The sequence below is a fragment of the Lepus europaeus genome, chromosome 19 (genome assembly GCF_033115175.1).
Source record: "Lepus europaeus isolate LE1 chromosome 19, mLepTim1.pri, whole genome shotgun sequence".
Classification (NCBI taxonomy): Eukaryota; Metazoa; Chordata; class Mammalia; order Lagomorpha; family Leporidae; genus Lepus; species Lepus europaeus.
Window position 1 is genome coordinate 63207714 of NC_084845.1, and position 288358 is coordinate 63496071.

Below are 288358 nucleotides of genomic sequence, written 5' to 3' on the forward strand. Positions count from 1 at the left end.
AAACAAACTTTTGAGAGGCTATAAAACATAGGGACTTGGAATGTTTGAGACCAAGGAAAGAGCTTTTTTCAACTTAAAAACAAAATCCTAAAGCCCAAATAGTATTAAGAGGAAGGCAGAAAGTAAAAATCATGAAACCAAAATTTTAGCTCCTGAATTCCACTGGGGTGATCAGCTACAGGGGTTCTTGGCACAACTTTGACCTGTGTGGGTTTAGCTGCCCAGGTAGCATCAGTAGAGCTGATTATGGATTCGGGATAACCACCTCTTTGTTCTCCCTCCTGCTCCATCCCTTGCATGCTCTTCAACAGCACCCCTCTACATCCCCTGCAGTCATTCATTTGCCTATGGTACAAACCGGCCATGCATAAAGCACTCTGAAAAGTTTGGGAATTTACAAAGTAATGGGAGAGAACTAGTGACTCACTCTCTCCCTCTCCCTCTGCCTCTCCCTCTCCCTCTCCCTCTCCCTCTCCCTCTCCCTCTCCCTCTCCCTCTCCCTCCCTCATCTTTTCTTCATCAATTACGTGGCTTAAGACCTGGGAAAGTGAATTGAAACTGGCCAGCCATGGGGCCCAACAAGGCATAAGCCTGTCAGAGCTTGGTGGGGTATCCTACTACAAACAAGTTGCCACAGAACCTCTATAAGGAAATCAACCTGTTAGGAGTACAGCAAAGTGTAACAAGATGAGATGGGGCAGAAGAACCTATGGGTAAAAAGAAAATCACAACACAGGATGGACTGTAACGGCTGCTATTTCTCCTGCATGTTAGCAATTCACATGTGTGTCCTTAGGGGACACAGGTGTCTCCAAAGACTCCATGGATGAAATTTTGCTGGACTTGGAGGCTTTTGCCATCACTTGTCTTAACCAAGTTTGAGGTGTATCCCTAAGATTCACTCACCAAGATGGGAAAAAAGATCATTTTTAATTATGGAAAATTCCAAGTTCATTTGACAATCACAGCTATCCTGGCATACAGGTAAGTGTTTAAATTTTGCCAGATGTGGGTAATTATTTGGGAAAAAATAAATTATCACTCAAATGATTAGTTTGAGAAGTCACATGAAGAAAGCGCTTGCATTGCTCATTTTTTTTTCTTTTTTTTTTTTTTTTAACACAAATCCAATGGTAGGCACTTTCACGGGACTCAGAGATATTGAAAACCTTTAACTTCTGCCCACACTGATCAAACAACTTTTTCCTATTGGCTTCTTCTTCCACCCACTCTGTTGGCAACAATTTATTCTAAAAGGATTCAAAGAACAAAGTGACCAAGTATGCTTATTTGCAGGGTGCTTTCACTCTGCTTCTAATTTAGTTATCCTTATGATCCTATGTGCAAGATTTAACCCTCCTGTACAGTGTAAGGGTAATGTTCAGGGCTACTCAAGGGAGGATCTTATCACAGAATCTACACAGTTGTCTCTTGATACCCATGGGAATCCCATGGATACCAAAATCTTTAGATGCTCAAGTCCCTTAATAGCCAATGGCATACTTTTTTTTTAAATCTATCCAGTACATTTTCATATTGACCTTGGCCATCAGTCCCCAGTGATCCTCCTAGTCACATGTGTCAATAAAATTCTCACTTATGCCAGCCTGAATTGGTTCTCTCTTGCAAACAAAGGAATGCTAATATCAAATATTACCAACATCTTTGACTTCCCCAGTCACTTATTTTGTAGCTCCTGTAATAGAACCCATGTCACTTTTCCTACCTAGGTAGCATATTTACAGATGTTTGAAAGGGCATTACAGTGGTAGGAAAAGGCAGTATTATTCATCCATTGTGTCCTGAGAATTCCAGGCCATCCCCAATTCAAAATAATAACATTAAAAATAATGAGTAACATTAAAAAGCAAAGAAAAACAAAACAAAACACTAAGCAAACCAAATGGAAATTGACTGCCAAAGACTTCTATTCTTTTCCTATCTCTACTCCAGGCAATGTGACAAAATTCATTAATTTTGGCTTCCAGCTAATAACCCATCATGAGATAAGCTCACTAATGAACTTTTTTGTTTGGAACAGGGGGCCATCAATGTTTGCAGGGCATGCAACACTGTTAAATTGATGCCTATGTTCTCCTAGTAGTGAGAAAACAAAGTTGTGTTTCTTGGACTAAACTCATCAAGTAAATTCTCTTGGCTTTAAGTACTCGGACTTCAGGGATAGCTAAAAGGAAATAATTAGATTATCTTGGTCTACTCACATTTTGCAGCTAATTATCCCCATATAAAATTTTCCCTTTCTTGCTCTGCAGTTGATCTGGGCTGAGTTAATGAGAAATGAATCAAGCTGTCTATTGTTTATTTTGTGTATTATCCCCACAACATAAAAGTTGGATCAATAAAAATTAAATCATTATGGGACCAACATTTTCAGAAAAGAATACTAGAAGCTCTTGGATTATAGCATTTTGTTGGCAGGTTTAAGGTCCAGAGGGAAGAATCCACCCCCTCTCTTCCAGCCCAACAATTCTGCAAGGAGCCATCAGCCCCCGTTTTTGAAAGTCAGAGAGAAGAGTAAGGATTAAGTCCATATAGCAATGTGCTCACAACTATAATACTACCACTGCCATTTCTGAAGGCTTGCTTGTGTTGTTCTAAGGTACAAGCATACAGATTATGGCCCAAGCCCTGCTCTTGTAAAAAAATTTCTTTAGAACACGGCCATACCCATCCACTTACATATTATCTGTGGCTGTCTTTGCAGCATGCTGATGGCGCTGAGGGGCTGCCACAGAGAGCTTTGGATTCCAAAGCTAATTGTGTTAACTGACTGGCATTCCACAGGGAAAGTTAGCTGCACCTTCATCAAGCAATTTTTCCTCCAAAAACCTTTTATTTAAGATATATAAACTTCACGCATTTCTTAACTACAACTTTAGGAACATAGTGATTCTTCCCACCCGTACCCACACTCCCATGCCTCTTCCTCCTCCCTTTCCTATTCCCATTTTTATGTTTTACTGTTTTTTTCAATCAACTTTATACACATAAAATAAACTCTAGTAAAGAGTTCAGCAAGTAGTGTAAAAAAAAGAACTATTCATCAAAAGTCAAGAGAAAGGCTGTTCAAAGTGTCAAGTTCACTTCTATAGGTTTCCTTACTTAGGTGCTCCATTAGTTACCACAGGATCAGGAAGAACATATGGTATTTGTCCTTTTGGGACTGGCTTATTTCACTAAGTATGTTGTTTTCTAGTTTCATCCATTTTGTTGCAAACAATGAGATTTTATTTTTTTAACTGCTGTATAGTATTCCATGATGTAATATCCCATAATTTCTTTATCTAAAGCATTTTTGTACTTACCTTCACCAAGACCGTGAAGCCAGGGTTAAATGCTATTTCCATTCCCGTTTCCCAGATGATGAAACTGAGTCACAGGGAGGATTAACTTCTCCAAGTAAAGCTAAGGCTCAGTCTACCTCTCTAATTTTAAAATTTGCATTCTTAATGGATCTGTAATGTAAGTCCCCTAATGCCCACAATTTCACTGCGTTTCCTGACCACTAATGATCCCTAAAATTCTATGAAATCTGCTGTCCAGACCAAAAAAACAAACAAACAAAAAAAAAAAAAACACAGCTTTGGCGACCAGAATAGGAGCCTCTAAAGGGTGGATTGAAAGGGCAGATGTCAGAGCAGTGAGAAAAAGGTCACCCGTTTCAGGAATTATGTAAATACAAGCCAGCAGTCAAAGTTGTCACCACGAAACTGAAAGCTCTCTACCCGACCTTTATTTTGCCTTTCTCCTACTAACCTGTGATGATCTTTAATAATTTAGCAAAAATGCAAGGATTTTCCTATACTTTCTATGCCACGAAACGCTACACCACAAAACACCATCAATAGTTTGTAAATGCAAGGCTGGGCCTTTTGTCAGATGTCTGTTGCTGTAACTGGACAGTATAGACTGGATAATTTACACAGAGTAGAGCTTTAGTTAGCTTGTACTTTGGAAGTCTGGGACATCCAAGGTCAAGGCAGTGGCATCTGGTAAGGCCTTCTTGCTGCACCATACATGGTGGAAGGCATCCCATGGTGAGACAGAGCAAGTGTGCTATTTGAGTCTCTTTAAAAGGAGTAACACCACAGTGGCACCTCTTTCATGGCGTCTAATCTTAGCTACCTTCCAAAAAACCCTACCTGTAAGTACCACTAATGCATGGATTTTGGGATTAAGTTGCTAACACATGAACTTTGTGGGTGATAGATCTGAAGCACTGCACAGGGACACTAGCATATTTAGGTCCTAAGCCCCAGAGTTCTTGGAAACAACAGCAGACATCCTGGCTCTAAGAGAATCCATGGCTTCCATGACAGGGGCAGAGGAGTTCTGATCCTCACCACCACCAGCGACACAAGTGCCGCAGATGGGGGACCCACCAAGGCCACTGAACTGGGAATGGGTAAATGGCAGGTTCCACTTGGTGGCCCTGGTCTGGCTTTGGACACCTTGGTTGTTCCATTCACTGCTGGCTCTGTGCTTTCTCTTCCATTGTAGCCCTTTTTCATGCTCCTTGGTCTTGCTGAATGCCCTTGGCTTCTCCCCTAGGGGGCTCTTCAAGGGCACCTGATGCCTGATGCTCTCCAGCCACTGAGAGGGAGAGGACGAGCTTTGCTTCTCCACGCTCTCAGCCCTCAGGCACAGTGAGCTTCTCTTCTTCTCCTGACGCCTTTCTCCATCTTCAAAGTCCGCAGGGTAGCACCTGGGTTTGGTCCTCACACTGCCACGTGTCTCTCTTTCTATCGCTTCCTCCAAAGACATGTGTGATTAATTACTTTTAGGGCCCGTCTATATGATTCAGGATATGGTGTCTGAAGGTCCTTAATCATATCTGCAGAGTTCTTTTTAAAGTAACATCCCCAGATTCCACTGGGGAATGTTTGACACCTAGAAGATCCTTTATAAAAAGCTGATTGGGATTTTTATTCATTAATGGATGTGACAATTAGTACATTCCATCTGCATGTGCCTTCATTGGAGAAAGGCAAATAAACAAACTGACTATAATTTATCATAATCCAGTATTAATGAACATATCCCACAGGTTCCTGTGTTTCCAATGGAAGGGGATAATTAACCTTGAGGACTGCACAAAAGAGGTGAGCCGACTCCTGAAAAATGATTAGAAATGCAGAAGGTGGCCCAGACAGGGTGAGACATTCCAAGCACTAAGAGACAGCATTTGCAAAAGCGTGGAAGAAAATATGAAACAGCAAAGCCTGTTTAGGGAGTTGTAGGAGTTAGGGAAAACAGAGCATAACACAAAAAGCTGGGAAGATCAGAGAAGGAAGCAAAGGACTCATTAAGAATCATGTTGTGGGAGGTAGCAGGCACTGTGGCATAGCCGGTTAAGCCACTGCCTGCGAAGCTAGCATCCCATATGGGCACCGGTTTGAGTTGTCCCAGCTGCTCCACTTCTTTTTCTTTTTTAAAGATTTATTTATTTATTTGAAAGTCAGAGTTACACAGAGAGAGGAGAGGCAGAGAGAGAGAGGTCTTCCATCCAATGGTTCACTCCCCAGATGGTGGCAATGGCTGGAGCTGCGCTGATCCAAAGCGAGGAGCCAGAAGCTTCTTCCAGGTCTCCCACGTGGGTGCAGGGGTCCTTCTTCTACTGCTTTCCCAGGCCATAGCAGAGAGCTGGATTGGAAGAGGAGCAGCCGGGACTAGAACCGATGCCCATATGGGATGCCGGCACTTCAGGCCAGGGAGTTAACCTGCTGCACTACAGCACCACCCCACAGCTGCTCCACTTCTAACCCAACTCCCAGCTAATGACCTGGGGAAGCAGAGGAGGATGGTTCAAGTCCTTGAGCCCCTGAATCTACATGGGAGACTAGGAAGAAGCTCTTGGTTTTGTACTGGCCCAGCTCCAGCCACTACAGCCATTTGTGGAGTGAACCAGTGGATGGAAGACCCCTCTCTCTCTCTCTCTCTCTCTCTCTCTCTCTGCCTCTGCCTCTCTCTAACTCTGCCTTTCAAATAAATAAATCTTTTAAAAAATGTTTATAATAAATGTAAGAATCCATATTCTGCTCTAATCTATATATATATTTTTAAAAAGGGATCACGTTAGAAGAGCTTTGGATTTGCACCAAGGAAGCTGGTAACTGGCAATCATGAAAGGGTAAAATCTGGGGACTGACAAAACCAGAGCAACGTGGAAGACAGGTCATTCTGGTGACGGCGAGGAAGCTATTTTGCAAAAGCTCAGCACAATTAAATTAACCTTTCAGCTCATGGTAGGTGTTTGAATAAATATCTGCTCAATGTCTCTCGCATGCACCATCACGCTTGAGCTGCTGAAGAGAAAGGGACCGGCATAGCAAGATGTTCCATTCCAAGCAGATGCCACTCTGATCTGAGCTGGGGCTACAGCTGTTCAGTGGTCATCAACACAGCAGTTCCTGTTTCAGGCCTTTTTAACCAGAGAGGGGACACTTGGTGTGCAATGGCGAGAGCTCTTGGCACAGCAGGCCTGGAAGGCACCTTGATTCCTCCAAGGGAAGTTCCATCTGCTGCTCAGTGCGTTCAGATCCAGAGGGCCCGTGCTTGTCCTGGGCATTGTGCCTTTTAAACGGGCATCTGCAGGCACTTCTCAAGGTCGGTAGGACTAAGGAGCACTCACCTGCCCATCTGGTTTCCTGGGATCAGTGGACCTCATGGTTCAATGCAGATAGACAGTGACCGATTTTCCTGGCTTGTCTGCAGGTGGAAACGACAGCAAAGACGACAACAACAAGAACATTGACCATCTGATCACTCACTCTAGCCCAGCACTCACTTTACCTGGTTGTCCATAATCTTTACACCAGCGTTCCTACAACTTTTGGATACCACCCACCGCAAGAAATTCATTTTGTATTGTAATACAGGTCACACATATATGTCACAAGTATGTAAAATTCCATGAAACTCCACACTGCCTTTAATACATTGTGGCACCTCCTTTTTCTGTATGCTCTATTCTATTTTTTACATGTGGCTCATCATGCACTAGATTGATTTAGTGATTTGCAGAGTAATAAGGTAGGTAGGTTATCCTCATGGTGTGACTGAAGAAATTACCAATGGAAAGGATTAAGTGACCTTCCCCAAGGCAACACAAATCCCAGTCTGCCCATAAACTCCACACTGTCCCTACCCTGTCACCCTGCTCCCCCTGTCACAGAGCCTCTGCTCTGGGGACAAATATCTCAGTGCCGCAGAGAAGTGATGACAATAATCGCAGCAGTGACACAAGAAATCACAGCAGCTCACTTTTCTACATATTTAACATTTTAAGATAAAATCTTATGTGGTTTTTTAAATTTTCACTTCATTAGCTTTACTTTATTATGTTAAGAACACATAATATGAATTCAACCCTCTTAAATTTTGAAGCTATTTTTGCTATGAACACAATTTTTTAATAGCAGACCTGTGGAATTTGCTCCAGAAATATAATGCCCATTGATCAGTAACTTCCTATGTCCTCCAGCCCCTCCAGCAACCACCATTCCACCCTTTATTCAATGAATCTCACTATTTCAGATACAACACATATGTGGAATTGTGTAGGATACGTCTCGGTGTGGCTGGATTATTTCATTTAGTGTAACATCCTCAAAGTTCGCCTGTATTGTCACGCATTCCAGAATTTCCTTATTTTTTGGCTGAAAAACTTTATCATACATATATACCACATGCTCTTTGTCCACTCATCTACTGGTGGACATCTGAGTGGTTTCTGCACCCTGGCCATTGTGCATACGGTTATGATGAACATAACGGAGTGCGAATTTATCTTCAAGATCCTGATTCCAGTTCTTTTGGACAAATACCCAGAGGTTGGAGTCCTCCGTCAGATTGTTGTTCCATTTTCCCATGATTGAGGGACCTCAACACTGTTTTCCATAGCAGCTGCACCATTCTGCATTCCCACTGATGTTGCAGAAGGATTGCAATTTCTCCACATCCTTGCTAACACTTGCCTTTTGTAGCTAACAACGTTTAAACCCTCACTACATGGATGCCATCATGCTAAGTGGAAGTCCAATATACCACCCAATTTAAATCATGGAGAAACGGCACCCAGCAGACAGTGTAAGACAGTCACACACACACATACCAAATCAACTACTGGAATCCGGCATTTGCTCAGTTCTTACCCCTCAGTCCTACTAGCCAATTCCAGTCTTAGTTTACTCAACTGTCTACAGAGATCACTGGGTAGCAGCTAACAACATCTGTCCCTCCTAATAGATATATTAAGGATCAAAAGTGCTAAAGCCCTTTGTAAACATTTCTTTGATTGTTTACCATTCTTCAAAGCCTGCTTTGCAAGGAATTGGGAAGAATGCAAAGCCCTAGGTTTTGTCCTTTCATCAAAGAAGGCAAATATCAAAGTCATAATGTTCTTCACTTCAGAAAAAAAGGACCTGATGTAATGGGGCATTGTGCCAAAAACAAAACAAAAAATGTTTCCAACAAAGCCAATGCAACTCTTTGCTCATCTGACAGACACTTTCACGCAGGATTGTGTACCTTCCAAGGGCCTTGGGATGTCAGTGTAGGGTACCAGAAGTCCATTCCTATGACCACGACCCAGAAAAGAAAGCAATTATTGACAGAGAGTTCTTTTGGCTGGCAAAGTTTGAATTTCTATTCAACCTGTGCCTGCCCCTAGCTATCCCAGCAAGCCTTGGCTCGTGAAGATTAAAGAAAAAGGAGATTCACGCTGTAGGTGGTTAGGGACGGAGAAGTACAGAGTCCAATGCCAGAAAGGGGATTTCTACAGAGCGGGCCCAGAACACGCACCAGGAACTCTGTTAGAGATGCCAAGACCGGCACACACAGACATCTATGCAGATTGTTCTTCAGTCGTGTGTCCACCGTGTCCTCCTTAACCCCAAGCTTTGTTCATACTGGATCTTCCCCCGTGGCCATCTCATAAAAAGCCCACTATCTTTCAGCGCCGCCTCCTCTATAAACTCCCATCATGCCAACCCATATTCATTTTGTCTTTTCCCTTTACCCTTCCCTCCACTATCTCCCTTTTGGTACCATACAGTCCTTGTGTGGTATGTGACCCCAATTTACCAGAAAAGTAGGTTCTAAGATCATAACACACAACACCTTGAGATGCACAATGAAGAACGGAGTTGTAGAGGAAAGGTTTTGGAATTAAATCCTGCTACCCTTCTGGCTGACCTGAGAGCAGAGTTCTTAACGCCACGCCCAACCAGGCCCTGATGCTAAGAGGCTGGGATGTTTGGCTGAGGTACTTGGTTCTAATTCTGGCTCTTGCACATCGTGCTGTGTAATGTGGAGCAACCTTGACCCACACCACTGTAAGTTGAGAAAATGAGAGTGCCTTCTCCCCAGACAGGTTGTGAAGACCAAAGAGTTAACAGGAGAGACACATGGGCGGACAATGCCGTTGGCACCTGGGGGACAGTTTCCCTCTCTCAGGACTGCTGTAGAACCAAAGGGAAGGCTGTGTGTGAAGTCCTATGGCAGGACAGGTGGCTCCATAAATGCACCTTTGCTGTCCTTGCCTGGGAAAAGGGAAACCCTCAGTCATTCTGCACATTCCCGAGTCTTCTCTCAGTGCCTACCGACGTGCGTGGCACAGAGCAGACTCTTGGTCAGTACTGGTGACAACAAGGATGCCACATCAGTAGCAGTTTCACCAAGTTTCCAGAGGGCTGAGGACTCAGGCCAGAGCAACACTCCTGCGGTGAGTCCCAAGACGAGGCAGGATGCCACAGGAAGTCAACCTGCAGCTGGCGAGCAGTGCGCAGGAAGTGTGGAGCTGGGCATTGACGCTGGTTCGGCAGGCTGAGACTCACCTCACACCGCCCTGAACCCATTCGTTCATTCACTAGCAAAGCAAATGTCATCTTCCACACGTCTTTTGGGAACACCAGCAGGCCAGGCTTGAAGGTCTTCACTCAGCCTTCGGAAACAGCAGCGTCAGGGGACCCTCCAGACCTCCTGCAGGGCAATGCGGAGAGCCCGAAGGTCGCAGGGGTCGGAGCTGCCCCTCTGCGCAGTAGGCAAAGGATGGAGCCTGTGGTGTCACGGAAGAACACCGGGCTGAGGGTCGAGGTGCTGCCCCAGCCTCAGCTCGGCTCGCATTCGCCATGTGCTTTTGAGTGACGGGGTGTGTATTTACATAAACGCGACACTGCTCCCAACCAAGTCCCCGCACCCCGCCAGCACCTTGCTTCCACGGTCTCATTTCATCTCTGTGACAGTCCTGTGTGGCGGAACACAGGTTTCAAGCAGAGCTCATCCGACCTGAGAGGCCCTGCTTCTCATCTCTGAGTGTCTCTCAAAAGCCAGTCCGCTCGGGAACCTTCTGATTGTGTCCGCAGCTATGTTTCCCCTCTGCTGTTATTTTCAAAATGAAATACATTTATCTCTAAAGAAAAATATATTTTACTACCATGAAAGGAAAGCCAATATCATTTGCCACAAAGAGAAACTGAAAAGGAGAAATAAAACGACCTGATTAAATTCTAGTCAGGTACTGTGCGTACAAGTCCAAGTCTGGGATTCACCAGACAGTAGATTCCACTCTAAAAAGGGAAAACAGAGGGGAATTTAATTGAAAAACTGTTAACAAAGATGTGGGCGTGGCTCAGGGAAATCAGCAAGGGGCTGGCAATAGTAGAGGGTAATTGCCTACAAGGCTAGACTTGCCCAATTTGGCAAACAGAAAAGAGATGTCCTGTTAAATTTTATTTTTAATGTGTTTGACACACACACACACACACACAGAGAGAGAGAGAGAGAGAAACAGACAGACAGACAGACACAGGGGGACCTCCCAACCATTGGTTCACTCCACAAATGCCTTTAGCAGGCAAGGCTGGGCTACAGCTGACGCCAGAATGCTGGCATTCAATCGAGATCTCCCACGTGAGTGGAATCGATGCCACTATTTGAGACTCCTCCTGGAGTCTGCATTCACAGCAAGCTGGGATCAGAAGCCAGAGGTGAGTATTGAACCCAACCAGATTCATCTGAATTTCAAAAAACAACAAATAATTTTTAGGATATAGTTATATTCCATGAAATCTATGATGGTTCATTGTACTAAAAAATAATTTGTCATGTATCTGGTATTCAAATTTAAGTAGATGTTCTGTACTTTTCTGGCAACACTACTCTGGCTGTGAGAGATCACCAGAGGGCTATTGGGTCCCGGGTAGAGCTGTGTCTGGGAGCCAGGCACTGTCCAGGGAGAGCCACAGCCTTCCTTAGAGGCAGACAACCAAACCAGACGGGGTTGCTGAGGGAATCAAGATGCTGCCAATTGCTGCTGGTATATCCAATTATTAGAGCAATTCAGAAAGGAGAGGGCAAGTTGGTGGGTTGACCCATTCCAATGGTTTCCATGGAGACTGCCTCCCAGGGCACAGAGCAGGGTATGGAGAAGGGGAGAGGCTAGCCCTGGAGGGCACACAGAAGATGCCGGCACACCTCCTGAGGATTGAGCCTCAGCTCTCGTCTCCCACTGTACTGAGCGTAGATTAGCAAGTGTCAGACAGCTGTCAAGTATTTCCTAGCACCCAACCCGATGTTTTCTACTGTGGTTAGACTGTGAGGAAATGAGCAGAAAAATGAAAAAGTAACTTGCTCACGGAGTAACCAGTGCCATCCAATGCCATGGCCATGTACCACCCAAAACGATCTTGGGGAGCCCTAGTTGTATTTGTCCCTCGCTCTGGGAACCCCTACTGCAAGAGGAGCCCCCACAGGTCAGGATGAGGGTCAGGAGAGTGAGTCACTCCTTGGAGGTGAAATTGAAGGGCGCATCAGAAACCACAGTTATTGGCCAGCTCCGTGGCTCAACAGGCTAATCCTCCGTCTGCAGCGCCGGCACCCCGGGTTCTAGTCCCAGTTGCCCCTCTTCCAGGCCAGCTCTCTGCTATGGCCCGGGAAGGCAGTGGAGGATGGCCCAAGTGCTTGGGCCCTGCACCCGCATGGGAAACCAGGAGAAGCACCTGGCTCCTGGCTTCAGATCAGCGAGGTGCGCCAGCCGTGGCGGCCATTGGGGGATGAACCAATGGCAAAGGAAGATCTTTCTCTCTGTCTCTCTCACTGTCCACTCTGCCTATCAAAAAAAAAAAAAAAAAAAGGGAAGGAAGGAAGGAAGAAAGAAACCACATTATCGAGATAAAGAACAGTCGAATCATGTGTTTCTAAAAATCAAAAGTGGTGCCAAAAAACTCAATGACAGGATGACCAATATTGTCAATCCAGCCAGAATCCACCGTCTGCCCTGCCTCCTCCAATCCTGGGTCTGGTGGTGCAAGTACTCCGACACCTATTGTGTGTAGTAGCAGTACCCTCTTCACATCATGTGGGAACTCTTTAATTCCCAAAATATTATTAACATTTATTTGGTTTATTTTCAAGCACCCAACAAGGTAGGAGGGAGCCAGGAGAGGGAACATCATCCTATTTTACAATCCTAGTGGGATGATTTTAAATCAGCGAGAGTTGGGTTCAAATCCTCTGTCTCTGGGAACCATATAACCGTGTAACATGGAGACATGTGGGTCTCCATCTGCCCCACTGCCTCCAGTAGCCCCTCTCCAGCAGCTGCAGAACCAACTCTACACCTACAGCAAGGACCCTTGGCCCTCGGGAGGGGGAAGTCTCCTTTGGGCTCTTGATTCTCTACTAAGCTCCTCCTCTGTCATTCCCCATGAGAATGACATTCACCAGAAGAACAAGTCCAACCTGTCAACTTATTTAAGGCACATTGAAAATGAAAAGAATAATTTTCCACCATATGCACAGAGAAGCAAGGTGAAGGAGGGGGAAGAGGCACGTTTTCAGAGATAAGCAAAGAGTAAGACATTGCACTGCCCAGACAGGCTGCAAACGGCCCTCTGGAACTCAAGGTCTTGCTCCGCCCTTGGCTGCTGCCTACTTTTTCCGTTCACTCGTTGTCAAAGAGTTCATTTCACTTGGAACCAAAGACAGCAATGAGAAAGCCAAAGCCACAGTGATAGTCAATCTCATTGATTCACTGCATCAGCCTTCGTGAAGTTTTCATAGCTTCTCCTCCTGCAGGAATAAGTCTCCTTCTTTCCCAACCAAGAAATACAATGGGATCATGCAATTCACAAAAACGTGGCAAGTATACCTCCACGCACACTTTATCTGCTTGTTCACCAACACTCCTGGCTCTTTGCTGACTTATTAGTACAGACTAGTACAGCTTTGGGCAGCTCTGAACTTTAAGAAATGAACCAAAGTGGTTTGTTTAACTCTGGAAGAGTAGGATTTCTCTGACACTCAACTCATTGCCTGTTCTGTTATTTTTGAGATGCACTACTCTTTGGCAAAGGTGGACTGGAGATCTGGAGTCGGACACAGGGTGAAAACTTCAGTGTTGCCGTTTATTTGCTGTGTAGTCTTGGGCTGGAAGTTTAGTCCCACTGGACCTTACGTTTTTAAATAAAGCTGGAATGGTATCTTCCTGGCAGGAGTTTTGGAAGAATCAAGTAAGAGAGTAGATAGGGAGTGGGCATGAAGTTAACGCCAACCTGCAGGGCGCAAGAAATGTCACAGTTGTCTCTCCCAATCAAGTCTAACCAATGACAGCCTTCTGCATCTCAGCTATGAAGATTATTTATTTGAAAGGCACAGTGAGACAGAGAGAGAGAGAGAGAGAGAGAGAGAGAGAGAGAAAGAGAGAGAGAGATCTTGCATCTCCTGCTTTTCACCTCAAATGGCCATTCAGCCAGGCTGGGCCAGGCCAAAGACAGGAGCCCAGAGGTTCATTTGGGCCTCCCCCTTAAATGGCAGGGACCCAAGTACTTGAACCATCTTCTCCTGACTTCTCAGTCACAATAGCTGGACGCTGGATCCAAGTGGAGTAGCTGGGATTCGAACCAACCGTCCAATATGGGATGCCAGCATTGCACTCTTAGCTCACTGTGCCACAATGTCAGCTCCCGTCTCAGCTACAAACAAATGAATCTTATGTATTGTTAGGTAGATTTCACAAAATAAAAAAAAAAACACAAAAATGCATGCCAATGCCCCATTTTACCAATATAGCAGAAAATGAAATTAACAGGCTTGTCTTCACTCACTATGGGGCCTGTGGTCCTTACTGATAAAGTCCTTGAATAAAGATTTCTGCGCTGCTTTCACCAATGGCTTGAGTGCAGAAGCTTCGCAGAAGCTGAGGGTTCTGGTACTCAGGGCCCTGTAACCTCCCAACCTTCACCCCCATGTCATTTTCCTATGACATCTCTCACCTCCCTGGGGCATAGGGAGGGAGTGGAGTGTGGGTCCCAATCATTCACGGAACCCAAAACCCTTTCTCAGCCTTGGGAGAGGGTCTCAGCACCCAGCCATAAGGTGGCTGCTTCTGCTTCTCACCCTACCAACTCTAGCCTTTTCCTTCTCTTGGTGACATCTTGAACTCCACTCTAATGCCAAGGCCAAGATCATAAATCACCACTCACAGAAGTGCTTTGTTCTGTGTTAGAAATCAAATTAGTTGTCAAGAGTTAAAGACTGGATAAGAATAAACTTTGGTACATGCACAAGGGAGTACAGGTAGCTATAAAGGAAATAAGAGCTCTATGAAATAATTATTGAGCAATTTCCAGCTGATACTGTTAAGTGCAAAAAGGCATATAAAGAATGTGATCTTTTGTACTAGAAGGGAATAAAGAAAACATACAGATGTACTAATCTTTTCAAAGAGAAACACAAAGGATAAGCCAGAAAACAATGAAGCAGTTACCTGCGAGTGTTGAGTAGGAGGAACCAAGCGGAAGCAGGGAGAAGGGAGTAGCACTTATCTGAATATACCTTGTGTGTAGCATGTTGAGTGCCCACATACTCAACAAGTCGAGCAACACGGACAAGAAGAGAGGATTAAATAATGACAGATTCTAAAAACAATGAGATAACTAAGAACAAAAGAAAAGTTAAAGAGAAGAATGCTGTGATCCACTGGGAACTTAACATCAGCCAGTCACATGTACACTCAGTCAGTGTGAGACAGGGTGTGGCATGTGTCTGACAGTCCCATGTTTGGAGTTACACTCAGCTCCCAGCAAGCCCAGGGCCAAAGGCTCACCTGTTGCTTCAATCTGACACTCACTCTCCAGTGTTTGAAGTCACATCTCAATGCTACCCATTTTGCAGATGGTAGGTTACAAAAAATGCCTTAATCCTTTGTAAATGCTTCCTATGCCCTCCTCCACTGCCTTAGTATCTTTAATTCTCACTCTGGGGGAAGGCAGAGCTACTTCCCATTCCTCCGTTGGTTGGTGTTTTTCAGAGTGGCCCCCTGGGAGGAGGGAGGCAGTTGCACATGGGACCCCTCCAGGCACGCACAGCGCAGCTGAACTCTGTTCGGACAAGTGCAGTGCTTCGTCTCTACACTAGAGACTCGGGGAGAGTGGCAGGCATGGGAACAATCCCACTGCGAGGGTGCTTGTTGGATATGTAAAATCAGATGACCTATGCTCCTTTTCCCGCCTTCCCTGAAAAGGAGCCTTGATTTCTCAAGGTCAATTGGAGGACAGATGTGTGGGAAGTGAAACTCAGGGTAAGAGAGTCCCTGGGAAGATCCTCTGGGACCTGGGTGACGACTGGTGTGGTGAAGATAATAGGGCTTTGGGGACCAGCTGGCTTGGGTGAAACCCAGCTTCTTCATTCTCTGTGGTCACAGTGCCTGTACCTTTCAATTCTTGTCAAGAGAATACAATGCAGACCGAGGTGTTTTCCACCTCACAAGATCCTGTGTCAACTCATGGGGTGATGGACACAACATCATGAATCATACAGCTATTTGCACACTTATTAAAAATGACTTCCTGCTTCTCTCATTGATAAAATAGAAAGGGTAAATGCTGGGATGATTTCAAAGATATGGTCGTGTGAAATGTCTCATCATAAAAGAAATGTATATGTTAAGTGGAAGAATTAGACAATACAAAAATGTGTAAAGGAAAAAATCCCTCAACCTTGAAATCATCAATCAGAGATAATCAGTGTTCAGCCTAGATCTTTCCAAATTTTTTTTTTTTTTTTGGACAGGCAGAGTGGACAGTGAAAGAGAGAGAGAGACAGAGAGAAAGGTCTTCCTTTGCCATTGGTTTACTCTCCATTGGCCACCGCGGCTGGCGCACTACAGCTGGCGCACCGCGCTGATCCTGAAGGCAGGAGCCAGGTGCTTTTCCTGGTCTCCCATGGGGTGCAGGGCCCAAACATTTGGGCCATCCTCCACTGCACTCCTGGGCCACAGCAGAGAGCTGGCCTGGAAGAGAAGCAACCGGGACAGAATCTGGCGCCCCGACTGGGACTAGAACCTGGTGTGCCGGCGCCGCAAGGCGGAGGATTAGCCTAGTGAGCTGCGGCGCTGGCTTTCCAAATCTTTTTAACACTCACTTCACACACTTGCAGGTGGGTGTCTCAAATATAAGATTCTATTATTGGGGGCTTCTTAAACTGGTTTAAATATTCTTCCATTGACAATACTTTCAAAGGTCCCTTGGCTTTCAGTTGCATGGATACGGAAAACAAGTCTCTCTGGCTCCTGTGGTTAAAAATATAGATTTCCAGGTTTGGACTATTTTAATTAATGCTGCGATGAGAATGCTTGGGGCTGAAATATTTTCACACATCTTCCATTACTTCCTGAAAATAGCTTCCTGCAAAGGGAATTGCAGCATCAAAATTATCAAAATTTTTATCTTTTTAAAAGATCTGTTTAATTGAAAGGCAGAGTTACAGAGAGACAGAGGCAGATATATAGAGAGAGGTCTTCCATCCACTGGTTCACTCCCCAAATGGCTACAATGGCCGGAGCTGGGCCCATCTGAGGCCAGGAGCCAGGAGCTTCCTCCCACGTGGGTGCAGGGGCCCAAGCACATGGGCCATCCTCCACTGCTTTCCCAGGCCATAGCAGAGAGTTGGACTGGAAGTGGAGCAGCCAGGACTCAAACTGGCACCCACATGGGATGCCAGCACTGCAGGTGGTGGCTTTACCCTCCACACCACAGTGCTTCATATACGCAAATTACCCTCTTAAATGTTTATCCCACTTGCTACATCGGCAAAACCACTCCACATGATTGTTTCTTTCTATTGTACAACCATGCTGTATGGTAGCATCCAGACACAAATACACACAAATACTCTCTCACACACTTTACGAATTTACTTACAGGGGCAGAGATGTGGCATAGCAGATAAAGCCGCCACCTGTAGTGCCAGCGTGCCATGTGGGAGTTGGTTCGAGTCCTGGCTGCTCCACTTCCAATCCAGCTCCCTGCTAGTGTTACTGGAAAAGTAGTGGAACATGGCCCAGGTGCTTGGGTCCCTGCACCCACATGGGAAACCCAGAAGAAGCTCCTGGTTCCTGGCTTTGGCTCAGCCCTTGCCATTGGGGCCATTTGGGGACTGAACCAGCATATCATCCATCTCTCTCTCCTTCTCCTTCTCTCTCTCTCTCTCTCTCTCTCTCTCTCTCTCTCTCTCCCTGCCTCTGCTTCTCTGTAAACCTGCTTTTCAAATAAATAAAGAAACCTGTAAAAATTTACTGACAAAAGAAGAGAGGTCAGGATTTAAATTTTCATTTACTTGAGGCTGTTTTTTCAGACGCTTCCGGCTCTCCAGCTAGCACTTTCTGAAACCACTGCCTAGTCTGGTTGCCTGTCTTGGGCCTTTTCTATAAGTGGGGATAGTCTATGCACTTGGGCTGTGTCGATCCAAAAATGACTTTCACTTCTGAGCATGTGCCTGTCTGTAAAATCCCTAGTAAATACCCAGATGCCCAAAAATACAGATGGAAAATAATCTCAAATAGATTTTGCAGTCTCTCAGTTTCCAATATTCTTCTGGTGGGGAGTGTTAGTTTTTGCAGAATTAAATTCAGAAAACTATATTTAGTGGGACCGTACACATTTTGTTTTCATCAAGAATAAAAGAACCTCCAGCACCCACCTGCCTTCCCCCAGCCACAGGGAAAACCCCGCTAGTGTGCTAATTGAAGTGCTCAAGGACAGCTCAAGGGCCTTGATTAGAAATTCTTTGAATTTTATTTCCAAGGCAAGGACCTATCAAAAAAAAAAAAAAAACAACAACAACAACAACAAAGCCTAGCAGTCCTTGAATATTCCCTGAGCACCATTTCTGTATTCCTCCAAGCACCCTGGTATTTCTTGGGTTTGTACCCATGTGCTCTTTGTTTTTAGCAAAGATTTCCTATTTCCTAGCCTTCACTATGTCTTCTCTGCTCCCCTTTCCCCTTCAAAGCAGAATTCCTCCTTCTTTGTTCTAAAAATCTGCGGGCTTCTGTTCACTCGCTCTCCACTGTACAAGCGTTCTTCCTTGCCACTTCCGTCTCCTCCTGCAAGCCCACACATTCAATGCCTGTTCTCAGGCATGGAGGAAAGTCGAAGGCTTAACTCTTGCTTGTAGGAACAGGTACAACACAGAGAGGCAAGGCCACCCTGTCCTCAGGTACCGAGCCCTTCTCCTCTCCCTGTCTTTGGAACGTCAACACCTTTCTAAGTTACATGATGTATATGTTAGCGGTAGTCACCTTTCTGTGTAATAATGCAAGAGCCCTGCAAGAGAAGAATTTGGATGTCCTCATCACAGAGAAACAATAAATGTTCGGGATGGTGGGTAACCTAAGTACCCTGGTTACACAGGATGTAAATGAGCCCAAAGGCCACACCACACTTTTCCTTTGCCTCTTAAACTGTGACACGCTATCAAGAATCAAAAGGCAAAGGACTTCAGTGGACGTTAGTCATCTGGCCAGCACTAGGGACCGCCAACAAAAGCCTGAATCCCACTGTAGAGCTGAGGATCTGCATGGTTTGCTTTGCCAGCCTCCCTCCCAGCCAGGGTGCTAGCTCTCGGGCGAGGCTCCCTTACAGATAGACACACAATCTCAAGGTCAGGATTTTGGTAGCAACATGGCCATGTGGTGCAGTGGTAACCAGTGTCTGCTGCTGCACGGATAATACAAGGGTCCAGAGTCGGTGAGAGCAGAGTCCTGGCTGTTTCTCAAACGCTATTGTTCCGGCAAAGCCTCACTCTGCACACCTCTCAGGAGCACTGTGAGCCACCCAGCACCCTTTTCACTGGCTCCTTAATATGGTAAATCATTTAGTTTTAAGGAAGAATCTTAGCTGCTAAAAAAAATTAATATAAAATGATGCACTTGTGTCAAGTGAAGGCCAAATGATGTCATAGCTTGCAGGGCTTTTGCCGCAGTTGGAAGAGAGAAAAGTAGGGTGGAGTCCAGTTTTCACAGAATATTACAGACATGAGGGTCCAAAGTAACCTGACATGTAGTCAGTAGCATATGGCATTGCAAATCTTGAGTTTACCTGACCAAACAACACCATGCATCACATTGAGTTATTGCTGTTATTTTGATTTGCATTGCTTTTTACTGCTTTCAAAAGCTAATACACAAGCATGTCTTGCCTTTTAGAGTTATTGATAAAAGCCGTATGCCTAAGGACGTCACAGTTGGCGCGCATTCATACAAGTAGTGCAGTAATTCTAACAACTTAAATCAATATGCCATTCCACCAGTCCCCCGCCTCTCTCCCCATAGCACTCACCTGAACACCTGCTGCTCTCGGCCTGGGGACTTTTGCGACAGGTGCCCTGAAAGCAGGACAAGCTAGAAGTTCTGAGGAATTAGCGCTCCTGCAGGGAGCCCTCAACACACGATGGAAGGGGGAATTATTGGTGCATAAATATCGCAGCTTCATCAGGGTCCATGTGGGTTAACTCAAAAGCGTGCTCCACGTGGTCTTCAGACACCCCCAGCAGGGAAAGCCCTTTGCTTGAAAATGCCCCCTTTTCTGGTGTCCGTTCACTCTCTGACTTACTTCACTACCGGGCTTCCTGGAAACCGCTCCTAAGCAAACACCCTCTCTCAAATGCTGGCCACGGGATCTGCTTTAAGGAAAACCTAAACTAAGACACCTGAGCAGCAGTCAGAATTGCGCCCTCTCCTGTAAAGTGAATCTTCATTGCTACGTTTCAGGTGTCAGGACTTGTCAGGGATGGCCTGCCTGTGTTCATATACCTACTGTATAATTGACTGACCTCCCATCTTAATACATTAAGGGTACTGAAAGCTACTCTGGGAAGGGGCAGATGCCACATGTTCTGGAGCAGTTCTTAAGGGTGCAGCAGGGGCACAGGTGCAGGGGGCACGGTCCCCACAGGATACAGGAGAAGGATTTGCTTTGCTGCAGCTCAAGGTTGCATCCCCATTCCAGAGGGACTTACCCAAGCAATCTGCACCCTGTGTTCAAAGTAAATGTTGCTAACACCTGGCTCCCTGGTTCTTGAATGAAACCCAACATCACCAAAGGCTACATACACTCTCTCTGGAAGAAGGGGAAAGAGTCAGCACCCAGATATCCGTGAACAACCTCCCTGTGTTTACCTCTCTTGGATTGCAGGAAGCCCATCCTCCCCAGTGATGTACTGCAGTTTGAGAAACCCTGCAGCATGCCAAGGAAGGATGTAATGACTCCATACAAGTGCAGTGGACAGAATGACCGGACCCCTGCCCAATTCATTTGTTGAAATCTTCACTGCCAAGGTAATGGTCTTCTGTGATCAGGATGGGGCCCTTTGTATGGAGATCGACACCCTCCTTCTTAAAGAAAAAGAGGTCCAAGAGAGACCCCTTGCGCCCTCCACCATGTGAGGATACACCAGAAGCTTCCACTCTATGAGACTGGAGGCAGACCCACCAGACAGCAAACCTGCTAGCATTTTGATCTTGCCCTTCCACTCTCCAGGACTGTGACAAAAATATATTTCTGTTATTGATAAGCAAATCAGTTTTTAGTATTTCATCCCAGCAGTTCAAGCAGACTAAGCCAGCAGCCTTGTGACTTATGAGCATTAGAAGTAATCTGCTGGGCATATGTACTGGGAGCTCCATTTTTTTAAAAAAAAAATTATTTATTTGAAACAGAGAGAGGGAGAGACAGATCTTCCATCTGCTGGTTCACTCCCCAAATGGCTACAATGGCCAGGGCTGGGCCAGGCCAAAGCCAGGAGCTTCATCAGGTCTCCCACATGGGTACAGGGGCCCAATCATGTGGGCCATCCTCCACTGCTTTCCCAGGCACATTAGCAGGGGGCTGGATTGGAAGTAGAACAGTCAGGATGTGAACTGGCGCCCATATGGGATGCCGGCATCCCAGGCAGAGGCTCAACCCTCTGTGCCACAACACCAGCCCCGTAGACTCCAGTCTTTAGCACCTTGGTGCACCTCCTGTCCCACTCCATCACTGCTTATCTTGGTTAAGGCACCACTCCTCTCTCACATACCACATCCTGCAACCTGCTTCAGTCCCTCTGTTGGCATGATTGAATTAAATCTCTATGATACAAAACCAGCTTTGCTCATGACAACCTACTAGATAAACAGGCACATGCAATGCCCAAACTCAAAACCAATAATGAGGCTGTCTTTATTCAGAAAGGCAGTAGCATATTACAGTGTGTCCTTTGATTTTTTCCCTCCACAAAATATGAATAGTTTAAGACAAAACTGCCCAGAATGACTTGGTAGCCATCAACATCAGCTTCAAGTGCATTCAAGTGTCTGGAGTGGGACCTGCATGAAACAGCCTTCTGAAATCATTGGAAAGACAAGTAGAATTCCAGGTGGGGAGCACTCCCCTGGTGTGTGTTGTCACATCGGCAGCTATCATTTCTGATCAATGTCGCCTCTGCAGAGCCCTGCCAGGCCACTGGCAACACAGAGGACCAATGTGACCTCAGCCCGTGGGCTGGAAAGTCCCTTGAGCACCAATTAGTCCAAGTGCCTTCTTTTCTCGACTGGAACAAGGACATTTTCAAAGCCGCAGAGGCAGCAAGTCAAAACCACAGGCCTCCTTGCTCCCAGGATTGAAGAGTCTATGGTTTAGAGCAAGAGTTTTCAACTCTGGCACTATTGACATTTGGGGCTGGATAATTGTTGTAGGGGCTGCACTGTGTATTGTAGGATGTCTAGCATCATCCCTGGGCTCCACTCACTAGGTGCCTGAGGCACTAATGTGACAAACATGTCCCCAGACAATGCTCAATGTCCCCAAATCACCCTTGCTTGAGAAGCACTGGCTTAGAGCACAGGTTGTGAGTTGTAGCCACACGCACTAAATTTGGCTCATAGGTATGTTTTGTTCATCCTGTGTCATATTTGTCAGGAGTTAATATTTAGTACAGTTCACATAAAAATCAGACTGTTGGCTTCCTGTGAACATTCACAAGACTGGACAGCCCTACGCTCACTGTCTCGTACAGCAATGATCAAAGTTGAGTCATTGCCATCCCTTCTGAATGCCATGTGCACTCCTGTTTACCGCAGTCCGCACCTCTTCCTATCGTGCCCCATGTTAGATCCACTTCATTTGTTTTGTAATCTTCTTGGGCCCCCCTTTAAAACTCAAGTCTTCTCAAAACTATGGGTTTATTTCCCCTTACGTACATCTCTCAGCTCCTTAAGAACGAGGTGTTGTGCCTCTTAATTCCACTCTTTCTCCCAATGTTGAGCAAACACTGATGGGTCTGGAGCAGCTTTTCCAGAGAGACAGATAGCAAAATGCTAGTCTTGTGACCTTGAAGGGAAAGGGGCTAGAAGTCAAGTCATTTTGCATGAAGCTGTATTCTGTATCTCTGCTTGGAAATTCAAAGTCTCGCTAGCTCAAGGCTCCAAATCTTTGTTAATGAAAGCTGCTTAACTACACTTGACCCAGTGCCCCAAACTAATCTGGCCACAGAACCTCATTTTACCCTAGCATCAATCAACATCCCAATAAACTACTGTTCCACTGAATAGACTTTGAAAAAGCCTGAACATTCTAGAAGTCTAACCTTTTTAAATTAAAGTTATGGAAATATTAGGGAACATACCAATGGCTGCTACAAAGTAATACAATGCAAAGAGTTTGATTCCAAATATTGACATTTGTTCTGACTGCTTATTTTACATTTCTCCAACAAATTTGTAAATATAGTGTGATATCAATACCCATACTTTACAGACTAGAAAATGAAGCAACATAAAGATTAAGGAACTTGCCCATGGTTACACAGCTAGGAAGGTCAGGCCTGGATGGGAGTGCAGCTTGTCTGACCCCAGGACAGCCTGCATTTACCTTGTCCTGCCTCTCTGGGACTTTGTACACTGTTGCTTACGCGTCTGTCTCTCGCTAGGGACATGTACCAACTTACACATGAATGAAGCAGAAAGGGAATTATTGTCCATTGCATAGGAAATAATCCTGGAAAGATTTTTGCCATGGTATTTCCTTGCAGATTTTCATATCATGTCATAAAATTAGATAATCACATTCTCACTTAATTTGGACAACTTTTTCAATATCTTAGAGCATAAAATTTATATGGGTAGGATAGTAAGTGGAAAAACTAAGATCTGAACAAGTCTTGGAAATAAAGATTGGTGATCCTTCCATTTTGCTTAGTGCATAGTAAGAATACAGGACAGGAGGACTGGAGGATTATAGATGGATAGATGATGGATGGATGATGGATGATGGATGATGGATGGACAATATTCCATGCCTGATTACTTTGTGTAAAGTACGCCACTGAGTAGTTGAAGAGGAGGGACATATTAACAGTAGTAAATAAAGATTCCTCCCTGAAAAATGTTTCCCTATCTCCTGGGATTTAAGCCTTTTAACCTTAGAACAACAAAGACAAAATGTGCCCTTTTAAAGTTGACTATTTTCAGTTATATTGAGGTCTCAGAGCTTTGCAGAGTCATCACTCTGAGAAAACCCCACCAATTGGATATGAGCCAACACAATAAGAGAAAGAAACGTCTCAGGGAAATCAGTCTTAGCCTACACCACACACATCGGGGAAACAGGAGACTGAATTAGCTGGAAGGCTAGCTCATCCTGATTTATAGTAAAATGCTCTCAATTTGTAAGAGACCAAAAAGGTTCAGGGAGGAACTCTTGACCTCTGGGTTCCCTCAGTCCCTATCAAATGAGTAAATGCTTTGTTTACTTCTGAACCTGAATTTTACATCCCATCCCATTACCATCGCTCTAAATTATCTATATCAAAGTACTTCAGGAAAAGCACAGCTCTGCGGTGTTTGGAGGAATCGGATAGCAGTATTGTTTGAGGATTCCTATAAGAAATCATACAGTGTCCCACCAGGTGGAAACCCTAGGTAATAATCAGGTGGAGGGGTAAAAGAAATAACTCAGAAGTTATCTTTTAGCATGAAATAGCTTTCAAAAACATAACTGACTTGATTTAAAGTATGTGATATGTTCTCCTCGTTTGTGCAGCCATGTTTCCCAAATGAGACTAAACAATCTAGAACGTCATATCTCCATGGATAATAGGAACTTATGGATAAAAGAGTCAGAGCAGGTGAAATGTTTTGAATTTTATTCATACATGATCAGGTTAATAAAGAGCTAACATACGGGGCCAGAGCTGTGGCATAGCAGGTAAAGCCACCGCCTGCAGTGCCAGCATCCCATATGGATGCCAGTTCAAGTCCTGGCTGCTTCACTTCCGATCCGGCTCTCTGCTGTGGTCTGGGAGGGCAGCAGAGGATGGCCCAAATGCTTAGGCCCCAGCACCCACGTGGGGGACCCCAAGGAAGCTCCTGGCTTCTGATTGGCTCAGCTCCAGCCATTGCAGCATCTGAGGAGTAAACCATTGAATGGAAGACCTCTCTCTCTCTCTCTCTCTCTCTCTCTCTGCCTCTGCCTCTCTGTAACTCTGCCTTTCAAATAAATAAATAAAACTTTCTTTTAAAAAAAAGAGCTAACATGGTTTTCAGAGTCTTTTGATTAGTCCTTTTGCTGATGGAAATGGAATTGGGTTTTCCATTAACTTCCTTTTTTAAAAAAAAAAAAAAGATTGATTTATTTATTTGAAAGGCAGAGTTACACAGAGAGATGAGAGGCAGAGAGAGAGCGAGAGCGAGAGAGATCTTCCATCCGATGGTTCACTCCCCATATGGCCGAAATGGCCGGAGCTGCGCTGATCCGAAGTCAGGAGCCAGCAGCTTCTTCTGAGTCTCCCACGTGGGTGCAGGGGCCCAAGGACTTGGGCCATCTTCCACTGCTTTCCCAGGCCATAGCCGAGAGCTGGATGGGAAGTGGAGCAGCAGGGACTAGAACCAGTGCCCATATGGGATGCCAGCACCTCAGGCCAGGACGTTAGCCAGCTGCACCACAGTGCCGGCCCTCCATTGACTTTTATTATAAAATTGCAGTTGAATTCATTCCTATGGAGAAAAAAAATCCAATAGGGTGAAAACATGTCTAAGAAAAGTTGTTGAGAGGGCAGCATTTGTCCCAGGGATTGAGATCCGTGAGTGGTATTGTGCTCTGGGGAGGAAAGCATAGGATCTCTCCTTCCTTCTTCGTATGTTCTGTTCATCATTTGTTGAAAGCCCTTCAGCAGAATCTGTGCAACACACTGCTGTGAGATTGGGAATTCAGTTTTATTTCTCCCCGTCCCTATCAATTACAGAACCTTGACTTTTACTTGGGATGTTGTCAGTTAACTAAGAAAAGACTATATATCCTAGCCTCCTTTGCATTAAGAGTAGCCATGTGGCTGAGCTTTGGTTAAAAAAAAAAAAAGTGGTAAGTGGCTATGTTAGGTTGTATCCCTGAAGTATCCTTAAAAAGAAAGATATTAGTATTTTGTCTGCTCCACTCATCTCAGTACTGTGGCCTGAGTGTGACGGCTACATTTTTTTTTAAGAGGAGGGGTGGGCATGGTTCTGCCTGTCTTCTCTTGCTTCCTTTCCTTTATTTTTTTTCAAAAAAGATTTATTTGTTTATTTATTTGAAAGCTGCGTGATACAGAGAGAAGGAGACACAGAGAGAGGGAGAACCATCTGCTGGTTCACTCCCCAAATGGCTGCAGAAGTCAGGGCTAGGACAGGCCAAAATCAGGAGGCAGGAACTCCACCCTCTTCTCTCATGTGGGTGGCAGGGTCCCACATACTTGAGTCATCACCTGCTGCCTTCCCAGGTGCATGAGTAGGGACACGGACGGAAGTGGAGCAGCTGGGACTTGAACTAGCAGGCTTAACCTGCTGCACCACAATGTCAGCCCCTTCTATTTTTTAAAAATATATGTTTATTTCATTTTCTCCCAACTTGAAAGGCAGAGAGGTAGAGAGTGCTGAGCCACTCCCTCAATGGCTGCAGCAATTAGGGCTGGGCCAGGCCAAAGCCAGGAGCCAGGAACTCATCTTCATCTCCCACATGGGTGGCAAGGACCCAAGCACATGAGCCACCACCTGCTGCCTCCCATAAGCTGTGTCTGACGTGGAGGAGCTACAACTCTCACCAGCACTTTGATGATATAGGACGTGAGCATCTCAAGCAGACTTAATCCCCTGACTACGATGCCTGCCTGATGGCTATGTGTCATGTCATCGGAGTGGGTCAATCCCTCATGAGGTGGAGTACAGACGTGGAAGGAACTGTGGTCCTTGATGACTCTGTGGGGCTTCCATAGCAATCTGATGCACTAGATCTTCAAATCTTGTCCAATTGTGTGTTGTTATCATGGCTGAAGCTAACACATAACCACCACTTTCATAATCAGCAACTTGTGTTTTTCCTTTGCAGCATTTATTGAACTTGGAAGTGGTCAATTACTTATGTGATTCCTTATGGTTTAATATCAATAGCAGAGGCTGTCAATGCCCCCACCTACACTCTCGGGGAGCTCACCATTGTTGTCCTCATGGCTTCCCACTGCACACACCTACAAGTCTTTTTAGACAGCTTTGTCAAGTTTCCAGTTCCCAAGCGACCCATGCACAGAGCAGGTTAGCACCTGCTAGAATCTCTCAAGCCAGTGATTGACAGGAGTTGGTGAATATTCCATTTACCTTCCTGCTTGACTGTTAGCTCCGAAGTGTTCTACAGTGTCTCTAGAGTTCCTCAGCAGGAGTTAACCCGAGTTGTGAAAGTGAAAACCTGTTGGATTATGAACTTTGTATTGACTGCTTTCCCCACCCTGACACAGTTCTGCATATCCCTACTAGTGCTTTCTGGGATCACCTGTCAAACAAGGTATTTGCACTCGATTCTCTGAACTAGCAAGGTTAACTTCTGTGAATCCAACGTAGACCAATATATGCCTCTTCACTAGACTGCTGGCCCAATCGGGATTCAGATTATGTTTGTCTTGTTCACCAGCCATTAGCATTATCTCCAGTAATCAGCGATAGGACGAGGCCAACACTCAGAAGGTGATGAATAGATATCAGCTCACTTTCCTGTTCCTCTCTGGCATCGTTGGAGTTTAATTAGATGACTGGTCCTGTGAGATGTAGCAAGTTTGGGTGGGCTGCACATTTCTCCAGTCCTTCACTGTGTTTGTGGAAAACATGCTCCATTATCTTTCAAACAGCAGCACAGGTTACAAGAAATGAGAGTGCACGACCTTCACTAGGGGCTCTGGGGTTTCTCTCAAGCCTTCCATTGGCCAGAATCGTGCACCTCTCTTATATTATTATCAACCTTCTAAATGTACGTCCCTTCTCTTGACCTATTTAATGGAATTTTAAGTGAAATATAGAGCAACATATAAAGCCATAGCCATTGTAGCATGTAATTAAAAATTTGGGGAAAGTTACTGTTTATATAGATTTTTTTTCTTTGTAAAATAATGATAATAATACCTACTGCAAAGAATTACTTTGAAGGTTAAATATACATTGCATGTAGAATAAATGATTCTAATTGTATCAAAGATGATAAAATAAGTATTATTCAAAGATATAGTTGAAGATATAGACCATCTGCCCCAAGTGATAAATTTCTCTAGAAAATTACCAACCCTTGTGAAATGATTTAGAAAACTATTTCTAAAATCAGACTAAGATAGTTTCCCATATCTTCTCTCTCTCTCTTTTTTTAAAGATTTATTTATTTATTTGAAAGGCATTTACAGAGAGGCAGAGGCAGAGAGAGAGGTCTTCCATCCACTGGTTCACTCCCCCAAATGACCACAACAGCTGGAACTGGACCAATCCAAAGCCAGGAGCCAGGATCTTTTTCTGGGTCTCCCACATGGGTACAGCAACCCAAGGTCTTGGCCATCTTCGACTGCTTTTCCAGGCCATAGCAAAAAGCTGGTTTGAAAGTGGAGCAGCCGGGTCTTGAACTGGTGCCCATGTGGGATGCTGGCACTGCAAGCAGCGGCTTTACCTGCTATGCCACAATGCCAGCCCTTCCCATAGCTTTACCTCTACTGTGTGATCTCCCTCTCAGATGGCCAATACCTTGAGGAGTTCCGGCACGTGACCCTTATACTCTTTCCTTTTCTCTTTCTCTCCCTCCCTCCCTGTTATTCTCTCTCTCTCTCTCTCCCTCTCTCCCCCCCCCCCCCCACACACTCTCTCTCTCTCTCTTAGAGCTGAGCTGTAATACTCTGGCTGAGTCATAATACTCCAAGCTGAGTTGTAATACTCTTCAGTTGGGCTTTAATACTCTGAGCTGAGCTGTAGTACTCTTACAGCTGAGCTGTAATACTCTATTTCACCATCAGTGGCTGCTCTTTAACATTGCCCTATGATGCAATAAAGTTCATTACTGAGGCTCTGAATGAATGCCCAAGGAATCAATTTTATAATCTAATTTTATAAATTAAAAATTGATTTATGGTGTTTATTTGGAGACATGCCATGCAGCGTGACTCTTGCCATATTCCACAGAAAGGAGCTGAGTTGGGAATATTTGATGGCAGCGGTAGATGGGACTCACAAGGGGTATTTCTTCCCAAGCCGCAGGGACTGTGGTGTGTTCCCGCTAGGTGCCTGTGACAATCCGCTGCCTACCAGTTACAATCTGCGGTTTGTAAACAGCCAGAAGATTCCCTTGGAGGGAGTAATTATATTCCTTTTAAGACACTGTAAGACAAACATTTTCTCTTAAACTTGCTGTGTGCTGACTGCCAAGTAGATTTCCTTTACTAATGCTGAAGGAAGACGCTCAGAACCAAGCAGCTATGGTTTGCATTTTCTCCCTAAGGGTTCTTGCGTTGCATGTTTTGTCCTCAGTGTGGTGATGTCAAGAGGTGGGGCCTAACGTGAGGTCCTTGGGTCACCTTCAGAAGGATTGGAGTAGTTCTCACGGGACCCTGAGTTCTTGGGACGGTGAGTTTTTATATGACTGAGTCTGACCCCTGAGTCACTGTCTGGCCTCTCGTCTGTGGTGTGATCTCACTGCTGCCCGTGATGCTACGTGTCAGGAGGTCCTCACCAGAGCCACTCGGGTACCACCATGCCCTTGAACCTCCAAACCTGTGAGTTTAATAAGCCTCTCTCCTACAGTTACCCAGCTTCAGATACTAAACACTGGTGATAAACACCACACAGGGGACCGTGGAGGAAAAAGAGATATTAGGAGGTTGACGGAAAACAGAGACCATTCCAAAAGCCATGGAGTATTATCAGCCAGGGGCAGAACTGGCTTGGGCCCACCCAAATACGCTTGCATGGTTGTTGGATATTGGCAGAATCGATGTGGAGTCAGTTTTGTGTTTCACCGCAAGCTTTCGGCTCTTTTCACCACGATAACTCACCATGTGAGGGCTCAGGTCCTTCTTTAGAGTGGGGATTTGAAGTCTTACTTCATATGGTTTTTCTGAGAATCCAATTACAAAACCCATCCAAAGTGTCTGGACTGGTAGACTCCCAGACAATAACACGTGCTTGCCAGTGTCCTCAACAACAGGCTCTCCCCTGTGAAACTCACCACTGGGCACTTCCTAGAGACAGCATCCCAAGCTCTCTGCCTAAGGATTCTCTCAGCCCGGGTATGCGGGGACAGGATGGCAGTGCCAGGGAGTTGGCAGTGCCAGGGGTACTCTCATTCAGTCAAGTGCAGAATTCAGTGAACACACAGGTATTTCCTCACTCCGTGGCCAGGACAACCCTGAGGCTTACCTACACTGCCTCTCAAGGGTCTCCTGTGCGAAGCCCCACTTGTCTACTGTGATAACCTGCTCATTAATGGCCTCTCACTTCCCTGTCGCTTCCCCAGCAAGTGGAGTTCCCTGGGATCACCTCCAAAATTAACCACCAGCACTCAGATTCTTGCTTCCGGACAGTATCCAGCCTAACCGCTCTGTCTCCCGATGTAAACAGGGTTAACAATTTGGACATCTGGGTTCACAATGAGGTGTTCAGTCCCCAAGCAAGCCCTGTCTGCTCACAGTTAGCTCCTCCCCTTCCATCCTGCAGCCATTGCCTCAGCTGATGGCCTTCTCATTTATTTATTTATTCTGCCCGCACTGTCTTCCCCAACTGATCGCCACACTTCCAGTAACTCTATCAATCATCCGCCGAGTGCCAAAGCTATTACCCTAAAATCCAATTCTGGTAATGCAAACTCCCCCCTTTGGCCAAAATTGTATCACATGATTAAAAAAAACATTTATTTGAAAGGCAGAGTGACACAGAGAAAGAGAGAGAGATTTTCCAACTGCTGGTTCACTTCCCAAATGGCTGCCAGAGCTGGAGCTGGACCGGGCTGAAGCCAGGATGCAGGAACTCCATCTGGCTCTCCCCAGTGGGTGGAAAGACCAGCTACTTCGCAGGTGCATTAGCAGGAAGCTAGACCAGAAGTGGAGTAGCCAGAACTCAAACTGGCCCACTCCAACATGGGCTGTGGGCCTGGTAGGCGGCAGCTTAACCTGGTGTGCCCTAACCCCACCGCACTGCTTTTATTTCCTAGGCCTTCTGTGGTGCCATTGCCTCCACGACTGGTACCTTTTATAACTTGGTAAGGGTGCCCCTTAAAAAGCCAGTGCTAACCCAGCCTCACGTCCAGTGACTGTGAACATGGAAACCAGTGTCTCCTCAAAGTCACTTAGATTGTCGCCTTTCTATGGTGTTTGAAGATGCCTGTGGCCTTGCCTGCCTGAAGAACCAGGCTCATCCTCCAGGGTCTGCCTCAAACATCTCCTCCTTGGATAGGGCTTCACCAACTCCCTGGACAAGTTCATGGCTCCTGCCCCTGGACTCCCACAGAGCAGCTGCATTCACAGGCTCCAGCATTCATTCAAGAAGCCTTTTCTATTCTACTACTTAACAATCCTGTTCTAAGCCATGGGGAGACCCACTGTCCAGTGGGGTCACCCGCCCATCAGTGCACCTGCACTGCCTTCTGTCACTCCCTGCCTCACTTTCCTGCTTCCCATTGGGACTTCTGAAGTTCACATGAATAAAGCAGATGTGACCATGGTAATCAGACACAAGCTAACCGGAGAGCGTGAAATACAGGATCCAGATCCAGCCTGGAATTTGGAGAACCTTCCCTAAGGAACAGATGCTACAGGGGAGACAGAAGTGGAAATTTACACCAGCACAAAGAGGTGGAGCACGCCTTCCGGTCCAAGGGGACTGCAGGTGCGGCAGGCAGGGATATAATGCTCATTTTGAAGATTAGGAGACCAGGGCACTTAAAGCAGAGGGGCAGGGCCAGCGTCGTGACGAAGTAGGTTAATTCTCCACCTGCAGCGCCAGCATCCCATATGGGCGCCAGTTCTAGTCCAGGCTGTTCCTCTTCCAATCCAGCTCTCTGCTGTGGCCTAGGAAAGCAGTAGAAGATGGCCCAAGTGCACCCACGTGGGAGACCTGGAAGAAGCACCTGGTTCCTGGTTTCGGATTGGCGCAGCTCCAGCTGTTGTGGCCATTTGGGGAGTGAACCAGAGGAAGGCAGACATTTCTCTCTCTCTCCCTCTCACCGTCCTCTCACTTAAATAAATAAAAGCTTAAAAAAAAAAAAAGGCAGAGGGGCGTGGGGAGGGGGTCGGCATCACACTCACTTCTGTCATTCACCATGTCCAGTCTTTCCTTGACTGTGTCCTTTGAGCCTCAGGCTCTGAGCTGGAACTCCTCAAAGGTAAGGACCACAGTGTCTTTGAAATCATATCCACCCCTCCCCCATTTAGCACAAGGCAGAAAGGAAAATTAGTGCACCCAATTTACAGACAAGGGTGTTGAGTCTCAGGAGGGTAGAGCGAATCTCCCAAGGCTGGCAGTGATAGAACACACCCTTCCCATGCTCCAACTGCATCTCTCTCCTTAAATGGCCTCATGAAAGCCACCCTTCTCCCTCTATTTTTTTTTTAGAAAATCCAAGTTTTTCTATGAGCTTTTTTTTTTTTTTTTTTTTTTTTTTTGCAAAGGGCTGCATAACAAGCCAAACAAAAAGCCAGCTACTGCGTGTGTGTGTGTGTGTGTGTGTGTGTCTAGGGGGGACACCTTAATCTTCTGGGGTCCAGAACAGGACCCTGTTCCGGCCCAGGGGTCTTTGGCGGAACCTCCGGAATGACCCGAAATGGCGTGGGAGGTGAGAATTGTTCATCCTAAAGCCGCCCTGGGGATGCAGCTGAATGAGCAGTGGGCTGCAGGACCAGAAGGAAAGACCTTAGAGGCTCAGGGTGAAACCTCCATAGTTTGCCACCTGCCGGAACCGGCGGTGTGGGAAACAACCCAATTTCCCGGCCAGCTCGCCGGTCCCCCAGATCGGTGTGGGCAGAACCGGCAACCCCGTCGCGGGAAGGCAGCCTCCAGGCCCAGACATTCATCTCTGTCCATTTCAAGGCGCCCGAGCCTGCGCCGTATATAACCAAGTACTGCACCCGCGAGTCCGGACAAGGCGGCCTCTCTGGGCGTGTCTTACCCACGAGTCTCGGACGGATCCGGGATTTGGGGGGCGACCAACAGCCTCATCCGTGACTAGTTCAGAGACTGCTGCCCAGGCTTGCTTTGGGCAGGGAAGAAGGGTGGGGGCGGGGGCGGGGCCGTCTTAGGCGCGGCTCTTAGGAGGATTACGGCGGAGGCTGTGGACCGCGGCGCGGCTCGCAGAGGCTGCAGCCATTGCACGGCAGAGCATCCCACATTCAACAGGAGGAACCCGCGCGAGCGGAGCCCGAGCCCCCAGCGCCGCAGCCACCGCAGCCGGTGCGCCCCGGGTCCCCGCGCGCCATGGCCAAGGAAGGCGTGGAGAAGGCGGAGGAGACGGAGCAGATGATCGAGAAGGAGGCGAACAAGGAGCCGGCGGAGGGCGGCGGCGGCGACGGCTCGCACCGCCTCGGGGACGCCCAGGAGATGCGCGCCGTGGTGCTGGCCGGCTTCGGGGGGCTCAACAAGCTGCGGCTCTCCAGGAAGCCCATGCCCGAGCCGCAAGACGGCGAACTCAAGATCCGCGTCAAAGCCTGGTCCAGTATCCGCGCCTTTCTCGCTTTCTCCTCCGTGCGCGCTCCGGGCGGGTGGGAGCCTGGTCCCAGCCTCCGCCGCGGAGACCCCCGCCGCGTCCCCACCAGGCGCCCTGTGGCCCGCGGCCGGTAGAGGCTGGAGAGATGCTGACAGGTGTCTTCCACCTTTCCCAGGCCGGGTCCGGGGGAGGCCGGAGGGAGAAGCGAGCTCCTGGGGGACCCGCAGGACCGCGGCGCCCGGCAGCCAGGTCGGGAGACTGCGCTGCGGAGGTCCCCGCCGGCGGACAGCTCCCCGCCCGCACGGGAGGTCGGGGGGTTCACGTGGTTAGATAAGTAACAGTGACAGCAGCCTTAGCGAGTGCCGGCCGCCGCTCTCCGAGTTTTCCTTGTGCGATCCTATTTCATACTTTCTGAGACTCCATGAGTTAGAGGCCATCTAGGTGATGAAACTGGCGCTCGGAGCGAGGGATCTGCCCAGGGTCACTGAGCTGCCCCGCAGTGGCCTGGCCGGGATTCCATTCTCAATCTTTGTCCCTTCGGTGCTCTGTCCTGATGGGGCTGGGCGCAGGGTGCGGGGCTGAGTGCCCCCTCCTGCACGCTTCCCTCCTGTGGCCTGGTGTGGGGAGAGGAGGAGCCAGGGAGGAGACCGTTAGGTAAGGAGCGACTCAGCCAGGGGAGGGGTGAGGCCAGGACTGCAGCCCAACCCTCGCCCTCCCCCGGGAGCTTCCTCTGTGTTTCTCCTGGGATGGAATCCTGGTCTACCTGCTCCGAACTCGCATCTCAGAAGGAGCCAGATTGTAAGGTACCCTCTGACCGGCACTGTTCGAGGGAGAAGTCTACACCCACGCTCAGCTGAGGTTTCCCGGGATGTTTAAACCTCCTGCATGCAGGCACTGCGTGGTCGTGATCCTTTCCCTAAAGTTCTGGAGAGGGCTTCCCCGGGAGAAGGTCCCTGGACCCAGCACTCCGTGCAGCCTGTGAGGCATCCGAGGGGAGCCTGCTGCGCTCACACGGGGTGCGTCTGTCCCTTCCCGTCTGCGCTTTCAGGTAGGGTTAGAGCTGAAGGGTAGGGTTAGAGCTGAAGCCCAGGATCCAGGCAAGAAAAATGTATGGGAGATGCCCCTCCCTTTGCCACCTTGACAGCAGATGCAGGCTTCATGTGCCAGTGAGAAGGCAGCTGTTAGGGGCACTGGGTACTAATGATCTCTCCTTGGCTTCACTCCTGTGAGCAGCTGGTGGTGTTCCACTCTTAAGCACCACTCCAGGCCTCTCTGGGGATTTTAGGGTGCAGCAAGAGGCTTTTGCAAACGGGGGGGGGGGGGCATACAGTTCTTTATGAACTCTTCCTGATCCAAGCTGATTGAGCTCAGAAGGTAGAGCTTATATCTGCCCTTTTTGACAATAAATCCCCAAAGCTTGGTGCACTGAGCATCCTGAGGAAGTTATTGCTAGAAGAATAGATTGGGGAAAGAACGTGGAGGAGGGATGGCTGAGTCACTGTTTTTCTTCACCGGTTGGTGGAAGAGTTTCTACTCAGTACAATTAAAACTGTAGATAGGTAACTCTACCTCCTTGAGCACAACACCAAAAATATATGTATACACACATATACATACACATGGATCTACACACAATTGTGTGTGTGTGTGATTTATGACCACCCATCCAAATTGAAGACTGGATTACAGGACTCCTATGTCAGAATGTATATTCAGAGAGTGGAAAATATTGCAGCTAGTTCTTAAAGATAAGAGCATTATGGGCAATGCAAATGGGTCCGTGTTCTCTAACCTTATGCTAACTGCATCAATGCTCATCAGAACCGAAGCATTTTGAAATGATAAATGTCAAGATGAAGGCCAGCAGATTGATTTTTCAAAACCAGGCACACAAATCTGTTCTTCCGTGGAGCTGCGTGCACACACACACACACACACCAGAGTGGCTGCAGATTCCATACCCCAGCTGTTCAGAAAGCCAAGCAGGCATGGGGGTGATGTGGAATACAGTATTGCAAAGTACCCAGATTGATTTCTCTTTTGCAAAGCTGGAAGCAGAGTTAATCGGTTTTGCAAGGGAGGATGAAACAGCCTTGTGAAGCTGGCTCACTGGGCCCTTCCTCCTTCACTGGGCTGAGAGTGGCTGGCTGAGGATGCTCGCTGATTGTAAGTTTTAGCCTTGGGATCCAGAATGACTCATTCTGTATTTTTATGAATCAGCTGATGGCCTCATGGATGAAGAGCCACCTTTTATCTGCTCTCTATTTTTAATGAAAACCTTTTATCAACAAATGAGATATGCTTTTTGCTGGTCCATCTGAACCAGTGTTAGTCAGAGCTGGAATGAGAGTTCAAGCTAGTTACTCTACTCTGTGTATTTTATGATAATGGAAGAGAAAGAAGCAAAAAGATAGACAAATTTTGTCTCATTTACTTTCTGTAATGCATGGACTGGTAGGTATTTTTCCTATATTATAGAGAAGCAAATTGGGGCTTGGAGACATTAAATAATTTGCACCCAAAAATAACATAAATAGTGGAGTTAGGATTTAAACCCACCTCTCCTTTTGTCTCATTTTGACTCCCTTGGTGGGAAAATCTCAGGAAATGCAATCTGCCTCTCTGAACCTCTGGCATTTAGGTTTGCTTTCCTTCCTTTCTTCAATAAACATGGTTCCCTTGCTCCTTTTCTGTCTTAAGGGAACATTCTCTGGCTATTCCCAGAGTAATATGGCTTCCTATGCAAAGTAGATATATGTGCTCAAAAGTGCTGGGATGGGGGGCTGGAGGGAGAAGTCTTCTCTCTAAATTGTTATGAAGCATCAACTTTAGGGGCCAGCGCCATGGCGCACTAGGTTAATCCTCCACCTGCAGTGCCAGAATCCCATATGGGCGCCGGGTTCTGGTCCCAGTTGCTCCTCTTCCAGTCCAGCTCTCTGCTGTGGCCTGGGAGGGCAGTGGAGGATGGCCCAAGTGCCTGGGCTCCTGCACCCACATGGGAGACCAGGAGTAAGCACCTGTCTCCTGGCTTCGGATCGGTGAAGCTCTGGCCGTTGAAGCCATTTGTGGAGTGAACCACCGGAAGGAAGACCTTTCTCTCTGTCTCTCTCTCACACTGTCTGTAACTCTACCTGCCAAATAAACAAAAAAATATATAAAAAAAAAGCATCAACTTTAATGGGAGAAGACCCATTTCTCCAAGAATTCATTGAATGGTTTACACAGCAAGAGGAGAAAGCATGTGGTTCTTTTTTTTTTTTTTTTTTTTTTACTTGGATGTAAGCTTAAATGTCACTTCTTCCTATCCAGGTGACTTCAGTGGGCATGTCTCAGCTTCTTGAAGCTTCTAAGCATCATCTGTAAAGTGGGCAGTGAGAGGAACCTCACCTTATTGTGGATGAGAGGATCAGATGTATTAAAGAGGCCGGCCAACTGTCGGCATTCAATAGGAATGGTTGTTGTTGTTGAGACTGTTGTCATATCTGGACCTATCCTATTTATGCTTCTTGATGACCAAACAACTTGCAGGCTATCCTGCTAATCATGTATACCATATAGACAAGATCAGGTCACTTCTGCTTAGGGGTTGAGTCAGACCTTCTTAGCTATGCGCCCCCACTCTGCCACCTGCTTAATGGGTTGTCTTGGATCTGGCTCCTTGGAGGCAGAGACTGACACAAGGACCCTTTATCAAGTGGTTTTCTGAGGACAACAAAAGCAAGGGAAGCAGGCTGGGGCAGTTGAGGAGCCAGTCAAGGACATGTCCCGTGATGAAGCAAGGAACAGGGAGAGCCTTCTGTGTCACTGGCAATGGGCTACATCCAAAGTGGGCATGTGGAACGTCTCAGGTGCAGGTGGCTTCTGCTTAAGGAGAGTTCTGCAGGGGAAGGGACAGCTCTGAGCCATGAGTAGCCGGCACCCCTGGCAGTTGGGGGATGGGCAAACCACCCACAAAAGGCCTTTTACAGCGCTTGACTTTGGCCATGTTGTGTAAACCAGCCCATAAAAAGGAGATGAAAACAGCACCACGTTTCATGACGTAGTGATGAAGTTTAAATGAGATTCAGGGGGTAAAGACCTTGGTGATGATGCTGTCCACATAACAAGTGACTGGTGAATGATAGCGATGATGATGTAAACCATTATCCATGTAGTTTATCATTTAAACTGGAACTCTTCTGAAAGTGAAAGGGGGCATTATTGATAACTTCTCTGGGATAGCAGAGGCAAACTGGGACTGCCCTAGGCAAATCAGAGTACGTGGCCCCTTAATTGATAAGGGTCAGAATTGTGCCTTTGTGGCCCTCATCAGTCTTGTCACAAGGCAGTGTGTCCTGCAGAGGGGATGGCAGGATTTGAGGCTGACAGAGGGTCTCCAGATTGGACTGCAGGAATACATTTAAGTGGCCATTAACAAGCCTTGTCTGGTTTGTGGCTCACATTGGCTTGTGGTAGAAAGGCACTAATGGATTGGGGACATTTATTTTCCCGGAGTGATTTACAACAAGAGACCATATGAAACTGCTGGAAAGAGACCAATTGGATGAAAAATGGTTCTAGCCAGTCATGGCTCCATTGGCTGATCTGAAAGTGGGCTGAGGGCAGGCCACACTAGAAGGAAGCCAAGATTGGTGAGATTCTAATAAGTCACAGAGGTATAGTAAGTTGGAAATAGAGGGGAAGGAAGTAACATTTATTGAGCAGTTGTTAGGAGCCAGGAACTGAGCTGCCTGCTCTATACACTCTGTTTCATTTCATCCTAATGGCAACTCAACAAGATCAGCATTACTTTCTCTATTCAGAGACAGGTCAGGATCACAGACTGTTAAATGGAAGAACCATGTGAAAATCCAGGTCTGCTTGTTCCTGGATTCATTACATGGGGGAGTCAGAATCAGAGAGACCCAGTGACAAAGGTATAAAAGAAAAAGAGAGGCCGGCGCCGTGGCTCAATAGGCTAATCCTCCGCCTTGCGGCGCCGGCACACCGGGTTCTAGTCCCGGTCGGGGCACCGATCCTGTCCCGGTTGCCCCTCTTCCAGGCCAGCTCTCTGCTGTGGCCAGGGAGTGCAGTGGAGGATGGCCCAAGTGTTTGGGCTCTGCACCCCATGGGAGACCAGGATAAGCACCTGGCTCCTGCCATCGGAACAGCACGGTGCGCCGGCCGCAGCGCGCTACCGCGGCAGCCATTGGAGGGTGAACCAACGGCAAAAGGAAGACCTTTCTCTCTGTCTCTCTCTCACTGTCCACTCTGCCTGTCAAAAATAAAAAATAAAATAAAAAAAAAAATAAAAATAAAAATAAAAAGAGAGACAGAGACCAAGAGACACAGAGACAGGAATATGGAGAAATAGCCATGGATATCTGATGTGAAATGAGATTGATAAGACTCAAACTTTTGCAGTGCCATCCTGCTTGCTTCCCCACACCCAAATAGCCATTGTATTTCTGCACCACATTTATTTTCCCTAAATTTGTGAGGAATGGGGTGTTTTTGGGAAGCACCTCAGAACAAATTGCTATGACCATTGAGCTGGAATGCATATGCTGATTAAACACAGTCATCACTCCTGGGATACAAGCAAGATACTGGGCCACCTTTCTCTGCTCCCTTCACGTTGAAAGGGCTGTTGCCACACTGGTGACTGAGTACAAAATGTCCCCAAACAACACAGCATTAAACTGTCACTAATAAGGTTGATGCAATGAAATAGGACCAACATGATATTCCGTGTTTATTCAAATAAGCAAATGGACTCCAGGAGGTTAAGTGACACAGATGTTTGCAAAGTGGAGAAATTGCGCAGAGAATCTCTAATGCCCAAGCCAGGAACCACTGTGACCTGGAGGCTGGAATAAAGTGTTCTGATTCATGCTGTGTTGGATGGGGGCATCAAGGTTTGACAGGAAATGATGACTCGACGCTGAGTCACACTTGAGTCTCACTTGGTGGTGAGCAGATGCAGCTGCCAGCTCAGGGGTCTTTTTCATTTTTTGGAAGTTTCCATTTTCTCCTTAGTTGCATCCTTGCTGATGAGGGCTAGGGATAGGGACAACGCCAGCTCTTTGTCCCGTAATGCAATGGGCTTGTTGCTTGTCCAGCAAGGAGGAAGAGAGGAAACCCAGAACCAGTGATCCTTTTGTCGGTCTCAGGGGAAAACCAAGAAGTATATGTTGATGGCCCCTTTTGTGCCTCTGCTGGTGTTTAGCTATCTCATTCCCCCATGACATTGTGATCTCATTAGTGGTAGAGAAGCCCTTCTGTCCTTCCTCTCCTTTCTGCACCCCTTCTCCCTCAGTCTGTATCTCTATATATTCCTCTCTTCCTCCCAATTCTTTTTTTTTTTTTTTTTTTTTTTTTGACAGGCAGAGTGGGCCGTGAGAGAGAGAGACAGAGAGAAAGATCTTCCTTTTGGTGTTGGGTCACCCTCCAATGGCTGCGGCGGCCGGCACACTGTGGCCGGTGCATCACACTGATCCAAAGCCAGGAGCCAGGTGCTCCCTCCTGGTCTCCCATGCAGGGCCCATCCTCCACTGCACTCCTGGGCCACAGCAGAGAGAGCTGGCCTGGAAGAAGGGCAACCAGGACAGAATCCGGTGCCCCGACCGGGACTAGAACCTGGTGTGCCAGCGCCGCAAGCAGAGGATTAGCCTATTGAGCCGCAGCGCTGGCCTTCCTCCCAATTCTTTAAAAAAAAACCCAAAGGTTACTAAAGAATAACCTCAATAATAGGAGAAAATTGGCAACAATGCATAGGGCAGAGGTCAAGATTCAGAAATTAAAAGCTGTAATAATATTTTACCTGAAATAGGATGCATCCAAGTGGAAACAGTTTCAGGAAAATATAAGAGAAGTAAATTGCAAATAGCTTAACAATGCCCTTTGGAACATTTTAATTCACTAAAGACACCCGACTTGTCACGATTCTGATTACTTTTGTTAGTAGTAGATACGTCCTCGTGACGAAAATGTTTGCGGAGGGGTAAAATTAAGAGATTAAAAATGACCTGGAATCTGGAGGAAGCACCTGAAGGAAGAGTGGGAATGACGGCCTGGGTGCGTTTGGAAAAGGTTCATTTGCCCAGCGCTTGGGAAGTGGAGGTGGGCAGGAAGCCACCTGTCCGTTAGAAAGCGTCCTGGGCTCTGGATTTAGGCAGACATGAGTTAACATTTTTGCTGTGTGTTCTTTATCAACCACGTGTTTTTGAGCAAGTTGCTTAGCTCCATAAGCCTTAATTGTCTTACTTATCAAATGGAGATAAAAGCTTACAGAACATCTAATATACAGTAGGTTCCTATACACAGCAGCCAGGTCTTAAATACACAGGGATCTTCATAAAGTTTGTGAAAAAATGGTATTAAAAGATCAGTTTATTTTTGGTGGAATTTTTTTTTAAATCACGCCTATGGGGGGGGGGGTTTCAAAAAGTTCCTGAAAAAAAAAAAAATGAAAAAATAACACCTAGACTTCAAAAAAATGTGTGCGCCAAAATAGGCTTAGCTTTTAATTCAGATAATTCACAGACCTTCTGACGTGCCCTTGCACAGGCACTAGTCAGGAACTAACCAGTGGCAGGGGGCTCATGGCATCCAAGGATATGGGTGACAGTAATCACACATCACAGCCACCCTGTCTTCCCCCTGTGCAGCATCTTTGCAAAGACAGATCCCAATCTGCACACTGACTCTGCATCTGATCCTCACCACACGCTAAGAGGTCTGCAGCCCAGAAGTTAGCATTCTTCTTATCTAGAAGAGGAAACCTGGACTCAGAGGTTGAGTGGAGATAGTGAGAAGCCACAATAGATTTGGGTCCAGACGCTCTGCCTCCCTGTGGCTGCGTGATCCTAAGCAAAAAGCACTTCCAGTTTGCACATGTCCTCACCTTGGGGATAAAAGCCACTTGTAAGTATTGTTACAAAGGACAGTGGAAAGTCTGTGCAAGTCCTACTGCATCTTGCACATGGTAGGTGCTCAATATGGGTTATTTTCCTTCCTGAATCACTCAGGTGTCAAAGACAGAACTGCCATCTCCTGGCTCCCCACCAGACTACTTTGACAGCTGGGACCACGGTGTTGGCTTTCAAATCTTATGCCCAGGACTGGGAGTGGACTTGGACTGTTCAATGCCACCCTCCTATCAGCCCTCTGCCTACACACCCACGGGTGGTGGCAGGGAGTTCTCTGGTAGCTGGAGGTGCATAGACAACTCAGCTTCTGGAACTCAGTTTGCTGTTTTTCAAAGGTATGAAAATCCCACAGCCTGTGAGCTCGCTGCTGGCATTCACCTAGCCATGAAATAATAGCACCTCTGGGCCCCCTTGCTCCTGGCTTTTCTCTTTCCTAAAGGAATCTTTTTGCCACTTTGGCATTTGTCATAGAAGAGAGAGTTTCATTAGAAGCAAGAAGAGACTCTCCATAGGAAAGGAGGGCAGACAATAGTCACAAATGAGTTCGGGTCCTCCAAGTGCGATTGTGTACAGAAAATTGGCTGAAACATGGTATTAAAAGGAGAGAATTTTACATTTGAAGCCCAGGAGACAAAAACAGATGCTCCAATGAAAGGAGCTGTTTTATCTCTGACCATGATGGTTTCTTGAGAGCATATGATTCGTTTCTGTTTTCTGTCTCTTTTGTCAGTAACCCCCAACCTGCCCAAATCTCCACCCTGCATTGTCCTGAAGCCAGAGACATGCTAACAGTGCCTTTGCAAACAGAACCCAAGCCAAATCAGTGGGTCTCCTCGCTCCTAAACTCCTCGCCAAATGACTGCAGTCCCCAAATCCCCATGCAGGATAATTATCATCTGTGCAAAGAATGATAGCGACTCATTCCTTGGTCTAGCAATGACAACACACCCAACCCGATGGGAGATAGCATGCTTGTTGGTTATAAAATAGTTAATGCTGGAAGGGATATAGGCTTGGATTCTGGCTCTGATCACTTTGGCTACCTATGTATACTCTTGTGAAAATGACTTAGCATTTTGAAAACTCAGTTCGCTCAAATGTACCCATCAAGTTTTTTTTTTTTTCATGTAAGGATAAAAAGAAAGATAATGTACCTAAAGTGTCTAGCAATAAAATTGAAATATTTATTATTTGTTGAATGAAACGATAATGCCTACATCATATAGTGTGTTCAACAGGTGAGGAGATGTAGAGAAATAGGACAATTAGCAAATCTCTCCATACTTGATACATTTTGCTGAATGAATTCCCCCATTCAGATTTCAGGTGTCTCCCCTAAAGGGTACAATACCCCAGTACCCCAAGATGTGCCATGATGTCATGACATATGTAAGAAGATCAAAAATAATTCCCAGATGGAAAGGAAAAAATGGAACCAAAATGTATTGTGCTTCTGCTGTATGCCAGAAACCGGGCCAAGCTTAGCAGTCTCCATAAGAAAGACCAGTCACTGCTTTCCTGACTTCTGTTTATCTCAGCCATGCTGGATGGCTGGCTGGCATGGTGAATCTATCCTAGAGTTCTGGACTTTCCCCTTCCTCCCCCTTCTCCTCCCATCTTTAATCCCCTGTCTCTGTCTCTGTCTCTGTCTCTCTTTCTCTCTCTCTCTCTCTAAGAGTCAGCTTCATATGCTCCTACTCCAGTGATGTCTCTTGTTGAGACTGAGAACAGGGGAAGCCCTTAGCTCCAGTTGCCTTATGCAAGTTCAGCAAGCCCCAGCACAAAGAGAGTTGTATTCGCCGAGTTTTCATCTATCAAGGATAGGATCTGATTGGTCCTTTGAAAATCACACACCAGGGCTGGCGCCGCGGCTCACTTGGCTAATCTTCCGCCTACGGCACCAGCACCCCAGGTTCTAGTCCCGGTTGGGGCACTGGATTCTGTCCCAGTTGCCCCTCTTCCAGGCCAGCTCTCTGCTGTGGCCTGGGAGGGCAGTGGAGGATGGCCCAAGTGCTTGGGCTCTGCACCCACATGGGAGACCAGGAGGAAGCATCTGGCTCCTGGTTTTGGATCGGTGCAGCGTGCCAGTGGTAGCGGCCATTTGGGGGGTGAACCAATGGAAGAAAGGCCTTTCTTTATGTCTCTTTCTCTCACTGTCTAACTCTGCCTCTCAAAAAAAAAGAAAGAAAGAAAGAAAAGAAAAGAAAATTACACACCAGCTCCTAGAGATCTTTTGCTATTCTTTCTCTCTTTCCTGCCTAAGGAAATGAGGAGCTGAGATTGACCACATTTATATCTGATACACTCCTACCCTGGGCTAGAAGAATGGGGCACCGCAATGGACAGCCCCACCAGGACAGTGTGTGTATGTTTGTGTGTGTGTGTTAGGAAAGAGGGAGGGGTAGATACTCCAGAAGGAATGGGGGGCAGTTACCAGAAAATGAGGGTGAGAAACACACTGGACTGGCCAAAGTGGTGCCCATCACAAGCAGACAGGAGGCTCCATTGTCTACCAGAAAAAGTGAAGAATCAGAGAAGGCAGCTCCATTCCCTGTGCTGGGTTCTCACATTTCTCAGCACAAAGATGTTGAATCACATTAAACTACTTATATAATATTTTAAGTTGAAGGCCCATTGTCTTTTGAATCTGTTTGGTAATCTTAAAAATTCCAAGAAATTTTGCTATTATCAAGTACCTGTTGAACACCAAGCCAGGTGCTTGGTTAACAGTAGGCACTCCATAAGCATTTAGGGCTGAGTAAATGCGTTGCCAACTTTCTCCCAAAGTGTTAGTTGTACACTTCTGTAGAAGTTGCCACATCACTAAAAAATATGACCTGGCCATTCCAAGTGAGTATGGCTTCAGACTCCCCTCCCTCAAATCAGCTTTCTCCAACCAGAGACCGCAGACTCCCCCAGCCCTCCAGCAGGCAGGTGTCTGTGTGAGAACACCAAAGAAACTGTGTTTCCAGGGATTCCTGCTTCTCCTTAGAACACCATGTTCTTTTGGAGCCAGACGATCACCGTTTGCCCTCTCTAATAACTACTTCCCCTGAGCTGGGCGGTGTGGGCCTCTGGCTTGTCAAGATGCACTGTAATTTTCTCCTGGTTGACATTGGCTCCATTGAGTGCTGCAGGCCAGAGATCTCAGAGAGAACCCTCGTGCTGCTCCTGATAACCAGTGTTCCAAGAGCACTTCCCCAGGCATTCTTGAAGTGCTCCTATACCCCAGCCCCACCAGCCTGGATGTCCAATACAGACTTCAGAACAGACAGCGTTTCCATGAGTGTGCTCCTACCTTCCTCCATAGGTGTCAGGCCCCAGCCTCCACTGTCCACACCTCCAGAGGAGTGCGAGGTCTCCCTAAGGAGGGTTTCACAGATGCTGAGAAACACACTTATCCTGGTCCCCTCACTGATTCTGGCCCTTTCCTATTGCCCTGTCCTGCTCCCTTTACCATTCACTGGAGCCTATATGTCCCCATGTCTTTTTTTTTTTTTTTTAAGATTTATTTGTTTATTTGAAAGTCAGAGTTACACAGAGAAAGGAGAGGCAGAGAGAAAGAGAGAGGTCTTTCATCCGCTGACTCACTCCCCAGTTGGTCGCAATGGCCAGAGCTGTGCCAATCCAAAGCCAGGAGCCAGGATCTTCCTCCAGGTCTTCCACACGGTGCAGCGGCCCAAGCATCTTCTACTGCTTTCCCAGGCCATAGCAGAGAGCTGGATTGGATGTGGAGCAGCCGGGACTAGAACCAGCACCCATATGGGATGCCGGCTCCACAGTGCCGGCTATATGTCCCCATTTCTTCTCCTTCTCGCTAGAATCAAGCTCTCAGCTTGAGCTTACACTCTCTGGGGTTGTTCTTAAGGACATTCTTATCATTAACCTATGTCATCACTATCCTAATGGCTTTTATTGAGCATTTTCTATGCCCACAGGTACTGTGCCAAGGATCTCTGTATGGAGATCCCAAACATTTCAAAGGTGAAAAAAAAAAAACCAAATAAAAAAGAGAGGAAATTTCTGAAGAGCTCACAATGAGTAAGGTAAAGATAGCTGGACTGTGAGTTAGGGTCTGTCTCTCTTCCACACTTTCTCTTCCTTTTACTCACCTTTTACAGCCCTGTCCCAGACACAAGCCATGAAGCAGAAAGGTGACCAGGGAGGTGGCAAACGCGACATTGAGAACGCATTGCTGCATGCTTCTTCATCCAGCCCTGGAGTCTCTATCTCCATCTCCCCTTAGGGGGAGGGCACTTTGCTGTTGTAGGTCTCAGGAGACCTAGCTGCTCTCCACGCAAACAGAGACACCGTGGGGCAGTCCTCCGGGCTCATACAGTCTGAGTGCTGTGACTTCCGTGAACTTGGATGAGACTTACAAACTGCACTCCCATAGTGCCCTCCAGCCTCCCAGCACAGACACATTTGCATCTTTGAACAGGCCATCCATCATGTTACAGACTTTCTTTAAAAAAAAAAAAAAAAGCACCCCTTGTCTAGGATCAGAAAAAATTGCTTTTCATTTATCTGTGCTATGCCTAGTTCAATCAGCTAATGGGGAGCTATTAAATCCACCATTCCTGTGATTGGTCTGAATGATTTTGTAATTGGATTCTCTTTATCCTTCTCGCTAAACTCACTAAAATTGTTCCACTCGGGGACCTCGTAATAAACTTTGACTCAGTGTTTTGTGCCAGAACCGGGGATGTGTAACATAGCCATCGATGCACCCACCTTCCTGAACAAGTATGCAGGTTCAAGGACCTTCTCTGTCTGGCTCCAGAGAGACAGGCCCGACCTCTGGGACCCAGACGTCACAGGGAATAAATTGCAAAGGCAATTTCCACCCTCCCAGCCCTGTGAGCCTCCGTATTTCTATCCTCAGCCAGCAGCACTCCTGGGAGCCTGCCCTCCCTCCCTTCCTTTTGCCCTTTGAACAGTTGTCTGATCTTTTCCTGATCTTCCCCCTGTCATATCCTTAACATAGCTGCAGCTGTTTTGCTCTTGAGTAGAGAGCTAACTTCCAAGTCATTGACAACACTATCAAACCGTGAAGTCCTCCACAACACACCAGAGCTGCATCCTTTCATGCCACAGAGAGAAACATCCTGAAAATTTGGTTTTCCCATCTCTGTTCCCCCCTCACGCCCCCTACTCCCTCCAAACCCCTTGCAGTCCAGATGTTCACACCTTGTGCTTGCTATCTCTTCTCCTGGCATCCATCTTTGCTCACTTTTCACGGCTATTCTTTTGCCTTCCAAGAGTAAATCTTTGCTCTTTCTAAGGCACATCACCATTCATGCAGGTCTTTGATCTCTGTTCTCCCCCTCACCATTATTCCAGCACACACCACAAGGCAGTCAGTCAAGCATGGCTTAGAGATAATTCCCTTAACGAGATGGAGGAAGGAAAGCGCTTACTTGAATCACTCCTACTTGCACCTTCAGTGGACGAATCATTGTTCATTGGCCTTTGATGTGCCCTGTGCTATGCTTTGAACACTGACAGGTTTCTACAGTTGCTCCTGGTCTACCAGGAAGAGAGTAGAGTAGGGATTTGGCTATGGCTTTCTTTGTAGGCTAATCCAACTTAAATATCAATTGGAAAAATTCAAAGTTCAACTCCTTGGCCACAGTAACCTCACTGCATGTGTTTAGTAGCCACCTATGACCAGTGGCTCCCATACTGGACACCGTGGACCCAGAACGTTTCTGTGACCGGGCTGTTTCAGCCTTCACTCGCCCGTTTCTTTCTACTGAAACAACTGTATTCTAAACATTATTATTATTAACAGCAATATCCTAGGGAGTAACTGTCACAATAAAAATATACCATTTCTCCATAGGGACCCTGCCTCTCTGTGGATCCGCCTGGAAGATATCAAGTCTGTACCTTTCCACGGAGCAGGAGGGGGTGGAGGTGGAATAACTGGGAGAAGGGGATCAAAGGACACACTGATTCCTGAGTAGTGCTTTCCTGTGAGAAGTACCTGACCCCAGCAAAATGAGTTAACCACCACCCTCTGTGCTAGCTTATGACCCTGGGGCAAGCCTCATCTTGTGGAATTGTCATACTGTGTAGTTATTTATTTGTTGGTCTCTGAACTCGTGAGAAGCACAGATGTCATTGTCAGTACTGTAACACTTATACCCAGCCAAGCCCCCACACACAGAGCATCTGTTGAATTCCAACTGGATGATACTGAATATTCCATGATGCCAATCATTGCCAAGCGCCCGTTTGAAATGGATGCTTGGGTCAGCCTCAACCGTGGAGCACAGAGATGGTAACCTTTTCAGAAATGTTCTCAGGAATAAATATTGCTGTTGTGTTCCTAGGAGGGGCTGAGAGTAGATAAAGAACTCCAGGTCCAACAACCAGAAGGGTTGGTCTTGGTATCTGGGAGAGCTCAGCTTGGCCCCACTTGCATCATGCTTTTCTGTTTCATTGAAAATCTGCTGTAGATATTTGCATTGTCAGTGTATTCCCTTGGCTATTGTGTTCCATGTGGGAAATATTACTGAAGTGTGTTTTGGATACTAACATGCACATAGGATCTTAATATGGTTCCTTTCTCAGACCTGGTAGCCACAAAGGACTTGTACAACTTCCCCAAACTATGATGCCCTCGTGGCCACTGTGTACAGAAGGCGTGTTGTGAGACAATAGCATTATTTAGTTAATAAGTGAAATGATAGATGATAGAAAAAAATCACATGGGTCAGAGAATTTCATATGTCATAGGGCTACAGTGGCTTATTGGTTTACAAATAGTGGCTAGGGGTGGATTTTCCACCTAGGAATTACTTTACCAGTTAATATACACACGCTCCACATAGGGGTGCCTGGATTTGATTCCTGCCTCTGGCTCCTGACTCCATCTCCCTGCTAATGTCGGCCCTGGGAAACACCCGTGATGACTGGAGTAACGGGTTCCCGCTCCCCACACACAAGACCTGGGCTGAGTTCCTGCTCCTGGTTTCAGCTCTGGTCCAGTGGCACTGCACTCATTTGGGAAGTGAACCAGTGGATGGGAGATCGTGTGCTTGTTTCTCTCCCTCTCCCTCTCTGGCAGGGTTAACTGGAGACAGACCCCAAGGGCACCAGTATCGAGACCCATGGGCCAGCAATGGGGACAAGAGGGACTGAGGCATCTGAGTGTTTGCCTCCTGTCCTCTGATTGAACGCAGCTGGCTTCTCCCTCCCAAAATCCACCCCGCGCAATGCTGGCTGCTCTTAAACAAGAAGTGCACCTTACGATTTGCATAAGAGGTGTGCTTATCTGGGCCACTGAATGTTTGTTTCTTCCACGGTGGATTTGTGTCAGTCTATGCTCACAGCCTTGAGCTAACAAACCAAAATGGGAAAAAGAAAAAGAAGAGCATCGTAAACAAGATGTTCTGAGATCAATGCCTGTTTTCCTAGGCATTTTCAAGTTATCAGCTGAGATTAAGGAACCAAAACACAAACTCTGCTCCTCAGGAAATGAGGAAATGAATCAGACATCTGCCGCTCTGACCCCACGCGGACTGGAGTGAAGTGCTCTGGTGAACGTATTAGCAGAAGACCAGACCAGAATAAAGAAGGGCGCTCTTTCCCTTGCTACTCAGTGCGAAGCTTTGTGTTTGGTCTGCTCAGCTCTCTCCCGAGCTGGGAGAGGCTGCCGTGGAGCTGAGATCACTCTGCTCACCCGGCACAGTGCTGGTGACTGCTTCCTATTTGCAATTTGATGATGTTTTTTTAAATAAATTTATCTTATTTTATTTATTTATTTGACAGATAGAGTTAGACAGTGAGAGAGAGAGACAGAGAGAAAGGTCTTCCTTCCGGTGGTGGTTCACCCCCCAAATGGCTGCTATAGCCAGAGCTACGCCGATCTGAAGCCAGGAGCCAGGTGCTTCTCCTGGTCTCCCATGCAGGTGCAGGGGCCCAAGCACTTGGGCCATCCTCCACTGCCCTCCCGGGCCACAGCAGAGAGCTGGACTGGAAGAGGAGCAACTGGGACTAGAACCCGGCACCCATATGGGATGCCGGCGCAGCAGACGGAGGGTTAACCAAGTGAGCCACAGAGCTGGCCCTGCAATTTGGTGATGTTTTTCCTGGTGCCTGCATCTCCTCCAGGGTTCTGTATCCCTCCCACAGACGCAGAGAGCCCTTTCTTTCATAGACTTTCCCAAGCAGTGTAGCAATCCTGCGTGTCATTCAGTAATTCATCTGCCTCCTAACTTTTTCTGTTTTCTTTTCCTTAGTCTCTGTCCCCTCCTTGTCTCTGATGGCTTGATTTCTTCAGGTCCGTATGGTCCCTATCTAAAGATCTCATTCTCTTGTCTGCCTTCTCACTCATAAGAATAGCTAGATCTTCCCTCCCCAGGGCCCACCAGTTAAAGGGACTCCATAAATATTCACTGTCAGTGCTAACTGCTTGTAACCATGAGGGCACAGAACTCCAAAGGGGAGATCACACCATCTCGCTTGCAGAGGATTCTGGGATACACCAGCAGAGCATCCTGGAGGACCTTGGCGCTCACTCTTCCGGCTGCTGGAGAGATGGCTGCTGACAGCACATGGCCAGGGCCTCCTGAGCAGTGACCCTCAGCCGAAGGAGGCTACCTTGCCCAAGGTTCACCTGGGAACAGCCCAATCCCTTGCCTCGATTCAAAATTATTCAAGCCACCCTGCTGGCTCAGGAACTGAGACCTCTGCTTGCACATCAGAGCTTCTCCCTGTGCCCAGGAGCATCCCTCACCCCCACCCTGTCCTGCTGAACTCCCGGTTAGACCTCAGGGTCTGCCTCCCTAGGAATCTGACCTATGACCCCTCCCTTGTGTGATGAAGACGATGATGATGGTGACAACAATGCTGACAGAAGTTGCTTGTCACGGAGTACTTACTCTGGGGGATTTACTGTTTTGTAGTTACTGTCACCGTTAATCTACAATTGCGCCCTATTGACTGGGTACACTACCTTCCCATTTTTGAGATGAAAAATGTGAGGTCCAATTTTCAATCTACTGGAGGATGAGGCAAGAAGCTAAAGCAAACTTAGCTTTGGTGACTGTAGAAGATAGCTCTGTAGAAATTCTTTCTGGGTGTTAATATATTTGTAATTAAAAGAGTATACCTATTTATGGGGTGCCATTGATATTTCAATACTAGAACACATTATGCAGCATCCAGGGCAAACAGATCTCTCTCCTCAAACACTGAACTTTTCCTTTTGGTGAAAACATCAAAGATCTTACCTGCTAGGGTTTTCATGGTTACTGAGAAATATGCAGTATATTAACATTCTGATAGTCACCCTACTATGTGATAGAACTCCAGAACCCTTATGTGGAGTGTTAACGAAAGGTAGTCTCATAGAATTTAAAAGTATAATGGTGGCTGTCAGAGGCTGGGGAGGGAGAGACAGGGGAAGGTTGATTAGTGGATACTAAATTTTAATTTTGATACGAGGAAGAAGTTCTAGGATTGATGTTTTGACTTCACCATTATTTTATATATTAGCACACATCCTGATGGCTGTGTAAGCACTTTACCTATATGCAATAAAACCATACATCACATTCTATTACAATTAGCTGTTTTTAGGCCAGCGCCATGGCTCACTTGGCTAATCCTCCGCCTGCGGTGCTGGCACCCCGGGTTCTAGTCCTGGTTGGGGGGCCGGATTCTGTCCTGCTTGCTCCTCTTCCAGTCCAGCTCTGTGCTGTGGCCCAGAAGTGCAGTGGAGGATGGCCCAAGGCTTTGGGCCCCTGCACCCACATGGGAGACCAGGAAGAAGCACCTGGCTCCCAGCTTCGGATTGGCGTAGCTCCAGCTGTAGCGGCCATTTGGGGGGTGAACCAACAGAAGGAAGACCTTTCTCTCTCTCTCTCTCACTGTCTAACTCTGTCAAAAAAAAAAAAAAAAAGTGGTCCTGACAGGTCATCGAAAAGGCCACCTATTTCCAGGATGCAGGTACATCCTGAGAGTGACGATGGGAGACCAGGAGGAAGCACCTGGCTCCTGGCTTTGGATTGGTGCAGCGTGCCGGCTATAGCGGCCATTTGGGGGGTGAACCAATGGAAAAGGAAGACCTTTCTCTCTGTCTCTCTCTCTCTCACTGTCTAACTCTGCCTGTCAAAAAAAAAAAAAACAATTAGCTGTTTTTAAAATTTAAGTTTATTTATTTTTTCATTAGAAAGACAGTTACAGAGAGGCAGAGGCAGAGAGAGCGAGAGAGAGGACTTCCATCTGCTGGCTTACTCCCCAGATGGCCATATCAGCCAGAGCTGCACCGATCCAAAGCCAGGAGCCAGGGGCTTATTCCTGGTCTCCCATGTGGGTGCAGGGGCCCAAAGCCTTGGCCCATCTTCTACTGCATTTCTAGGCATATACGCAGGGAGCTGCATCAGAAGTGGAATAGTTGAGACTGGAACCGGTGCCTGTATGGGATGTTGGCACTGCAGGCAGTGGCTTTACCCACTATGCCACAGTGCCTGCCCCTATAATTAGCTTTTATAATTATGTTTCTCCAGGAGAATTTTTCACTTGTTGACTTTGAGTGCCCAGTACCTACTTTACTGCTCAACATAGAGTAAACACTCCGTGTGCTACTGGCTTGGAGAGGGCCTGTCTTTGGGAAAACTGAGTGATGACAGCTCAAAAGGAAAGCAAAGCACAGTAGTCATGAGCCTAGGCCTTGGATTCACATGGCCGGCTTTCACTCCTTGACTTTGTGAACCTCACTGTGCCGCGTGGAGTTTGGTTCTCTGTGAACTGGGGGGTCACAGCATTTGTCTCTCAGCATTGTTCATGGTTTTATAAAAACTGGATGATCCCATGCACACGAAGCACTTACCATCATGCCTCGCACATAGCAAGTATGCCCAAAAAGTTATCGATTGTAATTGCCAATCACAAATCAATTCCTTTTCTCACCAGGCTCGGTCATCAGAGAAATTAGAATGAGGGTTTCCAGATTTCTATTGGGTTCCTGTTGTGGGAAGGATCTCTGCCCACAAGCCCTGTGTGAGAGCCCTTCTTGCACGTTTGTCATGGGGACTCTTAGAGCAGTCCTCTGCAGCCCTTACGGCAAGGGGAACGTGTGCCCGGGCTAAAGAGGCACTCAGAACTGGGTCCAGGATCTGCACAGTTAGAAAACAAATACATGCCCTGATGGTCCTGACATGTATCCCCAAATTGATGGATCGAGGTTCAGTCAAGCCACACTGCCCACTGCTCAGCCCTTGCTAGTGTGGCAGGGAGGGAACTGAATGCCACTGCCCCACAATGAGGCCTCCTGTCCTTAACGGGGCCCTTAGTTCACATGAGTTCCAGTGTTGGGAAGATATTTCATAGCACCTAAGAGCTTATGGGTCGAAAAAACTTCGAATGCCAGCTATCCTTAGGTTTCAAATTCTTTCCACAATCTTCACAAATAACCTTAGTAACAAGAATGTGATGGCCTATCTGATATTTTTTCAGCAACTTTCACATAGGAGCCAATGGCCTGATAACCACATTTTTCAGAGGATAAAAATCCAGGAGCGTTGTGCCAATTTTTGGATGAAGGAATTAGGATCTAAGAAAGAGACAGACGAATTGGAATGATGAACCTAATCTAATAAAAACTACATTTAACCAGGGTGAGCATAATCTTCTGGACGAGGATCAAAAAATTCAACTGTCCTAGAGGACAAAGAGAGAGCTTTTCATTTTCATATCCATTTAATCATCTATTTTTACCCTGTCTCATTCTGGAAGGAACTTGAATTAGTTTTGAAAGAAATGATACATCAGTGATTCTCTAAGAATGGTCAGGAACTCAGGTAGGGGTCCAAAACTGTGTTTATCAAGCCCTCCTGGGAATGTAAATGTACAGTGATGTTTGAAAACCTACTTCAGGGCTGCCGTTGTGGTGCACCCACTGGGCCGCCATTAGCAATGCTGACATTCCCTATGAGCGCTGGTTCGAGTCCTGGCTGCTCCACTTCTGATCCAGTTCCGTGCTAATGCACTTGGGAAAGCAGTGGAAGATGGCCAAGTGATTGAGCTGCTGTACCTACGGGAGACACTGATGAAGCTTCGGCCTCCTGGCTTTGGCCTGGCCCAGACCTGGTCATTGCAGCTGTTTAAAGGAGTCACACTGTGGATGGAAGATCTCTTTCCCTGTCTCTCCTTATCTGTCTCTCTAACTCTGCCTTTCAAATAAGTAAAATAAATCTTTTAAAAAATCACTTTACTGGTAAGATTTTTAAATGGAAACTCTAAAGCATTCAGAACTTTAAATGCAATGGAAAGTAGAGCACTAAAGTAATATAAAGGATAAACACCCCAAATTTGGCTCAGAGTTTTCTAATATCCAATGCAAACAAACAAACAAACAAAACAAAAGTAAAAAAAAAAAAAAAAAACCTCACCAGTTTATGTAGTAAGTAATGCTGGGCCTGTAAGATCCATACAACTAATCCACGTGCTGAGATTTGAGGAAGAATTTTTCTATTCATAAAGAAGCAAAAATGAGTAAATAAAAAATGACATGCTCAATGATATCATTCAATAAATAAAACACTGGATTTCTGAAGATTATTTCTTTGGTAATGTGTCTCTTAATTGGGCCAATGATGAGGCAAAGTGTGGGATTCTACTGAGCCTAAGACCAAAATATATAATGAGGCTCTATGGTCTGTGTCTATAAGAAGTAGCTGTGGGAAGAAGGAAATTTCCATTCACAATGTTCCATGTCACAACTGAGGATACTGGCAAGCTGAGAAAGGACAGGACGGCAAGAGCCCTAAACTCCCTGGAGATGAGCAACCTTCGCCTTCCTTTCAGTAGGAGAATAGAAGCCAACGGACCTTCTGCATGGCTGCTTCTCTCTTTGCTCATATGTCATTTATTAAATTATTATTATTATTAAAGTGATACCAATCTGAGAAAAATAAGAACACCTAGCAGAACATTATGTCATGTACTTTTCAACATTCTTTTTTGCAATGATCTTAAATGTTGAAGAGTTATATAAAAATTAAGAGAGACATCCTTGGGCCAATTTTCATCTCAGATTAGAAAACTAATCAGCTATAGTTGTGCTCTTCTTTTCCCATCCACTTAGTGGTATCTTTTAAGAAATCATTTGTGTCTTCATTTGATATGATTAGCATATCAAAAACAACAAACTTTGGGGACAAGAACACATAGCAGCCTACCATCGTGTATAGCCAACAGAATGACACTCTTGTGGTCAAAAACTCAACTATGGACATCATATGAAAAGGGCTGAGTCCCCATTTGTGGTACCTGCTGTCTGATCTTGGATGAGCTGGGCTTCACCTTTCTTCTGTATATAATGGAGATTAAGATGCTCCACATCTCAATACCGAGCATGTAGCATCATCATCAGGGGAGCAACATTTGTTGGCGTTGGCAGAATATGAAATGAAGACAACTAAACATCTCTCATGAGACTTTATAGAATGATATTGCTAACTTAATAGATGACAGAAAAGAAAGTACAGAAAACAGGGACCACAGCTGGGTTTCAGCTTCTACAGAGAGGCAAAGCACACGTGTAGTGATCACTTATCAAGCATTTCTCCCTATCGACCTGTATTTCAATTTCAGGGGGTATTTTAAGCAGAGCCCACAAGATGAAGAACCATCATGTGAACACAGTATGAGCTGAGGGCTCAGCGATTCAGCCAAGGTCCACAGCCAACCGGCGGCAGTGCAGGGACTGAAACCCACACATCTACATCTGTTTCCTTCTACATTTTCCTTTTAGTCTCGTCTTGAAGTTGTTGACTTTAGTAACATTTGATGCACTTGCATTTGAATGCATTTGACATTTCATGGTGTCATGTGATATATAATAAACAAGGAGTTTGAAGACTTTGAATTCAAGTCTCAGCCTTGTCATATACTGTGTGTTTCTAGCAAGTCATTTAGCTTATGTGAGTCATAATGTTCACATTATTTCATGGGAATAATGATATCTGTACTATTTTGTGGGAATTGGTACAAAGTCCAGTGAGATCTGTATGAAAACACACTGCAAAACTATACTAAGCTATCAAAGGTAAGGGATTTAAGAAAACAGTTACACTTGCTAGTGTAAATATTATGCTATGGAAATATAGGGAAAATAGCAAAGGGACTGTCCACAAATTTCATTATCTTCTGTCACAAATCAGGGACCTTATCTATCCTGTATTTTGAGTTTTTCATGATCCCTTCCTCAAACCTCTGCCTTCATTTCTTCCAAATGCTGTGTCTCAGTAATAACCCTTTAAAATTCCAGCCTCTGACTAATAATTTTGTATGGAAAGAAAAATAAAAGTCATATGTTATTTATTAAAATGATACCAATCTGAGAAAAATAAGAACACCTAGCAGAACATTATGTCATGTACTTTTCAACATTCTTTTTTGCAATGATCTTAAATGTTGAAGAGTTATATAAAAATTAAGAGAGACATCTGAAGATTACCACTATGTGTGCCTGAGTCACCAGGTATAGTCATTGCCACCCCCAAAAAAATTCCAGGTAAAAATCACATTATCTTAGTGAATACTGGCAAATATAATTATGACGATACATGGCTTAATACATCCCCTCACTTCTTTCTTTCTGCTGCAGTGGAAGAACTAAAATGAAAGTATTAGACAGGCCCAAGCTGAAGTCCATGGTTTTACCATTCACTGTCTATGTGGCCTTGGGCAGGTAACTTAACATCTCTAAACAATTGTTATTTGTTTTATCTTAAAAAAAAAAAAAAAAGAAGTGGAATCAATAACACCTGTCCCCATGGGTGACTGGTGTTGGTATTTGCTTTAGTTTGCTGGAACAGATCACACAAGTTAGCCAAGCAAAGAGGTTGTAACACAGACATGCATGTGAACCGACAAAGGACCCCATGGAAATCAGAGAGCAGGAGTCCTGATGGAGCTGGGCCTCACCATGTTTAGAGCCTGGATCCTCCCGTTCTACGTAACACGGCAATGGGAATCTGTAAAGCCTCAACCTGCTGGGTCAGTTCCGCTGCTCTTCATCACGCTTCTCTCTTTCCTTTTGCTTCTCTCACCTATTCTCGTTTTCAGTTAAACCTCCCCAGAGCTCGGTCAGCCAGTTTTCTAGCTCGGTTCCTCCCCAACACGCTTTCTGTTGCAAAATGGCTCGCCTGCTGTGTTTCCCGACTCACAGTTTTCAACAGAGCATCCAGGTCTCGGCCAGATCGTCCATTCGTCCATGGGTGTTGAGGAACAGGCTCCTGCTGAGATCAGGAATGGCCACTCCCCCAGTACTGGGCCCACCACTGGTGAAATCAGCTGTTGACAAGTGAGAAGAGATAAGGAGTTAGGAACCTTTGGACGTGAGCTCTCAGCAAGCTTATGGGAAGGGAAGTTCCCATAAAGAGGAGCAGAGTATGTTGGGTAAGGGCTCAAATTCTAGACATGGCTTAAACTAAAATCCCATCTGACATTTCCTAAAGACGTTACCTGAAGCACATCAGTTAAGCTCTCTGGCTCTCAGTTTTCTTAACTGAAAAATGGGTGTGATAGGCTACGGCTCATAGGAGTATCACTGAGCCTTTGAAAATGAAACTAAAGTCATTAGCACAGGTCCTGCCACAAATGAATCTGTCAGCCAAATGCTAGGTCCATCACCTTTGGAGCAGGGGCATAGTAGGGCATCACGGAACAGGTCACCTCCTTAGTGTTGCAGTCAACAACTCTAACCCATCGTCACTCTAAGGATGTACCTGCATCCTGGAAATAGATGGCCTTTTCGATGACCTGTCAGGACCACTTTTTTTTTTTTTATTTGACAGATAGCATTAGACAATGAGAGAGAGAGAGAGAGACAGAGAGAAAGGTCTTCATTCCATTGGTTTACCCCCAAAACGGCTGCCATGGCCAGAGCTATGCCGATCCGAAGCCCGGAGCCAGGTGCTTCCTCCTGGTCTCCCATGCGGGTACAGGAGCCCAAGCACTTGGGCCATCTTCTACTGCTTTCCCAGGCCACAGCAGAGAGCTGGATTGGAAGAGGAGTAACCAGGACTAGAACCTGGCGCCCATATGGGATGCCGGCGCTGCAGGTGGAGGATTAACCAAGTGAGTTAATCCTGACCGGTGCACCGGTCAGGACCACTTTTATAAAGTCAGTCTCAGCCCATGTCCCTGAGAGTAAGCGACTGGCACTCAGTTTACGGTCAGCAGGCCCAGTGCCTGCTGGGTGGTGATTGATGACTGCTTTACCGAGCAGCCTAACAAGCGGCTCGGATGGAGCCTTGCCCAGGGGCTGCCATGTTTGCGGAATGCCAAGCCTTTCTCCATTGGGGGCTTGGGAAATCGTAATGTTTCGCGGAAAGGGAAACCCAGAGAGCTAAAATATGCACAGAGTGAGACACAGTGCTTGGTTTGGGCTGTTGAAATTCCTTTTATTGTCATACACGATGCTTTCTTTACTTGACGGTGTCAGAAAATGGGCCATTTTACAAAAGTTTGGTTTACAGACAGACTTTTCCCATGTCAGCTTGGAGACTATTTTTAACTTTTTTTTTTTTTAAATGGGAGTCTTTCAGAAACACACTTTTGCCCTCTAGAATAGAATTTAAAAGCTAAGATCTATTGAATACATACCTGGCACCATGATTAAGTGCTTTTCTTATTATTTTTCACAACAACCCTATGAGTGGGTACAGTCATAACCCCATCCTCCTTACAGGCGAGAAAATTGAGGCACAGAGGAGTTAACCAACTTGTCCAAGGTTACATGAAATAGAAGAGGTGGACTTAGGATTTGTGCTCAGGTGTCTCCAAGATTTTCTTTTTTCTTTTTTTCATTTTTTATTTTTTTTTTTGACAGGCAGAGTGGACACAGAGAGAGAGAGAGAGAGAGAAAGGTCGTCCTTTACCGTTGGTTCACCCTCCAATGGCCACTGCAGATCCGAAGCCAGGAGCCAGGTGCTCTCCAAGATTTTAAAAAATTGCCCATGTTACTGGGGGGACATGTTGATTAATAAATGGCCTGAATAACTATTAACTATCAAAGTACCTCTGGGAGTCTATACACACATTTCAGAAATGTATTCATGGGGCCGGCGCTGTGGTATAGTGGGTAAAGCCACCGCCTGCAGTGCCGGCATCCCATATTGGCACGGGTTCAAGTCTCAGTTGCTCTGCTTCTGATTCAGCTCTCTGCAATGGCCTGGGAAAGCAGTGGAGGATGGCCCAAATCCTTGGGCCCCTGCACCTGCGTGGGAGACCGAAAGAAGCTCCTGACTTCAGATTGGCTCAGCTTCTGCCCTTGTGGCCATTTGAGAAGTGAACCAGTGAATGGAAGACCTTTCTCTCTCTCTCTCTCTCTCTCTCTCTCTCTCTCTCTCTCCTTCCCTCTCTTTGCTTCTCTATAACTCTCCCTTTCAAATACCTAAATCTTAAAATATAAAAAAGTAGTTCAAATCATCTTGGAAAGGAAGTTGTAGCTAGGTGCTGATAGAGCTTGGATCAGGGTGAGGGGTTTGGTTTCTCTAAGCCAAGTCTGCCTTTGATGGTAGTTAATGAAGACAGTAAGTACATCTGTTGGGAAAAACATTTATTTACAGGAATGGATTTTCCCATGTGATTAGGAAAGGAGTGTTAAATGCAATGTTCAAGAGTAGTTCTCAAAACATAAAACCGGAGCATTGGTAGCATCTCTGGCATCAAGTATGTGTGGTTTTCTGTGGAGATGTTGGATACATGTCAATGATAACTTCCTTATTTTAAAAATAGTGTGTTACTGGAAAACACCAGTGATAGGCTTTTGAAAGAAACACTTTGATACTCCCATATGCAGAGGGTCACGACTATGCCCATATCCATGGGGTTGTCTCCATGCTCTCTTCTTTGACGACCGTCTGCTGGGGAGCAGCGTGTAGGCTCGTGATGCCTCCTGCTCACGGCTGTGAGTGCCCTTTATGCACAGGGCTGGCTTAGGCATGTGTGATGATCGGGGAGACATGGTTGTGTGTTCTGAGACCTTTTAAACCAGAACTCCACTCTCCTCATAATTGGCTGTGGCCATTGCATCCGGCTGCTTATAACCACTTCTTTTTTTTTTTTTTTTTTTTTTGACAGGCAGAGTGGACAGTGAGAGAGTTGGTTCACCCTCCAATGGCCGCTGCGGCCAGTGCACTGTGGCCAGCGCACCGCGCTGATCTGAAGGCAGGAGCCAGGTGCTTCTCCTGGTCTCCCATGGGGTGCAGGGCCCAAGCACTAGGGCCATCCTTCACTGCACTGCCTGGCCATAGCAGAGAGCTGGCTTGGAAGAGGGGCAACCGGGACAGAATCCGGCGCCCCGACCGGAACTAGAACCCGGTGTGCAGGCGCCGCTAGGCGGAGGATTAGCCTGTTGAGCCATGGCACCAGCCTATAACCATTTCTTAGTTTATTTTTTACCCTTGACTATGCTAGAATGTCCAACACCCAGGGTCACCAATCTGTGCTTTTAAAATAAGAGTAAACAGACTCTGAGAAAGGACAAAGGGACTCATCTTTCGAATTCGAGTGTAAACTCTGCAACTGTTATTTTCATTGCCAGCAAAGCATTACTTGTCTGCATGGAGATAATTGAATTTTGCTTTATTGTTGACATTTAGTTAAGTGGTGTGACTATTAGGGACACTGCTAAAAAGGAAGAAAGGAAAGCGAGAGAAGGAAAAGGGAGGGGAAGGAAACAAATGCAGGGTGTGGCTGTTTTTGAATCGCATTTTGAAGTTTTGTCTTTTTATATTTGCTGTTCACAGTGGTTTAAACTTCATTGACCTGATGGTGCGACAAGGAAATATCGACAACCCTCCCAAGACTCCCCTGGTGCCAGGATTCGAGTGCTCTGGGATTGTGGAAGCTCTGGGAGACAGCGTGAAAGGCTATGAGGTAATGTGCCAGCTCTGCTGTAATCACTGAGATTTAAAAGGTTATGCAAAAGGTGTGTTGGGAATAACCCAGGCCACATATTATCATTATTTCTTTCTTGTTATTTGGCTTTTATTAACAATGTTTGTGATGATAGGATTTCGCAAACGTCTTTCATGCCTTTCTCCTATACTGTGTTGGTTGCTCCTGGTAACAATCTGATGAAATGGGCCGGACAGATCCTGTCATTTGCCCCTTGTTCATGTTATACAAACAGTGAGTAAGAGACTCTGGTTTTGGATGAACTAAGGATTTTGGCTCCTTCCCTCTTTCATGCCTCCCATTTTCACATCACCTTGAAAATCAATTACAAAGCCCAAAATTTTGGGGGCAATGGCCTCTAAATTTTATAGCTCAGTTCCTTTAAATATTCACTTAACTGATGCACTTAGGTGAGCATTTGTAAATTCCTATTTTAGGAATGGAGGAAGTGGCACTGGGGATGAAAAAGTTCTAAAAGTCAAATAGCAATGATGCCTGAATGTGGGACATCCATGGCCACAAACTGGTGGCGTTAGGGTCAGAGCAGTGGGTAACGGGGTTTATTACATTACGATGATCGCTTCTGTGCATGTTCAATATTCCCCAAAATAGAAAAATTTTAATTTGAGAAAAGATGCATGACCCTTCCTGGTGAGATAAAGCAAGTCCAGTACAATCTGATCCATGGAAACAGAAGAACTGTGGACAAATCAATTGTACAAAGTTGGAGTAATTTGGAGAAAAGCCAGTGCAAATCAGGTCTAAGAGCTTTTGCTGATCTCTAAGTTCTCCCCTGGGGAGGACAGAAGGGCTAACATTTGAGAACCCACCACCAACTGAACCCATCAGAAGTTACCCGTTCTCAGCCTTGGCATAACCATGCAAGGTGGAGATTGATATTTTGTCCCTGCAGGTGACATTCACAAGGATTCCGTTTTTTGTGAGCTCAGAAGTGTGGTGAGCAGTCCTAGCAACTGGATTCAAGGCACCATAACCTTTTTACTCTTTCTATAATCCCATGATCTTTGCTCCTGGCCCCAGCCCCCAAATGCTGCAATATTAAGTGGAGGAAAGGAAGAAGAATTCTGTGTACTGCAAAGCCAGAGTGCCCTTGGAATTGAATTGGAGCCTGCTTCTCAGATGCAATGCGTCTAAGCCTCAATGTACTCTGAAAATATCGATGTACTCCAAATTCATTGTGATGACTTTCTGGAAATCTCATTCCACTTATCAGTGTTTTTGGTCAATAGTTTCCAGATAATACAGAAAAAAAAATATTGAGAAAGAAGAAGAAAACTATCTCTTCCTTTCCCTTCACAGAATTTACATTTTCTGTCCCCAGGTAGGAAACCTAACCAGCAGCATACCATCTATCCTCTCTCTCTCTCTCTCTCTCTCTCTCTCTCTCAGTGCTGCAGATAAGAAAGACTGTCTGCCTCTCACTCCTACACATGGCCCCAGATAAAAGAATCAGACTACTCACTCTAACTTTGAGCAATGAATAGTCAAATACTTTAGAATAGAACAGTAAACAGTGATGCTGCAAACTTGGTTTAGAAGGAGATCTTACTATATTTGCTTATGTATGTTTTCCTTTAAATACGATTTATCTTCTGCTGGTTAGCCCTGCAAGTTACTATCCATCCCACCCTTCAAGCCCTTTCTTTTCCAATGACTTGCAGCTGCACAAGCAAAGGAAAGAAGCCACCTACACCATTTCCAGTCGGGGTGGAACAGGGGAGAAAACCAATCCTAATATTCCTCCTACAATTTTGACTTCAGATTTTCAATCACGTTGGAGATGAGAATCCATGCAGCAGCACACTAAAATAGCTTTCCTGGTTTGATCAATTGCAAGAGGATTGAAAAGTTGTTGCCAGAGGCCCAGAAGTAAAGGAGTAATTTGGGCTCATTCACTCAGGACTGATTTCTTTTCCTTAGCAGAACCCAATGATGATGTGAACTGGATATATATTACAGGTGCCTGCCTCTAGACTTGGAAGCTGGGGCTGATCCTATGGCTTAGCCACCATTTGCCATTTTGATAATGAAATGGAAATGATGGAGCAAAAGTGAATGAGAGACTCAGGCGTGGTCTGCGCTGCTGTGATGGCCATGCCACCACTGCTAAGGTGTTTGAAATACTGTCTGTCACACTCCACATTGGTACTTGAGCCCTCAGCTACCCAATAGTATTGTGCCCATGTCTGGATTTTCGTAACTTGGTAAAGACAAGGATGTCAGTCTTGAGCCGTAGTTATCTGCTGGTCTAAATCCTTGCATTAAAGGTGATTCCCTGACACTCATCACTAGGTCTTCAACCCTTCCCGGACTTGGGTCACTTACTCCCAGTGGGACAGCTCCTGTTTTCCCTTGGTTCCTTCATCACAGCGCTGTTCCTTCTGCCTCATGAAATATAGCAAATCTGTGCTTAGCTTTTTTATTTAAAAAAAAGATTTATTTCATTTATTTGAAGGGCAGAGTTCAGTTAGAGGAGGAGAGTCAGAGAAAGAGAGAGAGAGAAAGAGAGAGAGAGAGAGAGAGAGAATCTTCCATCTGCTAGTTTACTCCCCCAAATGGCTGCAATGGCCAGAACTAGGCCAGACCAAAGCCAGGAGCCAGGAGCTTCATCTGGCTCTCCCACATGTACCCCAGAGACACACGGACTTGAGTGATCTGTTGCTTTCCCAGCCACATTAGCAGAGAGCTAGATCAGAAGTGGAACAGCTGGGACTTGAACAGGCACCCCTATGGGAAGATAGCGTTGCAGGCGTCAGCTTAACCTGTCATGCCACAATGCTACCCCTGTGCTTAGATTATGATCCCTAAATTGTGAATTAGGTCAAGAACCAATCTGCTGTTTTTATGAGCTAATGTTTGTTGGCCTTCCTTATTTTCCATGCACCATCTGAGTACACTGTGGGTATATTATGTCATTTAGTCTTCATCAGAACTCTTTGCTAATATTATACCCATTTTAGAGCTGGAGAAACTGAGACCTGAAGAGTTCAACTACCATTCCCAGATTTCCTGGATCCCACTGTTGCGTGCCCTTTGTAACTTTATCTTTTCTGCAGCACTCATCTGGGGTGTAATGAGTTAATTATCCGTGTCTGCAGTAAGACCGCCTTACTGGTTTTAAATCCTGCCTCTGATTTTTACCTGAATGACCTTAGGCACGTGATTTAATCTCTTTTTGCCTCAATTTACATGTAAAATATATGATCCTTTATCTCCAAAGGGACTTTACAGAACCCATCACATAAAAGGTTTTTTGTTGCTAGGGAAGGGTAGAAGAGAAATACTAAATCACAAAGAAAACAGTGGAGTCAGTTATAAGAAAAATATATCAAAACCAAACCACGCATTTATGGAAGCCACAAATTTGATGAGAATTTCCTCTGACCACAGCAGTTTGAATATTGCACTTGAAAACTTTAATATAAGCTTTAATACAAGCAACTAACGTATCAAATAACAGAATGAACAGAAGGATCCAATACCACTGGCACTTGGCAGCTCACGGAAATTCTTAGCATTAGTTTACTTCTTTATATTCACATTTAAAAATAATATGCTATGAAAGATACTTAGCATTGTGAAGGGAAAATTGCTCTTGTTTTTCTATTTTGCATCGTGTCTCGCTTGGTACATGACTGATAAAAAGAACAGAGTATCCAGCCATGCCTTTGTAGCGGTTTTGCAAAGATTAGACGAGTTAAAACATGTGACGCCTTCAGAAAATGCCTTCCACATAACGCACGGCGTCACGCCCAGCGGCGTCCTCTGCTATCTCTGCCGCCCAGGCTTCTGCGTTAGATTTGCATGGCTCTCTGATGCACCCAGCTCCACGTCCCCTGTGATAATGATCCAGTGCTGAGCTTTGGCACAAATATCACAACAAGCTGAACTGCCAGGGAATCCACAAGGGGTGGTAGAAGACAAACGAGAGAATTTTAGTTCTTTCCCTGCCCTGAGTGATTGGCACAAGTCCAGCAGAGCTCTAACCTGCCCCTTGCCTTGGTTTCCCTCATCTGTAAAAAAGGGAGGTTAGGTGAGAGCTCATGCCTATAAGATAACCTTTGATGCGAACACTCCATGGTGTGTGTGGGGACACAAGAGTTTAGGCTCAAGAGGCAACAGAAGGAGCCTGGCCTCCCTGCCCCATGGGAGATTTCCATAGGTGGGTCTCAAGGGATCCACCCGTGAAGAAGATGAGGGAGTGCACATTGGAGGATGTTTTTGCTTTTGTTATTTTCCTGGATAGGATCTATAGTTTTCATCAAATTCTCAAGAGCCCTGGAGAAATCCCCCTAAAAAAACTCCAAGAAACACATAAGCCTGTGTTTGATTCCCAAATCCTGTAGGAGAATCTCACTTTTAGTGACCTCCTCCTGCCCTTAATCGTATTCTAGGTGTGTCCATTCATTCATTCATTCACTCAGTGAATGAGAGCCTTCACTGCTCCAGGCAGGAGGGGCTCAGTAAGCTGAATATGGAGCTGTCATTCTAACTGGAGGTGGGAGGGAGTGAGCAAAAGAGATGGGCTGTATGAATGAGTGAGATGATGTTAGAAGGGACACGTGCTTTGAAGAACATAGAAGTGAGTGATGTGATGGAACCTCATGGGAGGGAGGGGCACGCCCTGAGTCGGGATGGTCTTTTTGAAGTGATGTAGGAGCCAGGTTCACACATACTGCATCACTCAACCTTTCTGCTGAGCTCTGAGAGAGAGAGAGGGAGAAAGAGAGAGAGAGAGAGAAAGAGAGAGAGAGAGAGAGAGAGAGAGAGAAGCAATCCCTGATGGACAGAGACACTCCGCGAGGGAAACACAGGTTCAGTACCTTCCCTGTGGTCACTCTGTTTTGAGGGATAGAACCAGATGAGAATCCAGGTTGAGGGTATTGCATCTACTTCTTGCATTGTTTCAAAGAGGGCAGGCTAAATTTTCACCTGGAGCCAGGAGCTATGGTACCTCTGCCTCCACAAAAATATCAGCAGCAAGAAAACCCCTGTGGCCTTGGCTGAGGCTGCTGCCAGCTGGGAGAGCCAGTGATGCCCTAGAATCTCCCTAAAAGCAGCGAGAACACACAGTTAGCTGAAGATCAAAGCCCTGCGAGGGAAGGAGAACTCCCAGATGCAGCTCCCCAAGCTTTGCCTGCTGGTTTTCCACGACAGTTGCAGGGGAGACGTAGGAGTTCAGAGTGGGCAGGTGCAGGGGCTCAGCTCCCTTTTCCTTTTCTCACATCATCTTAATCCCCACCCCTGCTGCCACGTTGTTATCACTGGCTGATGTTTTATCCTTTTTAGAAAAGAAGGTTTGTTTGTTTGTTTGTTTGCTCAAAGGCAGAGTGTGGGGAGACACAGAGAGTGAAAGATCTTCATTTCTGGTTCAGTTCCCAAAAGCCCTCAACAGCCAGGGTTGGGCCAAGCTGAAACCAGGAGCCAGGAGCTCCATCAGGGTCTCCCACATGGGTGGCACAGACACAAGTACTTGGGCCATCCTCTCTTGCTTTCTCAGCAGCATTAGCAAGAAGCTGGATCAGAAGTGGAGCAGCCAGGTCTTCAGCAAGCACTCTGATATGGGATGCTGGTGTCACAAGCATTGGCTTAATCCTCTGTGCCCTGATGTTTTATTCTTAATTGTCTCCTCCCTGGGACAGACTGCTTCACTACCAGGACAGAAAGTCTCCCCCTTCTAATACCTAAGGAGTCCAGGGACGTTTAGGGATATGAAACAGAGGAGAAAAGAAGTTAGCTGGAACTTGCAGCCACAGATAATACACAGATAAGTCTAGGCAAGACTGATCCCTTGCCAGAGACTCTGGAGTATTTGGGAGGGGGAGACCTGCCTGTATTTATGCCAAGCCTCCCAAATGGGGAAAGAGGATGTGACGAGGCACACAGAAAGCCCTCCAAGCCCAGCCATCAGATCATCACACTGGCTCATTGCTTGCCCCAGGTTGTTCATCACTCTTGTTGCTAGCAAGGGAGCCCTGGAAGACAAACTGGCGCAGACAATTTGCTTCTGTGACCCAGGCGTCTCACCTGTGTCAGGCTAACCCAGCCCTCCAAGAGGATGCTCTGGCAGCTGGAGCAGAGGTGTCCAGGCCCACTTAGAACCCTGCTGGCGATGTCCCCAATGATGTCATCTACCTTAGCTCAATTCATCACCCAGGAGCGAATGCACCATGATTAGTTGCTTTTTTTTCTGTCACATCATCCCCCAGCCCTGGAAACACTGTGTCAGCCAAGCTGAGGCTGTGGTAGCTCCATTCCAAAATGCACAGACCTGGCCAGGGTTCTAGAGCTCCTCTCCAGACTGCTCTCTCATCCCTTCACCACCCCAGCCCAGCTTTCCCTGCACAAAGATTGATCTCTGTTCTCTCTGGACCAATGTCAGGAACATCACAATTACTTGAGACTAAGAAAGGCTTTCATAAACCTTAAAGGGAGGACAAGAGCTGGTCAGGCGAAATCTGGCTTCGAAAGAAAGGGAACTTCTCAGTATTTTCAACTTGCATTAGGTATGTGCATACTTCCCAGGTGTCTTGCCATCATATAAATGATGTTCAGAGCTTTGAGGGGGGAAGGCCCTCCACCAAGCATCTTCCCTGCTTCTGAGAGGCGAGGGCAGTGGTGAAGTTGCATGGGCAGGAAACAGAGTTGTCAACGGTTCTGCAAATCAGTTGCATGACTTAAGAGCATTAAATGGAAATTTGATTTTTGCTGCACTTTTCTTTTTTAAAGTCATTTATTTCATCAAATCATAAAAGACTAGAACTCAGAAGAATTTCGACTGAGCTCACACGTAGGAGAATTGGGAGAAATAATGATGTTTCATACCATGGACAGCTCCCTATAATTCTAGTCTCTCCTCAAGACTCTGCCCTGAACTTGCCTCCACTAACTCTGTATTTCTCCACGCCCAGATTGGGGACCGTGTCATGGCATTTGTCAACTACAACGCCTGGGCAGAGGTGGTCTGTACGCCTGTGGAGTTTGTCTATAAGATCCCCGATGACATGAGCTTCTCTGAGGCTGCCGCATTCCCCATGAACTTCGTCACAGCCTACGTGATGCTCTTTGAAGTTGCCAACCTCCGAGAAGGGATGTCTGTGCTTGTGCACTCGGCGGGAGGTGGTGTGGTAAGTTGGCTGCTTATGACTCTTCTCAGAGGGCCGGCTGGTGAAAGTGGAGTGACGCTTGGTTGACAATGAGATTCTGGTATGAGCACTGCCCATGAGTATAAATAATCTCTGATATGAACTTATATGGATGGCAAAGCCCATTTAGACGACTGTATTGAGGGCAAGGCGAGCCTCAGAGAAGGTTCCTGTTGAGAAGCACTCTTGGTCTTGGTATCATGATGAAATCTTGTGTCAGTCGTCATGAGATACCTCATAAGTCACACACTACTAATATGAGATGCCAAAAAATGTTGATGGCTTACTTTTTCAATACATTGCAGTAGATTTGAGATGGTTCTGGTATGAATGACATTCTTACTTATTTGTGTTCTGACACATTTTCTTGAGTAGGGGAAGAGATCGTACTAGCTAGAGATCATACTAGCACACTGGGAATGATAGTCATCCCTCGTATTTCTGGGATCCTCACATATTGAGTCAACCAACAGTGGACCAAAAACATTAGGAAAAATTTCCTCAGTACTGAACATGTACAAACTTTTTTCTTGTCAGTATTCCCTAAACAAAACAATTATTTACATAGTGGTTATATTGTATTAGGTATTATAAGTAATCTATAGATGATTTAAAGTTTACAGGAAGATGCTCACAGGTGATATGAAAATACTGTGTCAGTTTGTATGGGATTTGAGCATCCTCAGAGCTTGGTATCCACAAGGTGGTTCTAGAACAAATCTCCATGGATTCCAAGAGACAGCTTAAGTACAGAACCCTAAGTACATACCCAGAAGATTGACTACACTTGGGAATTCTTTGTGTGTCATCTGTCTTTTGTGTTTTGCCAAGGGGATGAGCAACTAAAATCTGAATTTCTGCTCTGGACGTTAAGGATAGTGGAAATTCCTTCTTTGGATGTGTCCCTGTGCCATTCATTCAGTGCTACTGCATGCCTCTAGCAGTCTACTGGGCTTTTGGTGGAACTCCAGTTTTTCTGAGAGTGAGGGCAGGGGGCATTAAAACTCCCAAGTGTTCATTAAATATGCACAATGTTTTAGACTCTAAAGATGTAGAGATTAGAAAGAGAAGGTCCTGACATGCCAGATTCAGTCTTATGATTGGTTACAGATCAAAAATACTTTCAGTGGAGGTTGCATTAATACTGAGGGTATTTTTATTCCTGTCTTTCTACTATCAAAACCCTATACAGTATAAAGCATAATTCTGTTTTTTCCTTTCTAAAGAAACTAGTTCACATCTCAAACCATGTACATTTAGCAATGCCTTCAGAAGGATATCTTCAATCACTGTAGCAAATTTGCTGATGTCTTTTGACCATGAGTAAAGATATAATAAAAGCTAAACATTCCTTAGCAAAGGAATGGATTTAGTTTCTGGCAATCTGCTGATAGCAAACAAGCTGTTTAGAATGCTGGCATTTTTGATCTTTGTGTGCTCAGAATGCAAAGTGTTAGAGAGTCATTTCATTTATCAACACAAGCTCCAGTCTTGCCAATGATGCTGGACTCACTTCTGCCCAGAGTCAGTGTTTATGCATTGGCCTCATTCAAGATGTTTCATGTTTGGATTTTTTTCAACTTGAGTTTGTTCCTGGAACAAAGAGGAATGTTCCAGAGGCCTGTGTCTCACTACAGACAAAAAGTCTCAGGAAATAACAACAGTTGTTATCATGCCTTATTCTGGGTTTAAAGATCCTACCAACAATAATGGCTAAAATGTAAAATGGGTTGAAGAACTAGGAAAAAGAGACAATAAGGGCAGGAAAAGAAGTTAATGCACAGAATGCAGGTGACCTAAGGCTATATTCAAGGTGAGCAACGATTGTGTCTCTTAGTTTCTCAATGGTTAGCAAAAATAGGGAGAATGAGCATCTGTGTGAGCTAGCATTCATTTGACAGAAGTGAAGCAGTTACGAGGGAAACCCTTAACTAGTACTGGTTTTTGAAACTGGAGGATATTTCTCTGTGCTTTCTCATAATAAATGTAGGCTGAAACGCAATGAGCATGCTCAACAAAACTGGTACAATAAATGCAACTACTTCCATGCAGCTTTTGCTAATGCTGTGATCCTGATAACACCCAAGAGCATAAAGCAAAGTACAGAGAAAGCAAACACCCTGGGGCCAAAATGCTGTGCTCTGGCTCCGTCTCTGTAGTGTAAAGGAGGGGATGGACTGCCCTTCTCTCATATGGGCAAATCTCCCCGAAGGACATTTCTCCCGATCGTTAGAGAAAGGTTTCTAGCTAAGTACAGGTCCAAATATGAGGATACTTCAGAAAGTTCGTAGAAAATGGAATTAAAAGATTTGTTTATTCTGGTGCAAACATTTTTGAAGCCTATGCATAGTTTTTTGGCAATGTGCATTTTCTATAAACCTCTTGAAGACCCCTAGTGTGTGAAACACTCAGCTGGCTGGGGTACAGCTCTCACTCTCTTATAGAAACCAAGGAATTCTAAGGAGAGCCTGAATAATCCCCTCTAATATTGTGATTTAATGCTATAACTAGTACTCAAACAGTATTTTTCACTTTGTGTTTCTATGTGGGTGCAAACTGTTGAAATCTTTACTTAATATATACTAAACTGATCTTCTTTATAGAAAGAGAATTGAAAATGAATCTTGATATGACTGGAAGGTTGAGAGGGAGCGGGAAAGGGAAGGGTTGTGGGTGGGAGGGACATTATGGGGGCGGGGGGAAAGCCATTGTAATCCATAAGCTGTACTTTGGAAATTTATATTCATTAAATAAAAGTTAAAAAAAAAAAAAGAAAAAAAAAGAAAGACCAGAGAACCCCCCCCCCCCATCACAGTTAGAACTAGATTCCTCCCAAGAAGACAAATGGCTGCTGTCCTATACATCACGTGGGACACCCTGCAGACGGCTGGAGGGCTTCCCATCACCCTTTGTCAGATCTGTGAAGGTCCCCCTCTGACTGCAAGGCTACTGGTCAAGCAGGATGATGGTGCCCCATGGAAGTCCACAGAGGACTTCCTGGCATCTGTGGTAAGCAGGGTAATGAGCCTCCACAGACGTCCACATCTGAGCTCCTGGCACCCTGGGGTTTGTTCCATTACACACCAAGAGGAATTTCACAGATGTGATTAAGGTAAGGATCTTGATGTGGGTCGATTATCCTTGGTTAGAGCCTTAAAGGTATTACACTGCTGGCTTTGATGATGGGGGAAGCCCACCCGCCAAAGAATGCATTTGCCTCTAGATACTGGAAGAGATGGAAATGTGTTTGTTTTTTTTTTTTTTAATTTTATTTATTTGAAAGTCAGAGAGTTACACAGAGAGAAGAGAGAGAGAGAGAGAGAGAGAGAGAGAGAGAGGTCTTCCATCCGATGGTTCACTCCCCAGTTGGTCACTACGGCCGGAGCTGCGCCGACCCAAAGCCAGGAGCTTCTTCCAGGTCTCCCACATGGGTGCAGGGGCCCAAGGACTTGGGCCATCTTCTACTGCTGTCCCAGGCCATAGCAGAGAGCTGATCAGAAGAGGAGCAGCCAGGACTAGAACCGGCACCCATATGGGATGCCGGCGCTTCAGACCAGGGCATTAACCCTCTGCGCCACAGCGCCAGCCCCAAAATGTGTTTTCTTCTGGAGTCTTCCAAGAGAACACAGACCTGCTGACACCTTGAATTCAGCCCAATGAAACCCATTTTGGACTTCAGACCTGCAGAACTGTTATTTGACAAATCGCTGGGGTTTGGGGGCAGCAAGCCTGTGGTACTTTGTCCCAGCAGCATTAGTAGCATTAGTAAATGAATACAAATACTTCCCTTGAGCTGCCTCCATCCCTCTTCTAACTGTGGTGACCCCACAGAGACCTCAAGAAAATGCAGGTAGCAAATTAGCAAATAGCAGAACTAGGATTTGAACCCTAAACCGGCTGATTCCAAACATATTCTCTTTCCATCCAACAACCGAGAAGGTTGAGAAAACCCAGATCACTCATCCTTTGATTTAATCACTGTTTATTCAACTTCTACCCAGTGCTAAATATAGAAAGTTTAGAGCACCAAAAGACTGTGGCTGGGATTCACAGTGCCTTACTTCACGGGGATGAGACGACAAAGAAGATTAAGCCTAATTAGGAGAAATTTACCTAAATTGGATTTATGTAAAGTTTGCAGTCCTAATTGGCATCAAGGCTTCCGTCTGATTTTCATCAAAGGCTGAAATGGGGAATTTGCAGACAACATGTGAGGAACACCAAATTTAGTCGATTTTAAGGAAACTTTAATTTAGCATAGGAAAATAATTCAGTTCAGAGCAGACTGTACTGTCAGTGGAATCGCCCAAGTGCCTCCCCTGTTCTCTCCGATCTTTGAAGACACGGTTTTTGTCTGATGGTAATATGACCAGATGGCCTGTGACAGTAATGCCCATAATCAAATCTTCAGAACCTGGTTAGAAATGGACTCCCAATCCCTTAAAGGGAAAGTAACAAAATAAGCAACAGAATGAGACTCGTGTCAGGAACACCAAAGAATTGGCTTGCAACCCCACTGAACGCAGCCTTTCAATGACTTTGAGCATCTTCAGTTTATGAGCAGTGACATTACTGCTAAGAGGAGGCTGTTTGCATCTATGGCTGACATCTGGTTCTTTCCAGTTCCCAAGTCCTTTTCCCTTTATCATCTGAGCAGAGATCCCTGTAGGCAGAGCCCTTCATTCCCAGCAGTCAGAGAAGCTGAGATGATTGTGGATGAAGGTTCCAGGGCACATGTTGGGCTTCCTGAGCTGTGTCTGATGCTTCTGCTGTTCTACCTGGATGTCCCTTAGCAACAGGCAGGCATGGAGATGAGATGTTCCTCTTGTACATCTTCTCTAGAAAATGTCTCTGTAAAGATGAGGCAAGAGGCCAGCGCCATGGCTTAACAGGCTAATCCTCCGCCTTGCGGCGCCGGCACACCGGGTTCTAGGCGCCGGATTCTATCCTGGTTGCCCCTCTTCCAGGCCAGCTCTCTGCTATGGCCCGGGAAGGCAGTGGAGGATGGCCCAAGTGCTTGGGCCCTGCACCCTCATGGGAGACCAGGAGAAGCACCTGGCTCCTGGCTTCGGATCAGCGAGATGCGCCGGCCGCAGCGGCCATTGGAGGGTGAACCAATGGCAAAAAGGAAGACCTTTCTCTCTGTCTCTCTCTCTCACTATCCACTCTGCCTGTAAAAAAAAAAAAAATAGAGGAGGCAAGAGCAACATCTTCCTCCACCTACTCTCTAGTCCATCCTCCAGTCACAGTGAACTCAGGTCAAACCAATGCCTTGAGCCTCTGTTCCTTCTTTCCAGGACATTCTTACCCAATTCAAATGCCACCTCCTTTAAGGAGCTCTGCTGTGCTTCCTTGTCTGGCTAACCCCAGCCCTCTCATGAAAGTTATGGGAGAACCTCTAGGGCTTTTGTGTGTAGGTGCACTATTCCTCCAAGCTACATTTCCTGGGCAGAGCCATGGTGTACTGGAGGCACAGCTGTGTGGTAGGAAGGAGGCAGGCAAACCTGAACCCAAACCTCAGCTCTACTGAGGAGGCCATGGAAATGGTATATACATCATGTGAGGATTGAGAACGAAGGATTTAGCGTGATACTGAAATATCTTGCATAGAGATGGGGAGGGAGGGTGGAACAGGGAGGGAGAGATAGAAAGAGAGAAGGGAATGGAAGAGAAAGGAAGAGAGAGGGGAGAAAGAGTGTTATATTCATAACACTAAACACGAAACAGGGGCTGAAAAAACTGTTCATTGAGTTGCATGTGGTCACATATTGGATGTAAAAGCAGGGACTACGTGAACTCCCTGAGATGATCAATGAGAACGGCACTTTACCTCTAGGATATTATTCCCCCAAACCCATAGCTCCATTTTAACCATGATAAAACACTGACAACTCCAAATGGAAAGAAATGCTATAAAGTGTCCGACCAGCATTCTACAACACTGTCAGGTGCTGAGAAACACGGAGACGGAGAAACTGTCAAAGACCAGAGAAAACCAAGGAACCATGACAAATGAATCCAACATAGTGGTCTGGACTGGGTCCTGGAGCAGAAAAGGGAATTTAACAGAAAAATGGATGAAATTCCAGTAAAATCTATAGTGATAATTTCAAGTTTCGGTAAGTGCATCACAGTGGTATAAGGCATTGGCGTTAACAAAAATTGGGGCAAAGAGTCTCTGTAATATCTTTCCTATTTTTTTAAAAATTATTCTATTAATTTCAAAGGCAGAATGATGGGGCCAGTGCTGTGGTGTAGAAAGTTAAGCCTCTGCCTGCAGCACCGACATCCTATATAGGCACCGGTTCAAGTACTGGCTGCTCCACTTCTGATCCAGCTTCAAGCTAATGTGCCTGAGAAAGCAGCATAAGATGGCCCAAGTGCTTGGGCCCCCACACCCACGTGGGAAACCAGAAAGAAGCTCCTGGCTCACAGCTTTGGCTTGTCCCAGCCCCGGCCATTGTGACCATTTAGGGAGAAAACCAGTGGATAGAAGAACTCCCCCCCCCCTCTCTCACTTCCCCTCTTCTCTCTCTCTCTCTCTCTCTCTCTCTCTCTCTCTCTCTCTCTGTGTGTATATATATATATGTATATACACACACGTATATATACACACATATATATACATGTGTGTATACATACAGGTAAATGTATATATATGTGTGTGTATATATATATATATATATATTTCAAATAAATCTTTAGAAAAAAGCTGAATGACAGAGAGAGACAAAGAGACAGACGGAAAGAGATCTTTCATGCATTGGTTCACTCCCCGAGAGGCCACAGTGGTCAGAGCTGGGCCAGACTGAAGCCAGGAGCTTGGAGGTCCATCTGGTTCTCCCACATGGGTGGCAGGGGTGCACGCGCTTGGGCCATCTCTTACTGATTTTTCAGGTGTATTAGTTAGGAACTGGATTGGAAGTGGAGCAGCCGGCACCTGAACTGGCACTCTGATACCAGATGCTAGCATGGCAAGTGGCAGTTTAATCCACTGCACCACAACGCTGGCCCCTGTCTTCAACTTTTCAATTTCTCTGTAAAGTTAAAATTGCCTAAGCAATCATTAGAGAGAAAGAGAGACACAGTATTACAGCCAAGGGCTTCTGCTAAGCTGAATGAATTTTCTAATCCTCTCATTCCTACCTGGGCATATTCCTCCACCTTGCCATAGCACCTTCTAAATTTTCCAACCAAGAAGATATTTCAAAAACCTTGTAAAGACAGCTGGTACTTCTTCCAGGCTGGCTGCAACTGCAAGTCACAGAAAGGTCTGGATGAAGCATCCCCAAGTCTCCACTGGTCTCAGATGAAGTTCCCTCCACAGGCATTCAACTGAGACATTGGAGGAAGTGGTGGATAGGGAGGGAGAAGCTCAGCTCAGCCCTGTGCTGGGCTGCAATCTTGAAAGGAAAGCAGACTTTCACTTTCAGAGAAAATTAAATGGATACCACTCGATGGTTAAGTTCTATTCCTTATGGACGGGGCAATTCCCAGTGTCGTTCAAACCGTTCTAAAGGAGAAACCACAAAAGGGAGGGTGTTGGAACCTACAGAGGAGTGCACCGTGAGGCTCCTCCACATCTTCCATGGGCTCACGTGCTGGTGGCCATCCCTGAGTGACTCATAACCACACATCATTTTAACACTCAACCGTGACCGTGTGGGCTGAGGACCCTGTGTGGTGCAGAGTATTGATGCAGAAGGTAGCCACACCTTTTTCACAGACAAGAGAAGTCTGTGTGCAACCATCCCTAGAGGAGTGCATTCTCTTGAACAAAAATCTGTTGGTCATGAAAGGCACCAACGTCTACCTTGCTACTCAAACTAGCCTCCTAAGAATTAGGATTAGTTCTCCAAGTATCGTGCTACCCATGTCCAAATCCTGTGTTTATTCCGTCCATTTACTCATGCACTCATCCCACACCTATGTAGTGATATGTAGTGAGCGTCTCCTTGGTTCCAGACGTTGAATTAGGCACTAGGAAATTCAATAGCAGGTAAGATGGATTCTCTTCTTTCAAAAAGAAGCACTGTAGGGGCCAGTGTTATGGTACGGTTGTTTAAGCCATTGCCTGTGATACTGGCATTCGCTGTGGTAACTGCTGGTTCAGGTCCCAGCTGCTTTGCTTCCAATCTAGCTCCCCGTTAGTGCACCTGGGAAAGCACTGGAAGATGACCCAAGTGCTTGGGCCCTTGCCACCCACATGAGAGACCCATATGGAGTTCCCGGCTCCTGGCTTCATCCTGGCCCATTTGGGGAGTGAACCAGCGACTGGAAGACACACCCCCCCTCCTCTCTTTCTCTCCCTCTGTCTTTGTAACTCTGTCTTTCAAATAAGTACACACATTTTTTTTTAAAAAAGAAGTGCTATAAAAGAAAATTGAGCTTATAAATCAAATAAACACATGTAAACTTTGCCACATACTATAAAGGGAGACATAAACTGAAGTGAGTGTTTATGAATGAGAAGTGACCTGGATAAAGGGGGAATGGAATCAGGGAAGGCTTCCCCTAGGAGGTGGCATTTGCACTCTGATCTGAGGATGATGAGCAGAGTGGAGCTGGACAAGAGCGCAGCTGAGGGGCCAGCGTTTTTGTGTAGCAAGTTAAGCCACGGCCTGCAGCACCTGCATCCCATACAAGTACTGGTTCAAGTCCTGGCTGCCCCACTTCAGATCTAGCTCCCTGCCAATGGCCTGGGAAAAGCAAGGGAAGATGGCCCAAGGGTTTGGGTCCCTGCTGCTCACATGGGAGTCCCAGATGAAGCTCCTGGTTCCTGGCTTCTGCCTGGCCCAGCCCTGGCTGTTGCAGCCGTACGGGGAGTGAACCAGCAGATGGAAGAGCGCTCTCTCTCCTCTCCTCTCCTTCCCTCTGTCTCTGTAGCTCTAACACTGAAACAAATACATCAATTAATCTTTTAAAAAAAAATTGGAGCTGAGAGCCTTTGTGAAGAGAGGAGCTGGGGTGACCATTCATAAGAGGTAGCGGGACCTTTGTGAGAAGTAGAGGTAGGTCTTCACAGAGAGAGTTCCAGAAAGCAGGGCGTGTCTTACACCCACCCACATCACCAGGGCTGCTGTAGCAGGCACTCAACTGATTCCTGCCCTCTGTCTCCTTCCTGCACTCTTTAACTCTTCACTTGCAGCCAGATGGTTCTCCCAACACTCTGCTCTCTGATCACCCTCTTTGCTTACAAGCAACAGTATCTCCCATTATGCTTGGATAAAACCAGTCTCCTTAGCTCCCTGGCACACACGACCCTTGCCATCTGGGCCTTCCCCTCCACCTCCTGCCCCTGGCTGAGCCTCCCTGTGTCTGGCTACTTCAGGAATGCAGTGTGTGTGGCTGGCTGAAATTGCCAGCTGATCACCTAAATCTGTGCTGTGCATCGAGAGACAGAATCGCTGCTGGCAAACAGCTGTCCAGCCTGGGACAGCATTTTTAAGGCAGCTGGCCTGCTCCATGATCTTGCAACTGAATTTGAGTGGGCAGAGGGCATGTGGTGCTCACCACTCCCAGGCCTGCCCCTTCCTGCAAGGTCTTCTGCAGTCCCTCTCCCCAGGTTCCTGATCGGAGCAGAAGTCAACCTGGGGAGCCCATGTTGAAAACGGCAAAGACCCCCTGAACCCGAGACCCTGAATAACTGCACTTTCTCCCTCAGCCTTGTCCAGGCCCTGCCTCAGTACCATTGGACTTTATGTGAGCAAGAGGGGAAACAGGAACTCCTGTTAGAACTACCTGTGTCGGTAGCTAGTACAGTAAGCCCTCCATACCCGTGGGATGCACATCCATGAATTTAACCAATTGCAGATCAAAAATACTTTCCAAAGAAATCACATCTGAACACAGACATTTTCTTGTCATTATTCGCTAAAAAAACAGTATAGTGACTATTTACGTAGCATTTGCATTGTATTAGGTTCTGCAAGTACCTGTCACTGAGAAATGAATTGTATGGTGGGGTGCACATAAGTCATATGCGACAATGATACTTTATATGAGGAACCTGAGCATCTTTGGGGGTCCACTCCCCTGTGGATACTGAGGGCCAACCATTCCTCTGCTTCACAAGCTGTGGGCTGGTTTTTCTGCACCACAGGCTGCTCTCCCAAGAGCAACAGGTGCAGCCTGGGCCCTGGGCCCTGGACTCAGACCGTCCATGTCCAAGTCCACCCCCTTGGACAAGCTCCACATCTCAGTTTCTTCATTCACACAAGAGAATAACAGGAACACATTTACTCTTCAGAGGGCCTCTGTGCACATTAGATGTCCTGATGCTGAGGGGCAAGTGTCAGCCGCTAGTGTCACTAAGTGTTTATTTGCTTACTTTCTTCCACCCTCCCAAGCTTAAGCCTCTCCATCAGAGCACAGGGTCCAATTCTTATGCCTGGTCCCTGCCACATAATGAATGCAATAAATATCTGTGAATAAAAAAGCTTTTGCAAATCTCTTTTTCTATATTCCGAATGAGTAATTTGCTGAGCTAAGGAAGGTCCTGTCATTGAGTTAATCCCAAGGTAGAAAAAAAAATCATTCCCAGCAATCTTGTGAATTTTAATCTATTAAGCAGCCTTTGGGCTGTTGCTCATGTTGTCTAAAATTCTAAATATTCTTCCTATTTTTTTAAAAGATTGAATTTATTTGAAAGGCGGGGGTCGGGAGAGAGAAAGAGAGAGAAAGCCGTGCACTTTTTCATTTACTGGTTCACTGCCTAAACGGCTGCAACAGCTGGAGCTAGCTGGCCTGGCTGAAGCCAAGAGCCTGGAACTCCAATCTGGGTCTCCTATCTGGATGGCAGAGGCCTGAGAACTTGAGCAGTCTTCCACTGCTTCCCCAAGGGCATTAGCAGGGAGCTGGATCAGAAGTGGAACATCTGGGGAGCCGGCATCGTGGTATAGCATCCCATATGGGCACCGGTTCTTATCCTGGCTTCTCCACTTCCAATCCAGCTCCCTGCTAATGTGCCTGGGAAAGAGTCCTTGGGCCTCTGCACCTACATGAGAGACCTGGAAGAAGCTCCTGGCTCTGGGTTTCAGCCTGGCCAGGAGTGAACCAGCACATATAGAATCAACCACTCTCTCTCTCTCCCCACCCCATCTCCCCTCTCTCCTCTCCCCTTTACTCTCTCTCTGTAAGTCTGCCTTTCAAATAACAAAATAAATCTTTTTTTAAAAAAAGTGGAACATCTGGGACCTGAACCAGTGCCCATATGGGATGCTGGCATGGTAGGAGGCATCTGAACCCACTGCACCACAGTGCCGGCCCTTCTTCCTGCATAGTTTTTGGTCTGCATCAGGTGGGCAGTGTTAGTTGAATGAGACCTCCTTTCATGCCCCTGTGTTTGTCCCATTCACTTTCCCCTCTATCATCCCATGGCCCAGCTCTGCTGATTCCGCATCCTTCAAGGCCCCAACCAGCAGGCACAAGCTTGGAATCACAGAACTGAAGGGAGGCAAAGACATCACCAATTTTGTCAGCATGAACTGTGTACTGGGCTCCATGGAAATGTTACACCTCCTTGTTGGCTAGCATGTGACTCTGAGCAGCAGAGAATGAGCTGTGCAGTCAGATTCCCTGGGTTGAATCCCAGTTGCACCTTTCCAACCACTCTTAGTCTCAACTTCCTGCTCTGTAGAGGGGGATGATGTTAGTACTGGTCTTGGGTGTTCCTTGTGAATGGGGGACAGGTTCAAACCTTGGCACATGATTAATACACACTGAAGGTTATTTTTAAAAGGTATATTAATTTATTTGACTGGAAGAGAGAGAGAGAGATTGAGGAGACACCCCCCCCCAACCTTCCATCCTCTGGTTCACTCCTCAAATGCCCACAATAGCCAGAGACAGGCCAGGCCAAAGCCAGGAATCAAGAACTCCATCCAGGTCTCCCACATGGATGGCCAGGACTGAAGTACTTGGAACATCCTCCGCTGCCTACCCAGGCACATTAGCAGGGAGTCGGATCAGAAGCAGAGAAGCTGGGACTTGAACTTGTACACCAATGTGCTTCATCCACTGTGCCACAATGCCAGTCCCGCCCACCAAAATTTAGCTACCACAACTTCCCACATTAAGAGTTTCCAGGGAGGATCTTCAGCTGACACAGCCCACTTCTCCAGGAGCCTGGCAGATTCTGCACCAGAGCTGCCCTTGACGTTAACTTCCAGCTGCCAGCTGCCAGGTCCAGGAAGGCGGGGCGGAGCCCGTACCCTGACCACCAAGCTCAACGCCTGGCACCTTGGTGTTGCCTGAGAAACATCTGCAGAAAGGATGAGGGCCAAAGTCTGGGAGGGAAGAAGGCAGGAAAGGACCAAAGGCGGAGCCTGGATGTGATCACATCCATGGAGTTAGGAACACCTCAATGGTGCGTCTTCGTTTCCTCCACCTCCAGGCCATAGACCTTGAGTGAAGCCTTTAACTTCCTTGGGCTTTGTTTCTCCATCTCTGAAGAATGAGTGTAACACCTAACCAGGAGCTTCTGGTGTAGCATTTTATTTTCTTTAAATATTCTATAATTTTATTTGAGTGGCAGAGAGAGAGAGAGAGAATGGAGAGGAGAGACAGAAGGAGACACACAGCTCTTCCATCTGCTGGTTCACTCCCCAAATGCCTGCAACAGCTGGGGCTAAGCCAGGCTGAAGCCAGGTGCCCAGAACGCCATCTGGGTCTCTCAGGTGAGTGGCAGGAATTCAAATACTGGGCCGTCATCCCCTGCCTTGCAGGAGCATTATCCAAAAGCTATATGGGAAGCACAAAGTAGGTGGGACTCAAACTGAGCGCTCTGATATGAGATACATGTGTCCCAAAAAGCATCTTAACCCACTGTGCCACCACATGCCACCTCTACATGACATTTTTTAAAAAGATTTATTTTATTTATTATTTGAAAGAGTTACACAGAGAGGGGGGTCTTCCATCCAATGGTTCACTCCCCAATTGGCCGCAACGGCCAGAGCTGCACCGATCCAAAGCCAGGAGCCAGGAGCTTCTTCCGGGTCTCCTACGCAGGTGCAGGGGTCCAAGGACTTGGGCCATCTTGTACTGCTTTCCCAGGCCATAGCAGAGAGCTGGATAGGAAGTGGAGCAGCTGGGTCTTGAACCGGCACCCATATGGGATGCCGGCACTTCAGGCCAGTGCATTAACCCGTTGTGCCACAGTGCTGGCCCCTCTACATGACATTTTTAAAGGGCATCGTGTAATAAGCTTAGCCTGCCCTCTGGAACATTGAACATTCTATAGAAGCTGTTCTTATTACTGCTATTATTACCATCACGTTATTATGATGATGATCCAATTGGAAAATATTACTCAATGGTACTTTGGCATTTATATCCAGAAGGAAGAGAACAGAAAATATGACAGTCAGCCTGGAGTGAGGGCAGATAAAGCCATCTCTGCTTCCCTTGTGTCTCTTCACAGATAGTCAGCTGCTCCGTGCGCTCATGAATTAGGGAGATTGTCTCAAAGCCCTTGCCAAACATCAGTTTCCTTACACACAGAATTAATTAGACTTCAAGGAAAATTTAGCTCTCTGGTTCCTGGTCTCGAGAACTCCAGACACTCGGACTGGTCTTTGCTGATTTTACCTGGCTCTGGGGACCCATCCACTTCCCCAGTGACACACCTGAAAGGCCACAGTTACTTTTCAGAATATGATTGCCCTTATTAAGAAGAACAAGCTGTTCAGCTGGGAAGGAGGGAGACACAGAGCCGGAAGCAGCCTCAGTGCATTGCAGTCACGTGTTCTGAGTTCCCACTGTCACCCTCCAGGCTGATGCCTTCCCTGGCCCTGGAGACCCCACCCCCAGGCTGGCCGCTGGTCACTCTGATTGGGTTTGCCCCGTAGCCACTCTGTGATGAGTTCCAGTTCCCTGTCTCTATTCACTTCCCTCTTGCTCAGAATATAGGAGGGCTCCTCAGCTGTTCAGCAGGGTAGGGAGATGGCACTGGAGTCCCACCTTTTCCTCACACCAGCTGGAGCCCTTCTCCCTGCCCTACTCCCATCCCTCTTTGCCCATTCCCAGCAAACTCATTGCTGCTTCCTGTCTGCCTCTCCCTCCCTGTCACTGCTTTCTCTTTCTATTTGTCAACCTCCCTTTCTGTCCATTTCTGTTTCTCTCTCTCTTCCCCTCTGTCTTCCTCTCTCTCCCTGGCTCATTTCATCTCTCTACTTTATCTGCCCTCTCTCCTGTTTTTCTTCTTTTGCTCATTTGTTGCTTCTCTTTCTCCCTGCCCCACTTTATTTCAGCCTCTATAGGGTACAAGCCCTGGGGAAAACCATGTTCATCGCTGCTTATTCCATAGAGAGCACCCTCAGGTCTGGTCCCACTCTCCTGAAATCTGCAATCTCGTGGACAGGATATAGATTTACCCACGAGGCACACAGATCATCCAAGGCACTGGGATAAAGGATGCTGTCACTGTAGAATAGGAGGCCCTGCACCCTTGCCTAGGGGATCAGAGATGACTGACCTTAGGAACTAGTCTTAGAAATGGTATTTAACAGATGAGGAGGGAGAGAGGAGCAAGGAGTGAAGGTAGAAGGGACAAAGTGTTACAAGAATGGGCACCAACATGGGACCTGGGCATGTTTGAGGAACTGACCAAAGTATGGCAAGAGAGGAGGTGAGTAGAAAAAAAAATGATGGTGATTGGCTGGCACATGACTCCGTGGTTATGTACATGAACATCATGGCCATGTTCATTGATGATTTTCTCCCTATCCTTGTTCTAAAATCCACATGGAATCAGTAGACTTTGAGCAGAGATTTAACTCATGGTTGGCATTTTTCTAAGCTCCTACACTGGGGACTTTAGGGGGAGTAATAGGTTGGAGCAGGCCAATGAGAAAGCCACATGATTTCAAGATAACTGGGTACCAAAATCCTGCACAAGGTATCCCAGAGCACTGGGAGGAAGCTGTCTGTGTCAGGCATCCAGGGCTGTGTCCTTGGCTCTTCTATCAAGATATTGGATTTCAGAACAAACTCCTTCCTACCCTGTGCCTCAGATTTCTCCTAAACACAGTATTTCCTATGGTGAATGTGGTAGACTCTGTGTTTCTACTGTAAGATGAGTTCCTTCTGTAAGATCCAATATTTCTTGCTTAAGATAGGACAGACCTGGTGTTTCTTCTGTGCAATGAAGTAGACCCCATGTTTCTTCTCTTAAATGAGGTAGAGTCTGGATTTGTTCTGCACGATGAGCTAGATTCAAAGTTCCTTTTGTATGATGAGGTAGACCTGGCCCTCCCTTTTCATAGTCAGGCAGACCTAGGCTTTCTTCTGTAGAGTAGACAGACCAGATGCTTCTTCTGTAGCATTAGGTGGACTCTGTGGTCTACATCCTTGTCTGCCTGCACTGGTGATCCTATATTTTCTTTGGGATGCTCCCAGTCTCTGCTTCCAGTTGAAAACTTCATTACCTCTGGTCCTCCTCACCACTACCCTCTCTTCTAATCCTGTGCCCCCACCATAATCCCCTTTCGAAAATTCTTATGGAGTCAGAGAGCCAGTTAACAGCAGTGAACATTCATTCAGTCTTTGAAACAGATTTCCAACTACTTGCCTGTGCTTTAGCTTCCCATGTTTAATACAGTAATGACTTCACACCTCTTGGTATTGTGAGGATTGAATAAACAGATGTATGTGAAACATGTACACAATGCCCAGTAAACAGTACCTAACAAAACAGTAGTGGCCCTCTGGAACATGGTTCAGGACCAAGGTACCGCTTTCTCCAGCTGCAAGAAGTGTTAGTTGCTGGGAACTCTCTAGGAGTAGCCCTGAGGGGAGGGGACTGCCTTGCTCAAGGTTTCTGCTACAGCCCCCATCGAATCCCTGTTGGATGAATGGCTACAAAGGCCAGGCCCTTGGCTCAGCGGAAACAAGTCTGGAAGGCTAGTCCCACTTCAGAGTTCCTCTGGGACTGGCAGGTGCCGCACAGCCCATTTTCTCTCTGTATCCACTGCTCTCTCTCACTTCTTTGAGGATGCTGTTCCTAAGAGCATGTTCCAGTAAGCCCCACTCATACAGTTTTCCCTTAGAGTCCTTTTCCAGGAAACCTGGCCTACACAGATTATTGTGACAGTCACTCTGATTATCAGGCATTTTATCCAGATTCCAAGCAATCCTGTCTCTCTATCTGGCCTCTTGGGAGAATTTCCCGGTGATGACTCTGGTTTAGCCTTTGTGCTGTGACCGTAAGAACATTTAGCTCAGAAAACCAGCTTCTCCTTTCTGAGAGTGTGCCATCCTGTCCAGAGCTCTGCTGAGTGCCCAGAGGAAGTTCGTAAATGCTAAGAGTGAATTGGTGGATGGACAAGGGAGCTGATGAATACATGTTTCTTTCTAGACCATTTGGTCTCCTCTAGCTATTAATAAACCCAGGATGTATACCAGCCCAAGCATCAGAACAACTTCACAATGTGCTTTCAGTAACTGGGGGCTGGCCTCCAGCTGTCTATGGTTGGGTTTGGCATACTGTCAAGAAGAGAGAGGGAGGGAGGGAGGGAGGGAGGGGGAAATAGGGAGAGAGAGAGAAAAAGAGAGAGGGAGGGAAGGAGGGAGGAGGGAGGGAGAAAGTGTAGTTATTGTCAGCTTAGCTTGAAGAAGAAGAGCATCAGTGAGAGATTAGCAGTGAACTTCTCTTTATTTGGGCAAGCTGTTTAGCTCATTTGGACCTAGGTTTCACCCTTCATAATGAGATCAAAGTGTTGATGTGAATCTTAAGTGAATTAGTATAGAAAGAGCAGTAAAATTTCAAAATGGTTTTTGAACCATCAACATAATCCACAAACTTATTAGAAATGCAAGTTCCTGGAGGCCACCGTTGTGATGCAGCAGGTGAAGCCACTGCTTGTGATGCCAGCATCCCATATGGGAGCAGTGGTTTGAGCCCCGGCTGTTCTGCTTTGGTCCAGCTCACGCCGGAGAGCAGCGGATGATGGCCCAAGTAGTTAGGCCTCTGCCACCCACATGGGAGACCTGGATGGAGTTCTAGGCTCCCAGTTTCAGCCTCTCCCATCCCTAGCTGTTGTTCACTGGGGATGTAAGACTGGTCTCTCCCTCCGTGTGTGTGTGTGTGTGTGTTCTCTGTGTCACTCTTTGTACATAAATAAGCCATAATATAAATCTTTACAAATGAGAAGGAAATGCCAGTTCTTGAGGTGCACACTCAGACCTGCTTCAGAATCAGAAACTCCAAGATGGGACCAGCGGTCGATGTTTTGCTGAACTTTCCTGGAAACTGTACCAGGTGGGGAACCTTTCTTCTGCCAAGGGTTATTTGGGTATTTATAACATTATTTTGGGCCCATATAAAATCTATCAGCCTAAAAATTAGCCTGCTGTAGATTTATTGACTTTTGAGCCCCATCTGAAGTTGCCTTGGCAAGGCGAGACAAATGCTTTCGCTGCACTTCCCTAGCCATGCCATGGGCCATGCTCAAGTCTGAGAACATCTGATCTAGAGCCATTGGAACAGAATGGTTCACTCAAAAGCTTCAGGAGAGTTAGGTAGCATCATCACTGTAATGGGTAAATCATATCAAACACAGATTTAAAGGATGTGTTATTATTGATTTCAACCTTCTGAGTTAGTGAATGTTTATTATAGCATAGAAGTTGAGAGGCTTTGGAGTCGAACTGACCTTAGCACCTAACTGGATGATCATAGTCCAGTCGCAAAACATCCCTAAGACTCAGCCTCCTGTATGTGAAAGTGGCACAGTAACACCTGCCTCCCAGGTGGCTGGGAACTTTAATGAGATAATACACAGAATCATTAGCACCATGCCAGCTCACAGTGGGCTTGTAATAAATGGTGCCTGTGACTGTGTCCAAATCAGAGACAATAGACAGTAGGATAATTACCTTGTACACATTTTAGAGTCTGGTAATAAAAAGCAGATGGGCAGCCCCATTTGTTAAGTGGGGAAGGGGTTGGTGGAAAAGTTCTCACAAAAACCTCACCCATCCGCATCACACTTGATGTCTCTCAAAACCAAACCTATGACCTCTTTCTCTTTCAAGCTTTTCTGATCCCCAGCCTCTCTGGCATAGGGCACAGCAGGTAGAAGAGCCCACTTCCTGTGTGGCATAAAACTGGTACTTGGGCCCTGTCAGTCACATTTCTTTGTGTAAAGCAACAAGTCCCTTGGGAGGTGTTTGGAGGCTGTTTATCTTCTTCAGGTTCACTTGTTACTATGAGTCCATAAAACCTGTCTGCCATTCATGCCCTCGCTCCTGGGTGTTGCATGGCAGGAGCAAATACAGCAGACCAGCTCTATGCATATAATACACAGCCTCTTTGTAATGACTGTGTGGACCTGGGTGGTAGGAGAGGACACTGGTTAGGATGTGGGTGTAGCTTCAATTCCTGCCCGTTATTTGCTCATTATGTGACCTGGGGCACACGTCTTAAGCTCTAAAGCTCAGTTTTCTCACTTGACAAAACTCATTTAATGGGTCTAAAGTAGTCAACAATGGCACTGCCCATAATGCCCCCGAAGCGATGTTTCCCTGTAAGTAGCATTGCTAGACCGCTCAGCATGGATTGAAAGATACAAATGTCCAAACTATAGACGCATGCTTATTTTATGTGCTTTTTTTGTCCTTTCCACATTAAATTAACTTACAATAGCTCCAGCTTCAAACTTTAGGTGAATCTGGCTGTGAAAATTTATCATTAAGTAAAATATCCTTAAATGCAACAAATACCTGTTTATAACAAATACCTGTTATTCAAAAATGCTCATATATAGCTCCACAGTAGGCCAGAGTGCCCATCGTGTACACTCCTTCTTGGACCCACTGTACAGGACAGATCTTCATACCCAACTGTGGCAGTTTCAAGGTAGTAAAGGGATCAGGAACTACCTCCAGTTCTCTCCCATAAATGTCAGACCTCATCAAGTATACTCTATATCAGAGAGCTGGCAGAAAGTTCCAGCAAGCTGTCTCATTGAAGACAGGGGCTTCCTGCATGGTTGGAGGAGCCTGGAGGATGCTTCCTCTGGAGGCAAGTGTCCTGGCTTGGGAGATGGTGGCAATGGAAGCCTCACCTCTTGCAAGGACGTGCTTTCCTTTATGTGAATGACACAATGGCATCCAAGCTGTTATCATCAGGACCTTTCAAAATCAGGCTAGTCACTGCGTTTCTAGGGGGAAACTTGGAAAACAGTTCTAAGGGCTGAACAAACCTGAGGGTCAGAAGAAACCCAGTTATGTCGATGGTTGGCTGCTCTGTGCCAGGCCCTGTTCAAGGCCCTGCAGAGACAAAGCTGGAGAAGACACAAGCTTGCACTGAGAAGGTTCTCAGGTCTCTGCAGGGACTGACCAGCCACTGAACATGAGAATGGACTGCGAGGGCTGCAATAATAGAACCCCTGGAAGTAATTCAGGGAAATAATGGCAAATTATTAGGGGAGGGGGATGACACATTAGCAGAGTCCTGAAGGCGACATGGGAGTTTTCCAGCTAGCCAGGTACCATGACACTTGTGAGAGCTCCAGGTATTGCAAGTGCCCCAGGCTGAGGAACTGGTGGTGATGAGAGAGAGGAGTGGCCAAGAATAAAGATCAAAGCCCTGATTCCCCTGTGATGTCAGCTTCTCCAGTCCTTCCATCATCCATACTCACAAACTCACTTCCTGAGTTTTATTTATAATGCTTTGAAGGGATAAACTGATGGATGAATGAATTCCAATACCAAATAGTAATTTTAAAATACTGCTGTGTTAATGTATATACATAACATGTGGAAAATTAAGCACAGGGATGTATTTCTTCATGCTCAATTTTTCACATTATTTTATTCGTGCCCACAACAACTCCAAAAGGTATAGACTAATACTGTCAACTCATTTTGAGATTTTAAAAATTGAGACCTACTAGAGTAAAGCAGTCATCCAACGACACATGGCTGGCAGAGGTGGAGGTGGAACTTACACCCGGATGGGTCTTTCTGAGAGCAAGGAGAAGTCAGGAAATGAGATGGAGGCAGCAGGCACAGTTCTACCCATCTGCTTATAGCTTCTGACCACTCACCTATTTTTGGAGCATCAAAATGACCTTGCTACAAGCTGTCTTTTCTGATGGGGGTTGTGTTGGCCTCGGAGAAGCCAGCAGGGCAGTGACCGAGCAGGTGTGAAGCTCATGGGGCTAAGCAGGGTGGTGGGAATACACGAGCCACCCAGTGCAGACCTGTAGGCCCTTATCTCCAGGGCCCCCACAGAAAATCAACCCCCATAGTGGTGACCATTTTAGAAAATGCAGATTTCACCCAGAAGACCTTCCTTTCCAGGGATCACTGAGTTCTCCCACAGAAAGTTCTAAATCTTCCAGGGAATTAATTACAGCAGTGAGATTGAAAGCCCAGATTTGAAGCGATTAGGAGACACGTCCAGTCAGGAATGCACTAAGGAGGGCAAGTATTTTAAGCCTCAAGAGCAGTGACTGAAAGGAGCTCTGTTCTCCAGAACCCACCCCCATGGTGAGAAAAAGGCTGTGAGTTCAGTGCCAAGGCCAGGGCCAAGCAGAGGGCAGTCTTCCTCCTTGTTCCTGGGGCTCCTCCTCAGTCACATGACCTCACGGTGTAGACAGACAGCTATAACTGCAGGCATGGGTCTGTAGGGGCACTGGCAGGGTTACATGCCAACCTCTGCCTTCCTGTGCCAGAAAATGCAGGTGGCCAGTGGCGGACTTCATTCGGTCACCCATAGGAACCTTCTCTAGCACAGCACCAGCCAGGCATCTGGAATGCAGTGGCAAATAGAACAGGCTGTGTCCCCATGGCCATCTGTAAAGGAGGTGGGCACGTAGCCAAGTAGCAAGTAGATCTCTGCATATATATAGACTCTGTGTGTGTGTGTGTGTGATGTATATGCATATCCATGTGCACCTGTGAGGAGACAGGTGTCGCATAATGACATTTCTGTCAGTGATGGACTTTATGGACAACAGTGGTCCCAGAATGTTACAATTAAGCTGAAAAATTCCTGCCCTCAAGTGATGTTGTAGCTGCTGTAAGGTCATAGAGCTGTACTGCCAATCATGTCAAAGCAAAGCACATACAACTGTATCCTGGACTTAACGACTGATAATGAACGGCTAATGTTACTGAGTAATATATTTACTCTACTTTACGTGTGCTCCTTTACTTATGGCAAAATTTTTTAAAGATTTATTTATTTGAAAGGCAGAGTAACAGATGAAGGGAGGGAGGGAGGGACAGACACACACACACATACACACACACACAGGTCTTCCATCTACTGGTTCACTTCCCAAATGACTGCAACAGATAGGGCTGGGCCAGGCAGATGCCAGGCGCCCAAAATTCCATCCTGGTCTCCCACACGAATGGCAGGGACTCAAGATCTTGAACCATCATTTGCTGCTTCCCAGGTATGTTAGTAGAGGGCTGCACCAGAAGCAGATTCACCAGGACTTGATCTGGCACTCCGGTATGGGATGTAGGCATCCCAAGTAGCAGTTTAACTTATTGTACCACAACATTTTCCAGCCAACGTCCATGCCTCATTTAAATGCTGCCTCCTTCTAGAAGTCACCCTTGCTCTCCTATCTCTGCATCCATTACACTACCTCACATTGCCCACCCCAGGCTACACACATACATGCATGCATGCGTCCATCCACCCAACAGCTATGTGCTAATGAGCAGTCTCTTTATGCCAGGCTCAGTAGTCTATGATTACTCCCCTGATCTTCCTATGCAAGATGGGTCTTCGTGAAGTTGGAGTGGGTCCTGGGCTTCTCTGTCCCTCCAGCACACAGCCCAGCATCTAAGATGGAGTGGGTTCTGGGCAGTGTTTGGAGCAAATTAAATTGATGAACTTCACCTGTCTGGGCAGGCAGCATCTGTTAAATGATAATGATGCCGTTAATTACACAGGGGGAGACACATTAAGTATGTAGAATTAATAAATGAGCACCTTATCGTCAAAAATACGAGCCACGTGTAGACACAGCTTCATTACTTAAAACAGCTTGTGAGTCATCAAGCCAGTGTCCGTGTTTGATTTCCCAATACAAAAAATGCATTCTTTGAGGCAGGGAGAGCCTTCAGTGGGCTCCACTCTGTCCTCCTGCAGGCTGCAGGGCTCTGCTGCTCCAGATGTGCTTTTTAGAACTCTGTGGGCCCTTGGACCCTGTATTTTCATACTAGTTGGGTCGTCATAGAAAATACAGGGTACTGCACTAAGTACTAGCAATATCATCTAAAGAAGTAAACTTGAGTTATCTAATAGCCAGTCTCTTCAAACACTTCAATCGCAGTTTGTTCAACAATGTGCTAGGCACAAATATATGGTAGTGGATACAACAGATTTAAACTCTGCCTTCTGAAACTTATGGCCAAAGATTTCCAGAGAAAGATATTCTTTGAAATATGGTTTATAATAGTGTCATATCATAATTTCCTAAGGCAGGATTGGTTAAGAGGAGTCATGACATATCCATACAATTGAGTATTTCACATCTGTTAAAAATTATTAGGTAAAAAGATTTTCATGAGCCACAAAAATATTCACAATATAAATTTAGAAAGAAAAAATATCATGGTACACAGGGGTCTATTCAGTGTGATTACACTCTATAAATAGCCAAATATTGAGTATACATGCTAGAAAACTACTGGAATAAGCCAAATTATGCAGACTATTTATCTCTGAGATGTGACATTGTAGTTATAACATTTTTATGGTTTTTGTATTTTCTAAATATTGTTCTTTATGAATATGTGTTGCTTTCATAATCACAGTTTTTTAGAAGTGCTTAGTAGAGCTTGTAGTAGAATGTTCCACTCCAAAATGAGGCCTTTCTTCTCTAATGTTTAAGTGTATCAGGAGAGCTTACTAATATGTACAGAGTGTGTGCAGTGCTTATATAAACAAACACTTTCAGTCATGCTAAAAGCTTTAGGGACTGGGAAGTAGACCAGAAATTCTGAAAGTGTGAGTGCTTTACCTTCGGCTACCTTTATAATTTTGTTGAGTGCAACCTACAGATATTTCGTGAGTAGGTGGAGGATGAAAGGAAACGAAAGCCAAACCAACCCCCTATCCCTTAACCCCCTATGCTTCTGACATAGAAATTCAGGATCCTTGAATCATGTTGCTTTCACAGGGCACCCCCAAACCACGGCAAGGTGGAGCACCACATTTCACTCCACCTGTGCCACCTGACTTTTGGTACAACTAAGGATACTTGTCCAGCCAGCCATCGGAGTGTGGACAGCATGGATCTCAGTGTAGCATGAGATACAACCTGCCATGAGCAAGGAGAGAAACCTCCACCGGAGCTGTTGCCTAAGCAAGATCATCTGTTTGTAAGGGAACCTGTCCTAAGCTCATGGGTAAAAAAAGAGTCCTATGAGGCCACATTATAAAATCGAGGGAAGAATAAGACTACTTTGGGTCCCTTTATAGACTATGAGATATTTTTATACCACGATTGTCATCCCTCCTTTTTAAGTGTTATTTTGATCTTTTTGATCCATTCAAGTGCGCTCCCCCAAACGGTGTTATACAAAAGTAGGCTGTGAACACAGGAATACCCAGAACTGCCAATGCCCAAGTGGAGGGAGGTGAGCCCACTGGGCCTAATCCAAGAGGATTGCCGCCCTCCAGGCCATTGTCCACTGAATGCAGCTCATTGACCACCCCAACCCCCCAAAGAGCTGACTGCATTGTACATGCTTACACTGACAAAGAGCAGGTCCAGATGAGGAATAATGTTGGAAATATCAACTGCATAATAAAAAATGGCACAAGCCACACCACTGCACTCTTTTGTGTGCCGGATTTCCCAGGAGCCGAATTCACAGGGAGGCTCCCCATAGCATAATATAAGCAAGGCTTTCTACACAATTAGAGTGACCTCCAAATAGAATGGGCTAACTTGGGAGGCAATTAGTTCTCCATTTCCATCTCATTAGCTTTCATCCTGGAAATAGCACTGGTGAAAGCTGCTGGAGACCTCCTCCTGCACCAGGTAGGAGGCTGGAGTGGATGAGCCAAGAACATTTTTAGGTCTCGAGAGTCCCCAATTCTATGATTTCAGTGCTCATCTTGGCTCTTCCATCTTAGCTCTCCATGTGGGATTGCCTGACCCAAGATCATGCTGGAGAGACAGGAACACAAAGGTAGTTCTTAACGTAATATTAGCTGCATATTAGCAGACTGTAAAGACTTTCAGTGGTCATATCCTTCATTCCTTTTTTTAAAAGTGTTTGTTATATTTATTTGAGAGAGAGAGAACGAACTCCCAACTGTTGGTCCCTCCCTAAGTTCCCACACAGGCAGGGCTGGGATGGCTAAATCAGAGAGCCAGAAGCTCAATCCAGGTCTCGCATGTAGATAGGAGGAATGCCACCAGCAGGGGCGTCACGTGCTGTCCCCTGGGATGCACATTAGCAGGAAGCTGGAATCGGGAGGAGAGCCAAGACTGGAATCCAGGCACTTTTGACGTGGTATGCAGATGTCCCAAACAGCATCTTAACCACTGTGCCAAATGTCTATCCCCATCTCCTTCACTTCTACGCCCACTTTGAGGAGGGTACCATTGCCATGTGTGTGTGTAAAATGAGGAGGGTACCATTGCCATGTGTGTGTGTAAAATGAGGAGGGTACCGTTGCCATGTGTGTGTGTAAAATGAGGAGGGTACCATTACCATGTGTGTGTGTAAAATGAGGAGGGTACCATTGCCATGTGTGTGTGTAAAATGAGGAGGGTACCATTACCATGTGTGTGTGTAAAATGAGGAGGGTACCATTACCATGTGAGTGTGTAAAATGAGGAGGGTACCATTGCCATGTGTGTGTGTAAAATGAGGAGGGTACCATTACCATGTGTGTGTGTAAAATGAGGAGGGTACCGTTGCCATGTGTGTGTGTAAAATGAGGAGGGTACCATTGCCATGTGTGTGTGTAAAATGAGGAGGGTACCGTTGCCATGTGTGTGTGTAAAATGAGGAGGGTACCATTACCATGTATGTGTGTAAAATGAGGAGGGTACCATTGCCATGTGTGTGTGTAAAATGAGGAGGGTACCGTTGCCATGTGTGTGTGTAAAATGAGGAGGGTACCGTTGCCATGTGTGTGTGTAAAATGAGGAGGGTACCATTGCCATGTGTGTGTGTAAAATGAGGAGGGTACCGTTGCCATGTGTGTGTGTAAAATGAGGAGGGTACCGTTGCCATGTGTGTGTGTAAAATGAGGAGGGTACCATTGCCATGTGTGTGTGTAAAATGAGGAGGGTACCATTGCCATGTGTGTGTGTAAAATGAGGAGGGTACCATTGCCATGTGTGTGTGTAAAATGAGGAGGGTACCATTACCATGTGAGTGTGTAAAATGAGGAAGGTACCATTACCATGTGTGTGTGTAAAATGAGGAGGGTACCGTTGCCATGTGTGTGTGTAAAATGAGGAGGGTACCATTGCCATGTGTGTGTGTAAAATGAGGAGGGTACCATTGCCATGTGTGTGTGTAAAATGAGGAGGGTACCGTTGCCATGTGTGTGTGTAAAAACCAATGTTCTGAATGCTTATGTGACTTGCTCAGTTGCACCTAGTGATCATAATCAGGAGGACGTCCACAGGTCTCTCTCTGGAGCATTCTCCTTAGGGTCCCTGGAACCTAGCAACAAGGTGCAGCAACAAGTAGGTGCACTAGGTACACAGCACATGAATATATTGACTGGATGAAACGAGAAATTAGCACGTGAAATTTGTGGGCCACTGAGAAGGGAAAAATGTGAAGAGGTTATCATTCATTCACTGAATCATTTGTTCATTCATCTCCAGGTTATATGGCCTCCATGTGCCTGGCACCACGTCAGGGGCTCCTGATGAGGTGACTAAAGCCACAGCATTGGTTTTCCTGGTTAAGAGAGACAGCTTGTAAACATTAGGAGTGAAATAACTTTATTCTTATTGCATCTACAAAGAGTTAACTTTGTACGTTAACTGTTAAAGTGAAAGGGCAGGACAAAGTGCTTTAAGAAGGTGACTGCTGTTTCAAGAGAGTGTGTCTGATCGTGGAGAGGTGGGAAGGCTAAAATGAATGGGACGAAACATCCCCGTGGGAACCCCTATCTGGACACCTGACCACTGCATCTCAGTTCCCAACAGGACCGTTAAACATCCTCTGATGCAGAAGCATCTGATGTCACTTTCCAGCTGTGATGGGCTCTGTCCTGCCTGCATCAGAAGCTCAGTCGCAGGATTTGAAGTTGCAGTGTGTGTCTTGATGTCTAATCTCTGAGGGCTGGTGGGAGCAGAGTGATGATTTGAGAGTTTTGGTAGCTCATGCCCAGGGCAGGTGTTTTCACATGAAATTGTTGATCACATCAGAAGCTGTGCGAACCAAGGTCAGCATCCTGTTCCTGGTGAGAAGCCTGGTTAGTGAGGTGTCGTCAATAAGCTCAGACACTCAGAACAAAGCATGAAGGCAGACTGCTGAGCTGTGAAAACAATCATCCCAAGGAAGGTCACTTGCCTCCTGCCAGGCACCGTTGCAGGTCAGCTGATTCCTGTGTTCAGGACACGAGCATTGCAAGAAATGTGTAAAGACAGGCATAGGGGAAATAAGCGTTTATCTCCTAAGCTCCACTTTGTTCTTGATCCCTTGCAAGGCTCTGTACCTGCATCTCAATGCAATGATGAAGGTAGACAATATCCTATCTTTTTTTCTCTCTCTCTCTCTCTTTTTTGGATGAGTAGTATTGCTGCTTTGCTTTTTGAAATCATTTTATTTATATAAGGTGAACAAATTTCATATATACAGATGTAGGAGCATAGTGGTACTTCTCACAGCACCCACCCTCCTGCCCTCACTCTCACCCTTCCCCCTCCTTCCTCTCTTCTTGTTCTTTTAATCTTTTATAATGACATACTTCTACTTTACTTTATAATCATGGACTTAACCCTCCAAGAAGCAAAAAAAATCCACAAATAGTACAAAACTCTTCCTCAACAGTAGACATGTAAAGCTATTGGTTCAGAAGAGCTACGTCGAATTCCTTTGGTGATGAGTGACAGATCCAAGGATCAGAATCCGAGTCTCACCGATTCACTTCTGTCCTGGCTGCCCTTGCTACCCTAGCATTTCTCCTCCTTGACTGAACATTAGAAGGACTACAGTATCTATTTTTCCCAGGATACTTCAAGTTTATGTCTGTTGGTCAAGGAAAATTAATAGTAGCATCCCCTTCTACTCCCAAGAATAACAATTTAGACAATAAATTATATGGTTACCCTACCTAACAGTAATTTGATTTTGTTGTTGTTGTTGAAAGAGATGCATTTATCAAATCCATAGCTCCAAACTGTTGGTACAAATTGTAGTTTGGCTGGAAATGTGAATCCGGCATCCCACTATGCGAATGCAATCATCCAGGAACTCTATCCAGATGCACTACATGGAAGACAGCCAGCCTGGAAGTGACTCTGATCCTCTGTGATTTAGAGTCCTATGGAGGGGGCTTTGCCATCTGGTGGGCTGGACCGCTCCCTGGCCAGGCTTCCAGCCACATGGTCGCTGGAGTCTGCCTCTCAGGCAGTATGAACTGTCCTGTGGTCCTGCACAGCCTCCACTACTTGGAGAGTACTGTTGATGAGACATAAGGTTTGCAAGGATCCCCACAAGGGCTGGTTAGTAGAATTATAATATGCAATGGGCAGGCTATATCCTTCACAAAAACACCCAAACAAGGAATGTCCTCACTCCAGTTGCAGGAGCTCACAGCTCTGCCCACCAGGAGGTACAGATCCATCAGTATACTTCACACAAAACTCCAGTGGATAGAGGGACGTGGTGGCTGTGGTCGCAGATGGCACCCTTCCATCCCTGCTACCTGCCCTGCAGTTGACAGTCATGAATCCCAGAGGGCCTGAGAAAGAGTCACGTGGCCTGACATTAGTAGACTGCTGATCACAGCACAGAATGGTGTGGCCTTCGGAGCAAGAGAAAGGGTGCTGGAATTAACTAAGCACCCACTTTGTGCAGAGCCCCACCTGGAGCGCACTTTTCTGTTGCATATGGGCATATATCCAATGCTTTGCGGCTTTAGTCCTTCCTCCATTTCATCGACGGGAATCCTCCTGGGAACTTTTAAACTGTGTAGTAATTATAAGGCCTCATTCGCATTTTAAATAAAATACCTGTATTGAGATATTCAGAGCATTATAGGAGCCTTGTCATCTAAATCCCATGGATCGCACCATCAAGAATCATTTTCATCGATGTTTTTCAACTTGACTTGTATCAGAATCCTCTGAGATTGCAGGGTGGGCATTTGGCTTAGTGGTTAAGATGTCTGTACCCCATACCATGGTGCCTGGGTTCAATACCAGGCTCTGGAGCCCGATTCTAGCTCCCTATCCTTGCAGACGCTAGGAGGAAGCAGGTGATGGCTCAAGTAGCTGAGTTCCTACCACCCACGTGAGCCATCTGGACTGAGTTCAAAGCTCCTGGGTTTGGCCCTGGCCAGCCTCAGCTGTTGGAAGCATGTGTAGGGGATGGTGAACCTGCATATACTCTCTCTCTCTCTCTCTCTCTCTCTCTCTCTCTCTCTCTCTCTCTCTCTGTCTCTCTCTCATACATAAAATGTTTTTAAACACCTGAGATTGCAAGGACTCCACTCTTAAAGTTTCTGATTCCATAGGTCTGGGCAGGGACTGAGAATTTGCATTTCAGCAAATCCCCAGTGGTACTGATGCTACTGATTATGAGACCACACCACACATGGAGAGGCAGTGATTTACAACAATGAATTCAAGAGGAAAACTAAAAGGTACCATTTACCAAGTGTGGACAAGAAAATCAAAAATTGGTTCCTACTTACATTTTGAGAAATATATTTTTAAAAAATACCCATTCCACTCTGTTTTTTCCTCCCTCTCTCCTGTTTTGGCCACACATCCTTCTAGCTTCTTGCTATTGATATTGTCAGCATCTGTGTGTTACAGCGAGTGTCGTGTACAGGTCAACAGCGTTGTAGTCCCAAACAAGACAAAGAAAAAGAAAAGCTGACTGATTCTTAGAGCATAGTAGGTGAGAATGTGAAATATTCTCTGCTGCCTTTGATCGTGGGTCACATGGATCAACCCACACAATGGGATTTGAATTTCTTCTTTCAGCAATTGAGTCAACTGAATTGTTGAGCAGGCAAATGACAGCATTGATCTAAAAAATGTTTGTGACCTGGTGCCTAAATCCCATTGTGGAAGTTTGTGCTGTCATAAGGAAAATACAAAGATGATTCAAGTATCCAGTGCACTAGATTTTGTGATGCTCTTCAGTTATCTTTGCCAATCTGAATGCATCTGTGAAGACGACAATTCTTTGGAAGGAAAAAAGCTTTTCTCATCATGTCTTCCAAGCACCTTCTTACTATATCCACAGTTCGTCCTGCTAATTCTTTTCAGTCCCTGGCTCTCTGAAATCTCAGAGGAAACCGTGGGTGCTTAGCATCAGTCTGGAAGGCCTCACTGATCCACCCTCTGGAGATCTTTGTCTCAGGTTTACATGGATAAAAAACAGTGATTGGTGGTTTCCATGAATTGTTTCAAAGTGAAAGCAGCTAGAGAGAAACAGAATTCTATTTGAAAAGTGATCTTGGAAATGTCAGATTCACCATGGAAAGTTCCATTTTTCATCAAACTTAGGGCAGTGAATCAACTTTCATTCTCCTTGGGAGGCTTCCTCAAATAGACTTCCGTTGGCCCATCTTAAGAACTGGTCAGTGTGACTTGGAAATCTTAGCAACTGGTAAGATGATAGGGATCATCGAGTCTAAGTTCCCATTTTAAAATGGGAATAGCATTGTGGCACAGAGGTTAAGTCACTGTCTACAAAGCTGGTACCCTATATCACAGCACCAGGTTCAGTCGCAAGTCCCAGCTGCTCCACCTCTGATGCAGCTCCCTGCTAATGCACCCAGGAAAGTGGCAGAGGATGCTCCAGGCGCTTGGGCCCATGTACCTATGTGGCAGACCTACATAGAGTTCCAGGCTCCTGGCTCCAGCCTGGTCCAACTCCAGCCATCACAGCCATTTGGGGAGTGACCGACTGGATGAAAGAGGTGTATGTGTGTGTGTGTGTGTGTGCCTACTTTTCAAATAAATAAATTTTAAAATCAATAAATATAAAAATGGTTGTGCTGAGTTATAGATAAACTTAAGACACATCTCAATCACAAGACACATCTCAGAACGAGAACTTTGATCATAGGAAGTACTTTCCTTTCCCTAGTCTGGTCTCTCCCCAACAGGGCCTACCCTTCACTTTAATGCATGCTCCTACTTCCTGTGTATTTTCAAAACATGCAATGCCCCCAAATGGTCTTATTCCAGTGGTTGGAATTGATGTTCTCACTCCCATGGTTTACCTATGTGATTATACTTTTATCTGCATATTTATCTTATCACTATGTGCTGTCTCAATTAGAATGGGCAGGGACCACAAATAAGCAGCTCACCTTCCCGTCTCCAGCTCCTCTCACAGCATCTGATGTGTTAGGGGCACTCGTCAAAGCCCTGTGGTGATGGAATGAGTGACTCAGTCAAGTGACAGAGGGGCTGAGATGGGAAATCAGCCAGGAGAAAAGACAGGGAAGAGGGTTCCAGAGAGGGCCATGTATGTGCAAGGATGCCATGGGGAGAGAAAGTGGAGCTTTGGAAGAAATGGGGGTTAAAGCTAAAGTTCCCAAGAAACAAGGCTGTGGAGGTAGACAGTGTCTACATCACAGAGACTGCTCAGTCATCCATGATTTTTCTCTTAACTGAAGCCTTATGCTGAATGTTGAGTCTCAGTGCACTGATAGAATTATCTATTGTCAACGCCCCCTTCGTGGGTAACCCGAAACTTAGCTAGGCTCCGTCCCAATTCCAATTCTGTTACAGCTAAAACTGCTACTTTTCCCGAACTTAATATGCACCAGGAAGCACACTAAGCCTTTTATAGGGATGCAGTCACTTCTCTAGTCACTTGTCTACTGTGCCAAGCTTTTCTAGAACAACATCTTGCTTTGAACTGCTAGTCTGTTGGTGAGAGTAACAGCTCATCCTGAAACAGCTCCCTAACAACTGTCCCCATGTTTTCTATCTTTGCTCTGCTTGAAGAGATCCCTGCAGCCCTGGAGCAAGGAGTGAGTGGATGGAAAGCTGACTGAATATCTGTTTGTCCATGTAAACCTGGGACAAAGATCTCCCAGGAGTGGATCAAGGAGGCTTCCAGACTGATGCTAAGCACCCCTGGTTTTCTCTGAGATTTCAGTCCCTGGGTTTAACAACTTGAGACAATGTGAGTGCTTAGCTGGATGGAGAAGACTCCTTAGAGTGGGTGGGAGTCAGGGATACCTGGGTTTAACTGCAGCTTTTCCATTTACAAGCCAAGCAGTCTTGACCAATTTTCTTTCCCTCCTTGAAGCCCCACTTTTAGGTGTAAAAGGGAAACAAGAAATACTGACTGTAAAAGTGGGTTAAGGATTTAGTGAAGCACTTGTTTAAGACCTGGCGCATGGCAAGACAAAAGAAATTGCTGCTCTTACTGCGATATTGTTAAGCTCTTGGAGCAGGATCCTTTGTTCAAAAGAGGGAAGAAGAGTCAATTGAGAACAAGTACATGCAAACCTCCTTTTACTGCTGGTGCCGGGGAAACATATTGTCTTGTTCACTTTATGTGCTGGGTCTGGAATTAAATTGCAAATTCCTTTTTATTGAAAGTTCACTGTCTTCCCCAAATGTTTATTGAGTCCATGCTTTGTGGTAAGCAGGTAGGAGAGGAGAGATACATGAGGTGCTGCTCCTGACTCACCTTGAGAGCCAGAAAGGGAGGTACAGATTTTCCGACCATGTGAGGGAAAGCGCTTGTCTGTGAACTGCAGAAGAGTGGGTATTGTTTGTTTTGAAAGATTATTGAGGGGGCTTGCATTGTGGCATTAGCAGGTAAAGGCACCACCTGAGATACCAACTTTCTATAAGGTGCAAGTTCCAATTCCAGCTGCTCCACATCTGACCCAGCTCCCCGTTAATGTGCCCAGGAAACCAGCGGAAGATGGCCCAAGTACTTGGGCCTCTGTACCCACATGGGTGACCTGGAAAAAGCTCCTGGCTTCAGCCTGCCCTAGTCCTGGTCATTGTGGCCATTTAGGGAGTGAAACAGAAGAGGAAAGATCTCTCTCTCTCTGTGTCTCTCCTCCTCTCTCTCTAACTCTGACATTCCAAATAAATAAGTAAATCTTAAAAAATAATCATTTAGGATCTTGTAAGAGATTTTTGTTGCCTCAGAGAGTTGATGGAGAACTAAAGGGCTCCAAAAAGATGTGTACTGAGTTTGTGTTTTCAACACATTATTCATATAATATATTTATTATTTAATTTATATAAATATATACTTATATGATATATTATGTTTATATAGCACATTCATTATGTAAATTATATTACTATAATTCTGTTACTGAATATATATATATAATTACATATATATACTAATTATTCAATACATTTAATACCAATACATAATGCTAATTGTACATTATTCTAATTATATATAATTGTTTTGTGTTTACATTTCATATACTTACAAGATTTACTATACAACACTGGTATGTTATACATGACAATGTAAATTTATAAATAACCCAGATTCATCACATCCTCTTTTTTGAACCCCAAATCTCTCTCTCTTGAAAATGGAAGTGGAAAGGCTTGGCTTGGGCCAGAGCATGCACGTGTTCACTGTGTGCTGTATTTCAGTTGCACAATGCCAAAGCCCAGGATGGCTGCAAAGCAATGAGGAGGGCTGCCCTACTGCAGGTGCTCATTCACCCATTCAACCAGTGCTACCACACACCTGCTGTGTGCCCGGCCTTGCCCTGGGTACTGGGGTACAGAGCTGCCTAAGACACAGTCAGTGAGTCCCTCAGAGTCCCCGCTTCACAGAGCTCCCAGACAGAAGGCTTGGGGGCCACTTCCCTGGGGGAGGAGCCACCCGGACCTGTGGGGGCACCAAACTAACTCTGCCTGGGAGGCTGGAAAGGGTTCCTGGGAGAGAAGATGCCTAAGGAGGAGCCGCTCTATTTGAAGGAGAGAGAGGAAGGAAGGGCAAAAGCATGCAAGGAAACTGGCATTGAAACTAAAATAGCATGAACTATTCGGGAGTTGATTGATGATAGTGGATAAGCTACTAGTGGTAATACAATAATAATGCTAAGAGGAGTCTTGACAGCAGTAATAGCAATTTTTACTGAGAATTTCCATTCTAAATCTTTGATGCATTGTATCATGTAATTCCACAAGTATCCCAGAATGTCTATGGCATAACTGCTCACAAATTTAAGACAAGCAAATAGAAGTTTCAAGGTGTTGCTCAGTGGGTGAGCACAGCAGCCAGTAGCAAAGAAGACCAAGCTCTTACTCTGGTAGCCTTGGAGGAGGCAGTTCTGTCAACGTCAGCTTCCTCGTTAGTAAAACAAGGTTAAAGGCTCATTCTGAGAATAGTGGCACAGCACCAGGCTCATGGCAAGTTTTGATCAGCAGTGCCTGAAGTCCTATGTGTTATAGGGAGCAAATATTGGAAAAGTGGAAAGAAATATGCTAATGAAGCAGGTGGATCCGATCACAGATAAACTCAAGGGTGTGCACTAGATTCTGAAAGTCATGACAGGCCCTGGGAAATTTCAAAACGAATAGTGAAATGCTGAGTGCTGTGTTTGGGAAGAGTCGCTTTGGGCACAGGAGTACGCATGGATGCAGCCGTGCCAGGCAGAAGGTGTTGTTATCATCCAGGGGAGTGGATGTGAAGACCCAGCCTTGGAATCGACCATCACAGAGGGTGTCCGGGAGAAAGAAAGAAGACACTGACTGTGGGGGTGAGGGAGGAGGAGTCCAAGGCGATGCCCAGATTCCTGGCTTTAGGGATGGGTGAATGGTATCGTGCAACCCGCCAAACTGGGGAATGCAGTAAGAGGAGTGAAACAGGTTGAACTTGGCCCCTCCCTGTCCACAGATTGGAGTCCTAACCCATGGGACCTCAGAATGTGACCTTATTTGAAGACAAGGTTTTCACAGAAGTGATCAAGTTAAAGTGGAGTCTTTTGGATGGGCCCTCACTCAGTATGACTGATATCCTTGTAAAAAGGGGACATTTGGCAAAGATGGGCATAGATGGAAGATGATGTAGAGAAAAGATGGCCATTGGCAAGCCAAGGAGAAAGGCTTAGAACAGATCAGCCTTCAGAAGGGACCAACTGTGCCACACCGTGATTTTGGACTTTGAGTCCCCAGAATGGAGAAGAGATTTCTGTTGTTTAGGGCACCCGGTGTGTTTTACTGTGTTACAGCAGCCCTCACAAACTAGTCCCAGCACAAGCAGTAATGTATTTGGAGACAGCCATGAGTTTGATGTACAGTTTAGGTGGCAGCCAGGAGAGACACCTATCAAAAATGGTAGTGAGAGGCCGGCGCCGCAGCTCACTAGGCTAATCCTCCACCTTGTGGCGCGAGCACACCAGGTTCTAGTCCCGGTCGGGGCTCCGGTTCTGTCCCGGCTGCCCCTCTTCTAGGCCAGCTCTCTGCTGTGGCCAGGGAGTGCAGTAGAGGATGGCTCAAGTGCTTGGGTCCTGCACCCCATGGGAGACCAGGATAGGCACCTGGCTCCTGCCATCGGATCAGCACGGTGCGCCGGCCACAGTGCGCCAGCCGCGGCAGCCATTGGAGGGTGAACCAATGGCAAGGGAAGACCTTTCTCTCTGTCTCTCTCTCTCTCACTGTCCACTCTGCCTGTCAAAAAATTTTTAAAAAATGGTAGTGAGATATGAAAACCCATAACTCCACGGGCAGCTTGCAACCAGAGATGATGATGTGCTAGTCATTTCTGATGCTCTGGCATCTACAGCAGTAAGAATCTGACACATGGAAGTTTAAAGCAAAGTTAAATGACGAAAAGCCATGTTTACCCAAGGACACAGAACAGACGAGACTATAAGGATAAATAAAATGAGTCAAATTCTAGTTTGCCATTGCAGTATTAACAAGGTTATCCTGGCCAGCGCCATGGCTTAACAGGCTAATCCTCCGCCTACCAACACCGGCACACCGGGTTATAGTCCCAGTCAGGGCGCCGGATTCTGTCCCAGTCAGGGCACCGGATTCTGTCCCAGTTGCTCCTCTTCCAGGCCAGCTCTCTGCTATGGCCCGGGAGTGCAGTGGAGGATGGCCCAAGTGCTTGGGCCCTGCACCCCATGGGAGACCAGGAGAAGCACCTGGCTCCTGGCTTCAGATCAGCATGGTGCGCCAGCCGCAGCGCGCCAGCCGCAGCGGCCATTGGAGGGTGAACCAATGGCAAAGGAAGACCTTTCTCTCTGTCTCTCTCTCACTGTCCACTCTGCCTGTCAAAAATTTAAAAAAATAAAAAAAAATAATAAGTGTCAGTTCACATTAAAAAAAACAAAAGGTTATCCCAAGCCCTATCAACATGGAGCTGTCACTGTGAGACAACTGAATTTTAGAGAAATTCTGTGTTGTTTGCAAATGTTTATAGTCACAAGGAACCATAGTCCCCCTCTTTGTTTTATAAAATCTAGAATAAAAAATTAGACAAATACCAAGTTATTCTTAGAACAGGGAACTGTGGTTTGTCTAGAGTGTCAGGTCCATGCCCAGGCTCTGAAATGTTGACCTCCAAGTAAGCATGCCAGTGACATATCTATTTTAGGGAGCAATTTAAAAGTCTGCTTAGCTTAAAATGTCAAAATAAGGAGACAGCATGGCATAATAGAAAATGGCAATAACTAGAAGTCAGGAGACCTTGCTTGGAATCCCAGATGTACCTTTGAAAAACTAGGTGGCCTTAACCTTTCGAGTGTCCTTTCCCGCATCTATAAGACAGTGATGGGGAGAAGGTACTTGGATGATCTTCCAATTCTGACATTCTGTAATTCTCTCAGTGTTGTCTTTAATTGCAACATTTCCATAAATTGACCTGCCAACCTGAATTAGTCCACCACCATGAAGACATGAAAATAAGATGATGGCGGAAATTAATATTGTAGATGACTTTGGTAGAATAATTTCCCTGAAGATGGTGGATGGAACACTGGGAAAAGACTGCCTGGCTCTAGAATACAACTTCATTACCAGCAAATTGGATTTTACTGGAAGATCTTTGAATGAATGTGGTCACAGTATTTTGTCCAACAACTTAAATTTTGACCATGTTGAAAAAGATAGGGAAAATCACCCACTCCTCACTGTATTTGTGAGTTCCCCCTGGGCTGTTGAATATTTAAAACTCATCTTGACCTTTTCTTTATATGCCTGGATGTTTCAGCTCTGAATATAATAAGCCCTTTAGGGGGAATGATAACTAAGATTTATGAAGTATCTACTAAGTGTTTCGTTCTGTGCTGGGTCCTTGGTCTGTGTTACGTAAACCCTCATTTAACACCTCCCTGTAGCAGATGTTGTCAGTCATACTTATCTGTCTACACCCAATTCAACATGCTGAAGGTTACTTATGGGGGTCTCATGTGGTCGTGGGAGCACCCTTGACATGTGAAGACGAGCCAGATGTACGTGAGAATTACTGGTGGAGAAGCAGCCCTCAATCAATAGCACATGGAAATCTGTTGGATCAATACTTTGGGCTCCTCACCCCTCAGCTATGATCATCTGAGGTGTATTCTATGTTTGTTCATGGAGTTCCCTAGCATGTATGAGCCCCAGGAGTCCATGATGGATGTGGTCCTGATAGCAAGTTCTTTCCTGATTGCCTTCCTCATCTGTGTTAATCCCATGTTCTTTCCTGAGACCATCTTACAAATAAAGCACTCACATTCAAATGTTTGTGTTGTGGTCTGCTTCTGGGAACTCCAAGACATCTTCTGAGATATCTATGGAGCAGGTAGCATTATTGTCACTGTATGGCTCACTGTGGTTAACTAATAGTAAGTCTAGGCCCTGAGGTGTGGATGACCCCCATTGTCTTTCTTCCACACTTGTGGATCCCAACCAAGGAAGATTTTTGCCCTCCAAAGGACATTTTGCAGTATCTCAACAGTTTGTGTTGTCACAACTTGGAGGATAGGGATACTGGAATCTAGTGGGTAGATGCCCGGGATGCTGCTAAGCATCCTACAATGAATATATTGGCCATGCCCAACAAAGGCTAAAAGATGTCAGCAATGCCAAAGATGAGCACTTCTGCTCCACAACCAGCAGGACTGCTAGCTAGATGGTGACTCTGATGGCTGACTTGCCTACTGTACTTCACTTGCAGGGCCAGGCCGTGGCTCAGCTGTGCTCCACCATCCCCAACGTGACTGTCTTTGGAACAGCTTCTACCTTCAAGCATGAAGCAATCAAAGACTCAGTGACCCACCTCTTCGACAGAAATGCAGACTATGTGCAAGAAGTAAAAAGGTAAGGTGTTTGCTCTGGAGAGCACCAGGCTGGCCCTTGGTTTTCTCTTGAAGAACACGTGCATCCATTTAAAAGGCTGCTAAGAATAGTGATAGAACACACATACATATATTGGGGAGCTTAGTGTCCCTAGCTCTCTGCCCAATACTGCACATGTCTTAGCTCATGTAATCCTCTTAAATCCTAGTATTATCCCTGAGGAACAAAGCAGCTGCGTAACTTGCAAAGCCAAAACATTAAAGCAGTGCTAGCTGCTAATGCACTGTCTCAACACATAGAAGTTTACTTCTCATTCAATCATGTAACTGCCTAAGGTGGATGTTTGGTGGATGCTCTTCCGGAAATAGTCAGGGACCCAGGGTTTTTGTTCCCCTGTTGTCTTGGGTCTACAGTCCTTTGCTTCCTGCTGGTAAATGGGGAAACAGCACAGAAGCACCATGAATGGGAGCTTTGTTGGGTTTGTCCCAGAAGGAATACTTGTGCTGCTCATATTCTATTGCTAGTTCTCAGCTCCTTTGGCCACACCTTACTGAAAGCAAACTGGAAACCTTGTATTTAGCGCTGTGCCCAGGCAGGCCTGCACAGCTAGTAAACACTGAAACCTGGACTCAAACCGGGCATTCTGACTTTGGAGCTCAGGCTCTTGCTGTATACACAGTGCTCCTCTGAAGAGTGAAGCCCAACTGGAGAGGCCACCTGTAGAAGTGACAGGGTGCAGAGAGGTCTGTTCTACAAAGGGAATGTCACATGCATGCATACTGAGGTGTGCAAGTGCCTCTGAAGCTGAGAGAACTGCAAGAAAGATTAATGGGGGTACAAGTCCCAGGAGGTCTGGTTGCCCGGGCAAGTTATGGATGGAAAAGGGGCACGTGGGGTGGGGGATGTAAGGGATGGAGAGGCAGGAGGTGAGCCTGGGAAAGGCGACAGATGTCAGGTGCACATGAAGACTTCATATGCCAAGCCATGGAGTGTGGAGGCCCACCTGGGTGCGTCCAAGAGTCCCTGAGGGACCAAAGTGGTGACAGGATCAGACTGGGGTTTTGGACAATCGCTGGTGCTGTGCAGAGAATGAAGGCAGGCGTGAAGCTGGGAAGTCCATCAGCAGGCTTTGCCACCTGATCCATGTCCCACCTGTGATCCTGAAGTTACTGATCAGGTGGGTGTTAACACAGTGATTTGGTGGAAAATCCAGTTGGCAGCAAGATTTCAGATGATTTGTATGTCTCACTGCTGCTGCTCTTCAGGGCTCGCCACTCACGGTCAGGATCTGCTCTATTCAGAGCTCCTGAGGGGACTCCGAGATGACCCAGAGCTATTACTGCAATATGGTCACTTACCAGCACTAAATTTTAAGGAACAGTTAAGTTGCCCAGCTAGCATGGATAAACAGTTCCCTCAACACACAGATTTAGATGGAAAATTTAAAGGTCAGAGAGGATGAGAGTTGGTTAACTAAAGTGACAGGTTCAGACCAGATTTGGTGAAAGTTGGGCCATGCTTAGCAAGGAGAGTCTTCCCATGGTCTGAATTTCCTGGTCTGTTTCAAAATTTTGAAGTAGTAATTTGCATACAACATACAGTGGTCCCAATGTTTCCAGCAGGACATGACATTATAGCATGAAAGATAGCTATGAGAAGTCCACCCTCTGTTTCTCACATGTCTAGAGGTTGCCGGATGATTTTAAAGACTTCCATCTGTCTGGTTCAGAACTCTCTGGCAGTTCTCTGCACTTTTTTTTTTTTCTTTTTTCTTTTTGACAGGCAGAGTGGATAGTGAGAGAGAGACAGAGAGAAAGGTCTTCCTTTTTGCCGTTGGTTCACCCTCCAATGGCCGCTGCGGCCAGCGCATCTCGCTGATCCGAAGCCAGGAGCCAGGTGCTTCTCCTGGTCTCCCATGCGGGTGCAGGGCCCAAGGACTTGGGCCATCCTCCACTGTCTTCCCGGGCCTCCACTGCCTTCCCGGGCCATAGCGGAGAGCTGGCATGGAAGAGGGGCAACCGGGATAGAATCCGGCACCCCAAGCGGGACTAGAACCCGGTGTGCCGGCACCACAAGTCAGAGGATTAGCCTGTTAAGCCACGGCGCCGGCCTGCACTTTCAACTTGAGTCTGTCAAGCTATGGTCTGGAAAATGAACTATTCTCTGTTCTTATCTTCTCTTGCACTCTCTTAAATGACATTTTTTGCAAGCAGGCTTTCACCGATTCGTGGACTCTCCTGCTAAATAAATATGCTTGAGTATCTGTGATGGGCTAGGTTCTGTGTTAGGAAAAGAGATCAGGCAAAAACTACCTCGAGAATCCCTGATCTCCAGCTCCAGCATGGAGTTGTTGAGGGACAGTGCTTTTTTCTTCATACTATTTGTTGAATGCTTTACTTAGTGTAGGGCTAATCTTATGAATATAAAGTAAATTGAAAATAAGTCTTTGTAAAAACTAAGAGTGGGAATAGGAGAGGGAGGAGGAAGAAGGGTTGGAGTGTGGGTGGGAGGGAGGATAGGATGGGAAGTATCACTATGTTCCTAAGTCTGTATATATGAAATGCATGAAAAGTGTATACCTTAAATGAAATTTTAAAAAATTCAAACTCTCTAGGGAATCCAGGGAGTTCCACGTTTGAGAAATGCAAGGTGCCGGAGAACACTCAGACGTAAGGGCCATGAAAGGATGAGGTTTGGGCTGAGAAAGGATGAGAAGCTGCCCAGGGAAGGGCGTGTATTATGGTCCTGGGTGCATTTGGGAGTCCGGAAGAGGCCAGTGCAGCCGGGGGAGGGAGGACGTGGGAGTAGTGGGAGAAGAGGGTCAGGAGATGGCGGTTCTCCCCACAGAGGACAGCTGTACCCAGCCAGCCCCTGCCCTGGCCATTTACCAGGCAACTGCTCCGTCTGCCGTCTCCTCACTGCCTTTGCTCTGTTTCTCACACATCTGAATCGGTGATTTCCCTGCTGTCAGAAGAGCAGAGCCTAGCGTACCTGAGACCCACCCACCGCCACCTTCCTGCAGATGCGATCCCAGCAATCCTTGTGCTTTTATCTTGAGACCTGGGATTATGTCAAATACCTAAGAATACGTTTATGCCTGCTTTCCCAGTAGCCCTACCCTCGGGAAAGCAGGAGATAAAAGCTACAGATTCAAAGCTGCCTGTGGCAAGGCCAGGTGCTGCTTCTGCTTCCCGGTCACAGCCTGGCACTGTGTTGCCAGGGTAAGTCCTGGCATTGTCTGCAACTGTGAAAATTCCAAGGCGGCCTCCGCTGTGTGCAGAAGAGAACTAGATCAGATTATGCTGCACCCACAGACTTCGGCATTATGCAGCCCCTTACAAATGACAATTATGAAGGCTGTCACAGAACAGAAAAATGCCTATGGTAGCACAGCATACTGACAGAAAAGCAGAATGCCAAATTCCAGCTACACGGTGATCATAGCTTTGTGCAAATTCTCGTGCATATGGACATCCAATGAAAGAACAGGGGAAATATGCACCCGCTAGCATGCAATGGGGAGAGAAGGGAATGCAGGGTGATTCCCTTTTATTTTTTGATCATTAATATTGTTCCACTTCTACGTGTACGGTGAACTAGAAAAATGTAATAAAATGTTTTGAGATGAAAACTCTTTTATAAACCAACCAGTAAGTCTCTTTTGAATGCCTCTCAGCCTTGATCCAGGCATTGTAAGGGTAACAGAAAAAAACGTTTATGATACAGACTGAACTTTCTCTCTGTGCTGGGGGAAGGCAAGCAAGAGGTGGAAGCTTTGAGTTGTGTGCACCTGTCTGTAAGGGCTTCAGAAGTAAGGAGAGAGAGGTCAGCGCAGGCCTGAGAGGCACAGCCCCAGGGAGGTGCTGGGGGAGTGGGCAGTAAGGACAGCTGGGACAGGGCAGTGCAGACAACAGCAGCTGCCCTTTGCTGGTCTCCTCTCACACTGCCGACCAGTGATGAGAACATTTCAAATCAACTAATTAGAGAGACAGAGCACTCCCATCTGTTGGTTCACTCCCCAGAGGCTCACAACCGCTGGGGTTGTGGCTGGTTAAGTCAGGAGCTAGGACATCAAACCAGGTCTTCTATGTGGGTGGCAGGGACCCAATTACTTGAGCCACCACCTGCTGCCTCCCAGGTTCTGTACAAGCAGGAAGCTGGAATCAGGAGCGGAACCCAGGGCTGGGTTCTGACGTGGGACGTGGGCATCTTAACCAGCACCTTAACCGCTAGGCTACCCACCTGCTCCTGATTCCAGCACTTCGTGTGTGCCTGAGGCAGTCCTGCAAGGCAAAAATTCCCCATTTCCAGTTAGAGAAGCCGAGTCCCAGGAGGAGATCTGGCCTCAAAGCTGTGTGAGACCACGCGCTTTCTATTTTGCCAAACTCCTCTTGCGGGACAAGAGGACTTGAAACTTTTGGGTGGGAAGGATATGTTGATTATATCGGGGCAGGAGTGGTGATCTCACAGGTGAGGACAGAAGTCACCACTCACCAGCCTGTCCACTTTAATGGGCAATTTACTGCAGGTCACTTCTTGTCTCCATGAGGCTGTTGAAAGAGAAAAAAAAAATGCTTAAAAAAAAGCATGTTTAGCCGGCGCCGCAGCTAAATAGGCTAATCCTCCTCCTTGCGGCGCCCGCACCCAGGGTTCTAGTCCCGGTTGCTCCTCTTCCAGGCCAGCTCTCTGCTGTGGCCCGGGAGTGCAGTGGAGGATGGCCCAAGTGCTTGGGCCCTGCACCTGCATGGGAGACCAGGAAAAGCACCTGGCTCCTGCCTTCGGATCAGCATGGTGCACCGGCCGCAGCGCGCTGGCCGCGACAGCCATTGGAGGGTGAACCAACAGCAAAGGAAGACCTTTCTCTCTGTCTCTCTCTCTCACTGTCCACTCTGCCTGTCAAAAAGAAAAAAAAAAAAAAGCATGTTTAAATTTCATCTGGTGGGAAATGGTTACACTGCATCATGTCTGCCTTTACATGCATGAAGTCATTCATTCAAGTGTTATTGATGTCGGCAGACGGGCTGCAGAGACCAGTGGTGAGCCAGACACACGGGTCTCTGGACTTGATGTTTGTAGACTAGTGGGTCCGATTGCTCAGCGGGGGGTTGCTGGACCCCTAACAGGGCCCCACAGGAGAACACAGGTGAGCAGCGTCTAAATGGAAGCCCAAAGAACATATGGGAACTGGCTTTGGGGCATGCCCCACTTGAAGGAGATGTCGATGGCACCCCAGATGCCACAGCACGGAGGCTGCGGAGCCCTCACCCATGCCTCTCCTGCATCCTAGCATCGCACACTGCCTGCCCCATGCCTTCCAACAGGCAGCCTGGCTCCTCAGCGGCCCACAGGCCAGCTGCACCCCGGCCACGGCCATAGCCACGTGAGAGTGAGTGTGGGTGTGAGTAGCAGGAAGGAGCAGAGCAGTGGGAGGGGAACTGCGATAGTCCCCTCCATCTAGATAAAAGTGCATTCAGAGAGACAGGGGAGTGGAAGTCAGGGTCACAAAAAGGAGAGTTGACCCTGGGCAGGGCCAAGGGCAGGGCCAAGGGCAGGGCCAAAGGCAGGACTCACCCCTCCCCCATGAGTAATGGCTTTATCAGAACCGACCACCCCTGGGGGTGAATTCCTCCCTGGCCCCTGTGGGTAGGGAGCAGAGAGGCAGCATTCACAGTGGAGCGATGGGGCTGGGGTGTGCGGACAAAGGAAGGACACACAGGAAGCTCTGAGTTCAGCAATTCCAAAATATCTCATTGCAGAATTTGGCCGGAGGATCCCTGAGCCGGGGCTATTTGTGTTTCCTTTTAAAATCCACAGAGATTTATGACAGCGGGAGAAAGCTGGCATGGAAACCACCGTGCTTGCACCTCCGCCCCAGCCTTCCATGTTTTATGTAATCATTATACCTACGCAGGCAGGATGCACATGGCCAGAGATGGGGGTGGGCCGGTGGGGAGGGGCGCTTGTGCCTCTCATGATTTCATTTCTTCTGGCCAGAGCCCTATTTGGGGGCTTTCCACTGTGAGCCCTCCATGTGAAGGGTTGCTCCCAGGGCTGCTGCTGGGAGGGACTGGGCCCTGTGCAATGGCCCCAGCAGAGTCCGGTTCAATGCGGTCCATTTATTCAGCGTGGGAGGATGGGATGGGGATAAAGCACTGTTACCCGAAGGCACATTCCTGCCCCCAAAGCAGCAGTGTCTGCTGGAATGCTTGCACAGCGATGGCCCCAGCGCCACCACCCTCAGGTCCCTGGAGAAGACATCTGCCCCTACCCAGCTTCTCCCCCACGCCAGAATCCATCTCCCCTACTTCTCCTGACTCACCCACCCCAGTCTTCCAAAAGATGCAGCCAGGGGGAGATGTGTGGTTTCTATGGCCCTTGTGCACGTACACCCCCCTCCCCATCATATGTGGTTCAGCTGCAGAGATGCCCAAGGAGAGGTGGGGAGGTTTATAGTTAGGGTTAGGGTTAGAGGGGGCAGAATTCAGCATTTTATTAGGCGCTCACTCCCAGGAGAGCAGACGCACTGCTTAATTCATCCATCATGAGGCCAGGGTCCTCAGGGCATATGCCCCTCTTAAAGATCCCGCCTTTTAATACTGTTACAAGGACAATTAAGTTCCCTACACATCATTCTGGGGGCGGGGAGCACATTCCAACACTGGCCTCTCCTAGGAGCCCACAAGCCCCCAGATGTGAGGGGAAATGGGCCTTCGTATACATCCTCCCAGCTCCGCACACCCAGTGCCTTGCCTGAAGTACCCAGCAATGGTTGTCCAGTGGCTGAAAATCTAGGGCAAGTGTTTGTGACCCTGATATTGGGCCTCTCCCATAATCCCGGAGGAAAAATAGCTTGAAAATGGAGCCCTCTTGGGCTGGATGTCTGGAAGAGCAAGGTCAAACTCTGGGAGTGGGTGTGGTGCAGAAGGTTAAGCTGCCCCTTAGGATGCGTGCATCCCCAGAGTGCCTGATTCAAATCCTGACTCCTCTGCTTCTGACCCAGGTTCCTCCTCAAGTACCCCAGGAGACAGCCAATGATGGTTCAAGTGCTTGGGCATTCTGCCATCCGTGTGGAAGACCTGGATGGAGTCCTGGGCTCCTATCTACAAATTGGCCCATCACTGGCTGTTGTGGGCATTTTGGGAGTGAACCAGTAGATAGAAGATCTAAAAAACTCTCTCTCTCTCTGTCAATTATATGAAAATAAATACACATTAAAAGAAAACAAGATCAAAATCTGGATACATATGTGTTTATTTTAAGACAACACTGAATTCTTCAAAGACTAAAAGCAACTGACAGCTTCCCAGAACCGCCTGCCAGAGTGATGCTTCCGAAATCTCACTGCTTGAATGCTTATTAAGTCTGAGATTGAGAGTGGTGAAAAATCCATCCGCCCTGATGTCTGATTAGACCTAGATCTGGGTGCCAGCAGTGGTAGCTGCATAAGCTTGGGTGAGGTGCCCAATGCAGGCTGTGGAGACTAATTATGAGATAGCCGGTGTACAGCAGAGAGTTCAAGGAGGCTTGGGGCTAGAGATGTGGAACGGCTGGGCTGAATGTCTCATCCATTCATCGCATCCCTCATACATTCACTCAACACACTCCTGTTGAGCATCCGCGCTACATCCATTCGGACGAGAGGGCCCACAACTGGAACAAGAGCAGCATGATTTGGGTCCTGACACACAGGGCTCATTATTTTGGCGGAAGACACAGTCAACACATAAGTAAGCAAATGGATAAAATGATTATAGCACAAGATACATACTGGAAAACTATCCCCACAGTAGACGCCAATGCATAAAGAGAACTAACCTGTAGGTGAATTAAGGGTGAGGGCTGCTGACTCCCATGGGAAGGTTAGTTACTGCTCCCCTGGGGAGCCCATGCGCGAGTGAGCCAACTCTAGGGAGAGCTGGGAAAGACTTTTCAGGCAGCAGTCACAGCACGTGCAAAGGTCCTGAGGTAGGAAAGTTTCAGAACAGTCAGAAAGCTAAAATGCCTTGTGCTGTTAGTGGGTGGGGAAGTGGGCAGGAATTTGTAGGTCTACCCCTGCCGTGGACAGCTTTTGCATCTCTGCAGAGTCAGAGCCTAGAGGATAGGGCAATAGGCTGATGTGGAGCGGCTAATACAAGGAAGTGTGGTTGGCAGTTTTGGAGAGAGAATGTGGACCCATCAGTAGAATACAGATATGAGAAGCATTAGGGAAGAAGGGCAAACTCAGTACTGGGGCAGATCCATGAGGGGTTTCCTCGAAGATACATACAGCCTAAACTTGGCAAAGGGGTCCCTGACTTCAGAAGTCATCAGGCAGCCAGGGGACAGGTCTTGGAGAAATGGAGCTCACAGGGAGGACTGGCTCACAAAGGAGGGCTGCCTGGTAGAAGCAGAGCAAGCTCCCACTCCCTCCAGAGGGAGCAAACCTGGCATAAAACAAACCCAGGCAGCAACGAAGGAGACAGGAAAATAGTTACTCGGTGCACATCACATGCCAGGTGGCAAAACTTATCAGCTTGTGGAAGGCCCCAGCCTAGGACATACCCCAGAGTGTACGTGCTCCACCTGCAGCAAGCCCCCTTTATCTTCTCCTGTCAGCCACACTGGCTGCTTCCCAGTCTCCCTCCCACCCCAGGGCCTTTGCACATGCTCTTCACACTGCCTGAATGCTGTTCTCCGCACACTTTATCTAGTTATCTCCTTCAGTTCTTCAGAGATGCCTTCTCTGGTAACCCTGGTTGGAAAAATCCCCAGTACACAGTTCTACAGCACTTTTGTGGCACATCCATTTCAGCTTCATTTTTATTTCGGTGATTATTGGTGAATGTGTCTGCAAAGAGGAAAAATCAAGCTTGACTTTGCCACTCCATCCCCCAGTGCCACGTGTGGTGCTCAGCACTGAACATTTAATGCACAAAATAATTAATAAAATATGCTGGCTCGGCTCCTGAGTAGCTGAGTTAGAACGGTGGCTCTCCCAGTGTGGGGCTGGGACCACCAGCAGCGCCTGGGCATTTGTTAGAAATGTGCATCTTGAGCTGGCGCTGCGGCTCAATAGGCTAATCCTCTGCCTTGCGGTGCTGGCACACCAGGTTCTAGTCCCAATTGGGGCTCCAGATTCTGTCCCGGTTGCCCCTCTTCCAGGCCAGCTCTCTGCTGTGGCCCGGGAGGGCAGTGGAGGATGGCCCAAGTGCTTGGGTCCTGCACCCCATGGGAGACCAGGAGAAGCACCTGGCTCCTGCCTTGGGATCAGCGTGGTGCACAGGCCACAGCGTGTCGGCCTCGGCAGCCATTGGAGAGTGAACCAACAGCAAAGGAAGACCTTTCTCTCTGTCTCTCTCTCTCACTGTCCACTCTGCCTGTCAAAAAAAAGAAAGAAAGAAAGAAAGAAAGAAAGAAAGAAAGAAAGAAAGAAAGAAAGAAAGAAAGAAAGAAAGAAAGAAAGAAAGAGAAATGTGCATCTTGAGCATCCCCCTCAGACCTGCTACATCAGAAAGTCACAGACAAGGTGAACAGTTGCCATCTGTGTTTGACAGTTCCTTCAGGCAGTTCCCTCCTACGCTAAGGTGTGAGACCTGCTGTCCCAACTCTCTGGTTCTGAACTTCCAAGTGAGACAACGGAAGTCCAACCAGTGCAGGTATCAGCCGTATTAGGCAGGAAGCCAAGTTGATGGTTTAGATGAGCCTTGGTGATGGGCTAGATTTTTAACATGACTCGAGGGCTTTGGAAGGACACATTCCCAAAAAGACTCGGCTGTCACTGGACATGGGACAGCCACCTCAGTGTCTGAGTCCAGGAGATGCACCTGCGGGTTCCTCGTGACAACTGAACCAGGACCTAGCTGTTGACAATGCCTGCACTTTGCAGGGGTGAGCATGGGGGGAATCCTTGCTCAGATGAGATAATCCTGCAAACTCAGAAACCTGGAGAGCGCTGCCCTTCTCAGAACAGGGCAGAGCACAGCCATAATAGGAATTTCCATGCTCATGAATATCTCCCTTACAGTCTCCAGTTCTCTCCTGTCATGTCTTCTAACAGGCAGAGCTCAGCAAATGTTTGCTAAGTGCATTAGTGATTAAGAGAATCAATGAATGTATAAATAAATGAATAGAACAAGAGATCAGCAAACACTTTGTTTGTTTAAGAGAGCAAATGTGGATTTCCCCTACTCTACCTCCTTCCGTTGCTGTAGGAAGATTGCCTCAATTCAACCTTTTTCCTCTAAAAGTCAGTTGTAGGTTTGACCTGAAGATGTTTGTAGGTCAGATAAATGTGCCTTTATTTCTTCTGTCTCTGAGAAGAGAGGAAAACACAGCTCTGCTACATCGTCAGCTCCAGGAAGCCAGGAACATGGTTTTGTTCGTGACTCCAGCCTTAGCACCTTGGACAGAGCCTGCCACATAGCCTTTGCTCCAGAAATAGACGCTGTGCACTTGTCAGATGGCAAGCTAAGCCAAGTAATTTTTGGTTACCGCTTTTCATTCTTACTACAAAGAAACATAGTAATTCTGCTTTGCAAAACAGAAAGCCAAGGCTCAGAGAAGTTGATGGAGGCAGCTACATACAAACCCAGACCCTCTGGTTCTAATGCCCACATTAACTGTCCTACCCCAGGCTTGCTGCCGGTAGCAGCTACCAACCAGATCTTAGCTGTGTGGTGGTATTCTGATACAGATCTCCCTGACTTATGATGGGTTCATTTATGATCTTTTTATACTTTAAGTTGGTGTGGAAGCCATACTTACTTGATGGAAACCACACTTCGAATTTTGAATCTGGATCTTTTCCTGGGCTAGGGAGATGAGGTACAACACTCTTGTGATACCAAGCGGTGGTAGTGAGCTGCAGCCCCCGATTAGCCCTGGCGGCTCAAGGACAATGACTGGTACCCCCTGGGCTTCTGCCATTGTGACTTCTGGAGCTCTTGCTGTTCTTGGCTCTCTGAGTCAAACAATGTGACCCAAAAGGGAAAGGGCTGGGTGGTTAGCTTCCTGATGCACTGCAGTAATTCTGCCTTGTCTTCTTACCATTTAGAATTTCTTCTGAAGGTGTGGACATTGTTTTGGATTGCCTGTGTGGGGACAATACCGGGAAAGGCCTCAGTCTTCTCAAACCTCTGGGAACATACATTTTATATGGTGAGTGCTACAAAGAAGAAGGACCATGGTCAGCAACAGGAGATGCTGTGCTTGTGCCTACAGGCAAAGGGCTATGAAAAATGAAGCAAGCTGATATGTTGGGGTAGGGAGCGTATGGGTGTTTAATTTTTCAATGTTCTCTATTGTATCACTATAGTTGTTTTCAATTACAAAACAACTTAGGTGCCTAGTGCCTTCTATGCTACCATTTCAAAAGGGATACAGCAAGGCCAGGCAAATGTGAACACTGAGATGAGCTGTTTAAGGGACTTGACCCATGGAAGTTGTCACAGATAGAAAATACCAAAGGCTTCAAAGGAAGTTCAGAAATGAAGGCATGAAGGACCTGGTGTGAATGGAGAAGTGGAGGTAGGATATGGAAGTTCAGAAATGAAGGCATGAAGGACCTGGTGTGAATGGAGAAGTGGAGGTAGGATATGGAAGTTCAGAAATGAAGGCATGAAGGACCTGGTGTGAATGGAGAAGTGGAGGTAGGATATGGAAGTTTCAAGGGGGATTCTTCCCCATTGGAGCCGAAGTTGTAAAGGCCAGGCTCTCCTGCCTCCAGGTTCTCCTGTGAGTCCTAAATGAATTCAGCACATGTCCAGTTCCATCTGCTTCCATATTTACCTCTGTGTTCTTGGGTCTGAGGGAGATTTATGAAAAACCACTGGGTGCAACTTTTCTTCAGAACAACTATGGCAAATGAGTGTCTAGAGCCTCATTCTCTTCTCTGTCTTAGGCACGCAAACTAAAGTAAACATTAGTCTCTCTCGGGGTCAACAAAAGCCATGTGTCATGTTCTAAAACAAAGTGATAGAAGAGCTATCTGATATTTGAAATTCTTGGCACTTCTATTGTAGGTACAATAGAAATTGAGCTTCACTGTTGGGTAGCTTATATTTTTTTAAAAAATCCTTTGCTATTAGCTGAGAAGCTTATAAAAGAGATATTTATAGGCACAATAGAATTGAGCCCAAACTTTGGATACCTTGGGAAAAAATTACTCATTTCCCTGCTCTTAGCTGAGGAGCTTATAAAAGAGATGTTTGTGGGGTATAAACATTCAAGCATTTTTCTGTTGTCATCAGATTATTGTAATAGAAAGAAACTCACACCCACTAGACAGGTGAACATTCCATTGCTGGAATGTTCTGGTAATTTCGATCCTGGCTGTATATATACTTGGAAACAGATGCATAATTTAATATTATTATGGATGAAAAACACTTAGGAGGGTTAGTGCACAGTTCAGGGCTATCAGCTGTGACTAACCTATGAGTCAAATGCAGATGGAAAATTTATTCAGCCTTACTTGTCACGTACGGGGACTTCGGTTTTTGCCCCAGGTCTGTGACATCATTTTGGTGAATTCAACTTGATTATCTCAGAATTATCTAATTCATTAAATGAATAACTTGGTCACTAGATCATCAGAGTCGGGAGCTGTGACTCCAGGTGGTAGACACCACATCAGAGCAGAGGCACTGGTCAGCTACTCGCTTACCCAGGTCAAAACATTAAAACTGTGGGGTTTTTTTTCCTTTGAGTATCTCACTCCTGAATCTTTGAGGACAGGCCAGAGAAGTTGTTGAAAAGGCAGTTTGTGGTATCTGAACATCCCAGCAGTGAGAGCTCTCCCATCACCCCACAAAGGCGTGTTCTCATCGAGACAGCATCCTAGGGAATCTTACTCCACCCACCACCTGCCCTCTGAATCTCACTGCCTCCGGTTACTGAAACTCAGCTTCTGACACCATTTGTCTCCCATGGTTCGCACCCCTCTGCCTCGATTTCCTTGGAGATGACATACTGGGCACCGGGTGCATCATTCCTTGGCTTCTGAGCTGATTTCCACCCTCACCTGCTGTCAGCCGTACTTTGGTTTTCCCACCCATTGAAATTATCTGCCTTTTCTGCCACCCCTCAAATGGCCAGCCTAGATCATGACCCAAGGCCTCTCACTTGCCAGGGAATCAAATTCAAAACCCTAAAGTAGGTTCACACAGGAGTTCCTTTCTACTCACAAAAAACAAAGGAAGACGACGTTTCAGCGACGCATTACTGTATTAAAACCTTGTCCTTGGTCATACTCTTGCTATTGACCCAATTTTCTAAAATAATGAAATGGGTACCAGGAAAGATGTCACTCTCTCTTTGTCTCAGGGATACCTCACTAAAATAGTGGGACTAGTGTCCCATTCCCACTCCCCTCATTTGGCAAAACTGAATTATATCTGTTTTAAAGCTTTTGCCAGTCTGACCCACAAGCACCATTTGTCCACGCATATCAACAAGTGTTGATTTTCATTAGCAACGACTTGATTTGGGCTTTTCTGTTTGCAGGCTCATCCAACATGGTAACTGGAGAGACCAAGAGCTTCTTCAGCTTTGCCAAATCAGTAAGTATCCATGCAGGTGAAACGTGCTGTGCTGGTGTGCTGGTGTGCATTCTGTGAGCTCCTTCTTCTTTACACATTAACCTAATCCTGTTCGTGCTTCATTTGCATCATTCATTTTCAGTACAGCCTGTGTCCTTTCTCTGCTCACAGCACCAGGCAGGACCAAGGCTTGGGCTATTTATGGCCTAAATGAAGCAGAGGTAGGAGTGTCAGTGAAATCCCAAAAAGCCTTGATGTTTTCAGCAGAGATGGCTCCAGGGTTGGCGTTTCCAAACATCAGTTCAAAATGAACTCGGCTGTAGCATTTTATTTGTTTCTTAGAGAAACCAGCTTCCTAGTTTAGTCACTTTCTCACCAGGTTTATGGGTTCCATGTAGTTGAGGTTCTCTGTGATCTCATCCTACCAAGTTAGAGACAGAAGTGGGGATCCTACAAGTTTAACAAGTTCCCAGGATGATTTTTAGGCAAGGGCAAGTTCATGAAGCACTGTCTCAGGAGAACATATCCTGAACACAGTAGATACTTTGACTGACAAGCCACTTCCCTGGGCATTCACCCCAATAGGCACCTACTCAGAGGTGCACTCCCTCCCAGCACTGTACTTCCAGGAACTAAACCACTCCAGCCTCAAAATTATGCAGCCCGTGAGTTTATTCACTCACTTGCAAACGTTCTCTGAGTGTCTGGTACATGTGACATTGAGCCAGGCACCAGGTATCACAGTGGACTTCTGGCCCTTACATTCTACTGAGGGGGACAAACCCAGAACGGGCAAGACATTTTATCAACATGGCACTTTAAATGGCTCTCAAACCTCAGGATGGCGTGAGCACAGGTGGCTGAAATGGAACAGGGCAGCATGGTGCAGAGGTATCTTGAATAGAATGGTCGGGCAAAATCATGGAGCACAGTATTCATTCTACACATTCATTCTGTGGGTACTCACATGCCCCCTAAGAGCCAGCTCTGGCTGCTGGAAACTTCCCTCCCAAAATTAAACCAAAGGGTTCCCATTTGCATTTGGGCTTGAACGTCTGGGGCAAGAATAATCTGGGCTCCAACACCTCTTGGAGAAGAAGAACATTTCTTGCAGAAGAACAGAGCACAGTGGAAGCTGCTGTCTGCAGTGTCCCCTGAACATGGTGCTGTCCACTCGCAGCTGTTTTGTTGCTGTGCCTGTAATTAACGCGATGCTGAGACTGCTGTGAGTAGCCATGCTGCTCCCAAATCACATGCAATTATAAGAAGTGTTTTCCCTTTCTCCCCTAAATGCACAGTCCCGACAAACACAATGTTAACAAAATAATTGCAGTGTGCTTGCGCTCGGTGAAGGCATTCGTAACAACACGGCCAGCAGGAGACGGATTCTCCTCTGCCCAAAACACAGACGCCCGTTACCAGAAAACTTAGTGGCTGGAGGTCAAGAATGAACACTGCTCCCTTTCAGAGGCCTGGTCCAATGCTCTGGTTAGTGAAAAGCAGATTGGAGAGACGCCATGCCAAACGGTGGGATGTGACTTTGCTCTGGGAAGTTCTAAAAACTTTGTTCTACACATGCAATAAAAACAAACACTTAGACTCAGGGATTTCTCCCTCGGCTCTCTGAATTATGTAGCCTCTGAAAAGCTTGCCCTTCATTCTTCGTGACAGGTGCCGTCGGCTTTTAGGCCACAGTGTGACACTGACACTTGAAATTCACATTTGGAGAGCAGTCTGACCCCAGACCCAGACTCTCTACATCAAAAACGTCCCTTTCAAATTCAAATCATAATAAAAATTGTTTATGTTCCTGACGCTCCTAGCTCATGCACTGACTGCTCAATGACCCCGGGAGGTACAGTGAAGAAACTGGGCACAGAGAGGTCGAGAGACTTGCTGAAAGTCACACTGCTACTAAGTGGCAGAGTGGGGATGGATTCCACACTGAGTACGTGGCTCTAGAACTCTCTTACCAACAGCTGTGTGGCAATTGTGGCTTCCACTGTGAATCAGGTTAGGAGCCATTTGTCAAGATATGGCCAAATGCACAGCTTTTCTTGAGCCGCCCCCACACCCTTGCAAAAGTACCTTGGTAGAAAGTATCTGTATGAGCCTCAGCCTGGTTTCTGAACTGTCTTTCCCACATTTATTTTCCTTCTCAATTACAAACAAAAAAAATTTTTAGCAAAATCCTTTTATTTTTGTGAGCCTCCTGAATTCTTTTTGGAAAGGAAAAACCATTTCTGTAGGTTGTCGATGGGCACTTTACTTATTTTCACACCTGAAGGGGGAGATGAGAGACAGCACGGAGACACACCCACTCCCCAGCTGCGTGTTCCCCACCCAGGACTTCAGGCTGGGGCTTCTCAACCTCACCGCTATTGATCTGCGAGCTGGGTCATTCTTTAAGGGCTGCCATGGGCACGATGGGATATTCAGTGGCATCCTTGGCTTCTAAAGCCAAGGGTAATTGCCTTATCCATCACTGCAACCAAGCGTATCCGCAAATATCACCAGACATCTCCTAGGAGGCAGAAGTGTCTCCAATTGTGGACCACTGGTTTAGTCCCAACACTGATTGCCCTGCTCCTCATGCCGTCCCTTCTTCCTATGTTACCCTCCCTTACTCCACTTTGCCTGATAAATTCCTCCCCACTCCCAGTGTTTGTCTTGCCATTATTCCCCTGCTAGCAAAGCTGCTCCTACAGTCAGAATGGTGCCCCAGTGTGGGGCCTTACCATGTGCCCCAACCCTTTGTAAACTTCTCTGTCACCCTGTTCCCTTCCCCAAGTCCAACATCACTTCATCACCACCACCATTGACTGAGCCACATGTTTTACACTTAATTTAAAATGCGATTCCAGAGTCGTTGGAGGCCACATCCTGCCACTGTACTCAGCTGAGAAAAATGAAGCAGAAAGGGTAACAGGGAATAAGCTGCAGAGCCGGGACTCAGCTCCAGGGCTGATGATGCAAACCATATCAGTAACATTGTAGCAGCATGTGGCCAGGCCTAGGTTGTGCTCCTTATCCAAAAAGTCTGGGACCAGCAGTGTTTCAGATGTGGGAATGTTTTAGGTTTTGGAATAACACAGTATCTTCAGGACAAATTCTCTTATGTTTCATTCATGCTTTACCACACACACAGACTGGAGGTAATTTTATACATTATTTTTACCGTGCTTGTATTTTGATTGTGACAGGTCAGATGAGGCCAGGTGTGGCATCATGCTGGAGCTCAGAGAGTTTTGGATTTAGCAGCACTGGGGACTCCAGATTTTCAGATTGGGGATGCTCAGCCTGTCATTGGCTATGGACTCTTCTTTCCTACCTAGAGCCTGAGTTTATCATCGCCACCGTCTGTTGTCTCTCACACACTCATAGCAGTGTCTAGAGTAAGAACCAGGAAATTTCAAAAAGTACACCCACAGGAGCTGCCTCTTGGCCAGCTGGAGTCTGCCCCACTGCAGCTCAGCTTCCCCTGCAGCAGCTGACCGTGTTGGCAACACGGCCCTGTGTGTAGTCTTCAGTAACCCAGCACCATCTCTCCTTTCAGTGGTGGCAGGTGGAGAAAGTGAACCCCATCAAGCTGTACGAAGAGAACAAAGTCATTGCAGGGTTTTCCCTGCTAAATCTGCTCTTCAAACAGGGCCGAGCCGGCCTCATTCGAGGAGTGGTGGACAAGCTCCTAGCGCTGTACAACCAGAAGAAGATCAAGCCCGTGGTCGACTCCCTCTGGGCCCTGGAGGAGGTAAGGATGGGGCTTTTCCTCAGCAAATAACCACCTATTTTCAGTCCAGGCAGGTGTGAGCAGCCAAAGTCAAGGGTGTTTCAAAAAGTTCATGGGAAATGGAAACTAAAAGATAAGTTTATTTTAGTGTAAAAAGTATTGAAATCCATTCATTTGAGGACTCTTCAAAAAGCTTATGAGAAATGCATATTAAAGACTATTTGGGGATTGCTATACATTTTTGCACAAAACAAACATCCTTTAATCCTGTTTTTCCATGAACATTTTGAAGTACACTTGTATAATCTTTTGCTACATGATCTTTATCTATATTTGTTTGAAATTAGGACCGTAAAAAGTCATTGCCCCATAGTAAAGGACTTTGGGTGTAAGAACTACTTAAGTTCCTCCATTGTTCCTAGGCTGTGTGCCTCATTTGGGACATGAACCTTCACCAAGTGGCCACCGATGGTTGATGGATGTGCTCAGTTCACTTTGGTTATACTGCTGCGGTGTTATGTATATTGTTGTCTTGTGGGTATAGAAGAGATCAAGGTCAAGGCAAGTGATAGCTTAGAGCTGAAATGATTTGTGTGTTGAGCCCAGATGCTTTGAACTCCTGAGAGACCTTGTTAAGCTATGGTGGACACTGTCATTATTGCCAAATTGTTGGTTCTAGAGTTGGACTGAGTATTTCTATTCATTGATCTGACAAAAGTTCTATTTGGAAGCAGCCCTCCATTACAAAAGAATTAAGAAACCCTGGCTGGTGCCATGGCTCAATAGGCTAATCCTTTGCCTGCGGTGCCAGCACTCCGGGTTCTAGTCCCGCTTGGGGTGCTGGATTCTGTCCCAGTCACTCCTCTTCCAGTCCAGCTCTCTGCTGTGGCCCGGGAAGGCAGTGGAGGATGGCCCAGGTCCTTGGGCCCTGAACCTGCATGGGAGACCAGGGAAAGCACCTGGCTCCTGCCTTCGGATCAGCGCGGTGCGCCGGTTTGCTGTGGTGGTCATTGGGGGGTGAACCAACGGAAAAGGAAGACCTTTCTCTCTCTGTCTCTCTCTCTCACTGTCCACTCTGCCTGTCCAAAAAAAAAAAAAAAAAAACCCTAATGTAGCCCACATAGATACTGAAGCATGAATGCGTTGTGTTGGTTCATGTGAGGCTCACTAGGGGGAGGAAGGGTCTAGAACACCTTCAGGATGCAGGGGGAGACTTGAGCATTTGGGATGTCAAATAACAGCAGCTGCTTATGAGGAGAAATAAAGAGAAGCAGCTTGGATGTCAGGAGGCAGATCCCCTAGGAAATCCTTGTACATCGTGATTTTGTAACCCTGGCTTTAGGGAGCCATGAAGGCCCTGAAAAATACTTAAAAGATGTAGGAATGCATTTGTTTGTTTGTTTGCTTTGCTCTATGTATGGGTGAGTTGCCTCGTGGTATAACAATTCTTGGTGTGTTTTGGGGAGTCACAGAGACTTTTTTAAAATCTAACAAATGCAGAGTTCTATGGAACAGATGGTGGGTGTGTTTCTGGCAAGAAGAGTGTTGCTATTTGCCTGCTAGACTTAGTGGGCCCAAGTCCAATGGCTTCTCTACACACAGAAATCCTCCCCAGAAAGCCTTTTTGGGGTGATCAATGTGTAATCAAATACAACTGGTCCTAGAACTTTGATCCCGCAACGTGCCTGTATATGTCTCTAACACTACAAAAACTCAACCACCAGAATTCTTTATTTTGGTAAAAGAAATGCAAGCTCATTACAGGAAACTCATAAACTAACCAGAAACATAAGGAAAAAATAAACAGCCAGTCCACAGTGCAGGGAAGAGTAACATCATTAGCATCTTGGTTTATTTCCTTCCAGTCTTTCTATTGCCGATTGTTCACTGTGATTCAATTTATTGCTAAATCAAATCAGATAATCATCCATGCTTTCTGCTGTGTAATAGCCAAGATGGTTAGACTACTGCTAAAATTTTCTCAAAATATATATTTTTTTATTTTATGAACCCCAGCATCCAGACTGTATTCACCATAGTATTTCAGAGGAACAGGGTAGGACTGGGCACCATGGAAACTGGCTTCTCTAGGGTTATGGAGGAGAGGAAACTAGGAATGGGTGAGTCCAGGGTTAAGAGATTAACTCTGTCCATGGAGCAGGGAACTCAGTGCCCAAACAAGCCCAACAAATCCGGTTGCATTTAAGGGAGGACTAAAATCTGGGAGGGATCCAGTTGTCCCTGTGGGTTATTGTTCTAATATTAGAAGTCATTTTTGGTCACGGTGGTTACTGAACCACAAACTGTTATGGAATGACTGGTGTGTGCCCAGAACTGTGTGGATGCTGGAGACAGAATGGAGAACAGATGGCCGAGATCCCTGGATACCATGGAGCTTAAGTTCAGAAGAGTTGGAAGGAACAGAAAATACCTAAGCAAATACAAGTCAACAGGTTAACTGCTGACTGTAATAAGTCCTTGAAAGGAAATAAACCAGGGTATGTGGTGAAGAGTAAGTGGAGTGGAGAAACAGTTTCTACAGAGCCAAGCTTTTCAACTCTCTTTTCATTGTGACTCCCCTAAGGAACTTTATGTGTATCTTTTTGCCTCATTGGTTCCCCATGAAATCTTAAGAGTGAGAAGGGGAGGGAGATTGCGAGTACTCCCAAAAGTTCATGTAAAATGGAATTAAAAGAGAAGTTTATTTTGATGTGAAAAAAATGAAATTTGTGCATTACGAATCTTCACAAAGTTCTTGGAAAATGCTTATTATTAAAAAAAACCAGGCATGAATTTCAAAACTTAGCATCAAAGTAAACTTATCTTTTCATTTCATTTTCCACAAACTTTTTGAAGTACCCTGCATGTGTGTGTGTATATTTATGTTCTATATGTGCTTTTACATTAAAAGTACTTTTTTCTTCTCTTAAGAGCCAATTTTCACACCTTTGGGGGAAATATCCTGCCCCTTGGGAATACATGCTGTGGACTGATTTAAAGAAGGAAGGTGTTTGGGTAGCTGTCCTCTGAGCTCGCACATGGAGGTGCAATACTGAAGGGAAAAGACCTCAAAAGCAAAAGGATGAGGGAAGAAATATGACAGTGATTTCCAAAGATGCATTATTGTGAGCCAAGGAGGGAATGGTGCAAGGACGGCCTGACTAGGACATTTGGGTTTTGCTCTGGGTACCACGGGGGGCCTCCCAAGGATCAGAGGCAGGGAGTGACACTACATTGTTCCCAGGGAATTTTCCCCTATGGAAGAAGCAGAATTTGTGAGGCAGGGTCCTGGGCAACTGCAGAGCTCCAGTGGTCAAGTAGTTAAAGATGGTCTTAATCCAACGGTGTACTGACCCACAGGCCAAAGGGGCAGCCTTGCTCTCATAGGGAGCATCTGACCAGGATGTGTGATACACAGAAGACACCAGCACTCCTCTCAACCACCCCTGCTAGAGGAAAACACAGCTCCGGCCTGTGTGGGAGCAAAGTCAGAACAGGCTCGAGGACTGAGTCCACTGCGGATGCAGAGCCAAAGCTCCAGGGCTAGCTAGGAACTCTGCACCAGCTGCAGACAGGAAAACCCAGGCCACAGCTTGCTCTACTGCCTCCTGGGTCACATGTGGGCAAGTCCAGGACTTGACACTGAATCCACTTCCTTCCTTCCATCTCCCTCCTGGTACTGTTGTCTAAGCTGGACCCCTCCTATAAGGCCTGGGTACTCACTTCCCTCTTGGCCCTCTGCAGGGGATTCTCTGCCCAGCTTCCCATGGACTCACATAACTTAAGCCAACTCATGTTCCATCCATGCCTCCCATGGCTCCCTACTGAACCTGAAATTCCACAGTTAATTCCTTACCGAGGCCCGTGAGGCCCTGTCCAGCCGGACTCTGCCTCTCTCATCAACCTCACTGCATCCACCTCACCTGCTCCATCAGAGCTTCAGCCAGGTGTGTTTCTGGTTCTTGAACCCAGCCAAGCCTTCCCTGACTGGAGCCTCTGAACCTGTCGTGTCCTGTATTTTGAACATTTCTCCTCCAGCTTTGTGGCCAGGCTGCTTGCTCCTCATCACTCCTGTCTCAGCTCCATATGGCCGACACAGAGAGGCCATTTTTCACACCCCAGCCTCTTGAAAGCAGTGTCGTGTGCAGCCAGCTCAGCCCTGGTCATTCCCTCCCTTTACTCTGTTGGACGCTGTCCATGGTGCTTACCACGGCCTGAGATCGCCGTGCCCATTTATTTGTTCACTTATTCAGACCCTGGTCTCTTTTCCACTAGAAAGCGTACTCTGTGCTGGTAAAGATCTGGCTCTTGTTCTAGACTTCGCTGTGTGGCATGCAGTAGATGCTGCATTAATACATGTTACACAGGCTGAGGGTTTAGCCCAACAGTTAAGATACCCATGTCCCAGTTCATAGTGTCTGGCTTCAATGTCTGACTACAGCTTCCTGCTAATGCAGACTCTGGGAGGCAGCAGTGATGGCGAAGGTGATTTGGTTCCTGCCACGCATGTGGGAGACCTGGACTGAGTTCCTAGCTCTTGGCTTAAGGTGTAGCAGGAAGCTGTTAAAGGAATTTGAGGACTTAACCAGTAGATGAGGCCTTTCTCTCTCTCTCTCTCACTCTCTCTCTCTCTCTCTCAAATAAATAACATTTAATAGATAGATATTATAAAAATGAATTATTGACTTCATCAATGCAAAGGAATATGACTAGGTGGATATTTCCTGTCTAACAGGAAATAATTAGTGAGTGAATGAATAAATGAATGAATGGACAAACTATCCTAAGTAATTTAAATTGTTCCTTTCAGATAGGGTTTCTCAGCCTGGGTGCAATTACTATTTTGGCCTGAATAATTCTTGGTGTTGGGAGGCTGCCCTGGGCATTTTAGAATGGTTAGCATTCTATACCCGTTAGATGTCAGTAGCATCCTCTATTGCCACCTAAGGTAATAAAACACATTTCCAGACCTTGTCTAACACCAAGTGCAAAGGACAGTGGAGACAGACAAAATCACACCTGGATGAGGACCACTTGCTTCCAAAGAAACCCTGGAAGTAGGCAGTGAGCCCAGCAGTTAAGACACTCATATACCATACAAGTGTACCTGAGTCTGTGTTCTGGCCTCAGCTCCTGAGCAGACCCTGGAAAACACTGATAATGGCTCAAGTAATTGAGTTCCTGTCACTGTGGGAGACCTGGTTTGTGTTCTGGGCTTCTGATTCCAGCCTCATCCCAAAGCTGGCTATTATGAGTGGATGGGAATTCACTCTCTCTGTTTCCTAGATAGTTGGATGGATGGATGGATGGATGGATGGATGGATGGATGTATAGATAGACAGGCAGACAGACAGACTGACTGCTGATGAGCAAACAAGGGTTAAAACCATTACCCGAAAACCAAAGGAATACAGATTCTCAGAGCAGGTGAGTCCTCCAGAGAGAAGAGATAGACAGCTGCTACCTGTTTGCCAACAAAAACATTCACAGGCATTCATTAGTAACACCCACCAACTTTCTGAGGGCTCTTTCCTGCAATATTTATAGGCATCTGTTTAGAGCTACAGTTGGACCATACAGCACTAGTTATGAAGCCCACACAGCTCTTAGAGCTTGAAGAGAGTACTGCAAGCTTATTACTTGCAAACCTAAGAAGGAAGACCAGAATTGTTTTTCTCTCCCCTTTGGTAAATGATTGCACAAAATTGCTCCACAGCCATCTCTATAATTTCAGCTGTGGAATATAAAGCCCATAGGTATTAAAAGAAGATTCTCTTGGGCTCTCTCAGCCCTCAAACTAGAAGATCTAATAATATCAGAGACAATTAGGGTTTCTTTTTAGCCATCTGTCTTTGACTTTATTCTAAGTTTAATACAGAAATTAGAGTGGGGATACTGCAGCCTCAGGTTTGCTACCACATATCCAATATGTAACTGCACATTGAGGTGGAAACAAATTAACCTCTCCACATGATCTACAGGTGGGAAAGGGGCAAAGCACACTTCTGTTTGTCAACCAAGCAGCAGAAATTTTTTGAGCACCTACTGTGTGCTCATACTACTTTAGGACTTAAAGTCTACAGAAGTCAGAGACAACATGCTTCCTGCCCTTGAGTTTATGATTTGAGAGAAAGCTAAAACTTACGAAACAATCAGAGAATAGCTTAGTAATCAATCACAGAAACTGTTTCAATGGCAACTAATCTTGAAAATGAGAAAGAACCATGTTGAGGAGGAACAGATGTTCAGAGGTGGTTTACAGAAATTGCTTGAGTAATTTTGGAGTTACAAAAAGGATATTACAAGCAGGAGGAGTGTGAGCAAAATCACAGACACGGGAGTGTGTACAGAGTGGACGGGGTGGAGAGAGAAGTCTGGGCTAACCCAAGCAGAGGTTGCTGGCTGAGGATGAGAGACGAATGGTGGATTTGAGCAACGCATTCAAATAATGGGCACCTTTGCTGACAGGTGGAAGAGCCAGAGTTGACCGCCTGGGTGTGGGACAGCTGACGGAGAGTGTGGTGTAAGCAGCATGGCACTGTTCCCTCCTCTCAGTTCCCTGAACCCCACCCTGGCCCCTAATGTGATCCCCGTAAAGATATGCATCTGGGCTGGACAGCTGTGACCTCTGATTAACACTGCCACAGCCCATCTGCCGCTAAGTAGTGCACAGAGGGGCAGGCACTGGCCTAGAGGTTCAGGTGTCCGCATCTCCTATCAGAGTACCTGAGTTCAACCCCCAGCTCTGCTGCTGACTCCAGCTCCTTGTTAATGCATACCTCGGGAGGGAGCAGGTGTTGGCTCAGATAACTGGGTTCCTGCCACCCATGTTGAGACCTGGATTGCAGTCCTAGCTCCCAACCTTGGCTCCTCAGAGACGGTGGGCATTTGAGGAATGAACCAATGCATGGGACCGTTGTCTGTCTGTCTCTCTCTCTCTCTCTCTCACACACACATAAGTGATTTAAAAATAATACACCAACAGCTGCATGGATACCTTAACAATTTTTAGAAACTTTTGCAAAAAGACAGTATCTGTAGTATTCTACAGTGTTTGCATGAAAGTCCATGACTGTGGGATGTCCATGACTCCACTCTGGTAACACTAGTTACATGAAGCTATTTCAACTTACTAAAATTAGGGAGATTTAAAACTTCAGCTCTTCAGTGGCACTAGCCACATTTCAGGTGCTTAAAAACCACATGTGCCTCGTGGCTACCAAATTGGACAGCACAACCATAGAAGAAATTCCTATTGCAGAAAGTCCTAATGGGGCTGCTCCGGGAGATGATGTCATCCTTCCGTTTAAGGGTAGGACACAGTTTGCAACCCTTTGGAAACCTGGCTTGATTGGTTACATTTTACTGAACTGTGCTAATTACACCTTTCCTTCTTCCAAGTCTCCCTGCCTTGGCCATGGTAGACATCACTGCCCAAATACAATCACTTTTTAATTTAGGCATTCCTAATTCCCCATCTGGTGTCACCTGCATTTTTACCTCCACACGAATAGTTGTGGCTTAAGGATGTTTGTGTCTTTTATTCTAAGCCATCACAACATCTATACACAGGGACAGGTCTGTCTGAAGGGGGGGTGGAAATCTGGGGTAGGATTTGAGAGTGTCCTTTAATGAAAAGGGAGATTAATGTGGAACACCAGTTAAAGGGAGTTGAATGGCTCAGGACACAATGTGTGTGTGTGCGTGTGTGTGTGTGTGTGTGGAGGGGACTGTCAGGAACAAATATGCCACAGGCTTCCACACCAACACCAGACTGGGAAGTTACAGGGTGGTGCTAAGCATCTGACACAGGTGGCCCAACCCAAGCTAACGGGCTGGGAAACCCAGCTGAACCATGGCAGATGACAAGCAGCTGGCAGGACCTCCCTTACAGATCTAGAAGTTCCTGCCTGGGCACAGCTAGGAGTGGGGGGAGTATGTTCAAAGCATCACCCCGAAGCAGGCAATGTGCACTGTGTCAGGTGCACAATGGTTTGGAGGCTGGACTGGGGACAGGAGTTTTTAAGGCCTGAATTGGAAAGCCTATGACCAAGGTGTGGGGGGAAGGGGAGCAGTGGTATGGGAAAAAATGAAGGAATCTGAGTCACTGGAAAGAAAGGAGAGCAGAAGTGAGAGACCACAAAGAAGCAAGAATCAGAGACGACCAAGGGCTTTTCAACCGGAGAGATGGTAAGCAAGGATGCCAGCCTTACCATGTATGTAGCAGTGCCAGGAGCAAATGTAAGGAAATGAGTGGGCGTTGCTGGGAGTTTGATTTAAAGTGATGATACAATATGCATGTGGAGATGTCCATAGGCAACCCAAACCCACAACCACAGCAAGAGAAGAGGGCCGGGGGACTGCTGCTACTGGTAACACTGCTGGATGAATCATGATTCGGCGGGCATTGCTCTAAGCGCTGTATGTGTTGATTCATGTAACCCCAAGACCCAGGTACTAGCATCGCTTGTCTTACAGGTGGTACAAGTGAGGCTTTGGATGTTATAAGGGCCCTACCTCCCTGCTTATAATTGAATTTTCCTTAGCTCATTTCATCTCCACAATAACACGGAGTGATGGCTACTGGTACAAACAAGGAAATGGAAGGGTATGGAGATGAGTAAGTTGCCCACAGTCATGCAGCTAGTACATGGCAAAGCCGGCACTGAAAGCTAGACAGGCAGCCTCTCAAGCCCTTACATGAACTCCTCCACTGTGGAGGATGAGGGCAGAACCCTAACCTCGGCGCTGCCTTCACACAGCAAGCAGAGGACCAGGTGTCCAGACACTGCCAGTATTAAAGGGACCACTCTGGCCATCTGACAGCTCCCTAGTGTTGGCTTTGGAGGAAGAGCCTTTGGATTGTGCCGCAGTCACTGTTGACGTTCTGAAAGCCGTCTCAGGAGATTGAGGACAGAAGTCCGAATGCTAAAGGTCAGGAAGGGAATTTGTGGGCAGGACAGGCTGACGGCCAGTGTAAGCCTCCCATTTGGTATTGAACAGAACAAATGCTTGGAAAACAGCCAAGAGGAGCATTGTCCCTGGAGGAGGTCTGTTCAGAAATAGACCAGTGTTTGCCTGGGGCCGGGGGAGTTGGGAGAAATGTGGAGGGACTGCTAACTTGTGGCTTTTCTTGGAGGGATAAAGATATTCTAAAATGAATGGTGGTGATGGCTGCACAGTGTGGTGAACATACTAAAAAACCATTGAATTGCACACTTTAAGTTAGTGAATTGTCTTATACATGAGTTACATCTAAAGTCAATTTACAGATATCATTTATTTGCTGATACTGCTACAAACACTTCAAAATGTTCGTGGAAAGTGAAAATAAAAAAAAGCTTGTTTTGATGCAAAAAAATTTAGAAATTCACGGGCAGTTACTAACCTAGTGGCTAAAACACTGGTTAAGATGCCTGCATGCCACATCAGAATGCCAAGGTTCAACTCCTGGCTCTGGCCCCTAACTCCAGCCTCCTGCACCCTGGGAAGCAGTGATGACGGCTCGTGTAGTTGGTTTCCTGCCATTCACGTGGGAGAGCTGGAGGGCATTCCCAGCCTCCAGCTTTGACCAGGCGCAGCCGAGGCCTAGCCAGGAGTCAGCCAGATGGGAATATTCTCCCTTCTCTTCCATTTCATCCCCATTCCTTCCTCTTTCTCGCTCTCACTCTCGCTCTAATAAAAATTTTAGAAAAATTTCAAAGCACATGCATGGCTTTTTCATGTACACATTTGTACCATTCATATCTCCCATGAACTTGCTGAAGGCCCCTCTGAGGCACATTATTCATTGAAAAACAGAGAGAGCATGGGACTGGTTGAAGTTGACATGAGAGGCGACATCGGAGAGGAAGAGGCCTCAGCGGACAATGTACAACCATTTACAAGGCCATGGCAGAACTCAGTAGTTGGACAACTGCACAGGCAGTGAGTGAAACCCAAGAAGGGAGATGAATGAGGGGTGACACCCAGGCTTGCATCACAGCCTGGGCAGAGGCCTGGAGCTGCTAAGAGAGGGGGGTTGGTGCATCCAGCACAGATCAAAGGTACATCAGCCTGAGCACTGAGAGCTGGGGGGGCCAGGCTTGAGTGGAGACAGGATCTACCCAAATGGACCCATTGTTCTCTAGCAACCCGAGTCTCCACGCCTCCCTGCCTGTGTCGGTGCTGTCCGCTCTACCTCTTGTCCCTCCAACTTGTTCTGCCTGTAAAAAATTCTGGTCACCTCTCGAGACTGGGGCAGGATGCTGGCTCCTCTACCCCCCAATACACACACACACACACCTCTTACCCCAACCCCGAACTGGGAATTTCCACTCTCAGACCCTGAGGCGTGCCTCTCGGCCTGACGTGTTCATGCAAGACAGCAAGAATACCAACATCGTCCTTCCGTTCCTAACTGGAGGGATTCCTAAGGCTGAACATAATGGCTGACAGTCAACGTTGAAAGCTAGCGATTGTTTCTCGGCCTTTTGGCTAAGATCAAGTGGACAGCAGCGAAGATTTTCACAATGCACGGCTGATGCATATCCTCCCCACCCCGCCTAGAGTTTAGATCTTTGGTGTCAGGGACTCAGGGCAAGGTGCCCAGCCAGGAGAACACAGGCTGTGTCATGCAAAACATTTCTGGGGCCTTAGGCCATGCATTTCCATCACTGGTGCGGCATCTCCCACTGAGGCTCTAACAAGACCATTTCATCTACACTGGCGACCACACTATGTTGCACAATTAGGTTTATTCTCAGCTCAGCACTCCTTGTTAGGAGTCTGTGAGCTCAGCTCCAGATAAAACGATTGCTCTTGCCTTCACAAATGTCACTTGGCTGGAAATACATCCAAACTGGATTTCCTTGTGAGCCAGGGATGAAATCCACGCAGGCTAATTGTGGCTATGTGACCCAGGCCAGGGTTCTACTACCTCCAAATGCTGAGATGATCTATTTGCCGTTAAAGGTGATGGAGAAATCGCTTTATCGATCTCATTTTCAAGAAGGCAACAGAGGCCTGCTTTCCAGTATTTTCTAAGGTATCTGTACTGATAGGTTAATTGCAGGTTCTGCCCTAGTCACTAAACTGGCTAAATGGAAGAGCCACACTGCATTTGAACACGAGCACCTACTTCTAAATCATCGAATGCATGGATGAAGGTTGTATCCTGGCAGGTGAACATGCTGAGGCTACTGCCTCGCTCTCCCGCTCCGGAATCCACCCCCTTCTGGAGCATCCGTTTCATCCTTGAAAACTGGGAGTACTACCATGTCCCCGGCTGCTGCCCAGGATTTTGTTATTCTTGTCCCAGTGGGTTCAACTCCTACAGAGTGTGATCCTAAACAGATGGGATAAGAACGTGAACCAACAGGTGGGGCCTCTTAGCTTGCTGTCTGGACCCTGTGACCTCATTTTCCTAGAACGACTGACCCTCGTTCTCAGACAGTGGTGGGGTGGTTTCTCCCTGACTCCCTTTTCATAGAACTTCAGTCATACTGGAGTAGGTTCTGCTCTACTCCTGTATGACCTCCTCTTAACAAATTGCATCTGCAAACATCTGTTTCCTGGACACAGTGTGTGGCCCTGGGACTTAGGTCTTCAATGTGTGGATTTTGGGGAGGAGGGGAAGGACACAACCTTTTAAAAGATTTATTTGAAAGGCAGAGTTAGAGAGAATAGAGACAGACAGACAAGTATTCCATCCACTGATTGATTCCCCAAAAGAACACAATGGCTGGGCAAAGCCAGGAGTCTCTTCTGGGTATCCCACGTGGGCGAAAGGGCCTAAGCCGTCCTCTGTCACTTTCCCAGGCACACGAGCAGGGAGCTGGATCGGAATGGAGCAGCCAGGACACAAAGTGGCTCCCATATGGGATGCTGGAATCACAGGCACCTTTTATCGGCTACACCACACCACCAGCTCGCAGGAAGAACACAATGTAATCCAGATACAATTTGAATTGGATGCAATCAAAAAGGGAGAATGTTTTGTAAAGAGCTAAAGAGACAAAATTTAGCCCAAGGGTTAAAAGGGCAGGTTCCCGAGTAAGCCTTTCCTCCTGCAGCTACAGCTGTGCGTCCTTGAAGTTAGCTCCTTTCTTTCTGTCCTGGATTTCGCTTCCAGCATCTGACACAGGATAGTGGAGTGGGTGCTTGGGCAGACCTCCCAAGGCAGTCTGTGGAGAGCTGTGAGGGCACAGCCCGGTACACAGTCGTCTCCGGGGTCATCTCGGAGGGCGTGCAATGGTGGGGTCCCTGCCTCTCTTTCGTCTGGCATTCTCCACTCTGAGTTCCTGCCCCCGTGATGTGAACAGACTCACTGTGCTCTTTCCTTATGCTTTTGCTCATTTCCAAAGGCATTTGGGGGAGCTGCTTTATGGAACAGAAGCTCCTAACGGCACAAATGATAAACACATGCTGGTGTTTGGATTCCTCCAATCCTCCAACCATTTCGTTTCTGATTACTAAACTGTTAGTTTGTTTTGGGAGATGCTGCCAGGAAAGTGCCAAGCTCCTGTTAGTCATTTAATAAACTCTAAGCGAGCAGCTGCCTGCAGAGCCCTGGACGAATGACAAATAACCACAGTGGCTAAAGTCGTGTTTGCCCTGAGCTAGGCAGTGTGCTGAGCACTTTCTGGGCATTAGCGCATCTGAGTCACAGCAATCCTGTAAGGGAGGAACTATTATTTCTCCCATTTTACAGATTGGGAAATTGAGGCTCAAAGAGAGCAAAGTGAGCCAGGTGAGGTCACACAGCCAAGATCTATGAGTTCAAATCTCAGGACTCATGGTGGCTGTTTCCTGAGGCCAGGATGAAACAAAGGCTTTCATCCCATCTAACAATGCGTTAGATGACTCTGTTTTGAGCCACTCATCCTGGTCGCCCCATCTCTGTGATTGGAGGCAGCCCGGCTCATGGGGGAAAAGACTTCTGTGATTACAGATGGGAGACCTTGAGCCTCAAGCCTTCAACATCTGTAAAATGGGAATGATAACCTTTGCTTTTCCTACCTTTTCCAAAGACTACTGCAAGCAATGTCTAAGCAGCAAACCGCATGGAGAATATAAATGCTACCATGGGGGTGTGCTGGATACAACTATAGTTTATTTCTTCCTTTCCATGTCTCCTCCCAAGCATGTGTCAGCCTCATAGCTTCCCTAGCACACACACAAGTAAGCATTTCCGTTTCGTGAGTTTGCTCAGTAAACACCTCTCGGGTTTATTCCCATAATTAGCAGCTGATGTCACGGGATGCTCACATCAGCCTCTGAGGTTGGGGAAATTATGCCCATATCTCAGATGAGAAGTCTGAGGTGAGGAGAGCTGCTGCCTTCTCCAGGACGCACATCTCCAGGTGGGTGAACAAATCCCCTCGACTCCAAGGCCAGTGCTTCAGCATCACCACTGTCCTCTTGGTCTCACCCCAACTATTTGGATTCTAATTTCACTACATTAAAAAATTATTTATTTGAAGAAAAACAGACAGACAGGTCTGCAGAGTTCCCATCCACTGGTTCACTCCCCAAACACCTTCAGCATCTGGGATTAGGCTGAGACTGAAGCCCAAGATGGGAACGGAATCCAGGACTCCCATGGAGATGGAAGGACCCAACTGTCTGAACTGTTACCATGTTCCTCTAGGGTCTGCATTGGTGAGAGGCTGCAATCAGGTACCAGAAACAGGAGTGGAAGTCACTTGAGCATCCACCTTGTATTGTAGCTGCTAGGCCAAATGCCCAGCTCTCACTGCCTTTTCTTAGTGGCATAAAGACCAGCAAATGGACGTACTCCAAACAAACGCTCACCTTACAGGCCACTGCATGCAAAGCTGTGCTGGGAAGGGCAGAGGTAACAGCTCAAAGGGGCCATAGCCCACTACACATCCATTTTTGCACAGCATTTTATTGCCTTTGCAGGGATCAGGCCCCACAGTGAACCCACAGAGATAGGCAGGGCAGATGCTATGTCCACTAATTAGATTTTCACTCAGACTAAGCAAGGTAATTCATATGACATAGCTGAGCCAGGGATCCAAGCCAAGTTTCTTTTTTTAAGATTTTATTTATTTATTTGAGATGTAGAGTTATAGACAGTGAGAGGGAGAGAGAAAGGACCTCTGTCTGCCGGTTTACTCCCCAAATGGCTGCAATGGCCGGAGCTGCACCGAACCAAAGCCAGGAGCCAGGATCTTCCTCCTGGTCTCCCATGTGGGTGCAGGGGCCCAAGGACCTGGGCCATCCTTCACTGCCTTCACAGGCCACAGAAGAGAGCTGGTTCAGAAGAGGAGCAGCCGGGACTAGAACCGGCGCCCATATGGGATGCCGACGCTGCGGGTGGAGGATTAACCCACTGTGCCACGGCGCTGGTCCCCCAAGCCAAGTTTCATATTCTGGAGATCTTGTGGGTACTGCTACATGTGTGTGTTTGCATAAGCATGTTGCTTTTTTTTTAAGCACCATTTTTCTTCTTGCAATTAAAAGAATTACACAGTGTACAACCCCAATATTCAATATTTAGAAAAGAGAAACAAAGGACGAAAATCACCCATGATTGTGTCATCCTAAGCAAAACCACTGCTGTTGTTTTTAATGTGCCTCATTCTTGGCTTTGTTACTCTGTATCTTTTTTTGTTCCCTCCTGCAGTTGTCACTGTAAGAGCCCCAGGTCTGCTCCTGAGCCTGTGTGTGCAAATTAAGAGTTTATTATCATCAGAGTCACAAATAGAGGCAATATTTGCTTTGGGTTGTGTTGTCAGTAGAGCAAAGTGGAGGAACTAGATTCATTTCCAAGTTTATGGCTGTGGAAGCATCACATTTAGTGGGTGAAGTACGGGCTGGAATTGGAAACGCTTAGCAGGGTGACAACCACAGGAGCCAGGGATGGAGCTGATGTGACACCGAGACACAGAAACGAGACTGTGAATGTCGCCTGTCCTGTAGTTCACCTGGCATTCTGCATCTGGTGCATTTTCTGCTCTGTTCCTCCATGGTCACAGAATCGTTTGGAAGAATTACTGCCTGAGTTCTGCCAAACGCCTGTGCCAGATTCCGCTCACTCATTCTCCCGTGACAGCCAGTAGAATACGCCTCCCTTGAGACAAGGTGTGGCAAACTCCACAGCTTAGGTGTCCTCAGTCCTTTGGCCAAAGCCTATGGCAGACATCACTTACCCACCCTAGTCATTTCCACAGGATGCATCTTAGTGTCAGATCTCTTTCAGCTCAACATTCCAGGCAACCCCATGCACCCAAGCAGAGGGGCCACAGCAAATGAACCACACTGGCCATCCCTGCCCTAACCCGTGTTCAGCCCACCTCAAGTACTCTAAGCAAGGGGAGCTGCTGTTTTTAAGAAGGGTTCTCCAGAGTGTTCTTGTCCGGAGCGTTTCCTGGCTACTTCTTACCTCTCCTATGGTTGCCAAGGCAGTGGCTGTCTTCACGGGCTTTTCCGAAAAGCTGTCAGCCACTGTTTTTCAATCCTAATACATTCACAGTTTTCTCAGCTCTGCTTTGTGCATGACGATGTTTTCACATAATATCACACCAGTTATTTGGAGGTCTTGCAGCTACTAAAAACATCCAAGTTTCTTACGTGGAGTCATCTCTCAGTGTTCACAGGGGATTGGTTCCAGGGCTCCTACAGACCCCCACAAGACCAGCAGGTGCTCCTTCCCTTATATAAAATAGTGTAGTGTTTGCAGATAACCTATGCACATCCTCCCATATATTTCAAGCCATTTTTAGCTTACATGTAATACCTAATGACATACAAATGTAAAGTAGTAAATACTTTTCCTAATGTATTGTTTAGAGAATAACACTGAGGGGAAAAGTCTCTGTGTTCAGTACAGGCATACAATCTTTTTTAAAAAATATTTTTGATCCATGATTAGTTGAACCCACAGCTGCAGGACCTCTGCATATGGAGGACTCAGCATATATGTGTAATTTACTGACATTCTAACTGCAAAGCAAAAAAGCTTACACAACTGCCAGAAATACCGGCCCGTGAGTTTATCTTCTTTCTTTTTGCTCTTTGCATTCTATTCAGTACAAAAGGAGCAGGGAACCATGGGTGAAATAAGAAATGCATGGGAATAATTCTTTCTCGGTAATTAACCTCACCTGTGCATGTCACGGGACAATAGTGAATCACGTTATTTATGTAATTTATCACATTTCCATAAAACACTGTGAAATTATCTCAGTAGATACCAAGGCATTTGGTGAAGTTCAACAGCTATTTTTTTGTTCTATGCAATCACTGAGTTTTTTCTTAACCTGATAAATGCTTTCAAATGGAGCTAAAAACAAATGCAGCATATTTACTGAAGTCCAAGACCCTCCACATGATATAGAAGGTAGTGATGACCTTGTCTGAAAAAGTGCTAGCAAAACAGAAATGAAAAATAACACATCAAAGGAATAAAAGATTATGCCTTATATTCTTATAGTTGATAATGCTTTTAATGTACGATATTCCCTTTATTCAAAAATTCTTTAAGAATGATGTATCTGTGTTCTTATTTGACATCTCCTAGGTTTGGTCTCAGATCTGTCTATTAATAAGTGCGACTTTGGCAAGAAATGTAGCCTCACTGTGCTGGAGTTTCCACACCTGTGAATCTTGAGTGAATTACAATAGATTTTGTGCATAATAAGTACGAAGAGAAACTCACAGTCCCCTCCACCGTGCATGCTCCCCCTTTGTTGTGTGCCATGCCTTTCCATTTAGAGCTTACGTCTTAAAGATGGATTTGCTTCTATAAATGATGTTGGAAAGGGTGGGCATTTGATGCAGTGGTTATGATGCACTCTGTCCCATATCAGAGTGCCTGGTTCAATTCCTTCCTCCTCCACGTCCAACCTACCTTCCTGCTAATGTACATCCTGCAAAGCAGCAAGTGATGTCTCCAGGAGTTTGGGCCCTGGCACTCAAATGGGACACCTGGGCTGATTCCCATCCTGGCCCACTGCTGGCTGCTGCAGGCATTTGGGCATGAACCAGTAGATGGGGTGTCTCTGTCTCTCACTCACTCACCCTCCTTTTGTCTGTCTCTAGCTATCTTTCAAATAAAATAATTTGAATTTTTTAAGATAAAAAGATTGGGAATATACTTTGCAATAAGTACTTAGCATATACAGTCCAGTCTGTCTGAACCTGCATTTCGGTGAGAGTGAAAATTAACATATACTATAGCCATGGTGTGAATAGAATGTTGCTCCTGAAATCATGCAGATTTCAGTCCAAAGTCATGGGCTGATGGTGATAATGGAGTAAAGACCAGACCAGTTGTGGTGTCTAGGAGGTGGGACGACTAGGAGGTCCCTGGGTCATGGGGGCATGTGCTCAGAAGGGAGTTCTCAAGAAAGGATTGGTTATAAAAGCCTGAGTCAGGCCCAGCTGCTCTCTCTCTCTGCATCCTGGCTTGGTCACCACTCCTCCACCTCCAGCATTGCTGTCCACCAGCCTTGTGAGACAGTTGAAGCAGTGGGGCCTGTCTGATCTCGAACTGGGAACCTCCAAACCCACGAGTCAAAGTAGCTCCTTCCTTCATAAGCAGCCTGTGTCAGGGGTTTACTTACAGTGATGAAAGGCTCACTAATAGAACTGCTAATGGAAACCAAAAATAACAGCACCACTGTTTACTGAAGACCTATTCTTTTTTTTTTTTTTATGTAGAGAGAGGCATTTTATTCAAGATTCTCAGGATTTATCAGTGTTGAAACAATTATCTTAACATTATTTTTTTATTATTTTTTTATTTCATAAATGTGAATTTACAAAGTGCAACTTTTGTATTGTTGTGGCTTCCCCCCCAACCTCCCTCCCTCCCGTGGCCCTCCCCTCTCCCTCTCCCATCCCACCCTTTATCGAGTTTCATTTTCAATTACCTTCATATACTGAAGATCAACTTAGTATATACTAAGCAAGGATTTCAACAGGCTGCATTCACACAACCGCACAAGGTATAGGGTATTGTTCGACTAGTAGTGTTTTTAAGTTTCATAGTAAAACACGTTAAGGACAGAGATCCTACGTGGGGAGCATGTACCCAGTGACTCCCGTTGTTGATTTAACAATTGGCACTCTTATTTGTGACGTCAGCAATCACCCGAGACTCTTGCCATGAGCTGTCTAGGCTATGGAAGTCCCTTGAGTTCACTGACTCTGAACTTGTTTAGTCAAGGCCGTACTGAAGACCTATTCTAAGTCAAGCACTGGATCACTGGATTGGGTCAGGGCATACAACTATTGTAAAAGCAGGGATGGCTCTGTCGCATAGTGGGTGAAGCCACCACCTGCAGTGTTGGCATCCCATATGGGCGCTGGTTCGAGTATCAGCTGCTCCACTTCTGATCCAGCTCTCTGGGAAAGCAGTAGAAGATGGCCTAATTCCTTGGGCCCATGCCCCCATGTGGGAGACCCGGAAGAAGCTCCTGGCTCCTAGCTTCAGCTCGGCTCAGCTCCCGCCATCACAGCCATTTGAGGAGTGAACCAACAGACAGAAGATCTCTCTGCCTCTCTGTAACTCTGCCTTTCAAATAAATAAATAAAATCTTTTAAAAAAAAATGATAAAAGCAAAAACACAGACCCAGATGTCTCCCAGAAGAGCTGCTGATGGCCACTCAATCTTAGTCCTGCCATCCTGATTCCTGGGAGTTTAACTTGGGTGTTTATTATTATTTTCTTAAAGATTTATTTATTTATTATTTGAAAGGCAGAGTTACATAGAGGCAGAAGCAGAGAGAGAGAGAGAGGGAGGTCTTCCATTCACTGGTTCACTCCCCAAATGGCCGCAACAGCCGGAGCTGGGCCAATCCGAAGCCAGGAGACAGGAGCTTCCTCTGGTTCTCCCACATGGGTGCAGGAGCCCAAGGACTTGGGATATCTTCTACTGCTTTCTCAGACCATAGCAGAGAGCTAGATCAGAAGTGGAGCACCTGGGACTCGAACCAGCACCCATATGGGATGCCGGCAATGTGAGCAGTAGCTTTACCCGCGAAGCCACAGCGCCGGCTCCGGGTATTTTTTATTTTTAGAAGCAATTATGCAATACCACTTGATTTAAAGGATATTAACACATAACAACTATATTCCCCTATCAAAAGAAACATGCTTCTATATATGCATTATCTCTTTTATTCCTGGTGTTATTGATTTGTTTTCCTTTTTCATTAACAGTACAGTGGTTTATCTGCTCAGAGGTGGGATTCATTTACCAGACTACTCTGCTTTATTTCTAATAGTTTTTAGTTTTAACATTATCTTTGGCTTATCATTTTATTTCCTCCCTTCATTAGCCTTCTTGGACTGCCTCTAAAACACAGTGCTATCCACTGGGTAGTTGAAACAAAAGGAATTTATTTCTCATGGTTCTGGAGGCTGAGACAAGATCATGGTGCCAGTTAATGTGGTTCCTAGCTAGGAGTCTCTCTGGTTTGCAGATGGCAACCTTCTCACTGTGTCCTCCCATGGTGGAGTCAGACAGGAGGGCAAAGCCCTTATGACCTCATCTAACCCTGAGTCCCTGCCATATCTCCCAAAGGCCCCCTCTCCCTGTGCTGTTGCCTCTGGATGGGGGGGTCAGGGTTTCAACATATGACTTACTCAGTCATTCAGTCTAGAATACTTTCTAAATTTTACTTAGCAAGAGACTTAGACCAATCTTTATCCCTTCTAAACTATGTAGGAATTTTGGGTAAAGACATACGTGTTTTAGCTGTTGTTTTTGTGGTGTTTGTTGTTTCTGTTTTCCTCCCTTTTTGAAAACTTCTATTTGAAAGGCAGAGTGACAGAAATAGAGAGGGAGGGACTGTCGAAGAGGTTTTCTATCCTCTGGTTCATTCGACAAATGCCCACAACAGCCCGGCCGAGGCCAGACTGAAGCCAGAAGCCTGGAGGTCCATCTTGGTCTCCCATTTGGGTGGCAGGGATGCAAGCAATGGAGCCATCATTCATTGCCTCCCAATATGTGCATCACACAAAGCTGGATCAGATGTGCAGAGCGGCCAGGACCCAAACTGGGCTCTCTGATACGGGATGCAGGCATTCCAAGCAGCTGCTTGGAATATAATTTACATATGGTTGCTCTTAGTTTTTTTTTTTTTTTCGTTCACTTGTATATTGTTTTTATTGAACACCTACTGTTTAAACAAATTTGGAGGCAAGGACCTGGAGAAAGAAAATCAATGCATTTTCCAGGAGAATATCAATTCATGATACAGTATGGTGTTGCAAGCCCCACACAGGGAGTGATTCCTGGGAAAATGAGAGCAATTTAACTCTGCTTTGTTTTTCTTTGTTTGTTTGTTTGTCTTGACAGGCAGAGTTAGACAGTGAGAGAGAGAAAGGTCTTCCTTTTTCCATTGGTTCACCCCTCAAGTGGCCGCTACGGCCGGCACGCTGCACTGATCCAGAGCCAGGAGCCAGGTGCTTCCTCCTGGTCTCCCATGCGGGTGCAGGGCCCAAGCACTTGGGCCATCCTCCACTGTACTCCTGGGCCACATCAGAGAGCTAGACTGGAAGAGGAGCAACTGGGACAGAACCGGCACCCCAACCGGGACTAGAACCCCGGGGAGCCGGCGCCACAGGTGGAGGATTAGCCTAGTGAGCCACGTGCTGGCCTCTGCTTTGTGTCATCATGAAAGATGCTTGGAAACTCTCCTACTTGGTGACGGGTCACGCTTTCTTTGCATGCTTCTTGTTGGCAACTAAGACACACAATTGAATGTTATAGGTGCTCTGAGTTTTGAAATAATTTCCTGTAGCAAGAAAAGGAAACACTAGCTTTGTCGGGATGGCTTCATTCTCTTTACAGAAGAAAAGAATTTGAGGCAAAATCAAGAAAAAGCAATGGCACCAGGAGATGCTGAATTTATTCTTACTTACCTTTTCTTTCTTTCCAAGACTCTAACCTTACTTTTTACAGTTAAAAATTTGACAAGCAGGTTTCTCCCTACGTCCCTTGGAGGAGGCAGCAGAGAGCAAAGCTGGACTCATTCTGCCAACCCTGCTGAGACCTTGTTTCTCTTCACGCCTGTGTTCCTGTTTCCCATTTCCATTTGGCTGCCATTTTTCAGGGCCTGGCTGGCTGTGTTCTGTCTTCCAGGGCAGCAGGCCTCTCTGCCTCCTTTCTCTGTTTACATCATTAGATGCAATTGAGACTTGTTGTGTTGCAGGTACCATCCCTCGGTGCTTTGCAAACATGACTCACTCTCTAACTTTCTTCACCCTTGTTTTGGCAGCTTCTAAAGTGTGTATGAGTTTATCACAGGCCCGCAGTGTTGAAAAACACGCCCCTTAAAAAACAGTCGTTAAATAGTCCATAGCAGCGGCTGCTGCTTCTCTCCGTGACGCTGCCAACATCTGGTTGGATTTAGGAGGTCTGAGTTTGTGTTTACTATAGGTTTAATTTTTCTTTTTTTCCTTGCATATGTTGTTGGACTTTTCCCTGAACATCACTCTTGGGGAATTTTGGGTGACTTGACTCACATCAGGAGTTCACTACACCATTATTTATACCCAACAAGAAGTGTTGAAATGAACGACTCTCCACAGAGATGCTAACAAGTTCTTTAAAGTGCTTCCTTCATTCACTCATCAAATTTTTATTGGTGCCTACTCTGTGCTGGAGATAGGTGAGGAAGACAAAGACCCACTATCTTAGAGTTGAGAATCTGGAGGGAGAGAGAGCTGACATGTCAATCTTTGTGTTAATTATAACACAATGTGATGAGTATGTTCAAAGGGTTTCGGGGGGAGCAAAATGTTGCCAGGTCTGGGGGAGACAGGGAAGGCCTCAGAGAGGAAGCTGCACTTGACCTAGTTCTGCCACTTCCTCCTTATCACTGCGGGTAGCAAGGCGGGACGGACTTGTGATTGACGCAACAACAGACCCATACAGAGGATGACTTACTTAGCCTAGCATCCTGGGAGACGGACTAATGTGCAGGAATTCATCTCAGACATGATCCCAGAGAGAAACAGTGAGAGGGAGAGCTTTCAGGAAATGAAAGAAAGATGTCTTATCAAAGTCAACTACTACTATGATTGGTGCTTGATCCCTGTCCAGAGGATACAGGAAATGCAGCTCAGAGTTGTCCTCTTGGGAAATCCAAGGGGGGAGCATGTGTCATTAACATCAATTCTCACTAGTAAAGGATGATCCCGGAGGTACTACCATCTACTATTCCTGAGTTGTGCATGCCTGTGAGTGGGCTCTCAAATCAGAGACAGCTTAGGGCGAAGTAAAGGTGTAGACATGACCCAGGGCACTATCAGACCACAACTGCATGATGTTGGTCAAAGTCTGTGTGGAACTGGTCCCAACAGCAGGAGCTGGAATGTGAATGGGGCTCAGAAGATTTAAATTTATATACAGGAGGTATGTAGTGTAGCAGATAGGAAGTTTCTTTTGTGGGATAAGAGGGGAAGACCTGTATGGATGGTTCTATCATATAGAAGACAGCAGAGAAATCTCCCAAACGGAGCTACACACCATAATATGCTAGTAAGCATTTTAACAACCAGCCCTGAGATGGAAAGCGCTGGTGTGTGGTAATTGACAATTTCCATGGTATAAATAGTCCTCCCATGAGCAATATCAAGTTACCAACAAGATGTCATTGAAAATGCAGAAGCGCCCTTGGTAGACCCAAGTTCCATGGGGAGTGGCACAGAGCTCACGTTGGCTTGTCTCCAACGTGCAGTAGCCTGGGTTATATGGATGCTTGACCTTCTGATGCAATATAACTGGAGCAAAAAAAAAAAAAATCTCAGAACTTATGGGAATGTTTATGGAGAGACTATTTAGAAAAACAATATGCAGGCAAAACCTGTCTCAGGAGCTCCACGCTTCATAGGACCACTTCAGCATCATTTTTCATTTTTCTAATCAGCTCCTATCTACCTCTCAGCTCCCTCTTGTGTATTCCCAGTACCCTGTGTACTTCCAACATGCAGATGAAACTGTCTTCCCTGTCCAGTTCCTTATCAAGCTACGTGCTTCCTACAGGCAGGGGCACACATGTTCACTTGGATGTCCCCAGCTCTTAATTTCCTAGCTCAATGCCTGAAACTTCATAAATGTTAGCTCTTCTCCCCCACTCTTAGAGAGAGGTACTAAGCGGTGCCGAGCGCTATGTTTGCCCCTGAGCTGGGCCGTTTAAGTCTATCAAAAGCAAAAGCCCGTAACTATGTTTCTCACCATCAATGATTTTAGTGCCTACTTAGAGAGAATGGTAATAAAAGCATAGAGTAGCAATGAAAGATTGGAATAACGGCTTCAGACAACAATAGAGAAGCCATCGCAAGGCTCTCCATGATTAATTGTCAAGTGAAAAAACCCAGATAATAGAAGCTGCGGGGTTCAGAAAAAGCCAGCTGAGAACACTTCCCGCACCGTCTGACAGCCTTGACCTTTCCCTGGCTTGACAGAAGAAAAGGAGAGTGGAATTGAGAGAGGAGGACCAGAGAAGGCTGTGGGCAGCAGATGGTGATAACAGCAAGAATAGATGACAATAAGCATGATAACCATGCACTGTGTGCTGGACTCTGTTCTTTAAAAAAAAAAAAAAAGATTTATTTGTTTTGAAACACACAGAGAGCAGGGGGACATAGGAAGGCAGATCTTCCATCCACTGGTTCACTCCCCAGATGGCTGCAATGGCCTGAGCTAGGGCAGGCCATAGCCAGCAGCCAGGAACTTCATCTGAATTTCCCGCAAGGTTGGCAGGAACCCCACCACTTTTGCCATCTTCTGCTGCTTTTCCCAGGCCATTAGAGAGAGATGGAGCTGACGTGGAGCAGCTGGGACATGGGCTGACACCTATATGGGATGCCTGCATTGCAGGTGGCTGCTTCGCCCACTGTGCCCCACAACAGCTCCTGGACCATGTTCTATGAGGCACCCATGTTTCATTGATTACCGTATGAAGCAGATGGCATCATTCATCCCTACTGCACAGAGACAAAAGTGCAGCACTGAGGAGTAAAGTAGCATGTCCAAAATCACCAAGTGAGACAGGAAAGAGAAGAAAACAGCTTACATTTAAACAGTTCTATTTAAACCGAGTGATGACAGTTCCTTCTGAATCGGTTGTAGATTTCTTGCAAATCTTACCTCCTTCTGCACTTCTCCTTGGTTGTCTACAGTGAGAATCGAACAGACTTCTAGAGCTACTAAGTGCTGGGCACTCTGCCAGGATTTACTCCATCCATCTATGCACACACAATCTGACTGTGGAGGCAGAGGCTCAGAGAGGCTCAGCAGTTTGTCCAAGACCACAATCCACTCAGTGGAGGAGCTTAGATTTGTACCTGCAGCACTGGGATTCTGACCCATTCCATGCCTGCACGTGTCTGCCTGTCAACTCAGCCTTCCCTGAGAGTGGCTCACGTGGGAACGCTGTAGACAGGATGTGTCATTCTCTGACTAGGCTGGCAGGAGATGTGTTCCTGAGTAAAGGAAAACAGACCAGGAGCTGCCCACGACAACACTGGACAACCAAGCCAGAGGGAACGTTTGAGACCCTATTCAGAAATAAAATCAGGAGGTGAGGAGGAATGTGGCAAATTTTGGAATGTAGGACAAATAGGGCAAAAGATCCAGGATCAATTCTATGAACTTCAGGGGGATTCCCTCTCTGCAGAGAGGCCACTGTTCAGCAACAACATTTGCTGAGAAAATGCTCGAAGGCTGCCTTACTTTCTCAAGCTCTTTGGCCAGCTGCCTTTTTGAAACTAAAGCCACTCACTCACACAGCAAGTGTTCAGAGAGCTTTTGCTGTAACTGAGAACCATGTTAGACTCTGAATTACAAAATACACACAGTGTTGTGCCAGAGTGGCCCAAACCAGCTCACAAGAGCCAAACTGTTAAGTGGTCAGGAATTTTTTGAGTCAGGCACACACTGAAGCTATTATATATTAAACTATGAAAACATATTTAAAACACTTAATAAGAACAAAGGTGATATACATTTAAAACTCATCACTTCCTAATTAATCCACTGTCTTTGACTCTATGCTCTTGAGGTTATTTGCATTTATTGGAGCTATTAGGTAGAAGTGTAATAGTGTGCTACCATGGATCGTATCCCAGGGCCATGTTCTATGATGTCCCTCCGGTAGCTTGACAATGAGCTATGGTAGTAGTTACACCAGGGAAAATGGAAAATGCTACAATCAGGAATTGATTTCAACATTTTGTTTACTGTCTAGGCTTAAGAAAATAATGGAGAAAATGTGAATAATGCAAATTAAATTTTAAAATGTGTCTCCTCTAGGACTGAAGCTGAAAGAGATTATAGTTCAGTGAATAGAATTTCTATGAGAGCGAGTAATTGTTTCAATCACATATCAGGTTTAATGACACCAAATTTATTGCATAAAGAGGAACCGGATGGGGTTCCAACTCAATTTGTCAGATCATGATTGAATTGTACCCACAGGTTGTCTATGAATAAAAGAGTTTGGCAAAGATCAACAAAGGCAGTCTGGGAAGAAACTGATTATGTGGACTAGGAAGGAGAGGGCTTGAGGGAGGGAGAGCAGTACGGTTATCATCATGGAAATGTATGAAATCTGTTCTCTTTATATTAGCGACAATTTTAAAAAAGTATGGTAGGTCTTATGTTCATTAGCACATGGGTTACTACACGTTCTCTATGATGTTAAAATTCATCATCAACTTGCAAAGTACATATGTGGACACTTTTTTTTCCCAGCCAGTCTGTTGTTAAACAGTTGCTGTCACTCCCCTGCTTCTTCCCTGGCACAAGGGGATTTCAAGTCTACTTGGGGGAGGGAATCAAGTCACATGGGTAAAAGAAGCATTAGGGGGAAACGGTGGGGGATGTGAGGATTGTCCTGAAAGGCATGGGAGTGGATCTGTAGGGGACTCATCAGGAAAAGCCCCACAGAGGAGCTGGCTTGCAGCAAGACTGTGAAGGGAGCACGGAGCGAGTGTGTGTGAAAACAGCAAAGGCTTAGGGGCAGGAGAAGGCACTGCTGATGAACCATCAGAACGTGAACTGCAAGACCCAGCCTGCGGGAAGGGATGAGTGAGTAGAGGGCTAATGGCAAGTGAGGTGGACAAGAGACGCAGCCACAGAGGGGCTCAGCAATCAGAAACAGGCCCTGAGACAGGGCTGCCAAAGCAGGATGTACAAGCGGGGCTCACAAGCACACTTGGTAGGAGGGATGGGAATGGGAGGGAGAGAAGGCAGCCAGTCTCTAGAAGGTATGTTAGCAAGTCAGCTCCCTCTGTGGCTAATGGGCCATTAATCCCACTGGGGTACCATGAGAGGCAGGAATCCCACCCAGGGGACCAGAGCACTGGCATTCCCCAGCAGTCACTGGCTGAGAGCTGTTCCAGGGTGGGGAACATTAATTTCCTGACACGTGCAGCTTGCTGTGCAGGCACCATAAGCAAGAGAAAGTCTGAGACAAAGAAACATGCTGTCTGTACTGCGGGATCGGCAAGGATGAGGGGTCGGGCAGACTGCTGGGAGCACGTGCTATACCCACAGGTCAGCTGGAGCTTATCGTACTCAGCGTTAGGAACTCACTGCATGTTCTTGGGCAGACAGGTGTCCCCAGCACCTCACCCTGTGCTAGGGTCCCTACCACCTGGCACAGCAGAAAGCACAGGGACTCAGGGTCAGAAGATCAGAGTTCAAGTCCATCTGTGCCACTTAGCCGCTCTATGACTACAAAGCTCAGAAAGTTCTTGTCTCCTCTCCTGTAAAATGGGGATCGTATTACTCTGCACTTAGGGTTCTGAAAATGAACAATATAGGTAAGAGAGTTCCATAAATTGGTATTTTGCTTTTTAAATCACGGGTAGAAATGTCAACAAAGAAAGAATGAAGTTTTCCATCGAACTTACGGCAAGGTTGTTTTTAATTAATTTATTTATTTATTATTTTTAGTCTTCTAAAGGGATCTTTCTTATGCCACATCTAGTTTTGCTCTTTTCTAAGACAGGCACATCTTCAAAGTGACCTCCGCCATTTCTTTGCTTTGTTGTTGGCCTCCTGAGCAAAGAGCTCCCTCTGATGAGTGGCAATTGCAATGATGGTGACATTAGTCATTCTCACAGTAATAGCCACGCCAGGCAGGAGTTCTAACGAACACTGCTTTGATTTAAAAAAAAAAATCATCGTTGCATATTACTTCAATGAATCAACGTTTATTATCCATCCACCAGCACTGGCAAGGATTTAGATAAGAGATAATATTGAGTAATTTATCTCCGTGGCCACATGGAGCCTCTGAAGTGTGAGCTGAATCCTTACAGCTATCATGGCAGCCTCGCTGCATTGATTAAGGACCAATTTGGAAGGATGAGAAGGGAGAAAGGGGAGGGGGTAGAGGAAGTGTAAGCTGCTCTTCCTAGTTAGTAGTAAGATGACAGGCAGGAGGTAGGACCAAGAGGGGAACAGAACCGGGAGAGAAGGAAAAGATGAAAAGGGGAGGGTTAAGCCATCTTGAGCTCTAAGATGTGTTTCTGATATAGAAAAGTGCGTATGTGCTTTTTAGTTTCAGTGGTATTCCCTTGTATTAAAGCTGTGCCTTTAATCATATCGCCTTTGATATTGGCAAATAAACATTGCTAAAGGAACCCAGGTCCCACTGCAAATTTAACAGGAATAATTAAATTTGCCCTAATTCACTCCTAGAGATCCCTGTTCAACTTTGAATCGTTGCAGCTAAGAAGGTGGTTTTTAATCCAGCTCGGAGCAGTAACCAGAGTTGCATTGCATTTGGATTCTTGGTAGAGGGTTTACAGGGCTACAGATAAGAACAACTGAGGCTCAGAAGGGTTATTATGCCATGGTACAGAGATTTGGATCTGTTTATCAAACCGAGGTTCCCTTCACTAAGCTTCCCTGTCTTTCTGGTTCCACTGAATTTCTCAGAAGGTAGAAGAGACGATTGCCAAAACACACCAAGGAGGATGAAATGGGTGTGTTATATGTTCTGCCTTTGGAGGGCAGATGCATGGGCTCCAAGGGCTCCAAGACCCTGGGTGTCGCCCAGTTTTATGCTTGGGGAAGCCCCAGGGGTGGTAATTGTTTGAAACTAGACACTGAAGTTCGGGATCTCCAAGACTTTATAGGTCGAGACTGCCTGGCCCCATCATCCTAAGAAACCGTCCACTGCTACCATCCAGCTAGGCAGGAAGCAGGCAAATAAAGAGCAGAGACATGTGCCTGAATGTTTTCTACCAAAAAGACACACTTGGAAGAATTTCACTTCCAATAAATGTGTGAACAGGGAGCTGTGGAGTTGCAATGCAGAGGCATGAAGGGACTTGCTAATTGGCTCAAGAAATTGCTCTGCCTCCCTCCGTCACCCCCACCCCTGCTGGCCCAGCAAGCTGTTTGTTCTGCAGGTGTCTCAAAGGCCATGAAAAGGTGATGCTCTGAGCCCAATAAGCTAATACTGATGCAGACTTTTAGAAACGTTCCTCTCATGACAGCCCAATTAACGGTACTACTGTCCGTGTAGGAAGCCAAGGTAGTGACCTCTCCTCTGCAGACACATGTCCAGCCTCAGTTCTGTCCATTCTTCCTGCTCAGTTTCTCCTGAATGTAGTCCTTTCTCTTGCTCCCAAAGCCACTGCTCCAACTCCACCCTCTTAACAGGGCTCAGAATGTATAACACAATACCTGTCCCAAATAGACTCCCAGTAAATGCATGCTCAGTGGAATTTCTGTCTCTCCCCCTCTTTCTTTCTCCCTCTCCCTCTCCTCTCTGCACTTTGGCATGGCTCTTAGTTGAAATTAAGCTGCTTGGGAGGCAGAAATCATCCATCATTCCTTGTTATCTACCTTCTTATTTATTCGAGAGTCTTGGCTAGATAACACCAAGGCATCCATCTAATCTTTCACAGCAGAGGCGGTGTCAGCGGGGGAAATGGAAGGACACTGGAACCAAGCAGCCACTAATCAGTGGCCAAAAGTCCTTCTGTAGTTCTGAGAGGGGTGTGTGAGGGTTTCAGGATGCTTTGCCTGCTGCCAGGGAGGAAAACACAAAACCCCTTTGTGCTTCCTGACTTGCAAACCAGACCGGGCTTTCCAGGGTGTGGTACTCGTACTGGTAGACTATTTTGATTGGAAACCATGCCAGGTTGATGAGCTGAAACCAAACATCCTCTAATTAACAGAAATAGAGGCTGGCACTGCAATGTGAAGTGTTCCACAACAGTGTCATCAAGCAGCTTATTTGGGATTAATTGGAGATGCGCTGTTTGGGGCTGAAGAACACCTACTCCCTTTCCCTGCCTCCCCTGGCCAGCCTGGGCTGGGGTGGGACGAACAGGACGTGGGAACACGCAAGTGTTTGCAGATGAACTTGAGCTGCCTTCTCAGGTCTCGCTTCTTCGTGGGGTGGCTCTCATGTAGCGTGAGCTGAAGGGAGTCTGTGTGTGAGATAGAGGACAGAGGAAACCATGCACTCATGGTTCTCAAGCTCCTTGGTTCCTGGGTTTGCAGAACAAGGGCTCTGAAAGTAAGAACTCAAAAAGGCAAGAGGCACCTGGTACTATCAAGATGGGTTCAGTACAGCTCGTTTATCTAAAATGTAAACCACATCCAGACACAGAAGGAACAGCTGAGTGATCCCAGCAGAGACTGCTGGGGGCGCCCAAAGCACGTGCCTCACTGAGCACCGCCTACAGGCCTGCTCTGTGCAGATTTGACTGCTTCTCTAAGTCACCTAAAGGTCCCAAAGATAGAGGAAACAGACATGGACACTGACACCTGCTGGACCGATAGCCACTCGTACAGCAAGAGGAGGAGGAAGCTGAGTAGATGCCAAAGTGCACAGCCGCCATTGCTAGGGGTAGCAAAGCCATTCCTTAGACTCTCCAGCACGTGAAACCCCACACTGAACAAAAGTCAGAAGACCGAGGATCTAAATACATGAGTACACATAAAAGACATACATGTGTGCATACGAGAGGACTTCAAACAGTTCACAGCAAGTGCAATCATTTTTTAATTCCTGTTTTTCCATGGACATGTGCACGTGATATGTATATGAATGTAAATATGTACATGTGTGTTGTTTGTGCATAAACAGATAAATACATACATACATACATGGAGTGAGTTCATCAGATGTTAATACAAATATCCACTACTCTAGATCAGTAATGACAAGCCAGTTTTATTTTGTGTACCATTTCAGTGGGTTGGTAGTGGAAATCTGTGTTAGGAAGGATTCGGGGGCCAACCCTTATCTTAGAGGTCACAATGGCTATTACTGTCGGGGATGTGAGTGTTATGATGCTTGTCAAGGTCCTGCTCTTTCCTATTTGGAGCAAGTTGGAACCCAAGAACACTGTAAAACAAGGCCTTACCACTTAGACTGCACAGCGATGAGGCCGCCCTGTCTTGCACAGAGATTTTGCGGTAAGAAGACTGTCCACTATGTATCTCATAAGGGTATCTGCAGACTTGGAGCCTCCTCAGAGATCCCCTCTGGTGAGCACCCATGGAAGACAACATCCAGCAGGAGCCAGAGCTATGTGTCTCTGGGGACTCCAGCTTGTCCTGTTCTGAGGACCACAAATCCTAGATTGAGTTACAGTCAGCCCTTTGCCTGGGCTGTGGGAGATAGGCTTGGGCTTCCCTGGGGGCCTACGCAGGGTCTTTGGTGTGTATTCTATCTGCTCATTTTACTCCTGACTTAACTTTATTTCTCTTCTGTTGTTTTCTTTTTATCCTACCTTGGTCATTTTCTTTGAGACTTCCAGGCATTTGTGTTTTCTCTGAGTCACCTCAAATCCTACCTAAGTAGCAATCAGGAATTGTATGTACCTTAGGGGAAAAACTCAGATTAACACCTAGCAGTCCCGAGTTGTTATTATCCAGTAAATTCAGCAGGTGCAATGCTATATTTGATGAAGATGAACCTGTGTGTGTGTGTGTGTGTGTAAACATATGTGTGTCTCTGTGTATCTATACCTATGTGTCTGTGGGTTTGTCCATGTCTCTGTGTGCCTACATCTGGATGACTGTGTATGTATCTCTTTGTGTTTCTGTACGTCTCTGTGTGTGTGTCTACACATCTGTGTGTCTCTGTGTCTGTGTCTATGGCCATGTCTGTATGGCTCTGTGAATCTCTGTGTGTGCAGCCCTATGTGCTTCATGCATATATAAAATCCGCATGACTCTCTTAAGTCTCAGGATTAAAAGCAACATGTTCAGGCTCAGCTACTTGAAGTCACAGAATTACAGTGATTACCAAGGTCAGTCCCATCAAGGCTGCAGAGTTAGCCACGTTTCGGTTGAGCAGACAAAGGGAGCCCAAGCCATTGTCAGAAACCTGCTATTTATTAATGACTGCAAAGAGTGTTCTTTTCTTGCCTGGGCTTCAGAATGAAAGGAGAGGGATTCTTTATGGTGAAGAGACAAGCGGCTGCCAGCAGCTTGTCACAGCTAACAATATGATGAGGAGGGTGACATGGGGTGTGACAGTGGGGCAGGGTGTAGGAGGGCAGGAGCAGCAAAACAGCACCCAAAACGGGGCACAGGCTGTGCAAGTTGATGGTGCTCTTCCACCAGGCTGGGCACCTTTAAGGGGCTCTCCTTAAACTTGCACACCCCAAGCACTTGCCACTGGGAAGGTGAAGAAACTGATACAGAGCGGGGTAAATCCTTCCCCCCGGAGCTCAGCTGGGCTCCCCAAGCCATGAACTGTTCACTGCACCAGCACTCCCCACAGTGTGGTGGGTGAACCACCTGGGCTGCAACTGCTAGACACCTCCAGCATGCACATTCCAGCCCCAGCAAGACCTACTCATCTGGGATCTGGGCTGATTTCTCTACCCACCTCATCTTTGAGAACCACCACACATTGCTACTGCGGCCTTTCAAAGCCAGTGGTTCTGGCCTCCGTGCGGGACTTTGGCAAGTTCTCAACTCTCAGCACCTCCCCCAGCAGTGGGCCCTGGAGCCTGGAACCTCTCTGGAGGACAACACTGGGGGAAGGGGCAGCTGTGAGGTCACTTGCCAGCAGTAGCTGAGGTCTGAGGACTGGAAGGGGGCTACAGCATCCACTCCAGTGGGCCAGAATCAGGTATTAGATCTGTGTCCCCAGGAGGATGCATATGTACAAAATATACCAACTTGCTCCCTGCCAGGCGCTTTCTGCTGTGTCTTGGGCTTGCTGTGTCTTTGGCACTTTCCATAAACCAGTGTGGCTTTCCCCCCGGCCTGTATCCCGATCTGTAAAATGAGAAGACTGGGCAAGGACATCTCCCTAGGCCCCTTCTGGCTCAGAGCGGCCATCCTGGCTGGCAATTGCAGCTTTTGCAAACACTGTCAGCAGTACGAAAGATGGCTACTGTGAAAACTGCTCCAGGACAGCGAGTGTGAGCTATGGTCCACCTGCTGGCATGGAGGGGACCCATCTGTCCCGCTGGTCCCCTCGGCACAATCCCAGCTGGGTCCCTCATGGTCTTGGGTCTCTCTTCCCACTTTCCCTTCCCCCTGTGCACATGAGGATCTCTGTATATGCAGCTCTGAAACCGGACAGTCCAGGGGTGTGGTCCCACTGTCTCTTGCCAGCCACGGGACATTAGGCACCCTACTCAACCCCCTGTGAACCTCATTGCCTCCATTAATACCTGAGACCCCTAATCCTTGGGACTCAGGCACATCAGCCAATCCTGTGGTCTGCAAAAGTCTGAAACTCTTCCTTCAGTATTTGCTATGTCCTGGGGTGTATGATCTGGTTTCTTCCTCGTGCCCATGGACAGGGTCTGTTTCAGCCAGGACCACTCCAGCAGCAAGTACAGCTCCTCCACTGGGTTCCATCAGATGCCCCCTCCCCAACACACATACCACGCACTTTGGGCATCTGCCTTCAGCTTTGTTTAAGCTTCCCCCACTTCCCTTTCTTTCACATCCCCTCAACTGAGCTTCCAAGACCTTCAGATTCAGTTCCCTCTTCCTAGCAGAGAAATGTCTTCCTTTGCCTCAAGACCTGGCATCAGCAAACACTCAAGCTCCAGGCAGGGAAAGGGCGGGATCAGTCTCTGTCCTGTGTTACTTTACTAGAAGGATTCCATGCCAAGCAATTGGCCTCCCCCATAACAGGAATTCTGATACATAACTATTTGTGTGTACCCTGGCAGCAACTTACCTGCTCTCATGATGTGTTTGGAGTTTTGGGTGGTCCTGGCAACATCTAGCTCAGAGAAGATTCTTAGAGTTAATAGCTCACTAGCCTACCACCAGCCAACGGTTATGGCCAGGGACAACCAGGGGAGGGCAAACCAGGTGGTCAGGGTGCAACATTGAAGGTACACCTGCCTAGGTAAGCACCTCCTTAACTCTGTGACCCTCAGTCTCTCTCTGGCCTTATTCTAATCCTGGCCCTGGCTACAGGAGTGACCAGCACTCTCTATGCCTTCTAGTTACTTGAATCTGGTCTCCCTCCCTCATTCCCAAATAGTCACTATTCAACCTTGATCGAGTTGCCAGAGCTTCAGCCTCCTATTTATAAAATCAGGCCATTAACACTGCTTAATGGAAAGGATTGTCGCAGGGATTAACAGTGTGTGTCCATGTATGCATAGCACTTCATTCCCTAAAAGCTGCTTTTCTCTGCTCAGAGTCGATATCTGAAAAAAGGCACCATTTCGGCTTTCCAGGCTCTAGTGTTTTCTCTGCTTCATTTAATAAAATGAACTCAGCAGGAGATGAGACCAACCCAGACCATTTTTCACAGTTCCTCTTCCTAAAATCAATTTTGCTTTTCCCTGGCCCCGTGGATGACGTCAAGTCTCAAGGAGAGACTAGAGGAAATTGAAAGAATAAAAGAGATTGTGGGGCTGTGGAGTTGTTGCTGGGTCACAGAATGGTGCCTTTTCAGAAATCTTTAAAACAACCTGAAAAGCTTGAAGCATCGTCTTTCTTTAGTCCACAACCCACCCTCCCCCAACTCCTTGCTTCGAATGGCCTTGACCATGAAATTGACTGGATACTTTATTTGCTTCTTTGATGATCAACGCTCCAGGTTTATGTGATCCTTTCCTGCCCGTGGCCCATCGTTGAAAAAGTAAGGGGTTGGGGGACCAACTCAAAGATGCAGTGATTGATTAAGTACAGAGAAATGTGGCCAGATTTTATAAGACATTTCAAGATTAAAAAAAAAAAAAAAAAGGTTGACTCTGCAGCCCTCTCAAGTCCTTCCCCACATCCAATGTCTCTTCCAACCATACAACTTCTCTGCCCAGAGCTCTAAGCTTTCACTGTCAGCCCAGAGACACAGCTGTGCCCCACTCCTCTTGCGGTCGCCCTGCGTGGGGACACCCTCCCTCCACATGTGACCCGGAAAGGGACTCTTATTTAAGGAAACAGTTACGAACAAGGAAGTAAGGTTTGACATCAAGCCCCCATTCAATGACGTGGATCGCATGAGTCACCAAAATCAGTTTCAAAAATGATGGTGCAAAATGTCTTTAACCTACGGAGGCATCAGGAAGGGAAGAAATGTTTTTGCCAATGAGAGCTGAAGTCTTGTAGGTCACTTGGGGGTGATGCTGATGCATGCTGAATGCTCTTTATTTGCATTTTGCGTTCTGCATTCTGTAGACGGATAGAATGTGACATCTTTGGCTCCAGAAATTCCCCTCCCTCTCCTTCAATAATTAGCTCCTTCACTCAGTGCCGCCTGAACAATGGGATACTCTTTTCCAGGCTGGGGTCATTAGTGAGAGAAAGATCAGCCACATTTGTCAGCAGTGGTAGAAACAGGAGTTCGGAGAGCTCTCTGTGCGTGTTTTTAAATACATAGATTCGTAGTATTCCCTAAGGACTTTCAAGACATGCTGAATTTCCCCCAGCCTTTCATACTTCATAAATAAAGCCTTAGCAGCAATTCTCAGCTCCAGCAAAATCATGGATGTGTTCCAGAGAACATCTAAGAGATGAAAGTAAATTTCAAGTGGAAGAAGAGAGCCCCATTTCCCCAAATAGCCAGCATATCTCAAGTCACTGACATCTTCAGAGGGAGAGGGCAGCAGATCAGGACTCTGATGAGGACTCTGGTGAGGCAGAGACGCCACTCGGAAGGGAACAGAAGCCACCTCACTCTTACGAAATGCTTCAATACTCACAAGATGACACAAGGCAGGGACTGTACTTCTCCACATTGTAAGTGTGGGAGACACTTAGCAGTTACGCAGATTGAGAAGACTCAGGTGGTAAGTTTTAAGTTGGCAGAGTGATTCCAAAACTGCCCTTCAAGCCAGCCTCCTGGCCAGCTCACACAGTGCTGCTTCTTACACATCTTTCCCATAAAGCCACCTGAGTTCCCACTGTCCCTGCAGCCCACACTCACAGCCCATGCATACTCTTCTCTTTGGAGTGAGCCACCTCCTAGCTCAAATTCATTACTCTCCCTGGGATGAGTCACCAACAACTCCTCTTTCTCGGAGCACAGCTGCCCTATCCTTCCCTGGAATGACCCACCAACACCCACCCCCATCTGTATTCCCGAATATTCTCGAGATAAACCACTGACTTCCACCCCCAGCCCGTGGTGCCTGTCTTCCCCAGCCAGGCACAGCCTCCACGGCTGCCGCTAGGTTTTCCCCAATGTCACTGCTCTTGGTGTTTGGGGATGCATTTACAGCTGCTTGCTGCACAATGACCACCACTTCCTACTCTGTCCATTGGTCCTGTCCCTCACCACAGTGTCCTTTGAATGGCTCTCAGCCATGGCATGTAGATAACGCTTTGAGAATCACCCTGAGCAACAGCATGCAAGAGAGGTCTCAGGGCTCGTGCCCCACTTGCATCTCAGTAAGTTGCCTGGCACTCAATAAAACCCTCTGGAAAGCATGGCGCACCCTTCAGTACTTGGGCCAACTTGATCCTCAGATGTTAAAAACCTTTACCACTAAGAACACCCTTCACTCTCGTCCTCGGGAGGTTCACACGTCCTCTGGGGGTGAATCTGCCCAACATCACAGTGTCCAAGGGAGCATGCAAATGAGCATCCTTTCTGGTCCAGAAAGAGTGGCTGGAAAACTGTGTGTACTCCTGACACTGGGTTCTCTGGCTTCGCAGCAACCAACATCATGTATGGTGTATGCATGATATGCTGGGCACTAAACTGAGAGCTGTGAATTTCATCTCATTGTAACTCTCAGAACTCTAGAGGGTGCTAATGGTGGCATACCTAGTGCACAGATGATGCCACAAAGTAGCCACTTGCCCAGGGCAAACAGCCCTTCTGTGGGGGAGCTGCAGTTCAAATCTAGAACATTCTCCTCCAGAGAATGATCTCCTTTTATGAGATTTCCCCGCACCTCACCTACTGCCTCTAAGAACATTCTTTACTGAGGGGGTGGCTCGGACTGACGCAGCTTAGCTTCGTATAAAATGACATCAGCCCACACAGGATGACACAGTGTCGGAAGTAAAAGGTTCTGGGCTTTAATGAAATTCAAAACCTCTTCAAAATAAGGAAACTGAGACCCAAAGAGAGGAAATAACTTGCCCCCAACCACGCATGTTACCTCTGGGGAACACGTAACGGCTGCCTACATAGATTTAACCTTTACCCCAGATTTGGCAGTGTGTGCTCCATGAAGCAGGAGGCCATGAGAAGTTCAAAAGTATTTTAGAAAAGGAGGAAGGGAGGGTCCTGGGGTCAAAATACTATGCTTACTAATGTATAAAATTCACCAGTTATATGAGACATAACTACTTTACAAAGAAATTCTATGCAAGAAAGTGTATTCCATACACTTTTTAAAAATTGATTTTATAGAGGAAGAAAATTTATTAATGTAAATGCAGACCATTAGAGAGTAGAACTCCAGTAGGAAATCATACAGTCTGCATATGTAGTGACAGCTTATAAATCTCCAAGGGGATATGCAAATCGCACGACAAAAAGAAATACATTGGTTTGAGTGTATTCTGGCACATGGTAGGGTTAAAACCAATAAATTTAAGTTCAAAATATTAGGGGGAAGTCCACACTTTATCATTTTATATCTAAGTAACTCTGTGGACTTTAACTTGGCACATGTCATCAGAAAACAAAATCTGACCTAATGTGCAGAAATTGTAACTTTACTGTGAAGTTTGGGGGCATGTCTGTTTTAGCTGGTTGACTAGGGGTTTATCGTGCGTCATTTTGCTTAGAGTTTCAGTCACTGATCCATTGGTACAGGATAATGTTTAGAGTCTCATTCTTTTGTTGCAAAGTGGGAAGAGGAAAGCAGAAAACGCATCCTCTAAGCTTGAAATAGAGATTAAGAAACACTAGGGCAAACCAAGGTAAGCAGCGTTCTTTGCTGCAGGACTTCTTATTGATGGGATATATAGCATTTTCCCACTGAGCTGACAATGAAAATGTTTTTCTTTGTATCTCATTTAATAAATTTTCAAAAAGCACAATTGTCCCAGTACAGTTGGGATATAAGTTCTTTGCAAACATATCACTGTCTCTGCAGTACTGAAATTTGGGGGAAGAGCAGGACAGTTTTTACCTTTTAAAACTAACGGTGGAGACAGAGTCTAGAGAAGTCAACAAGTGGCCATTGCTGCCTACCAGCAGAGCCATCCCTGAGATGCAGCCACTCATACTTAATGCTGGCCATGGCACTCCCACATTTCCCTTCTCCCCACTCTGCCCACCAAGCCGCATTCCTGCTGGTCTCCATGGAGTCACAGAATTCCAAAGGGAAATAACAGGGAGGGTCTTTGTTCAACAGGAAATGCTGAGACAGCTCCCAGAGGGACCATGCAGTGATCTCAAGGACTTGGGAAGTATTCTGCCACACACACGTCTCACTGGCTGAAACTGGTCACAAGGCCCCACCTAACTAGGGAGGCTGGGAAATGTAGTCTTCCCAAGAGACCAGAAGGAAGGAGAAGCAAAAGTGGGTAAGCACAAGTGTCTGTATCTCAAGCCCCTAAGTTCTCACTCATTACAGTGGCCAAGAGAAGAAAAGGAAATTAATGTGATAGAATAGTTCAACTGTCACCTTGTTCAATAAACCTTGAAATGTCATCATTCCATCTCATTTGAACTTAAAAGTAAGCCTGCAATGCATTTTAGTGCCCCTTTGCAATTGAGAAAACTACAGCACAGGATAAATAACTTGCCCCAGATTCCCTCATCTTATAAGTGACAACACCAGTGTTAAACCCCTTGCTGCCTGATTCCAAAAACTGTATTCACCTTACAGGGTTTTGTGAGGGTTGATTCAATCCAAATTCCATTTATTCAGATGTATACTAAACACCTCCATGCCCCATTCACTATTCTGAATGTGGGGGATTCATTAGACACTGCCCGCAGAACTTAAATTCATTTGGGGATAAAACAGTCAACATACAGCCCGATCACTTCAGTTAGTGACATATTCTAGGGTGAAAAAGCAAAAGCAGGAGAGGAGATGGAGTGACAGGTGAAGAGCAAGGCAGTTATTTCCAAGAGTCAGGGAAAGCCTGAAGAGGTGATACGTGGACAGGAACTTGAGGGAAGACAGATCCAGTATTGAGCAGAGCTGGATAAGGAGGGAGAGGTCCTAGGGTGGGAGAGGACTGGGTCCATCTGAAAGACAACAATAAGGTAAACAAGGCTGGAGTGAGGAAGTAAACAAGGAATGCAACAATAGCTACGGTCAGAGAAGAAGGCAGCTGGTGTGCAGTCTGAGGGCAGGGGGCACAGCAGGGAGCCTGGGAATTTTCTAAACACAACGTGAGGAAGCCATTGGAGTGCTTGGAACAATGAATTCACATGGCCTGATTTATTTATTTTTGTTTGTCCTTTGGTTCCTCTGTGCAGAGTAGACTGTTCTGGGAAAGGAGAGGGGAGCACCATAGGGGGAGTAATTAGAAAGCTACTGAGGTCACTCAGGCAAAAGCTGGTGGTGGCCAAAATAGCTGTGGTCAAAAAGCAGGGGCAAAGCAGTTAGATCCAGATTTTCTTTTGGACATCAAGCCAATCAGACTTAATGGTGGATTGTTTAAAAGATGGAGGGGAAAAGAGAGCCTGAAAAAACAGGTGCATGATGGTTATTATAGACAGTGTGACCCTGGTTATTATAGACAGCAAGATAACAAAGGTCAACCTCACCCCAGAAAAGGTGCTCACATGCTAATACCTGAAACCTGTGAATGGGTTCTTTACATGACAAAGGGACTTTGAGATGTGATCCAATTACTCTAGTGGCCCCATTGTATTCACTAGAGTCCCTGAGATGGGGAAGCTGGGGGTGGGAGTCAGAGATTTAGAGCCAGGCCTCCCTGCAGGCACAGGAAGAGCCCACAAGACAAGGAATACAGGAGGAACCCAAAGGAACAGAATTTCTTGGAGAGCATCCAGAAGGAACACAGCCCAGGCGACACCGCCTTGATTTTAGGCCAGGGAAAGCCATCATGGATTTCTGATCCCCTGAGATCCTAAACGTGTGTTGGGGTAAGGCATTGCCTTTGTGGCCATTTCTAGCACCATAGGAAGAGAACACAGTGGCATGTGGAACAGTGCTTTGAAACGTGCACTGCTCAGTGCCGACCACGGAAGATTTATAGCAGAAAAGACACAGGGAGAAAGAATCGGCTTATTTGTTCAACCGGAAAATGGAAAAGTACTTAATTGTGAGTTTCACTGACAAGCAGGAGATTCTAGTTGATGGCAGGTCCTGTGTCTGGCCATGAAGTGCTGTGCAGGGCCAGGCATGAGGGATGAATCTGTGGGCTGGGGAACAATTTCACAGCTGCTTAACAGACCTCCCTCTAATTTTCCCTCTGAAAGGGTCCCTGAACCAGTTTTCATCTTTGAGTGAAAAGAGCAAGGTGTTGTACTTGGTTCCCTTGGGACCCCCTGGCCTATTTCTCCAGGCAGCCCTTTCTTCTCACATCTATCTGCCCATCCAGTTCAGTTTATCCCATTGGGTTCTAACTTTGGACCAAAATCAGCAAAATGATTCATCTGCATATTTGGCATTTCTAAAAAAGAAATAGTAAAAAATTCATTTGCAGAGTGAAATCTCTTTTGGTTGTATGAAATGTCTCTTTGTCTAATCCGACATAATTCTAGAGTGATAATTGAGATTTTTATGGAGTGTAATTAAGAAATGTCATTAGTGTTTATTATGGGTAATGAAATAAATTGGCGGTACAGGTAATAGAATGAATGTTCTACAGAATTACAACACTTGGGAAAAGCGGGAGCAAGCAGCCTCTTTGGAACACAGGGATTTTTTAACACTTTAATCCGCAGGAGACTTGTACTCAGTTCTCAGCATGCACAGTTCTTCCTCTGCTCCACATTTTATGATGTTAATGAAAAAAAATCCTACTCTTGTTTCAAATCTCACGAACGTACAGACAGTGAAGGGGGAGAGAATGAGGATGAAGGGGAGGATGGCAAGTGAGAAATATGGGAAAGAGGTTGGGACTTATCAGATTGTACCCACAGTCGTGGCTGCAGAAACACGTGCTCAGAGATCATGGCTCCTGGAACATGAAGCCCACCTGGGGCATTCACTACCTGGGGCCATGGACAAAACATCTGAGCCCCCTGAGCTTCAGTTTTGCCAGCCACCACATTGGAGCAGTAACACGGGTTTGCAGGGCTGTTGGGCATTCTAACGTGAAACTGTATCTGAGGTCCCCGGCACTATCGAAACACATCGCAGATCTCCAAAGATATCCACTCCATTCTCCAGAGCATCCTGCCTGTGTTTCTTCTTGATACCTCCTATTTTCATCTTCCATGAATTAATGATACTTGCTTGGGGGAGGGGAAAGGAGCTAGAGAAATGAGGAGGAATGACGACGCTGTAGAGAGATCATGGCACCAGTGCCTTGTCTTGGAAACTTCCTGAACTGATTGGGTAAAATCTGGCAGATACATCGAGAGCTTCCAAACTCACAGGAAGTTGGACATTCCTGGTTGTCTTATCAATCTGTACTATACTATACTATATAAGAGTATTGTTTTGTATACTCTTACTATGCTGAAATTTCCGTACAGAACACTTGTGTTTCTGTAGCCGTATTTTCTTCTCCGCAAAACTTTCTGGGGGAATGTGTATGTCCACTTTAGAGATGAAGAAACAGAGATTCAGAGTACTTCATGACTTTTCCAGGACTACTAAATTCCGTAAGAGGAGCCCGACACTTCACAAATTAACATGTGGGCAGCTCTTTCCATGATATTGCACCTGCTGCCCCCTTCATGTAAAAGCCAAGAGCAGAGAGACAGACCCTGGTTCTGAGACCAAGCAAAGAACCTCCTCAATGAGGAAAGTTGGACCCCCACAGTTATATGCAGGGAGGAGACCACTGGAGCCCTAAACTAACAGTGATATCCCGTGAGCTGAGGATGACAATGGATCTAAGGGACCTGCCCAAATATTTGGGACAGAACCAGAGTTCTGTTTTTTTGTTTTTTTTTTTTTGACAGGCAGAGTGGACAGTGAGAGAGAGAGACAGAGAGAGAGAGACAGAGAAAAAGGTCTTCCTTTGCCGTTGGTTCACCCTCCAATGGCCACCGCGGCCGGCACACCACACTGATCTGAAACCAGGAGCCAGGTGCTTCTCCTGGTCTCCCCATGCTGGTGCAGGGCCCAAGCACTTGGGCCATCCTCCACTGCCTTCCCGGGCCACAGCAGAGAGCTGGCCCGGAAGAGGGGCAACCAGCAAAGAATCTGGCGCCCTGACCAGGACTAGAACCCGATGTGCCGGCGGTGCAGGCAGAGGATTAGCCTATTGAGCAGCGGCGCCAGCCAGAACCAGAGTTCTGAAATGAGATGCTAAACCACCAGAGGTTTGAGAATTGGGAAAAGGTACGATTCTAAAAATAAAAGACATTGCTCTGAATAGGTAGGATGGTCACTGCTTTCACTTTCAAGTCCACTTGGTGCTGGTGGCAGCCACCAGGAAATCCACCTGTCACCGAAGTGGGTCTGAACCCTCCCAGGGAGAAGATAAAGCTTGGCCCTTGTCTCCTGGACCAGCCACCCTGGCAGATGCACCCAGCTTCTGCCGTAACCCAGAAAGGGTGGTCCTAAAATCATAAGGACCAACCTCCACTGCTTTCTGCTGCTCACACCCTCTGACTAGAGCCTGGGTATCTCTAAGTGCAGACCACTGAGTCCAGTGCCTGAGGTCCACCTTGGCCCTAAAGGACCAGAAGTCACTGGAGATCACCTACTGGCCCTGATGCATACTACACTTGGAACCATTGTTCAGAGTTCCCACTTTCTGTCTCTTGCCCACCGGATCCTGATTCAGCAGATACTTACTGAATTCCAGCTGTGTGCCAGACTCTATTTTAGGCACTTTGGGTTACATCCAAAAACAAAACCGACCAAAGAAAAAGAACCCACTTTGTTTCCTAGAGCTTACATTCTATTGTGTGGGGTGCATGAGTGGGGAAGGGAAGTCATTAAATATAATGAGTAAGTGAATTGGGTTTTGTTTTTATGTTAGAAGGTGGTCTATGCTAGGAAAAACAGAACAGAGGAAGGTAAAAGGGGAAGCCAAGTATGAGGTTGGAGAGAGGGGTGTGTTGGCTGGCGTGTGCATTCAAGGATCCCTTCCCCACTTCTGGAAGTACAGGTCAACTATCTCCTACCTGTGTCCCTGGGGTGCTCAGTTCTGGACACCCTGCGTCTTCTGGCTGCTTCTTGACCTGAGAGCACTTTTTGCTGCCACTCCTGATTCCTACATGCTCCACCTACAGTGTGCAATGTGGTAACCCGTGCATTGCTGACTGGTATTCACCACCACATCTCTATGCTACCTTGGGGGAAATACCTGTCTTTACCTCTCTGTAGGGCTGAGCACCAGCCAGTTCTCTGAAATAATGGAAGAGATTTATTTGAGCAACACTCAGGGGCGTGTCGGAGCCAGGGTACGCCAGGGCCTGGGAGCCGACAGCTTACATAAATTTCTTTCTGGCTGTGCATCCGTGATGTTATCTCATAGCCTGGAACCAGCAAGTTTGGAGGTAGTTACACCGATGACTGTAATCAGCAGCAAGTGCTACAAAGCAGGTCTCGCTCAGAGCTCTTGATGCTGCATATGTGCCACCATACCACTTGTTTGCTAACAACAGTCACACAGGAACATACCTCCAAAGCCCACCCTTTACCCTACACCTAACAACTGGGTTCAGTCTTTCTCTTGATTCTAAGTAATAAAAACCAAAGGGCTTCAGACTCTGGACACCCTCCCCACCCCTCAGTACACAGAAAGGTTTGAAATTAAACAGTAGTGCCTTAGGGAATAAAAGGGTGAAAACTCTCAGCATTCAATTTATCGTCTTATATCTTGGTTTGTTTGGTTTTATTTCCTGATAGTCATTATACCCCCAGAAATGGATGGGTTCCCAGGGCATTTTAAATTTCAAGCATTTAGCAGGGCCAGTGCTAAAATAGCTCATTGAAGATTGTGGGCGGGAAGGAAGGCTTGTTAGTCTGCTTTATATACAACAATCAATGGCAGCACGTCGCTCTGCTCAGCAGCAGTTACTATCACTCTTCTTTAAGATGCAATCATGGAAATGAGATCATCAGACTTAACAACGTTGCTCAGTGCTTCTCAAGTTTTTCCACAAAAATTCTTCAAGGCAGGAGAAGGAGGATGGACAGCCCCAGAAGTCCAAGGCTAACGCCCGAAGAACTTAAACAAGCCCCCAGTGCCCAAGAGCTTCAGCCAGTGGTATGCCAGCGAATACTGGGGGTGGGCAAGCTCTAACTGGTTGACATCTGTCAGTTTCCATGGTGTAAATATTCCCCATCATGGCCAATCTCAGTCTGGTAAATGTGCTACCAACAGACCTGCTAAATTCCTGAAAATTTGACTATTTATTTCTTGTTAGTCCAAGTCAGTTCCAACACTCCTCTCATCTCTGTCCTGCATTTAGCTCAGTCATACATCCGTGATTAACCAAAACATAACGATAATGGCTTTTCTCTTTACCTGTAAACTTTCCAACATCATCTAATGTGTTTTCCAAGGAGAGTTCCATTCTCATGTGTGATTCCTGAGGAGAGGCTTGGTCACGGAAGAGCCTCACAGTGAATCACCTGGTGAGAAAGTTATTTCCTTGGCATTTCTCCTCCAGTCCTCCTGATTAATCACCAGTGGACTCCCAGTGGGTTGCTAATCTGCTTTAACCCTCTTGCCACTTCCTTTTAACAAAGCAGGAGCAGGCCCGGGGACTAGAGTCTGCAGGCAGGCAGCCACATCAAGATAGGATGCAATATAATCATTTCTTTTTATTTTGCTTTTTAAGTCCAGCTGTTCATGATGGATAAGTAGTACAGGATAGTCTTTTAAATGTGTTACTAGTGTATTATTTCACACATCTCTTCTACGGAGGTGCCACCTGGATGAAGCAAAGGTCCTTGTAGTTGGGGGTCCTCAGAAGATGAGGCTTCACCTCCTGTGGGGTTGGGGTGGTGGTGCTTGTCGGGCCTCTGGGGACAGGAAGGCCTGGAGACAGTGTGGTTGCATTTGCAGTCACTCTCTGCCCATGAGAGTCTCTGTTCTTATTCATCCTATTCACCCACACATACTTAGATTCAAGCAGTGACGTGTCATCAGACACTGATTTGTGTCTGCTGCTTCCTTTTTATCAATGCTAATTCCCAATTCCTGCCACAGTTGATGTGGAGCCACCAACCCAGTCTCCCTGAGCTCGGAATTGGGAAGAAACAAGCACAGTGTCCGTCAACCAGGACAAGCGCTAGTTCACCACCAGATTGAGCCAACGCTTATGTAGGACAATATGGGAGGACCGTGCAGGTCCTAGACGTCATAGCTTCTGGGAACGGCCACCACCATTTTGTAGACAAGTGACTTTCGAGCGGCAAGTCACAGGACTGAGAAGTGGTGATGAGACTGACACGCAGGTGTAAGTCCATGTGTGCACCCCACTCCCGGGTCACCCTCACACACTCCAGCAAGCGCGTCGTCGCCCAGCTGAAGGAGTGCAGCTCCTCTCCGCCCACCACCTGAGGCCTGAAACACCCTTTGTGCATTTGTAGCTCTGGCTACGTTGCCTTTCTTCTTTCCCCATACACGCTTTCTGCCCCCAAACTCATCCACGTAGCACTCAAGAGGGAAAAAGGAAACAAAGACATCAGTGTCCACCAGGTCTTTCCTGAGTTCCTTGTTCAGTGTCTGGAAAGCCCCAGTCATCTCTTGCTGTTAAAGTTCACTTTCATGTTGGCCATGACATTGACCATCCTGCTCCTATACAATAATGAGAGGAGAGGACCTGTTACCTATCGAGTTCCTATTGTGTGCATGACTCTGTGCTTGTGGCTTTACCCTCTTATCTCATTTTTATCCTCACAATCATTTCACAAGTTAGGCATTGCTGCACCACTTTACAGATGGGAAAATTGAGGCTGAGAGTTTGAAGCCAGCTTGCTTGGACATGATGAGATGGGGATAGGAGCTCCAAAGCCTAGCCTATTTCCACTAAACTCATTCCATCCCATGCCTGAGCACAAGCCCAGATGTGCCAAATACTGATCTCTTCATGTCTGCCAAGGTGCAGGGTGGATGGGCAGTGGAAAGAGAGGGAGCCGTGTACTCTCAATGACAAAGATGCTCCCAGAATTTATTGAGCTTGGTCACTCAGGCAGATGAGCTTATTGTACTGAGATCCTAGAGTGGCCCTTGGGATTCCCATCCTGAGAAGGTGTGGTGTAGCCCCTAGGAATTAAAACTCAATCCCATCTCCCCGTGCAAAGCTGGGGACCATCTTCTTGGGATGCCAGCAGTGGTCACTTCATGTGCCTGCAGCAGCCTCCACTTCTCTGCTCTGTCCAGTCCTTGCCGTGTTCTCCTTCACAGCGAGCTTTGACGGATGTGGACGAGGTGTGCCTCTGTATGTGTTATATGGATGGATCAGCGCTGATTGGCTGGTGTTTCCGAATCAGCCTTTCAGGTGCTCTGTTTTGGGGAAGAGCTTTCCTGTAGCTACATGCAGAGAGATCACGTGGTCTCCAGCCCGAGTCTCTGCCATCCAGGATCTAACACAGTGGCCAGCTGGCTGCACTCTGCTTGCCCAAGCTTCCCCAAAGGCAATCATTTCTAGCTAAGCCACTGTGGCAGGGAGGGTGAAGGTGCTAGATCCCCACAGAGGATGAAGCAAGAGAGTTCCCATGGATCTTTAAAACAACCCACTGATCTTCCAGTCAGTCTAAAACACCTTTACCTGGGGTCAGGGTGACCCCTCATGCTATTTCAGGTGGAAATGCTGAGGGCAAGACAGTGAAGTGATTTTTTTGGACAGGCAGAGTGGACAGTGAGAGACAGACAGAGAGAAAGGTCTTCCTTTTCCGTTGGTTCACCCTCCAATGGCAGCTGCAGCCAGCACGCTGTGGCTGGCGCACTGCGCCGATCCAAAGCCAGGAGCCAGTTGCTTCTCCTGGTCTCCCTTGTGGGTGCAAGGCCCAAAGACTTGGGCCATCCTCCACTGCACTCCCGGGACAGAATCCGGTGCCCTGACCAGGACTAGAACCCAGTGTGCCGGCGCCGCAGGCAGAGAATTAGCCTATTGAGCCGTGGCACCGGCTGACAGTGAAGTGATTTACAAAGGTCAAAATCCCTTCCCAGTGTCAAAGTCATGACTGTACTGCAGGTCTCAGGGGGGCCAGACCCTCTTGCTTCTCCCTCCTCTGAACTGTGGCTGCTTAAGAAGACTGACCAGGGCTTCCTTCTAAGTCATTTCGAGTCAGACAGCCTGCATGTTGAGCCTCCACACTGACTTCAGCCTTTCAAAAATAACAAAGAGAGTCAGGCTTTCCAAACCCGACAAACTTGGGTTCCTGTCCAAGGTTTTTGTGGGCTTCAGCAACTTCCCTACCTCTCCCTGATAATTTCCCCTCTCATGTTCTTCATTGGCTGTCGCCGTGGGGTTACCATGAGACGAAGAGAAGACACATCAGTCTTCACAGAAAGATGAGTAGCTTACCAGCTTAGCATCTGAGCCTTTAGTTAAGTCCTAGTGACACGTCGGAACCAATTCTTCATGTGATCAATAATTAAGCACAACATTGCACCACCATGCAGGGGACAACAGTGAAGACATCAGTAGCCCCCACACGTCACGGTGGCAGTGGCAGCAGTGATGTAGAATCTCTGAAGACATCCTCTGGACAGACAAGCACCTTGCATCACACCCCTCTTGGTCCCCTTCTCCAATAGGTTATGGGAGGTCCCAGGCTCACTAACCTGTGGACAATTCCAGACCACGATTTAGATTCGGCAGCCATCTTGGATTTTATCTCAGCACTGCTGGCCCTTCTGGGCGCGTGTCCTCAGCTAGATCATTCGACCACCAAAGCAGTAACATTCCCAGTTGCAAGGGGCATGGGTCCCTAAATAGCAAACAGCAGCTATTGGGGCACTGTCAGGATCTCTTTCTACCCCCTCACATCCACAGAACCAGGGCAGATAAGTGAACACTGTTTAAAGAGCAGCTTTAGTGCTGATATCCCTTGAGAGCTCTGGTTCCATTTGTGGTAGTCTGTCTGATGCCTAGCCACAGACTTGGCTCCCCTCCACTCTCCTATGTCATTTTTTTAAAGATTTATTTTTTTAATTTGAAAGGCAGAGTCACAAATGAGAGAGAATGAGAAAGAGGGAGACAGAGATTGTCCATCTGCTGGTTCACTCCCCAAATGGCTACAACAGCCAAGGTTGGGCCAGACTGAAACCAGGAGCTTCTTCCAGGTCTCCCCCATGGGTGCAGGGGCCAAAGCACTTGGGCCATCTGCTGCTGCTTTCCCAGGCACATTAACAAGGAGCTGGATCAGAAGTAGAGCAGCCAGGGCTAGAACCAGCACCATATGGGACGCCAGCATAGCAGGTGATGGCTTAATCTGTTACATCACACCGGCCCCTCCAACTTCCTACTAACATCTACTTCAAAGGCAGTGCTTGACAACTGGGAGCAATTTTGTCCTTCCTGGGACAGATGGCAGTGTCTGGTGGCATTTTTGGCTCTCACAATTGGAGTACTACTGGAATCTAGCGAGTAGTAGCCACAGATTGTGCCAAACATCTCACGCAATACACAGGGACAGCCCCACAGCAAAAAATTATCCAAGGAGCAAAATTCTGCTCTCAGAACTTAGTGAGCTGGTCCTTTTAGAAAATGCTTTTATGCTACTGGAATGCTGGAGAAATCCCTCGTATTCGCATTCTGAGCAGTGCCCAAGCTCCGAGAGATTGTAACTACATCTCACACTCCCCCAGCAGAAGGCCCAAGGTGTCTCAGGCGTGTCAGCAACACTCAATGTCCAATTGTGGGGAGCATGACAGACTGTTGTAAGCCGTCTGTTTCCCTCTTTTCCAGCTGAGTGGGACCTTGGTCTTGTTCAGTTCTAGGATCCTTGATTTCATCATCTGTAAGGTGCGCACCTTTATAAAGCTTGTACAAAGCTGCTGTGAAGCTTAAGGGAGAGGATGCCCATAAACCAGTCAGCTGGCTGCTGCTGGCTCACTCGCAGAACGCAATAAACACAGTCATTGGCATCATTACTATCACTATTGCCTACAGGAGGCAGAGCTCAGCTATTTTCATCAGCGTTATTACGCCAGATCTATTTCAGTTTCTTAAGTAGTCGTGGGTGCTGAGAGGCACATGTACTTGTCGTTTCTTTATGCCAAGACCCTGTGCAGACTGGTGAGCACTAGGAAAGGACTACAATGCAAAACCCCAGCAGATGGGACCTTCATGGGGGTAGATTTCAGCTAATGCCACCTGCACACACACAGAGAAACCAAACACTCTCCTGAGCTTCCTTCATCCCTGGGATAATCTCTAAAGCCTGCATGGAATCCCAAGTCATCAAGAAGGAGGCGGCTAATTATAGAGTCACGTTCTACAAAGACCTGTCTGGTGGGTGTGCATATGGAGCACCTGGCTTGTAACAGGGCCATTCAAAGTGTTCAATTTCATAACCATCCAGAAGCTAACAGACCTAATCCATCCAATCTGTGGAGGCACATGCCATAGAACTTGCTTTTGTTGCTCCCACAATGCTTGGAACTGGCACACAGAAAATCCAAACAATGTGACTCATGTTTTCTGTACCTAGTGCAATCACTGCGTATCCACTTGTAATTGTCACTTTCTTTCCATAAGAAAACTATCACTGCTTCAATCAAAGTAGTTTAAAATATGCCCTGGGGGCTAGGGCTTGGCACAGTGGTTAAGACACTGCTTGGGATGCCTGTGCTTCCAATTCCAGCTTCCTGCTGTTGTGCACCCTGGGAGGCAGTAGGTGATGACTCAAGTACCTGAGTCCCTGCCACCCAAGTGGGAGACCTGGATTGAGTTCTGGGTTCCTGGCTTCAGCCTAACACACTTCAGCTCTCCCAGACGCTTCAGGAGTGAACCAACAGATAAAAAACCTCTCTCCATCTCTCTCTCTCTTCATCTCTCTCTCTCTTCATCTCTCTCTCTCTTCATCTCTCTCTCTCTTCATCTCTCTCTCTCTCTCTCTCTCTCTCTCTCTCTCTCTCTCTTCATCTCTCTCTTTTCTGCCTTTCAAATAAATTTTTAAAAAATATCTTTTGGGGCCGGTGCTATGGTGCTGCAGGTTAAGCCATGGCCTGCAGTGCCAGCATCCCATATGCACACCTGTTGTAGACCAGACTGCTCCACTTCCAATCCAGCTCTCTGCTAATGCTCCTGGGAAAACAGCAGAGGATGGCCCAAGGGCTTGGGCCTCTGCACCCACATGGGAGACCTGGAAGAAGCTCCTGGCTCCCGGCTTTGCTGTGCCCCAGCCCTGGCCACTGCAGCCATTTGGGGAGTAAACCAGCAAATGGAAGTCTCTCTCTCTCTCTCTCTAACTGTGCCTTTCAAACAAATGAATAAATCTTTAAAAAAAAAATCTGTTAAAGATTCTGCAAACATTTCCTACACTATTTGGCATGAACATGACTTCAGTTCCTTATTAGCATGGGGAAATCCCTACTGCCTCCTCAAGTTCTTTGAAACTACTTATCTGTTATGGGATCTTCCCAGACCCAGCCTATCATGTGGCTCCAGAGGATCCAGCCATCACACCAAAGCCACAGCTCAGGGATCAACCTGATCTGACCCTCCATGAAGCTAAGTGTGGAATAAGAGTGATGAAATCTGCCCACTCCTCTCCCTTACACATCGCCCAGTAGGCCTCAGAGCAGGAATGGAAGTTGCTGGAAGACGCTGCCTCCCTTGGCCACTTACTTTTATTCCTTAATATACTAAGACTGTTTTTGTCTCATTGCCATGGCAACACAACCTCAAGGCTAATAAATATTCCTTGTTGCTTAGGGAGAGAAAAACCACAGCTGACAGCAAGCAGGAAAGAGGCAAGAAAGATGAAGGGAGCCCTTTTCTGTTTCCACCTGTGCCTCAGCAAATGGGCAAAGATAACTGAGCATCAGACTTTACAGTCACACAGGCTGGGACACAGCAAACATACGGAAGATTCCAGGGCTAGCTAGACCATCTGCTTCCATCACTAATTAGAATGGATGAAGGTAAATCAAAGGACCACGATGCCATTTCTCTTTGATGAAGAATCTCCCAAAACACAGGTCATTTGGGAAAATCCTTTCACTGCTTAGGGAATCATCTGAGTCCCAGACATCCTAAAATGACCTTAAAGACGAAGTGGGATGCAACAGCATAGCTCGCTGTCCCACCTCCAGCCTGGTCATTCCCTTTGCCAATAACTTCCATTTCCAGGTTCTCTGCCTCCATTGCCTGCTCTCCAGGATGCCTGCGTGGGGCCCAGCTCTGATTAAGTCCATGCAGATACCACTCCCTACCCCCTACCACCTGTGGAAGACAGCCCAAGGGACACAGCTCCATGTGGTGCCCAGGTCACACCCTGTCCCCCACCCAATTCCCCAGGACTTGGTTCTTGTGCAAGAGTGCACACTTTCTCTCCCTGGAAAAATGCCTCACACTCTTCAAAACTCCATGCAGATGCCACTTTTCTGAGCTGAGTCACGTCCTCCCCTGAGCCCACCGCCTCTTCATGTTTCCCTAGAGCCCAGCTCTGCTCTGCTCTACTGGGACTATCTCCAGGCCTCTTCACTCCTCTCCTAGCCTGCGGGCTTCTCCAGGGCAGGGCTTGTGCATTATCATCTCTGCAGGCTGCCTGGCCTGTAGCAGGTAGGACTTTTTACCTCTGCAAAGATGGGCTGTTTGATGGAAAGGATATCTTCTCCCACCTGGAGAGACTGGAATGACACTCTCAACTTCTCCAAGACCAAGCTTCTAATGCCCAAATGCCTTGGGCTACAAAGTGTCATCAAACACACACACCCTGGGTCCTGGCAACACAGTATAACAGGTCAGCATTTGGGTGCTGTTTGAGGAAGAAAGGGCCTAATTCATATTATGCAAATTCTTTTCTGGAAAATTCAGAGTGTGATCAAGAGCAGTGCTGTTAGAATCCTGACACCACTCTCGCCAGTTCCGCCTTCACACCAGGTACCCATCACCATGGTTCCAGGGTGAGTAACCGGCAGTCAGTGTGGTTCCCTGTTTGCCTTCCTTCCCCACATCTTTCTGGTGCCTTTTAAGTTAAATCTCAGACCTAGCATCATTTTATCTGTAAATATTTCATACACAGTATCAGTTTAAATCTAGCCTTTCCACCTATTATGCAGGTGGTGGGAGCTAGGTTTATCGGCCTCCATGACCCTCATAAATGTGAGATGAGAATCATTAAGGTTCATCCATCACAGGGTTAGGATGAGAAGCAGACAGACTGGCCCATGGGAAATACCTGACCCAGAGCACAAGCCTAGTTCATGTGCAAGTGATCAGTGTCAGGCCTCAACATCACTGTCATTGTCCTCACTGCCTTCACAACACAGTCCCAAGCATTGAGGACATGAAAGATGTAAGACTGTGGCTACCAATAATCAAGAAGGAGGCAGCAGAATCAGGCAGAGGGGAGCACAGAGAAGCTGGAACCCAGAGACCCAGTGGGAACTAGAAAAAGAATCCCGTGGGGACAATGAGGCAGCCTTGGATGGGTAATGAGAGGGGAGACGGTACACATGAAGAAGTCAGCACGAAGACCTCAGCTGACTGGCTGCAGCAGGGGACGTCCTTCTGTAAGCAATGACCATGCGTGGATTCTGGGGGCCTGGAGAGGGGAAATTAAAGAGGAGGAGGAGGAAGTGGGAGAGATCGTTTCTTCTTAGATTCCTTCTCTCTGTGTAGCAATGGGCATCCCAGGAAGGACATCTTGGACCTGGGGTGTGTGGCCACTGACTCGGATGAGGCAATGTTTGTTCTGGCCATTGTGAAGCTCGGAGCTCCTTGTTGGTTTTGTTGTGGAGTTCCATACACATCTCCAGACTGCGCTACCCCAAGTCTTCCCCCAGTCCTGGCTCTGCAACCTTGCCTACCTGTGGTGCTGATCAAAGTTAAGTTGGTGGTGGAGTCGGCACTATGGCACAGTGGGTTAACCCTCCGCCTGTGGCACCAGTTCCAGTACCAGCTGCTCCACTTCCAATTGAGCTCTCTGCCAATGGCCTGGGAAACAGCAGAGGATGGCACAGGTGCTTGGGCCCTGAACCCACATGAGAAACCCAGAGGAGGTTCCTGGCTCCTGGCTTTGGGTCAGTCCAGTTCTGGCCCTTGCGACCATCTGGGGAGTGAACCAGCAGATGGAAGCTGGAGCTTCTTTCAGGTCTCCCACATGGGTGCAGGGGAGTTGGGCCATCTTCTACTGCTTTCCCAGGCCATAGCAGAGAGCTGGATTGAAAGTGGAGTACCTGGGACTCGAATCGGTGCCCATATGGGATGCTGGCACTACAGGCAGTAGTTTTACCCACTACACCACAGCACTGGCCCCTCGTGTTCATTTTTAACAACATTATTCCTTGCAGATATTTTTTAAAATACAAAGTTACAATGGAGAAAATGTAGGCCAACCTTGACCTCCAAGAGCCAGGGTCTTTAGCTTGACATAACTTATTATTTGTGTGTGTGTGTGTTACATAGATGCTGTCACACTAGCTATGCAATTACTTACACAATTTATTATTTCAGTAAGAAACGGGAAGAAGTGATCCTACAGGGAGATCCTGTAATCCCCTTAGCCACTCTACGCCTGGTGGATATTTTGCTCCAACGTTTTGCTTTTACTTGTGTAATTTTCTGTATCTGTCTTATTTTATGGTAAAATCATCTTAAAAAATAAAACAAAAACCTTGAGAACTATTACTACCTGTGTTGGGTTGGACAGTAGTCCCCCAAAATTCGCATTCAAAGGAGACCTCATCTGGAGACAGTTGCTGCACATGTGATGCAACATTGCAGCAGTGCAGAGAGAGGGGAAGGTGAGGTCTTGCTGGAGTAGAATAGACCCTTAGTCCAATGGCTGGCCTCCTCGTAGGAAGAGGAGAGACAGAGAAACCAAGTGGAGAAAGCGACAGAGATCAGAGTGAGGCATCTCTAAGCCAAGGACCAGAAGGATTGCTGGAAACCAGCAGACAGTACAGGAGACCCATAGAGAAGAGCTCCCAGCAGAACCAACCCTGCTGAAATCTTGGTATCAGACTGTTTGCCTCCAGAACTGTGATGGAGAACATTTCTGTTGTCTTCAACCATCCAGTTAGCGTTACTTTGGAACATCAGCCCCAGAAGTGAACGTAATTCCCCAGAGTTACCACGTGTGTGTAATTGTTCTAAAAAATGAAAAGAATGGTTAGTTTAGCTGTAGACTGGGTCTAATTTTCTAAGGCATTATTTTTGGGTTCTCTTCCATAAGAAGATAATTATTTACTTGGCTGTAGTTATAGCCAAATGCAGGGTTTTTTGTTTTTGTTTTTTTTTTTTCCTTAAAGACGTATTCATTTATTTGAAAGACAAAGTTACATAGAGGCAGAGGCAGATAGAGATCTTCCATCTGCTGGATCACTCCCCAGATGGCCCCAACAGCCGGAGCTGGGCCGACCTGAAGCCAGCAGCCAGGAGCTTCCTCTGGATCTCCCACGCAGGTGCAGGGGCTCAAGGACTTGGGCCATTGCCTACTGCTTTCCTAGGCCATAGCAGGGAGCTGGATCAGAAGTGGAGCAGCCAGGATTTGAGCCAGCACCCATATGGGATGCTGGCACTGCAGCCGGCGGCTTTACCTGCTACGTCACAGCGCCAGCTCCACAAATGCAGTTTTTATTGCTGGACTTGTGTTTCACTTGGCACAGCACTGATTGCATTTCTCAAGTCAAGGATGTGCGTTCTCCAGCAGGCACTGGTGCACGCCAGATTCTGCTGTCTCCTTTTGAGATGACACAGGCCCATCTGCTGCACTTGTACCATGCAACTCTGCTTTTGAGGTTTCTACTCACATCACATCAAGACATGGCTCAAGATACCCTGGGCTGTGGGTGGCTTTGGTACCCTGCTGATTCCACCTTTTCACCCATGTCCTGTGTCCGCATCATGGAAATCAGCCCCTCCCGCCATCAGCAGACCAAGTTCAGCCACTGGGTCGTTTGAGGGACCCCAGAGAGCCCAGGAGTGGCTTTCATTGATGGCAAAATGTTATCCTAAAGGTTTCTTCATGCGCTGAGCACAAGTGAAGTTGTTGGATGCTTATGCAGAACCAACGCTGAGATCCGCTGCCTTCTCTGTGGCCCTAGAATGGAACGGCTGAGGCTCTCTGCTTTCCTAGATGCTGGGATTTTTCAATCCAAATATTGAACAGGGCCCTACCTGGATATGAAAAAGTGAAATACTGTCAACCCTCTCCTGAGCATGTAAGCCAAGCAGCCGGCTTCTCTTTCTTGTTCCTCCCATAACTCCCCCAAGCACAATGGGGGGACTCCTGGTGAGCACTCAGTATTAGTTACAGGAGGCATTGTTTGAATTCAAGGATTCAAAACCCTCAGAGCCCCTGAGCACCAAAAGTAGGCACTTTGCCAGTATCAACAAATGGGCCTATTGTGAGGCCAACGTATCACATTGGAAAAGCAGCACATGTAGGGCAGGCATTTTGCCCAGCAGCTAAGGTGCCTGCATCCCACAGTGGAGTCCCTGAGCTCAAGTCCTGGCTCCGGTTCCTGACTTCAGCTTCCTACCAATGCAACCCCTGGGAGGAGCAGTGGCTGCTCAAGTCCCTGCCAGCCGTGTGGGAGGCCTGGATTGAGTTCTCGGCTCTCAGCTTCAGCCTAGCCCTGCCTACTGTGAGCATTTGAGAGTAAGCTTACTCCTCCCCATCAAAAAAAAAAAGTCTTTAAAAAAGCAGCCCATGTGATTCTAATGTATGCAGTCTTCAGCCTGTATTTTGAGAAGAACAAATCTAACCAATGGGCTTTAAAAAAAAATATATATATATATATATATATATATTTTATTTCGAAGTTGGAACTTCAGAGAGACACAGAGAAAGAGGCCTTCTATCCTCTGGTTCACTCCCCAGATGGCTGCAACAGCCGGAGCTGGGCCAGGCTAAAACCAGGAACCAGGAGCTTCTTTCAGGTCTCCCTTGTGGGTTGCAAGGCCCCGAGCACTTGGGGCATCTTTCTGCTGCTTTTCCCAGGCCATCAGCAGGGAGCCTGATTGAAAGTGGAGCAGCCAGGACATGAACCAGCATCTGTATGGGATGCCAGTGTTGCAGGCAGCGGTTTTATTCACTGTGCTACAATGCTGGCCCTATAGCCGGTGAGCATCTTAACTCAGAGGCCATGCTGTGTGCTTCTGGTACTGAGCATCTCTGAGCTATGTACTGTACACTCTTCCCAGCATTGAGCATAGAACAGGACCAAATCTCTATGAGCAAGTCCCCATCCAAGTTACGTGGCACAAGTGAGATGAGGCAAATGCCTGCCCTTGCCAACAAGAGGGATGGAGCTGGAAAAAAATTTCTCATCAAACTGTCATTCTCAATGGAGGTCAATTTTGCACCCAAGGAACTTTTGGCAATGCATGGGAACATTTTTGTTTGTCACAACTGGGAGGCACAACTGACATCTATCTAGTAGGTAGAAGCCAAGGTTACTGCAATGTACTGGATGCCTCCCCCCACCCCCAGTGAGGAATTATCAGATGCCAAATTCCCTGAATTCCTATACTGGGAAACCCTTTAGGAGGGAATGGAGTAAGAATCACCAGCCAGGAACAAGGGAAGTGCAGAGGGGGGCCAGCATTGTGGCAAAGTTGGAAAAGCTGGCGCCTGCAGTGCCGGCATCCCGCATGGGCACCAGTTTGTGTCCTGGCTGCTGCACTTCCAATCCATCTCCCTGCTAGTGGCCTGGGAAAAGCAGTGGGAGATGGCCTGAGAGTTTGGGCTCCTGGCACCCATGTGGGAGGCTGTTTGGCCATTTGGAGAGTCAACCAGCAGATGGAACCTCTCTCTCTCTCTCTCTCTAATTGTGCCTTTCGAATAAATGAATAAATCTTGAAAAAAATGTCGAGAGGAAATAATGTATGACTAGGCTTCAACACAGTACCCAGCCCCTCTCCCACTTCTTCCCTCGCCCCTGCTTATATCCCACCCCATTCCACACCTAGCAACAGTGTTTCAAGCTTCATAGTTGAACCCAGCTTGGTTTGAACCCCAGCCTCTTTGTATTCCTCCCTATAACCTTGAGTAAGCCGTTGGCTTCACTAAACCTCATTCTCATCTCAACTCTCCTCTATGAGAACAGAGACTCAAGCAGAAGGGGGGGATATTTTTATGTACCCCTGATTGACAGCCTGACAAACTCCCACTTACCCTGCAGGGCTGACACAATGAAGTGAGATCATGCTTGGAAGGTGCTTTGTGCAGCACCTGCTATCACTTCTTCTGTGTCAGCTGCTATGATGACGGTGACATCACCGTCACCACCCCATGGAGTCACCACCTCTGCTTTTCCCTTGATATTTACCTGATTTTGGGTTCAGCACTTTCCTTTAGACCCTTACCTTCTCTTAATACAACCTGTGGGTGAGTATGACTCTCAAATTACTATGTTCTTGGTATGAGAGAGGCTGTACCACTCCCCTTCCTTCCTCTGTCAGGGGAAAGATTCAATAGAACTGCTCTTTAATCGGAGTAGGGGACAGCCAGCTCTCTGCAGGGGTATTCTCATTGCAAATGCATCTCACACTTAAGTCCACTGTATACTTTAAACCACAGTTCCAAGCGCACCCCAGGCTTGGATGCAGTCTCTGTTAGATACCTCTAATTTTGTGTACAAGCCCCACTAACTCTTCCATTTGTCTAGGTGACATGGCCAATGTGTCTCAATTCCCTTAAGTACTGAGACATCCCAAATCCATGCAAACCAACCCACTGTCACCAAGCCTAAGGAAGTCACTGCTGCCTTCCAGGTTATGCCTTCCCTAATGTCAGCAGGTGTGGCTTTCATGCCTTTCAGTGATGGCAACCCACAGGAGAAGTTCCAAGGCTCTGATGGGTCTTAGTGCTCCTTACAGTTGTAACTCTTTCCACATGTCCTTCCATTTGACAGTTCCAGGGAAAAACCTTCAGGCTTCAAGGAATGACATACTTATCTATCCACGAACAAATAAAATCAATCTCATTGGGAGGCAAACTGGTACCTTATTAGTAACGAACTAGGGTCTTCCAAGCAGAAATAGCCTCAATTTCTAACCTAAGGATTTTGCTGAAAGATTCAAAGCAAGAACCAGTTTAAAATAAGTACTTTAAGTTTGAGGGGTGGGTATTTTGTTGCAGCAGCTAAGCCACAGCTTGGGATATCTGTATTCAATATCAGAATGCTTGGTTTGAGCCCTGGCTCCTTCAGTTCTGATCCACCTCCTCCCAGGGTGCATCCCAAGAACCAACAGGTGGATGGTTCAAGTGCCTGAGCATCGTCCACCCACGTGTTGTGCTCTCATCTTTGGCCTGACCCAGCCCAAGCATTTGTGGGCATTTGGGGAGTTGACCAGCAGATGGAAGATATCTCAGCTCTTCACGCATACACACACACACACACACACACACCAGTGTCATCCGGGACACTGAGCTGGAACTATTTCCTGCTGTCTCCCAGCAGCTGCATTAGCAGGAAGCTGGATTGTAAGTGGAGCTAAGAGGCCGGCACAGCGGCTCACTAGGCTAATCCTCCGCCTTGCGGCGCTGGCACCCCGGGTTCTAGTCCCGGTCGGGGCACCGATCCTGTCCCGGTTGCCCCTCTTCCAGGCCAGCTCTCTGCTGTGGCCAGGGAGTGCAGTGGAGGATGGCCCAAGTGCTTGGGCCCTGCACCTCATGGGAGACCAGGAGAAGCACCTGGCTCCTGCCATCGGATCAGTGCAGTGCGCCGGCCGCAGCGCGCCTACCGCAGCGGCCATTGGAGGGTGAACCAATGGCAAAAGGAAGACCTTTCTCTCTGTCTCTCTCTCTCACTGTCCACTCTGCCTGTCAAAAAAAAAAAAAAAATTGGAGCTAAGAGTTGAAGCAAGCACTCCAGAAAGGGACACTGGTATCCAAAGTGCTGTCTCCATCATTACGCCAAACACCTCCCCGAAATGTGATACTTTTAAACACTGACTTCATATTTTCAGCAATTGTCAGTCCTTCCCAGGGAGGATGTCTTTCATGAGTAATATTCCAAAGATGCCTTTGTTGGATGGGCATCTTCATGATAGTACTGCTCGTTTCTTCTTTCTCAAAGCTTTTAATATATCACCTAAAAGGCACAGCGATCTGTGGAATTATCTGTTTCTGTTTTTTCCCTCTTTTAGCTGGCTGTGCTTATTACTATTCACAGCACAAGCCAAGCACCATGGTTCTTAAGTAGTGTCATTTGTATCCTAATGACTTTGTGCCTTTCACACCGTTCAAAAGGAAACTGAATATTATGAAGCATTAAATGAGACCCTAAACAAAGACTGAGCATCGGTAACCCTCGTCGCGCAAGTGTAAGCCAACAGCTCAGATGGAAGGGAGTGGAGATGGGAAGCATTCTAGGTTGCTACCATGCACTGTGGGTGACCGCATCCTGCAGACTCTTCTTACAGCAGCACCGAGGCCCCAGGCTCACTGCCCAGCATCTTGCTCCACATGCGCAACGATCCCAAGGTCATTGGCGTTTTTAGTCTCTCCTTCCACATTCTGCTCCCTGCGCCTGGTGTGGCCCTGTTGCCCTCTTGACTTCCTCTTCACCCTTTAAGTCCCAACCTAACTACTTCTTCACAGATGCTCTCCCTGGCCTTCTTGTTGAGCACAAATCCCCTATCCACATTCTCACGGCACCACCTTAACTATTACCGAGCGGCAATCTTACAATCGGTGAGTCTCCATGAAATGTTAGAGCAAGGGATCTTTTGTTTATTCTTCTTCTCACCATCTTCTTAGCAGGGCTTAATGCCAAATATATGATCAATATGTTTGTTGAATGAAAAAAGAACATCATGGATAAGGGTATCAGTGTCCAACAAAGGACAAGCAGCACACTTCAATAGGATTTTTTAAAACATTAGAATGAAATGAGCATTTGCCGAGATGTTTCAGGGTTAGGGAAATCAACAGGGACATTGAGATGTCCAGAAGCTAGAAGCAATCAGAACGTTCTACCCACCCTGAGCAGGAGCTGTGGTTGCAAAGGGACATGACTTCCACCAGAGACCTGTCTCGGGCAGGGATGACGAAGGAAACACCTGAGCTCTCCCTACTCCTGTCCTCTCACCTCCTGCCAGGATCTCCCAGTAGCCAGGTCCAGCTGGATGCCAGGAGACAAAGGGCCAAGCAGATGCAGTAAACAGGGGGAATGAACAGAGACATCCAGAGAACGGATGAAGGGAGCACCCCAGAGAATGACCAGAACCCCAAGACTGCAGCCCTTGAGTCCTTCACAACCTGATCGAGTCTTCCAGAATGCCCACCTCTCCTAGTTCCTTAGAGGTGGAAGTAAGTACGACCCTAACTTCTGCTCCTCCACTAACATGGTCTGAACCAATTACACTTTCCCCGTGGCTCATGCTCTGATTCTGAGATGGCCACAGACTCTGTTTAGAGCATGAACTAGTGGCAACCTATGAGGGCTAACTACACAAGTCAGGAGCTCTGCTCTAATACATCCAGTTACACAGGCTGAAATGCTTTTCAATAAATTCTTGACCAGGATGCTGTGGTCCCCATGCTGGGGTCTGTTTTTAACCTTGAGGGTGACAGCTGGGGTGATCCACAAAGAGGATGGGCTTGGGGGATAAGACTATTTCTTGGCTATGAGACTGTTAACAAAGACATAAAAAGGCCGGCGCCGCGGCTCAGTAGGCTAATCCTCCGCCTTGCGGCGCCGGCACACCGGGTTCTAGTCCCGGTCGGGGCACCGATCCTGTCCCGGTTGCCCCTCTTCCAGGCCAGCTCTCTGCTGTGGCCAGGGAGTGCAGTGGAGGATGGCCCAAGTGTTTGGGCCCTGCACCCCATGGGAGACCAGGATAAGCACCTGGCTCCTGCCATCGGATCAGCACAGTGTGCCGGCCGCGGCGGCCATTGGAGGGTGAACCAACGGCAAAAGGAAGACCTTTCTCTCTGTCTCTCTCTCACTGTCCACTCTGCCTGTCAAAAATTAAAAAAAAAAAAAGACATAAAAAATATAGGTTGCAAAAGTTCTGAAATGCTGGAAAAGGGATGTCCTTAGAGCACCGTGACCTAGCTTCTGTCCACTCTGCTTTTCTGGATCTGCCCTAAGTCGCCATGCCCAGGTTCAATGGCCATCATGCTTCCCCAGCTTGCCCTAACCCTGCCTCTGAGATCCCTGGACATGTTACAGTCTCCTACCTATGTTTTAGGAATGGAGATGGGAGAGGAAACCAAAGTTCCCCAAGGTTTCCCCTTCTCACTGTGGCCTGAATCATTCACTCACTCACCCATACACAAGTGCATGGCAAACTCTTGAATAGTAATCACTCAACTCAGGATGATACTGGTTGGGCCTCTTCACCCCCATCCTCTCTCCTTAGCCCCAGTGCAAGTATTTCCTGCCAGATAGTTTCCCATGTGGGAAGCCTAGATTGTATTCCAAGCTCCTAGTTTTGGCCTCCATACAGCCCTGGCTACTAAAGTCATTGGGGGATTAAGCAGCAGACAGGAATTCTCTCTCTCTCTCTCTCTTTCTCTCTCTCTCTCTCTCTCTCTCTCTCTCTCTCTGTGTGTGTGTGTGTGTGTCTGTCTGTCTCCCCCTCTATGACTCTCAAGTAATTAAATACCCTAGGGTAGCAGACCACTAATGTTGCAAGCACGCCCAAGGTGGCAAGAGAGCCCAGAGAAGTATTACATGAGCCAAATGTGAGTCAGCAGTGGGGATCACACAGCAAAGGCCTGGAAAGGCTCAGGTCTAAGTTGACAGACAAATCTGAGCTAACTCCAGATCACAGCACGACAGGGAGACCAGGACACACAGGGGCAAAGCTGAGTCCGGTGAGCCTGGCACATCTGAAGTAGTGGCAGTGGAGGGGGGTGGGGGGACAAAGGACAGCAGTGGAGCTGGCAAAGGCAGTGGCCGTCAGCTCCGGAAATGCCTGGTCCAGTGTGGTCCAGCAGCGCCGCCATGCGAGCTACTTGCCAAGCTTTCAGTGTTCCAGCAGCCACATCCAGAACATTTAATGTGTCATATTAGATACATCTAAAATGCTGTCATTTCAACAGTCAGTGTCAGTCATTCTTACTGATCTTTATCATTCATTTGTGTGTGTGTGATTACCACATCTTGGTCCCATGTGTGTTGTTTAATTTGTATTTGCTTATTTGAAAAGCAGAGACAGACAGCAAGCTCTCCTGTCCAAATGCTCACAAGAGACACCACTGAGCCAGGCCAGAGCTAGCAACCAGGAGCCAAGAACTCAAAGCAGGTCTCCCTTCTCCCTTGTGGGTGCCAGGAACCCAAGGACTTGAGCAGTCTTCTGCTGCCCACCATGGTGTACATGACCAGGAACCTGGGAGTGGGAGTAGAGCCACAACTCAAATCAAGGCAACTCCAGTATAAGATGCAGGCATCCCAAGTAGCATTTTTAAAGTACTACACCAAACACCTGCCCTCCCTCCCATGTATCTTGCAGCGCTGCACATAGAGGCTTGGACCAGTCTGGTTGTAGGTGCTCAAGTGCCTCACCTGCTGAGAGCTCCTGGATTAGATCATGCAGGTCTAGCACAGTTCTCTTACCAATACAAAGGGAGCAGCTTTTAAGCGGAATGGTGCTTCCATAAGATCTCTGTGGCAGCCACAAGGGAGACTGTCTTCCCAGGTGTTACAGCTTTTTCTGTAGCCTGTCGCCACCATCTTCTGTCTACATCTGTTTTACAAACAGGCACTGTAGGGGCAAAGCCTCTTCCCGCAGCCCTTGGCTGTCGGGGGCAGTTCTGGGGTGCAGCCAGCAGAGCCTTGTGCCGGGTTCGGGTCTGGATCTTGAGCCTTCTCCCACCCTTCAGGTGGCAGCTGGAGCCAGACCACTGGATGTTTCATCTCTGGGCTCCTCACAGCAAGTATTTGCCCAAAAGGCTTAGGGTGTGGATACAATGAAGCAACATTGGAAAATACTAAGCTCCGCCTTGTAGGAGAAGGAACCGATCAAAAGCATGAGTTTCTTCCCCCCACCCACCAAAAGGCTCCTTGACATCTCCAGGCTCAGCCCAAGGGGACTAAGATGATGGAAGTTCTGACAGCGAGACAGCAGGACAGGCTACACAAATGCTCTCTTCAAACACTCCTGGCCCTTTATCAATCCCTCACACAAGGAGCTTCAAGCAGTCAGTTCATTTTGGAAAGAAATGTCCCAAAAGTATGCAGATTAGAGGCAGCCCTGCAGGGGGCTTTTCCCCTAGCATCACAATCAGCGTCCACTGCTGAGAAAACAGCTCTCCCTTTCCCTGGGCTCTGACTGGAGAGGCAGCTTAAAAACCGGTACCTAATCTCCTCCTCGGAGTTCCCAGGTGTTGAATGATTTGCCAGGGCGATAAACAACTGAGTTCCAGGGAGCCCTTATGTGAGACAGTAGCTCCCGCTTTGCTCTGTCTTTGGGTAGCAAATCAAACAGCACAGTCTCGGAGGAGAGGAGGAAAAACGTCAGTGGTGACGTCCGGCAGAACGGAGTCAGAACCACAGATCTATCACCAGCAGCCATGTAATCATCACGTACATGGCTTCTATGTTTTAACATCAGGGTACTTATCTGTAAAATGGACATGGAGGATACCTTACGAGGTAATAATTATGTGTGCAAGTACATTAGCTACTATTACCACATGTGCCCCCAACTCTTCAAGGAGTATTTAGGATCGCCCAGTTTCTCCAGGCACGGCCTCTGGGGGTGGCCTGGCTGGGGTCTTTGGCCCCACTCAAGATGCCAGCTGGGCTGTGGTCTCATTTAAAGGCTGGACTAGGGGCCAGTGTTGTGGTGCACTGGATTGAACCACTACTTTTTTTTTTCTCTCTCTTTTTTTGACAGGCAGAGTGGATAGTGAGAGAGAGACAGAGAGAAAGGTCTTCCTTTTTGCCGTTGGTTCACCCTCCAATGGCCACCGTGGCCGGCACATCTCGCTGATCCGAAGCCAGGAGCCATGTGCTTCTCCTGGTCTCCCTTGCGGGTGCAGGGCCCAAGGACTTGGGCCATCCTCCACTGCCTTCCCGGGCCAAAGCAGAGAGCTGGCCTGGAAGAGGGGCAACCGGGATAGAATCCGGCACCCCGACCGGGACTAGAACCCGGTGTGCAGGCGCCGCAAGGCGGAGGACTAGCCTGTTAAGCCACGGTGCCGGCCTGTGAACCACTTCTTGTGACACTGTCATCCCATACGGGAGCCCTGGTTGGAGTCCCAGCTGCTCTGCTTCTGATCCAGCTTCCTGTTCATGAGCCTGGGAAGGCAGTGGTTGCTGGCCCAAGCACTGGGGTCCCTGCCACCCTCGTGCGAGACCCAGATAGAGTTCTAGGCTTCTGACTTTGACCTGACTGCTGTAGCCACTGGGGGTCTGACTGCACCAGCAGATGAAGATTCTCTGTTTTTCTCACTCTCTATCACTCTGCCTTTCAAATAAATAAGAGGGGCAGGCATTGTGCTACAGCGGGTTAAGCCGCTGCCTGCAGCACAGACATTCCATATGGAGCAACCCTGGCTGCTCCACTTCCAGGCGTATTAGCAGGGAGCCAGATTGGAAAAGCAGGGAGAAGGGCCTAAATGCTTGGGCCCCTGCACCCCACGTGGAAGACGCAGATGAAGCTCCTAGGTCAGGCCTGGCTATTGTGGCCATCTGGGGAGTGAACCAATGGGTGAAATCTCTCTCTTTCACCCTTGCTCTCTAACTCTGCCTTTCACATAAATAAAACAAACCTTTAAAAAAAAATCTGAAGCTAATGATGGTTTAAAAATGAATAAATACAAGAAATCTTTAGAGAAAAAAAAAGGCTTGGCTGTAAGAGGCTGCTTGCAAGCTCTCTCGGCGGTTGTGGACAGGATCCAGCTCCTCAAGGCTTTGGGGCTGAGGTCATCACTTCCGGTTGGCTCAAGACAGTCCTCAGCTCCTTGCCATGTGTTGTCTCCACAGAGCAGCTCGTGACACAGCTGCTTCTGTCCTCAAAACAAGGACACAATGTGACCCACAGAAAGGTGGAAGCCACGGTCTTTAAGAACCTGCTCCCAGAAGTCACTTCCCGTCACGTTTAGCTGGGTTCTAGTGGAGGAGGTCGCCAGGTCCAGCTACACCCGAGCAGAGCAGAGTCCCCTCGGGGCCCGAGCACCAGGAGGTGGAGATCCCCAAGAGCCACCGCAGAAGCCATCTGCCACGCGTGTAGGACCCTCAGCCATGGATCCAGCCAACCGCTGATCAAAAATATTTATAAACCCAAGTTGCATCTGTACTAACCACGTACAGACTTTTTCTTGTTATGATTCCCTACACACTTCCGTCTAAGAACGATTTGCATAGGATTTATGCCATCTTAGGTATTACAAGTTATCTGGAAATGATATCAGGCATTTAGAAGGAAGTGCGTGGGTTAGATGCAAATATGAGGGGTCTTCAGAAAATTCATACAAAAAAAAAGCAATCAGAAGAAAATGCACATTTTCCAGGAACTTTTTGAAGCCTCACATACAGGCTGCACCATTTTATATCAAGGACTTGGGCATGCAGGTTTTCGAACACACGAGCATCCTCTGTGGATACCCACAGCTGAAGCAGGTGTTGTTAGGACAGAGTGCGAAAGCTCTTCCAGCAGCAACCACCACGGCAGGAGGAACGCAGCAGGAATGCCCTGGGTTATACCTCAGGGGCAGGCAGCTTAACAGCCGCACAAAGCCATCAGTCTTCCTGCTGACCGGTGCCTGGTTACTCAAAGACTGCATTTAAAGGTGCATTAATTTATTCTAAATGCTGATGTTACACCATGTTGCCAGATAACAGTATCTGGGCACTGGAGTTAAAAGACACTCATTTTCCTTACCTACTGTTTTTGTCCTATCTCCATATCCCTTTCTAGATATTCCAGAAAAGTCCATGTTTTTAGAAATGTAAATGAGCTGTGTGTCTGTTTTCCCATTTATCCATGTGTGCTGAGTGTTACGACATTTCTATCTTTATACCCTTTAACAGCTGCGCAGCATTTCCCCCGAGCAGATGACCAGAGCCATCGTCTCCTTACTGGGACGTCTCTATGACGTATGAATTGTCCCAACCTTTTGTCACTAAAAGCAGTGCTGTGACCAACCACCCTTTGTGCGATTTTTTTTTTTCTCCCATAAGTTGAATTATGTCTTCAGTAGGAAGTTCCAGAAAAGCAAGCAGAATATCAACAGTTCCAGGGCTCCATCAAATTGAGCTTTTCTATCAGCAAATACTGCTGCTGCAGCCACAGGCTGAGCTCCCTAAGGCAGGCCCTGTACTCCCCCCGGGTTTTGTAAATCATTCACTGTTTGTGGACTAGGTGAATGAGTACAAATATGTTAAAAGCTGAGGCTGCAGAACAAGTACTTGGGCCGCTCTGTTGAAGACCCTCTGTCCTTGCTGTTTTAGTCAGGGGACGCTGGGTTGCATTTAGATTTCACTCCGTTGTGGCGGGCAGAGGGGCGCAGCACCTGGCTCTGCAGGGCCGACCCCCGCCCGTCGGCGCTCACAGCGGCCCCTACAGCTCCCTTTTCTGGACTGTCTGGGTCAGGTTAGCCAAGCTCAGAATGGACGTTAACACCCTGAAGTGGGCAGGGCTGGAGTAACCCTCGAAATCGAAATTCAGTCTGACTGATAAAGCCCTGCCACCTTGCACCGTGCAATACTCGGTAACTCTGGACAACCTTCACACCTCGCTTGTTAAATTATTCTGGACAGGGTCGCAGCGAGTGAGCCGCACGGCCAGGCTGGTGCGCACCCCCGTGTCGCGCCCACGTCGCCGGCTTAGCCGCCTGGCTTGGGCCGCAGCGCCCTCTGGCGGGTGCAGGTCGGTGTGCGTTCCGGGAGCCCAGTTCCTTTGGGTCACTGCTGGCCTAACCAGCGTGTGCTTCTCCCGGTCTCTCTCAGGTGAAGGAGGCCATGCAGCGGATCCACGACCGAGGGAACATCGGCAAGTTAATTCTGGATGTGGAAAAGACCCCGACGCCACTGGTGAGTCAGAGGGACCCCTTCAGGTGCACAGAAGGTAGGGGTCTGCAGCTTGCAGCACGGGTGGGACAGACAGCAACACAGGCAGCTTGGGGGCTGGTGGGGGAGACCAGGGCAATGAGTGCAGATGAGGGCGCAGCCCCAGCTTGAGTGCTAACAAGGACAAGCAGATGCTTCCCTCTTAGCACTTTAAGAGTAATCTACGGGCATATACAGGACAGAGAAATAGACCAGCCTATCACAGGTGCAAGCTCTTGGTTCCCCGAGGTGGGACGATTTCCTGATAAAGTGTGACAAATCCACATCCACGTGCCCAACAGAACGGTGCCAGCTGCCCCTACCATTGCTCCCTCCACGCCATGATGCCACCGAGTTTCTTTTCTTTTATTGGAACAAAACCCTTATCTCTGAGAGCCATGACCAGAGGGCAGCATGTCAGCATGGCTCCTGTCTGCTCTCACAAGGCCTGCTACAGAGGCAGGGGAGTGCCTGGTGCAGAGACCAATGCACAGACCAGCCCATTACATAGGTTCCAAGCCCAGCTCTGAGCTCCAGGTAATAACCAGGCCACGCTACTTTGCTGCCTGAGCTTTGGTGCCCTGCCTGTGACGTGGAGGTGGATATGTTCCCACAAGTCAGCTAGAATGACAGCCCAACCTCTAGGTGAGGCTTAACAAAGAAAGTTCTTAGAAAAAGGCTTTTCTTTCTTGGCTGACCTGTGTGTCTTGCAGCTATACCATTCCTTTTGAAAAGACAAAAATCTAAAATGTCTTGCATAGTTCAGTCCAAAGTGTACAATTTTATAAACCTTTCTTTGGTTTCTATAACCAGAGTGGAGGTGAGGCAGGATCCCCATCCCAGTTGATGAAGGACAGTTTAATAAGAGGGCATTTTTCAGCATTTGAGTGACCAATAACCATGTGGATATGGTTTATTAAATGCTTGCTAGGCCCCAGGACTGTTTGAAGTTGGAATGAGGGGATAAGGGTAGGAAGAAAAAAGGGTATGGTGTCCTGGGTCTCCTGGGCTCCCATGATGTGGCCTTTAGTCACATGACCAAGTCTATTTCAGTCCCACGAGTAGAGAGGCTCTGGAACCATGCTGAGCAGCTTAATTGATTTTAATCAAAATAATTGGCCCCAACTTCCTCTGCTGAGACAGTCCCTGAACCCGCCCAGAGCCTGCTGGGTCTTCGGGGGGATTTTCATCAGAGCCAGGGATATAGCCTGGTCTCAGGACCCACCCGGGTGTATGTCACTGTCGCTGTTTCTGAACTTCAGCATGGCTTTTACCCCTGGCACCTAAAGAAGAGGGAGTAGAGGGGGTATTTGGAGCACCTGAGACCACCATCCCTCCCGATGGAAGAGGAGACTTGAGGGGGAGGGAGGGGAGAGAGGGAGGGAGGACACTCAGTGTAGAGCATCCTGCAGGCCAGGATGGCTCCAGGGAGGTCATTCCTGGGGCTGGCACCCGATGGCAAAGGAGATAGTAACAAGGTTCAGGCCCCACAGGAATGCACTGCTCTCTGCTCAGCTCGGCAGATGCTGGTGACCAGGCCAGTAAGGTCCACAGAGGCACTTTCTCCTCCAGAAAAGTCAGATGCTCAAAGAAGGCAGAGGTCGGGGCAGGGGGTGGTAGTTTGCAGAGGCTGCCCTAACAAGCCCTGTTGGATTACAGATGGCCAACGACAGCACAGAGACCAGTGAGGCCGGCGAAGAGGAGGAGGACCACGAGGGAGACAGCGAGAACAAGGAGCGGACGCCCTTCATCCAGTAGCCCAGGACCCAGGCAGGAGGTTGAGTAGGCTGGTGGAGGAGACGAGGACCTGGCTGAGAAAGCTGTTCTGCGCTCGGTGAACTGATGCTGTAGTCCAGTGTGTGTTGTGTTTGTCTGCAGTCAGCTGAGCTAAAAAGCTGTTGATCACTGTTGTTTTTGAAATCAAGTGCCAACCCATCCCACGCAGTATTACGTCCCTCTGCGCCCTGTGTGTTACACTCTCCCTTCTCCCCTGTATCAAAGCTGTCCATCTTTGGGTCCTTCTCGACAGTTCTAGAACAGTCTTGCAAAGTAACAAAAGCCCACAGGCCAGACACGGGCAAAGGTGAGTTTGGACAGGAAGGTGTCACAGAGGGCTGTCCAGGAGCTGTTCAGGCCAGTGATACTCTCAGCTGCCGGCCACCTATGCCTCTGACGAGAGCACTTGCCAATTTGGCTGGCAGAAAGAGGGTAGGCCAGGAGATGTTTCCTGAGCCCATAGGTTTTGAAACTCTCCAAGTAGTACTTGTTTTCGGTCTGAGAGGTGACTCCCTTACGTCAGTTGGGTTATCTCGCCATCAGAGGACTGAGTTACTCTCCCCTCACCCTCTGGAAGCTGCTTCTTTCACAGGTTCTTATTCATAAGCGTAGCGAGGATGGTATGGGGGGTTTTCAGGATGGAAGATGGGTTGATCCAAACACATCTGAGAACCAACCACAGAGACTTCTACTTGGAAACCATGTCTCCTGAGCAGAACCCCCCTTTAAGAAGTCCCACCACATGTGGGATCATTCACGAGACTCTCCTGTGTTGCATATTTGCCATCGTTATCAGCAATTCTGCTATTTTTCAATCCCTGGCACTAAACAGCCACCTAGACTATGGGTCCCCAAGAAGAGCTCCCTTGCAGGCCATGTTTGGAGAAAGACCTGAGTTTCTCTTTTCTTGCCAAAGCCTGCTTTAACAGGTAACAAACTCCAGTGACAGAAAAGGTTGCTGTTCGGCACCTGATGCCAAACGTGCAGGTGCCCCCTCCTCTGATGGATAAAACCATCTGCAGACACCACGGGGCCCCTGTGCCTTGGAAATCAAGGACCAGATTACTTGACTGTAAGCTCTTGTTCAATCGTCTGGCTCCTAGACCCTTAAGAAATGCCCCCGCCCCATTTGACTGGGCTTCGCGTGTCTTCAAGGGGCTCCTCTTTCCCTCCTTCCAGGCCTTTTTGCCAAGGGGCAGACTGACTGCATCACTCACAAACCCAGTTGGAAACATTAATAGCTGATGTGATTAGCACCCCAACTTTCTCTGCATTCCAGAAAACACTAGGGAGACTCTGCACTGCCCAGTTTTTCCTCCAACAAGCTTTAGGGTGGACCCACCTCTTCCCCCAAGTGATGGGAATAAATGTTTCTCAACAGTCACCTGTTTGGTTCCCAAAGCCTTTTGTAACAAACATCATCTCATGCACCAAGTTCCTTGTTCCTCTCCTAAGCTTGGGGTGATGACTTATTTATGCCAAATATTTATCTAAAGGGAGTTTCTCCTCATTGTGAGTGTACATGTGAAATACAATAACAAGAGAGGCTACTGCCCTAAGGGAGCCAAGGCATGAGGGTTTCAGAAAGGACACCAACACCAGCCTCCTCTTCTGTACCCCAGGACTCGGCATTCCAATGCTGGGGCCTCTAGGGAGATGGTGGGTGCTTATCTGCCCAGCACCTTCACCCAATGCTGTATTATTGGTTTTGTTTTTCCTTTGTCCATGCCAAAAAACAAAGGGAGTCTTTGGAACAAAGATACCTGTGGGACAATCCTAGGGAGGTGGTCAGAAATCTATCTTCTAGGGCCGAAGCAATGCAAAACCATGTTGTCCTCCGGGGAGTGGGAATTCCACCTTGCTGATGTCCAGAGCAGAAGCACGGAAAGTCATTTCTCCCTGATCTGCTTAACTAGCAAGGTTAATCCGGGACCCAGACACGTGCCACTTGGTTAGAAAACCAACAAACCTCTCCTCTCTCAGAATGTGGAAAGAGACAGCTAGAGTTTGGCCAGTAAGACCAATTTCTGCCAGGAAGGATGGGGAGAAGGAAGCGGAAATTAGTCATTTCGCATCCTCTCGTGTGGAGCACCTTCTCTCCCGCCCCACAGTGGCTTTCCTCTCGCAAGTGTGAAGATCGTCTCAGTTTGCCTTAAAAGAACTGGGAAGGCTTCTCTGTAATTTAAGCTTCGTTGGAGTGAACTGAAACATTGTCTAATGTACTTGTGGCTTTAGAGCTTTTGTTATATTGTGCCTACAAAGCAAATTATGTTTACATAAAATATAATAAAGTATTCAGCATAGCATAACCCCGGCTGGCACTGTTTACTCTGCAATGAACACTTGTTGGATGAACTGCCCCGCTATGCACATGGCAAGCAAGGGGCAATTGAAAAGGAAAAATTAAAACCTGAGAGAGAGCACACTCCTAAATGAGACACTAAAGTTCCCATGGGGAAAATAGAAGCTGAAATAAACAAGCATTTAAAAATGCATCAGGGTGATGGATATGTGAGGTGATGGGTGTGTTATTAGCTTGATTTAGCTATTCCACAGTGTGTACCTAGTTCAAAACAACATGTTGTACGTGATCGATGCAATTTTTGTCGGTTAGTTTTAAAAAAATGTCAAAGACCTTCAGTTTCACTCCAGCAAAAAAGGAGAGCCACCAGATAAAAGAACTATTCAAACATCATATGCTGCTGCTGATGATGTACATCAACACAGTTAAAAAGAAATGCAACGGCCGGCATTTATAAGGCACCTACCTTGTGCTGCTGAAAGAGCTATACTTGTGCTAATGCACCTGTCTTCCTGACAGCTTTTGGGGAAAAAAAAATCCTTCCATCATGCTGAGATACAGTGGCAAGACTGGTGAGCTGGAGAGCACCTGCACTCACCCAAGGTCACACGGGTAGTAGGTAATAGAGCCTGGACTCCCCAAGTTCAAACCACACCTCTGCCACTTCAGTTTTTTCTCATAACAGTGCTGGCCTACTGCTTTCAGTGAAGGGTAAAAGAAAAGCAACCTGCCATGCACTTCAGGTGATCAGCCCTGGCTCTCTAGAAACCCTTCAGGGATCCTGCTTCCCTCCAATTTCAAGGCTGTGCTTGTAAATTTGCTTTGCTTTGTAGCAACTAATATGCATGTCGAGGCAGCATTTTTGTCCTGTCCCTCCATCCAAGTCTTCCATGAAGTGTTGATTTCAAAACTCACACATCTCAATGGTTTTCATTTTCATGATGTAAAATCCCCAAGGTTATCAACGAGATACATAAAAGTAAATTTCCAAGAGCAAGGATTTCATCAAAGAGACATTCGGGACTAAGGAGGCTGTCCTGTGTTTTACCGTATTTCTCAGCAGGAAGTCAACAAACTCGAGCCACACCCCATGTTACTAAGATGCCACCTATCTAAACCTGAATTTACAAAACAGAAAAGTCCATCCTGTTGTCACTGCAATTCTGATGAAGTCATTCCATGTTCACGTATCTACTGTCTAATGCTCATGTTCTGTTTAAACATGGCTGCACACAGCCAGCAAGGGGCCCCGTCACATTCAAGCAGTCCAGCAACAAAAACTGGAATCGAAACTGTAATCCAATTTCCACTTACAACTCTCAGAAAGGGAAGGAGGCCTTCTCACAGTTGGAAATAATAACCTCCAGCACTTTGGATTAGGGGGTGAACACTTAAAAGTCACTCTGGGGGCTGACATGTGGCATAGTAGGCTAAGCCTCTGCCTGCAATGCCAACATCCCATATGGGTGCCGGTACATGCCCTGGTTGCTCCTCTTCTGATCCAGCTCTCTGCTGATGGCCTGGGAAAGCAGCAGAAGGTGGCCCAACTGCTTGGGCCCCTGCACCCACGTAGGAGACCCAGACAAAGCTCCTGGCTTCAGATGGGCTCAGCTCTAGCCATTGTGGCCATTTGGGGAGTGAACTGGCAGAAAGACCTTTCTCCCTGTCTCTCCCTCTGTGTCTGTAATTCTACCTCTCAAACAAATAAATTCTTTTAAAGAAAACAAAAGCCACTCTGGGCATCGAGAAACACTTGTGTAAGAGCAAGGAGGTGAGAAATTTTCAAAGGCATATTTGAGGCATGGGGGTAGAACAGTATAGCTGAACTAAAAGTGCCTAGGAATAACTGAAAGACAAGAGGGGAAGCTGGTAGCAGGTTTAGAGGGGAGGGGAGGGAGGAGCTTTGAATGCTGATCTTATAATCTTGGATCTCCAAGGAAAGGAATGAAGATTTGCAATGGTGTGGCCTGAAGCCCCAGGTGTGGAGATGATGATGGACAGAAAATGTAGGGTGCGAAGGGAGGAGAGAAGTGAGACAAGCCCAAAGGCAGTGGCCTTGACTGCCCTAGCATTGGTTTGGTTCCTCCAGAAACAGACACTGAAACCAGGATGTGCGTGTAAGCAGGGCTGGGAAGCTGACCCCAAGGTGCACAAATAGGAAGCAGAAAAGGGAGAGAAAACAGAGGAAGCCAGTTCGGGTGTGTTGATGAACTGCTTGCCACCACAGGAGACTACAGGCAACAGTCAGCATGTCCAAAATGGTCCCACCTGAAGGATGAGGGAGCTGTCGTGTTCATCCATCAGTCCCCATGTGCCACTAGTTGAGGAAGATTCCCATAGCAAGGGCACTGCCTGCCTGCCACTCTTGTCTTGCCCCTGTGTGAACCAAGCATCCCGCACATTGCTATAAGTAGACAATGGCTGCAGATACAGCCCTAGGGGCCATTTGGTGTGCCTAGGAGCTGGGGGAGGGGGAGGTGGAAGTGGTGCCCACAGCGCCTAGTGTAACTTGTCTTGGGAACTTACTTGTTCTTCTGAAGTCAGAGGGGGAAGCTCTTGAGGCTTTCCACAATTATATTCCAGCCTTGGAAACCACTCCCTCTACCTGCCATCCCCTTATTTCACACCACCCCTTCTGTTTTGCTTTTATGTCTGATTAATTATTCTCTTCACTTGGAGACTGAAGTTCATGATCAAAGGAGACAGACGGAACACCTCACCAGCCACCAGCATGCAACGCTTCATTGGTACCATCTTGCCAAATTCCAGGTCTCATTTACATTGAAACCAGAAGAATCTGGGCTCTTTGTCATACAATACTGTCTGTTCACCACATTTCAAGTGAGCATACGCTGGGCATGGGACCCTATTTCAGGTCCTAGAAATAGAAAAGAAATAACAGACTCTTCCTCAAGAAATTCATAGTCTAGAGCTATTCCATCCAGTAGAAACCCAATGTGAGCCCTATGCCAAGTTAAGCTTTCTAGTAACACATTGACAGTAGAAACAAATTTAGTTTTCATACATTGTATTTGACCCAACGAATCAAGAATGTTATTGTTTTAACATACAACCCACATAAGGAGTATTAATGAGTTAGTCTACCTTCTATTTTCACACGAAGAGTTCAAGATCCAGTGTATATTTTCTCCTGACAGTACAACTCCATTGGTACTAAGCGCATTTCCAATGCTCAGTAGCACCTGTGACTGATGGCTCCCACTTTGGACAGGCAGTTCCAGGGACAGGGTAGAAATGGACACCAAGACATACAATATAGTTTCAAAGATGCCATGTTAAAGGGCAGAGTGGGGATGTAAAGCAGGGAGGAGCCAACCCTACAGTGGAAGGAGATGGTGAGCAAAGTGTGGCTTAGAAGAGGCGATGCTTGAGTGAAGTCTTCAAAGATGCACAGATGTTCACAAGAATAAGGAAGCAAAACCACACAGTACACTGTCTAGTACACAGTAAGCACTCAATGGACAGTTTCTTTTCCCTGTCATCTGCCAATGCTGTGAACAATGGCATGCTTGGGAAATGCTCAACAGCTCCCTCCTTCATCCTTTTTTTAAAACAGTATGTATAGGCCAGCGCCGCGGCTCAATAGGTTAATCCTCCGCCTTGCGGCGCCAGCACACCGGGTTCTAGTCCCGGCTGCCCCTCTTCCAGGCCAGCTCTCTGCTGTGGCCAGGGAGTGCAGTGGAGGATGGCCCAAGTCCTTGGGCCCTGCACCCGTATGGGAGGCCAGGAGAAGCACCTGGCTCCTGCCATCGGATCAGCGCGGTGTGCCGGCTGCAGCGCGCCTACCGCGGCGGCCATTGGAGGGTGAACCAACGGCAAAAAGGAAGGCCTTTCTCTCTGTCTCTCTCTCTCACTGTCCACTCTGCCTGTCAAAAATAAAAAAAAAAATAAATTAAAAAAAAACAGTATGTATAGCATCCAGTATTTTCCTTCCATTTGTTTGTGGTGGCAAAGTGTGTGTGTATGGATGACCACAGGTGCAGGTGTGTTTGCACATTCACTGGCATGAGCGGAATGAGCAAAGCTCCTAATACTTGCTGAGCAGAGCTGCTTTAAGGCCTGTCAGTGGGGAAGCACAGGGCAGGTTCATGGGATGGTCCATGTAGCTATTGCCTGCATCAACAGGTAAGAGATTGTCAAGACTGGATTTTAGAAATCCCTGCATATTATTTCAAGGGTTCTGGATTTCATACTAAAGGTAGATGGATTAATTAATAGGAGAATGGTGTCAAGAAATAAAACATGGGAAATTTTCCCAAAATGAACGTCACCATTTTACTTGGCCCAGCTGTGAGAGGTATAACAGATGGTGTACCATATTGTAGCGACAGTTCATTAGCCAGTTTTCCAACATAGTCTATTTGGTCATGAGTTAAGATAACCACTAAACTGACATGAGTTAGAGGAAAATAACTACTTTATCTTTCAGGAACATGAAAGGAGGAGGAGGTACTGAAGGTTCTGGATTTTCACCAGCAGCTGAAAAGTCTTCATGGGAAGCCCCAGGAGAACAAATTATCACATAGGGAGGTCAAAGCTAATACAGGGCAGCATCCCACGTGGCATGCTCACAGATATCCTCAGAGACTGGGGTCGTTTCCAAAACACCGCTACAGATCAGAGTCACATTTCCATTCATGTGAAATTTAATTAACAACACTAGCATTTACTAGGGATTTTCAGTTTGCCAACTGTGTACACATACCGTAACTGAAATGCAAGAATATCTTGAGCAGTAAGCATTGGTATCATCTGCTCTTACAGAGAAGAGCACTGAACTTCAAAGAGGTTAGGGAACCTGCCCACGTTTGCTCAGTAAGAAAGTAGAGGCGTCCGGTCTAGATCCCAGGACTCCATGTGCCAGCAAGCAGCGGAGGAAAATGAGGGCCACCAGCTCTCACTAATATCCTCCTGGCAACAGTATCCCCTCCCTCTTGGCAATGAAAAATAACTCACTCTTCACTAGCTCCAGTGTCAATCAAAGCGCTTTCATGAAGGCTCTAATTAGTCCACCTTGGATCACAAGCTTGTCTGGAAGCCAACTGTTGAAGCAGAGGGATGCTTATCCTGGTTGGCCTGCCTGGGTCTTGTTACCAGGTCTGTATGTGACTGGCCATGGTGGGATGGGCAATGTATTAGTCAGCTTTCCGTTAGTACAACTGAAATACTTGAGAGAATTGTCTTAGGAAGGAAGGTATATTTTAGTTTTCAATTTGGTGGTTCACAGTCCAAGATTGTACAGTCCCGTTGGTGTTGGCATCTGGTGAAGACAGAGGTTAGCAGAAGATGATTGAATGGTGAACCAGAAAGCAGAGAGACACACAAAACACACTCTTCATCAACCCTTGGAATCTCCTTGGAATGCCATGATAATTCCATCTTGGGCCTCTTGCTAGCAACTTCTTCCAATCCAATCACCTTCCAAGGAACTCACCTTCTGACACATAATTTGATCAAGCACCACCTTCATCCATCAACTGTTACCATTAATCCATTTACCATTAACATGAGACTTGGGAGTTTAAATGTCTGCATGAGTGTGGGAAGCCCAGTGATGTTCAAACCTGGTTGACAAGCCTATACTACCATAACAAGTAACATAATGAAAAGAGATGCTGGGCCATCCACCCTGAGTCCACTCCACCATAGAACAGAACTCTCTATCTTGTGTCAGATGCAATCTGAAGTCCTTACAACAGTCCTCCTTGAAACCCACCACATGAGGTCTTGGTACATCAGAGTTCACCTGTAGTCAGTCCTGGGTGCAAACAGCTTTCCACCTCAAGTACCTGCGCTGATATTTCTTCTTCTGTGCCTGTGGGCTTATTTAGCATAAGGGTAACCCATAATTACTGAAGAATGGAGTTGGGAAACAACACCCCCAAGGGCAGTCTCAACCAACAGAGGACAGGGGCCAGTGGGATAAAAGCCCCTGCTTCCTGTCCTACTGTGTCACAGTCTGATGCGTGTTGCACACAAGTCCCCTTGGTGGAACTGAGCCTGGTTCCCCATAGTTGTTACTCAGTTATTAGCATGACCTTGGTAGTTTTCCTCCCTACCTCCTCCCATTCTCCTGGTCTCAATTCCCGATTCCTGAGGTCACCTTCCAAATAAACCACTTCCACCCATGTTCTTTGCTTGAAAAGTACTTGGGGAACTCAAATAAACATAGCATTTGGGGGACTGTTGTATAGTAGGTTAAGCCTCTGCCTGTGATGCTGACATCCCATTTGAATACCTGTTCAAGTCCCAGCTGTTCTGCTTCTGATCTAGCTCCCTATTAATGGCCTGGGAGAGCAACAGAAGATGGCCCAAGCACTTAGGCCCCTAACATCCACATAGGCAACCCAGACGAAGCTCCTGGCTCCTGGCTTTGGCCTGGCCCAGCCCTGGCCGTTGGGGCCATCTGGGGAGTAAACCAGCAGATGGAAGATCTCTGTCTCTTCCTTTCTCTCTATAACTCTGCCTTTCACATAAATAAATCATTTTTTAGAAAGAACATCTTACATATATTAACTTACTGACCGCTCACAAAGCACCCTATAAAGTGAATCGTATTGGACCAAGAATGTGGTGCAGTAGTTGAAACACCCACCTCCAAGACTGAGCCCTGGCTACTCTGCTTCCAATCCAGTTTTCTGCTAATGTGCACCCAAGAGATGATAGCCCAAGTACTTAGATCCCTACCACTCATGCAGGAGGCCCAGATGGAGTTCTGGGGTCCTGGCTTCAGCCTGGCCCAGCCTTGGCTGCTGTGGGTACTGGCAAGTGAACCAGCAGATGGAACATTTTTCTCTTTCAAATAAAATAAAAGTAAATTTTAAAAATAAAGTACATGGTACTATCCCCATTTTACTGGGAAAAATAAACTCCAAGAAGTTCAATAAAATGCCCAAACCAAGCTGGCAACCAATTTCCAGCATCTGAGCCCAGAAAGAAAGCCATGCTGACTCCAGTGCCCAAGCAACTGAAAATGCTCACTACCACAAGTCGGAAAAAACCTCAACGGCTAGGCTAGTGTCACAATTAAAACGACTTCTGGGGCCCGCCCTTCTCAGTTCTCAGGGAGGAACAAGGGATTATTTCTGTTTTCCTGACTCTGCGGAACTCCATCCAAGGCCAGTGGGAGGGGCCCACCAGCCCTGATGAGTTAAAGGGCTGTGCGGAGAAGCAGGGAATTGGACCAATACCAAGAAGCACAATATAGTTGTTTTCTTTACTACTTGCAAAAACAGGCTCAAATCCCTGTTACTGCAAACAGGCTGCAGACACGTTGACTGCTGATGGTAGGGGTGCTCTGATTACAGCCTTTGTTTGGAGGCCAAAGCCTGGGTATCCCAATGAGCCCCTGAAACTGATCAACTAGCAAGGCACAAAGTCAGTACATCAGATTGACAGAGTATTTAGTTATCAACTGGGTGAATTGAGAGTGTATCAGAGCTCCTGTTCTTATTCAGGATTGATTTGTTCTCTCTCTCTCTCTCTCCTCCCCACCCTCATCTCTCTGCAACATTAAGGAGACTCAATTCAATTCTACAAATATTTGCAAGGTTGGCCTTTGTGCATGGTTCTGTGTTACATGTGGTGAAGGATTCAGAGATAAACAACCAAGAAAATCCCACTGTCTAGAAGGTGCAATCAGACAGGGACACCAATTGTTAGAAAAACCTAGAAGCCTAAAAGGGAAAGAAAGAGAAACAGAAAGGGAGAGAGAAGGGGAAAGAGAAAGCGATATAGAGAGAAAATAAGAATGAATGAAAGTATCTATGTCTCTATGGAATGAAAGTGGAGTGGGCTCCTAGTTTTGCCTACCAAGAATTGATGGCACATTACTAATAGCTCTGTGGTCCGATGTTGGGACTCTGGAAACATACGGACTGAGTTTGAATCCTGACTCGTCATTAACAGATGTACAACCTCAGGGGCCAGCGCCATGGCTCACTTGGTTAATCCTCCACCTGTGGCACTGGCATCCCATATGGGCACTGGGTTCTAGTTCCGGTTGCTCTTCTTCCAGTCCAGCTCTCTGGTGTGGCCCGGGGGAGGGGAGGGCAGTGGAGAATGGCTCAAATGCTTGGATGCCTGCACCCACATGGGAGACCATGAGGAAGCACCTGGCTCCTGGCTTTGCATTGGCGTAGCTCCAGCCGTAGCAGCCATTTGGTGGGCGAACCACCGGAAAAGGAAGACCTTTCTCTCTGTCCCTCTCTCTCACTGTCTAACTATCTGTCAAATAAAATAAAATAAGATAAAAAAAAAAAACAGATGTACAACCTCAAACAAGTTACTGAACCTCTGAGCCTTTTCTTGCCTCCTCTGTAAAGGGGAAGTGATAGCATTAAAACCTATCAGGCTTTGGTGAATTTAATGAGTTAATAGGCGTACAAAGCTCAAATGAGTGCCCAGCACAAGATAAGTGCTTGTAATTGTAAGAAATCTCCCCAAGGCCGGCGCCATGGCTTAACAGGCTAATCCTCCGCCTTGTGGCGCCGGCACACCGGGTTCTAGTCCCGGTTGGGGGCGCCGGATTCTATTCCGGTTGCCCCTCTTCCAGGCCAGCTCTCTGCTATGGCCCGGGAAGGCAGTGAAGGATGGCCCAAGTGCTTGGGCCCTGCACCCCATGGGAGACCAGGAGAAGCACCTGGCTCCTGGCTTCGGATCAGCGTGATGCGCTGGCCGCAGCGGCCATTAGAGGGTGAACCAATGGCAAAAAGGAAGACCTTTCTCTCTGTCTGTCTGTCTCTCTCTCTCACTATCCACTCTGCCTGTCAAAAAAAATAAAATAAAGAAATCTCCCCAAGATATCTTCCTTTTGGGATTGACTTCTCCCACTTGAATGCTATGCTAGTGGTTCTATGAATCAAGGAGTTCTGGCGAAGGCCAATTGGATGTTTCATTCATTTGAAGCTTAAGAGAAGCAGAGATGAGAACATGGATTAAGCAAAGCCTGTTCAGCTTGCAGGTGGTATCCTCAGGAGGCTCCCAGAAGTCCATGATATCTAGGACCCAGAATTGTCCAGGTCTCTAGTCCTCCCCAAGCCTGAATATTCAAAATTGATTCTGTAAAACCAAACCTGATTTCTGCTGCAGACAACCCACGATCCCTCTCTGACTTTTAAGAGAGCCTTTGAACCGGTCCTTGAATACCTTGGTAACTGTAGCTCTGGATGGTTTAGCTTCCTGACTGCACTCATACAGACAGCGCTTCTATTGCCCAAAGAAGTTCAGGATATGTAACCCAGCAAAGGATTTTCACCGCTGATCAGAAGAGGCAGAGACAGAGCATGAATGCCGGAACACAGGTACGTGTGAAACATTCTAAGTTGTTACGTGGAACACAGTGATCAAATACTTGAAATACCCAAAAATTGGGGTAAGAAGGAGCTACTATGCACCAAAGAAGTATTTTCTAAATTTCTGTCATTTGCATACCGACTTTTTGTGTTTTTTTTTGTCATATGTGGACCCACCCTATCATCAGTACTTTCTTATTTTATATATAATTATTATTTCTTTTAAGTCAACTTGTCTTTAAATGTATTTTTTACAGCTGGTAAACCTTTTAAAACTTATTACCACAGGTCAAAAACCAATACCACTTATTGCAAATTGAAAGCACTCAATCATCAACATTAATACAATGGAGCCAGGTTAAGGATTCCCATTTATCAACTCTGGGAAAAATTTGAGCATCGAAATCAATCATGAATTCCTGAATATATAAAAATCCTTAAGTCTACCAAAAAATAATAAATTATAGTTGAATACTGACAAATAAATACAGAAGAAACCAGGGAGTCAGAAAATCCACTACACATAAAAGTCTGCTTTTACCTAGTCTCAGAACACGTCCCTGCAATTTACTTACTAATCTCAAAGTGAAAAATTGTAGCTTTACAGTTCAGAAACCTCACAGGCTATACCTTAACCAAGGGATCAAAGGGAACATCACCAACACACACAAACCACCAATACGGGCTCAAGAGGAAATATTAGAAAAACCTAAAAGAGGAACGTTCCAAAAAGTGAAGCTAAAGCAAAAATACTGGCCTGTACTCTTCACAAATTGTAAGGTCAAGAGAGCCCGAGAGGCTGAAAAGCTATTACAAACTAAAGAAAAGTAGAGTAGAGAGAGATGACAACCAAATTCAAAATGTGATCTGGGACTGGGTCCTTGACTGAGGCAGTGGAGCAGGGTTGGAGAGGGTGGGAGGGAGGAGGAACACTATCGAGACAATTGATGAAATCTGAATATGAAATACAGATTAGATCATAGCCTTGTACAAGTATCATGTTACTTGATTCTAAGTGCATTATGTGTATGTCATCAATTTCTAGGAAACACACACTTCAGTACTTAGTTATAAAGTAGAACAATATCGCGAATGTTCACTTAGGGTTCAAAAAACTTTTATATGGAGAGAGAATGGAGAGTATACAGCCAATAGAGCAAAATCTAAGTAGGAGGACAATTTGGGAATATGGTCTAAAGGAGTTCTACTATTTTTACAACTTTTCTGTAGGTCGAAAATCACATTAAACTTAAAAGTTACCAGTAGAACGCCGACAAAATTAATAGAACTTAGAATCTTATTTAAAACTGTTGCCTGTTGAAGCCTCTGAATGTGAGGCCAGTTTCTTGTTAATAAAAAAGAGATTAGGAAGTTTTAGAAAATTTTTAAAAGACATGCCAACATTGAATTAAAATTGCCTGCTTGACAGCATAATCAAGATTGAAAGAGCACTGGGAAGGGAGGATTACTCTCCCGGGTGATCAAGGCTCTGTAATGCACGTGCCCCAGCGGTATGAGATCCACACTTTGGGAAAAGCTGCTCTTGAGCACCGAGACTCAACTTCGATCCACTGAGCAGCTGGAAGCAAGGGGAGGCAGGAGGCCCCGGCATCTGACTTTCCTGCGTGGCTCCTGGCTGAGAAGTCGTGCCAGTGCCTAAAATCAAATACCGTGGTTTTGCCTGTAAGACCAACAGTTTTGAAACAGATCTTACTGCTGGGTGGGGACAATATTTTCTCCAGCCAGCTGTTTCTATTTAAATGCTGGCAAGATCCAACTTCCACAATGAATCATCAGGACAGAAGTTTTGTTTTCCCCACACCAGGAGACTTGGATGCAGAAAGAAACCATCTGTCCACCACTCCAAGCTGCCAAGTACCTGCAGCCCCAAAACCAAGACAGAATTCCCCCAAGGGTCTCCCAAGATGGTTCCAGTACTTTGAAAAGGCTGTACTTCAGCGATACCATAGCCACACCCACTGAACTTTCAACTGTGGGACTAGGATCTTAGGGATACCCAACACTGTTTATTCATCAGCTAAGCCATCTGCATGAGTTCTTTCATTGAATCCTTTCGCCAGCCTAGGGGACCATGCTCTCATTTGGTAGATGAAGAAACTGAGACTAGAAGAAGAAACTTGCCCTGGTTCCACAGCCAGCAGCATGGTGCCAGAATCCAGACTCCGGTGTCAATATGCTCAAACACTGTCAGTATTTCAGCTGAGCTGCCCCACAGAAAATGGAAGGGGCACCTTGCTGGTGGGTGTTCAGCTGCAATAAGGACAATAGTACTTGAATTTCAAACAATGAGTAATTTTTTAGTGCAGACATGTCTCAAATATAGTGTGAGACATGCTTATACTGAAATATTTGTTATTTACCTGAAATTCCAATTAAGTTCGTATCCATCCTGCATTTTTATTTCCTAAATTTGGAAACCCTATGCCTGGCAGACCCAAACTCACAACACCCATGACTTAACTGTTAGGCTACCAGACTCAGCTACACCATTGAGACCCACACGTGCTGGAATCAATCCCAAAAGTATTTATACTGGCCGGCACCATGGCTCACTAGGCTAACCCTCTGCCTGTGGCACCGCCAACCCGGGTTCTAGTCCCGGTTGGGGCACCGGATTCTGTCCCGGTTACTCCTCTTCCAGCTCTCTGCTGTGGCCTGGGAAGGCAGTGGAGGATGGCCCAAGTGCTTGGGCCCTGCACCCTCATGGGAGACCAGGAGAAGCACCTGGCTCCTGGCTTTGGATCAGCGTGATGCGCCGGCCACAGCACGCCAGCTGTGGCGGCCATTAGAGGGTGAACCAACGGCAAAAGGAAGACCTTTCTCTCTGTCTCTCTCTCTCACTGTCCACTCTGCCTGTCAAAATAAATAAATAAAAAAAATCATAATGAAACAAAAACAACTGGAATGTGAACTTCATTTCCTCAGTTCACAGCCAAGGTATCCAGTGGTACAAAGAGTAGAGCACCCTTTGTTAAAGTCCCCAGTGCAGCAAGCAGGCCACACATGTACTGTATCACCCAAGTTACCCCACATCATCATCCTAACTGCTTCATGAGCACTGTTTCTTATTTTTCACAAAACCTGTCTATTTCATGGCAAAAGCTACATATTTTTCGTCTATTTTCTCAAGTCGGGAAGGGACTCTAGCTACACTTAGTAAATATTTGCAGATTTGTTGGCTAATGGAAGATTCAGTTCAAAGGTAGCATGTGCTTACATCACAGACAAATCGCTCTTGTGGTGGACTTGACCCCTGACGCTAGGTGAGAAGAAGGTAGAGCCTGGTGGAAAGACTGACTCCTCGGAGACAGACAGACATGGCTCAAACACCAGCTCCATTTGTGCCCTGTGCCATGGGGGATGGCTGGGCTGGAGCCTCTGGTCTCTGGAGCTGTGCACACACGGCCTGGAGTCTCTGTTACTTGGCTGTGTGATGAGTGATCTTCAGTAGTTGGCAGACATTCTCCGTATTCCTCTTCTGTTACTGCATAACAAATCACCACATGCTTGCGGGATTTGAAACAGCACACATTTATAACCTTGCAGCTTCCATAGGTCAGCAACCTGGACATGGTGTAGTGGGGTCCTTTGCACAGGATGTCGCCACTGTAATTAAAGGCATCGGCAGGCGGTGCCCATATTCCCTTCTGGAACCCAGGTTCCTCTCCCACGCACATGGGCCCACAGGCTGTCTCTCACCATGGCAGCCTACTTCTCCCTGTGTGGAGGGCCTGGGCCCCGTCTCTAAATGCTCATCAGATTAGATCACATAATCTGATAAACTGCTTACTAATACAAAGTCACCTGGTCACAGGTTTTAACTATCTCTGCAAAATTCCCTTACCCTTGTGGTACTCTGTTTGGTTGAAGCAAATCACATGCCCCACTCCTACGCAGAGGACGATCATTCAACAGTTTGGGTCCCAGAGGATGGACTCACCAGGGGAAGGGCAGGCTGGACCAATCAGTTTACAACTTCACCTGAAAGTTTCTTGACCTCACCTGGATTTCTGCTATCAAACTATAAAACAGGACAAACACCCACTTTACAATACTGCTGAGAGAATTGAGTGATCAATCCTACATAATGAGCCAAGCAGTGTCTACTCTCCTTTAGGAAGAACAGCAGATACCAACCATGATTGTCCATGGGCAAGCAACAGAACAACTGAATGGCCAACACACCGAACTAAGGGCACAGCTCCACAGTCAAACTACACGGACTTCATAAATTTTGGCCCAACCACTAACTGACTATCTGTGGGTCCTTGGGCAAATTTGTTGTAAACTTATGTAACTACACCACTTTCCTTACATGTAGAATGAGGCTAACAATGGCCACCAGGCAGCTGGCTGTCATGAGAGTTAATTGAGATCATGTACACCAAGCACTTAGCTCAGTGTTTGGCTCATAGAAGTTCAAACAACCACCACCAGCATAGCTGGACAATTTCAGCTTCACTAAGGGGAGGAAGTCTCAAAAGGTCGGAGGGACAAGTATGTGTTTCACAGGCTTCAAGTTTCATTGTGAAGCAAGAGAATTGTTCCACAAAGTCCTTGACCTTGCACTCTGGACTCTCCACAGTGCATACTGATGTGATAAGCAAAACACTTGACCTGCGATGTGGATTCTATTACACCTCCTTGCCTGAAATGAGTCTAGGAGCCCTGTGACCTCAGGGGTTGGACAATCCGATCTCTGAGCGCCGCAGATCCACACTGAGATGGACTGAGGCTTGATTCTGCCTGGAGGGAAAAATACATCTGATCATAAAGCAAACAGGAGATCTTTGTTAGATGAGGGTGAATGCCTCGTTTTACTCTATGACAATCTTTTGGAGAAAACATCTGCTGTATTTTAGCAGACATGGGGGTTTGGAGCCATTTAAATGCCAATTTCTAATAGCAGTTCTTCGTGGCCCGTAACACCACAGAGATTTCTATTTTCTCTGTCATTGGTTTTTATACCCTGTGGATTTTTACAATGGACATGCATCATAATCCAGAAACCAACACAAACAAGCCATGTTTGTGTGCACGCACACATATGTATGTGTGTGTGCACATGTGTGTGAAGCTGAGGGTGGGTGGGTGGCTGGGGCACCTCTGGGCCTCGGAGGGCACTCCTGAGAGCCCCAGAAAGGCCGCTGAGAGCGCCCAAGGGAGTGGTTCTCAAACTTGAATTCTGTATGTGGATGGCATTGGAGCTTGTGAAAAGTCAGTGGAAATAATGACTGGTATGTTTCCAAGGATTTGACTGAGGGTGCCTGGTGACTCCAAGGATCCTGTACTCGCACAGGCACCAGGCCCTTGTGATCTTGGCACATTTTGGAAGACTCTTTTCAGGAGCCAGGTTCTTCTTATGGTGGAAATGAAAGAACTGGGAGGTTCTGTGTCATTTCACATGGAGAAGGCCCTGTCACACACCTGGCCACATAGGTCAGAGTGCAGCTTGTCAATTCTCTTTTGAGATTGTCCATACATTTTAAAAACCACATGCTAATGGTATAAAAAAGTGTACAGATACATGGTTGCATGGAAGTTTGTTTCAGTCCTATCTAATCAAATGCATGTGTAGATAAATTGAAAAATACAAATGGGAGGTCTTTTGTGAAAGGCACCTGCTGGCTTCTCCCCACCCAGTGAGGACCCCCAGCCCAGAAGGACATTCAGGACTCATCACAGCATGTTCTCACCTGAGCTTGGACTTGTCAGGAGCCTCCTGCCACCTGGTGGTCAGTCAAGGACACACTGCTAATTTGTCTACATCTCCACTCCACTCTCCTTCCTTGAACCAGCTAAAGAATTACTGTGCCTGCGTCTAGTGTGGCCAGGAACTTTGCTGCCTGATGGCGTTGAAAGGAACCCTGCTGATCACTAGAAAGGTCATTTCCAGTGCTGAAACTGAGGGCCAAGGGGGAAGTGGTTTACACGTGGTCCTACATCAAAGCTGGTAACTCCCCATAAAGACACTTCCCGCCATATAACAGGGCTGATTATCAATCAATCACCACGGGGGTGGGGTGTGTGAAAACACATTCATCTAGGAGCCCATTCCTGGAATTTCATATTGAGAAATTCTAGAATGGGCTTCCTCAAAATAAAAATACTTTAAATTCCACAGTATTTGGGTGTTCCCTGAAACACACACACACACACACCATTAAAAACCATCAGAAGGCTCTTAGCCAGTTTTGAGGATGAGCGTGGCCTATTTAGGTGGAATTTCGCACTTTACAAAGCACCTTCTGCTCTATCACTCTTTGATCTTCACACGATCTTATGTAGGCACAATCCCCATCCTGCAGCTGAAGCAGCCGAACTCCACAAAGGTCGTGCTCATTCTGCAGGGTCACATAGCTAATTTCTGAGCAATTGCAATCCCATATCTTCCTACTCTAGTGGGCTGCCCCTGGATGGCTTCTTGGCTGATTTTCTATGTGAGCCAGCATTGGACGATTGATTTCCGTCTGTGCCAGTTGTTAAAGGATAGCGTACTACATTTTCCCCCTTAACAACTACATTGAGAATCCACAACTGGCAAAACATAGGGAAAGATCTGTTTCACATGTGAACATGAAACAGCCCCTGCCTTCCCGTGTTGTCCTCTGAAATTCACCCTCACATTTACCCCTACTCAGGTCTGGTTACTCCCATACATGCAGTGGTATGATGGCAAATCCAGTTTCTGGAATAAAAGCTCTTATTTGTAGCTACAGTTCTGTGGTACAAATGATCCCACCATGGTTAACTTTATGCTATCAAGAACTGTGTCGGACCCTCGCCAGCAAGGGTCCAATGCAGTCACGACACGGTCACTGTTCATCGGTTCTCAAGGAACTTTTACTTGTGGGGGCAGAAGGAAAGCGGGAGAGGAGAAAAGAAGAGGAGGGGCCGTGGCAGCGGCCGCCAGCAATGGCGGCTGCGCCCCCCTGCCCAGATCCCAATGTCCCTTTATGCTGATATTGTCCAATCAGATTAAAGGGCGGGTATAGTCTCAGGTCGAAAATTCATCTGTTTCACCTGGGTTCTTCCTAGTTGTTTATGCAGAGTCCATTCTGTTTCATCTGTTTCACCTGGTTGTTTTCGTAGGCCTTGTGGTCGACCGATTGCTGCAAACCATGTAGATGAGGAGGTTCTCACAGGTGGCCAACCTGGGGTTCCCCACAGAACTGAACATTGAACTTGCAAAATTTCTCAATACTTAAGAATTTGTTCTTGAGTGCTGGCGGGAGCTGATCCCTACACACACTCATGCCATACATTTACACAGTGCGACCGAGCATCAGAACAGGCCTGGATTAGTTTCTGATTTGCTACTCATATGGTCTGAGCATTAAATGTTCCCTAAAAGCCGCTATGTTGAAGACTTGGTCTAAGGAGGTGCTGGGACTCAGTGAGAGGTCCTTCTGTCATCAACAGTGTGTCTTCCTCCACACATGCCCCTGACACCCTCGCGGAGGTTAAACCAATGGCACTGCCCAATCTTGGACTTGAATTCCCTAACACTGAGCTAAATAAAACTCTTTTCTTTATAAAGTTAGTTATCTCTAGTATTATAGTACTGAAAATCTGAATACACAATTACTGCTATAATAAATCAATATATATTTATCAGCATGAATTAAACCAAATTTATTATCTTACTGTTCTGGAGATTAGAAGCTCATCTTGGATCTCTCTGGGTTGGAAGCAAGATTTTAGCAGAACTGGCTGCCATAATGTTTCCTCGCCTTTCCAGCTTCCAGAGGCCTCCAGAACCTCTTAGCTTGTGCCTGCTTCCGGCAATGGTATGTCTTGGACCTCTGCTTCCATCATCACACCACCTTCTCATTAATTCCAACCTCCTGCTTCTATCTTTAGTAAGAACCCTGCCATTCCATTGGACCCACTCAGATAACCCAGGGCGATGTGCATTTCAAGATAGCTAACTTAAATGTATTCAGTGCATCTGGAAAGTCCACTTTGTCCTCACATAGTCACAGGTTCCACAGGTTAAGCTGTGGGCATCTTTGAGGGGTCAGGGAAGGGTGCAGGAGATCCTGAAAGGGCCGGCACTCATCATCTCATAGAGGAGAAAAGTGGAGCTCAGAAGGTGAAGTTCTGCCTAAGGCCAGATGCTTTGCTAAAATTGGAACCACAATAAGAGATATTTCGGCCCATAAAGTCTCACCCCAGAATAAGAGGCAATTCATTTCAAAGTCCTACCCCCTCCATGAAAGAGCCCTGTGATAGAATCCTGGCCTTCTAACATCTAAACATCTATTTTACCTGAAAATTAAGGTTGTGTCAGCCAGGATTCTTTTTTGTTGCTAAAAACACCAACTACAGCAAGGTAAAACAGAGTAACAGGGGATAGGAGTGTGGGCTCACAAAGCACGCAAGCTCCTAACAAGTTAGAATGCAAGCTCCAACAAAGCATGAACCATACCTCTTTTGTTCTTTGTTATTTCTCGGTGTGGGGCATAGCATCTGGTCCATAGAGCAGGAGCTTGTGGCATATATACCCTAAGATGACCCTTGGAGAGTTACACCCCTATATAATTCCTTCCTCCTGAATGTGGGCAGAAGCTGTGACTTGCTTCTAACCAGAGAGCATAGCAAATGTGATTTTGTCATTCCCTAGCTTGGGTGACTATATAGAAGAACTCTGTCTTGGCAGATTGGACCAAGGGATCCTCCCTTGCTGGCTCTGAAGAAGTAAGGAATTGTGTCATGAGTGCACCACGTGGATAGAAACCATGAGCACCCCCTAGGAGCTGAGAGCGACCTTGGGCAACAGACAATACTAAAATGGAGTCCTCGGTCATACAACTACATAGAAGGGAGCCCCGCCAACAACCCATGTGAGCTTGGAAGAAGATCCTTCCCCAGCCAAGCCTCCAGGGGAAAACATCCCAGCCACTGCCTCAATTCCAGCCTTCTAAGACCCTGTGTGGAGGATTAGTAAGACCATATTCCTGAGCCATGGGAAGCAGGATATCCAATAAGTTTGTACTGAAAGTCAGGGATGAGAGGGAAGCAGAAGGGAGGGCCACGGGACAAGCAGTAAGTAGGCAGGTCCCCCCGTAACACACTTGAGTTTATAACCCATGAAGCCAAGGCCTCTGAAGGCATCATTGTTACTGCCGCACACTCTCGGTGGGGGCGAGACAGCCCGAGAGCCTTTGGATGCCGGAGACTGTCTCTTCCGCAGTCCCAGCAGGGGGACATCAAGTCTTGCTGAGAGTTCTGTCCTTGAAGTCCCAGAGAGGACTGAAGCCTGGCCCGAGGATAAGATTTTTCTTGGTGGTTTTATCTGGAATATTGGAATTGAAGCCATTCCTCTCCACCCAAACCCTCAAGAATTTGTTTTTCACAGCAGAGGCTTTGTCACTAGAAGCCGAAGAGGTGCTGGGTCCACCATGGGGAGCAGTATACAGACATCACCTCTCACAGCTGCTTGTGAGCTTTGATGGAGATGGAATAGCACTCAAAGTGGTGCCAGAAGTCACTAGAATTCAAGTGCGACAAGGCAGAGATTTCTGTCTCAGTCGTCACTTTTGAATCCTTGCACTTGGAACACTTCCTGGCACATGGTGGGACCCATGCATGTTTAACAAATGCACAAATCTCAAAGCACAGGTAGATAGGTGCTGTATTTCATCCAGATCAATGAATGGTCTTTTCCATTCTGGCCCAACAGCACGGTCCAACAGAGCATCTTCCTCTCACTGCTATCCACCTATTCTTGACAGGACAAGTGATCCTGGGGAGGGGGCGGGCAGGAATGGTGCTGTGACTGCTGAGGAACAGCAAGGAACATCACCCCTAGGTCATGAATATGAGCCCCCACTGTATCACGGTCCTCTGGCCCTGTCTCCACACCACTCTGATTAATATGCAATCAAGCCTTGCCAGTTATTCAAAGTAAAGGAGAAATCTAAACTCCCATCACGGGACTTCTCCCTCGGAGTGGAACATTTCATTTGCTGGACAGTCAACACCTCCTTTTGTTAGTCTTGTCCAACGGGTCAATCGAGCATCCCCGGGACGTATTTACCAATCAAAGTCCATGGCAAGCTAGAAATCCGGCTTTTTCAGAAATGATTTCTGTTGACGAGAAATAACATCAAAGAGTGATGGACATGGCAACGGGCTTCTCCCAGAGTGAGAAACCCAGGAGACCAAAGTGAGTTACAATGTCTTTAATGGCCTAATTGGAAGCCACACACCGCCATTCCCATAATGTCTTTCACACAGATCAGTTCTGCTCAATAGAGTGTGGCCCTTGACAGACGTATCAATATCAGAAAGGACAAACCAATGGGAAGCTTCGTGGAGGCCACCATCATCCATCCTCCTGTTGGGTACCAGCTCCATCAGTGAAGACACACACCCATACACACACACACACAGGTTTACCACAGGGATTTGAGCTCATGTAAGTAGGGTCACTGCCAAACAAACTGTAAGGCTGTTTGAGGTCCACAAGACCAGCCATAGAGAAAGGAAGATGGAAATCAAGTGGAAGCAAAGCCCAACAGAGAGAACCCCAGGACATGAGCTAGAACCCTTCCCTGTCTCTCACTGCCTCCTACTGGGATGTTGTAAGATCTCACAGAAAAAGCTGCTATCTCACCATAACTGGAAGCATTCTAGGAAGGAGATTTTGGGGAAGGATCCTCCAAAAACTTCAAATGGAATTAAAAGATATTTTGCTGCCCAACAATTTTGAAACCCATGCATAGCTATTTCATAAAATACACTTTCTGTTAAGTTTTTGAAGACCCTACCTATGCTTGGATTTCAAATTTTTGGCATCAGAACAAACTTATCTTTTAATTCAATTTTCCAAGAACTTTTCCAAGCACCCTGGTCACTGAAGCCAGCCGAGTTGCTGTCCTCGAAAGCCACTGCAGCTTAAGCACGGGGGCGTCCTGACTCAGAGAGGTTACAAAGAAGCATCTGGGCTGCTGGGAGTATCCTGCTCCATTCATCTCAGCCCCAGTAGCACAGCAACTTCATTTTGTGAAAAGTCAGCAAGCAGTACGCTTACAATTTTGGCATGCTTCTTTGTGCTTACATTAGTCTGTGCTTACATTAGTCAGCAACAAAATACCTGAGAGAAGCTAACTGTATTTAACTCACAGTTCTGAAGGTTCAGGTCCAAGGTCAAGTGGTACCACTGCCCTGGCATCTGATGAGGGTGGTAGAGAGTATGCAGAGGAGCCAGGACACAGAGAGTGCTTAACCCTCTCGTGAGAACCCCTTTCCTAGGTCCTATCCCCCAGAGACCCCAACATGCCGACCTCCTGAATACTATAATGAGATGAAATTTCCACCCTCAGGGCCAGCACTATGGCTCAGTAGGTTAAGCCTCTGCCTGTGGTGCCAGCATCCCATATAGGTGCAAGTTTGAGTCCCAGGTGTTCCACTTCCAATCCAGCTCCATGCTGATGACCTGGGAAAGCAATGGAAGTTGGCCCAAATCCATGGGCCCCTGCATTCACATGGGAAGCCCAGAGGAAGCTCCTGGCACCTGATTTTGGATCAGCCCAGCTCCGTCTATTGCGGCCATTTGAGGAGTGAAACAGTGGATGGAAGACTATTACCTCTGTCTCTCCTCTCTGTCTGTAACTCTAGCTCTCAAATAAGTAAATAAATCAAGAAAGAGAAAATTTCTACCTCCTACACAGGGCTCTGGAAACCAACCTTACATGGGCCTTTGAGCAGCATTCAATATCCAAACTAACAACCCAACGAGAAAAGTGTTGCATTTAGAGTCAACACATTCATCTATGTTTTATGCAGAACACTTAGAAAACCAAAGCAGGGAAAAGACACCAACTCAGCACCCCGTTACTACTCTTTCAACATACCCCTCTTATGGGGCTACTCCCCTACCCACATGCCCGTACTCAGAACTTCCCACCACATACATTCTGTTTTATGAACTAGTTTTTTCCCTTTACAAATATAATGGGAATATTTTCCATGTTGATCAATGCCCTTTTGCAATAGAATTTTAATAATGGCTTCAAAGTCCAATATATCAATCCTCTTTGAGGAATCCTCCTTCAATCTTTGCTTGTTAGGAATAATTATTTTACTGACTCCTTCTAAACTACACTCAATAAACTCAGGTCCAAGACTGTGTTTGCTCCATAAATCCCAGTAAGGGACACTCAAGGCAAGCACTGGATTTTTCCAAAACAACCCCAGCTCTCTGGTGTGTATTTTACAAGTGGCCTAGTCTGCCCAAGCAGAAATAAATTCCAGAAAGAAGCAGGCATGGTGAATGCAGGTCTTTCAGGGACATCAGCCAGTCTCCTGAACTCACTTCCCCACATCCAAACAGCCTGGTCCTGAGAGTGCTTCCTGTGTCTGGTTTCCACTTGAAGGGACCTTTTAGCCAAAAGCAGCATCCAATGCAAATTGGATGGCTCCTCTGCTGATCGGGGAAAAAGCAGAAGCCGACAAGGAGTCTTGGGATGAAAACTAGACACTAATAACACGCTGTTTACCAGACGTTCAGAAGGGATGTGCTGCTGGTTTCCTGAAAGGAAAGAAAAGCTGGCTCATGTTCTAAATGCCTAAAAGCTTCTGTCTCTGAGAAAAAGAGCAGTGTTTCCGGATACTACCCCAACTCTCCACTAGGCCTGCGGCTTTCTCCCTGGTCTGAAGTACTCCTCCACCTCTCTGAGCAAAGACACAAAGTGGAAACTGGCTTCTTACACTTTTATCCTGGTGGTAAAATTGTCATAATCCTTTTTTTGATTATTATTAAGATTTATATATTATTATTAAGATTTATTTAGAAGGCAGAGCAACAGAGGGAGTGATAGATGGGGAGTGATAAAGATGGGGAAGGAGGGAGAGAGAGAGACCTTCCATCTGCTGGTTCATTTCCCAGATGACTACAACAGCCAGGCCAGGCAGAAGCCAGGAGCCTGGAGCCCCATCCTAGTCTCATATGTGGTTGGTAGGAGGACAAATGTTTGAGCCGTCTTGTGCTGCCTTCCCAGGTACATCAGCAGGGAACTGGACTGGAAGAGGGCTCACCAAGACTTAAACCAGATGCTGTTGTGGCAAGTGGTGCCTTAATTGGCTTCACCATAATGCAAGTTCCAACACATTCCTCTTAGATACATTGTGTTGAGTGTACTGGGGATATGCACAGGTGACATCATGGTCAGAAAGTGCAGAAGTATTTTAATGCTGCCATTTGCCCACCCGGTGGCATAGCAGGTTAAGCCTTTTGCATGTAATGCTGCCATCCGCATCTCAGATGCTCCAAATCCCATCCAGCTCCATGCTAATGGCCTGAGAAAAGCATCAGGAGAATGGCCTAAGTGCTGGGGTCCCAGCACCCACATGGGAAACTCAAAAAATTCTCCAGACTCTTGGCTCCAGCTTGGCCTAGCGCTGGCCCTTGCAGCCATTTGGGGGATGAATCCGTGGATGGAAGATCTCTCTGTGTCTCTCTTCCTCTCTTTGTAACTCTGCCTTTCAAATAAATAAATAAAAAAATATTTTTTTCAAAAGAAAGTCATCTCTATCCCAAGTCATGAATATATTATGTATTGTCATTTCAGCCTTTAAAATTAACTCCTTTAATTTCTTCTGCAATGTGGCTTCCACCATCTGATGCATTACAAATCACTTGAGGTCATTTTCTAATTCCTCAAACCAACCTGTATTTTTGTCTCTTTAAAATTTCAGTTTTCTGACCTATTTGCCAATTCTGTCTCCTCCCTGCTCCCTCAAAATACGTATTTTACCTTCAAAAAATGGTTCCTGAGTCCACAAAGGAAAGTGAAGTTTTTCTCCAGTTTTTCTGACTACCAACTTTCTTTCCTTGTAGTCTCCACTTGCCCCTTAAATATGTGGGTCTCTGACTTTCTCTCTGTGCCTCTTCTTTTCCCTAGGTGCATGTCCTGGCTTCAAACTCATCACCGGAGTTCCCCACTACTAATACATTATCTATTCTCCATTAACAAATTATGGACTCCCTAAGACAACTTTCTGTACCTCACCCATGGGCCTAATCTTTATTTCCAATCACCAGCTGAACAATCCCCTGAAACTCTCAAACCATTGAATGTAATAGTCAACTTGTTTCCACAGCCTCTGCCTACCATTTCTTCCCATATTTCTCTTTGATAATGATTAATTACAAATAATTCACCTTTCTGTTTCATTTTTTTACAACAAACATGGATCATGGACACAATTTCCTTGGTTCATGATTTAAGGACAATTTCCATGATTTACCCATTCAGGTGTTCAGCCTCAGAAAGCACATTTTTTGTGCCATTTAGACCAAAAGAAACCAGCTCACAGAGGACAAAAGATTAATGGGAAGAAAATTAGTTAATCCTCCCTCCAAACAATGAAAAGCCCAGGACCAGATGGATTCACTGCTGAATTCTACCAGACATTTAAAGAAGAAGTAACTCCAATTCTTCTCAAACTATTCAGAACAATTGAAAGAGAGGGAATCCTTCCAAATTCTTTCTATGGAGCCAGCATCGCCTTAATTCATAAACCTGAAAAAGATACAGCAGAGAAAGAGAGTTACAGACCAATTTCCCTGATGAACATAGATGCAAAAATCCTCAATAAAATTCTGGCCAATAGAATGCAACAACACATCAGAAAGATCAACCACCCAGACCAAGTGGGATTTACCCCTGGTATGCAGGGATGGTTCAATGTTTGCAAGTCAATCAATGTGATACACCACATTAACAAACTGCAGAAGAAAAACCATACGATTATCTCAATAGATGCAGAGAAAGCATTCGATAAAATACAACACCCTTTCATGATGAAAACTCTAATCAAATTGGGTATAGAAGGAACATTTCTTAATACAATCTAAGCAATTTATGAAAAACCCACAGCCAGCATCCTATTGAATGGGGAAAAGTTGGAAGCATTTCCACTGAGATCTGGTACCAGACAGGGATGCCCACTGTCACCATTGCTAGTCAATATAGTACTTCAAGTTTTAGCCAGAGCTATTAGGCAAGAAAAAAAAATTAAAGGGATATAAATTGGGAAGGAAGAACTCAAACTATCCCTCTTTGCAGATGATATGATTCTTTATTTAAGGGCTCCAAAGAACTCTACTAAGAGACCATTGGAACTTATAGAAGAGTTTGGCAAAGTAGCAGGATATAAAATCAATGCACAAAAATCAATGCCATAGCTGAGAAAGAACTGCTAAGATCAATCCCATTCACAATAGCTAAAAAAACAATCAAATGCCTTGGAATCAACTTAACCAAGAATGTCAAAGATCTCTACGATGAGGGCCGGCGCCGTGGCTCAACAGGCTAATCCTCCGCCCTGCGGCGCCGGCACACCGGGTTCTAGTCCCATTCGGGGCACCGGATTCTATCCCGGTTGCCCCTCTTCCAGGCCAGCTCTCTGCTATGGCCCGGGAAGGCAGTGGAGGATGGCCCAAGTCCTTGGGGCCTGCACCCGCATGGGAGATCAGGAGAAGCACCTGGCTCTGGCTTAGGATCAGCGAGATGCGCTGGCCACAGCGGCCATTAGAGGGTGAACCAATGGCAAAAAGGAAGACCTTTCTCTCTGTCTCTCTCTCTCACTATCCACTCTGCCTGTCCAAAAAAATAAAAAAATAAAAAATAAATTTATAAAAAAAAAAGATCTCTACGATGAGAATTAGAAAATCTTAAAGAAAGAAATAGAAGAGGATACCAAAAAAATGGAAAAATCTTCCATGCTCATGGGTTGGAAGAATCAACATCATCAAAATGTCCATTTTCCCAAAAGCAATTTATAGATTCAATGCGAAACCAATCAAAATACCAAAGACATTCTTCACAGATCTGGAAAAAATGATGCTGAAATTCACATGGAGGCACAGGAGACCTTGAATAGCTAATGCAATCTTGTACAACAAAAACAAAGCTGGAGGCATCACAATACCAGATTTCAGGACATACTACAGGGCAGTTGTAATCAAAACAGCATGGTACTGGTACAGAAACAGATGGATAGACCAATGGAAAAGAATAGAAACACCAGAAATCAATCCAAACATCTATAACCAACTTATATTTGATTAAGGACTAAAACCAATTCCTGGAACAAGAACAGTCTATTCAACAAATGGTGCTGGGAAAAATGGATTTCCACATGCATAAGCATGAAGCAAGATCCCTACCTTACACCTTACATAAAAATCCACTCAACTTGGATTAAAGATCTAAATCTATGACCAATACCATCAAATTATTAGAGAACATCAGAGAAACCCTGCAAGATATAGGCACAGGCAAAGATTTATTGGAAAAGACCCCAGAGGCACAGGCAGTCAAAGCCAAAATTAATAATTGGGATTGCATCAAATTGAGAAGTTTCTGTACTGCAAAAGAGATAGGAAAGTGAAGAGGCAACTGAAAAAATGGGAAAAATATTTGCAAATTATGCAACTGATAAAGGATTAATAACCAGAATCTACAAAGATCAAGAAACTCCACAACAACAAAACAAACAACCCACTTAAGAGATGGGCCAAGGACCTAAATAGACATTTTTCAAAAGAGGAAATCCAAATGTCTAACGGACACATGAAAAAATGTTCAGGATCACTAGCCTTCAGGGAAATGCCAATCAAAACCACAATGAGGTTTCACCTCAACCCGGTTAGAATGACTCACATACAGAAATCAACTAACAACAGATGCTGGCGAGGATGTTGGGGAAAAGGCACTATAATCCACTACTGGTGGGAATGCAAACTGGTAAAGCCACTATGGAAGACAGTTTGGAGATTCCTCAGAAACCTGAATACAGCCCTACCACATGACCCAGCCATCCCACTCCTTGGAATTTACCCAAAGGAAATTAAATTGGCAAATAAAAATGCTGTCTGCACCTCAATGTTTATTGCAGTTCAATTCACAATAGCTAAGACATGGAATCAACCAAAATACCTAAATGCCCATCAACAGAAGACTGCATAAAGAAGTTGTGGGAAATGTACTCTATAGAATACTATACAGCAGTAAAAAAAAAAATGAAATCCGGTCATTTGCAACAAAATGGAGAAATCTGGAAAACATCATGCTGAGTGAAATAAACCAGTCCCAAAGGGACAAATATCATATGTTCTCTCTGATCGGTGACAACTAACCGAACACCTAAAAGGAAACCTGTAGAAGTGAAACTGACACTATGAAAAGCAATGACTTGATCAGCACTTGTCCTGTCAAAGAACAACTTACTATTTATTCCTTTTAGTTTTTTTTTTTTGTTCTACTTAATATCACTGGTTGAACTCTTTAATTAACACACAATTATTCTTAGGTGTTTAAATTTAACTGAAAAAATGATCCCTGTTAAATATAAGAGTGGCAATAAGAAAGGGAGATGTACAGTTTGGCACTTGCTCACACGGACTTACCCATAATGGTAGAGCTAGAAACGTGCCAGAGATTCCAATTCAATCCCATCAAGGTGGCATGTATCAATGCCATCTCACTAGTCAAAATGATCAGTTTAAGTTCATAATTGATCATAATGATAGGGTTAGGTATCAAAGGAATAACATAAACAAGACTAGTGTCTGCTAATAATAACTGATATAATTAAAAAGGATAAAATGATCCAACATGGGAAGCGGAATACACAGCAGACTCATAGAATGGCAGATGTCCTCAACAGCGTTCTGGCCTCAGAATCAGCCTATAAGGCATTCAGATCTGGCTAAAAAGCCCATGAGAGTTTCTCAGGTATAGAAAGCCAAGACACTGTGGGCAAAAAAAAAAAAAAAAAAAAAAAAACACCTAAATGAAGGATCTCTGTGAGATCCCAGCAGAAAGAACGGGCCATCAAAGGAGGTACCTTTCTCTGAAGGGAGGAGAGAATTTCCACTTTGATTATGGCCTTGCCTAAATAAGGTCGGGGTGTGTGAACTCAAGAGGCTTCCAAAGCCTTGGCAGCTCATGACAAGAGCCTCAGGTGATTACTGACGTCATAAATAAGAGTGTCAATTGTTAAATCAACAACAGGAGTCACTGTGCACCTACTCTCCATGTAGGATCTCTGTCCTTAATGTGTTGTACTATGCGAATTAATGGTAAAACTACTACTCAAACAGTACTTTATACTTCGTGTGTCTGTGTGGGTGCAGTCTGTTGAAGTCTTTACTTAGTATATACCATGTTGATCTTCTGTATATAAAGATAATTGAAAATGAATCTTGATGAAGAATGGGATGGGAGAGGGAGTAGGAGATGGGATGGGTTTTGGGCGAAGGAGGGAGGTTATGGAGGGAAAAGCCGCTATAATCCTAATGTTGTACTTTGGAAATTTATATTTATTAAATAAAAGTTGAAAAAATTAGTTAATCCTGAGAAAGGTAACCCTTTTCAACGGTTCTCTCTACAATTTTCACTGATCTTGCACCAAGCACAAGCAAAGTCAGCAAGTCCCTGAATTGCAAGGAAGAACAAGGATCTTGTTGTTGTCACCTGAACGTTGAAAGCTGTTTCCACCAGGTCCAGCTTGGGAGGCCCACAGAGAGGAATTGTGGTGATTTTTCCACTGTGGGCTGCCCTTGCCCTTGGTGGAAGGGGGTGAATACTAACTTAGTTGTGTTCTCGGACAATCTTGGCAGAACAGCCAGGCCAAACTCACAATAAATTTGCAATGTCAGTACACCTAGGAAAAAACCAGGTCGAATGTTTGCCTTCCTTAAAAAAAAAAAAAAATGGGCTGTTCCCTGCAGTTAGCGCTTAGAGAATGGGACAGAAGATGCAACCAGATGGGGTCAGTTAGGTGCTAAGAAAGAAATGGACTTGGAAATGAAGTTGGTGAGTGCTAGGAAATGATGATGATGATGATAAAGGAGGAGGAGAAGACGAGGAGGCAGAGAAAGGGAAAGGAGAAGGAGGAAGAGGAGAAGAAGAAATTAAAATTAAAAGTGAATTGATGCACATCTCTAACAGGTATAAGTCATTACACTGATTATTTTCATAGCATCATTTTAATCTTCGCACTATTGCTGGTAAATAGTCATTGTGATCCCCAATTTATAGGAGAGTGAGAACCACAGAGATTAATGAGGCTGCTCAAGTCACAGAGCTGGCAAAGGAGAGAACTGTGATTCAACTCCAGGTTTAGATGGTGCCATTGGTGCACTTTCCATTACTGCAAGTGGCTGTGGAAAGCAAAAAAGTAATGAGCAGTCTGGCTGTTCCAGGGCCAAGCACACAGCAACCTCATCACCATGTCTGGGAGACCCCACAAGCAGACAAGATGGGAAGGAGCCAGAGAAACACTGGGTCGTGAAGAGGGGAGGGAACTGGTTCAAGATGAGATCAAAATGGAAACAAACTCACAGAAGTAGCTGCATGTCCCCAGAGTAGAGCCCCAGTGACCCAGGCAGAGGCTCCTTCATGAATTCACTTGGGTACAGCAATCTTTCCTTACCCATTGCCACGAAAGAGGGTGGGTCACAGTGAGATGGAGGGGAAGGGAGAAGTGAGGACAAATGCTTTCTATGTAAGACAGAACTTTCTAGAACAAAACTAGCTGCCTTTCTGGGTAGTGAATTCCCCACAGTAGGAAGTGCTCAACACAGAGATTTTTCGGTATATTACATCAGGAACTCAAGGATCAAGCTGAACTTCATGACTGCCTGTCTCTCTTGAACTTGAGATTTCACCATCCTAATCCCACTGCCCTGGCTTTACCAGAAATTTTCACACTGATCTCCTGGGTAAGCCCATAAACCCTCAAATCCCCTTCCCCAAGATATGGGTGTCCTCCTTCACTCAATTCTGATAGAAGATCCAAATGAGAAGTTGAGAAATCTGTGGCCAGCACTGTGTCACAGAAGGTTAAGCCACCACCTGCAGTGTTGGCACCACCCCACCCCACCCCATATGGGCTCCAGTTCAAGTCCTGGCTGCTCCACTTGCGATCCAGCTCCCTGTTAATGCACCTGGGAAAGTAGCAGTTGGCCCAAGTCCTTGGACCTGTCACCCATATACCCATGTTGGAGACCCTGAAGAAACTCTGGGCTCCTGGCTTCAGCTTGGCCCAGCCCAGCCCAGCCCCTTGTAGCTATTTAGGGAGTAAATGAGTAAAGGGAGCTCTCTCTCTCTCCCCCACCTCCACCCTTCTCTCTCTATCTCTGCCATTCAAATAAATAAGTCTTTAAAAAAAAAAGATGTTGAGAAATCTAAGAACAGTCATTTCACTCTTACAAGGTTACACACTAATAGCTTACTTATTGAACTGACCCCCCAAAATTCTACCTCTACCATAGTATCTAGAGTAAGAATGACTGAATTTGAGTCATCTCCTGACTCTGAATCTTTCTAGTCAAACCATTTCACATAAAACACATTTGTGAGGGCCCCACTACACATCAGCCATTCTGTTCAACATGGAACTGTGCTACCAACACAGCAGCCATTAGCCAGCCACATGTGGCCAATGAGCACTTCAAGAGGACAGCACTGATCTAGAAATCAGGTAGGAAGAAGACAATCCTATGTGCAAGGTTTAATACAGGGCAGATAAAAGAATTGCATGTGTTAGAAGTTTTATCATAGGAGTATGCTTAGCGTGGGCATAACTGAAACCCACTTTGTGGGACTGGCGTCATGGCAGGAGTGAGTCTGAGACCCTTAGGCAGGTGCAATGCCTCATGTATCCGTATGACAACACTGAAGGCAGCCCAAGCACTCTGGCCACCTACTGTGATGAGATGTGGCTCTGTACACATTTCCTGTATAGGCTTTAGTTGTAGGAACTCAACTAATAAGTGATAACTAATCAGTGACATCTGAACTTTTAATCAAAAGCCATCAGTTCTTGCTCTTTAGTCAGTGCTGCTCCAACTTAGCTGTGTCTCGTTACCCACTTTCCTAAAACCTCTCACCAACATTCTCTTTAAATTCTGTGACACTCTGAACAAATCATAGCTGTAACAGCCCGAGTGAAAACAAGGCCATTTTGCACATATCGCAGGCTGACATTTTCTTCATGCTATAGTCAAGTTCAGACCTATCACCTCTCCTAAATTCTGTCCTTGAACCTCTGACCACAGCCTGCAAATGTGTTCAGCCTTGAGTATTAATAGACAAATAGCAATGAGGCCGGATGGATTTGTTGGTTGGATTGGAGACTCTGGAAAACAGCTTAGAGCAACTTTAAAATAGCAACAGTGAAATAAACACACCAGTTACACAGGGTGGCCAGGGGTTGTGCTGCAAACAGCAATTTATTAAAGAAAATAAAACCTTGGTGACAGCTTTAAAATCCTCATCAAAACATTTTTTGTCTAAAAGCAGTATTTTTACAGTTCCTATTCCCTGGCTAAAAATGTGCTGCTTCTTCTTAAATAGCCCTTTCAGAAACCCAGATCCAGCCCAGGAGACGAGCTAGTGACATCATCCTGCTCTACAAAAAATGAATTGTTCAGCATCCAGGAAAATGAAATGAAGATTGCGTTCTCCAAAGGCAAGGTGGGGAAGGGGCTACCCCCTCTCATTACATTTGGTGTGTATATAGCTCTGTGAGTGTGTACGCACACGCGCACATGCACAGCTCTTGATTTAGTTTAGCTTGCTGCTTTTCCACAGCTTTTCTTGTTGACTGTTTGAGGGAGGGGCTTCGCCTAAATGGAGCAGGCCACATCAAATGTCAGCATTTGTAACAAGGACAGCAGTCTTTGATTGTTGATAATGTTCTCAGATTCACCTGTATCCCCATACTCTCCACTCCCTACCTCTTCTCCCAACCAACCATGTCAGCCAATTAGCTTTTCTTCTTTTTTTGTTTATTTTGTTTCTGGTTTTTATTTTTGTTTTTTAGGGTTTTTGTTTGTTTGTTTGTTTGTTTTTTGTTTCTTCCATGAAGGAGACTGGATTGAACTTGGAATCCCTGTAGAAGAAAGAGATGTTAAGGGAAAGTTCCCATCCCTGTCTATCTCGAGGTCAAGCACCTACACGACAATCAGAGATTCCCCTGTGCTGAGAAGGAAAGTTTCTTAGCATGACTCCAAGTGGTGCTGCACCAGGTGAGTCCTTTCATTCTTCCATGGGTTCACTTGCTGCTTCCCTTCATTGGTCAAGTGCCTTATCGCTTGAGTCTCAAGAGGAGGTAGGAATGGAAGGAAGCAAATCAAATCTTCCCTGCTGCACATTAGCAAATATTTATTGGGCAAACATCATGTGCCAAGTACCATAACTGCATGTATTGTTGAGCAAGCGTCACACAGCCTCCACCCTTCAGGAGCTTGGAGAATCAATATCCAGCACATAAATGGATTAAGTCAATGAAATCTTAAATAAGTATCCAATTGTGATAAGGGCTATCAACAAAGCAGGGCACTTTAAAGGCAAACACCAGGGTAGAACCTGCAGAGATTATGCAGGTGGAGAAGTCCTGTCTGAGGAAGGGACACATCAGGTCAGACCTGAAAGACAAAAAGTGACATGAACATAAAGTTCAAGTGTGGGAGGCACTGCGTGCAGAGACAGAGGCAAAGCATGTGCAAAGACACTACTAGGGCAGAGGAAGAAACTTGGGGACAATTCAAAAGATGGCAAAAGGTCTCTGTGACCAGAGAATATCACCAAGTAGAACCAGGTAAAGTCTCATCAGGACAAAGACCTCATAAACCTTACTAAGGTTGGGTTCATCTTAAGCACGATGAAGAAATCTGGAGGGTTTAAGGAGAAGAGTGGCAATTCGCATTACTGATGCATGGAGCATTCATTTGTGTTGGATAGAGCTGAGGTGAGATGGGCTAGGACAAGAGATCTTGGTGACTTGGGTTGGGATGAGCAGTAGAGAACAAAGATGGTAAACTGACATGCAGATGGGATAGAAACCACAGCCCTTGCTGCTGACAAGGCTATAGAGAGGGGTGTTGACGGCAAGGGCTTAAAGATGACCCACAGGTTTCCAAATTGCCCACTTTCTAGATGATGGAAACAAAACTGTGACATGGACAGCTCAAGGACATTAGTGGGGTAAGAATACAGAGTTCAGTCATTGACTATTGTGGGTTTGCCATCTATCTGAGACACCCAACTGGAAGTGTCACATGGGAAAGGGAACTGAGTCTGAACGGAGGCCATCCAAGCTTGGGAGGTAACTGTGGGAGCCCCAGACAGAGAACTTGAGGCCACAAAAAAGGAACAGGATCATCTAGCGAGAGTCTAGACGATTCGAGTAGTAGGGACACCCAGCAGTAAAGATGAAGAAGAGGCAAATAGTCAAGCATTTAATCAGAACAAAAATGTGAGCTTCAGGGAACGACTCTGTAGGATGCTTTAACGGTAGATAGAGGTCATGAGACATTTGTCCAAACCCACACAATGGGTACTACCAAGAGTGAACAGGAATGTAAACTACAGACTCGCATTAATACCAACACAGCAATACTTGTTCATTGGTTGTAAAATACACCACGCTAATTCAAGATGCTGATTACACAAGAAAGAGTGGGAGGGGTCAGGGAGGGCAGCGGGAATATATGGGAACGCCCTCTACTGCCTGCTCCTTTTTTCTGTCAACTTAGATCTGTTGTAAAAAATCAAGTCTGTTAATTTAAGAATGCAGCATAGGCTTTAGGATATGGCTTGCAGAAGAACAAGTCAAAAAGGTGCCAGAGGCTGGCACTGCGGCTCACTAGGCTAATCCTCCGCCTGCGGTGCCGGCACTCCAGGTTCTAGTCCCAGTTGGGGCGCTGGGTTCTGTCCTGGTTGCTCCTCTTTCAGTCCAGCTCTTTGCTGTGGCCCGGGAGGGCAGTGGAGGATGGCCCAAGTGCTTGGGCCCTGCACCCGCATGGGAGACCAGGAGGAAGCACCTGGCTCCTGGCTTCGGATTGGCGCAGTGTACTAGCTGTAGCGGCCATTTGGGGGGTGAATATACAGAAAAGAAGACCTTTCTCTGTGTCTCTAACAGCCTGTTAAAAAAATAAAAGGTGCCAGAAGCCTTACAATAAAGGAAGAAGAGCTTAAAAATAATATAGATTTATTTTAAAGAAAAAAGACATCTTGACCTTGCAAGTCTAGCTTGAGTATAATGCAGATCAAACACCCAGGAGAAACCCTGAGTTTTCTACCTGACATCTTTTCTTAGTGAAAGGTTTGGGAGAATGGTAAAGAACATTTTTGGGTCAAGCATGAGATCAGTTACAAAGCATCCATCTTGTTCTTCTATTTAAACCAAAGCACATTTTCGCAGCCCAGATCTTCTGAAGTCAGTCAAAACTAGATTATAATACCTAATGCCCTTGGGATCTTATCATCAGACAAAACAATTTAATTTTTCTTAGGCTCACTTTCAACCGCCTGTAAGATGAGGAGAATGCCTATCCCACAGGCTTACTCTGAAGACTGAAATTACTTGGTATTCCATACATTGTATACACTATTATAATTAATACTAAGGGTCTTATTATATAGTCTATATTGTGCTAAGTGCTCTGTAAACCATTATTTCATGCCATCTTTTCAACAGCCCTTTAAAGCAAGCATTCCTGGCCCAACTGTCAAGAGTAAAGACTCATGGGGCTGGCATTGTGGCACACAGTAGGTTAGCCCTCCACCTGTGGCACCAGCATCCCACGTGGGTGCTGGTTCTACTCCTGGCTGCTCCACTTCTGATCCAGCTCTCTGCTATGGCCTGGGAAAGCAGAAGATGACCCAAGTCTTTGGGCCCCTGCACCCACATGGGAGACCAGGAGGAAGCACCTGGCTCCTGGCTTCTGATTGATGCAGCATGCTGGCAGTAGCAGCCATTTGGGGGGTGAAGCAACGGAAGGAAGACCTTTTTCTCCATCTCTCTCTCTCTCTGTCTAACTCTGCCTGTCAAAAATAAATAAATAAAGACTCAGAGTTGACTTGACTAAGATCACATGGTCAGTAAATGAAGGAAATAATGTGAACAGAGACCAGCCTGTTTCCACAATGTTCTCAATGCTTTTGTACAGGCTGCCCTTATAGGTAAAGTAATAACAAGTAAAAATCTTTTTTATGGAGCCGGCGCTGTGGCGTAGCTGCTAAAGCTGCCAACCGCAGCACCAGCATCCCAAATGGGCACTGGTTCGGGTCCCTGTTGCTCCAGTTCCTATCTAGCTCTCTACTATGGCCTTGGGAGGGCAGTGGAGGATGGTCCAGGGGCTTGGGCCACTGCACTCACGTAGGGGACCTGGAGGAAGCTCCTGGATCCTGGCTTCAAATCAGCCTAGCTCTGGCTGTTGCAGCCATTTAGGGAGTGAGCCAGCAGATGGAAGGCACCTCTCTCTTTCTCTCTCTCTGCCTCTGCCCCCCTGTAATTGTACCTTTCAAATAAATTCCTAAATCTTTAAAAAATCATTTTCATTTCACACTCACATTGCTAAATTATGTCATACTTTTTACCTCATTACTCTGACAGTGGTTTTATTTATTTTTTTATTTTTATTTTTTGACAGGCAGACTGGACAGTGAGAGAGAGAGAGAGACAGGGAGAAAGGTCTTCCTTTACCATTGGTTCACCCTCGAATGGCCACTGCAGCCAACGCACTGCGGCCGGCGCATCAAGCTGATCTGAAGCCAGGAGCCAGGTACTTACTCCTGGTCTCCCATGTGGGTGCAGGGCCCAAGGACTTGGGCCATCCTCCACTGCATTCCCGGGCCACAGCAGAGAGCTGGACTGGAAGAGGAGCAACCAGGATAGAATCCGGCGCCCCGACCGGGACTAGAACCTGGGGTGCCGGCACCGCAGGTGGAGGATTAGCCTGTTGAGCCGTGGCACCGGCCCTGACAGTGGTTTTAATACGCAGATAGATTACAAAGCCATTCTAGCTGAGGAAATGAAGATGGGTGAGAATATAGTTTTCTTTACTAAGATTCAGAAGGAAAAAGTAACCCCTGGATTCTTTCACTTCAGACCTCTCATTGCTGCAACCGCTGGCCCCTGTACACCCCTGCTCATCTAGACAACCACGTGGAGTCCACTGATGCTTTGCCGTATGTCAAACTCAGCCAACCTTCGACACACCTGCATGAAAGTCTACAGCTTTTGGAGCGAAAGCCTATCTGGCCCCTAGGCTTTAGCCTTAAAGCCCATGGTTAAGATGTGAACAAAGGCCGGTGCCGCAGCTCACTAGGCTAATCCTCTGCCTTGCGGCGCTGGCACACCGGGTTCTAGTCCCGGTCGGGGCACCGATCCTATCCCGGTTGCCCCTCTTCTAGGCCAGCTCTCTGCTGTGGCCAGGGAGTGCAGTGGAGGATGGCCCAAGTCCTTGGGTCCTGCACCCCATGGGAGACCAGGAGAAGCACCTGGCTCCTGCCATCGGATCAGTGCGGTGCGCTGGCCGCATTGCGCTATCGCGGCGGCCATTGGAGGGTGAACCAATGGTAAAGGAAGACCTTTCTCTCTGTCTCCCTCTACTGATGTGAACAATAATAATTTGGAGTCTTTCATCACATTGCTATTATTTTTATAATATACTTGGAAGTCAAAGTTAATGTTTCAGGGGTAACTTAAGGGAAAAAAATTGTTCGATGGAGGGGATATGAAAAGTAACTGTTATTCACATTAAATTAGCTATTACAGAAGTAGCTTATCTTTTTAACTTTCTTTTACTGTAAGATATATTGTCCCAAGACTGTAGTTCTTGGTGAGTTCACAAAACCCCAGTGGAGGGAGTCTAAGATTTTATTGTAGAATATCTACTTTAACTGTCTCCATAAATCCCACTGAGCAAACAATCCCCTAAGTCCACTTGAGCTATGCTGACACAAGAGTGTGTGGGACACCGGTTTAAGTAAATGTAAGGTGATGACACATCACGCACACACACACATTGCTTTGGATGTGTTCCCCCCCCCCTTATTTTTGGTAATTTTTTTTTGCCCTGAAATGAAATTACATCGATTTTACAGTACACTTAGTAAATTTCAGAACCTCAAGTCAAAGAATATGGGGCCAAAGACCCTAAGCTTCCAGGGCTTTAAATTAAATTAACAAATAAATAAGGAAAAATCCGTAGTTAAGTCTGATACACTCTGAGAAGGCAAATCAACTAGGAAATGTAGAAGAAACAAAAAACAAATAAAAACCCCAATACATGAGATGAGAACAAAGAGCTACCTTATGCTGCAGCCGGCTGGGCCACTCCAACATTTCGTCAGCAGGACCTCAGCCAACCTTCACAGCTCACTTTTATAAAGCTGGCCCCCGGCACTCCAGAGCGACATGTGGTTGTGCCACCTACTGTTCCACAGCAGCTTCAGAGGGGCTGGCAGACTTGCCTGGAGCCATGGCAAAGACTGGACTTGTAGTTTTTATCCTGGTGATCACCTTACTCCTGGACCAGACCACCAGCCACGCGTCCAGATTAAAAGCTAGGAAGCACAGCAAACGCCGAGTGAAAGGTAAGGGGACTTTTCAGTCTAGCAGAACTCTAGGCTTACTCAGTGTGGGGAGGGGCTGGGCAGTGTTCATGTTCTCAGTGGCAGCACTGGCTGCTGTGCGTGGCGCATTGCGGGGGGCTGGTGATCTTTCACTTCTCTGGGACAGTCATGTGGCAAGGGAAATCATGTGGCAAGATTTGTGTGTGCGTATGTATGTGTGTGTGTTTGGGGTTTTTATGCACACACACACACAATACTTCATAATGTAAAAAACTTCTACAGGGAGTATCCACTGTCAGGTGGATTTCATATGTCGCACATTCTTCAGAGGGAGTGGACTCGGGTATGTGAACACTGGTATTACGGATATGGGGGCAGGCAGAACATAACGATTATCAGAGTGCACTGTTTCGATGTAGCATTTGAACATCTCCATTCTAATTTATTTCTAAGACAGGTATAGCTTTATGAAATGTGTATGCGAGGATTGAGCTATTGGTCATTGTGAAGTTCTTTTTTGTCATTGGTTATCATTACGTTGCCACATTCCTGGTCCTGTAAGAATAGGTCGTGAAACCTACATGCAAAAGAGAAACTTAATCTTTATTTAACTTTAAAAAAAAAAGTCAACATGTCAATAAGTGCTTGAAAGCATTTTGATAGGAAATTGAGTCTCTAAGCCAATTTAAAATTTTTAATGGCTTCAATTGGGTTAAAAAGCTTCCAAAAATGTTGCAAAGAATGAAGTTGATGGCAAATTATCTGTAATCTGTTGAAACCAAAGCAAATTTAAAAAGTATCAAGACACAGGATGATGTTTGATTTCGCCCTCTGCATCATGGCAACATGTTTCAACGCAAATATCATGGAACTGTATCCTTATTAATTCCACTTCATTAGAGAGTAAACAAAGAAAAATCCCCAACAAAGCACAAGTCTTGCTTTGCTGAGGCACAGACACAGCAAAGGGTGGGTTGGTAAAAAGAGGGCTTGTCTTTTGTTGTATTCTGGTGATTTCTATGGGGCATTTATTTACAAAATTTAGGTCTGATGCAAGGTTTCCTGAGTATTTTTTCCTTATGGATACTGTACTTTATTCTTTTAGTTAAAGATTAAAAATATGAGCTGAGTACTTCAAGTATATACTGAAGATGAAAGCAGGGGAAGGAGCAAGTGTACCGTGGATGTTTGTATTGGGAAATGGTGACCCCAGCAGGGATACAAGGAAAGGGAACAAACACAGAAAATGTGTTCTCTCCCCTCCGCTTACACACATGCCTGTACATACTTTTTTCTTTAACTCACTGTGTGCACACCTTAGAAATCACCACCCCAGGATCCATGTCTGCGGCTTCTGACACTAGTCAAAATTAAGAAAGTAGATCTACAGGAAGTAAACCAGTAAGTCTGTTGCCCAGAGGTTCTTCCCTACCCCTATGTCCTTTCTAATATTTTAAGTATCTTGAAATAAACCCAAAATTTATTAACTCAGAGTTGAACGCCATCTTCTCCCTCTTGCTCTGTTCTCACACAGCATTCTTCACTTAACTGCTAGATGATAACATGCCTGGAGACGCTTAAGTACACAGTTAACAATTGTACTTTTGTAAATACAAACAGAATTGACTAAACAAAACTTGTACTGTTATTAAATCCTGGACAGCAATCAATATAAGGAGTTTCTTAGCATTTTGTTTTTCTTAAGGGGAGACCTAGTTTCCCTTAGATTCCTACTAGAATTCTTTTTATTTTTATTTACTTGAAAGGCAGATACAGAAATCTTCCACCCACGGATTCACTCCCCAAATGCCCCATGGCAGCCTGAGCTGAGCCTGGCTCAAATGAGAAGCCAAGAACTCCAGCCAGGTCTCCCACACGGGTGGCAGGAATCCAAGTATTTGAGCCATCACCTGCTGCTTTCCAGGGTATGCATTAACAGGAAGTTAGAATTGGGAGCAGAGTCAGGACATGAACCCAAGTGCTCCAATATGAGATGCAGGGATCCCAAACAGTCCCCTACCTGCTGTGCCAAATACCTGCCCTGTCATTGGTTTTAATAGTTGCATAATATTCCACTGTTCGGGTGAGTCATGATTTAATCTGTTCTTAGTGATATTTTATGTGATTTCCAGTGCATCTCCCCTTGACTTAATATGCCCCAATGAGCTGCTTTGTGCATACTTATTTCTTTTAATTTTATTTATTTACTTAAAAGCCAGAGTTACACAGAGAGAGTAGGAGAGGCAGAGAGAGAAAGAGAGAGGTCTTCTATCCGCTGGTTTACTCTCCAGTTGGTTGCAATGGCTGGAGCTGTGCCGATCCGAAGCCAGGAGCCAGGAGCCAGGAGCCTCCTCCGGGTCTCCCATGTGGGTGCAGGGGCCCAAGGTCTTGGACCATCTTCTACAGCTTTCTCAGCGCATAGCAGAGAGCTAGATCAGAAGTGGAGTAGCCGGGACTCGAACCTGTGCCCAAATGCGATGCCAGCACTGCAAGTGGTAGCTTTACCCGCTACACCACTATGCCAGCCCCTATGCATACTTATATTAATTACTTTTCCACGATGATAGGACATTGCTAAAAGGAAAATTCCAAGTTGGTAACACTTTCTAATGGTTTCTCCCAGTGTTAACACTAAACCATGCACTGCCTTCATTGTGTGAGAGTGCTTTCAACACACCTTGACAACTCAACATTTTATCACAGTTTTGTTGGTTGTTCCTTCTGGGGACTGATGTTGCATTTCTACACTGTACCTACTTCTGAGAACAACCATCATAAAATGAAAGGGAGCCTTTTATGGGACTCAAAATAGCAATTGAGCAATTTAGCTCCAAACCAAAATTTCCCTGGTACTTACTTCCTAGATCTCAACAAATTATATGCTGCATTAATGAATAAAATGTAATTTTTACTGTTTAATAGTTGTTCTGTGTATTGCCTTCCTTTATTATAGACAAAACACATTCACTTAGCTGCAAAGGATGAAAGCTGAAGACAAGTCACCTGGATAATGATTTCCTAATGATCTCTCAGGAGCCTAATGTTAACTAATTTGCCTTCAAGCTAATTACAATGTTTATGGTCTCCCAATAGAGGCCACTTATTTAAACAGAATGGGGGCAGGCATTTGGCCTAGTGGTTAAAATGCCTGCCTCGCACACTGGAGTGCCTGGGTTTGAGTCCAAGATTCCAATTCCCGAATCCCACTTCCTCCAACTGTGAACCCTGGGAGCCAACAGGTGATAGCTCCAATAATGGGGTCCCTGGGGGACCTAGAATGAGTTCCTCATTCCCAGATATAGCCCAAGCCAGTATATCTCTTGGGGAATGAACCAATGGATTTGAATTATTCCCCTTCTCCATTCCTTCCTCCCTCTCATATACACATATATCCATAAGCAAGAACCTGACAGGATGGACACAATACCTTGTAGAGTTGGCAACTTGCAGCTCAGAAGCATGTCTTCAGCAGCTTTGCATACCTGGACCCCAACTGCTGGTGATTTTGCTTTCTAAATGAACTCTTGTTTTTATTCTGGATTGAATGACCTCACAAGAACATCCTTGGGTTATTGCATTTCTGAGCCGAGCTACTGGATGCTTTGATGCATAGCATGAAGTTAAACATGACAGGGGCTCCTCCTGGCGACCTTAGAAGACATTTTCCTAACTCTAATGTAGAAACATATGGCTAGTAAAACTTAGGTTGAAGGACACAGACCATTGACACATTTGGATTCACACTGTCCTGGAAAACCTAAGACAGAAAACGGATTCTCTATATGGTAGCCCCACAGAGGCAGCTGGGAACAGTTCACAAGATTTAATTACCCTCTCTGTCTGAAGGGACCCACATCTACGTAGATTGGACAGATGGGAAGGAATCGGCTTGGATTAAGGGCAATCTAAATAACAACTCTGCACCACCTTAGCTGGGTGGGTGACTCCCACAGGTTCACTTGGCTTCCTGTGCCTCTCTTGCCTCTTCTGTCAAACAGAACTAATAAGAGTGTCTACCACAGAGAAATACTGAAAGAATCCCCAGGCACACAGTGTATGGTAGATGTCAATATTTTTATTGTTCATTATGATTTATTATAATTCCTGACTTTGAGAATCTCACAAGCTGTCAATTTCCAAGTCCCCTTCATGTCTGGAATTGCAATTTAGCCAATATTGCTCATTCTCCCCCACTCACTTATAGCTAAGATTGGCCATGGACATCCAGAATGATTCTTTAGACTCTTCCAGGGATATTCAAGATTAAATAAGTGGCTGTATACCCATATAGGTATATTTTCACATGGTCCTTTCTCTCTTAACCCTGCTAGAAATCACTATGCCTGATCCATCACATATGTGGGGACTGTAGAAACAGGGGCCCCACAGAAGTCTGAGTTTGAGTTCTATAGCACTTCTTCCAGGCCACTAAGCTCATTGTGTTCATCCTCATTCTACAATGGGGATCTGATTTTCCTCCCTTCACAGCTTTTTTTTTTTTTAAGAGAAAGTGAAAGTAACGTGAAAGTATTTTGTACACGCTATTTATTCATTCAACCACTGCGATGAGCACTATCACCTAGCATTGTGTGAAGCATCCACAGCACCAGGAATGGCAAGACAGATCAAAGTCCATAAAGCACAGACTGGATCAAGGGCTCTGAAGAAAACCAAGCAAGCTTGAGTGAAAGAGGTCCACAGAAGGGATTCTGATTGACATCATAATCAGAAGTTTCCTCGGAAAAGGAAACAGCTAAGCTTGGTAAACAGGTAGGAGCTGTGGAAAGCATCATCCAGGGAACACACAGGGAAGTTGAGACAGAGCTCACTCTCAGATGCATCTCCAAGTCAGGGGGCCTGAAGCCACAGGATGAGATCAACAGACAGACAGGAGCCCTGTACTTGCAGAAGGATCCCCACCAAGCCCTTGCTCATCTTCTCTGGCAAGTTATGTTCATACATTATTCTTCAGGCACACTACACTCAAGTCCATCAAAACCGCCGTTGCTCTCAATTCTGCATTCCAAAGCTGTATTTCTGTGTCTTTTATTTGACAATCATATATGTTCTATTCTGCCTACCCTAAAATTCCTCCCAGAAAAGGATGGAGACCTGAAAACCCAAGTTGAAAAGCTCTGGAGAGAAGTCAATGCCCTCAAGGAAATGCAAGCCCTGCAGACAGGTAAGACCTCACTGTCTAAGCGCCTAGACCCAAAGGAGAGAGGGAGAGGACTGGTGGTTGCCAGATGTTTTCATCAGTCTAGGCCATGTGTTAAGACCTGGGTGACATCTTTTTGACAGAAACATTGATAGGGCAGGTGTTGTGGTACAGTGGGTTAATTTTTTGCACTTCCAAAAGTTAACAGAAAACAGAATTAAAAGATAAGCTTATTTTGGTGCCAATTTTTTAAATCCATCCATACAGGGGAATCTTTAAAAAGTTCATGAAAAATGCAATTCAGGAGAAAACATCTGTGCATGTGAAATGCTTGGCTGCAAAATCAACTTTTTTTTTAAAAAAGATTCATTTTATTTATTTGAATGGCAGAGTTACAGAGATAGAGAGGGAGAGACAGAGACAAAGAGATCTTCCACTCACTGGTTCACTCTCCTTATGGCCGCAACAGCCGGGGCTGGGCCAAGCCAAAGCTGGAGCCAGGAGCTTCTTTGTGTTCTCCCACATGGTACAGGGGCCCACGCACTTTCTGCTGATTTTCCAGGTGCATTAGCAGGCAGCTCAATAGGAAGCGGAGCACCTGGGACTCAAACTGGCACCCTTAGGGGATGCTGGCACTGCTATGTCACAGTGTCAGCCCCAACTTCTCTTTTAATTCCATTTTTCTGCAAACTTTTTGAAGTTCCTTCACATTTCACAGATTTTCCAGGAACGTATCTTAAAAATCAGTCAGGAATTATTCTCTAATGAGTAATGAAGAGACCACTCTGTGACTGAAGGGATTCGCATTTGTCGATGTTAACCAGACGCCCACAGGAAGATCCACCGAGCTTCAGCAGAAGGCTCACTCAGGCCACATTTGCCATCAGATGCTCACGGAAGAACACCTGTGAGAACCACAGCCTGCTGGCAAGGCTGTGTTTGCTGTCCCTTTTCCACAGCTGAAGAGCTTTCCGCAGCCCACACAGCCTTGCACTCTAGGATCTGGGAGCTTTCTTCCTCTCCCTTGAGGGAGAAGAAACAAGAGCCACACTGGGCGGTTTGGAAACAACCCTGTTACAAAGATTTTACCCGTAAGAGCCAGCTTCCCTAGCAGCAACTCCCAAAGTAGAGAGTGAAGGGCTCCTGCAGGAGCTCTGCCCCATCCTGAGCAAAGACCGACATTACACAGCTTCTGGCAACTATTTTAACTCCCAGCCACACATACATTGCCAATCTGCAGCCATTGTTACTCTAAGTAATGTTGCCTTATCACACAGGTGACATACTCTCGTTATCAGTCCAGGGAAACAGAAAATTCAATGGAAATGCAATGTCTATGCAGAAGAGGAAAGGTCTCTTTACACCCCTGCTTCGAGTTGTGCACCATAAATACCTTATTAACTAAGACTTTAATCCTCCAGTAACTTCCGCTGCATATCCAGTTTATGCTGACTGCTCCAACAAGGTGTGCTATTACTACTGTGCTCAATTCATGGATGATCAAACTGAGGCACAGAGAAATGAAGGCATCTGCCTAAGGCTTGCACAGCTGGAGGAGACCTGAGCCCTATGGCTCATCCACTATATGGCTGTGAAGCTTCTCTCTCCAATGCTATCCCCTAAAGCTTCCTTTATGTCTGGATGATTCTAGAAACCTAAACAATATTACTATGGTTCCGTTATCTGCCTAAGGAAACCACTGCACTCCACATATAAAGTCAGACTTGTTATTTCTCATAATTTTAAAAACAGTTACCATTCAGTTCCAAAATCTCAAGGAAATTCAGCACATTTGGATCTACACAATATTAATAATATGTGTATCAAAGCATCCCAGGACATAAGATCATGATCTGGGGGTGGGGCAGTCCTTACAAGCCATCTGAGTTACAATTGGCATGCCAAGTGTTGTAAGTCAGTTTTCTGAGCCTCCATATCATGCCATGGGTGTGGAGGAGGCAGGGAGAGTGTGTGACCTAGCCGTTAAGACAGCCCCAGCAGAGTTCCTGGGTTCAATTCCCAGTTCTACTCCTCATCCCAGTTTCCTGTCCCTATAGACCCTGGGAGGCATATGGGTCCTTGTCACCCACATGGGAGAAGTGGGTTGAGTACCCAGATCCTGGCTTTGAGCCTGCCCAATCCCAGCCAGTTGTAGAGTTCGGTCTCGGCAATTGCCTCTTAAATAAATTTTTAGTTAAAAATTTTTTTTAAATTTTTTACCATCTGATATTTTCTCACATTAATGTGATATTAATACAAAAAGTACAGATTTGTAGCTACAATTCTAAAAATATAAAAAAGAGAGAAAGCAGGACAGAGACAGAGGGAGGGAGGAAAAAATTTTGTTTATTAAATGGAAGTAATGAAATAGCACATCGTGGGTTGTTTGTATTATATGAGTTCATTCATGTAAAGCACTTGCACAGTGTCTCACACATACAAACTCTTGAATAAATATCCATCATTATCACATCCATCATTCATTACCCAAATATTTATTGTCATTGGTCAAGTCCGATCCTAGGCATACTACACACCAAAAGCACCCTAATGTGTCAAATTTTGCATCCTCACAGTCTGTCTCCGAGGAACCAAATATCATAAGAAATGCTACCTTGCTTCAGAAGGCTTGAAGCATTACCATGAAGCCAATGAAGACTGCATTTCCAAGGGAGGTACCTTGGTTATCCCCAGGAACTCTGACGAAATTAACGCCCTCCGAGACTATGGTAAAAGGAGCATGCCAGGTGTCAATGACTTTTGGCTGGGCATCAATGACATGGTCGCAGATGGCAAGTTCGTTGACGTCAATGGAGCCACAATCTCCTTCATCAACTGGGACCGTGCACAGCCTAATGGTGGCAAACGGGAAAACTGTGTCCTGTTCTCCCAGTCAGCTCAGGGGAAGTGGAGTGATGAGGTCTGTCGCAGCACTAAGAGGTACATCTGTGAGTTTACCATCCCTTAAGAAGCCCTGTCAAATCAACCTTCCAAGCAAGATCGGTTGTGACTTACAGTCTGATTGGACCCAAGAATAAGTCAACCTCATGATTATTAATTGCAAAATTACAACATGGAAGCCAATGTCTGTAGCAATTCAACAGAGTCAGCCGATGTTGCCACCACGTTGCATTGCCATTTTGCCCTCCCTGGGCCACAGGGGATCAGAAAATAGCGATCTAACCAGTGCGCACTGTTTAGCGGCTTCTGCACATCACGCTATGAAATCCTCCTTTTACTTTCCTAGCCCCACTCACCTGCATACACTGAGTTAATTTTAAAAATACAATAGCTACACATCTCTTCAACCCAGGAAAGCCAGCTTGGAAATACCCAGGAGATTTCCTTTTTAAAGTGTAACACATATGTGGTTGATAAGAGTTCCCTCAACCAGAGATTCTGGGTATGATCCCATCCAAAGACTTTACTGCCTGACGCCCAGCCTACGTATGCCCTCTTGGCCACAGTACTTGTCAGTCCACAGCCCTTTCTCTGAATTGCTGAGTCTCCAAGTGGGATTTGTGTCTCATCTGCCATAGCAGAAGACAGAGGTCTGAAGAGATTCTGACTTAACCAACTATGCTTTCTTAAACCCATTCTCCTAACTTTTTTGCAAGTTCCCAATCATAGTCCATCAGGAAATGACAAGACAGCCTTTTTTTTTTTTCTATTCCCAGCATTATATTACAACTTCTGTCCTAAATGGATTACTCTAAGGCAGGGCATGGGCAGAAGACTGTATGGATAAAGAGGGAGAAAGAGCTATTTTTCTTTTGTTTTAGCTTCCTTACTCTCTATGTAAAATTTAGAGAAAACTTACTTGTGTGAGTATATATTAGTTTCCTTTTTTATATTCTTTATATACTTATGAATTTTTCAGTCATCATCATATATTTAAGTCTTTTAGGAACAATTTATCTTTGGAATTTGAAAATCAGATTTAAATCATACTATTTTGGAGTCACATCTATGCAGTTTTTAATTCTGCCAAATTCTATTCCCAGTGAACTGTTTGATTAGATTGTATATAATAACTTTATTAAGATGAAATTGCAGTTCAGGCTTAAGGGAAATAGACTTTTAGAAGTAAATAATTTTAAACATTCTATTCTTCAAGTAAATATCATTTTTTCTTTAAAACTTAAATGTGTTTTGTGAGTAATAACCTTCCCTGCCAGCATTCACCGCATGTGCTTGGAATTAAGTTTTAGTTGTTTTCAGTGTATGATAATAAAGCCCGGGTTCCTATCAAGGTGGATGTGTTTGCATATTGATTACGTTGTGGACGGTTCATGGAGTTACAGGAAGCCTGGCAGAATTTGTGGGGAAAACACCCTGGTTTTCAAAATTGTGATTCAGATGTACTTGGAGAACAAGCTTACCAAGCAATAAAAGATGCAATTCAGGGACAAGAAGACAACTTCTAAGAGAACTGCACTGGGAGAGAGGGCAGCACTGTGGCGTACAGGGTAAAGCTGCCACCTTCAGTGCAGGAATACCATATGGGCACTGGTTCAAGTTCCAGCTGCTCCACCTCTGAACCACCTCCTACTAATGCACCTGGGAAAGCAGAGGAAGATGGCTGGAGTCCTTGGACCCCTGCACCCATGGGGAGGCCCGGAAGAAGTTCCTGACTCCTGGCTTCAGATCAGCACAACTCTGGCTGTTGTGGCCATTTGGGGAGTGAACCAGTAGATGAAAGAATAAAAGATCTCTCTCTCTCCCTCCCTCCCTCCCTCTCTCCCTCCCTCCCTCTCTCCCTCCCTCTCTCCCTCCCTCTCTTTCTCTTTCTCTGCTTCTCTATAACTCTTTTGAATTAACAAATAAATCCAAAAAGAAAATATTGTAGTGGGGCTGCTGTGGCATAATGGATTAGACTGTCACTTGGGATGCCAACATCCCATATCAGAGTGCAGGTTCAAGTCTTGGCTGCTCCACTTTCAACCCAGATGCTGGCTAATGTACCTAGGAAGGCAGCAGAAGGTGGCCCAAGTATTTGGGGCCCTGCCATCCACATGGGAGACCTGGATGGAGTTCCAAGTTCCCAGCAATTGTGTGGAGGAGGATCCTGAAGCAAGACAGAAAGTGCCCAGAAGCAACAAGCAATGTCTCTTATAACTTCCTGGTAGGAGGATAGTGACAATTGTGTCACACAAGTGTCATCCCAAGGGCCAAGGCTTGGCCTTCTGCAGACAGATGTCAGTTACATTCAAAACTCAGAGAGCTGGAACCCTGCACACCTCACCAGGAAACTGATACTCTGTAGAGCAGTGCTTCTCAAACTTTTACCTTACAAACCTATAAATCACCCAGTGATATCCTTAACTGCAGCTCCCATAGGCCTGGGCTGAGGCTAGATTTTGCATTCCTAACAAGCCTCAAGTAGATGCCAAAGGTTTGGACCACAGATCGAAGTGTGAACAGCAAAGCTTTAAATATTTATCTTCAGTCTCTGTTTCCAGCAGTGTTCCCTCCCTTTAGCACAAAAGTCAAGGGTAGGATCTAGCAGGATCTACAGCTCATCTGTGCGAATAATAATACAGATAGAAGTTCTTTAGCCTTCCACCAATGCTTCCAGCCACATGATTATGAGACTTAGAGCAAAAACCAACTAAATTGAACACCAATTATAGACTCAATTTAGTGATCTGAAAGAGAACTTGCTTGGTGCAAGGCCTGATAGTGCCTTTCTCTTCCCTAGCACTGCTGAATAGCACTTCTTATCTCAACTTAGAAAGACTTTTGTGCTCTCAGATTAGTGAGAACTTTGATATCATCACCCAAAAGGGTACGTTTAATCAATGAAATCCACACAGTTTAGTCTTTGGAGTCCATGGTAAATAACATTTGCCAAATTTTAGCTAGGTAAGTATCTTATTTATCTGATGGACTACACTAACTGTAAAGCACTATGCTAGCTTACATGAGAGACTAAATTAGTTATAGAACTCAGGTGGGGAGCAGGACTGGGGGCCTACTAAGACAACATTATTAGCTCCAGGAACATGTGGCAGTGAAGTAGATTTGCATCTTCTTCCTATCTCATTTTTCCTAAATAGGAATCCATAAAATAGGCTATGATTTCAACAAATTTCTGCAAAGAACTACAGATTGAACACACACCAATAGTCAAAAGCCTGTGTACCCAGCCAAGTAGGCAAAGCTGACACTTCATTCCTCCTGTGGTTGGTTCCAGAAGGCATCCACAGTTCATGCAGAGCCAATTAGAAACATTTCCGGTGGTTATCATCTGAACACTGGGGGCAATGAAACACTTTACAATGAACCTGATATATCAGGACAAAATGAATTTAGGGCTTTTGATAGAATTATTCCTTCTAGATGAATGCAAACAAAACAAAGATAATCAGTAATGAGAAATGAAGGTGCAAGGAAATAAAGGGGGTGTAGGGTTAGTTCACTTATTGCTTAGTCTATCATTCCAAACCCCTAAGGCATTGACTTCTATTTCTGTGGATTCTATGAGCTACCCAACAAATCCTCCAAGTGATACAAGTTTCTCTTTTCATTCCAGCTACTTCGAATTGACACAGTAACAATCTCAAATCCCAAGTGACTGCAAACAGCAATGGTTTATTTCACAATTTTCAAATCTATTATGCATTTAAAAAGAACACTCTGTTGCTGTACCTATGTTTTTGCTCTAAACCTCTCATAATTGTACCTATTCTGGGAGGGAGCCGCTGGAGAAGCACCTGTGTAAAATCCCATCAGCTTCTACAGCATAGGACAAGACAGCTCTGGACAAAGCTCAGCAGCCCTTGAATTACTTCCACTCACAGGGGGACCTGCAAGTGCAGTTCTTCCAAGTGCCCGAGAGGTGGAGAGCTTGACTGGCGAGCCTCAAAGTGCCTCTCATGGCTGGGTTTCTGTCACTTGCAAGTGACACAACTCTGATTAACACAGCGATGAAGTAAGCTGGGGCTGGAAAGACCTGCAGTCCAAAGGAAGAATGTGGGTTCACAGGGACAGGAAGTAGAGCTCCATGGACAAAGAGAAGTCCACTGTAAAAAAAAAAAATGGGAATTGACTCCATGGCTTCGAAAACTGGAGTCAATTTTAACTCTTTTCAACAGTACAGATTGGAATTATTATGTGCAATTCCAAAGGCAGACTCTTGGCATCTGTGAGAGTTTTCTAGAGAAGTGGGAACTGCATTTTTAAGTATCTAGGGAGATGGCATATGCAAATTATGTCTGATTAAAAGCCAGTTATTCTAGTTGCTCAATATATCTCATCTACTGAATAGAATAACCTTATGCTACATTCCAATTTACCCAGGGCACTGCTGGTGACTGCCAATTGTTCTGGAATTTATAACACCCTTTCTTCCCTCTGAAAGTTTCCTAGTCTGGATAAAAATTATATATGGCCATCCTAACTCACATAGATATGCAGATTTTACCAATGCCTCCACTTTAAATTTCTAACTCTTTTCCTTTTAATCTAAGCCACTCATGAGGACCTGTCGCACTCCGGTGATTCACACCAACCACACTCTGCCCGTCCTCTTTCCTCTGTGTAGAACTATTTTTATCCATTTGTATCACTGATGAATTTTACATTTCTGGTGAATTTCTCCTCATTCGTTAAGACTCTACACAATAGGACATCTGCCAAAAGACATTCCTTCCCCTGTGCCGTCATAACACCTTAAATGATTCACAACACTTACTGCATTTGTCTAACAATGGACAAATGCATCTCTCCTACTTCTAACCTTTCAGAGGCTTTCCAATTCCTTAGATTAAAAACTAAACTGTTGCATAGCAGGTAAAGCCAACCTGAAGTGCTGGCATCCCATATGGGCACTGGTTCCAGTCCCAGCTGCTCACTTCTGATCCAGCTCTCTGCTATAGCCTGCGAAAGCAGTGGAAGATGTCCCAACTCCTTGGGCCCCTGCATCCACATGGGAGAACAGGAAGAAGCTCCTGGCTTCGGATCGGCCCAGCTCCGGCTGTTGTGGCCAATTGGGGAGTGAACCGCAGACACAAGACCTCTCTCTTTTTCTCTCTCCCTCTGCCTCCTTCTTTCTCTGTGTAACTTAAATAAATAAATTAATTAAAAAAAAAAAGAATAAGAAGCAACTAAACTCTAGCATTGTGGTGTAGCCGGTAAAGCCACCACTTGCAATGCCGGCATCCCCTACGGGAGCCAGTTTGCAATGCCGGCCTCCCACATGGGAGCCAGTTTGAGTTCCGGCTGCTCCACTTCAGATCCAGCTCTCTTCTAATGTGCCTGGGAAAACAGTGGAAGATGACTCAGTTCTTGGGCCTCTGCTGCCCCATGGAAGACCCAGAAGAAGCTCTTGGCTTAGGATCAGCCCAACTCCAGCCACTGTGGTCATTTAGGGAGGGAACCAGCTGGTGGAAGGTTGGCTTGTCTGTCTCTCTCTCTCTCTCTCTCTCTCTCTCTCTCCATCCTTCTCTCTTTCTGCCTCTGCCTCTCTGTAATGCTGCCTTTCAAATAAATAAATAAATCTTTAAAAATATTAAAAATAAATCCCTTTCCCTCCCCACCATTAGTCTCAATCTTAAACAACCTAAACTGTAATATGACCTGGAAAGACTTTAAGTCTTGCGTTTCATCCCTCTCCAGCCTCTCCTTCCTTAATGTTGCGTTCTCTAGATTTATTTATTTATTTTTGACAGGCAGAGTGGACAGTGAGAGAGAGAGAGAGAGAGAGAGAGAAAGTTCTTTGCTGTTGGTTCACCCTCCAATGGCCGCTGCGGCCGGCGCACCGCGCTGATTCAAAGGCAGGAGCCAGGTGCTTCTCCTGGTCTCTCATACGGGTGCAGGGCCCAAGGACTTGGGCCATCCTCCACTGCACTCCTGGGCCACAGCAGAGAGCTGGCCTGGAAGAGAGGCAACCGGGACAGAATCCGGTGCCCAGACCGGGACTAGAACCCGGTGTGCCAGCGCCGCAAGGTGGAGGATTAGCCTGTTGAGCCACGGTGCCGGCAACATTCTCTAGATTTATTCCCAACCTTTCTAGGCATCAATCTGCCTCCTACAACAAGATGGGGCACTCATTTTTATCTCTGCTGAAAAGCTCTTACTTGTTCAACTAGCTAAATCTTGCACATTCTTCAGGCTTTAGTTAATTAAAACTTCTTCAGGGAAACTTTGAGCTCCAATGATAGCATCAGGGGCACATTTGGCTGCAGGTAACTGAAACTATGACTTAGAGTGGATTAAACAAACTGGGGTTTCTACTGACAATGAAAAAAAATTCTTAATGTGGGCAATTCTTAGCATTGTCTCAGCAGCTCAGTCAAGTCAGGATCAACATTTCTGCAATTCCGTGGGCCTCTCTTCAGAATCACAAATTTGCCATGGCCCCAGACAGCACATCCACAACCAAGGTGGGAAGGCAGAGTGGCATCACCAGCCTGCTGTGTTCTCTTATGACTGACATCCTCCAGCAGATCGCTGGTTGAGTCTCTGTGGCTGTAACTCTGATGGGTGCATGCTTTAATCCATGAATGGCTAGGAAAGGGACATTTTTCTTGTGTATTTTGTTACCCAAAATAGAATTGGGGTTCTGTTAATGAGAAAGAAGAGGAAATAGAAAATTTTTAAACAGCAGACTCTGCCAGAGTCAGACCCCCCTTGCTGTAAGTTTCCATAGCACCACCTACCTCTTACTTGTTTCAATTGTTTTTACAGATACAATTTTATATTTATGTCTCCTGTCCAAGATGTCAGGAATTGGAGAATTGATTTTTGCTTAATTTATTATTTATTAATTTTTGCTTATTAATTTCTATCCACAGGATAGAGCCCACATTTAGTAGGGGTTAAATAAAAAAGTTGCTGACTGAATAAATGCATTAAAGCATTTGTGAATAAAGAAAAATATTTCCTCTTTTCAAGGGTAAGGTATAAATTCTATCCTCAGGTTCTGAGACTAATACTAAGTATACTAAAACAAATAAAGGAATCTAATAATTTGATTAAATCATTTTATCTGAGAACACAAAGCTTCAAAAACAATTTTCCTGTTTTCTCAAATAAATCTGTTATTAACGTCCAACCCTTTGCATACCTAAAAAGTTTTATTTATTAAGAAAGAAAAGGAACCACAAAATTGTATCAAAACTTCACCCATTATAGCCCCAACCTGGTGCATTATCCTGGGATACATTCTTGGTGATAATGGCTACCAAGTTTCAAGAATCAACAACCAACAGGTGAGCCAAGAGAGGCCACTCAAAGCTTTGCAGTGAGTAAAAACTTTCAGAGCTCATAAGGTATTTTCCAAAGCTTCTGGAAGAAACATACTGTGAAAAAAACTATGCATGGATTTCTAAAAATCTGCACCAAAATAAACTTACTTTTAACTGTATTATTCCACAAACCTTTCAATGTCCCCTCATGGTGGCTGAAATGGAGGAAATAACTCAAACACCTTCCCTGAAGTGGTTTTCACGTAAGCCCCTCTAAACCCTGCACCACCCAGGCCACTGTTCAGAATCAACCAAGTACATGGATGAGAATTCTCACTATAAATTTCTACAGCAAATTTTCAAAGGTTGTTGTCCAAAATTCTCAACATTATAACAAAAACGGCTGCTTGCACCACAATTACTTAGACTCTGAGCAAGCTGTGGCAGGCGTTCAAGAACCAATGCAATGGGTTGAAGAATCAGATCAAATACTTGGCACCTGTGTCTCCTAGTCTGTTTTGTGCTGTTATAAGAGAGTATCATAGACTAAGTCATTTATGATGAACAGAAATGAATTGACTCACAGTTTTGGAGGCTGGAGTGTCCAAGATTGAGGATCAAGCACCTGGGAAAGTCATTCTTCCTGCAGCACCTCATGGAAGAACCTCCAGAGTAGGGAGAGAGCTTGAACTAAGGGGCCCAAACTCAACCGTTTATAATGGCGTTAACCCCACCTGTGTGGGCGGGCCCTCACAGCTTAACCACTTCTTAAAGGTACCACCTTCCAATCCTGTTACAGTAGCAAATACATTTCAGCATGAATTTTGGAGGGGGCAAACATTCAACCATAGCATCCCCCTGTCTCCCTACCTTCACCCACAGCAGACATCACTAATCTAATGTATACATGCCAAGAGCCACGTTTGAGCAGCCACCACCTAGTAATACGGGTTAGTGTAGGAGAAGACCTTTCTCACAATTCTGGGCACATCCTGAAGGAATTCCCCACCTACTCTAGGTCATCGGTTCCCTAAGTCTGACACACCTTGGGTGTCTTCAAAAGGATGAGTGATCTAGGAATTGTAACAGACCTTCCATCTGTACCATGGAGATTCCTCTCCAAGCTTCTCCCGTGTTTCTTTCTCACTTCTGCAGAGTTGGTACACCTGGAACAAAAGCCAAACCCCTCACTCTGGGATTCAAGGCTCTCCAGGATCTGATCTTAACGCTATCTTTCTGGGGCCTGTGCTGTGACATAGCGTTTAAAACCACTGCCTGCAGTGCTGGTATCCCATATAGGCACCAGTTCAATTCCCAGCTGCTCAACTTCCCATCCAGCTCTCTGCTGTGGCCTGGGAAAGCAGCAGAGGGTGGCCCAAGTATTTGAGTACCTGCATCCATATGAGAGACCTGAAAGATGCTCCTGGCTTTGGACTGGCCCAGCTCTGGCTGTTGTAGCCATTTGGGGAGTGAACCAGCAGATAGAAGATCTCTCTCTCTCCCTCTCTGTAACTCTGTTTTTCAAATAAATAAATAAATCTTTTTTTTTAAAAAAAAAAAAAGACTATTTCTGGCCTCACTACTCATAATTATTCCATGTAAATAGGGAATATTAACCTTAGTGACCTCCAAATTTCATTTCTATCCAGAACCTCTGATTATAACTTTATTTTGAAATCAAGTTTTTAAAAAATCATTATTTGAGGGGCAGAGTGACAGGGAGAAAGAGGAAGGGAGATATCTTCTACCCATTAGTTCACTCCCCACATGGCTGCAATGTCCATGGCTGAGCCAGGCTGAAGGCGGAAGACAGGAATTCCATCTGGGCTTCCTATGTGGAGCCCAAGTACCCTGCTGCTTTGGTAGGCAACTGGACCACAGGTGGAACAGCTGTGAACTCAAATCAACACTCCCATATGGGATACAGATTTCCTCAGCCATGGCTTAACCCACTGTGCTACAATGCTGACCCCAGAAACAGGGTTTTTACAAACCATATTAATTTGCTTGGATGTCAAACAAATTACCATAGGCTGGGTGGCTGCAGCAAGAGGAATTTATTGTATCACAATTCTGGAGGCTGTGTGTCCATGATCAAGGTGCTGGCAGGGTTGGTTTCTTCTGCAGCCTTTCTACTTGGCTTATATACAATCGTATTCTGGTGCTTGGCCCTGGCCTTCTCACTCTCTGTATCTCTATAATCTCTTCTGCTTACAAGGACGCCTGTTATTCTAGGTTAGACCCCACCCATGTGAACTCACTTTACCTTCTCACCTCGTCCAAGGCTCAATCTCCAAACACAGTCACATTATGAGACACCAGAGGTTGGAATTTCAGAATAGGAATTTGGAGGTGGGGCAGAGAGAGGCGGCACAACTCAGTCCACAATACTGTTAAAATGAGGTCAGATTGGATTAGGATGGGGCCTGAATCCAGTAACAGACAACTTAGAAGAAAACAAGAGGAGGCTTGTGCTCTGGCATAGGGGGTAAGGCAGCTACCTGCAGTGCTGTCTTCCCATATGGGCCCTTGTTCGAGTCCCAGCTGCTCCACTTTTTTTTAATTTATTTGACAGATACAGTTAGACAGTGAGAGAGAGAGACAGAGAGAAAGGTCTTCCTTCCATTGGTTCACCCCCCCCAAATGGCCGCTACGACTGGAGCTATGCAGATCCGAAGCCAGGAGCTAGGTGCTTCCTCCTGGTCTCCCATGCAGGTGCAGGGGCCCAAGCACTTGGGCCATCCTCCACTGCCTTCTCAGGCCACAGCTGCTCCATTTCTGATCCAGTTCTCTGCTATGGCCTGCGAAAGCAGTGGAGGATGACCCTAGTCCTTGGGCCCCTGCACCTACGTGGGAGACCCGGACGAAGCTCCTGGTTCCTGGCTTCGGATCAGCGCAGCTCTGGCTATTGCAGCCTTCTGGGGAGGAGACACAGGTATCAGAAGAAGCAAAGCACACAGGGGCCGGCACCGTGGCTCACTAGGTTAATCCTCTGCCTGCGGCACCGGCATCCCATATGGGCGCCGGGTTCTAGTTCCGGTTGCTCCTCTTCCAGTCCAGCTCTCTGCTGTGGCCCGGGAGGGCAGCAGAGGATGGCCCAAGTATTTGGACCCCTGCACCCGCATGGGAGACCAGGAGGAAGCACCTGGCTGCTGGCTTCGGATGGGCGTAGCTCCAGCCGTAGTGGCCTTTTGGGGGGTGAACCAACGGAAAGAAGACCTTTCTCTCTGTCTCTCTCTCTTTCTCACTGTCTAACTCTGTCAAATAAGTGAAAAAAGAAAAAAAAAACTTTCAAAAAAAAAAAAAAGCACACAAAGGCAGAGATGGAAGAGATGCAACTGCAAGCCACGCAGCATCTCCAAGATTTCCAGCGACAGAAGCTTGGAGAGAGGAACTGAGTAGTTCTCCGGAACTGTGCAGGAATCAACTTCTGGTGCCTTCAGTTACCCAGGGTTTGTTCATTTCTTCCAGCGGTTGTAGGAAATGAATGGGCTGATTCTGCTGTCCCCCACTCGTTCATGTAACAGCTGAAATGGGCCTGACCCTGACCATTCAGGCAGAGGAAGGAATTCATTTGCTGCAACAGGAGTCAGAGGAGAATTGGAAAAGACAAAAATGAAAAAAGTGTCCAAAAGACTCATGAAATGGTAAGCCTTAGTAGACAAAGAAATGTCTCATAACAAATGCAGAACATCCATTTATAGACAGTTTTCCTGAAAGGTGTTCTACAGATTCCAGGTAGAATTTACTTGAAATGGCAAAAGAAGTTATGGAAACGAGGCAGCGAGAGAAAGAGTATCATATTATACTGTCATTAAAGAACACTTAACCTATAGCTTCTCAGAAGGATTTCTGCTATTTTTCAGGTTAATGTTGGGTGAAGATTCTCAATTTTGGAAACATTAGCTCAAGATATAGGTCATTATCATCAAGCTTCCTATTTATCAGAGCTGAGCTTGGCACCCAGGAAGAATGTGATACTCGGGCAGGAAGCTGGAAGTTTCACGATGAGTGATATCTGAAGGCCAGGCAGCCCAACCAAGGTGGTGAATTGCAGGAGTTCAACATCAGCGCTTGGCTCCAGGGAGGAGAAGGAAAGCTTTAATTCTTTTTTTAAAAAAAAAATTATTTATTTATTTATTTGAAATGCAGAGCAATAGACAGAGAAGGATCTTTGATATTCTGATTCATTCCCCCATAACAGCCCGGACTGGACCAGTTGGAAGCCAAGAGCCAGGAACTCCATTCAAGAATCTCATATGAGTCACAGGGGCCCAAGCACTCAGGCTGTCATCTACTGCCCTCCCGGCACATCAGCAGGAAGCGTGATAGGAGATAGCGCTCCAATATGGGATGCCAACATTGGAAATAGGGCCTTAACAGTATGCCCGAATGCTGGATGCAACCCTAATTCCTATCAAATGACATTGAGTAGGATCAGAGCTTCACACTCTTCCCTAATGCAACAAACATCCAGAATACTGAACAGCCCTAAAATATACACTTCACACGTTATCAAGGGCATGTGTGGAATATGAACATGCCTTGATGAGTAATGTATTGGATCATCCTGATTTTGATAGTTACACTCTTTATGTAAGAAACATATTTTTAGGAAACACAGTGAATTAGTAAAGGGATGTCATGTTTGCATTAGAAGGAAACTGCATGGAAGCACGGAATAACCAAACTTGAACTAGGCACTGAGATAGTCTCAAGTGGCAACTTAACTAACCATTGTGCTTGAAACACCAACCTCAGTTCTGCAGGTGTGTTTTTTTTTTTTTAAGATTTATTTATTTGAAAGTCAGAGTTACAGAGAGAGTAGGAGAGAGAGAGAGAGAGAGAGTCACCTTCCATCTGCTGGTTCACTCTCCAGATCACTGCAATAGCTGGGGCTGGGCCAGGCCAAACCTGGAGCTGGGAGGTTCATCCAGGTCTCCCATGTGGGTGCAGGGGCCCAAGGACCTGAGCCATCTTACCCTGCTTTCCCAGGTACAAGTGAAACAGCTGGGACTCGAACCAGCACCCATATGGGATTCCAGCATCACAGGTAGAGGCTTAACCCACAATGCCACAACACTGCCCCCGCCCCCAGTATTCTATGCATGTATGATTGCAATGTTTTGATTATATTGATCACTGAAATTTAATTTAAACATTTGAAGACAAATATTTAGTAAGTATTTAAACAAAAGGAAATTTTATTTGCATTTTTATTTTCAAATAATGCTGTAATTAATATCCCTAAGATTAATTTTTTGATGAACAGCTTTGTGATTAATTTTGTGTGTGATTGCTTCTTTAAAAAAGATGTATTTATTTTATTTGAAAGTCAGAGTTACACACAGAGAGAAGAGGCAGAGAGAGGGGGAGAGGTCTTCCAGCTGCTGGTTCACTCCCCAGTTGGCCACAAAGGCCGGAGCTGGGCTGATCCGAAGCCAGGAGCCAGGAGCTTCTTCCAGGTCTCCTACGTGGGTGCAGAGGCCCAAGGACTTGGGCCATCTTCTACTGCTTTCCCAAGCCATAGCAGAGAGCTGGATCAGAAGTGGAGCAGCTGGGACTTGAACCGGCACCCATATGGGATGCTGGCACTGCAGTCAGCGGCTTTACCTGCTACACCACGGTGCTGGTCCCCTGAGATTTCTTAAGTTCCATTATACGTGACTCCTATCTCACGGTCCAAGAAAGCTGATCGAATTTTCTGCACCACATTCATGTTCTAGCTGGAAGTAAGGAAAGAGGGTGGGGTGGAGGGGTGAGACAGGTATGCACTTCACTTTAAAGACATTTTGCTTCTAGGTTATTATAATCACATACCTTTGACTCAAGATATCATTCTATATTAGGGACAGATGTTATCTGGGTTTAATAAGCTATCTTATTATCTATCTCCAGGATTAACCAGAGTCCATATGGGATGTCGGAGCTTTAGGCCAGGGCGTTAACCCGCTGTGCCACAGCGTCAGCCCTGTGGGTAAAGCCGCCTGCATTGCTGCCATCCCATATGAACACCAGTTCAAGTCCTGGCTGCTCCACTTCCGATCCAGCTCTCTGCTATGGCCTAAGAAAGCAGTAGAAGATGGCCCAAGACCTTGGGCCCCTGCATCCATGTGGGAGACCTGGAGGAAGCTCTGGTCTCCTGGCTTCAGATCAGTGCAGCTCTGGCCGTTGCGGCCAGGTGGGGAGTGAACCATCGGATGGAAGACTCTCTCTCTCTCTCTCTCTCTCTCTGCTTCTCCTCTCTGTGTAACTCTGACTTTCAAATAAAGAAATAAATCTTTTTTAAAAAAAATGCAGGTGGCTTTACCCACTACCCACAGTGCCATCCCCTGTCTCCGCCCATTTTTAAAAAAAAACTTGTGGGTGTAACTTTAACCCACTGGCTAGCAGTCTATGAGAACTTTTTCAATTGGAATGGTGAGTAAACTCAGAAATTATTCAATACCATCTATGGAGGAAAATGAGCCTTTGGAGATAGCACCAGATTGAATCTGAGATGTGAGCAACACCAGCCTTCAATCAGATCAGTCAGTGAAACTTCCATGGCATGGCCTCAGACTCTAGGACGTGGCAGACATTAGCTACAGGCTACCCATACTCATGCTCAGCCAACTACGGATTTAAGATATCTGAGGACACCTACCTGTCTCCAGGGTGTGACTCAAAGGACTCTCAGGAAAATTCTTTGGGATTTCTGGTTAATTTGAAGGATACAGTCAATCAGGAATGGCTGAACAGAAAAGCTGCGCAGGGTAAGGTCTGGAATAGCGGATGTGGTGCTCCATGTTCCTTCCTGGCATCGTCTGCTCCACGCCTCAGTGTATTCCCCAGCACGGAAGCTCTACAACCCTCCTTGTTCATGGGATTTGACAGAGGTTTCATTATGTAGGTTTGATTGATTTTATCATTGGCCATCGGCAATGTGGCTCACTATTTTTTTTTTTTTTTTTGGACAGGAAGAGTTAGAGAGAGAGAGAGAGACAGAGAGAAAGGTCTTCCTTTTCCATTGGTCCACTCCCCCCCCCCTCCAATGGCCACTACATCTGGCGTGCTGTGCCGATCCAAAGCCAGGAACCAAGTGCTTCCTCCTGGTCTCCCATTGGGTGCAGGGCCCAAGCACTTGGGCCATCCTCCACTGCCTTCCCCAGCCACAGCAGAGAGCTGGACTGGAAGAGGAGCAACTGGGACAGAATCCAGCGCCCCAACTGGGACTAGAACCTGGAGTGCCGGCGCTGCAAGCGGAGGATTAGCCTAGTGAGCTGCGGCGCCGGCTTGGCTCACTATCTTGTCCCTCCACAGATGGACCAGTAATTCTATTGTCTGAGAATTGCTATAGGAAGTCTCAACTCTTATCTCATTGCCAGATATCGTGGGCCAGGCTACCCAGGCATGAATAACCTACAAATCCTTTACAGAAAGACCAATATGCGCAGTCTTTTAGAGATGTCCTGGCAACACCTAAACATTTCAAAAACAGAATTGGTCCTCGAACTCAAATGTCTGTATTCAGTTGTGTGAGTCAATTTCATGCTGATGGTCTATAGGCTTTAGCTACCCTAGGGGACACTCTAGTGATGGACGCCTAGTTACTGCAATGCTCAGGTTTAAAGTGACCAAGACTCCTAAGACACATGCCTTAAGGACTTCCATGAAGACAAACATGGAAGCCCAACTGGCACATCCTATTCCCTTTGGACTATGTAAACTCTTGTGATTCCTAGACAGCTCGTAGGATTATGAAAGTGAAACTTCAAGATGGATATTTTCAGATAGGGTGGGTGGGCCCAAGTAATTCGATTTTACAATGCAAGGTTTGGCTCTCTTTTTATCCTGGTTAAAAATGACTGATGCACATGCCACCTCTCAGTTTGGACTGCTCCAGTTACTACCTAATGTGTGTAAGACGCCCGATCAGTTTTAGAACAAAGCATAATGGATTCTCCAATTTTATTTGAGATGATTGATGTTTTACCCAAAGATTGAGCATTTCTGGCTTAGTGCCAAGGTATGTTCACTGCATTAGCACAAACTGATTAGAGAAGTCACAGCTCCCACACTCCCTATGCTGACGACTCAGCCTGCAAAGATGTCATTGTGCAGCCAGGTGGGAAGGTCACCTGGGTGATATATCCTGGAAACAACCTAGTTGAGAGTTCTCTGAATGCAGACTTCCAGGAGGCAGTAAAGCCTTGTCTGTGAATCATCAGGAAGCTAATAATCAATCTTTCAGCTGGGAATGGGGCAAATAAGAAAAAATGGAATATGAAATATCCTCTTTGGCTTACCTGTGCGTGATCCAGTCTTGTGATGGCAACATTAACCCCATAAGCATTGCAAGACTCCACCACGTAGTCCAGAATGAGTTTCTGTAGAGAGCACACACTCCCCATGGGAACCATCTGCCACAGGGGAAGAGAGAGCGAGCAGACGAGAGAGAGAGAGAGAGAGAGAGAGAGAGATCTTCCATCCACTGGGTTCACTCCCTAAATAGACACGAAGGCCACGTCTGGGCCAGGAAGAAACCAGAGTCAGGAACTCTATGCAGGTCTCCCACATGGATGGCAGGGACTCAAGTACTTGAGCCATCATCTGTTGCTTTCCCAGGAACATCAGCAGGGGGCTGGATCAAAAGTGAGCAGCCAAGACTCTAACCGGCATTCCAATATGGGATGCTGACATTGGAAGTAGTGACTTAACCTGCTGTACCACATTGCCAGCCCTACTCATTTTTAATTTTGATGCACTTCAATTTTCCTTTTTTGTTAGCTAAACCATTGCCTATTCCAAATTTACAAAGATTTACATATATGTTTTCTTTCAAGTGTTCTATAACTTAAGCTTTTGCATTTAGGACTTGGATCTATCTTGAACTAATGTTTGTATATGTGTCCAAGAAGAAAGGGTCCAAGCTAATTGTGATGTATGAAGATGCCTAGGTGTCTCAAAAGCATTTGTTGAAGAGACTATTTTTCCTCATTGAATGAGCTTGGCATCCTTGTCAGAAATCAATTCCCCACAAACACTAGTTTATTACTGCACTCTGAATGTCATTCCATTGATCTCTTTATCCTTATGCAACTATCACTCTGTCTTGACTACTCTAGCTTTGTAGTCAGTTGTGAAGTCGGGAAGCATGAAATCTTCAAATTTGTTTTTATGTTCCCAGATTGTCTATTCTGTATCTTTGTGAATTTCAGGGTCAACTTGCCATTTTCTCTGTGGCGCTTTTCTTTTTGCAAAGAAGTCACCTTGGATTTTGATATGGATTTGATACGGAATTCTCAAAGGACCCCTTGATGGAGATACAGTCATGCCACATGCAGAATAACACATTGAACTCTTGAATGTCATGACTCAACTTTCTGGAGAAATACATTCATGGATAAGATTGGCATAGAGCCGGGTTGTTGGGGAGTGTCTTTAGGATCCACACTTGTGAGGGCATGGGGACCGTGATGATGGGTGGGGAGAGAAGTTGAAACAAGATGTATTCACAACAGCAACTTCAAATGTTCTTGTGGGAGGAGCTAAAGCTCAGATGGTCCTTCAGGGAGGCCCAGAAGTAAGGCCAGAGACCAGTCTTTGCCCTTCATCATAGATGCAGGGATGCAGGGCTCTCCAGGGAGAATGCAGTCTTGGTGAAGCAGCTTCCTTCACTCAAGGACAATTCCTCGATGGGTCTTCAGCTGTGAGCAACCAGGAGTCACTGCTGGAGGAAGGAGCACCTGCACCCTACGAGAGGAGTCTAGGCTGCATCACAGCACCTACTACAAGATAGTTCCTCTTCTTGCAGATAGTAAATGACCAAGGGTGACATCTGAACCCTTCAGCCTCATTGCAACCTCCTCACTCTCAACACCTGTGCAAAATTCACACATTTGCAGAGACCCGCACTGAGCTGGGATTTCCAAAATCATCCCTAGATGACGTCCTCAGCAGCTCCTCCCCAACAGTGGACTTGGGTTTTCTGGAGCATCTTAGCTGGAGGCCTTGGGGAGTAAATATCACACTGGGGCTTCAAGAATCCAGAGTTCTAGAAACAACCTGTGAAATAAGGGCTAAAGTTTCCCCTTCTTATTCTCTTAAGTAGAAGTGTGACTCTGCCTTGGCAGTCTGGGCTCACGGAGGTGGCATCCCTCCAATGACCCTCCCCAGCTTGCCTCACTGCTAGGTGAGAGGTTTGTAAACCTGCTCTTCCCCACGGATCCAGCTGGAAAATTCAAAGGGCCTTCCAAGCAACGTAGCAAAAAGGTCTTAACTATACAGACTGTGTGGCAAGGGTACTAACCTTGGTATCTGAGAAGCCTGAAGTTCCTTTTGAAGACACAGCTGAATTCCAGAATCTGTGCAGATAAACTATTTGCACATGTTTTGCCAGAAGTCCTTGAAGGATTAACAATCATCTGTTATGGCTACAAGGTTTAGGCACGGAAATTAGATGGCTTAAATTGGAGATTCTTCCTACTTTTTTACTTGTTGAATATTATGGTTAGTGGTGAATGAAGCCTATGAATGTAGAGTAGATTAAAATTATGTCATTGCGGGGCCTGCGCTGTGGTGCAGCAGGTTAATGCCCTGGCCTGAAGTGCCAACATCCCACATGGGCACTGGTTTGAGACCCAGCTGCTCCTCTTCCCATCTAGCTCTCTGCTATGGCGTGGGAAAGCAGTGGAAGATGGCCCAAGACCTTGAGCCCCCGCATCCATGCGGGAGACCTGGAGGAAGCTCCAGTCTCCTGGCTTCGGATCAGCGCAGCTCCAGCTGTTGTGGCCAACTGGGGAGTGAACCATAGGATGGAAGACCTCTCTCTCTCTCCCTCTCCTCTGTGTGACTTTGACTTTCAAATAAAATAAAAAATCTTTTTATTTATTTATTTATTTATTTATTTATTTTACAGATAGAGTTTAGACAGTGAGAGAGGAAGACAGAAAAGTCTTCCTTCTGTTGGTTCATCTCCCAAATGGCTGCTACAGCCGGAGCTACTTTGATCTGCAGCCAGGAGCCAGGTGCTTCCTCTTGGTCTCCCATGCGGGTGCAGGGCCCAAGCACTTGGGCCATCCTCCACTGCCTTCCCAGGCAACAGCAGAGAGCTTGACTGGAAGAGGAGCAGCTGGGACTAGAACTGGCACCCATATGAGATGCAGGCACTGCAGGTGGAGGATTAACCAAGTGAGCCATGACACCGGCCCAAATAAAATAAATAAATCTTTTTAAAAAGTTATGTCTTTGCAAAAACTGATAACAGAATGAGTGTGGAGGGAGGGAGAGAGGGGAGTTTGGGGAGAGGTGGGGAAGGAAGGAAATGTGGCTGTCTTCTTGAAACTGTACCTATGGAAAGCATGAAATCTGTTCTCTTTAGATTAATAAAAATATTGTAAAACATCAGAGATTTTGAACAAAAGTTGATGAGGCCCTGCCTACCCCTGAGAATTTACCCAAAGGAAATGAAATCAGCATATGAAGGAGTTATTTGTACTCCCGTGTTTAGAGCAGTTCAACTCACAATAGCTAACATATGGAGTCAAGCAAGATGTCCATCAACCGATGACTGGATAAAGTAAATGTGATAAATACACATGGTGGAATACTACTCAGCCATAAAAAAGAATGAAATCTTGTCTTTTGCAATAAAATGGATGCAGTTGGAGACCATTATGATTAGTGAAAGAAGCAAGTCCCCAAAAGACAAATACCATGCTTCCCCTTATTTGTGGTAATTAATATTTAGATACAAAAATAAAATGTATATGCATGAAATTGACATTGTGATATATGGTTATATGGTTTATAGATTTTGTCTCTACTCCTGAGAGTCAATGGTTTTCCTACTTGTTGAATTTTTTTTAAAGTTTTTATTTATTTATTTGAGAGGTAGAGTTACAGAGAGAGGCAGAGGCAGAGAGAGAGAGAGAAGTCTTCCATCTGCTAATTCACTCCCCAGATGGCCTCATCAGCCAGAGCTGAGCCGATCTGTAGTCAGTTGCCAGGAGCTTCTTCCGGTCTCACACGTGGGTGCAGGAGCCCAAACATTTGGGCCATCTTCCATGGTTTTTCCAGACCAAAGCAGAGAGCTGTATCAGAAGATGAGCAGCCAGGACACTAACTGGCACCCATATAGGATTCCGGCCCCGCAGGCGGAGGCTAAGCCCACTATGCCACAGCACCAGCCCTGTCGTTGAATTATTTATTTAGTGGAGGGTTAACTTTGTGATTATAAAGTAAATTGAAAGTATAATATTGCAAAAATTGAGAGAAAAATAAGAAAGGAAGGGAGAGGGAGAGTGAGAAGTATCACTATGTTCCTAAAACTGTATATATTAAATACATGAAATTTGTTCATCTATGTAAACTGCTATATATTAATGTTAGCTGTCACAAAACACACCGAACACCAGAGTAAGGGAAAGGGTTTATTAGGGAACACCCAACAGACCTGAGTGAAGGGGCGGTGGAGGCAAAGAGAAAGAGAGTATAAGAGAGAAACAGAGAGGAGAGGAGCTAGCAAGGAGTGAAGAGAGAGAAGAGAGATGAGAGGACCCAAGAGAGAGAGCCAAGAGACCAGAGGAGGCGGCTAGAGAGAGGAACCAAGAGAGCGCCGGAGAGAAGAGCCAAGAGAGCATGTGTTCAGGAATAGACCCTTTTAAAACTTTGCCTGAGGGCAGGCAGGGAAGCAGGAGCAGCGAATCCCATTAGGATGGGGGTGGAGCCTGGCTCAGGTAGCTAGGCCATGCGGCCACCTGGCTAAAACTGCCCCAGTTTCCTAACATAAACAAAAAACAAACAAAAAAAAAAATTAAAGGAAAAAAAAAAGACCCTTGAAACTGTTTGGAAGATTGTTTATGTATTCTCATGAATGTGTGTGTGTGTTTTAAGATTTATTTTATTTATTTGAAAGAGTTACAGAGAGAAAGAAAGAGAGATGTCTTCCATCTGCTGGTTCACTCTCCAAATGGCCACAATGGCCGGAGCTGAGCTGATCCAAAGCCAGGAACCACGAGCTTCTTCCAGGTCTCTCACATTGGTGCAGCGACCCAAATGCTTGGGCCATCCTCTGCTGCTTTCCCAAGGGCATTAGCAGGGAGCTGGATCAGAAGTGGATCTGACAGGACTCAAACCTGCGCCCATATGGGATGCTTGTGCTGCAGGCTGAGGGTTTAACCTGCTGCACCGCAGCACCGGCCCCATGCATGTGTTTTATGTGAGCAGGGCTCAAGCTTCCCTGATGGACTTTGCAACCACCATAGAAGGTAGAATTATTAGTTTAAAAATGCTTCTCAGTGGGAGTTTGGTACACTGGTTAAGATCCTGCTTGGGGCACCTTCATCCCATATCAGAGTGCACAGGTTCAAGTCCTGGCTCCATTCCTGATTTCAGAGTCCTTCAGATGCACACCCTAGTAGGCAGAAGATCATGGTTCAAGTTATTGGGTCCCTTCCACTCATCTGGGAGACCAGGGTTGAGTTCCTGGCTTCTAGCTTCTGCTTGATCCACCTCTAGCTGCTGTAGGCATTCTGGGACAGAATCAGTAGCTACCTTATTCTCTCTCCCCCTCTCTCTCTCCCTCCCTCTCTTTTTCTCCTACCTTTTCTCTCATTCAAATAAATCAAAAATCAAAGTAAATTTTAAAAGTTTTAAACCTCTCTTTAGGTCATGAATATCTCCACTTCTTGGTTTCTTCCTGGTTTTACTAAAAGGTGGTCTTGGGTTGATATTTGACATTAGTCGGGGACTCTTCTGTTACAAGCAGATGACAAAATGAAAAGTCCCGGGGCCGGCGCTGTGGCATAGCAGGTAAAGCTATCACCTCCAGTGCTGGCATCCCATATGGGCGCTGGTTCAAGTCCTGGCTGCTCCACTTCCCATCCAGCTCTCTGCTATGGCCTGGGAAAGCAGTAGAAGATGGCCCAAGTCCTTGGGTCCCTGCACCCATGTGGAAGACCCAGAAGAAGCTCCTGGCTACTGGCTTCAGATTGGCACAGCTCTGGCTGTTGCAGTCAGTTAGGGAATGAACCAGCAGATGAAAAATCTGGCTGTAACTCTGCCTTTCAAATAAATAAATCTTTTTTTTTTTTAATGAAAAGTCTTAATCCATCACAGCACCATGAGTCCCTAGACTATTGGATCACACTCTGGTGCCCAACTCTGTTCATCTGAAAGATGATGAACTTTTTCCTTGTCTTAAAATATCTGTTTGTGTTTTAGTCCAACTTGAAAACATTTATATGATGTATTATACCAGGTTATGTGGAAGATCTATGGGGTATACAAAAGAAGTAAAAGTTGTCTCTAACCTCAAGAGGCCTACAGCTTTTTTTTCCCTACAGTTTCTCTGAGAGTTAAATAAAAGGAAGGGGAAGTGAGTATTGAACATTTTAATTGACTTTTTAAAAAAACAGAACACTGAAACTTAGAGAATTAATTTTTTCACTTATTTATTTTTATTTATTTCAAAGGTAGAGAGAGACAGAGACAGAGATATCCTTCATTTGCTGGCTCACTCCCCAAATGCCTGGTGGGGCTGGACCAAACCAAAGTCAGGAGCTGGAACACAATGTGAGTCTCCCATGTGGATGGCAGGGTCCCAAGTACTTGCTGCCTCCCCGGGTGCACATTAGCAGGAAGCTGGAATTAGAATTAGAGACAAGACTCAAGTCCAGAAACTCTGAGGCAGCCTATTTACTGCTACACCAAATGTCCAACCAAATTAGGAGAATTTGAAGAACTAATCCTTGCTCACACAGGAGATACGGGTGATGTATATTGGAAAATCCCATGCACATGCTTGGTCTTGTTTATGCACTGGGGCTCTTCCCTTAAGGAATTTGCAGTAAATGATTAAGGGCATTCTTTTTTTTTTTTTTTTAATTTAATTTTTTTTTTTTTCATTTTTGACAGGCAGAGTGGACAGTGAGAGAGAGACAGAGAGAAAGGTCTTCCTTTTGCCGTTGGTTCACCCTCCAATGGCCGCCGCGGTAGCACGCTGCGGCCGGCGCACCGCGCTGTTCCAATGGCAGGAGCCAGGTGCTTATCCTGGTCTCCCATGGGGTGCAGAGCCCAAGCACTTGGGCCATCCTCCACTGCACTCCCTGGCCACAGCAGAGAGCTGGCCTGGAAGAGGGGCAACCGGGACAGGATCGGTGCCCCTACCGGGACTAGAACCCGGTGTGCCGGCGCCGCAAGGCAGAGGATTAGCCTGTTGAGCCACGGCGCCGGCCATTAAGGGCATTCTTTTTACACATGGGAGAGGGGACTGTTCCTATCTCAGGGTTGGAACTATCAGAGGAGGATGACAAGAAGACAGAGTTGAAGCAGGGGCTGTCTGCCTTTCCCGTCCCACATCCACTCCATTTGCTTTGGAGGGCGAGATTAGCTATTACCAACAAGGCAGAATTTTCAGAGTTGAGAGAAATTCTGTAGTTAGATGTTTTCTTGGCCAGCACCGTGGCTCAACAGGCTAATCCTCCACCTAGCGGCGCCGGCACACCGGGTTCTAGTCCTGGTCGGGGCACCGGATTCTGTCCCGGTTGCCCCTCTTCCAGGCCAGCTCTCTGCTATGGCCCGGGAGTGCAGTGGAGGATGGCCCAAGTGCTTCGGCCCTGCACCCCATGGGAGACCAGGATAAGCACCTGGCTCCTGCCTTCAGATCAGGGCAGTGCGCCGGCCGCAGTGCGCCGGCCGCAGCGGCCATTGGAGGGTGAACCAACAGCAAAGGAAGACCTTTCTGTCTCTCTCACTGTCCACTCTGCCTGTTCAAGGTATCCCCTTCCCATTCCTTTCTCACCTGCATCCTGTATAGCAGTGCCTCAGTAGAAACTGTTACCTTGTGCATGGGTTTCTGCCTATCACACTACCCTATTCAAGCCTGTATGGGGAGAGCTCAGAAAAGATAACCCCAGCAATCGGCTGTAGAAAAGAACCCGGTGCTAACTGAACATCTACTTGGTGCCAAGCACTGTACGTCTATACTTCTCATCCCATTCAATTTTCAACAATAATTCTTTGAACATGAGAAAATATGCACAATATTTAGAGGGGAATACTAAATATCTGAGAAGTTAAGAAATTTGCCCAGTTTCACCTGACCAGTAGTCACTGGTGGAGCCCTTATCAATTCAGGTTGTCTGATTCCTACTTTTTTTCCTCTACAGCACACTGTCTCCCAGTGTTTGTCATGGCAACTGAGTGCACAGGACATGGAATCTGAGAATCCAACCTCCAGGGAGCTTGCGCTTATTCTATCCCCCTTGGAGAATTCAGCAGACAGCTGGAGTAAAGGATAGAGAAAGGGGTCATCTTTTCGATTGGGAAAATGAAGCAAGAAAAGGAGATAAAAATTGCTGGCATTTTTTTTCATATGTCTGTGCACCTGCTAAGGGGTTTCTGAATATTGTTATAATTCTCATAGTAACCTGAAGGTAGGTACTGTGATAATTCCTACCTGCAGAGGAGATGAGCCTAAGAGAAGTCAACTTGCCCAGGCTGATTTAGAAAAGTTTTCTAGTTGCCTGATAAGTAAAAGATCCTTGATTCATGCCTAGATCTGTCTGAGCTCAGAGCCTTAATTACTTTGCTGCATTGCACCTGATTTCGGGAGTGATTATTCTCTCTGTCTCCAACAACCCAGCAACTGCTAAACCACAGGAACCTTTTATTTATGGGCAGTCTATTCAAGTAAATTGTATTGCTTAATGACATAGCTGTTTTATTTAGAGAGCTGCCTGCCAACCCGAGGTAATCTCCCTCTTCATTTTGTCACTGTTATTCATTCATTTAGGGCTGCTGCTAATTTTAATTAGTTGTTTGATGACTGCAAAGTTAATCTGGTTAAGAATACTTTCTTAATGTAGAAAATTGTAACAAATATCAAAATGTCTAAATTCAACCAAACTAGGCATGCTTGAGTAAATGTCTAGAGTTCATAAAAGTTTGGTCTGTGCCCATGGCATTGTGAAGAGACGTTTATGACCAACAGGATCTTGGATATCTTTGGGTTATTGCTATCATACCAAGGTGAACTTGGCCATCATTTTTTATTTCTTTTTCCACTTGGTGAAAGAACAAGTTAAGTTTCTCACACCTTCTCATTACTGGTACTACACAGAAGTCAACGCATTTGAGATACACACACACACACACACACAAAATTTTCTCAGTAAAGGAGGATATTGAGAAGTTAAAATAATATACGCTGAAATCCAGAAAGCAATAGAAACTTTCCAAAGACAACAGGGAAACGTATGAGTTCAGAGCTAGCATGAAGGATATATGTTAAACATGAAGGGCAATTTCCTGTCTCTGAAGTTGAAGATTCTGTTTATGAAGAATGTCCTTCTTTGAGGATGCCTGGTGATTTCTGGATTTAGAAAGAGTCCTTTGGATTTCTTTCTTTCTTTCTTTTTCTAAGATTTACTTATTTGAAAGTCAGGGTTACAGAAAAGAGAGAGAGAGAGAGAGAGAGAATCTTGCATCTACTGGTTCACTACTCAGATGGCCACAATGGTCTGAGCTGGGCCAGGCTGAAACCAGGAGCCAGGAGCTTCATCCAGTTCTCCCACATGGGTGGAGCGACCCAAACACTTCGACTAACTTCTGCTGCTTTCCCAGGCCATAAACAGGGAGCTGGACTGAAAGAGGAAGTGGAGCAGACTATACACAAACCGGTGGCCATGTGGGATGCTGACATTGCAGGCAGCAAGCTATCCACCGTGCCACAACCCTTGGCCCCCATGTAGTTTTTCACAAGTGAAAAAGCAAAACTGTTACAAGACTTACAAATACCTTGCCTTTTCTTCATACTAAAATGCATCAAATATTAAAGTTGGAGGTGTCCATTCTTCAAATGCAAACTCCAGGGCTGATTTAGGTTTTTCCTTCTGGCTAATTCTACACCTTGAACACATATTGTTATTTTAATTTTCTTTCCATTGTTGAGTACTCAGAAAATTTACCTGCTTTTCCGATGGTCACTTGATACCTAATTTTTGAGCAGTTGCTTTTATTAAAAAAATGATTTGTCTAACCTCCCAGTTCTTAGAAATCAGCCGGCAGCCAATAGTAGTACATATCATTTTCTGAGCATCTCCTTTGAGACTGTGCAACGTTCTTTTCCCTGCACTGTCTTGTTGGATTGTCACAAAGATTTGAGTGAAGGGAGACTATTGTTCCACTTTCTAGAAATTCTGAAATAATACCTGCGTTTTACAAATGATGAAACTGCTTCAACATGTGAGTTGCTTGCTCCCAGTGGAAAAGCTGCTTCGATGTCTCGGGCTTTACTAAGTTCCAGGGAGGGAGGGGATACACAGTGTCCATCCGTTATCACCATCCGATATTTGAGGGTCCAGAAGCTAAGACGGGCCAATTCACACTATCCCACTCCCTCGACCCTTCCTCACCGTGGTGCCGGGAAGAAGCGGGAAGCCAGGGGACCCACCCTTCCTCTAGAGAAAGCGGGGCCAGGGCTCCTGGAAGACGTCGGTCCCAGTGAAAAGCGGCCATTGCGCCATAAGCCTTGAGGGATGTCAAGGTCCGTCCCAGGACTGGAGGCGAAAGGGGGCCTTGCGGAGGCTCAGCACGACCTGCTGCGGCCGTCCCGCACGTTCTGCTTCAGCACCCCGCACGAGCGGACAGCGGCACACGCAGGGGCGCGTCCCATCGTTGCGGCGCGGTCCGGCGTGCAGACTGGGTCCAGTTCCTGCGTCTCTGTGCCATCGGTCCCCGCGGTCCCTGCGCCTCCTTTCCGGGGGTCCTGAACCCACCTCGCACCTTGGCAGCTCCAAGACGCGCGCTGAGGCCAGCAGGTAGGCAGAGCAAATGAGTGCACGGTTCCCAAGCGGTTGCTGACTTGTGTGCCCCTTCTCAGGCTAAGAGCCCTGATCGCCCTAGCAGTCTGGAGACCTTTCATACCCTTTGGTGGTGCTACCACCTACATCACCACTCGTCACGGCTAGCAGTGATTTGATCGTTTAGTAACTCTTTATTTCATGCCATCTCCTTACCTGTTTTGTTTTGTTTTGTTTCCCTCTGTATTCCCAGTTCTTAGCAGGGCTTGAATTTGTGTAACCCCACCACAGTGAGGCTTCTTCCAAGCTCCCCTACCCCAAATCCTGGCCTTTTTCTTAGCTTTTTAACGCACGGGGGGAGGGGCGCGGGTATTTGGCCTCGTGATTAACATGACTGCGTCCACTACCTGAGGGTCTGGTTTCAAGTCCAGCTCTGCTTCCAGTTCCAGCTTCCTGCTGATGCAGTCCTCAGAGGCAGCAGGAGATGGTTCAGGTGGTCGGGTCCCTGTCACCCATGTGGGAGATGGGGATTGAGTTCCAGGCTCCAGGCTTGCGCCTTCCCAGCCCCACCTCTACCTGTCTGGGGTATTTTGTAGTGAGCTATCTTTAGTTCTCTGCCTCTCACATAAAATAAATACATTTAGAAAGGGCAATCAGACAAAAAATTGTCAACTATTACCCAAAGAAATGAACCTTGTGCCTATTTTTTTTTTTTTGACAGGCAGAGTTAAACAGTGAGAGAGAGAGAGAGACAGAGAGAAAGGTCTTCCTTCCATTGGTTCACCCCCCAAATGACCGCCACAGCTGGCGCACTGCGCCGATCCAAAGCCAAGAGTCAGGTGCTTCCTCCTGGTCTCCCATGTGGGTGCAGGGCCCAAGCACTCAGGCCATCCTCCACTGCCCTCCTGGGCCACAGCGGAGAGCTGGACTGGAAGAGGAGCAACCGGGACAGAATCCGGCACCCCAACTGGCACTAGAACCCGGGGTGCTGGAGCCACAGGCAGAGGCTTAGCCAAGTGAGCCGCGGCACTGGCTATTTTTTCAAATTTAACAATTTTTGAGGCCTTGTGAATATTACTTATTCCTTATACTACTGTTTTACATCTATTATTTATTTTAAATAGATGACTTTATTCCAGGTCATGGAGCTAGCGAGCATGGATGCTGGGATTCAAACTCATGACCGTGTGACCTCCAAGTTAGAGGCATTCAAGGCACTCGGCCTCTGTGGTTTTAACCATCCTTTTGGAGAATGATTTGGGGCCATGGTACCAACTGTCTGCTTTTATTGCTACCCTTTGATTCAATAATTCCATTTCTGAAAATTTATCTCAACCAGGGAGAAAACTCCAGCATCCAAAAATAATTAGAGGCCAGCGCTGTGGCATAGTGGGTTAAGCCGCCGCCTTCAGTGCTAGCATCCCATATAGGTGCCAGTTCAGGTCCAGGCTGCCTCACTTTGGATCCAGCTCTCTGCTGTGGCCTGGGAAAGCAGTGGAAGATGGCCCAAGTCTTTGGGCCCCTGCACTTGTGTGGGAGACCCAGAGGAAGCTCCCGGCTCCTGGATTTGGATGGGCTCAGCTACAGCCATTGTGGCCATTTGTGGAGTGGAGCAGCGGATGAAAGATTTTTCTTTCTCTCTCTGTCTCTGCCTCTGCATCTGTCTCTCTGTAACTCTATCAAGTAAATAAATAAGTTCTTTTTTTAAAAAAAAGTAATCACATGGGGCTGGCACTGTGGCATAGCTCTGATATGGAAGAAGCTCCCAGCTCCTGGCTTTGGATTGGCACAGCTCTGGCCATTGCAGTCAACTGAGGAGTGAACCAGCAAATAGAAGATCTCTCTCTCTCTCTCTCTCTCTCTCTCTGCCACTCCTGCTCTCTCTGTGTAACTCTGACTTTCAAATAAATAAATAAATCTTTTAAAAAAAAATGGGCAGAGACAGAATAATTGATACAATAGGGACAAGAATAATACTCTATTCCATTTTCATATTGTGAAAGCAAGCATTAGTATAATCGATTTATAGTCAAGAAACACGGAAGCTGTTGTTACCTGAGTATCTGTACTACCACTTTACGTGCATTTATAACCATCCACTCATCCATTCCTTGGACCGTTATTGAACTTTTGCTTTCTAGGTGTTACTCTGAGCTGTGAGCATATGAAAATGCTCTGTTTTCTAGCCCCTAAAGTGATAGATCTCAATCCCAGTTGAAGTTTACAATCACTTGGAGAGCTTTTAAAAACTATGAATTTTCCAAGCATGGTTTCTGGAATGCTGGTTATTTTTTGTTTGCCTTTTAACTGAATCATGATTCTGCTGAGGTGTTCACTTTGGGACAACTCAAAAAGCTGTGTATTTGACTTGTGAACTTTTCATATGTGTACTACATGTCAATTTAGAATGTTGTTGTTTAAAAACACCAACGTCTGATTCTTAGTCCAGATCATTTATATTAGAATTTTTAGAGATGGGCCTAGGTAATTGGTTTCTCTGTTTTTATTGATTTTCCATTATTGACTATAAAGGCAACCTACAATCATGCTGGATAGAAATCCCTGATGTTTTTCCCAAGGAGTAAACCAGATTGCATAAGGGCCCCCTGTTTCAAAGTTTCCTTGGTCCTTTTGTTAGGTAGGAAGTCAGAAATTAGCTCATGTGTATGTGACAAAGGCCTAAGGAATTAACATCTACAGTGGCCCAGCATCCCCATCTCAAAGTCATCCCAATAACCTTCCAGATGCAGCCCAGTATCTGCACTTCAAGGTCTTGTCCAGATCCTGGTGACCTTCCAGATCCTGATGACCTTCCAGGGGGTCCTGCCCCTTCTACCCGGCCTGATAACCATCCTTCCTCTAAGGCGGGGCAACACCAGCCAGGCTTCCCCTGTCTGATAACTTCAGGGGGGAAAACTCAGAAAGGAATTTTTCATATTTACACCCAACAAGTCCTTTGTTCAGAGAAGAAGGAAAGGGGCAGAGAAAAGGCGGGAAGGCAAGACCCATCCCCTTAAAGACCCCAGCATAAATGTGAACTGTTCTGTCTGGAGAGGTGCCCATCTGTTCCTATGGGTGTCCCTACCCTAATAAACCTTGCTATTTTGCTTTCCACTGCTCTCTGTCTCATGCCTGAATTCTTTCTTGCATGAAGACAAGGACCCTTTGCTTCCCCAGTAATACTTTTTTTTTTTTTTTTGACAGGCAGAGCGGACAGTGGGAGAGAGAGACAGAGAGAAAGGTCTTCCTTTGCCATTGCTTCACCCAATGGTGGCCACCGCGGCCGGCGCACTGCAACCGGCACACCACACTGATCTGAAGCCAGGAGCCAGGTGCTTCCTCCTGGTCTCCCATGCGGGTGCAGGGCCCAAGGACTTGGGCCATCCTCCACTGCCTTCCCGGGCCACTGCAGAGAGCTGGCCTGGAAGAGGGGCAACCGGGACAGAATCCGGCGCTCTGACCGGGATTAGAACCTGGAGTGCCGGCGCCGCAGGTGGAGGATTAGCCTATTGAGCCATGGTGCCGGCCCCCAGTAACACTTTCTAGTCTAAGTCTGATTGGAAAAAGAGCTTGGTTTGTTTTAACTGTGTACTCCATTAGGTTTGGAGCATGTTTGAAAGGCCTGGAAGGTCTGAGCCCAGTTAGCCAGAATGGAGAAACACTGGCTCCTTAGGTGACCGTCAGTCTCCAGTTCTCTGCAGGCCCCACAATCGCTGTATTCTGGTCAATGTGAGGCTGCACACCTGCCTGTATGCTTGTGATCCCCATGCTTAAACAATAGCCACTCCCAGACAGCTACACTTATTTATGCTATGTGCCCGTCCTGGGTTAGCACTTCAACTTGCCACCCATGCTCTGTCAATTCTTTATCACTGATGTTGTTGTTGTTGTTATTATTATTATTATTAGCTCTAGTTTTAGTCAAATTAAGGGAGCAGTTATGTGACCTCAAAATTTCTGTGGTTTGGATGTAGTTTGTCCTCACGGTTCATGTGTTGGAAGCGTGGTCCCCACTGTGGCTGTACTGGGAGGTGGTATGGAACCTTTAAGAGATGGAACCCAGTGGGAAGTTGCTAGCGGACTCTACCTTTGGAAAGGAGGACCCTGAGTGAGTTCTCACATGAGTTCATTGCCAGAGAGGAGCCAGGAGTGGTGCCTCCCCACTCACCAGCATCCCGTATTTTCTTTGCTTTCTACCTCCATGGATCCATCCTCCATGATGTGATCCAGCCAAGGAGGCCTTTCCAAGAGCCTGCAGTTCCAAAACAGCGAGCCAAATAAACCACTGGTTTTTACGACCTACCTAGTCTCAGATATTTGGTTACATCCATGGGAAACGGACTAATACCCATCTGTAACCATGAGCTGATTATGGCAGGGAGGCTTGTTCATCTTCATATCCTCTATGCAACCCTTCTTAAATGGTATCCCTGAAGAATTAAACCCTACGCCCCGCCCCAGCTGCGAAGTAAATCAACTTCCCCACTTGGCATCTCAGAGGACTGAGAAACTAGCCACTTAAATAATTTTCTGTAGGGTTGATTTTTGTTACTGGATGAGAAAGTCTGCCAATGGTTAGAAAGAGGCCTGTGTTAGAGATAGTTTTGAGGGACCAGTCTATGACCTGCACATGGATTCACTTGTCATCCTCATATCAGCCCTGGTTAAAGAGAAAACTGTTAATACTCTCACTTTTATGAATGAGGAAATAGTTGCACTCACTGTAAAAGCTTAGCCAGCTGTATTAATTTCCAATTGCTGGGACCTGCGCCGTGGCTCACTTGGTTAAGACTCTGCCTGCAGTGCTGGCATCCCATATGGAGACCGGGTTCTAGTCCCGGTTGCTTCTCTTCCAGTCCAGCTCTCTGCTGTGGCTCTGGAGGGCAGTAGAGGATGGCCCCGGTGCTTGGACCCCTACACCTGCATGGGAGACCAGGAGGAGGTGCCTGGCTCCTGACTTTGGATCAGCGCAGCGCAGGCCATGGTGGCCATTTGGGGAGTGAACCAACAGAGGGAAGACCTTTCTCTCTGTCTCTCTCTCTCTCACTATCTAACTCTATCTGTCAAATAAATTAAATAAAAAGTTTCCTATTGCTATATTAGTTTCCTGTTGCACTGCAGGCGGCAGCCCTACCAACTCTGCCACAGCGCCGGCTCTACCACACATAGATTTACTATCTCATAGTTTGGGAGCTCAGAAGTAGAAATCAGTCTCGGCCGGCGCCGTGGCTTAACAGGCTAATCCTCCGCCTTGCGGCACCGGCACACCAGGTTCTAGTCCCGGTTGGGTCTCCGGGTTCTATCCTGGTTGCCCCTCTTCCAGGCCAGCTCTCTGCTATGGCCCGGGAAGGCAGTGGAGGATGGCCCAAGTCCTTGGGCCCTGCACCTGCATGGGAGACCAGGAGAAGCACCTGGCTCCTGGCTTCGGATCAGCAAGATGTGCCGGCCGCAGCAGTCATTGGAGGGTGAACCAACGGCAAAAAGGAAGACCTTTCTCTCTGTCTCTCTCTCTCTCACTATCCACTCTGCCTGCTATAAAAAAAAAAAAAAAAAAAAAAAGAAAAAAGAAAAAAAAAATCAGTCTCATTTGTTAAAATCCAGATGCCAGCACTACTGGTTCTTTTTGAAGTTCTTTTTTTTTTTTTTTTTTTTTAAGGATCTTCCTTCTGTTGGTTCACCCTCCAAATGGCCACTACAGCCGGCTCGCTTCGCCAATCCGAAGCCAGGAGCCAGGTGCTTCTCCTGGTCTCCCATGCGGGTGCAGGGCCCAAGCACTTGGGCCATCCTCCACTGCCTTCCCGGGCCATAGCAGAGAGCTGGCCTGGAAGAGGGGCAACCGGGACAGAATCCAGCACCCTACCGGGACTAGAACCCGGGGTGCCAGCGCCGCAGGCAGAGAATTAGCCAAGTGAGCTGCAGTGCCAGCCTTGAAGTTCTGAGAGACCTCATTTTCTTGCCTTTTGTGGCTTCTACTTGGTCACCTTCCCTCCTTAGCTCACGACCCTGTTTTCAATCCCTTCACCTTCTTGCTCCTGCCCTTACGTGTGCTTCCATGAGTCTGACTTCTTTCTTTCTTTCTTTCTTTTTTTAAAGATTTATTTATTATTTACTTGAAAATCAGAGTTACACAGAGAGAGGAGAGGCAGTGAGGTCTTCCATCTGCCGGTTCACTCCCCAGATGGCCACAACGGCCGGAGCTGTGCCAATCCGAAGCAAGGAGCCAGGAGCTTCTTTCAGGTCTACCACGTGGGTGCAGGGGCCCAAAGACTTGGGCTGTCTTCTACTGCTTTCCCAGGCCACAGCAGAGAGCTAGACCGGAAGTGGAGCAGCCGGGACTCGAACTGGAGCCCATATGAGATGCTGGCAGTGCAGGCAGTGGCTTTACCCACTATGCCACAGCACCGGCCCCTAACTTATTTCTCTCTAATTTATCAAGTTCCCTTGTGATTACCTTGGGTAACTCAGCAAAATCTCCCAATCTCAGGATCCTTAATTTAATCACACCTGCAAGGTCCATTTTACTATTGTTAAAGAAAAATTATTCATGACACTTGCCAAAGATGATCAGGCACAGTTTATTCAAGGAGCGCTGTGTCGATAGGTATAGGGCCCAGTGCGATAGGATCTTGCAATGGAGGAGACAAGCGGGACTCCACTCTGACTTCAACAAAGACAAATGGGATTTGTCACCAAGGTGCAGGGTGGAGTCAGTGAGTGGAAAATTACTGAGAGGAAATACCAAGGATAAACTGACTTGATAGGAGTATTGTGGAAGGCAGACCTGGATTAGATAAGACAGCAAAGGTGGTGAGACTCAAGGGAGGTGATTTTCCATTTTCCTTCACTGACTTAGCAGGATTCTCTCTCAAACTGCATTCTGCAAGGACAGAATGGAAAGCCCAAGGTCATTGCTGTCAAGCAGAGGACCCAGAGGAACCTGACCAGCATTTTGGTCAAGGGAGAGTGTTTGTCACCACATAGAGTAACATTAGGGTGTCAGGATTTTTTTAACCATAGAGTATCTTAAACTATTTACTTTGTATTTTTATTTTGAAATACAAGTTTTTAATACTGCTACTATATTAAAATAGATGAATTGTATTTGTGGATTTCTTTTTTTAAAAAGTAGTTCTGTCAAGTCCTGTTTTTCTGGCCAGAGGACTGAGAAAATGGGCCCTTGGGGACTAGAGAAAATTCTGGAGAAAAGAGAAATGAAGAAGGGAGATCCCCTTATTCTGAATATGAACCGACAGAAATCTTGGGTTCAGCCTGGAGTTGCATATGTCAAGAACACATTTAAAAGTAGTACATTGACATCCAACTTGATTCTGGAATTCTGCAAACAAGGTAAGACTGAATTTGTAATCTGAACCCAACTGGGTTGATTGCTTGCCAAATACAACAAAATTAACTGGGCAGGCATTGAGGCACACTGGTTTATGCTGCCCTCTAGTGGTGTCAGCATTCCATGTTGGAGAGCCGCTTTGAATTCCTGCTGCTCCTCTTCGGATCTAGCTCCTTGCTAAGGTGTCTGGAAAAGCAGACAAGAAAACGTGAGTACCTGGGCTCCTGCCACCTATGTAGGAGACCCAGATGGAGTTCTAGGCTCCTGGCTTTGGCCTGGCCCAGTCTTAGCTGTTGTGGTCATTTGGGGAGTGAACCAGTAGATGGAAGATCTTTCTTTCTCCTTCTCTGTCACTCTGACTTTTGAATCAAATAAATAAATCTTTTTTTAAAAGATTTATTTTATCTATTTGAAAGACAGAGTGACAGAGATAGGTAGAGACAGGGAGAGAGGCATTCCATCCACTGGTTCACTCCCCAGATGGCCACAACAGCCGGAGCAGAGCCAATCCGAAGTCAAGAGCCAGGAGCTTCTTCTGGGTCTCCCATGTGGGCGCAGGGGCTCAAGGACTTGGTCCATCTTCTACTTCCCAGGCCATAGCAGAGAGCTGGATCAGCAGAGGAGCAGCCGGGACTAGAATTGGCGCCCATGTGGGATGCCAGCACTTCAGGCCAGGGCTTTAACCCACTGCACCACAATGCAGGCCCCATAAATAAATCTTTAAAAAAAAAATTGGTAGTTCTGCTTTCTCAATGAGGAGATTATATAAAATGTTTACAGGTACAACTTCAGTAAATCAAGTAAATTTTCTTGTCCCCTTAAAGGACAAGTTTCCTGAGATTTGAATATAAACTTCCACATTAGTCATCAATGTATATGTTACCAAGTGACCCCATCTACCTGGAGTCAGTCTAAGAGGAGGAGCCAGCTGTAGAACTAGGAGAGACAGGTCTGGTCTGTGCCCTTTGGCAAGGGGCTTGTGCAGGGAGCAGTTGTGGCCATTTACTGTCTTGATTGTCCCAGGGAGGGCAGAATCCAAAGGAGCAGCTGGGACAGGTAGAACAGAATTCACCCCCAGGAAACTGCAGAGGGGTTTGCATATGCAATTTCAATTACCCTACCCAGCAGGCAGTGCTCTACTGACAATGAAACTAAAGCATTGGAGGTTACATTGCCACAAACATCCTGCTCATACTTGGTGACTGAGGGATCTAACCCAGGTAGGCTAACCCTGGAGCACTGCCTGCTGACTCTAGGTCAAAGGCACCTGTTGGGGCAACAGGCTGAGAAAGTGGCCCTTTCCACTATAAACACTCAACACCCCCAGCACCAAAAACAACTGTCCTGTAGAAAGAGTATGGGTTTTATAAGGAAATAGAGACAAAAGCTCCTTGCAATACAATGTTTTTCAATCAAAACGATTGTACATTTCTCCTTTCCATGCCAAAACAGCCGTGTGTGCGTGTGTGTGTGTGTATGTGTGCGTGTATAACAAGGATCCATCAGAGCAGTGAGTCACCCTCTAACCAAGCAGTTCTGGGCAGTGATCTACCATTTCAAGGAATCAGGCCCGATTCCGCACTGTGACGGCTGCAGTGGGAACATGAATTACCTTGTGATTCTCAGAAATCAGGAAAGGAGGTGAATGGAAACGTCTGTGAGGAGAAAGCCACCCCTCATTCATGGGTCCCTTCAGCAAACAGGACATCAGGGACTGGCGGCTCTTCCTGACCCTCCCGAGCTAAAGAAAGTCCCAGGTTGTTCCTCACCTTAACCACGTGTGTGTTTCCTTCGTGGCACATGTCACAGCGTGTTGCTGGTGGAGTGCTTGTCTGAACTGCAAACCCCAAACGCAGGCATCACGTCGGTTTAGTTCACATTCATCTCCAGCCCTGAACGACAGAGGACTTTGCATTTGCAGTGTTCACTGGGAAATCTCAGCACTCGGAGTGGTGTGTGGCATGGACATCCATCTCCTAACCCTGGAATGTGCCGGGGTTCCTGTCTGGGAAGAGGGCCTTGGCAGATGGAACTGCATTGAGGACGCTGGGAAGTCTGATGAGTCAGTATTTACACTGAGATCTAAGTTGTAACAGCAGCCTGGAGTGTTCCAGGTATTGATAAAAAAAAAATTAAAAAGAATAAAGTGTAGTGATTGGAGGATGGGGGGAGGGGGCAATGTTACCAAATAAGTGAGAGCCATAAACAGGGGCCAGTTAATCAGAGCACAGAGTCATCACCAAATGTTTGGATTTTACCTGATGCATAACAGCAAACAGTTTTTTGTTTTGTTTTTGACAGGCAGAGTTAGACAGTGAGTGAGAAAGAGAGAGAGAGACAGAGAGAAAGGTCTTCCTTTTTCCATTGGTTCACCCTCCCAATGGCTGCCACAGCCGGCGTGCAGCACCGATCTGAAGCCAGGAGCCAGGTGCTTCTCCTGGTCTCCCATGCGGGTGCAGGGCCCAAGCACTTGCGCCATCCTCCACTGCCTTCCTGGGCCACAGCAGAGAGCTGGACTGGAAGAGGAGCAACCAAGACAGAATCTGACACCCCAACAGGGACAAGAACCCGGGATGCCGGCGCTGCAGGCAGAGGATTAACCAAGTGAGCCACAGCGCCGGCCAGCAAACAGTTTTAAGAAGGGTAGGACCATGATTTGATTTAAGCTTTAATGGGTAATCCTGCTGGAAAAGAGAACAAATGAGAGGCTGTTAAAGGTGAAGAATCATGAGGGCTTGGAGCTGGGGCAGATTCAAGAGCTATTTGGGGACAGAATCTTCAGAGTCAACCTTGGCGGTGGGGCTCATGGGTTTGGTGGCTGGGAACATGGGATGCTACTTCCTGAATGGGAAGTTGGGCAGGATTGTCCCTCACAGTGTGTGTTTCTAGAGGGAAGTCTTTCCTTAGCGGCAATCTGTGGCCTTGGAGAGGACACCAATCCAGGCCCTCAGGGACCTTGACCTGAGGACCATTCCTTCATTCTATAACAATTGGCACTTTAGAGCACTTCCAAGGCTCTCACATTACGTAAATCAACTACTCCCAACTCTGCTTTTTTGTTTTTTAATATTTATCTATTTATTTGAAAGTCAGAGTTACACAGACAGAGAAGGGGAGGCAGAGAGAGAGAGAGAGAGAGAATCTTCCATCCGCTGGTTCACTCCCCAAATGGCCGCAATGGCTGGAGCTGTGCAGATCTGAAGCCTGAAGCCAGGATCCAGGAGCTTCTGCTGGGTCTCCCACATGAGTGGAGGGGCCCAAGGAATTGGGCCATCTTCTACTGCTTTCCCAGAGAGCTGGATCTGAAGTGGAGCAGCCAGGACTCAAACTGGTGCCCATATGGAATGCCGGCTCTGCAAGTGGTGGCTTTACCCACTACTCCACAATGTTAGAGTTTAGGTTTTTTTTTTTTTTTTAAGATTTATTTATTTATTTGAAAGTCAGAGTTACACAGAGAGAGAAGGAGGCAGGAGAGAGAGGGAGGTCTTCTATCGCTGGTTCACTCCCCAATTGGCCACGACAGCTGGGGCTTGGGCCAGTCCGAAGCAAGGAGCCAGGAGCTTCTTCTGGGTCTCACATGTGGCAGCAGAGGCCCAAGGAATTGGAACCATCTTCCATTGCTTTCCCAGGCCATAGCAGAGAGTTGGATTGGAAGTGGAGCAGCTGGGACTCGAACCGGTGCCCATATGGGATGCCGGTACTGCATGTGGAGGTTTTACCCACTGCACCACAGTACCGGCCCCAACCAACTCTGCTTTTTCAAAATAAATAAAATAAATATTTTTTTTAAAGTGCTTGCATTTCACTATATCTGACGACAATGTGTTGTGTTTTACTCAAATGTGCTTGATGGTCAAGAAAGGTGTGCCAAACCCCGATCTGACATATGGGATTTTCATTGCCAATCAGAGAGGCAGACTCTATACATTAAAAGACCATCTCTGTGTTCCATCAAAGGAGATGCATATCTGTTGGGGAACGCTGGCTGTGTAGCCATTGCAATGTGGCCCCAACCAGAAAATACATTGATTACCATGACTTGTGTTGATCTGTCCTGATTACTGATTAGTGTGTCCGAAATGTCTTGATCACAATCCCACGTTGCCTGTCTTATTTCTGCACCACATGTTTACATAAAAGTGTTCCAACTGGAAAAAAAAATCTCATTTCCCAAAGCTTCCTTCTTTCCAGGAAGAAAAATCTTCCCAAAAGCTCCCAGAAGACTTCCCTAACATCTCATTGACCAGAGCTGGGTTCCAAGCCTTGTCACTGACACATTTTCAGTAAAGGGAACAGGCTGCTTTGACTGACTGTGGACCAATGGTGGATCACTTCTCAGGGGCGGTGCTCATCGTTGCCAGAGGAATTCATGGCTCCTTTAGCAGGATGAGGGGAACAGCCTTTGGTGGGTGTCCCAGTGGGTCTGCACTAGCATGATGTAATGTACCAGCGGAGACCTCACCTTAGATATCCCTGACATTTGCCCACAGAAGAGCCTTCCTTCTCTAGTGACATAAATATCTCTTGCAAAATGTGCTGTCAGGTTATTGCTAAATTCTTTTTCCCCCTTCTTTTTCTCATCTGAGTGTTTGATGATACAGCATACAGCTGTATTCTCTGTAGGGTGTAGGTAACTTTTTTGGTTTCCAGGGAAAAAAAAGTCTGTAAGGTGTGTCTTTAGGAGAAAATTCCTCAGACTGAAAAATTGAGTGAACATGTGAAATATACCCTTTGCTAATCCATAAAATCTTTTGAGTTCTGTGACAAAATAATCTCTGTGTGTCAGAAAAGTTAATTTAGGCGCCTTCTTCTAGGTCTGCCAAAGAGAGTCTTAGCTAGATTAAACTGTTCTCAATATAACTTGTGAATTTAATTAAAATCCATCTACTCTGGTGGGAGGAGGCTGTGTGGTAACAAGGAACATCTCTGGGGACAGGGGGAGGCAAAGAAGTGGAGTTGTGTGCAGGAGGCAATGAGACCGCCAGGTAGAATCCATTTTCCTCGCAGGTTGTGCAGTCCTAAAGGGCAGGGCAGCTTACCATTGTGATTGCAAGCTGGGGGACCTGATTTCAAGGCATATTCTCTGCTTACTATGTGGTCTCTGGAAAGTTGCTTAACCTCTCTGGGTTCAGCTCATCTTTGTGAGGACGGAAACAGCAGCACACACTTCATAGGGTTTTTCCCTTGTGGGAGGGACAATCAGAAACAGATAAAAATAGATTTTATCTATATTAAAGTGTCTTAAAATCTTGGGGTTGATGTTTGATGCCATAGTTAAGATGCTGCTTGGGATGCCCACATTCCATATTGCAATGCTTGGGTTTGAGTCTCAACTCCACTTCCTGTTCCAGCTTCTTGCTCATGTACACCATGGGAGACAGCAGGTGATGGCTCAAGTACTTAGATTCCTGCCATCCATATGGGAAACCCAGTGGGAGTTCCTGGCTTCAGCCTGACCAAGCCCTGGCTATTGTGGGCATTTGGGGGCATGAACCAGCAGATGGAAGGTTTCTCTTTGTCTCTTTCTTTCTGTATGTCTCTCTGCCTTTGAAATAAATGAGAATAGTATGATCACATGAAATTTTCATCTCTTATATACTATGGAGTATTTTGGTGGTCTGCTGGGTCCTCCCTTCTCAGGAGCACAGCACTTACAACATCATCTCATAAAATCTACACACCCACATTACCCTCCATCCAAAAGAAGAAAACATTACCCCGGTTTTCCCAATGGGAAAACGGAGGTATGAGGAGGCTCCCCAGCTAGTGGCGCTGCCAGACCCACACATAGTCATCCACTTCTACTGGCCCCAGCTGGGAGGCAACCGAGCTCTTTTCAGCAGTTGTGGGACAGGCAGAATTCTTCAGGGACTAAAATAATGGCAGACACAGAAAGATTAGGGGAACACAAACAGAGATTGGGAATGTTCAAGATACAGGAAGTAAGCTCATCGTCATTTTTTTTCCAGTGGAACTAGTGTAATTTGTAGAATTAAGATTCTTACTCAAGCACCTACGGCAGATAGGAGGTGGCATGAAAGTTCAAGAGCACGTTGGTCTGTCTCTCGAACTCATGACACCATCCCCCTCCCCTAACTTTGCAATGTGAACACCCCCAGCCTCCGGCAATGAGAGATAGGCCCAGTTCCAGTCTCTCTGGTCTTTATGGTACAATTGCATCACAGTTCTGAGCACCTCACCCATGTGGAAATGGACAGAGAAAGGGCTTTTTGCATTTGAGTTTTTCTAGGTCAACAAAACATACTCTGTTGCCTAGAGGCACTAAGTTGGGCTATTTTAAATGCCCTGTCACTGAAAATATCCTCTTGATTTATGAAAAGTTAATCAATGAATGTATGTTATTTTAATTAGTGTAGCTACAAACTATACACATGGCAGGAATCCTTCTTTTTTCCAAATTGCATTGTGTGGCTTGTAGATAGGAGCATCAGACAAAACATTTCAGATAAAACAACAACAATGATAACCTGAGTATCACAATATTTACTGTCATTTACCATGTGCCTGTACTCTGTGAGGCATTGTGCTAGGACTTCCCTATTCATTATTCTATTTAACTTTCTCAAAAATTTAATGAAGGAAGCTGGACACCTACATTTATAGCCACCTTCTCCTGAAAGCTGTGATAATGACTCAGTGCAGTAGTTTGTATTTTGCTTTGGTAAATACACACATAGGGACAGAGAACAGGAGAGATAATTACAGCCAGAACATTCTGGAATCTGGAAATCTAAAGTTGGGGCCAGTGTTGTAGCATAGTGGGTTAAGCCAGAGTCTGCGATGCTGGTATCACTTATGGGCACCAGTTCAAGACCTGGTTGCTTGACTTTGGATCCAGCTTCCTACTAATGCAACTGAGAAAGCAATGGAAGATGGTTCAAATCCTTGGCCCCTGTGCCCACATGGGAGGCTGGAAGAAGCTCCAGGCTCTTGGCTTCGATCTGACACAGCTCTGGCCACTGTGGCTACTTGGTGAGTGAACCAGTGGATGGAAGCTTGCTCGCTCACTCTCTCTCTCTCTCTCTCTCTCTCTCTCTCTGTGTGTGTCTCCTTCTCTCTCTGTTAACTTTGATTTTCAAAATAAATAAGGCCGGCGCCGTGGCTCAGTAGGCTAATCCTCCGCCTTGCGGCGCCGGCACACCGGGTTCTAGTCCCGGTCGGGGCACCGATCCTGTCCCGGTTGCCCCTCTTCCAGGCCAGCTCTCTGCTGTGGCCAGCGAGTGCAGTGGAGGATGGCCCAAGTGCTTGGGCCCTGCACCCCATGGGAGACCAGGAGAAGCACCTGGCTCCTGCCATCGGAACAGCGCGATGCGCCGGCCGCAGCGCGCCTACCGCTGCGGCCATTGGAGGGTGAACCAACGGCAAAAAGGAAGACCTTTCTCTCTGTCTCCCTCTACTGTCCACTCTGCCTGTCAAAAATAAAAAAAAAAATTAAAAATAATAATAATAATAATAGATTTTAAAAAAAGAAAATACAAGAAATGCATGTGCTGTAATTTCCTTAGTTAGGTTTCGCTCAAGTGGAAGAGAACTCAACTTCACAGTAACTTAAACATCCACTATTATTCTCCTGTGTAAATTTGAAACTGAGGAGTAAAGGGAAGGCGTGGAGGTTCCCTAAACTCAGGGACTTAGGTTCTTCCAAGATTTCTTATTTTTAAAAAGATTTATTTGAAAGTCAGAGTTACAGAGAGAGAAGGAGAGGCAGAGAGAGAGAGAAGTCTTCCATCCGCTGGTTCACTCCCCAGTTGACTGCAATGGCCAGAGCTGTGCCCATCTGAAGCCAGGAGCTTGGAGCTTCTTGTGGGTCTTCCACAGGGGATGCAGGGGCTTAAGGACCTGGCCATCTTCTACGGCTTTCCTAGGCAATAGAAGAGAGCTGGATCAGAAGAGGAGCAGCCCGGACTCAAACCGGTGCCCATATGAGATGCCGGCACTGCAGGTGGCGGCGTTACCCGAGATTTCTTAAGTTCCATCATATGTGACTCCCATCTCACAGTCCAAGAAAGCTGATTGAGTTTTCTGTACCACATTCATGTTCCAGCTGGAAGTAAGGAAAGGGAGTGGGGTAGAGGGGTGAGACAGGTATGCACTTGACTTTAAAGACACTTTGCTTCTAGGTTATTATAATCACATGCCCTTGACCCAAGATTCATTCTATAGTAGGGATAGATGCTATCTGGGTTTAATAAGCTACCTTATTATCTATCTCTAGGATTAAGCAGAGTCCAAGTAACTGGCATTTATTAGATAAATGCTGTAGTTGAAATTTCCTCCAGGAAATTTGTAGCCTGAAACATCTAGCACTGTGGTAAGCACTCATTGGGAATTCAGGCTCCAGGATTAGCTGAGGGGAAAACCATAGTCATGACATTTTAGGTCCTTTAGTTCTGATGTTCTCATTGGCAAAAGGGAGGCCAAAAACCCTTCTGTAATCCTGAGCTGGGACACAAAATGAAACAAGGCTTCTAAACCAAAGTCTCTCCCCTAGAGCAATCTCCTTTCAACCCCTTGCCCTTTCAAAAGCCCCTCTGAGCTTGGTACATCAGCATTGAGCAGTAAGGACTCTTCATTTGGGAAAGGTATTTTCCTATGTACAGGGCACAAACACTGTCTCTTTTGGAACCCAGGGCGTGTATGGTGCTGTGGCGGCTGGAATAAAAGTTCTAGAATGGCGATACCACTTCTCTGATTCAGAAGCAAATTTTGCCTCTGTCAGGCACAACTGCCAAGTAGGGCTAGGATAAGAACTGTACCTGCTTCATAGGGTGCCTAGCAGATTTACAAAATTCCTGGTAAGTGGTTAGCATAGTGCTTGCAATACGGTATCTGTCAGATGGTAGCCCTCGTCATTCGGTGGGGGATATTAGTACATTAGATGCAAGCACTGATGATAAGAGCCCACAATGACTCTCAATAATTAATAATAGCATTAATTATTGAATGAGCCCTTAGCATGTGCCCAGAAAGTTGCCTTTGTCAAGCTACAGAATGGGAAAAGAGTGGCTGCAGGTTCTTTGATGTTTAAGAACTTTTGTTAATGTTTATAAAATGATATATTTAACAGTTTGTTAAATACACAATCTCATCTCTTTTTTAAGAAAGTATTTCTTTATTTGAAAGGCAGAGTGACAGAGGGACAGGAAGACACTCCTCCGCCCTGCCCGCCCTCCCCACCCCACCCCGAGATCTTTCATCTCCTCCCTAGCTTGCTCCTCAAATACCCATAACAGCAGCGACTGGGCCAGGCTGAACCCAGCAGTCAGGAACTTCATCCAGGTCTCCCATGTGGGTGGTAGGGACAGAGATACTTGAGCCATTGTTTGCTCCTTCCCAGGTGCATTAGCGGGAAGCATGGAGTGGCTGGGCCATGAACCAATATGGGATGCCAGCATCCCAAGTGGAGACTTAACTCACTGTGCCACAGCACCGACCCCTGAAATCCCATCTCTTTAGCGATACATGTATTTATCTCATGTCTCTGCTGTGACAGTTACTAACGGAGTGGCTTAGACAGCACCCAGATCTTACAAAGACCTCCCTCTCTCAGTCTTTAAGGCCAGCAGTAGTGGGTCACAGCCTTCCCATTTCACACGACCTGGAACCTCCTTTGCCTTTCTCTTCCACGTTTAAGGACCCCTGCCTGCGCTTACCCTGGGCCCCCTTGAACAACCCAGTGCAACTGGCCTCTCCTGAGGTCTGCTCAGGAGCAAGCTGCATTCCGTCTTCCACCATAATTCCCCTGGGCCAGGGACCAACACATGCAGGGGCTCTGGGGATCAGCACGTGGACACTGCTGGGGGCCTGCACAATTCTGCCTGCTGCAATGCAGAAACTTCTGGTGGAGAGACTTGGCCAAGGCGACACAGCAACTACAAGGAGGCCAGAGCAAGGACCCATGTCCCCAGATGGACTTGGCTCACAGCTGTAGTGTTAAAATTAGTGTTACTATTCCATGGACTATTGAAGAGAATAATATTCCAGAGAATAAGGCTTGCACTTGATGGGAAGCTCATCATGAAGAGAGTCCAGGACAAGCCCGACGCACGCCAGAACTTACTTCACACAGTGGAGGGATTAAGAAAGAGCAGGCTTGTATGTCCATGAATAGAAAAATGGCAGCGTCAGCAGGAGAGGGCTGTGGAAGAAACCCAGTAGAAGACAGCCTTTGCCAGTGCCTGGCCCGTAACTGACCAGCGTTTATGAATGCTGGGAGGCGTAGGGAGATGAGCTGACCTCCAAGCCACGGCTCTTCCACTTCATCCACTGCTCAACCAAAGCAATCTGCCCGCTTCAGCACCAGATGCAGACCCAGAAATGCAATGTGCAAACCTAGCCAAGGCAGGACTGTGCAGACATACTGCAGTAAACAGGCAACTATTTGCCGTCATTGTATTCCCCCTTCACATCAGACTTGAACATTCTCTGCTTAAATCAATTTTAGCTTAGTGGGGGGAAAAAGTAGTCCAGGTTATGCAATTTACAATACACAATTCTCCTATGTTTCCTTTCTTTTGCAAAGCAAGGGTAAAATCGAGTCAACCTCGCCACTACTGTTGACATCATTGAGACGCCCAATCTAAGGAGGGGTAGCTGGCATGATGAGGGATGGAGACATGGAGGCAGGTGGAGGAAGTGGAGACGAACTCATTGCCAGGAGTGAATGCTCAGGTAAGAAGAGGCTACACTGTGTGGTGGTTAAGACACAGATTCCGACACCAGTTCTTGGCAATGTGGGGCAAACTGCTTAATCCCACCATGTCTCAGATTCCTTTTAAAAATACAGGCAGTGTAAGTGGCACATCCCCAGCAAAGGGATCTTTCTAAAGATGAGAAGGGACAAAGGCGTAAAGTTCTCAGAGAAGTGAGTGGCACAGAGTGAGCACTAGAGAGTCTTTTTTAAATTTGTTTATTTGAGAGATAGAGTTATAGACAGAGAGAAAGAGAGTTATTCCATCTGCTGGTTCACTCCCCAAATAGCTGCAACAGCAGAACCTGGGCCAATCCAAAGCCAGGAGCCAGGAGCCAGGAGCCAGGAGCCAGGAGCTTCTTCTGGGTTTCCCACATGGTTGCAGGGGCCCAAGCACTTGGGCCATCTGCCCTGGCCTTCCCAGGCCATAGCAAAGAGCTTGGTCAGAAGTGGAGCAGCCAGGACAAGAACCAGCATGCATATGGAACACAGGCGCTGCAGGTGGTGGCGCAGTGGGCTAACCCTCTTAAGGGGTCTTTAACAAGGTTTTGGAGAAAGCTCCTTATCCCAAGGTCCCAAAGGTGTCAGCCTTTCACTTCCCCACCCTCACATTCAGCTCAAGGTTCTGCCTCTTCTATAATCCCCTCCATCAAAATCACAATGAGCAAATCACTTCTTCCATTCTACTCCTAAAATGGGTTGTTGTCCCTCACTTAGCATTTTTTATTCTGCCTTCCAGGCCTTGGGCTAGTTACACCTTTGTCTCCCTGAGGGCCAGCAGCAGGGATCAGCTCCTTTCTCCTGTCTACAGTGTGTTGCTCTCCACTTCGTTTGGGTGGTTGTTTAGCTGAACAAATGAATGAAAGGTACAAATGAGCAGGCAAATGCAGCCCCTTGGGAGGTGCCGTCCTGCTGTCCGAAGACAGGCATCCAGACCAGAGGTGACCTCTGTCTCAACCCCCTTCTGGCTGGTGCATTTCTTTGGAAGGGAGGACCTTTGCAAAATGTGTTGAGTCAGCAGCTGGGGAGAGGCAGGGGAGGGGGCAGAGCCTACTCCTCTGCCTTTCAAATAAATAACCAAAGCTATTTTTTTTTTTAAATGCACATTTGATTGGCTCACTCCCCAGCTGCAAAGGCTCCCTTTGTTCTGAGTCTGAAGAAAAACTCTTAGGAGGCCAGAGTGGAGCATGACCCAGGTTAATTCTCTGTAGCACTAACTCCCCCTCCCCTGTCATGCCCTGCCCTTCCCTCCACAGATGTCTCTGGAGTTTGAAATTACAGGGCCCCCCTGGGGCTGGCACCAAGATCACTAGGTTAATCCTCCGCCTGTGGCGCCAGCATTCCATATGGGCGCAGGGTTTTAGTCCCGCTTGCTCCTCTTCCAGTCCAGCTCTCTGCTGTGGCCCGGGAGGTCAGTGGAGGATGGCCCAAGTACTTGGGCCCCTGCACCTGCATGGGAGACCAGGAAGAAGCACCTGACTTCTGGCTTCAGATGGGCTGGCCATAGCAGCCATTTGGGGAATGAACCAATGGAAGGAAGACTCTCTCTGTCTTCTATAGCTCTACCTGTCAGGAAGAAAGACAAGAAAGGAAGACAAGAAAGGAAGACAAGAAAGGAAGACAAGAAAGAAAGGAAAGAAAGGAAAGGAAAGGGAAGGAAGGAAGGAAGGAAGGAAGGATGGAAGGAAGGAAGGAAGGAAGGAAATTACAGGGCCCCTGACCTCACTGGCTCCAGGTGATCCTCTTGCTTCCTCCTCCCCTCCCCCATCCTGGGACCAGCAGCTGCAGCCAACGCCTGGAGCACTGGAAGCCCCTATGCTGGTCCAGTCCCTTTCCCCGCCTGTTGCCTTCACACCCTTCTCCCACAAATGCTGCTTCCCAGGTTCCCAAGCTTTGTGGCTTCCAGGTGGGTTCACTCAATGGGAACACACCTGAGACAGGAGCCTGGAGGACAGGAAGGGGGACCAGGACCATTTTCCCACCAGGATGACTTCTGGAGGGTCCCCCCGCCCCAGTAGCTGTCCTTTCTTCCAGGATCCTGCCCTGCAGGGTGTCCCCTCTTCCTTTTGGCTGTGCACCTAAGCCACACCCTGCAGCCACAAAAATGTCCTCCCTGGGCTCCTGTCCATCTCCCACCTGCAACACCCACCTGCATCTGGCCTCTCGGCTCTTCCACATTTCATGTAATGAGTTCCCTCTGTGAAATTCCAAATGTGTGAATCCTGCTTTATTTTCCTGATGCGACCCTGACGTTTGTTGGTGCATTCAATGTCCCAAATGGCTCTGGGGTAGGCACATTATTATTTTCCTCTTTCAGAAGATGAAACAAAGGGAAGGTAAGGAACTTGGCTACTGCCATACAGCATGCAATTGATATTCATTGGATTTCAAAGAAAAAAATTACAAGAAGCCCTAAAACACCAAACCTCTCCCAGTCACTGTACAGCTATAGGTCTTGGCTTGAACTTAACACCTTCACACCTTAATTCCTTGGGTACCTGCCAATCTTATTCTAACGGGCTGGTATTTCCATGTTGTGGGCGTCTCCCTCCTATCAAAGACCTTTTGTGTTTGAATGAGTAAGTGAAATATAAACACAATCAACCTAAATAAAGCCACACTAAGAGAGTTTGTCCTACAAATCCTGCTCAATATTTTTCCTATTGCTGCCTCTCAATGAGAACCTTATCAGAAGAGCCAGGAACTCCCACAGATTTCATTAGTATATTGAGTTTGGCACAAACAGAGCAGGCTTAGTTCCCCAAGCAATGGTGATTTAAGTTAAATTACCCTTGCTGACATAGTGGCGTGTTTTGGGTATGAGGGTGTCAGGGGAGGGAAACAAGTACCTTCATGGTAAGAAAAATAAAGAAATGTGGTTCCAGGAATGTTACACTGAACTTGGGCCCACCGCATACAGCACTTTTGAGTTATGTCAAATTGCATTCGCTAAAAGCTGATCAATCTGATACCCATAAAGTGTCAGTTATTGTGTAAGCATGCTATTAAAAAGGAAAGTTCAAACGTGAAAATCCTTACTGGGAACTGGGCTTTGGTGTTTAAAATCGTGAGCACATGGGGCCATCTGGTGTGCAGTTGTATAAACACACATTGAGCATTTTTTTTTTAAATGTCCTTGCTTATCATCAACGTGATTCAGTTGTGTTGAGGTTTTCATGTGGCGGACATTATGTTCTTCTCCAACATAAGTCTCTTCAAACCATTCTAATCTTCCTAATCAAGAGGCTAGGGCTGTTTCCTGAAGGAGCCTTACAAGAGGAAAGCTAAAGCCCTGTGCAAGGCTACGAGGCATAAAGGAAGCCGGGACGGAGAGCGCAAAAACTGCAGCCCATGGTTGTGGGTGGAGGGCATGCAAGAGCTCGTGAAGCCACAGAGAAAAAAGGTACCAGGCTGTCTCTACACCCCCTCATACGTTAGCCCTAGCAACACTCGTTCAGTTCATGTGCACTCTGACCGTAAACTCTGGCCCTTAGATCCCTCTCTGCTCTTTGTAAGCAAAGGCACCTGACTCAAGCAACATGTTTCAGTGAAGCCAAAAGACTATAAAGTATGAAATTTGGCAGGCGAGCCCTTGGAAGTTCCTAAATGCCTGTAATGTCATCTTTCATCACCTGGCAGAGCCCAGCCAATGATATGTGGGAAGAGGCGGGCTGATAATGAAATCATGATACTCACCTGGGACTATTACTGCTGCCCGGATCTGCCACCTGGGCTTCTGCCATTCTCGTCTCTGACATGCAGGTGGACTGAAACTTTGGGGGGCAGGTGCACCCAGACAAGGCTACAGAACTGGACAATCAGGGCCTGATTGGCAGCCAGCAAGGTCCAAGTAGCCCCACGTGAATTTTCTGCTGGAAATGGGCTCTCTGGTGCTTCTCAGCCTCGTTCTCTTGATTCACAAGTTAGTGATTCCCTGAATTACTATCAGTGGGGATCAGTGGTTCTCAGCTGGAGCCCAAATCGACAACTTCTGGAGACATCTTTGGTTGTTACAAACGGGAGAGGAAAATGCTAGAAGTCATAGGTGCTGTTCAGGAGCCTAAAATGCACAGGATAGCCAAGAATCATAACATCCACGGGATTACAAGGAATTATCAGGCTCTGAATATCAGTAGCACTGAGGTTGAGAAAGTCTCATTGCAGTGGAGGGGACTGTTAATGTGTTAAGAGCAGCAAAGGATTGGTCCAGAAGCTTAGAATTCTACCAGGTTTGGGGACACCATATTGTACCACTGTCTGGTGTGAGGCCAAGCCACAGGCAACAGGTACCAAGGCAAAGCAAGTAAATCTAAGCAGTCAGAGGGTGCAGGTAACCGAAAACCTTGAGGCTAACCATTTATACCTCATTCTCTTCCATCCCCACACTCAGGGAATCTTGTGACCTGATTTCCTATTTGTCGCACAGGAAGAGGTGGGCTTAGGGGATAAGGGAATGAGATTCAAGTCACGTAAGCAGAACAGCAAATGGTAGCCGATATAAACGGACAGGGACTTAAGAAAAGTTGTGTTATAGTAGGTTTGAGATGGGATGGCCGGCGTGGTAGAACGAAAAGGTGCTTTTTATCCAGTGAGCTTTTGTTTGGACAAGTACAGTGAAGCAAGGCTGTCTCAAAAAGAGCAGGCAGAGCAGAATCCTATAACCATAAGCACGTTAGGGATTTAAGACATAAGGCAACACACCTGGCTCCTTAGAATATTCATTCTCTGAAACTTAGGGTAGAGAAATCATGGTTACAGGTAAGCGTCCCTGTAACTGCTCTGGGATCCAAGGGTGTTTTGTGTTTTTTGGTTTTTTTTGACAGGCAGAGTTAGACAGTGAGAGAGAGACAGAGAGAAAGGTCTTCCTTCTGTTGGTTCACCCCCAAATGGCCACTATGGCCGGCCCGCTGCGCCGATGCGAAGCCAGGAGCCAGGTGCTTCTCCTGGTCTCCCATGGGGTGCAGGGCCCAAGCACTTGGGCGATCCTCCACTGCACTCCCGGGCCATAGCAGAGAGCTAGACTGGAAGAGGAGCAGCTGGGACAGAATCTGGCGCCCCAACCAGGACTAGAACCCGGTGTGCCGGCGCCACAGGTGGAGGATTAGTCTAGTGAGCCGTGGCACCGGTCTTTTTTTTTTTTTTTTTTTAATATATCATTTTGCCATGCCTCCTTGGGTGGTTGTCCACCCTTCCTGAGTTGTGCCCACGTCACAGAAGTGTGGGCATGTGGGAGACACAGTTCATGATTTGGTGGCCCAGACCCTGCACTAAATGCCGCATAAGCAACATCCACTGTTATCAGTAGAACCGTACTACGGCTGCAAGAGGCATTCAGATTGTAAGTCCTCCAGGTTCCATGAAATTGTGTTTATAGGCACAGAAAAAATTCTGTGAATCATTTTGGGTCATGAGAAGCCCTGGTTGGTTTTTTTAACTAGAAACGTTTATTGTCCTTAAGGCTCTGAAACACGCAGAGGCTAGAACCCTGGCCACTCCATCAGAAAGCTGCACCACCTTCCAGTCCTGCTAGGCTTTGGACTACATGTCCCAGAATGCCCCACGGCTGGGGGCTCCTGCAGGATTGGTCAGGACAACGCGGAAGTGATTACGGGTCGCCCAGCAACGGGCGAAGTCCTGGCCCTTGACTGGCTGCGCACGCCCCTTCCCTGCTGTCAGGTGGATGAGGAAGCTCCGCTCCGTCACCTGCCTCCCGGAGCGGTCTCCGGCTTTTCCTTTCAGCCGAGCGGCGGCGCCGCCTTCTCCGCGCCTTCGCCTCCGCTCTCTTCAGGCTCCGCCTCCCTCGGCGCCGGCAGCCGGCAAACTCGGGAGGCTGGATCGCAGCTGCGGAGTCGGCTTCGCCGGCCGCGGGGGCGCAGGGCGCAGGCGCGAGCGGTCGGGCCCCGACGCGCGCGGCGCTCGGTTGAAGCGGGAGTGAGTTCCTGGGCTAGGCGACCGGGCGGCTGAGGGGACCGGGCGAGCGCGCGCCTCCTGTGTCCGCCATGGCGGCTCTGCGCTACGCGGGCCTTGAGGACACGGACAGCGAGGACGAGCTGCCCCCGGGCTGGGAGGAGAGAACCACCAAGGACGGCTGGGTGTACTATGCCAAGTAAGGGGGCCGCCGGGCCTGGGACGCTCCGGGACCCCTCACGGCCTCTGGCGCCCGCGCGGGCCCCGCGCTCCGCCTCGCAGAGGCCGGCGCCAAGTGCCGGCGATGGTCGACGGGGTCCGCGGGGTCCGCGCAAGGGGCCGGGCCCCTCTGTGGGCCGGGGGTCCCGCGGGGGTCCCCCGGCAGCGTGCGGGCGCGCCCTCTGCTGCTGAGGCGGCGGCACTGCAGGGGCAGCAGTGACACCCGGGGCTTGTCCCCCCGCCCCGACAGATGGAGACGTTTAAAGAAAACCAAAAAACATGGACCCCCCCCCCCCCAAAAAAAAATGGCGAATGGCCAGTGCCCTCCGTGGAGCTCTGGGTTGCAAGCCCAGGAGTGTGTGTGCTTCTCCCCGCAAATGGCCCGCGCAGCTCGGCTTTCGTTGCCGGGGAGCATTTGGGAGACCCTGGTGGAGCTTCTGCTGCCACCGCCTGTGTGACCGCGGGCCGTTGAAGGAAAGCTGTAGTCTCCGTTGTCTCATCTGTAGAATGGGTCCATAGTCCAGGGCGTGCGCCTGCAGCGCTCCGCACGGGGCCTGAGAGACGCTGCTCAGAAGCAGCCTGTGCCCGCACCCGCCCTGGCCTGGTGTTAGGAGCACCTGGGGGATTTCGGGTCTCTGTAGAGAACGCACCTCAGCGGGCTCCCCGCTCCGGGGGAGCTGTGTTGTC

The 288358-nt window shown here is 46.4% G+C and overlaps 3 protein-coding genes and 1 non-coding gene across 4 annotated transcripts in view; 3 read left to right on the forward strand and 1 right to left on the reverse strand.

Moving 5' to 3' along the window:
- The first annotated feature begins 33073 nt into the window (after nucleotides 1–33073).
- On the forward strand, nucleotides 33074–190315 carry VAT1L (vesicle amine transport 1 like). Its single transcript, XM_062177894.1, has 9 exons — nucleotides 33074–33306; nucleotides 59986–60115; nucleotides 67069–67284; nucleotides 104611–104753; nucleotides 115765–115868; nucleotides 118215–118270; nucleotides 121806–122000; nucleotides 188459–188542; nucleotides 190217–190315. Exons 1-9 carry the CDS (start codon nucleotides 33074–33076, stop codon nucleotides 190313–190315), a joined length of 1260 nt encoding a protein of 419 aa, XP_062033878.1.
- LOC133748960 (small nucleolar RNA SNORA15) lies at nucleotides 63686–63823 on the reverse strand. Its single transcript, XR_009864553.1, has one exon. It is a non-coding gene; the product is annotated as a small nucleolar RNA SNORA15 (small nucleolar RNA).
- Nucleotides 190316–229262: 38947 nt separating the features above from the next.
- Nucleotides 229263–237482, forward strand: CLEC3A (C-type lectin domain family 3 member A). Its single transcript, XM_062177772.1, has 3 exons — nucleotides 229263–229377; nucleotides 234455–234538; nucleotides 237091–237482. The coding sequence occupies exons 1-3, from the start codon at nucleotides 229263–229265 to the stop codon at nucleotides 237480–237482; spliced, it is 591 nt and encodes a 196-aa protein (XP_062033756.1).
- A 49970-nt stretch (nucleotides 237483–287452) lies between these two features.
- The window catches only part of WWOX (WW domain containing oxidoreductase), a 1015207-nt gene continuing 1014301 nt past the window's right edge, over nucleotides 287453–288358 (forward strand). The window contains exon 1 of the mRNA XM_062175786.1: nucleotides 287453–287651. Within this exon, the coding sequence (XP_062031770.1) occupies nucleotides 287545–287651 (107 nt within the window). The 5' untranslated portion in view covers nucleotides 287453–287544. The remainder of the gene's footprint in view (nucleotides 287652–288358) is intronic.

Bases quoted from the DNA above. Each gene is read 5' to 3' on its own strand.
- CLEC3A (XM_062177772.1), top strand. From the start codon at position 229,263: ATGGCAAAGACTGGACTTGTAGTTTTTATCCTGGTGATCACCTTACTC. The intron at 229,378-234,454 runs GTAAGGGGACTT...AATTCCTCCCAG, and splicing joins CAGCAAACGCCGAGTGAAAG to AAAAGGATGGAGACCTGAAA. The intron at 234,539-237,090 runs GTAAGACCTCAC...GCATCCTCACAG, and splicing joins AATGCAAGCCCTGCAGACAG to TCTGTCTCCGAGGAACCAAA.
- VAT1L (XM_062177894.1), top strand. From the start codon at position 33,074: ATGGCCAAGGAAGGCGTGGAGAAGGCGGAGGAGACGGAGCAGATGATC. The intron at 33,307-59,985 runs GTCCAGTATCCG...TGCTGTTCACAG, and splicing joins AAGATCCGCGTCAAAGCCTG to TGGTTTAAACTTCATTGACC. The intron at 188,543-190,216 runs GTGAGTCAGAGG...GTTGGATTACAG, and splicing joins AAAAGACCCCGACGCCACTG to ATGGCCAACGACAGCACAGA.